Below are 288,358 nucleotides of genomic sequence, written 5' to 3' on the forward strand. Positions count from 1 at the left end.
GCTCTCAGGAGATGGTGCATATACACCTCTTGAAGGGATGCAGATGTAGCATTTTCGGGAACTAAACTGATGCAAATAATATGTAACTACTGAAAGGTTTAAATACTGATGTAATTCAGATGGTGGGTGTAGCCTGAGAAAATGCTGTGTCTAACCCAAACACCTCCAGGTACCTGAATTGAAGTTCAGCTTTAAAACCTGCTACAACTCAACATTTGTGATTTTTTTTTTTTTTTTTTTTTTACTATAGCCAGAAAATAATGCTTTTGTTTATCCTTCTTAATGAGACGAACCATTTTCACTGAAATATAAAGAGGGAAAACTCTAGGGATGATTTTTTTTTCTACATTGGGTGTCTGCCTAATAGAGAAAGCTTAGCAAGATTAAAGACAAGGCTAATAGCGGAAAACTTTAAGCAAACCTTACGACTGAAGTTACCTTAAATACAGAATATCTGACAGAGGTAGCCTTGCTACTGAGGTTCTTCTGTCCCTCATGCGTAACCCCGGAGCTGGGAGAATGAACTTTGCAAAACAAATTAGATTGAGGAAGGTTGTCCTATATACAACTAACATAATTCAGAGCTGATTCACTGTCGATCATAAAGTGTCCTGAGTACAGTGCTTCTCAGTACGTAAACAGACTAACTCCTTTATAATTATTGTCCTCTCTTCCAAGTAACAGAGTGTGGGAGCAAACAGAGCTATGAAAGACCTTTAAAATCTTTGATACTGCAAGTTATGATGCTCTGAAAAAGTGGTAGGTAACAACTGCATGGTCTGCTTGCTTCTTGATTTGGCCAGCTGGTATGTTGTGTTTCCAGACTCTTTTAACTGTCAAAAGCAATTTCTTGTAAAAATGCATAAATATCTGGAGATTTCTTTCCAAGGCAAGTTGTGGTTTCTGCCACTGCTTTGACTAAGCATTATTCTTTCTGGCTCATCTTGTTCCTCTGGTGCAGAGGATGAGACATTTTGCTGCCCAGAGATCTTGGGTATGCCTTGCTCACCAACACTTCTGGGCCTCAGAAAGCAGAAGAGAGTCCAGCTGATGATCCGTGCCCTAAGCAGGTCATTTGCTGTTGCCACTAAGGTGAAGTCCAAGCTTTTGAGCTTATTGTTCATCTCTTTCTCCTTCTACCTGCAGCCTGAAGAGCTGGCTGTGTGAATGTGGGACAGGTGTTTGTGCAGGAGGAGTGTTTTGTTGTGAGCTGTGGTGCCTGCCTTAAGATCTCAACTATCAGTCCACAGGCCATCATACCTACTTGCTCCAGCTCAAGCCTTATTTACTTTTGCTGCTTTTCCTGCAGGTACTTTGCAGGACACCTGTGGGTGCTGCTATGGAGTTTTGCTCCTAAGCGAAGCAGCCTTAACATATAACAACTGACTGTAATGCAAACTCACTTGCACGTGCATCCCCAAACCACTGCTTGATTTTGGTAGAATCAATTCCTTTGCTGGGTTTTCCTGTCGTCACTAGATGCCAACACTTTGCTGTTTGACACAGGAGATGCCATCCTTGCTGTGGGGCTTCACCGCACAGGCTTCTTAAATTATAGAGGTGATAAATTTTCTTGGCAAACTGACATGTCTTGCATTTTAACAGCAGTGCCCAAACAAATGCTTTGTCATTCCTGCAACGCCTTATTTAATCACATTTGGAATAAACTGGATTAACTCTTTCTATTTAGATTAACAGTAAAAATCTGCTGGAAGTTAAAATAATGAGGTTGTTCTTCACAGAACTAGACTATGCAGTAATAATAAAAATGTTTGTCTTGTCCTTTACATAAATAATTTTTTTTTCAACCAACCATTTTGATGATTTTTCACAACAGAACTAGGAAAGCTACAAACATCTCCTTGTTAAACTTAAAAGAGAAAATATATATGATTGCTTACTGACCTGGGGAGAAAACAAACCAAATTAAAAGAACCTCTCAGCGTTTGTGAGGTACCTCAACTATGTGTAGAGCAAATGAACATGGAGAAACAACCCCATTTTTTTTGTGTTTTTTGTTGTTGTTTTGTTTTAAAGGAAGCTAAATTACATCCCAAAGTTGCAAGCAGTTGTACACATTTCTTCAGTGAACTGATCTTAGCTTCCATTACAATGCCTATGGCAGCAGAAGCAGGGGGTGGGACGGGGGGGTAAGGGGCAGTAAACTGATGTTAAAACCAGATGTCTCTATCAGTAACAAGACCAAACTAAACTTTTTGTCAGACTTGGGAAAACCTTCAGAACAAGCGCATTCAGAGCTTACAGATGAAGGTTAAATCAATATGCAATTAATTACATTCATCACTTTTTCTATATTAAGGCAGACACAGTAAGACACAGTTATTGTGTTTTTTTGTTTTTAAACAGCTTTGTTTATTTCCGCCAGTAGCAGGCACAGGCACTCAGGCTCTGGACAGAATTCCACAGGATTTAGCTGTGCTTTTGCAATTGTAAAGGAATTTCCAGTGTGGAAATGTGGATTGCCTTGCACAAGTGACATACTGAAAGCTCATTAGTTAATGACTGTAAATAGTCTACGCTGCCTTGCTTCACATACGCTAAAGTGGGACAGGAGTAACCAAGCAAGTAAACTTCCTACTTACTTTTAAATGACAAAGTAATTTGATTATGGCTGTTATGCAACTAATTCCAAATAAACCTGCACAACCCCCCACCAGATCAAGGTGCAAATTCAGCAGCGTATGATGTGCCCTTCATGGTACGGACTGTAACATTTGTCTTGGTTTAACAGTTTGATATAAAAATTGAATGTCCCAGAAGCTGCATTTCACACTATATCTGCATTCTTCCCCAATCTAAATCACACTGCTCCGTTGATTTTAGTTTACATAGGTTCAATATTCACAAGTGAGATTAAAAATGGACTCCGGTAGCACAGCCATGCTAACATCTTGCATCCTTCAGTTAAAAATAAAATATCATGTGTAACTAGACTAGTCCTTTTTTTTTTTTCATGTCAGTTTAAATAGCGGGATACTGATTTCTGTGTGCTCTCAACGTGTCTGTGCTTTGCACACCTTTCAATTGCTCCTTGCTGTGCTACTACAGGCACTGTTCTACGGCCCGGAATATCATTTGCTTCAACCAGAAGCCATGTTTCGTTGTCAGCTGCTAAAGTTATTGGGCAAATAGCATTCCTTTTGTCCCTGCTTCTTCCAGTGTTGAGGCAGGAAGAGCCTCTAATACAAACAGAGTTTGCTGTAAGCTGGTAACCTAGTTACTGAAACAAGGGATGATTAAAGATCATTTTTTAATATTTTAGAAAAGGAAGCAACACTAAATAAAACTTAGCCAGTTGAACGAAAATTGACTCTGCATCTCAGATTTATGGGTAATAACTTGTTTTCTCTTCTGTAGACTTCTTAGTGTTAAATTTGCCATTATTTAAACAAACAAACCAACCCCAAAAAAACAAAACAAAACCACCTTATAGCAGCCTTTACTGTTTGCAACAGAAAACCACAGTGTCCTCTATTCTGCATGTCCTGGACATCAAGAATCCTGTTGTGACTGGATGTCACAAATGTGCAGGTTTTAGTTAGGTGTCCTTATCCCATAACATCTCTGCAGACAACAAAGAGACAGGAAACACTTCCCTTACACCAGTGGCAACTTTAAGTTCACAGCTCAGTGGGAATAAGCACAGCTTCTCCTTCCCAGGGTGGTTAAGATAACAAGTGCACCAGCACATATAACAGCCCCTAAGCCCACTCTGCAGTGCCTCCTCTTTGAATGCTGTAAAACACAAGAGCTGGCACTGGAAATCAGTCCCAGCAATGCAGACAGCGACACAGGTAACACTGCTGCCTTCTACATCATCTGCTTCCTAGGATATTAGGGTGCCTATCCTTCTATTTCTAAAGGACCCTTACTTTCTTAATTTGAATTCCAGCTAAAGTCTGACTTGGCTTCCCTCCCCCGCTTCCCCAAAACCAACCAGCTAACCAAAATCCTCCCAAACAACCCAATCACTGTTAGTAGCTGGCTAATTCCTGTTACAGTAATAGCTTTAAGTGTCAGTTTAAGAAAGAAATCAGTTTTCCAGACACTGTTAAAATCAGCCTATTTATTTGGAAGTGCATGCCCTTTCTGCTATGTTATGTGCAATGTGCATGGTGACTTCCACTGACATATGCCATCAGTGCATGTGTAATTCGGTCAAAGAAAGTAGTTCTTAAGAATATTTTTTGTATTAGTATTTATTTTTTTGAGACAACAGAATAATCTGTATTAAAAAAAAAAACGTGAACAGGCCAAGAACGAGCTTCAGCAAAAGATCTATATATAATTTTTTGGCTCAGATCTTGTTTTTGGTATTTCCCCAAGAACTTACTTCTGTCACTAGATATGACACTTGGTAGGTTATTTTATAACAGGGCATCTTAGACATATCCTGATGTTGGACCAGAACAGTAGCAGTCCATCTGAAGTGCTAAGGAAAGACAAACAGAACTGTACTGTCACAGGGGCCTTCCAATACCCAATTCTTTTTCATGCTTGGTAGGTGCAATTTTAACTTGCATGTGCTCTAGAAGTATCTTAATCTAAAAAACCCCCCAACGAAACAACAAAATACAACAAACCCACGAACCAACAACACACCAAACCAAGAATACTGTAAGGACTGAAGAGATCTAGAGCTAACTGCTGAACTCGTGGCAGAAATGGCTGAAATCAAACCAGACATAATTAGTACACATTTCTTGTCAGCAGAACTGCTGATCAGAAAGCAAGAAAGTCCAGTGTGAGAAAGGGTCCTCCGTTGTTAGAAGCTCATTGCCATTTCTATATAGCCATTAGATTTCTGAAGAAAAGAGTTAGACTGAGGAATCTTTGTCCAGAAGTATCTTTTCTTGGAGGACCTCCAATTCAGACAAGCAGCTTCCAACACAGGAGAGGCGCAGGACTACCATGGGCTGCAGGGATCTGGGCATTCCCGCAGGTATGTCTCTGTGTGACCATTATCCACCTCCATCAGCGTTGTGCACACAGTCAGCTAACGGGAAGGTGGGAGACAGAAAAAAAAGAGAGCCTCATTACAGCAATTAGTGAAAAACTGTCTCTGATACTAGCTGAAGAATTCAACTAAAATGAGCATTTAGCTTATTTAGTCAACAACATGCAAATATGAGTAGCTTGTGTCTGCAGCCAAGAATGCTGCCTCTGCTCAATACAGTAACTAAATTTTAACATTCAAAACCTCTTCTCACCCCAGTTCAGACTAAAACACCTTCTGTTGCAAGAAGGATGTACCTGTAGCAAGGCTAAACCATGAGGTGTATTAACTTGTTTCATGCTGCTTATAAAGGCATATATCACAAGTTAATTCAGGTTAGAAGTGTCCTTGAGATGTCTGTAGTGTAAATGCTGTCTCAAACCAGAGCCAGCTATGAGGAAAGGGATAAGGCTACTCGAAGTTTTCAAGCTGTAGGGCCTTTGGAAAACAGCTATTGTTTTTGTTGTTATTGCTGGAAAGCAATTACATTTTACTTTTACAAAGTAACATGGTATTTGTTTTGGTTTTACATGCATCTTTACACCTCAAAAACACCCTTGAATGTACCACTGTGACCTCCTCCTTAGTGGTCTGTCCCCACTCTAAACTTTCTGCAGAAACAGAAGCATTACCTTATTGAGGACAGGCTTTGTGGAAAGGACATCATAAATCGCTGGTGAGGAGATGTTCTGAAATAAAATAATACATTGATGTTAATGGACATTAACCTGTTGGTGTAAAGGCTGAGAACTGTAACTTTTTAGCGCTCAGATAATCAGATAAAGCTTTAAGAGTACATGATACCCATACATCTTCAGATGGGAAGAACATGGGTTGCAGAAACTTGAACAGACCAGATCTCAGTACAGCATGGGACACTTGAGTGTCAGAGTTTGCTGCCTGACAGTGTGTGTTTGAATTTCACTGGTGATAAGAACAGCCCAGGAAACACTGAAAATATCTCTCACAGTATCTCCAGGTTTAAGCCCCTGCACATGCAGTCACAGAAAACACCTGCAGGAAACCCACCTAGGTGAAGAGAAAGCCTGAAACTAAAAAACATTTGTGTAAAGAGCCAGCTGGCACTTTACTACCCAGAAGCACAGACAAATGGTCAAAAAAACGTTATAGCCACTTGTGCCATTACAGCTGAGCTTGCAAATTCCCTGAACACTCCTGGCCCTGTCAGGCCCGTGCTGTAACTGTTTCAAAACAGCAAGGTGAGGTATTTGGAGGATGTTTACCTCTTGCATTGTCTGGTTCAGGCATTTCATTGCAGGTGTTCTGCGATTATCCAAGACTAGCGGAGGCTTCCAGCGATCATAATTTGTTTCTATCACGTACCATGTGCCTTTCTTGATATCAAGGCTGGAAAAGAGGCATATGTTTGTGTTTTGCTTCTCTAAGTACATAGTAAGTACATACACAGTATACACAGCAGAATGTTTTTTAGGCTTGCTGTGATACTTTTTAACAAAGCTAAAGAAATGGTGTTCTTGCACAACAGAAGTCAGAAGGAACAGGACACCATTACTGGTGGAACCTGTCCTTGTCTGGAAGGCCAAGCTGGGTGCCAGGTCAAGCATACTCACTCCCAGATGTCCAGAGTAGCTGTCCTGGAACGAGTTATCACACACCCTTCTCCAGAATTTTTTCCACCCAGTATAAAGTAAGCTGGAGCCAGCAGCCTTGTGTTTGCCAGTTTGTCTTTTGCATCCTGGTAACTGCAGATAACAAAGTAGTGTTGGAATATTAAACGCTGTAAAAGGTTCAAGTACTGAAGAATGAGTTTCACAGACCCAGGAAAAGTTTGGGTAGTTACACCTTTCTTCCCTATTCATGCACACGTGAGGACATTGTATCACACTGAAGGAATACATTTAAGCAAAGCTCCTCCACTCACTTTGTACTTGAAGTATGGTTGTTGGGAGGTCCTCTTTGCACTTTTTCTACATTTAAAACAAGAATAACATGCCGTAGTCTTATATTCCACCTAATTAATTTACTGCATGAGAGTTTTGTTTCTGTTTCTTCCTAGAATATACTACTCCCTGTTGGATGTGTTTTGAAGTAAAATGCTTTTACATTCAGATACCAACAAGTTCATTAGGAAAAAAAATGATAAATCAATTTAAGCAGTTTTAAGAAGAGAAGTATTTAATGTTAAGGCTTCTAGGAAGATAACCTGTATCATCAGATACAAAGTGTTCATTACCATTGGAAGCAAAGGAAATTAAAGCAGCAGAGTATTTTGGGGGGCGGGGAATACCTTGTAGCATTTTCTAATACTGTTCTGGTAAGAAAGCCCATCCACATACCATCTCTTCTACCAAGAAACCATTCGAAGATTCCTGCAAAATATCACTGGTTACAATAATTTGTTTTCAGATGGTTCACTCATGCTATGCAAACTTTCACAGCCTTTAAAATGAACTGTGTTTTATCTTACTCATCTGGCATCTTTTTACCATTTGTGTGCCTGTTTATTAAGGTAACTGGTAGGCCCAAGGTCTGGAAGACTTGTACAGAAATAATGGAAGAAATGAGCATTACTCACCAATATAACCACCATCAAGACTGAAACGCTCATTCATTGTCAGAGTGAACAAGTCCTGAAAAGCATTAAACAAGTCAAGCTTCATCCATCGCCAGCCCATTAATACCAGTAATAAACAAGAGGCAGCATTGCAATGCACATGCCAATTGAGCTTCTTGTTCATTAGACTCTTCCTGTTTGTGTAATGGTCTGTAAGATCAAGCCCACACAGAGAAGAAACTAATTTATCAAGGGCTGAGTAAGTAGAAATGATAATTCCTCGTTTTCTGACCAGGCACAGCAATCCAGCAAACCAGGCTTTTATGCTAATGCTAATGGGGCCATTTTTCTCTTGGCCCTTGTTGCATCACTGAATTACCAGTTTTCCTTTCCCCGATGTATGTAAACTTCTGCTCAGACCTTGCAGTACTATTCTAGTTTGAAGGCAGATGTTTAAGTCCCAGTGCTAAGCACACCCCGATGCGTTATTGCCGTTCACGTGGGCATGCAGCTGTACACAGTTCAATGCATGCTGACAAAGTGCAATTCAAATGTAAATCCCAGTCTTCTCCAACTAGTGTTTCTTTCAGAGGAAAGTGGAATTCACCTACTCTGGATCATTTTCAGAATGGACTCTTCCCAATTTATTTGGCCAGAAGTCAAAAATAAACACAGGGATTTATGCCAGAAATGCTCTACTATGAAAAGGGCCACCTATAATAGAGGATAAAGGCAAAGCCTTTAGCAGTTGCGGTAAGCTGGAGACCCGGGCATAGTTCTGTACTGCTGGTTTTTAAGACATAGATAAAACCCAGATTTCAGGTGCCTATTAAAAAAAACAAACCAAGCAAAACAAACAAAAAAAACCCCACAACAATCTTGCAATGTACGACTCCTTTTCCAAAAAGGACTGGAGAAAGAAGTAAAATAACCCAAGTGTACCATTTCACCTCTGGGATGACAGCAGTATCTGTTTGCTGGCAAGAAACTCCAACCACTTGAGTTATTTGTATTCACTCCTGCTCGTATTCAGAATTCAGCATTGTTTTCAAGAATTGTCCAAACATAAATATTTTATTTAAGAAATCTCCTCTAACAAGGAAGAGTGCAGCATTGTCTTCTTTTACCTTTCTTCAAATAGCTATACTGTGCACCACAACAATTAAGAGATCACTTATTAAAAACCATCCCAAGACAGAGGATGAAAGCGGGAAAATCTACATCTTACAAGTAAAGTCTGAAGCATTATTAACAAATTGACAAGCCCCCCCTCCCCATACTTACTGGTTTGACTCCAGACACCATGCCTATGTATCCTGCAAAATTTGTAGACCTGAATACTGTTTTGTTGTTTCTCTGGAAGTCCAGGTTTACCACTATGGGCTTCAGTTCCTGAGTTACAGTCCAGGAATTATTTTTAACATCCCACCTGCAGAAGACAGTACAGCATTTGAAACTTCCCTCCCTCAGCAGCTTCTAAAACTCACAGCACTCAGATTTCCTCTGATCTTACTCATGTCAACCAACACCACTGCTCAGTAGTTACCTGAGCAGCACAAGCGAGGGACAATGAGGAAATCTAAACACAGCCAGTGGAAAGCACCAAGTTTCGTTCAAAGCAAGAGCACAAACACTACTCAATATTAAACAGCACCACCACCGCAGCCGGTTTGTTTCAAACACACATCCTTGTCCTATTGCCGCTGGCAAATGGAGGCTGCTACGGGTACTGCCTGTGACACAAACCCACCCTATCCTGAAAGCATCCCTAGCTTGTAGAGCAGAATGAGCTGGTTCCCTCAAATTCTTTCTTTTCAAAGGGACAAAACACACCACATACTATAGGATTTGCTCCACACAAAGGGTAGTCCCAATTTTAGTTAGGATAAGCCAGAACAGTCTGTAGACAAGAGGGTGCTAGGAACACTTAGCCAATCACTCAATTGTCTGGAAACAATCCAGGTTCTAGGAAGAGCTTTGAAAAGTTGCCTTCATTTTCAGGAAGCATGTTCCCTGTATTTCTGACAAGTGTGAGAAGTTCAACACAAGCCAAAACAAGGGACAGGTGCAAGTCACAGTTGACAGCATTTGAGGTTTTGATAGGAGGTAAGAATTTTAACAAAGGTGAATATTTAAATTCCACCTGGGCACTTACAGTTGTCTGGATGAGTGACATTACAAAACACACTGGGATAATTAAAGGAAGCACTGAACTACCTGATCACGAGGTATGACATGAGAACTAAAAGATAATCCAGTGCTGGGCAACAAACTACAGAGTCTGTATCCAAACAAATGATTATGTTAGATCACTGGAACAGAAATCACTGGCTTCTGAGCAGAAATGGTGAATGATGGGAAGGGGCGGTAGAGGACAGCACAGTAACTAGGGGGTAATATGGGAAAAAAAGCAAACACAAAATCAAGCCCCAAACCAATCCACATTTCACTGCATTCACTAAAACTGATGCTGCTGTCCCACCGTGTAAAGAACAAGATATACCGCACCTCAGAGATAAGGTGAGGTAGACCATTCCTTGGTTCAAAACAGTTTTATCTAGAGCTGAGAAAACACTAAGTAACACTGAACTCAACTGTTTTACGAAGTCATTCCCAACATGCTCGGAGCAGTTTGACCAAGATCAGCGACAATCCTTTTGTTTGTTTTAGCCTCTTTGCACAACATGCAATGCAGAATTACATGTCACAGGCTTACAAACATCCAGCTCTTCATTTAGAATCAAGGAATGCATGTAGAAATTTCAAGCTGAGCTAGGTTTTGATCTGCGTTTAACAAATAAATTAAAAACTAAGAACGCACAAGTTTAAGTATTTACCCGAGAAAGAGTCCAAAATCCAAGTTTCTGGCATGGTACAGCTTCCCTACATGACAATAAGTAAACACATAAATAAATACCATTTTCTAAAGAAAGAGACATAAATTTCAGGGTAGAAAACCAGGAAACGAGTAAGTAGGAAAAATACCTGGGAAAGTAAGCAGGGAAAATACAACTGTCTAGTTGCCCTTTTATAAGCACAGAAAAGTGGTGGGGTGTTTTGGATCAGAGAATTTTTTTGCCATAATTGAAACAAAGTAACCTTGTAAACTACTGTTCATCTCCGCCTCAGATGCTTTCCACATTACTTTATTGCAATGGTAATACCTTGAGTTTCCTCAAAAAGTGAGACATTTGTAACCTCCCTTGAGAATCCCTCAGAAACTTCCTAAGCTGGTGCAGACAAGGGCTGCAGAACCGAGTACGAGAAGGAGAGTCTCTTTTCTTAAAGCAGACTGTCCTCTTTCTCTAGGGCCATACATATGCAATGGCCAGAAACTAGATGCAAAATGGATTGCGCTAGAATCCCCCAGGGCACTGAGAAAGTATCAGGTGTCTGGCTGGTGTTACTTTCCCCTAGAAAAACAAATGCTACCTATTAAAACAACAAACAAAACCAACCCAAGCGACAAAACCCCAAAGGAACCAACCAAAAAAGCCCAAACAACACAACAAACTCCCCTCAACAAAACCTAAACTAAACCGTCTTTCAAAGTATTTTTCTTCCCCCCCCCCCCGCCAAATCTAAGATACCTGTGATCTCTTATTCCCTTCTCAAGGAATATACTTTTATTATCATTGTTTTTAGTCTCTTCTACTAGACATTCTGGCCTGCAGTTGAGAAGGTCTATGTTTGTATAATTGAGGTGGACTTTCCCCTACACGACAGAAAACTGTTAACAGCATTCTGGGTTGTATTACCTGTTTTATCTTCTGCCACTATTGATGTACATACAGTAAAAATTTCATAAAAGATGTTAAAAATAACAATTTCCCCTAGAACAAAAAGAAACAAAGTTCAATAGTTTTAAACTTTTGCCGCAAACTGAAAAAAATCATTAGAAAAAAATCATACTGCAAAGTTCAGCATTCTATAATATTTATTTCAAGAATTTCTGTTTAAATCTCATTTGATCTTTGAAATGATCAGTTCAGCAAAATCAAGAGCTTCCTGAAAGACAAACAGAAGGATAAGAATCCCTTGGCCTTCTGCCAGAAAGCTGACAGTCATTGTTACCTGCTCCTCTGGAAACTTCAAAACAAGCTAGAAAATTCACTTTCAAGAACAAAGCTGCTATAGGTACCACTATCCAGAGCTGCTGACCAGCACCAGTTGTACTGCTCCTGTAGGAGGGAAGCTGTGGGAGCAGGTCTATGGACTTTCTCTGTCTCAATTCTGGAAGAATCCAGTGTCTGCTTCTCACCTGGAAGGGCATTGGCTTGCAGGAGGTGTGGAAGGAAGGCAGGAGGATGTGGCAAGGATCACAAGGGAAAGCAAGCCCAGCATTCAACTGAGCCTTCCCTCTTGGCATGTCAACAGCAGACACAGCTGAGCGGGAAACCAAGGACAATCAAGGATTTCCCCACACTTCGGTGTAGAGGAGCTGAGACTCGCCCCAGCTCCCAGAAGTCCAGAGTGAGAAGCTACAGCTCTACAGAAAGTCCCAGCCTGATGAGAGGCTTGTGTGATTTATTGCCACGCTCCTCTAAATTCTGTTTTCATTCAGTGTGAGGTGCAATTTATTGCTTTATCTACCTAATTATCAATTTATTTGTTAAAGTCACAGATGACTACAGCTATACTGAGGCCTGGCACACATATTAATTTTAAACAAGTCTGGATTCCTAGTTTTCCACTACATTAATAAAGCGTTTGTAACTATTACCCAAAGGAATCCCAGATGAATTTGCAATCCCCTGGAGTTCTTCACTGAAAGGATAAGGAAGTGTGGCGGTCAGATGAGCCTGAAAGGAAAAGTTTTGTATGTTTTCTGTGTAAGTTAACGCTATTTTGTTACTTAAAACAAACCTCTCCCCAATAGGTTCATGCTTCTCACAACTATTAAATTGAGTATTTCATTCCCCTGCAGCCTGTAGAACTTGAGGATGTTTGTAGAGTACTTGGACAACAAGGAAAAGTAAAAACTATTACTTATCAAAATATTGACATGTGAGCAATGGAGATTAGCACAGTATCTTAATTATCGTCAGGAGCGACAGACAGAACAGAGTGAAGTAGGACTCCCTCATGTTAAGAGCTTAACTGGAACTGAGCTTGACGTCAGTGTTTAAGGGAATTCCCACCTTTCACCCATTGGTTTGACTACTTGTCTGTGCCACCTTCACGTCAGCCCCACGCAGGTACACAGGGATATGACTGAAGTGTGGCCAGTGTGATCTACAGCTGCTGAAAATGAAGAAGACGGGCAGATTTGACCTTATGCTGTGTCTAGCACTACACAGTTTTTCCCTGTCCTGATTCTATCCCAAAGCCTAGTTTAGTCAGAAGCTAATCATTTTTTAAGGTAAGGCCTGGTCAAAGTTGCCCCTGTCATAAGACATTTACTACAGTTTTCAAAACCTGATTTTATTCTATTGCTTAAAAGCAGCTGGACATGTTTGCCATTTCAGTGAAGTGTTTTGCTACAGCGACTAAATAGCATAAATATCCAGCATGACTGACCCAAACTTGGAAAGATTTTAGAAAAAAAATAGAGGAGGAAGAGACACACGCATTTTAGGTTTGATGGTTCAGACCAATTCAGAGTATGCAAGAAGGCAAAAGTTCACCAAGTAGGCAAAATTCCAGAATAACTCTTCAAACAGCACTTTTGCTCTGGAAGTGCAGGAATGATCACTCATAAAGTTCTTAATTGCCAAATTTAGTAGCATTCTAATTCCGGTAGTTAGAGCATACAGTAATAAAATAATTAAGCTGAAAATACTTACTATTTTTTTATCCACTATGTCAACAATTTTGCCACTGGGGAAGAAGGTATTTGCTATATCTTTAATATTCTGGACCACAGTCTTCAGCTAAAAAGAACAAGGGATTTCATTGAACAGAATATCTTCAGCATAAGAATTGCTAGAATGCAAACAGAACTCCCTCACATACTTTTCAAAAACACATTTTGCTGAAAACAATACTTATTTAAAGAAAGCGCTAAACATGGTGTTCTTGGTGAGAAAGACACTCCCAACTCCCCATTAAAGAGTCACTCTTCAATCTTTATTCAGATAACTTTCTAGATTAGTTCCAACATGTCCCTCTACCAGAGAAAACCAATTACAGAAAAAAGCCATCCTCACCTTCTGCTCCTTTGATCACATTTTAATAGTCTGTGCTCTTCTGTCTCTAAAAACGTTAATTAAAAGCTCTTTGCTTAAGCACTGATGTCCTTCAAGCCAAAAAGACTCAGTAAATTTTTTATAGAAGTACATGCTTTGCATTTGTGACATGTGAATGGTCACAAACAGGAGTTCCAATCTGTGATCTAACTCTAAAGTACACGAGAGATAAAACCTCTCAGAGTCTCATGTGCAACCTGAAGCTTCCGACACCCACTGGTTTAAAGGAGACTTTTAAAATAAATAGTGTGGTGTAAGTAGAATTCTCCTGGCTTGCAGAGGTGAAAGGTCAAAGTCAAGAGGGATACAGCAAAAATCCCTGGCCTTTTTGAGAAATTAAGCATTACTGAACCGAATTTTCAGCAACCTTCAGAAGAACGGCTATTCCAAGTAGTCTGAAATAGGCTTGAGTATTTTAAAAATTATTTCTGCTGTGTAAACAGCAGTCAGGAAGTTCTTAACTCCCCCCTCACCATTGCATTGTCTCACGCAGTGCTCCAAAAGCAGCAGGGATGTGCAGAGGAGAAGGGACGCTGCCTCAGTTTCACTTTCCTGAGGCTGCCCCCTTGGTGTTCTCCTCCCCTTTCAGTCTGTATTACCTCGTGACTGAAGAGCTTTGAGAAATGAAAGCCCGCTTTATGCTGCACTGTTTTTCATTCCTCTGCACCCCAAATACCAGTGTCCCCACGCTTGATGCTGTCAGCTCAAGTGTTGAACAGAAAAAAGTTTTACTCAAGCAATTACTTCAGTCTAGAATCATATTTAAAAAGTCAACTAGAAATATTGTCCCTTCCAGAGAATTTTAGCACAGGTATTCTGTTCCAAACCATTTTTTCAAAATAAAAGGCCACATCAGTTTTATAGCTGGCAAGCTTCAGCACAAGCTCTGCATTTCATACCTCTGTCTTTTTGTCATGCATCAGGTTATCCCATCTTTTGCTGGGAGGTAAATCAAGATTTATGACATATGTGGGTATATTCCCTTTGAACCTGAAAGAGAAGTACCAGAATTCAAATTTAAAGGCAGCTTTGAAAAAACAGGTGACAAAACAGGTGATTTCCACCTCAAAATAGCATTTTCTAGATCTGCAACAAAAACGTGTTCAGGCTTGACAATCCCTACTTTTCTGTAATTTGTTAAACAAGCTGAATCAGATTACTTACGTTGGTCCTGAAGGAGGGTACATTTTACTCCTGCACTCTTCTCCATACTGTAAAAACAGTGAAACATCACTATTTAGCCTCTTCGTTAAAACACTTCATTATTCTAGCAGACTTAGTTTTGAACTAAACCTTTAGGACTATAGTCAGCTAATTCAACTCATGACGATTTGACAAAGGAAGAGAAAGTCTTGGGACTTTGGAGAAGGTGCAGAGGAGAATACAAGAGGCAGGGGACAAACAGCAGCTTCCCCGTGCTGTCTGACAGACTTCCAGACAACTTGCCTAACGAAGCCCAAGGTGAGCACAAGCTCACGATGGATATGCAAACCCATTTTTGCTCAGTGCGATTCAATGAAGAGCACTTCAAAAGCATGTTCTTTGCACTAGTTCAGAAACCTTACATCTCAGCATGGACTGGTTTGTTCTGTTCATTCATTTCATAACCACATTTTACAGTGTCATTTATAATTACGCTCAGTGTTAAGCTTCATTGTGCAGCTGGGGCAGAGAAAACATGCTGAATTTCAGGCAAATTACTCAGCCGAGAAATGAGCTATACGGCATGACTTTTTACTTCGCGTGGAAAAGCCCTGCTGCACTGGTGTTAAATATTACGAGAAGTGCATTTCAGGAATATACCTAAAAACTAGTTACCTTCACTCCTGCAAGCACAGTTAGTTACAAATGCAACTTTGAGAACTGTATTTAGGTGTAGTCAAAGTGAATGCAAGGGTGGCTTCCCATCAATTACATAAAACACACACATACATACATAAACATACGTATAAACATGCCACAATTATAATTGCATGTTTTACCTAATGAAACACAAGCAAATGCCTACTAGCTGCACTTGTGCTTCAAGCCAGGTGAGAGCAGCCCAGATTTGGTCCCTGAGCTGTCTGAGCAGATCAGTGACTCCTACGAGCACAGTCTGTCCCACCAGGAAAAAGGAGAGGTACACATGCTCTGCCTGGAGTCCATGCAAAGGCTCCCGAATCACAAGTGTTTGGGAGACAGAACAGAAACAAAAATACATAGGGATCTATCCACCAATTCATTCCCCCCCCAACCCCCGCCCTTGACTGGCAATATCTATTTGGCTGTACTAATTACATTACTTTATGAGTGTGTCCTTATAGCACCTTCTGGCTCCGGTAAAAACTGAGACAAGATCTCTAGCAGCTACGTATCTGGGACAACCAAGCTCACTAATGTCTGTTCTCTTTGGGCTAATCACATTATCTGTTTTTAATGCATTAGTTGAGAAAACACAATGTCTTATAGAATGCCATGGACTTTAGAAACTGGAGTAATTTGTTAGAACTGGCAAGAGGAATTTTAAAGTGAGACTGGTTTCTGTGTGTTATCATGTCTTACTTTTGTATTGTTTCCAGTAGCTGCAAGAAAGTATGAGATTAATTTTGGTTTTCCTACATGCAGGACGCAGGTATAGGACCAGCAGCTCTGTGCTTCCTAGACTGCACTGCAGTGCAGTTATAGCCCTTGCAGAGCTGGAACAAAGGTCAAACACAAGACGCCATTTAATTGTCAAAATGAGGAAGTTTGAAAACAAGGAGGGTAGGGAACAATATCAGATGACTGACTAGGCAACGAAAGTCAGAAGCTTCGTGCAAAGCCAAGCAAATGCTTAACAGTATTAACTGTCTTGTGAAATTCTCCATCCTGCAATACTAAAATCAATCACAAAAGTGACATTACATATACATCCTACTGCAATGGATGCACAGATTTGGACCTTTGGGAAATATCTGCTGTCAAAATATGCTTCTTGACAGATAAAGCAAGAAATTATCCAAAATGGATGAAAGTTCAAGTGATCTGTTGGTATGGCCCATGCGTACACAGATGAAAAAGTGGCAACCGTGCAAACTGATTTCAGAGGATTTGAAGTCATGTCTCAGGTGCTAAAGGTTATGTCACTCGTGACACTCTCTCCTGAGATTTTAATCTTGTATTTGAAGCTATTTTTATCTTGTCAGTCCTCTGCCACCTAAGGCACGAAAGAGGTGGGTAAAGCGGCAGTTAAAGGAGGTTAAAGGAGACAGAGAACAATGTTCCCTCCTCACATGTCAGTAATTTTAAGACTTCTTGCCTGTCTTCATATAAAATAAGCTAAAGAAACCAATAATCCCACAAACAACCTGTACAGCTCCCAAAACTGTCAGCACTGATTTGAGATAGCTGAAGAAAGCCAAGATTATGAACAGTTTCTTTAGGTAAACGATCATATGCTGGCATATAAGCAGTAATTTAAAAAAGATGTCAAGACAACCAGAAAACTACAAGTAATTTTGGTTTTATTTTTTTCACACCAAATTCTAACAAGGAACAAAAAAATTATTACCTTTGCAATCAGCTAAAGACTAACAGCAAACTCTTCTGACAAGGTCAAAGAAAAAAGACACCTAAACAATTTTCTTACAGCAAGAGAAAAACCACCAGGCACTTTCTATCACTAGAATGAAATAAGCAGCTATGAAGTTAGTGCTGTGGTCAGTGAGATCCTCCCTTCTGCAGAAGCTTGACACTGGAAGAGGAACAATAAATGCTGTACACAGAGAGTCAGGAGCAGCCTTCCAGCATGAGAGAATCGCCTCGAGTTTCCAATGTGACAAGCTTGTGCTTCATTTTCTCCCAGAAAGCAGAAGCTGGCTCCAAACAGGAGGATGTCATTATAAATTTGCTTTTCAAAGATGCATTGAACACCCTAGGAGGGATACAGCTATCCCTGAATGGTGGTTCAATGGCTCTCTTTTTTTGTTGCTTTAATTGCCTTTTACTAGTAGGTTGCATATTTTGATTAGATAATGTACTGCTGACTTCTGAATTCGCATGTTTGTAATGATACAAAAATGGATTCGTGGCAGCATAACAGAAAAACACTTACAGAGAGAGAACACAATGGGAAAGAAAGGCGCTACGGTATGGGGAAAGCTGGAAATTATAAGAAAAAATTGAAATAGCACAGATTATTTATATTATGACCAAATGTATAAAAAAATAGTAGAGCAGAAAAGGAACCAAATAGCTAACAAACTGCCAAGAGGAACAGCTACCTGGGGGGGTGGAATATGAAGAAATAACAGCCATTATTCACTGCAGTAAAGAAAATTAAACCTTAGTTTAGTAAGTACTGAGCAAGTATTTTAAAACCTAGCCTGACTCCACTACTGTGAAACAGGTTGAAAGTAGCTTCTCCTGTCTAAAGAATGCCAGCACTAACACTTTCTTCACTACTCTCAGACATATACACACCTAAGTGAACCCTCTCTGGCATCCCTCCTTAATATTCAGTGGTTTTCACCTTCATATTTAAAAAAAAAATAAAATGACCTTGTTGATCTCTTAAATATAATTTCGCAGATTAAGGACACGGCACTCAATCCCTTTCAGAAAGAAATATCTGTTCTATTCAGCATCTTTTGGTCTATGAACTCTGGTCTAACATATTTTTCTCTCTGTTCTTCTTCCCTTGCAGGACGATGCCAACGCAGCCCTGTCACACTGCAGCAGTCCCGACGCTGTTCACCCCTCTGAACACAGAAGTTAAGAGTACTCTTGCAGGACTGAAGAAATGGGGAATGAACCAGTTTAAATTACAGTTTGCATAAAAAGCTCATTACGACCAAGGGTGCCTACCCGCAAGCTAAAGGGATGGACAGTCTGCACCACCAAAACATAATTCACGGCATTTAGATTCCATGTTCTTTGTTAACGAAAATAACCCAACCAGCTGTACACAAGAAGACAACAATCGTCGTTCATTCTTCTGCAAATGATGCATCCCAGGATCTCAACCAAAAATAAAATATCCAAGCCCGACATGGCACTGCAGAGCAGCACAACCCACAACCCAGACACCCAGTGGATATTGTGCAAGTGCAAAGATGTACTGAGTGCAATCAAATGCAAAATCAAGCTCTAGTGACAGACTTTGCTGATAGCTGGCATCTTCTCCCCCACCCCCACCCAAGGAAGCTTTTAGCTAAAATTATGAAGGTGTTTTAAGCTGAGACTGGCTTATAGCCGTGGGAAGCTGCTGTTCATGGGGAGGGTGGGATTGGGTGCACAGAAGAGGGCCTAATTCTGTATAGATAAGATGTTAAGGGAACACGGGTCATCTAGATGTCCACAGTCCTCCAAAGCCTTTCCTACAGTCTGCCTCTCCCCAAAGCCATACTTGTTTTCCTGAGAGCAATATAATTTATTAGGAAAAATCTTTGAGCAAACACAAAATAATACAGCAAGTAGTGTGCTCCCAAAATATTTTTAACCAGATAAGAATATTTTGAAATTCAGAGATATTCACAGAGGATGAGGAGATTCAGAAACTGCAGAGATGAAGGAGTGCCTCCCAAATAAAAAGCACATCAGGAGGCAGAACAGCTGTTGCATGCCCAGGAGACGGAAATCAGCCTGTTCCAAGCAACTACCCCTCTCTCTGACTTCACAACGCCCCCACATTTAAATACTTTACCTAGTCATGAAAAAACCAATACAAAACCAACAACAACAACAAAACAACCCCACAAAAAAATCCCCAAACACCACCACCACAGCACCCAAACAAACCCAACACCCCAAGCCCACCTGCTCTACACTTCTCCCCTTGGGTTAAGCTCCAGCAGATTTAAAAGCGTGGGTGCTTTTAGTAAACTCTTATTAATTTCTGCTTTGAAAAAATCATTGTTTCAGTGCAACGTTACACTATCTACGTTACAGATGTATGTGAAACTGAAGGCAGGAGCGAGTAAGGACTCGTCAAACACCCCGATAAACACCAGGACCTGTCCCGGCGGCCAGAGAGGCCATTTAAAAGTTCCGAAGTCCGCGAGGGCAGCGCAACGCCGCCTTCGATTCACACCCGTGGATTTAAAAACACGCGTGGCCTCCTGTCCTCCAGCACACCCGCCCGGCCCGCCGGAGCCCCGCCAGCCCTCGGGCAGGCCCGGCCGCGCCCCCTCTCCGCCTCCCCGGAGAGTACCGGGGGCGACCCCGTCCCTTCCCCCGCGCCACCAGGCTCACCGGGTCCGGCGCCCAGACCAGCTCCGCCACGACGAGCAGCGCAGCGGGCGACAGCAGCGCCCAGCCCCGGCCCCGGCCCGCCATCCTCCTCGCCCGGCTCCGGCCCGGCGCTCCCCGGGGCGGCGGCCACATGACCCGCCCTGGCCCGCCCCGCAGAGGCGGGAGGAGGCGGCAGCAGCGCCGGGGCGGAGGCAGCAGGGCCCGTCCGCCCAGGCCGCTCCACCGCCTACCCGGCCCTCCTTTCGGTTTTTAATAAAGCAGAGGTATTGATTCTCAGCTGTATTTCCAAAAGACAGAAGCTTCGCACAAGGAGATCTGAAGGAAAATCGCCTCTCTGAGGCAATACTGAGAGCAAACCCGTGGCACCAGTTTTCACGTGGTAAATATTGTGATGTTTTAATTACTTTGTGGCCTTGGGAGACTTTTTAGGCAGGTTTTATGGTAATGAAAGGTGCCCTTCTTTAGGAAGGAGTTTCTCCTTGTCTGAAGACCCTAGGAAACGAGCAACTGGAGAGACAGTCTAATATGAGAAAGACAGAGTTTGAGATGCATCTAAGCTTGTTGCTTATTATTTATTCACTACGATACCTAAGTAGTGTATTTGTTGCAATATCAAGTACAAGCCAGCAGCCGAATAAGGTGTGTATTCCAAATAGGTATAATTTTAGTGTGAGCAAATGAATGTATAACGAGTGTATACATTACCAACAATTGTTGGAAGCACCATGAATAAATACTAAAAACCTTCCAGGATGCCTGTATTTTAGTTCATGTCTTGTGCTTCACACACTGCCCAAGATATGTCGTGTTATTAGACACACAGAAAAGCAGCAACAGTCTTTCATGTCGTGACTTAATTCCATGTGCAGTTAACTCTCTTTAAACAAACCAGGGGTGGGAAGAAAACGAAGGGAAGTCTTTGGCAGCTGGCTGACTGGAACATTGCATGGCATTGCAGAAATTAATAGGAAAGGATATGAGAAATGCATTGTGAGGTGGGAAAGCCCTGGGCAAAGGAAGGGTGTGCTGCGGTGTGTAGGAAGGAATCGGCTCAGAACTTAAGATGGGAATTGCAAAGAGCTTTAGAGACCAAGGCAGAAAAGCATTAAGCACTGGTAGAAAAAGATACAGAACCCATCAGGGAATTTAGGAAATGAGAAAAATTGCAGCATTAACAGGAAAAACCTTGATATTTCAATGAGAGTGTCTTTCTGAAATAGAAAATAGAAATCAAGCAGTTTCTATAGGCCCCAGCCTTTTTTTTTAATTGAAAACATACCTGTGAGACAGTAATTTTATATTTACTTGTAGGTACTAGAAGATAGTATTATGGTCTATGGTAAGAAATTGCCAGATAAAGTTGGTCCCGTTACTTGCTAAACATCTTCAGCCTCTTTTGCTCAGATTTATTTTCTGGAGCAGACAGGTTCTTAGATGCTTTACTGTCCTTAGGACATTTTTACCAGCAGGAAATAGAGGACTTTGGAATATTACAAACTCTTGCTGAATGCTCTGAAGGAAAAAAAATTATACCATGGTACACATTCACAGCTTAATTTTTTAAAGCCTCTTCACACTTTCGGTTTAGCTCATTCACCAGTAAAGAAATCCTAAGTTTCTGGAATAGTTAACATCCTCTAGTACCTGTATTTCTCAATACCTGTGTTTCTCTCACTATGGCTATCCTGCTGTGCTCTATCAGAACGCCTCACCTCCAGGCTCCACGTCAGTACTTCAGGCACTCCATTTTATTGCCTAGGTTTCTTCTGTCAGTGAAATCTAGGTTAAGGCAGAAGAAGAAAGCTGCTTAAGATGTGCAGTGTTAACTGCTCGTTAACTGTCCTACCTAACAGCTGGTGTCACTGATACCAGTACTTCAAACGTCCACCCTTCTGCTTTCTCACACATCCATCCAACACTGTATTGATACTACCCAGTTCTGTTGCTTCTTCCAGAAGTCCAGGCTGCACAAATTACTTCCCCTTTTCTCTCCATTTCAGTTAAATTAAAGCTCATTGTGCTAACACTACTGCCAGGTATCACCAAGAAGACTCCATGATTGCTTCCAGTGGGAAAATACCCCAATGGACTCCTTATGGCAACAGTTTAAGACACCTACTGAGCTTCACTGTTTCGTCATACCTTCTATTTCCTTTTTCTGGGACTAAACTTCCCTAGACCCCTGCTTCTGTGTTATTTCAGGACACTGTATTTAGCAAGATTCTAGCGTACCGTGAGTCCCAACACAGAGGGCAATCCCATTGCTACTGTACTGTCTTTAGTCCCCATGGAGCAGCCAGTCCCTTGCTAACTCCAGTACTTCACAGTATCACAGTATGTTTGGGATTGGAAGGGACCTCAAAAGATCATCTAGTCCAATCCCCCTGCTGGAGCAGGAACGCCTAGGTGAGGTCATACAGGAACATGTCCAGGCGGGTTTTGAATGTCTCCAGAGAAGGAGACTCCACAACCCCCCTGGGCAGCCTGTTCCAGTGTTCTGTCACCCTCACTGAGAAGAAGTTTCTTCTCAAATTTAAGCGGAACCTCTTGTGTTCCAGCTTGATCCCATTACCCCTTGTCCTATCATTGTTTGCCACCGAGAAGAGCCTGGCTCCATCCTCATGGCACTCACCCTTTATATATTTATAAACATTAATGAGGTCCCCCCTTAGTCTCCTCTTCTCCAAACTAAAGAGACCCAGCTCCCTCAGCCTTTCTTCATAAGGGAGATGCTCCACTCCCTTAATCATCTTCGTTGCCCTACGCTGGACCCTCTCCAGCAGTTCCCTGTCCTTCTTGAACTGAGGGGCCCAGAACTGGACACAATATTCCAGATGTGGTCTCACCAGGGCAGAGTAGAGGGGAAGGAGGACCTCTCTCGATCTACTAACCACCCCCCTTCTAATACACCCCAGGATGCCATTGGCCTTCCTGGCCACAAGGGCACAGTGCTGACTCATGGTCATCCTGTTGTCCACCAGGACCCCCAGGTCCCTTTCCCCTACACTGCTCTCTAATATGTAATTTCCCAACCTGTACTGGAACCTGGGGTTGTTCCTGCCCAGATGCAGGACTCTACACTTTCCCTTGTTAAATTTCATCAGGTTATTCCCCGCCCAACTCTCCAGCCTGTCCAGGTCCCGCTGGATGTCAGCACAGCCTTCTGGTGTGTCAGCCACTCCTCCCAGCTTAGTGTCATCAGCAAACTTGCTGATAGTACACTCTATTCCCTCGTCTAAATCGTTAATGAATATATTGAATAATATTGGCCCCAGTACTGACCCCTGAGGCACTCCACTAGATACTGGCCTCACTTCCCCTTGTATTGGGGACAGTTTCATTTCATTCGGCCTGGCATCTTTTTGCTTCCCTTCTTCCTAGCTCTGTAACAAACCTGCCTCTCAGTTCCATTTTTCTATCACTTAGAACTGCTTGTAGTGCCTACACCTTGCATTCTCCTATTTACATCGATAAACAAGAAATGGAAAACTCCTTTCTAGGGCTCTTCTTTGGATTCTGAGGACTCATTTCAGCATGCTTTCCACCAGCACAGCAGACTTCTGCTCTGCTTCCAGCTCCGTGTTTGAGTAATCATTTTTATGAGTTCTACCAGACATGATTTTATTTTAAAAATATATTTGTGAAAGGAAAAACAGATGCTGTAACATCAGTCTACTTCAGCCATCATCATTCACTTCAGATGCATTTACGATTCACACTGGATAATGGGCCAATGACACCTGCAACGAACAGCCCAATAAATAATTACGCTGGCCCAGAGCCTGCTCCTTGTGATGCTGCCTCCTTCCCAGTGTTTTTGGAGTGCTGGTAGTAGGACAGTTTCAGGTCTGTAATGTTGCAATGGATGTGCATCAGATCACTTACATTTCTGGGGAGGGACATGCAGCATGGTACCTACCAGAACTACTTAATGAGCCCTAATCCCCAGTCCTACACCAAACTGAGGAGCTCTGAGGAAAAATGAATTACATTTTTTTTTCTGTGATAGCACAATCCAAAGCTATGCTATATTTTCATTCAAGAATTCCTCAGACTCTGGCCAGGAGCATTTGCCAACAAACATCTATTTACTTATAGCTTTTGGCCTTCTCCCTGCAAATTCAGCACTCATACTTCTTCCAGACCTCCTGGGCATGCTCAATGCACCTTTTCCAACAATACAGGAACTCAAAATATGTCCTTTTACTCACTGTGGAAATGGTAGCACAGCCCTCTTTAAAAAAACTGAGTCACAGAGCATATGGACACACACTGCAATTCAAAAGCTTCTAAGCTACATATACAATTGGTATCATCTGCTTGACCATTTCTGCTGTTGCTAAAAAGTCAGCCGCACACTACACCTGCATGGCTCTGACTAATGGGATGTCTGTTTTTATTTGAAAGCAATCAAGTTATACACAGAGTTACCTGGAAAACCTAACTATTCTCTCTAAAGATGACTAAAAGCCAGGACCTCTGGACCACATAATTGTATAACCCTGTTTCCCAGGGCTAAAGCTACATAGCAAATAGCTTACCAGTGGTATTTTATATACCCTTAGTATAAGCCCAATATTCACAAGTGGTACAGTTAATACGATTTTATAACTGGGTTATTGATATACGAGGGAATTTTAATAGAACTCTGGAGATACTTAAACTAGATTCAAAGATCAGTTCTGCTAATTACAGCTTCTGTTTGCAAATGTTTCAATGCAGAGTCTCACTACAAACATTCATACTCTCAGCAATTGATTGCTTTGAAAGAATGTGTAGTTATAGAAACTATTTGGAAAGAAAGATAATTTTCAGTCATTCCTGCTATGTGGTAGGCTTAAAGAGTAAACTCAAAGTTTTGCCCTAGAACTAGAAATAGTCTGTGAAAACTTTAAAATGAAGCCAATGAACTGGTAAAAAGGTCAAGCATTTGATCACTTTCCATAACCATCTGAACCGATCAGATCCTATTATCTTTTTGTTAACAGTATATCCTGAAATACATTATTTAGATAAGTGACAAGATATGGGAAAAAAGACAATTCTCCTTTAAAAAAATAATTTGTTTTTAAAACAAACAAAACAAACAATAAAACTACAACTACAGAGAGGTCCTTTGTACCTCTAAAAATGGAAGGAAAAATTCTCATTTGATAATTTCATTTTAGTAATTTTTTTTCATTCAGCATAGACCTTGCTTTTATTTAACTCCTCCACATTCTGATAGAACTTTTATCAGCATTAAGCAGCAGCTGGAATGACAGGAAACATCTCCACGGATTTGGCCACTATCCCAGTACTGCTGCACAAACCACTCCCCAGAGGGGGCATTTTGATTTCTCATTTAGTATCTCCCTTTGCAGAAAAAGCTAAAATTGGAAGAAAAGAAACTAATTCCAAAACAGCCATTCCTGCAAGAATTAGTGAGTATGCCTATTCTTGTAAAATAGGTCTTAAATGAATAGTAGGTTTAGCATATATAAAAGAGGGAGTGCTGCCGCCTTAGGGAGAAAAGCCCAGTGGCAAAAATCTCTCTACTCAGCTGGATAGAGCTGAGTAAGGAAAAGCTTAAAAATGCCATGAGGGGAAGGTTTGGATTTTTGTTTGCTTTTCTAGAAGCACACATTTCTAAGAATCCCTATGTTACATCATGAATGTGCCCAGCCTGTGGAGTTTTAATTCTTTTGGTTCCATAAAATCTGTATGAAAAATGAAAGCTTTTATTACTAAGCTTAGCTAGCCTTTCCTAACCAGCTGTAATTACTTTTCACACTGAAAAGTCACTACAGGATTTAAACAATTATGATGTACTTAAATTCTTGGTGCTTCCTCCTCAAGACCAACAGCCTATAAAATTAGACTGATTTCAATTGCCATTACTGACTAGACTTTATTGGTCCATTCTTGTGTTCTTTTTATACACACCATTATATTGCAAAAGAATACAGTTTTGAACTATGTGTACAGTTCAAACTGACAGGTAAGAGAAACTCCACAGAGACAATTCAAATGATTGCCATAAAAATACCCAACATTGTTACAAGTAATCTTTGTGACACCTATTAGAGAAGCTGTGAAGAGAGTAAGCAATTGTTCTGAGGTAGTTCCTATGGAGAGGCTGTTACTGAAACGCTTCTTGGTAATCAGAACAGATGGGGTAACTGTATTTTATATGAGATCCTAGGAATGCATATTATACTACGACCTTAAAAAGAGTCCCTGCTGTTTTAATTGAAGTCCATGCCGTAGGAAAACCACCAAGTTTGCAAAGTAAGCAGCCTGCTAACACAGAAGAGCTATTTTATGAAGCACCAGCATTTTCATTTGTAATACGGTTCTTGTGGCTCGTCAACACTTTTTCCAGCACACATATTATGCCATTCACCAACTTGAACAGTGGGGCTGTTCTGAACATAGTTTTACAGACCCTGTACCTTCTGGGCCAGTCCTCACCTGATGGCTCCACAGATGTCCTACTCAGGATGTGGCAGAATGTGTTCTAAGAGATGCATTTTCAGTTACTTCTTCTTGTTCAATACAGTTATGTATTTCTTGATGGTTCAATGGGTTAACGACATTTTACTTTTGAACTTCACAGTCTTTCTCTTCTGCTCTTAATGTCTTCTGCCCTGTCTTTAAGTTCAGATTCCTTTCATCAACCCTGGAACATTCAGGGGGTCAATTTCTTCTCCATTAAATAATAATTTCCCTATTTCAACAGGGTGTAGTTTTAGAGTAAACTTAATAGTATTCATTACTGAAAGACAACATCAGTTTGATGCTTCACTGTAGCTCTCAGGCAATGCTTTAAAAATAAGGTAATAAAAACATCAGCAAAACACCTTCAATGAAAAATAAATTATAAAACATTTTACTCTTGTTTTCAATTTGACCCTGTCAAAGATGCAGAAGAAAATGGACCAGCTGGTTGTCACTTGCAGTATCTATCCGCCTTCACTTTTGCTCTCCTGTATGGAAAGAATAATGAAACAAGATTTAGATTAAGACCAAATATGATTACATCTGTGTGTTCCATCTGCCTCAGAGCATCAAGGAAGCATTGAAAGCAATTTTTCTTAAACTGAACTTCAAAGCACATATAAAAGCCTAACACCAATTTGCACTTGTTTATTAAGAGCTAGAACTGCAAAGTCTAAAGTTAACCTTGTCTTTCCCTTCAAATCATCATGAATTGCATGTTGTCCATCCTGAGGAATGCAGTTCAGACTCAGCATGATTTGAAACTGACACTGATGGCCTAAGAGTGTTATCACATCGCTTGCAATTATAAGATAGTCTTCTGCATTTTCACCCACTGAATTAATGCAAATATTTATACTGTATACTGATACAAAATGTTTTAAAAATTCAAGACAGCTTCTATAGTCTCAGCTCAGGGAAGAAAAACAATATTCTCACTAGATAACATGAAGACTGCTCTTAAGAAATGCTATTTCTCTTTAAAATTCAGCATTCCCATCTCCAGAATACTGTGGTGCCACAAATACTGGAAGTGTTAAAAATTAGCTTAATTTTTGTTATTAAAAAGATTTCTCTCAGCTCTTCCATACTAAACAAATTTAACAACCTAGTTAAGAGATTTTTCGAAAGATTTCTGAGTAAATCCAAACCTGCAAACTTTAGCTAGAGAAGTAGAAAATTTAGAACAACAACAAAAAGCCAACCACAGAACTCAGGCAGAGCACTGGCCAGGGAGGAAATGCTCAACACCCCATAACCCTGAAATCTGGCTTTCTTTTGTACCCCAAGTTTACTGTAATTCCACCTCCCTATACTTTTTCAATCGGTACATTATTTCTTGTATTCCGAAGTACCTGTCAAGCAGCATTTCATGAAAAGTGCCTTCTTTCCTGGCTTTTCTGAGGGCTTTTGTATCTTCTTTGCTTATTTTAAGCTTTTTGTCTTGAAAGCTTTGGAATTTCTTTCTGTAAGGGGGGGGAAAAAATGTAAAGAGTGTAATTTCTTTCAAGTTTTGTGTTTGAATATAACAACAGTTCCAATAAGAATCTTAACTTCTGTTATGCAGGAGGCAACTGGCCTAATAAAATACAGCAAACCAACACAGTATATATATTGTAACTAAGAGTTCTGTAGGTGAAAACTATTTGGGGTTTTTTTTTGGCAGTCTAGGTGAGAATGAGCCCTACATGACTGGCATGACATGTTTACAAGTTCTAAAGAGCCCCTTCTTTAACTGCTAGCATGACAAATCAGGGAGCAAGTGTTTTGGGTGTAGATGGCAAGACTTTTGTCTTTGTTTCTCACTCCCTAAATGTGCTTTAAAGGGTAAGAAATTTAACTGATTTTCCACAAGTTGTCTGTTTTGCCTGTAACAGTAACTGGTACATAATCTCCCTGTCCTTATCCCAACCCATGAGCTTTCTCATCCTGTTTTGTTCCCCTGTCCTGCTGGGAGTTTGGCCCTTCCACCAAAGGCAGCCCCAAAGAGAAATGAAAAGGTACTTGAGCCTGGTAACAGCTCTAAACTACATACACGTAATTGATTTCACACTGTTTAACATTTCCTTTGTCTTCTTGTGGAACATCATCTTTCTCCTTAGCTTCTCTTTCAGCACAAGTACGAATCTAGTAATTGAGAGAAAAACAAAACAAACCAGAAAATGACAACAATACACCCTTCACAACAGAATGAGAGTCACAGTGACTTTAAGTTCATAGCTTTCAAATTGTTTAATTCACAGCTGGAGAAAACTATAATAAAAGCAACAACTGCACGAAGTATGGGAAATACTAAGTGCAATCCTTGATACTACTGTAAAACAATCCTCTTCATCTCAAAGCAGCACCATTACAGTTCTTCACTTTACAAGGGGTAAAATGCCTTTTTCAGAGACTGTCTTAAAAATATTTTTGCTTTGATTAGTAGACAAGTATCTCTATTTGGAAGCACAGATATACTTTCCATATCCAGATAAAGTCAAGATAGTTTTAGATCTCTCACTTAAAAGATCTCTTCTGCATCATTGTGATAAACACTTCTCTGTCCCCGCCGCAGTCGTAATTAATCTCTCTTGTACCAAGTTGTTCAGAACTATCTGGAATATCATAGAGATGGTCCTGCCCCCAACATCTTGCCCTTCCATAGTGGTAGAATAGCTTTGTATTGCTACTGGAAGCATCGCAGTTTAGACAAATGACTTCCAGAGCTGCATTTCTTGTGGCCAAATCATTTGACAGCTTATAGAAAAAAAAATTAACTATATTAACACTAAATTGTAGCACACAGACACCTGTTTTTTTGAATATCCATGCTAACTCTGTATTAATTATAGAAGTCATAGATTACCTTTATCATTTCTTCTTCCCCTGCAGTTTTGCTTTTGGCTTCTATGTCTCCCTCTTCATTACACCTAATAAAGCGGCTATTTGCTGCCAGTAATGCCATTTTCTTCTGCAGAAACAATACCACATAGTGTTAGAATAAAGAGTTTGCATGTAGTCCTTGATTCATAACATTTAGCCTTTACAATACACCACAAAACTCCATAAATGTGTTTTATTCTTTTCTACATGAACACTTCAATAGCTAGCCAGACGACTTGCTGGCTCCTGTATTCTTAAGATGCTTATAGCTGCCAAAATGCAGTAACTTGAGGTATTTTAAGAACTTCTGATTGTAGTAAATGCATTACAGTTGGGAAAACAGAAGACTAAAAGTTACAATATGGAACAGATTGCAAAAGGCTTTTACTACACAGACAAATAATATCAATATAGATGAAATCAAAATACAGTCAAATGTTAGAAACATAAAATGAATTATTCCAAGCAGCTTACATCTTGGAAGACAGGTTCCCATTGCTCTCTTGATCCTATTGCATCTGAACGTCCAATAACAAGTCCATCTGAATTTATACCAAGGTATTTGCCATAACCAGACTTCAGAGCAATCCTCAAAGAGAAAATGCAGGAAAACAATAAAGAATATTTTCAATTCAAGCAACTCACAATATCCAACACATCACAGATACATTCTTAGCAGATAATGTATTTCAAGAGAATATTAAAACGTGTATTCACGCGAGAAACAAGCATAACAAGTATCAAAACTTGTAACATTTTGTTACAGTAATTACCTTGTATCAGACAACTTTACTGCTGTAAACTGTTCAGGGGGACTAGGGCCTTCATCATCTGTGGAATGAATTTTCCATTAGTTAGGTATGAGGTATTAAATATATTTTAACCTGTTAATATTGCAGTTTCAAAAAAACAAAGCCATTGCTAAATACTACAGAAAGCTGCAATACTTACTTTCTATACAAATTCTTTTTTCAACTATTCACTTTTCTAAAAGCAATGTAGGTGCTCATTATTCACATTCATAGATTTAGAGTGCTTTGAACAAGACAGAAAATAAAGACAATCCTTGTGTCAAGAAATTTACAGCCAAGAATATTTTGTAATTCTCCAGGTGGCTTTGAAAACCTCAATCTCCTTGTAATGCTATTTTTTCCATAACAAAATGTTACCATAGCTGAACCGTAATACTAACTCGGTATCCTAAATGCTACTAGCCTCTCCACCCCTCAAAACCAAAGTGAGATAATGCCACTGTTGTTTTGATCTTTCCCTGGAGGTGAAACACACTGTCAGGCTTCTGACATAGTCCTTGTCTGATGGATGGCCCTCAAATTCAAAGTAAGGACAAGCTAATTATCCTGCCACATTAACAGCCCACTTGTGCAGCAACAAAACAAGTATATTAAGATGAGGATGCTGCAATAAGGCTTGAAAATCATATGCCTCGAGTTTCCCTCTTCAACTGACATCATAAAGATTTTATGGTATTTAATAAAAGCTATACTGCTTCTTATCCAGTAAGTGGTATGGCCTTTAACAGGTGATCATCCTCAAAGTAGTTCAATTTATTGTACACATAAAACAGCAAGAAACTAAGTAAGTGAAACTGATTGGTAGTCATTAGGTTTAAATCATCTGCATGGTACAACTAGGATTATTGCATTATTTGTAATAAACTGCTTCTAGCTATAAAACTGCCTGCCTTGAAGTGATGCTACTTTTATTCTTTTATGCCTTTCATTACTAAACCTGCTTCATTCCAAGTTTCCCGAAACAAACCTTTATGTGGTGCTCCAAGTGTAAACAAGCCATTGTCGAGGGCATGGATGTAAGCTCCTTTATCCATTTCTATAGCTATAGTTCCTGTAATTTCACCAAAATTACTGACAGCCCACCAGTTTCCTAAAATACAAAACCATGACAGTTAGAGTAATTACAACTTCTGATTGCAGTGGTCAAGAGATATTTCGGTATCTTCTCTGAGATTTGAAATTCTAAAGATACAATTGCTATTGCCATCTCAAGATCTTTGTACATTATACCACAGAGCAAATTTAATGATGTTGCTGCTGAAATGAAGTCCTGCTGTTGCACCTTCCCTGCCATCCCCAGTCACAGGCTCTTGTGCTTCATCCCTTTATCATGTTAGTCCATAGAGCAAGTTGATCCATTCAGTTGATCGAGCAAAAATGCACCTCACAAGGAAGGTATTTTTTTTTTCCTCTGAACCAGCTCCGTGCAGGTTTGAGGTCACATCAAATTATTACATTTTCCAACACAAAGAGATTAACTAATCTGTGTTTGAATGTTTGAGCTCCACATAATTCTACCCAAGTTAAAGGTAGCCCTACCCAGGTGCACAAATTAGAATTATTACCTTTATATTTTTCTAACAGTAAAATTTTCTTTTGGTGTACCGTCTCAGAGGTATTTTCTACCGATTAAGATAATAACTATTTTTAATTAATTGGAATATGATGTCTTTTTTTGACATGGTAAATTTGGCACAACAATCTGCCTTCAGCAGAAATAATCCTCCCCTATGTTTATACAACATATGGAGCTAATTGTCTTGTCCTATACGGTCAGGGTTTGTAGACTGGTGTATGAATTTTCCAAATTTCTCCCAGCTTTTGAAATCTGGCTAAATAAAGAATGTAGAACATCCATAACATTCTTCTATTGTAAGACACAACAACTGATTTTCTCCTGTATCACAATTTGTTTTAACACAGGACCAAGGATGATTTTCCCTTGCGCTGCTTTAGCTTACACCTATACATACATAATAGAAAAATGACATTTATCCAGTAATGTGTGCTGTACTACAGTATACATCTGCATCTCTCATGACTTTATGGTTAGTTTTTAGCTGGTTTTGTTTGAGAAGTGAGCTGTGATCAATCAAGGACATGACAAAGCCAAAGGGCAATAGTCTGGCAAGTTACCACTCATGAGTACACACACTTTGATCTTTTTATTTTATGAAAAAAGAAACAGTAAAGTTATATTTTGTTACTGGTAATGTCTGTGTCTTCAGCTTCAAATAACAGTAGCACATTTGTAAAATGAACACATAACAGCAGTCAAGCAAGTATGTGAAACTAAAAACAAATAAACAAACTAACCAAAACCCTGTTCCTCTTGAAAGGATCAAAGGTTTGAGTGAACTAAAGAAGGCTGTCAGAAAGTAACTAGTGGCAGAGTAAGCACAGAAAGCATAGGAGATCCAATCACTAATTTTTAAAGTCATAGTAACAGATATAAGTAATGTACATAAAATGCATTCAGCGTTACAGTGCTAGAGAAAGTCTCTCCTCCTGAAGCAAACACCGTGCAGGGCTGGGGGTAGGGGGGGAGAAGAAGAAAAGGAGATCCAAGCTGATAAGTGGCTTGAGATTATATAAGAACATATCTTAAGCTAAAAACATAAGTTGAAAATCCATTCTGTTGGTGTCAGAATTTCCATCTGAGGTCTAGGAGGAACCCAACATACAAATAACATGTTGTGAGGAACAGTTATAAATCTCTACAGGGACTACACTTAGTTTACACAGCACTACACCAATCTCCTCAGCTTTTGCCCTCCCCTACAATTCCCGCACTACCACATAACTCCTGGAGCTCACCAACAATGTCAAGTTGCTCGGCCGCATCCTCTTCCCTTTTCCTTTTCTTCTCCTTGTGCTTTTTCTTGCTGCAAAGGGAGACACAAAGGAAATAAGAAACTGTCTCCGACCCGGCCGTTCCACGGCGAGCTCTCCCGCCCGGTCCCGCTCCCCAGCCCCACAGCAGCGGGTCGGTGACACCAGCCGGGAGCGAGGGGCTGACAACCCGGAACCCCCGGCCGTTCCCGCACCCGGGACGGGACGGGACGGCCCGGCCTCACCCCACTGCAGGCTCCGGCGCGACACCAACGCAGCACAGGGGAGACCGGCCAGGGTCTGTCAGCGCGGCGGCTGCCGCAGTGGCGGGGCAGAAAGGCCGGGGGGCAGTGCCAGGGGGCAGCGCGCTCTACCCCTCACCTCTTCTGTTTCGCCCCTTTGAGGACGAGCTTGGTGGATTTCACGCAGGAGTACTCCGCCATGTCGGGCGACGGCGAGCGCGGGAGGACACGCCCAGCTGCGTACCGCGCACGGACGGAAGCCCCCGAGCGACAACCTTCGTCCGCCCTCGTTCCCTTACTTCCTGAGCGCGCGCCCCCTAGGGGGCAGACGGCAGCGCCGCAGCCTCCGCTCCGTGTTTCCTGCACACAGAATTGTGGGGGAAAAATAAACCAAGAAAAGTTTAAAATTACGTTTCAGAGCGTGTCCCCCAGCACCTTCCCCTTGGCTCGGCTCCACCGGTTGCTGTGGCGCTTTGCAGGACTGCAGGCCCCAAGCGCCTACAGCTTCCCCTCTGGTGTGTGGTAGCAAAACGTGTTCATGTGCAGCTACAGGCACATCGCATGGTCTCACAGCAGAGCCCTCTGCCCTCTGCCAGGGGCGGCAGGCCTTGCTGATGCAGGAACAGGAGCTTCAAGCGAGGACAAGCTGGAGAAATGAAGCTCTCGAGTCACTGAAACGCGCCAAACTGCCGATAAAGTGAGGTTTACGACTTTTTTTTTCCCCATCCTTTTAGCCAGTTGTTATTCCACAGAGTGAAGTCTACCTCAGGCTTTCCCCCGTGGGTATAACCAGCTTTCTCTCACACAGTTAACTTACCACCTTCTCAAGAAGTATCACTACTTCTTCTTAGTTGAATGGCCTTACTGGTATGTGTGATTAGACTCCCAATTTGGGCAGTAGTTTATGTTTACTGTGTTGTTTCTACTTCACACTAATGCAGGAGGCTTTGTGCCCCAAAGCCGGTCTGCTGATTATTTTAGCTGGTCAAATGAGACGGAATTAATCTTAACACATACGCATACAGAGATGCTTGCATTGGTTTGCTTCCTTTTCATTTCTGATTTCATTACCGATCTATTTTTCCAAGTTCCCAGCACCCCAAAGGTATCTTCTCCAAGTAGGAAATTAGAGTGTTGGAGAGACACCTCAAAAGTCAGTTTAGACAGGTGGTAAGCTCCAAATGGACTTTATTCTAAGCAGAATTGTTCAGTGGAAAAACCAACTAGAAACGGGGCTAGTCAAAAAATCATTCAGCTCTGCAACATTATAAAACACAGATTTGGTTACTGGTTAGGAGTTCAGTTACTACACAGCCGATTCAGACTCAAGGGATCCTAAAACTCTACAATGATGATCCAAAATGTGCATCTTCTCACTCATCAAAAGTAAGCACTCTCAAAAGTACCTAGATGATTGCTTTACCAATTAGACAAGGTGACTTACTTCTCAAAAACATTTCCCTAGCTAGTGTCCCACTCTATGGAGGATAAACCACCAGACCCACTGTCCTGAGGAAGACCAACTCAAATAGTGTCTCTGGTGGCCTCAATTTATACCTTTAGTTGAATCAGCTGTGGTCAGTTATGGTAGTGGTCCAGAAACCTCTCTCAACCAAGGTGTTTCATTGGTCAGGGGCCCTGTCTGTCAACCAAGGGGCGTGTGCATATTCACACTGGTCTGTTGCTTTAGGGACAGGAGGTGGGGAGTGCATCTGTTACAACAGCCATATGCATGGTATATGGTTATGTGAAAGCCTTTAAAATGACTGAAATTGTGGCCAGGTAATAAAACTCTGCATGTGTAATGTCCCAGTGGTTGACCCTGGAATTTGTGGATGACTGCAGGTGTCTTCCACAGACACTGTGATTGGATCCAGGTCCTTGGCACTTCTCACCAGAATGCTTTTCTATTTATGTGCCTAATATGACAAACCCCATAATTTTATCTGTGAAAATGGAGAAGTTACAGCTGCCATGTGAAATGAAAGCAACAGTAATGGACTTCCAGGACATTTTGGCAAGTCCTCGATTTTGGAGCTTTAGGGAGAAGGCAGTTGGGAGGAGGCATGGGCTTCTCAGCAAAAGCAATGCTGGAATCGAGCTGTTGGTGTGTTTAAATTCAGAACACTTTTTTTTATGTCTCTGGCATGCTACTTCCATGCTAGTGTCTTCTTCTGTTGTAGTTTTTCAGTGAAAGACAGTTGTGTCCTTGATCAGTGTTTGGGAAGTCGATAACCTGAAACGGTGTGTTGCTGTAGTAGACAGCACGTGACTTTATTGATATATTGACTTACCAGTCCCAGGAACTTGCGTCTTGCAATTATTTCTTCCAGTAAAAGCTGAAAAAATAGGCAGTACAGAAAGTTGCAGGCAGTGACAGCCAGCTTGCTGACCACTTCTGATCTCTGCATGGAGCTGCAATCAGGGAAGTGCTATGTTTGTAAAGCCTTGATCCAGTCAGGTTGCAAGTGTCCCACATATCTTACTGTATGAGAAGGACCAGAGAAGATCCAGATTTCAAAACACAAGATCGAGATACCTAGCCAGACTCCTACCAGTCCCCCAAGTACATTCTGTTTTCTGTTCTCACATTTCTAGAGATTATTGCCTGACTTCTAGAAACCTTTCAATACTGTCTTAGAATTTTACAACCGATAATACAATGGTTGTTCCTTAGTTTGTGTCCTCATTTTTAGTGGTAGATACAATGGCTTGTTCCCTGCTAAAACATTTTGGTCAATTATATTTGTGTTTTGTTCTACATTCTCACATCTCCAACACATCTGAAATTACTTGAAGCTAACCTCAGCATCAAGCAATTTTAGCAAATACAGTTATAATTATATTTGACTCTCATTTTATCACTAAATACTTTTGTTTTTTCCCCCCAGTTCTAAAGATATGCCTACAAGGCAGAAATTTTAGTAAAGGAAACATGAAAAATGAGAGCAATTATATACGAGTTGGAAGAAAATACAGAGAAAATGAGTGAAGCAAAACCCATGCCTGTCAGCAGGCTGATCACTCACCTTCACCCTTGCATGCTAAGTTGTCCTTCCATGTTTTGGTTATTTCGGGGTTTTATTTTGGGTTCTTTTTAGGCTTTGATTCTGTGGAGAGCGAATATGCAGGAATTCTTTATTGTTTTCTTAACTCTAACTTTACAATGTTATTTGTGATTGAGAATTTATTTTTTGATTGCTTAATCATGCAACCTTAGCATTTGTGGGTATTTGTGTACTCTTGACAAAGTGGACCAGTATATATTGATACACCATGGCCAGTACTTCAAAGTACACAGGCACTTGCCTGAGAGGTAAGATGGGAGAAGAAAAGGTGGTGTTTTAGTATGTTACGAAGCAAAGATGCCTTGACCACTTCTGGTTAAGAATATAAAGCGTTTTATAAGGAGTGTAACACATTTAAAGTTATTAAGAATTGCCTAAGTTAAATTGTTGCTTTTACTTGGTAAGTTTAAAAAAACAAAAGCAATCAAATAGTTTGTGTTTTAAAATACATATATTTGTATCACATGATGGAAGCACATAGGGTTTATGTTTTGCTGTTTGTCCACCAGATGTTGCTATAGCCACAAAAATAGATGCAGATTAAGAGATTTGAAAAAAATGAATAGCTCTATTTTCTGTACAGATCACCCTTACATATCCTGATCCTAAAAATAACTGCACACATGCTTGCATTTTTGCATTGGGAATATTCTCAATTAATTCAATTAAGCAACTTGTTCTGTATAAAGTTAAACATGTTTACAAACTTTCTTAGGATGGGGCTATATCAATTATGTTTACTATTTTTGTTATTTGCTGTTCTGTTTTTCCGATCATGAAGAGAAATAGGGAAACACAGAAAGACAGAGACCATACATTTCTAATTTTAAAAGAAATGTGCGTTTATTTCAGGCTCCCAGAATGTAAAATGTATCTTCTTATTAATGAATATAATCTTATTTAAAATTCACATAGTTTAGATTTCTTCTTTGATTAAGTGACTCCAGCAAGAAACAGACATCACTACAGTATATACAAAAGACAGTAAAACCTTTTCCCGCAGGAGAAAGCGATGCCATCAATCAGAAAACTGTATCTAAAATGGTACCACTTTAGAAAAGCTATTTAAACTCTAATTTGCTAGTTAGTATTTTTGAAATTAAAACATTTCCAAAATGTGCTGGCTATGATTGTTTAAAAAAATATAACAGTTCATTTTCTTAATGGCAATGGAAGTAAATGGAGCCTTTGTGTTTGCACATGTAGAAAACAAATCACTTTTTTAATGACTGGATTTTCCTGCCAGCTTGGAATTTGCCGCATGTGCATTTTATTTTGAATGCCTGAAGAGTGAAATCATTTGCTGTCTCTCATGCAGATGGGGCAGATTGGCTGAGGTGTCATTTGCAAAATGTGCACTTTCATCATGCACGTTTGGAGGGGATCATTACAAACAATGTTTGCTATAGACATTCAGCATTGATGAAAGTGGAGGGCTGAGCATCCGTGTGTGTAGCCTGCAGTTGTAAGAGCCTGGGCAAAAACTTGGGTGTGTTGGAGCTTCCTTCTGTCTTGTTTATTTATGTTAGGAGGTATAAAAATACCTCCCCAAACCAGAGAAACTTGAATTAGCTCTCTTGATAGCAGAGGTGACAGATAGTTTATTTGCCTTTTTTTTTTCTTTCATTTACAAGTGTGGGGCCCTTGTGAAATATCTAAGCTGCTGACTGATTTAACAGCCAAAACTGATATAGTTTTGTTTACTCATTTACAGAAGGAGTGAAATCTGATGTGAGTTAGAACCAGAGCAACTACATTTTATTTTTTGTCAAAGAACATACAATGGAATGTTGTGGCTTTTTCTCATAATGTTGAGCAGCAGTTGTGTGAGAGTGTTGGAGCACCCCCAGGACATGATGGTGCATATCACAGTGATGTGACAGATGTAAATAAAAAGCTGATTTGATTCTTGGTGCTTTTAGCACTGCATGCCGAAAATGCTTTTAAAATAACTTCTAAATTGGAAACGTCACCTGAAATTATCTTTTTTAAAACTTGAATTGTTAGTGTTAGATTTTTAGCACAGGTAAGTGGATATTCTCAAAATGGTATTTCTGCTTCTCAGCTTATGGTGTAGTAGTTAAAGCCTGTTTGGAAAACAGGGTTTCTCAGCCTGTCAGGGGCAGGATGGAGGCCCAGCTCCAACCTCCCCAATCTCAGCATCCCTAGTTCAGAGACCCTTTCTTGGTTGTGGCTTCTCAGGTGCTTCTGCCTTGCCTGATCACTCCCTCACTTTCCTGTGCTGTTGCTCTTAAAAGTTACTGTAGCTACGTTTTTGTTGCTGGTCACTTTCTCAGTATCTGCTTCTCCAGACATTGAGACCCTGTCCTACAGTTTGGCAACGGGAGACAGAGCACTCACCAAAATCCCGTTCTGCTGAACACTGAGTATACGTAAGAGAGTAATAAAAAGCCAACCATGAATGTACAGTGGTCTCATGCAGATGCCAACTCTGTGGTGTTTACTTGGGCTCAGGCCTTCTGGTTTCTGCTTATCAGCCCAAATGCATTAGCATGGGTACTTCTTCAAATTCTGTTATGCTTTTCCACTGATAACTCTGATTTTTATCCTGATGTGCTAAGGAAAATTTGTGTGTGTGTATGAGACATTTGTCTCTCTACCTATTAGTCTCTGTTTCTTTACGAATATTCTTTTAAGTGGCCAGTTTTGTTCCAATTTAACAGGTAGGTGCAGGCCACAACAATAATTGAACTCTGTTGAGTTCTGAAACTGTTTTTAGGTAAGTAGGAAAAAGACGTATAACTCCCCCCGATGGAGGAAAGGGTTGCAGTATGAGCTCCCCATCTTACTAGAGATGGGAGGGAACCCTCAAGCAGGAAAGAGTCTGTAAAAAAGCTCCTAGTAAATCATGGGACACTAATGAGTGAAAAATCAAACTGCATTATTTCCAGTGCTTAAGGAGCAACTTATTGCTATATACTGTAATTTCAGATTTTATGGGATGGAAATTTGATTCTGTAAGTTGAGTGTAATTGATGTTTTTTGATGTTTCCTGACAAATAGCTAGCATGTTTGATGCAAATGTAGTTGAAACTCCCTTCCCTTATTCTCTGGTACTGTAGGGCAAATGTGGACTCAACTATAAATTAAACACAACAGGATTTTTGTGGCAAGTGACCTACTTTGTGCTATGTGTTCATATGCAGACTTTTCCTTCTCTGGGACACACTTTTTTCTTGTCTCCAGAGAGCGTCGTTTCCCTTGTTGTATGTGGTTGGGTTTGTTTATCTCATTAGGGAAGCCACAAGATCCGTGGGGAAAGATTTGCTGTTTCATGTATACATAGCACTGTCGTCATTGTACCTTGTTAGCCTCTAATCAGGTTTAATTTAAACACAGCTTCTCACTAGTGCCTTTTTAAAAATGGAGTGTTTAAAAAAATTTCTACCTTTTTTTTTAATTATTCTGTGACTTAATAAGAAATAAACAGGTGGTTTCACATGGTCTAGGAAGGGTGTCCTCACTTTCACAGCATTCTTTCTGAGAGTGGCTTAGTGAGGGTGAGCCCCCTCACCCCCCTGCAAAAGTATGTGACTTCCTCTTGGGCTATATATTTTTCTTACTCCATGTCCTCTGAGACTGCATGGGTGTCCTTTATATTTTCAATGGAGATATGAATTGGCAGAACGTAAAAGGAGAATGAATCCGTGGCAGGGTGTTCTTTTTCAGTGCTGCTGTCCTCCTGGCCATAAAACTGTGCACTTTTTCCTTGTAAATTATATTTCCTCTCCCCCAGGATTGCGATATAATTTCTTGCTGCATTTTTTTTTTTCTAAAAGGGCTGGAGCATTTACCCGCTATGATTGTTTTCATTGCCTGTTTGAATTTGAAGAGCTTTTCTAAGTAATTTTCCCCTCTTATCCTCCATAGCTCCTGATTCTGTGTAATTTGTCCTGAATGCAGATGCTCTTCCACAAAAAGGCAATTTTTACTAATGCACTGGCAGTGAATGTCTTGTAAAAAAATGCTTTTGTATGGGCTTAGCAATTGTGGATGTGAAAGGGGGACCTGTAGACTACTACATAAAGAATAGGTATAATCTAGGCAAAGATAGAAAAAGCCTTATGCTCTGGAGGGAATTCTGAGCTGTTCATTATCCCTGTCCACTCACCTCCTTGTAAATGCATAAAATGTAAATGGACAGTAGTTCCACTTGTGGTTTTTTGTGTGGTCTTTTTTTTGATAAATAAATACACTTAACTGCTGCTCTTTTGTGAGGTCCTGACTCAGATTGTTCTGCTTGTTTTTTCGTCCACAGAACCTTCAAATGATGTAAATATTTATTAGATTTTGAAGCAGTTAAAGAGATGAAAGACAAATGTAGAGCTTCCTGATCTTCCCCTTAATCAGGACTATCTCTGGTATCTCATTGTACTTTTGTTTTTATTTTTTGCCCATCATATATCTGGTAGAGTTGGGTTTGTCCAACTTTTTGTATTGTACTTTCTAAAAGCAGAACAGAACAGATTCTGAGTTTACAATCACCCCCTCCCTCTTGACATTAGGAAACAAAGTTTCTAACCCCTAGCACAGTATATGAAAACTGTTTGGAAATACGGCAGCCAGAGATGGCAGCATTCACCGCCCTAATGCAGCTTGACTTTTTTTTCAAGCTGCAGTAACCTGAACGATTGAATGATGTCAGATTTTTTAACTTCCACTGAAAAAATACAATGCAGTCCAGAATTCCTGTCCCTCACGATTATAAAGGGACATAACACTTGATTGTCAGAGTTTAAAAGATTGAAGGGCAGAACAGAAGAAGACCACATCTATTGTTTTTTTAAATACTGCTTTCACATTGTTGTGAGTTTTTTAGCCCGACTAATGATTGTTGAGTGCTTTGAGTTGACAGCATCTGTTGCTTTGTGTCCTGTCACAGCACGTAAGTAAGTGGGAGTTAAAACTGCTGATCTTCTCGTATTCTGATCCTGAGAGAAAAAGAAAGAGAACATTTCAGTCTGCATCACCTGCTTTCAGGTTGTTTTCCCCACAAATTACCTTCAGTGTACATCAGTGCTTTTCTTACAGTCTAGGTGCAGCACAAAATACTTTTTCCCAATAAAGCTTTATTTTGCTGAAGGGGTCTCTCCTGTTCCTGAAAATCTCAAATCTAATTTGCCAAAGATAAAAATAGCCCTTTTCTTATCACAGCTTCATGAAAACATGGTGTGACAAGGCATGATCTGGTTTAGATCTTAAAAGGTGAAGTCTGTGAGACTGGTTAAGATGTTTGAGTGCATCCCAGAGTACCAGTTGGCTGGAGAGGAGTCCTAGGCAATAATCCAGGCAGAATTTCTGGCATGTGCAGTAAATGGGGTGTAATTCATACAATTATCTTCTTAATGGAGCACTGAGCCGCATCCATACTGTTCTTCAGCCTGTTTGATGGCTGGAGTCCCTAGGGGTCTGTGTGAGGATCTGCTGTAGCCAGAGCACTAGACTCAAAATGCTCCCCAGACCTGCTTCAGGTGTTGAGTCCTTTGGTGGCTAGAGATCAATCTTGGATCTGGTTACTTTGGGCTCCAGGTGAATAATTCAGCATTGGGAAGGTCCATTGTTGCAGTTGACTTTGTTGCAGATGACCAAGATCTGGCTTGGGTTCCATCACTGCCTGAGGTGTGCAGAATTGCCATAACTAGGAGGTACAGAATGTCTAGCTCTACTAGATCCATGAATGGGACGTGCATTTTTCTACAGTATCCAGTGGAAAGCTGCAAGTAGTCGAGCTAAAAGAAATAACATACTGCTGGGTCTTCAGCAGTAGCAATGGGCGGTCTATGGATCTATGATCATTTTCCCCTGGAGACATGGAAATTCCCTCTGCTCTGAGCAAGGCAGTCCATCCCAGCAAGTGCAGAGGACCCCTCACCCAGGGACAGGACATGAGAGGATGACAAGTGCAGCTGGCTGAAGTGAGAGTGAAAAAAGCAAAAGAGCACTGTGGTAGGTTTTGTGTGTTTGTTTGTTTGTTTGTTTGTTTTTCCCTCAAATGGGATTAAATTCAGGGAACAGATTATTTAAGTAGAACAGGCTTTTCAGTGTAAAAATAATTTTGGTGCTCTTGTGGTGAGAGGCAAGAAGTGAGCCCTGCAAGCCAGGCTGCTCTTAATAGTCCTTCAGTGCTCCTTCACTGTTCTGGGTCATTAAAAAGAAAAGAGGATGCTTATGCATAGGTTAGGCTTCTTCTCAGGGACTGATGGAGTGTGTAAAGTCCTGCCCTTCTTGGTAGCAGTGTATAATAGTCAAGGTTCACAACCACATAATATTTTCAAATATTGTTTGAAACACTATTCATGGTAGTTTACTGCAGCAGCCTGGAAAGCTTCAGCGTCAGTTCAGACTTACTGTACTCCCGTGTCATGCTTGGGTTATGGCCTGAGACAGATTATTCACAGGAAGGCAACAAACATAAACACTGACCACACTGTGACCTGATTGCTAAAGGCAATGAGAAAGAAAAGCACCCTGTGGAATCAAGATGAGTCCAAGGCAATATAGTTGTTAAAAAACCAGGGTTTGTAGCAGCATAAGACCCAATTTACCTGTACCCACGCATGCAAATAGAGCATTTGTCCGCTAAATTATAGTGATAACTCTAAAAAGGGAAACGTGGAAAGAGAGCAGTCAGGCTCCTGGATGCTGTATGAAACCCCTTTCCTTGCTTTACCTGGCAACTCTCTCAGCCTTCTGACCTGAAGGTGCCGCGTCTTTTCTCCTTCTGCTTCATGGGGTGTGGGGGCTGATGAGAGATGCTAAGAATATTTGCAGGGGACACCTCTTGTTTCCTGCATATGAAGGCACATGACAGGACTCCCCAGACTTGGTGTCAGTGATGTGTATTTTTGAAAGAACACCTAAAAAGCAGTTATGGCTTCAAATGTGATACTAGATTGAGAAGCAGTCATCCATTTGATCAGTTCTGCTCTCTCCAGCAGGTAGATACATATTAAGACTGGATACCAAATTTACATTGTCCACAGAGGAGCATATCAGCGTGGGAGTGCAATTCAGATGAAAGTCATTGGGACATGGTGTGGTTTTCTAAAGGTCACCTGTGGGTCCCTTGCTAGTGGAAAGAGGCAGAACAGCTGGAGGCAGCTGTTTTTTTCAAATGCCTCCTTTGATACTGGTGACAGAGTCCTCATTTTATCTGTATGCATAGTACTGTCTTATACCTCCATAAAGTGTCTCCCTGCAGAGAGGCCAGGGAATAATCCTGGCTGGATTGGTGACATGTTTTTGGCTACTGCTGGGGTTATGATCCACTCTTGGCAGGAGAAGTGCAATATAGCCATCCTCTTGGGTGATGTCTGAAGGGTCAGATGCTTGAGGTCTCCTGTTTCTTCCTCCTCCTGAAGGGCAGTAAGATTCACTACCCAGACTGCACGATACCTTCATTCGTCCCTGACACATAGTCAACCCACAGAATTTTGCCTTTTATCTCTTCCCATCTCCCATAAAAGACCTATAGACATCTCTCTTTTTTTTTTTTTTTTTACTTTTTAATGTGAATTTGGCATGGCTTTTAAATCTGTTACAATCCTGAGAACTGAATCAGGCAGTTTCCTCAATTGTGTGCCAGGTTTTGGACACTACGATGTGTCCATCTGGCTCAGACACAGGTCCCTAGTGCTGGGATCATGTGATGCCTCAGGCTATTGTCTTGTAACCTTTAAAAGGTATTCTGAGTGTCATTTTGAGGGGTTGTGTGCTTTGTGTGCATCATAGGATGTGATGGACAGGTGGGGGTACAAACAGAGTGTTAAAGTGACTACAAACCCAGCTCCATCTTGGGGGGAAGATATTGTCAGACTTAAATGTTGAAGTCAGTGAGCAGGTGGAGAACTGAGTCATGTGAATACTAATGAAGGTACATTTATGGGACTGTTTACGTTCCACTGAAATACCAGTAATTTAACTACATCATTACATAGAGAAGATTCAGCCCTTTACTCACACCAGTAAAAATGATGTGTATCTTGAGGCAAAATGTTTCAACCTAAAATAGAAACAAGGAAAATGATAGTATGTGATTGGGTTAGTATTGCTCATATTTATGAGTTGCAGCTAGTAGCAGAGAAATCCTCATGTAGATTTGTATTTTCTCTTAAAGGGAAGTTGTAAAGGCAAGTGTTTCCTGAAATATTTTGGAAGTTCGGGTAGAAGACTTGTTCACTGTGTAGGTAACTTTCTAGCTCTATAACTTTATGTATCATATCATGATTAAAGAGGATAATGCAGACCTATGGATCAGCCCTATTTGTCTTTTCATTTATTTCACTGACTGCACAGAGCGGGTGTGTATTCTGGAAAGTTCAGATCGAATAGGTATTCCATAGCCTAGCTGGAACCCAGCCCTCTGGTGAGTCCACAGTACTTTGCCAGTGGTAACACATGCAGCTGGGAGTGGGCTGATCAGTTTGTAGTTCTCTAGCATCTTCCATTACCTCCCTTAGAAGACCAATAATGGCATTATTCTGTTTTTCCCAGTGTTGTGCAAAGCAAAAAAGTGAATGTTGAATCAATAAAATAATCCATGGTTTAAGTGCTCTAAGGCAACCCCTCCCCCCAATTTAAAATGATAAATTATTTATTTTTCTTAAAGCATTTTAGTGGCATCATCTTTTTGTGTTTTTCTTGAAATAACATTTGGATCTGCTTCATGTGAAATTCTTTATTTGAAGCTTTTTTCAGACTGTTAAATTAACAGATTAGTTTTAGTAGTGAGCCAGTTGGAGTTAATCAGTTGAGAACAACTCTACAGAGGTTCTCTAAGCTAGGCTGGATTTGAAGGGTTTAATTTTAATCATAGTCTGAAAGCTACAGCTGCTTCATGTTTGTTTAGTAATAGACTTGATGAGCAGCTAATTTGAAAGGAAAGCTCAGGCACAGGTGTGAAATTCCTCATGAGTATAAGAGAACTGGCCCTAGGTGTAGGAAGATGTTGTTGAACATATTGCTCTACAGTAAGCCAAAGAGTTTTAAAAAAAGTGTTTCTAAACTAGCACTCTTGACATAAATCCCTTGACCTGAACATCCTTCGACATTTTATCATGCTACTTAAGTGATCATCCAGTATGTCAGAGAGCAGGATTTGAGCCCCTGCTCTTTCTATTTTTCAATCTCCTGGTTCTAGGATTTGAGGCCTAGTGACAGTAATGCTCTGAGTAGGGCTTTCATTTTTTCCATTTCATTTTCTATTACAGTTTGCCTAGAAAAACTCATATGATTTGAGGAGTACCAGTTACTACTGTCCATTCTATACACATATAGAGGATGAGGAGGTGTGAATCCTCACCTGGGCTAGTGGCCTCCATGGACCTTGGGTGAGGGAAGATGTAACTTCTGAAGAAAGGCAGAATTGAAAACACTTTCTCTGGCATTTCCTACTCTCTAGGTTGTGACCTCTGTGGGCAGTGTGTTTAGTCCTAGTAAATACTACTCTTAGGTTAGTAAAGGTCCTGATTTGTGCTCCCTCGTACTTGCTGCGATTACCCTCATGCTCCTCTAGCAGTTACTGTGAGTCATAGCTCACAGATGAGAATATTTACTTTAACAACCATCTCCTTAACATTATGTGAGCACACAAGCTACTGAGTAGTGGAAGCTGAGGAGATAACATGTGATTTGTTCTGTTCCCTTTACTACAAGGCTGTTAAGCTCTGTTAAAGGCAGCTGTAGCAGATGAAGGGGCTGCTGCTCACAGATATTGCTGTCAGCGTTGATCATGTCTGCAAGTTGGGTGCTTTCCATGGGGCAGGATTCCCTAGCAAGGCAGGATGCATGTGACAGGTGGTGTAATGCAATTGCTAGTGCAATGGGGGAGTCTTTTTGGGCATCTAGTCCCAATTTATAGCAGGCTAACGTGAGGAAAGAGCTGGATGAGATTCAAGAAAATGTCAGGAGAAGTTTAAAATAGTCCTAGCAGATTTTGACGAGGGTGTATGAATAAAAACCAGAGATGGTTCTCTGGTTTTGAAACCTAGGGACAAATTATATAGGTATTCTCCAAATTCACACAGAAAGTGGGAAAATATCTTAAAACTTTAGTTATTTTAATGACCTGTGCATTTTCTTGATAAAATCATGAGCAGAAGTACTGTGCGTTGCTATTCTAGCAAGAATTTCTGTACACTCCAAAAAGATGGGCCCAGTCTTGGAGGTTCGAAGCAATTGGAAGACTGATTGGATGACAGATCTGTTCTCTGGCTTCTTTGAATTAATTAAAAAATGAAGTTCTTAAAATAGTTGATTATTAATGTGGACTGTTACCAGAATTTCTGTTAGGTAATTAGGTATTAGTATCCATCTTATTACAGATGATAGGCAAGATGAAGTTATGTAGAGATATACAGGTATTTTGAGACTATGCAAGTCAGTGACAAGGTGAGGAAATGATGCAAAAAAAGCTTGATTTTAGTCTTCTGTTGAAATAATCAGATTCAGTGTTATTTCCTAGTGCAAAGTCATGTAAATCCTTTTGGAGTTCACCAGGCATGAACTGCGCTTGAGATGAAGATGAATGAGGAGAGAGACATACTTTTTTAATTATAGGACCCTGAGTTGTTGCTGCTGCTGCTGCTAATTGATTAGGTTAAAAAACGCTTGCCTACTCTGGAAGAGCAGCTTCTGTGATTTGAAATAACATGTTTAGATGCTTTTCTAGCTGGGGGTTAACAAAGCGAATCATGGATTCCATAGTGCCTTCATATTGTCCAACACTGACAGAAGAGGGGAAAAAAAAATTCCAGCTCTCTTGTTAGTTCTGGTTGTTATGGCTATTGTGCCGGCACAGAATTGAATTAATTTCACAGAATTTTCTTCATTTTACAAAAATGAAGAAACTGATTTTGCTGACATTTTGGTTTCACAATGCCTGCCTTTCTTAGAGAAAGCCACTGTGTTGTTAAAGGCGTTGGGCGCAGTAGTAAGAATAACATCCTGTGCCTGGAAGGCATTGCGAGCCACCGGAATCAATCCAAGAACCTTATCAAATACAAGTAAACAATAAAATGAAACCCATTTATCTGAACCAGCAGTACAAATGTATGATATGAGGAAAGCTCACTTAACCGTCTCAAAGCTAGCACAGCAGCAGGAGGAAGTTTTGGGTTTCTTTCCTCGCAGCCTCTCTTGTATTCTGTATGACGCTAGGCTTGCAGGGAGGGAAGGAGTGTGTGCATGTGTGTATCTCTGTGCAGAGACACACACGTAGGTCAACGTACAAAGAATCTTCTGTTTCAAATAGAAAAATCAAAAATTTGTTTTTAATTAAGGTTTAGAGAGCTAATGCACTAACACCGAAAAAAAAAAATATTGTTTTTCATGTGATTTCTGACTACTAGTATAAAAATTAAAAAACAATCTTTGATACTATCTGTATGACTTGCTCTACAATAAGAAAGACTAGATGGAGCCTGTGTATTTTGAAAGAATATCTAAAAAGCAGCTGTGGCTTCAAATGCGATGCTAGATTGAGAAGCAGTCATCCATTTGATCAATTCTGGTCTCTCCAGCAGGCAGATACATATTAAGGCTGGATATCAAATTTACGTTGTCTGTGTTGATCCTGGGTTTGTCTGTATCGGACTTACTGCTGTGATTACAGCTTCTGACAGGTTGACTGCCTGAGTATTTAGCTGCTTTTGCACCTTACTCTGCATTCCTCTCTTAATGAATTTGAGAGTAAATTAAGCTTAAGGTAGTCTGGATATGACTTGCAATGACTGTGCTTTTACAAAGCCCCAAACTCACTGAGAGGTTTTTAGATGCTGCATAGGCGCTTTTCACTATACTGTTGTTGGTAGAGCAGCTATTTGGCCAGTAACTTCAAGGTCTGGATTTTTTTTAGGTACGGCTAATACTAGTAAACAACATTAAAGAAAGTGAGTTTTATAGCATCTTTTATTAGTATTTGCATTCTAGGATGTTTTTGCTCCTCAATGGCACTGAAACAATAAGAAGTGGTGTTAATTTACCTTATTTTCATTGAGTAAGAAGGCATTATGGCCCTGGGCAACCTGCTCTAGCTGGCCCTGCTTGAGCATGGGGGTTGGACTCAATGGGCTGGATCTCAAGAGATCCTTTCTCACCTAAATGATTTTGTGACTATAAAACAGTAAATCAGGGAAAGTAACTATGGATTAAGTGATCATTAGTAAATTTAGCTTAAGTTCAATGGAAGAATAATAGTGGGGTTTTCAATTTCAAACAGAAAATAGATACTACATTCAGCTGTAGAATCATAGAATAATTTAGGTTAGAAAAGACCCTTAAGATCGTTGAGTCCAACCATTAACCTAACCACTGCCAAGTCCACCACTAAACTGTGTCACTAAGCACCTCATCTACACGTCTTCCAAATACCTTCAGGGATGGTGACTCAACCCCTTCCCTGGGCAGCCTGTTCCAATGCCTGACAACCCTCTCTGTGAATAAATGTTTCCTGATATCCAATCTAAACCTCCCCTGGCACAACTTCAAGTGATTTCCTCTTGTCCTGTTGCTTGTTACTTGGGAAAAGAGACTGACACCCACCTTGTTACAACTTCCTTTCACGTAGTTGTAGAGGGTGATAAGGTCTCCTCTCAGCCTTCTTTTCTCCAGGCTGAACAGTCTGGAATATGAGAGAATGCTTGTATATTGATAAATGTATTGGGAAAATTATCTCAACTAAGAGGAAAAAAATTAGACATTTAGCTGGATGAATAAGTACCTTGGAGAGAATTAAGAAATTAAGAGGAAGAAAATGAAGGTGAAGATAAAGGACACTGTAGGTCTAGCACCCCAGAACTGAAACCAAACCGAATGAAAAATACAACTGAAGTATGTAACTGTTCTTTCTAGAGCTCCCCAAGTTTTTTAATACAACCAATGTGAAAACCAAGAATTAAAATAATTAAACTGTTAATATGGTCCTCTGTCTTATTCTTTGCCACCCATTCCTAGTTTCTATACTGACAATGAAGCTATGATATCTATGCTTGGTAATGTTATGGTAGAAAAGAATTTGGCATAAATTGAAACAGTCCTGTTAGCATCAAAGAAAACATGCTGCATTAGAGTACCTCTAGAAAAAGGTGTTAAAAAGGCAATACACTGGGTTACTGAACATTCTTAGAGAAGTAAGAAAATTACGTACTTTCTCTGGTCCATATTTCTACAAACAATTTTTGGCATTAATCAACTTCCATTCTTTCCTGACAAAAATTGTAGGTGATATTTGTTTGTTTATTTGTTTGTGCACAGGAGTAATTGTGATGTAACACTGTCAGAAATTGATTCACAATTTGTAGTCTGTTCAGGTCTGGGCTCTGTCTCTATGCTACTATTAGAATGTGTGGCACTTAGAGCAATAGTAATAAGATGAAGGACTTGAGTTCATTTGACAGCTATTACTTTGCAAATGAAGTTCCATTCCTCTCCTGGTAACTTGTTTTGTAGATGGGGAATGGCTAAGACCACTGCAAGTATGCACACAGGCACAGTATGTAATATGTATTTCCCCAAACACATTGCAGATTGAAAGAAATTTTATTTTCATCCTTTTGGTAATACGTGCTTTGAAGACAGTTGGTATTAGAAGGCACTTAAAACTAATACAGACAAACAGTGGGGATTTGACACTGTCGTGTGGATAAGCTCTGTTTGGTGAGTCAGTTATCATACTTGAGAGTCCTAACAGTTTGAAACATATGGCTTTGGTCTCTTATCTACTTTAAGTAAACTCCAGTTTAAAAATTGCTTTGCATGCAGCAGTACTAAGTATACAAATTCTGAGTTTAAGGGAATAGTTGGTATTCTCAAGAGGACTACCCCCCATGCTCTTCAAGCTCTCTGCTATCTTAAGACACATCTGTTTTTTTCAGTTGTGGGAATAAACTGAAATGTTTGGGCAACAGTTTATTTTTCAGACTGATTTGTGAACCTGAACTATAAAGTATCATTTGTATTTTTTAGGCTTTTCTTGCGCTTACATACCTAACCAGCAAAAATTACTGGTTACTTCTCTCTCTGACCTTCAGGTGAAATAACTGAAGACATACATAGATATATTAAGAGGCTTTTAACAGACGTTTTAAAGCATTATTTTGCAGGTTTTTTTCTCTCTAACAAGTCAGTTTTCCTCAAGTTGAATAGTTGAGACAGAGGTATTTCCTTTGCTCTTTCATCAAGGTAAGTGGAAGTGATTAGAGCAAATTCTGTCATCAGTTCCTAGTATTCTACTTTTATCTTCAGTGCCTAATAGTTTGGTCATGTCAGCACACACTCTAGGTCAGCCCTTGATCTCTTCAGGCAGCTGTAGGCCACCCGTGTGCTCAGAGAGATGAGGTGAGGTAGAAAGGTTTTTTGAGACTGACACAGCATTTCTAAATCTTACCAAGTCTGATATTTTTCCTAGATTTCCAATTTTAGGACTCATTACAATCTGAGGTTTACTTTTAAGTGAAACTTCTAGTTCCAGGAAGGAAAATGAATGTTAGCACCTAAAAAAAAACTATATATATATATATATATATTTAAATGTGTTTTCTGGAAGCTGATACCAGGTTAATTCCATATTGAGACTACTGCTGACCATATCAGAGGACTACAGTCCTCTCTGATAGCTGGGACTCACATTTTCAAAGATAGAGAGTTTGCCATGTCTTCTGTCTAAAACTGTAGCTCTCTAGAGAAGAAAGGGCTTCTGTAGTGTCCCAGAGGATTCCTGGAAAAAAAAATGTACTCAGGTACTCTCTTTTCTTAGAATGTCTTTGTTAGCTTGAAATAATTTATTTACCAGGCTGCTCATTTGGGATAATTTTCTCCTTGTGTTGTATGGGCGACCTAGTAAACAACCAATGAAGAAATTTATTTATGAAACTCTCAGTAAAATCAAGGGAAGACAGACACTCCTTCAGTTCAAATTTCCATGGGTGGGATGTAGTGACAAATGCTGCTGCATGGAAGTTCCTTTCTGATGTCACTCTTTAAGGAAGCCAGTTTAATAGGGCTTTACCATTAGATTGTCATCAACTCAACACATTATTGCTAAATTTTTGTGTTGAAAATGAAGTTCCACATTTTGAGGCTACCCTGAAACACAGACAATTGCTGAAAGTGAAGACTTTGTTAGGAGGGAAAGGCTTTTTTGATGCAATTAAAACATCCAAATGAAATAGCTGCAAAATATAATGAGCATGCAGTGCACAGTGACAGGCATTAGAAAGTGTTTTCAACAGATGATTATAAAAGGTGCATTAAATACTAATTACTGCATACAGTTGTTTCATACTTTTAAAAACATATTCCAAAAATGATTGCAGGGAATTAAAAATATCTGAAGAATACTAGTTTTAGAACTCTGATCCTGTTGCAGCTAAAATGTGCAAGAAGTGGAGTTCACATGTCACCATTTGTGTTAGCAAAGGCAGGGATCTGTGTGAATAAGGAGTTACCAAGGAACCTGTATGTGTTTGCTCCTTCTTTGTGCAAAGTTTGCAGTTTTGCCTAAAAGTTGTGGAAATACTTGAGAGATGTATTATAGAAATAACTTACAATCTGCTAAGAATAAAAAGGAAGTTTCACAGTTTGGAATAGGTCTTTTATCATTTTAGATTCCGGTTATACATAGCCATGTATGCATACACATGTGTGCACGAATTTCTAGGATACCAGGAAAATGGAAATGATACTGATGATGCTAATGCCATCAGACATCATAGGTGCCCTCAGACAGGATAGCTCATGACATACATGCATGTTCCTTTTTGGCAAATATTTTTGGGGTTGTCATTACTGGGCTGATGTACCTTATGACAAGAGGTGAAATACTGTTTACCTTAATCTGTATGTATTTCTAATTTATTCCATATTCCTTTACCTTCTTCAGATTGGTGATCTCCAAATGCAGGTGTGATTGTATTTGCGAAGAGAAATGCATATGAATTACTTAGTGAGCTAACTTTGGAAATATATTTGATGCCTGCATTGGAGATTCACATAGAGAAACAAGTAGACACAAGAAAAGTTAAAGATAGGGATTACTGTTATGAATAGATTGACCAGGACATTAAAGCTGGAAAGAAATGTAGCTAGTTATGGTGGAATTTGGAAAAAGGAAGCTACTGCAGATGAGAAGTATAAAAACAGGGTATGATTGGTGAAGATGTGGTCCTTTGGTTACATGCAAGATGAGCTAGAAATGCAGATGTGCTTTACAGCTATTCATACTGTCACATTAATTCCTGAGCATGAGTCCTGCACTAAAGAAGGTACATTTTTTTTTATTCAGGGGCACTAAACTTGAATATAAATCGAGAAAGAATCATTATGTTGGAATATTGTTGAAAGCAATTAAGGACAAGAAAATGTTAGAAAAGAATGGAAAAGGAGCTTGTGCAAAAGACTCATCTTTGAAATTGCATTCAGAGTAAAAATCCTGCAGCTCAGCATTCTGCAGTTGACTACTCCATCTTTACTGTTCTATTAACCCGCAGGTAACTTCTGGCAGAAAATTAAATGGGGAAGAATGAGCGTTTAGAAATAAATCAGTTTTAAAGATTGAATGTTTGTACTCACCACAAGTTAAGTAAATAGACCATCCATTCCCAAGTCAATCTTTTTGGGTCTTGCATTAGGTAAACATTAGTTACAGGTTATTTTTGTTAATAGTTGAAAGCCAACACTGTACAAAGTGCTTTAGCAAAAAGGACAAAAAAGTTCTTTGAAATGTTCACTTTGTAGTTAGAGAGTACAGAGTGAAAGGATGAATGAGTTACATTGAGAAGCATTGCAAATGAAGTTGAGCAGATATTGCTTTAGAATTTTATGATTTCCTTTAGATTTTTATATATTTTTTAGTTTCTTTTGTCTCCTGGTTCAATTTAATTTTCTTCTGTGCTAGAGCATGTTATGGTGCAGAAAAGAGAGCAGGTGTTTATTTGAGCTTCCAAAAGATAAATACAAAGGAAGAGGTTTTATTTGAGGGGGTTATTGTTCATAACTCTCATCTAGTTGCAGCCCACTCTGTCAAATGTACATAAATTTGCCACCCTTCAGCATTCTTGACCAATTTCAGCAAATCTGTTATAGGCAGCGATTTAAACAAATGGAGACAAGGAAGCCACAGTAAACATGATATAGATGCAGCTTCTCTTCTGAGTTCCTGATTTACAGCCAGTACCAGCAGATATTGAGGTGATAAAGTGAGGACGGTTCAGTCTTTAATAAAAGTGATCTAGGACTCTGGATGGTCGAAATTTCCTTTAAAGACTAAAGGTTTCAGTTCAGAGCTAATTGCAACGAATGTGAGAAATTGTCTCTTGCTGATTTCTATTTGATAAGGATTTCTCTTTTGGCAATGAGTCATCTTCAGAACAACCTTCCCCGAGTGCTGTACCTATCCTTGGGAGTACAGTTAGAGGAAGTTCTAAAACAAACAAATGCGGAAATCTAAATCTTTGGTTACTTAAACACTGGCACTTTATTTTCTGCCAGGGATTTGGACAGTCCCATAGCATATGTAACAGAGCATCCCTGTCAGAGTTAAACATTGCCAACATTTGCTTATGCTGGCAATCCCAGCTGTGTGCTTTCAAAACGAAGCACCCTGTGGGCCAAATCCTGCATGCTTTGTTTGATGATCAGCTCTGGGCCAACAGACAGGAATTGATAAAAGGCTTTTCAGCGTTAAATGCATAAACTGCTGCATCTTGATCAGCAAGCTACAATTCTGCTACTGGGCCCTCTATTAACTTCTCTTTGGATGTGACTGATGTGAATCGGGCACAAAAGGGCCTGGAAAATACACTCTCACCACTCATTCAGTAACAAGTATTCTAAACTGTTTGAATAATACATGGTCCATTGTTTACTTTTTTAGAACAATTTGAGTTAATTGATGTTAAAATCTCCCAGTGGGGTACATAATCAAGCCATTTGACGAGGCCGCATAGGCAATGCGATAGGCCATGGGAGGGCTGTGGTCTCTCTGCTTCTACAGCTGAGTGTCTCTGAAAACAAACAAAAAAGGGGGCAATATTTTGTAAGTGTAGGCACACAAACAAGCTGTTATGATTGTATCGTGAAGCTTGTGCAAGACAACTTTATTTTGTCATTGTTAGACCAGCTGTATGGCATGGATCTTGGGGTATGACTGTGTTAATGAAGAACAGATGCTCTGGAGCTGCTGTTGCCCTCTTTAGTTTGCATATCTATTTATCCTGAGGTAATTATAGAATGAACAGTACCTGTATAAAGGGTGATGGTATGGATCACAGCCAGATAACAGCTAGCTCTGTGAAGGCCTTCTCCCCTTTATCCCAAGTGCTCCACACCTTCTTTTGATACATCGAAGAATTTCAGGTACTTAAGCTTTGTGCAAAATAGACTGAGCTTCATCCCCTGTGATCAGAGAAGGGCTGTTCAGCCTGTCCAAGTCTTTCAAAGATTACTTAAAAAGCAGCACTTGAGAAACTGAGCTAAAGCAGTGATTCCTTCCAATTTATTCATTTTCACAGCAGCCTACTGCTACACCCTGTTATTTCTTTCTTAGGCATAATCTGCTACTTGGGAAGCAAACAAAAGACGAGTTCTTTTAGCTTGTGGCACTGCTTTTAGATGTATAGTTAGGCAATGTGCATGTGTCTGTAAGTGCACGCATGCATCCACATCCTGCAAACCATCCTGGGGATGGTTTGATACAAACTATCTACCAGTTTAAGATTACAGGAGAAACATAGAGAGGGATACAGTTTTATTTATTTATTTAACTGGAGCAAAAGGGTCTTTTTTTTCCTAGTGTAGCTCCAAACTGTGCTTGACTTAGAGAAGAAAAAGCTGCAGAGGGGAAGCTGGAAAGGAGGAAAAAGCAGCATGAGATCTGCTCCTTGAAATATTAATGGAATAGAATAGTTCAGTTGAAAGGGACCTACAGTGATAATCTAGTCCAACTGCCTGACCATTTCATGGCTGACCAAGTTAAAGCATGTTATTGACAGTATTGTCCAAATGCCCATTAAACACTGACAGTCTTGGAGCATTGACCACCTCTCTAGGAAGTCTGATCCAGTGTTTGACCACCAAAGATTGGAAAGTAGGTATATTCTTATAATCTCCAAGTGTCTTTGCTGGAAAGCTTCTGAGAGGAACGTGTATTATTAGTATTGGAATAGAAGAGCATAGATGACTCTAGTGCTCCAATCGTTAAAATGGAGAAAGTTCTGAGTAATAGTGTGTGTGTGTGTATTACACATACGATACATGCACATACAATTACAATTAATAATTACAGAAATATTTTTCTATTGAAATGCTTTGTAAAAAGTGACACAACTGTATGAATATTTGCACTTGTAGCACAGCATGTATCAACATTCTCATGTATAGAAACTAGTTGTATATATATGATTCTTTGTTGAGGTGTGTTTTATGTGTTTGTGAGGCACGGTTGCATTCCCAAGTATGAGTACTCTCTTACAAGGGATAAGAGCTTTCTCAGCCATGCGTGTTCTGTTTTAGCAGGGTGGTGATGTGTGTGAAATAGGCCATGCCATTGCAATGAAGCTTGTTTCCTTAATTTATACAAGTCCTTAAGGGTTCAGCCCTGCTTCTGCTAGCTATATTACGTTATTTTACATTTGCCCTGGATTAGGAGTGTTTTGAAAGTTAATGAATTCTTTCAAATTTTTAGGAATGTTATATACAAAATCCTCAAAAGATTTTGTTCCTGATGGCTTAATGTGTCATATTTTAATATTTCTGCATATTTAGACTTTTTTGGTGTGTATTTAATTCCACATCACCATTGATATTAGATTTTCTGAATCTACATCAATACCTGAAGCTTGAAAACTGAAAGCACTGGGAATGAAGGTAATCTGTTTATGTACAAGTCCAATGTGAGGGAAAGCTGCTAAAATGTCACAGTGGCCTTGTAACTTTGAGCATACCTTCAAGTTTCATCTTTTTTTTTGATGTTGGGAAAGCTGTTTGCTTCCAAAGAGGCCTTCTGTTTAGCTGTGCTGTAGAGAACTGACATGTAATTGTTTTTAGAAAATAGTGGGAATCTACTTGGTGAGCAATGTATAAGTAGAGAAATATGGTGGAAAATGTGCAGTGATGTAGTAGATAAAAATGTAACACAGGATCTTATTTCAATAGAGGGTAGTGGGATATTGCAGAAAAAAATTCACTTGTGAATAATGAGGAAGCTCAGCTTTTTATTATTCACTTCCCTGTTCTGAGTCTCCAGTCCTTCTAAACAGGGACAGAAGCAGCATTTCTGTTACACTCAGCAATCAGTGTTCATCTTTATTTTTGCTTTATAGTCAGTTTTCACATGTGGTGAATATGCCAACAGTCGCACAGCTTCACAGGGCCCTCTGATCTTTAAAAGTGGCAGAGCGATGCCACGAAGAATCAAAGCAATCTGTCTTTAAACTGCAGAGTTTAGTTTTGTATGTCAGGGACACTTAAACACTTTTCTTTACTGCTTTTTCTTCCTCAGAACAATGCAAACATCTAGATTTCTCATCTCTGGAACTTTAAACAAGTCCACAGCTGTTATCTGACAACCCTTGCGGACAAGACCAATTGTTCCCACAGTTATAATTTCTCCTTGTTTTCCTTTGGCATTTTGAAGAGGAAAGGCTTTTACATACTTTTCCATTCTTTTTTCTTTCCTCCTTTCCCCTCCCTTCCATCTCCCCTTCCCCGTCCCTTCCACCTCCCCTTCCCTCCCCTCTCCATCCCTCTTCTCCCTTCCATCTTTCCTCCTGTCCTTTCAACTCCCTTTCATCTTCTCTCCCCCTTTCCCTTTTTCAAGATGTTTCCTTCCTCCCTGCTTTTCCCTTCTGTTTGTCTCACACCACAAGTAGGTCTGGGAGTAGCAGTACAATGGAACGGTTTCGTTTCTGTTGAAGATGAAGGTTTAAAATTGGGTGGGAGCTGATAGCAAACGGGCTCAGTGCAATTGTTGGTAACAAGTTCAGCAGCTGATGCACAGAAGTTATCCTACCCCCTGTGCCTGGACAGACAAGCTATAGCTTTCTGTACAACAATCACAAACAAATGTATTTACAAAATCATCTATTTGGATAAAATACAAATGCCAAAATGGATTGTAAGACTGAAAATAGAGATACAGAAGAAAGTTTCAGATTTAGGTTAAATATTCATTCTGTGTGTCAGTGTGTATGCTTATACATACAAGACCCTTGTCATTGTACTTTGGATAACTATGGTTAACCTTATTTCCCCAGCAGGTATTTTAAGGTAGCAGCTGTAAGTGCCTGCTTGCTCTCTTCTCTGACAAGTATCAGAGCAACATAAACCAGAAAGCAGTAGCTGCTTTTAGTGTTAGATCTGTATTGTAGGCAGCTCATCCAGTAATGCCAGGAAATGATTTAAGAAGGATGTTCAGGAGCTCAGTATCTAATTTCACTCTGAGTGCTCCCATACCAACACTATACCAGTGCAGATCCATCAGCAGGGGCAGGGATAACAAACAGACGTTTGGTGAGGAAAATAACAGCTCAACCAGCGGAAATAAAACCGCGGGATCATAAATAGCACGGTGTCACTGTGAAGCTGCTGTACCATCTTTTTGCCTTTGTGCTGGATCAGTGTGAGTTTGGTGCCAGCTCACATATTGCTCAGCATGGTTGGGTGTTTGGGCTTGGTGTTGGATGGTGAGGCTGTGGAAGTCTGGCTGGCTGCTCCCACTGTGTCTGTAGCATTCTTCTGTAGTTTGCCCAGCATCTGCTGTCTGCACTATACCTGATTGCAAGTGCTCCTACTTCTTCCTCTTCCTTCTCCCATAAATAAATTTTTATGCCTGGTATTGTAACGTGCTCATGGAGACAGAAAAAAGCTTTTCTCATACAGAGCTAACTTGCTTCCCTTAGCATTTCTTTGCTCTCTTGCAGTCTATTTGCAGTAAGAAGTTATATTTCATCTTGGAGCTCAGAATCTCTTTGCCATCAATGCTATCTCCTTCCCATTAACGCAGTCTTTAAGAAACAGTGATTTGAAATGAGAGAATATGTCTGCCTTCTCAATTATGATGCAAATAACTTTGCAATATTTGTTGAACAAGCAAATATTTACATACAAGATGCAGAAACAAATAATGAGATATACACAGAAAGTTACAGGAAAGACATAAGTTTCTCTGGGTTAAGTGCTATGATGTCTGTACTCTAAAATGATCTCTGAGATGGGTTTTGAAATGCTTTGTTCTTTTCTTTAAGGCAGATTACAATGTTCTGTTCCATGGGAGAGACTGATTCATTGTGCTTCTTTTTTCTGATCTGCGGTGGTGGGCACACACAAACCCGTGCTTTTGGCTTTTTGGCCTCTATATAATGAAAGATAGATTATATATATATATATAAACATAATATAACAAATGATAGATTTATTAAGTATCTTTCAACAACAATGTCTTTTAAATTTCCAAACAAAGGAAATGGTACAATGATGTAGAAACACTCAGTTCCCTTCACCTACAACAAGCTTTGTCCTCCACAGGATGCTAGGAGGAGCTTTGAAGTCCTGGGAGAGATTATCATGCCAACAGCACAAAGAGAATGGTATTAACCTCCTGCAGAGATGCAATTCTTTAGGTACTAATGAACTGCTTTCATATTATAATGCAAGTAACATTCAGAAGGTCTGTTCTTTTGTAAGAGCTATTTTAAGGTTTTCAACCATTGCAGTCAGATAAGACCTCTTAAAGACAATCTTATGTATGTAGTGAAAAATAAGCCTTTCTCTACAGAAGCTACTTATTAATAAACACATGCTATGTAGCCCTCTTTCCTGTATTTTGTGAAATTTTGAAGCACTAGAGGCTGTTGGAGTAGAGCAGAGGGTCTAGTGCCCAGAGCGGAAACAACAGATGAAAGAAGAACTTGCTTTTTGAGCAGGAGGCAATTGGAGATTCCATGTACATTCATTTTGGACTTGGCCTGACAAGCCATGCTGTAACTGTAGAGTGATGTCTTAGTGAGACTACTTATTAATTCACTGACCCATATCCTGTTCATCAGACATGATGCTTAAATGATTGTCTAGATGAGGATTGCTAATGAGCTCCTGGGAGCTTGGCATTATTAACAAAAGAAGAGTAAGTACTGCTGATTGTCGACACAGTTGTAGTTGTAATATCTAATTAATCTTTAAAAAATGCTGTGGTCTTAGATTTGCCTCATGCCGAAAACTCGTTAGCCCGGCAAAGTACTGTTTGTGCCTGATATCAAGCACAAAAAAGCAGAAAGGTCAGACTGATGCTGATTCTTCCCATAGTTTAGATGCAGTTTAATAGTTGCAATGTTTCTTCTATAAACAAAAATGCTAAGATAAGTAAAATACAGTAATGTTTAAATACAAGAAGAGCTAAAAATGTGTGGAAATAGATATCAAAAGCCTGTTAATATAGATAATACTCTCCAGCAAAATGCACATGGGGAGTTAGTGATACAGGGACAAGGATGTGATTGAAAGGTCTCAGCAGAAGCTTAGGACAAAGGATTTTCTGAGAATTAATGTGTATTCTGAAATTGAGCCCCTCTGTGTCCTGGAGTGAAAGCAGTGACTTTTTGGTTACAAAGCTATCCAGAATACAGACCTTACTGAACAAATGTGTGGAAGCAAGTTCAGTAGTTTATACAACGTCTTGAAAAGAAGTTTTTATGGGAATCATAAGAATGGATACTTCTTCACTGATCTTTTCACCCCTTCTGCTCTTGTCTTTCTTTCTTTTTCCCCCTTCGCTTCTTTCCTATCTGGGTAACCCCATACCTTCCTTTTTTTCCTTCATTCCTTTTTTGCAATTCCACCATTTTCATCTTGGTTGGCATTTTCCAGGGGAGGGCCTACTTCTGTACATTCCTCTGCCTTTTACTGTTCTTAATAATAATAATGCAGAGGGTTTTAGCAGATACACGTTGAAACTGGTAGCGTAGAAGGGAGCGAGCTCACACCTTGCTCCCTGTAGCACCTTGGGTAGTTGTGCTGAACGTACAATATCTTTGAAATATGTCTAGAGATAACCCAATGGGATGTATCTACTCTATCTACTCAGTCTTTTGCTATGTGTGTGTTTACAAACATCAGGCAGTAGAAACTGAGAGAAATCTTTGCTCCCCTCAATACTGAGAGACAAGGACTAGCAGGGAATTAATTAAACCTGGCTAAGCCTGTGTTAATTACCACTGACTCTTCTAAAAAGAATAAGTAAAATCTTTGTGCTTACATTGCTGTTCCATTCTTATAAATACTATTCTTCTTATGGTCTGTTGTGTTGCTGAGAGTGTTATCTCAAATGCCACCAAGGATGTCCTAAGTAAAGAAATAAACTAATTTAGGAAATATGAATTTGGATACTTTAAGAGAGCGGCTAATGCTTGGTAAAGGTTATAGTAATGCAGTGTATTTGCACAGAATTTTGGAGTACACAAGATTTGGCAGATTTTTTCCTGCTTTTGAGGAACACATTCAGATACCACAGTGGTGATGTACGTTAGTATATAATATAGACAAAATATTCTTTAGTTAAATTTGAAAAGGTGTACCTTTAAAGATAACAAAGATTTGTTGCACTTACTTGCTAGAAATGAATGATCTTCATCACTGATAACGAAAGAATGAAGTGTTTATGGTGACTGTTTCTGTTTCTCCTGTGGTGATTTGCAGGGGGCCTGTAAAAGTGCTTCTTTCTCCAAAAAGAGTGACGAAGGTTATAAACTGACCTGTGAGAGAAGCTGAAAAACATACTTTTTCCCATAATTTCCATGCTGTGAATGCTTCTAACCTCAACTTCCATGGACACTGCTCAGTTTACATCTGGACCTGCACAGCTGTATAAATTAGTATAACTTGTTTTAATTGAGCTATGTATGCTAACAGGGCTTCCCACCAGCATCACATATACCTCTGTACAGTATGTTATTGTCTCAGATGTACTAAAAATGACAGGAACCGAATGAAGTCACATCAATCAAATCTGACATTAATATTCTCTATTTTTAGAAGTACATAAGCATGTGATTTTGCAAACTGGCACGTTCATTCCTGTGTTAACCTAACCAATAATGCCATAGGAATACTGTCATGATTTAATGCCGGTATATGTGACCCTGTGCTAAGCCAGAGGGACATACATACACCCAATGCCCACTGGTAGTTGCTCTGCTCTGTAATTCAACTCTGTAATTCAGTAACGTTTAAAAAACAACTAAATAGTTACCACATGGTGGAAAATTAGCAATAGGGGACTCAAATTTTTGTGCGGTATTAAATCTGCACATGGAAAAAGTTAAATATCATCCTCAATGCTATCCATGTGTTTAGTCACATTGAATGAAATGCTTATAAAGCATGACATTATTTAATTTTTATAAGGTTTCCCACATCCAGTAAAATTTATTGCAGTTGCTTTGAAAGGCTTTGTGCAGGTGCCTTTTGAGCTGAGCTCACTCAAGTCAGAACATCACACACACTATGTGCAGTTAGTCACTGGATACATAGTATGGTATTTAAGTAATCCCATAGTAAATTGATTTTTAGTAATCCAATAGTTTGGTGGGATTGTGTGTATATAATTCACATGCAGAAATATTGAAATATAATCTTCAAAAAAGTGTGACATGAGAATTTGCCATGGTGAAGGGTCTTTTGACATTGTACAAGGGGGTTTGTGGTTCTCTGTAAGAGTGGTCCCATTTCCTTATTTCTTTTCTCATCTCATAGTCCAGGGAAATAACTTTAGGAATACCAACATCTGCACAGGAAGGGTACTAGACATTCGCTGATCTGGGTTCAACCCTGTACTGATAAGTGCTGATACTGATACCTCAGGGATATTCATAGTTGGAGCCAAGAGGGAATCACTTTTTCTCTGTTGGTTTTGAGAATGTAGTTGAACTTTCCTTTTTTTTTTGTCAGTTAAAACTATTTGGTAAATTGAAGTAGCATAGTAAACTGCTGAGTATCCAGGGGTGGGATGACATATTAATCTGAATCTTGAAATCTGCTTATCATTCCTTGCACGTGATTTACATTACTTCCTTGAGTTAGAATTAAAGTAAGATTCCAGATTTTTCCTGTCATTGATGTGATTCGTGATCACATAAAATACAACTATCATCTCTCATGTGACTATTCCTCATACACAGGTCATATTTGCAACCTTCATCCTGATTTTCAGGAATTGAAAGTGGGAATGTATGCCTATGTGAGAGTATATTTTAAGTCATTTTGTTCACAAGCAACTTGGGATTTGTTCCCAAACATTGTCCTTCTGGAGTCTCAAACTCATTTCCACTGGGATTCAGATCTGTGACGCTCTTTATCTCCCTCTGAAGAAAAATAACTAATGATACCTGCTAAAGGAAATTCTGAAGGTTATTTGCCACTTTTCATAGCGGGACAGCATGCAAGTCTGTCCATAAGGCCAACAAAACTTCCCTGGCTGCTAACTAGTTCATACTCAATATTCCAAGCTAGGCTTTCAGAGAAGAAGAAGGAAGAAGACACTTTCAGATATCACTACAAAGGCAAGTGAGAGTCAGAACTGACTATGTAAAAAAATCTTATGCTACTTTCAGTCAATGTGTTTTGCCTCTGACTACTGTAATGACGGTTATTGTGTGAACGTCTAGCCTGGTTACATCGGAAGTCCCATGGCAGCTGTGAACATCTTGTTAGAATTCTCTGCTTTGCTTGTGATAGTGAGGACAAACAATCTGTTGGAAAGGAATGGTATAGCTATTTAAAAAAGTGAATATATGGTTGACTAGGTGTGAGTTTGCAGCATATCTTTTGTATCATGGCAAGTGTCTATATGCCTTTCCTAGATACCTGAAGTGACTGTAATTTGCTCATTATTGGAGCACAGCCAAGTTATTTTACATTTGCTGTAGGAGCAAATACTTGCCACTGAAGCAATTACTGCATTACTATCCGTCCCCTCAACCCCAACCCATCCTCCAGTCTCATCTTTGCCCATGGACATTAGACCTAGATCAATTTTTCTGTTGACAGCAGCATGCTTTGGATCAGGATTTAATCCTTTTATCTGTGTTACTTTGAGCCCTAGTTGCTCTGAAAAATTAAGTCTGATGATCACTTTCCATCAAGTTTACTAGCTCTATATCTTTCCAGCTGCTTGTAGTAACTGGTTTAATTTTTTTTTTTTCTAATGCTTGCTTTAATATTTACTTGTAATTCTTTTTCTTGTACAGCACATCCAAATCTTGGAAATCCCAGCTAAAATAAAATAAAAAAAAAAAAATTGGCTAAAAGTCATTAAAAGCAATGGGAACAGATTTTTATGGTTGTCTGTGTATTGAGGAAGAAAATCTGAAGTCTCAGAGGTACAGTTCAATGTACTGCATTATGATCAATACCCCTTGCTACTCTTGTAGTGATAATATCTTCTTCCCAGGAACTGCTTTTAGCTGGGAATGTTTAACCATATATCACCTTCAGGCAGGTGGCAGGTGATCAAAGCCTTGAAAAGCTGCTAAGTGTAACTACCTAAGTGTCACTGGTTTGGATTTTTTTTTCCTCAGCCACAGCACTTTTTTTATTCTGAGTTTCTTTAATGTAAAAACAGAGCCAGAGCAGGAATTGTCAGAAAGCTGCACAGTGCAGTGACTGCACTTTTGAAGCTGGTTCTAAGATTTTTGTAATACTTCTTGAAAGTCAAGCAACCAGAGATGACTACACAAGGTAGGCCGTGACAGCTGCTCTTCACAAGTAGTGTTTCTGCAGTGCACTGACCTTTTCACTCATGGTAGGCACACCTAAATGAGGAGAGTATTTGCAGGGGAGTCTGAAAAAACAGGTGGAGGTTTAGTGACAATATTTTTTTAGGCACCATAGCACTTCTTCGATACTCATTTTTGCTTATTGTGAAAGACTTACCAGTTTAGGATTTCCCATCTGAAAAAAAAAATGAAGGTTGGCTGTAAAAACTGTATAAGAAAGAACACAGTAGGTTATGCAAACCATCCCACCCCCTTCCCCCCCCCCAATTCGTTACTGAAAATAATAGAAATCATAGCAGAACAGGAAAAGGTGAGCTTAGGAAATTTTTACACACAAAGCAGGTAGAGGGAGAGATGGCGATGTCTGTTAACTACAGTTCCTTGTTGCTACAGCAATGTTTTCTTGTACCGTGTATACTCATTAGAAAGTAACTGAATTCAAATAACTTTTGTAGTCCATCTCTGGGGCCAAGCATTAAAGGAAATTAAGGACTTATAAAGTACACAGTATTTGTTTTACAATTACAAGACAAAGTTTTTGTTTTTTTTTTTAAGAGTAAGGACCTGCATTTGAATTACCCTTAAAAACCTGTGAAGGAGATACAGAGGCAGAGATAATCCAATTTCTGGGTGAGTATTCTGTTGGGACTGTTGCCACCATACTCGCGTTATTCATATTGTTACAGTTTGGATTTAAGCCCTGTGGCATATGAATTCTTTTGAAGAGACAGCCTTGTCATAGTAAATTTTTTGATCAGAGTTCTACTAATGCAGCTTTTGATTGAAACAAATGAAAATGAAAAGGTTTGTGTGACAGACTGAACACTTGCATGCCTGTCTAGGACTTTGTGCCGGCAGGTTTCTTGCGAGAGCCCCAGGACCAGTGTTGTTTTCAGTTGAACGCTCCTTTCCCATGGGAGTACAAGCTTAGAAGAATTCTCCCATTCCCAGCAAATGGAAGGAGTGGCCGTGGTCCACAGAGAGAGCATTGACTGCTGAGGAGGAGGCAGAAACAGCTCTGCTGATCTTTTCCGCACCACTGTGCTTATTAATGTCTCTGAACTGCATATGCTGTGCAGGTTCACTGAATGTCTATTTCCTTTCTTCCTTTGCCCTCACACCCCCATGGCTACTTGCCTGAATAATGATTATAGTCTTGATGCAAGAATTTAGCTGAAAAGTTCCATGGCAAGTGCTATAGAGGAAGGTGGACAGACTGGAGCTTTATAAACTCCATGTAAAACTTCGTTGAAATCCATGGACAAAATGATCCTATAGTGGGATTGGAATCTCAACTTGTACATCTGGGCTCTTTGGATTTCAATTTTCATCCTTTTATATGTGGAAAAAAAATATTCTGTGAACCAGCAGACAGATCTTCCTTTGTGGCTGAGCACATAACAAAAACCTGAACCTGCCACCTCAACAACTTTTTTTTTAATTGGGGGAAAGATATATATATAAAAATATATATATAAAATTTCAAGTGTTTTATGATCATAATGCTCTATTTCTTTAAGCCATATCTGCTAGGGAGTTATGTATTATAACTGTGGCTCTTCACTGACATATAACGTACCCAGATAAATACATAGGGAAAGAGTTAATCCTTAAAGATTTTCTTTTTTCAGGAAGTTGCCAGCGACAATGAAAAAGCAACACAAGCTGTGCCAAAACTGTCTCTATACTGCCTAATGCAATTTTTCTGAAGTGAAGTAGTTGTCTCTATGGTTAATCTTCTCTCAGCACCTGTAGGAATATTTTACAGTGAGACACCTGTTCTGTATAAAAGTAATGCAAAATTGATAACATTTCATTGCACTTGTGCCCACTGAAATCTCCACTGAGGTCCAGAGGGATTCCACTCCTTTTAATGACTACTTAGAGCTTTAAAGCCATGTGTCTTTAGTATTGCATGACTAGCTTCTTTGAACAGAATCTGGTACTATAAAAAATTAAAGCGATCATTTAGACAAGACATAATTAAGTGAACAGAACTAATGAAACACTGCAGGAGTACCATCAAATATGAAATTCCAAATGCCCCCCAAGGGGCACTTGCTCAATGAATGACTACCCAAAAGCACTGGCACCATCTTTTGAGAACACGTATTAATTTATTTTATACTTCTTTGGGTAACAGGACATCCATGATACCTTTTCATATTTCATTTCAAGCTCAGAGTTGTTCACTAAGGAATCAAAAGTGAAGTCATTTTAGTACAGACACGATTTGTTCAGTGACTGAAAATCTGCTCTACTATCATAGGCTGTTGTAAAAGCTTTATTTCTGAGTATGTAGCTGAGCTCCTTTTGTTCATGTCACATTCAGGACAATCTCATTGTCACGCACTGTTAGTAGCCCGCTAATCCTCATCTTCTGGTAAAGGACCACTTGAAAGTACGCAGCTCACCTGTGCTTCTTGTGGAAATTAGTCTTCGTGGGTATGCTATGGCTCGGTTTCTGAGGAGACCTGGGAACAAGTAATGTTTAGATGATTCTGGGCTTTGCTCCACTTACATGAAATGTACCATGTCACAGTCAAGGTCTGCTGAGTTACATTAGAATAGCTATGGTTCAGCACTGGAGTGAAGTTAGGGAATAAATTTTTCAATATTATTGTGATAGCTAACTTATCTAGGGGGTTTTGCTTAAAGATTTTACGCTAATTTACACACAAAATTAAAAAACAAACTCAAAGGGGGAACAAATGCACACCTAAGCAAGTTTCAGCTCATACAAGCCCCTTTATAACACTGCAATTATTTCACTCAACCATTCATCCTTGGTGAAGATACTTCCATCCTTATACTTCATTCATTCTACTAGTTTCATTTCTAAGAGGCAAAGACTTGTTTTAAAAACAAAAACACCCCAAAACTTTTGGGAGCCATCTTGATTGCATACTCCACCTGTCAATAGGAATGTACAAAAGCATGACAAAGAGTAGGACAAGCTGCATTTGCGGACTGACACTTGCCATTTCTACTCATGAAGATAAATGCAAGGGATAAAAATATGAATATACAACAATTTCAAGAGTTGGCAATAGGATACCAAATGACTGGAGGCCTCTTAGGACATTTTGTTTCCTCAGTGATAGATCACAAGAGAAAGTAAAGGTCGTAACAGAAGTCGGTCAACAACTATTCCATGTGTAAGCCTGCTGTATATTTCTAAATGTTCATCTTATAAACACCATGGAGGTCTGTGTGAGGAAATAATGTAGAACAAGACAACAGGTGTTGCATAAATTTTTCAGCATAGAAAATAAGCCTCCTCTCAGTGCTTTGTAGTATAGTAGCATCAAAAGTGGGGAAACAAAGTATGCTTTAGTACATGAAGAACATTCTGTGCAGATGACTTCAGTTTTAAGATGCATCTCTGGAGTGGTTATTGATGGTGATTTTTATACTCTCTTGGTGTGGCTGGAACTACTCTGCATTTCTTATTTGAGCAGATGTTGTTCTGATGTAGAATATTGCTAATCAAAGGGTGTAGAATTTAGAAACATGCCTTTAAAAATCTGATCAATAGGATTTATCTGAGGAGCATCAAAAGCTGTATTTTTTATTTACAACTAGCTTTTTGTTTTTAAGTTCTCTTTCTCAGAATAACGTGCTTGAGAAGATTAATGAGAAATTTGTATTGTGAACTTGGTGCCGGTTGCAAAACAATAGCTAGAAACTGTGACTCTGTGATGCTAAAAGTATGTATAAAGTTTTCAGAAGCAACTACTGATCAGAGGTACCTCTATATCTACATGCTCATGGTTGGTTTTTTGTGTGTGTGGTTTTTTTTTAGAAGTCTTGATTTTAAAGTGTGTTGTTAGATAGTCTGCTTTCTCTGGGAGATTTCAGGATGGTTTTGGAAGCCCAGCATTTTGTGTGTGATGCTTTTCACTACTCAATAACATCATACAAGTAGAGGAACCTCTAATATTAAGTTCTTCTGAAACATTAGGATTTACAAATCCTTTCAAATAGCAGGACTTTTTCTCCTAAATATGAAGTGATGCATGAATTTTAGTTGTTTCACCACCAGCCTGTGTTTACTCTTGAAAATAGAAGGATTAAGTGTAATCAGCAGTAGTTTGGTCTTTGGAAAGGCTGAAGAGTCCTCTTCAACCCTCCTTTGATGGAAGTAGATTGTTAGCAATACAGTTGACTCAGGGTTCTTATTTATCAGCACTTTGACTATGGTGATCGATCTGCTTGTCTTGTCTCACCTCAAATGTCCATTTTAATATTCTCCCTCATATGCTTATGTAAGTGTCATTATATATATCATGAGGGTGCCCATAGTATGTGAGTACAGAGCTATGCACGACTGTGAGTATTCCTATTGGCAAGCTAGGAATCTTTAGAAAAATGTTGCATTTGATTCAAACAGACAACCTTGCTCTTTTTTTTGCTGAGATTAACCCCTCTGTTACATATGACAGAATCATGAATATACCTAAATTTGACCCAGCAGTGAAAGTTTCCTTTTTTTCTTTTTCTTTTTTTTTTTTTTTTAAAGGAAAAAAGGAAGAGTGTAGATGTGCTAAAGATCATTAGATCTTTTTTGCCTTCCTTCCTGCTGGTGTTTTAGGAGGCAGATCCATAGCTTAAAACTACATATGAAATTATTTTTGCAGATACCAATGGAAAGATGCATGTCATGAAGCAGAAGAAAAAAAAAAAGTATTAATTTGAATAAAACCTCCTGTGTGTTTTGGTCACCTCACCTTAGCCTTTAAAAGATGCTTGATATTTCTGTTTGTCTGTGTTTACTTTGGACTTCTTTTGCTATATTGCACATACATACACATTTATTTCAGTGGATTATCTTTTTACTGGGTCTCTAGGCACAAAATGTATATAACTGAGAGCAGTTCTGTCCTCTGCAGAGCAGGAAGCCAATGTACAATGCCGCAAACTCTATTAGTAGTACATCTTCAGGCTAATGAGATGTCAAGAAATAGATAATTTACTTTTATTCTGAATGAAAGGTAATGGAGGAGCTAGATGGTCTATTGTGTGTGAAGAGTGGAAATGATGTCTCTAAAATCATGCAGGATATTGATTTAAAATCAGGCGATACAGTTAGTAGTCCAGGTGCTGGATTTTGCTTGTGCCAAAGGAATGTGGCTCTTTTCCTGCTGAACACAAACCTTCTGGTCGCTTCGTAGAACTAAAAGTAATGTAGTGAGAAACTGAATTGATTGCTCATTTTCTAGTTCATTGTTACTGAAATCCTTTAGGAAAGTCAGAAAAAGATCTCTCTTCCAAAGAGATTAGATAAGACCTGAAGTTGACTTAGATAACACTAATAACCGTTTACCTTTTATTTGAGTCTAGAGATGCCTGAATACCTAAATTTAATGCAGACAATGAGACAAAGATGGACCCCAAGATATGAAAGAGTTTGGAGTCTTGTGTATCTTAACATCTATCCAGACATGCAGGAAACTGAGAGCATGTAAGAGTAAAAATAGAGCCTCAATCATTTTAGCACTCAGGTAGCTGAGGAGGAGATAATTTTTTATAATTTTTTTCTTCCTGTGTTGTCCCCCGAGTGGCAACAGGAAGCACTAGTGTTCTTTGGAGAAAAGGCAGATGGCTTTTGCAAGAGATTAGTCTAGAACAGTGCTTGCCAGAAATGTCACTTACAGCCGCAGAAGGGACCAGCAAAGAGGGATTTGACACCAGCAAAAAACCCAGACATTTTTGTCTTAGTATGTTGGGGAGTTTCAGGATGTCCTGTGCAATGTCGAACAGGCAGGTTGAATGACTGGAATAGCCAGATCAATTAAAATGTGAACAAGTTAGATTGCTTCCTTCCCAATCTTTGCTCTGGGGTCTGAATCCTTTCCTAGGTTGTATGTGCTATATATCTTGCTTTATTTTAGAATATAGGTTTGCATTTTCAAGAGACTCAAAGTATATAAGTAAGAGGTAACAAAAGCAGTGTTATTCTATTTTCTATCCTTCAAAGTGTCACTTGTGTAGACATACACCAATTGAATGTCTCCCTGTGTGGTGACCTGGAAAACCTCTCTGCCAAAAACAGTCTTTGACAAAAAGAGATGCGTTTTCACAGAATCATAGAATCATAGAATGCTAGGGATTGGAAGGGACCTTGAAAGATCATCTAGTCCAATCCCCCTGCCAGAGCAGGAACACCTAGATGAGGCTACACAGGAAGGTGTCCAGGCGGGTTTTGAATGCCTCCAGAGAAGGAGACTCCACAACCCCCCTGGGCAGCCTGTTCCAGTGCTCTGTCACCCTCACTGAGAAGTTTCTTCTCAAGTTTAAGTGGAACCTCTTATGTTCCGGTTTAAACCCATTACCCCTTGTCCTACCATTGTTTGTCACCAAGAAGAGCCTGGCTTCATCCTCGTGACACTCACCCTTTGTATATTTATAAACATTAATAAGGTCACCCCTCACTCTCCTCTTCTCCAAACTAAAGAGACCCAGCTCCCTCAGCCTTTCCTCATAAGGGAGATGTTCCACTCCCTTAATCATCTTGGTTGCCCTGCGCTGGATTCTCTCCAGCAGTTCCCTGTCCTTCTTGAACTGAGGAGCCCAGAACTGGACACAATATTCCAGATGTGGTCTCACCAGGGCAGAGTAGAGAGAAAGGAGAACCTCTCTCGACCTACTAACCACTCACCTTCTAATACACCCCAGGATACCATTGGCCCTCTTGGCCACAAGGGCACAGTGCTGGCTCATGGTCATCCTGCTGTCCACCAGGATCCCCAGGTCCCTCTCCCCTACACTGCTCTCTAATGGATCATTCCCCAACTTATACTGGAACCTGGGGTTGTTCCTGCCCAGATGCAATACTCTACATTTGCCCTTGTTATATTTCATTAAATTTTTCCCCACCCAGCTCTCTAGCCTGTCCAGGTCACGCTGGATGGCAGCGTGGATGCTCTTCTCCAAATGCAAATCATACTGTTGAAAATGTCTGTCTGTCAATGTGCATCTGTATTGGGCTCATTTGTCAGCCAGGAGCTAGCTGGACTTACAGAAAGAGATTTCTGCAAGTCAAATGAAGACACTGGAATGCAGACAGCGTAAGATTCCAGAGATAGCTCTGGGAGGTGCCGTGTGTGAACAGAATAGTTTGTCTTGCTAGTGGGGCCATAAGGAAAAGTTGCAGAAAGAATCAGGTGGTTAGAGTGACCACTTGATCAAAGAAATACAATGGCCCTGAGAAGACAGTCTGTGGAAGGGACGATGACGGATTATTCCAAAGCAGTGGGCAATCAGTCTCATTTGAGCCAGGGACTATTCTTTAAGCCATCAGAAAAAAAGTGCAGTAAGGCATATCTAGTGAGTAGAGGAAGGAGTTCCCACTGACAGTTAGCTTACCTGGAAAAAAACAGCAGTGGAAAGTGAAGAGGTGTGAGGTGTTAAGAGAGATTTGTTAATGTCAGAGTATGGAATATTTTCTTTTTTTTCCTCTCCAAAAGCTGAATTGAAGAAGAAGAGTTGAAAAAGAAGTGTGAAAAAGAAAGGGAGTATGGGAGAGGGACCTCGGAATGTCAGCAGATTAGAGGGGGCGGTAATGTCTTCAATGTGTTTTCCCATCTTAAAAATGAGGTGTCTACAAGTGTCAGGCTTAACCTTTTGCACAAAACAACTGTGACTCATAAAAATGGTAAAGAATACGTGCTACAATGATGATTCCACAGTGGTTTGTGATATTAAGAGAGTGCTGTAGAAATGAAAAGTATAGATATTAGCTGTTTGCGTGCCAAACTCAGTGTTACTTACTTTAAGTGTTCTTCATAAGGCAAAGACAAACACTAATCTCTTTTTCTTTTCAAGGGGCATGACCAATAATGCAATGATTGTAGTTGAAAAGCTCACCAACAATGCCATTGCTACCAGAGTGGGGGAAATCCTTCCTTCATTACATTGAGGACACTGCATTTTATACTTTGAACTGCACATGAAGTCTGAAAAGAATAAACTACATAGCTTAAAGTTGAATAATGGAAAGTTTGTTGGCCCTAAAGGGTAATTTATGCTTGAAAAAAAATCTGTGCATACAACATATGCTTCTGTTGCATTTATGATTTCCGTTGTAAGTATTTTCATCAGGGTAAGGCTAGGTTCCCAGACCTGACAGAGGAGGTGACAAGAGCAAACGAAGATGAAACAACTGCTTGTCCTCAAGATTTAGGATCAGCTAAAGAATTTAGACTTTGAACACTGTCTTGTCAAGTCTGCTAATAAACACACCTGAAGCGAGATCAGGTATCTCTACAAATCACTGTGCAGATGTGGCCCTGGAAACAGGGAAGTCTGAAAATTTAAAGCTTAGAGCTTGTGACACATGTCTGTGTCAACAAGGAGTTAAGGGTCATCATGAAAGTGTGTCTGTCTGCTTCTGAAAACTATTCCTCTTCTTCATTAAATGTGCTGGTACTAGTAATTTAGCGGACCACTAAGGTCAATAACCTTTTTAGAGTTATTAAATATAGATTAATGTCTTTGAATTCTGCATCAGCCAAACAGAATAATAGGACAGCCACATGCACCACTGCTGTTGCAATCTTAAGAACATGACAGACTGTCATGATTTTTTATATGGTGCTCATCAAAATAGTAACTGAATATTTCACACAATTTTGAACTGATACATAGCATTTTTGGGGTCTCTTTTTCTCTGTTACCTGCTTAAAAAGAAACCTAAACATTTCTTTGTATGTCAGAGATTTTCCTGCTTAGGAAGCTTTCCCTTGTGCTGCCTTAGTGTGTTCTATGAAGTGGGATGCCTTCTACTCCTCTCTCAGTGCCAAATTTCCTGGTTGGTAGAGCTCCAAGTGCCAGGAAGAAGAACTTTCTGGGGCCTCCTATGGCTGGACAGGATCTCAAGAGTTGTGTGTCAGTGTAGCTCTACAGTGACCCTTTGGATTCAGTAAAGATGGGGACATTACGGCAAGGTGCTGCCTGGGCACATAGATCATTACAGAGACCCCCACATTCTGGCGATTGTCCTGCAGCCCCGTGACTTGCAGTTATAGTTTGGGGACTGGTCTGAATGGAAATTGTGTTCTCGGGGAACATTTACCTTATCATCTATGTGCCAAGCCTGAAGTTTGATGTAAAGTAAAGGATTTGCCTGTTAGTGTCCTACTTAGACTTTAGATACTAAAGAAATACTTTGTGGCTGATGCACAATTTCTTTACCAGTTCTCCTGGACCCATTCCTCTTAATTTTGGAAAAGTACAGAGTTTTGAAAACGTATTTAGCAAAATGAAATTATATGAATTTCATTGCTTTCAGCCAAAGCTGACAATGACTGTGTAGGCATGTGATGGAAGGGACTTAAAAGTGGATGATTTGTGGTTTAGTGTTTGGTATGAACTTCACTTTGTTTCTTCTTAAACCAAGACCGATTGTATGAAACACCACCAATGATAAATTACACAGTGTTTATTAGAAAGGAGTATAACTTTTCGAATCATTCAGGTCTCATAATCTTGATTATAAAGTCTTTCAATACATGAGGTCTAACGCTATTCTACAATTAAAGTACACTAAAGTCTTAATAATTTTCTGTCTACAACATGTTCACGTTGCAATTAGTAACACTGCAGAAGCATCAAGTACTATGGTGACTGGTGATCCACTGCAGTACTCTGCGCCAAAGATGCTACCGTATTGATTTCTGCATGCTTAAACTATAGAATAAAATGTTCCTTCCTGAGCATGTAGATTCTTAGCTAGACTAAATTACAGCTAAATGCAAAATCCCTCTGTTTGAGTGTCTGCTAAATTAATCACTGGAAAGAAAAAAAACCATGAACAACAAATAAACTTCAAAAACATGGCAACTGTGGGATCTGGTGAAATTAGGAAACTGGGACAGCTCGATAGAAACAAAAGAGATGGAAGCTGCTTTGACACATTTCAGGTCAACTGTTGGAAAACTTTGGAAAGAAATCAAACTCCCCATTTTAGCCTAATCAGATCAAACAAGGTCCTATTTGTATTTGTTTGTCTGGCACATTTTGAAAACGGAATTAAAACAGCAAAAGAGAAATGCAGTGACAATAAAATATGTATAAACACGTGCACATGTGCTAATACACGTTGTGGAAGATAAGCTATCTTCTGTAAGTGGCCACATGATAAGCTAGTAAACATAACAAGGCACTATTATTTTTTCTTTTTTACTGATTCAGCCTCACCTGTTAGTTTTCTTCCTCAGTCACTGTATTTGATGTACCAAAGTGATGACCATACTTAAAGAACAAGTATAAAAAAGTATCTGATTTGAGGAACCTGACTGGCTGTAACTATTTGCACAGTCTGGTTTTGATGGAAATACGAAAGCAATTATATTTTAATCTTTTTTAGTCAGTCAGAGGGTCATAGGGCTTGGTTCAATAAGGAACCAAAGTATGTGCTTAATTTTAAGCATGTGATTAATCCTGCTTATATGCTTAAAGTTAAATGCTTTGCAGGTTAGGGTCTAAAGTAACTGGGCTACACAGACAGAAATAGTGGGAAACACAAACAAAGCAATACCTTTGCTTTCTCTAAATCTCCCCTTTCTATGGCGTCTTAACCCTTTCCTCCTCCAAATAGTGACAGAAAAGTCTCCAAGTTTCATAAGAATGCAGCATAAGAAATACCCCCAAGGTCATGCGTGACAAAGTCAAATCCTTGCCACACTTGTGTTCTCACTACTTATGAGCAAACACACAACTATTCAGAGTGTATGCCAAGAGTGCAATTATATTTATGGCTCTTAGAATAGTGCCTGTATACTATTTCCATATTTTGTACATGATAGAAAACAGTAGGATAATATATGATACTTCACATGTGTGTTTCATACCTAATACTCAAAAAAATCAAGGGAGCAAGGCCATTTTATACCAGCCAATCCTCCCTCAGATTACTGACTTCAGAAGTAACAGGTTCAGACTCTACATGCTAAGAGTAATCAAGGCAACAAGGACAACATTTTTTAAAAGACAAGTAGTGAAAAGGATGATGGCAGATGGACGGGGAAGAATAAGGAAGGTGAAAAAGTTGGAGGAGAGATTTAGAGAAAATAATGCGGAAAGAAAAGTAAATCATAAAAGAAACTAAAGCTGCCAGCCCAAACTACTGGCAAAAAGCTGGAATATATACAGGGTGAATTAAGGAAAGATGAACAGAAAAGATAGGACTTGGTGCCAGAACACTGCAATGACATTTGGAGCGTGAATTAGATCTCAGAAGACATGGATGTGTTAGTAAGAGGCTGGATGTTTAATCCTTCTTTTCTTGAATTCAATGGACAAGTCTCACAGGGTTTTGCTCTAGTTATTATATATAAAATAGAGATGAAGTCTTTATGCACAAGGCATAGTTTGCTGTTACATTTTTATGTGGCTGTTGCTGGGATTTTAAGATCGAACTCTGAAATGCCACAGAAAAATAAAAGTTCTAATGGTTTTTAAGAAGACGAGTAAGAATAATCCTGGCATTCAAAATATAAGCCTTAGAATACCTATTTTTTATGAAATTGGGTGAATTGATGGTTCAGATACTAGTTTCAAGTCGAGGGTATTTTGCTGTCTACATCAACTCACTAGATCAGAGAACAAGCAATACTTTGAGAAATATGAGATGACTCACATTTGGAAAAAGTTATGAATATTAATTTGAACTTAAAACAAAGAAGTAAAGGGACTTAGATGTGAAAAAATAGTATTTGGAAGTTTTTGTTTGGAAAAGGAAATTATGCAACATGGTTAAAATTGATATGAAATGTAAATTTTGTAAGAGGTAAAAACTAATACATTTTCTAAATGTATTGTATTTTCCAGCTTTTTATCCCTTACAAACACTTCTAAATTATGGAACAGCTGTTTGATGTGAATGCTACCCAGTTTCTGCTATTCTGAAAAAGCTTAGGAGCTTGTTTCACTCTGGATCTTTCAATTACTCGCAACTGTGACAGCTTCATATATTGTATTTCCTAAGGAAGGCATGAAAAAGTTGTGTGGTGGTTTTTTTTTTTTTTTTCAAATTTTCATACACCCATAGATTCACACTTCTTTATCAGCCTAAATCAAACTGCTTCTTTCAGGCAAGATGCACAGATTCAACAAAATATTTCAGCACAGCTCTAAAGAACTGCTGCATTGAAGGGTATGTTGTTTAACAAAGGCCAAATTAATACAGCCTGAAGAGGGCAGTAAAGATAAAGCTTTATTTTTCTTACCTTTTCACTGTTTTCCTTGTACATTGTATTCTGAAAATGCGTTACTGGCCAGCACTTATTTACAGGCGTTACACATTTCTGGAGCTATGCTGCATAAAATATACTGTCAGGTCAATGAAATCCTTTGTTGAGATTTATCTGAGGATCTAACTCCTTTACGTGACAGTGTAGAACTGGAAGACATGTCCATCACTCATGCAAGTTGCTTTCAGGTGATGAATTGCATGAGCCAGCCTTGCTTCAGCTGGGACATCCCCTTAGAACAAACTGACGTCGAGTTCTGCAAGTGGGTCAGAAGAATAATTTTGCAGATTGCCAAAAAAATGGGATGTTTTCATATTTTGTCTTAATCATTTCATAGAGGCCAAGCTCTCTTCAGAAATGGACCAGGGGGATTTTGTAAGAGGAAAAAAGTTTTATACTTTTTCCATTCATCTGTCTTGGGAGCTTCCTGCCAGCCAGGCTCGTATTGAAACTAAGGTCATTTTCCCTGTGTCGAGGGGCATTGAATTTTATAATGTAAAGAATTTTACCTGTAGTGGGAGGAAACTGCAATTGCAGAACAGCAGATACCTAAATTGTTTTGAATATTCAGTGTGTTCATTTCTGACTAGGCATTGTTATTCCGCACTGGTCTGGTATTTGCTTTAAGGTCAGGACATAACATACCTTTTTAAAGCTGAAAGAAATGTCTGTGTTTGCATATTTCGTTTGGATGGATACATACATACATATACACATTGACACCTTTATGAAACTTATTTTTAAAGGTATTTTGTACATACAGATGTAGTGGTTGTGTGTGTCTAAGTATGTATTCATACAGAGTATACCACCATACCCATTAGGAAATGTCTTTGGAGAAATTTAGGCAAAGTGAGGGCAAGAGCTTGATTTTTCCCTTTGAAGGAGACAACTGGCAGAAGGTACTGATTTAGTCAATAACTTTTAATCAAGAAAGTGATGTTGAAATGAGTGATATGCTAGTAGTAAAGCAATGTGGATGAGGGATGAGAGTGTAGCATTCTTGGTGCCTGCTGACAGTATCCCAAACAAGTCTTGCCAATACCCCAAAACAGTAACAGCTCAGATTTTCCTTCGATTCCTTCTCTAGACAGGAGTGCAAGGACCTCCAGGTACTCTGCTCAGGACTGAGTGGAGCTGTGTCAGGGGTGCAGAAGTTTTCTAGAGTCATGATAGAGAAATAATAGAGCTGAGAAAGCAATCATCTTCCTGCTTGGCAGGTAATTCTGATTTTTGCCTTTCAAAAGTAGCAAGCTTAAAATTTAACATTGAAATCTTTTAGTATGTGAGAAACAAAATATTTTCGGTTTGTGCCAGTCTCTTAAAACTTATAAACAAGTGAATTATTTTTAGTTAATAACATTCAAACATTAGTTTCTGAAATTACAAGAAAAGAAAAGCATTTGGTTTTGAGGAGAGATAGCATTTACACTAATAATCCCTACCCCATAGGGCATTTCCCTATGACATGTAGCTCAGTTGTGTTCAAAGGTCTTAAGAGATGTTTTTCCTAGACTTTATTGGGTCTTTATCTTCCTAATCAATCAGATGTTGTGTCAGGTACTGAGGTGGTATGAACTGGAGTGACTCAATTGAAATACAAGCACCAGCTGACCGAGGAAAGAGACCAGCACAGTTAAGCACATTTAATTGTTTGGAATGGCTTAATTGTACTTGAGATTTAACATTGGAAAAATCATAAGGCAGAAACTGAAAATAGTCCTTTCTCGGCCACAGTTCAGCGAAACATTTAACCACATGTTTCAGTTCATTCCTGTTTAATAATGTGCTTAAAATATATATATTTAATTGTAGTCATATGCTGACATCCACTGCTTTCCAGGGCTTTTAAACAGAGCTTCCACGGTTACCTATATTAAAATGACAGAGTTGTCCACTTGCCAAGATGTAACTGAGTGATATTTCTATTTTTAAAATGAAGTACAAAGACAGGGGAACTGCTCATCATCTTCTGAGGAAACATAAAACAACACTGGAGTAATTTCTTCACAACCCCAAGTTCCCATTTATGGTATTTATTTGCTATACATTTCAGGTGTCAATAAATAAATAAAAACAAATGCAGACTTGCTTATAGTATTTATAACGTACACATGCACCCTAGTAACAAGATAAACTTGTGTGAAAGAATGGTGTTTCTTCCAATGACAGTGTGTTAAGATGTGTTTTGGCAAAAGGCAAAAGAGAGCCTGGACATGGACTAGCGCCTGTAAATAAGTTGACAGGCATATTTTTTCTCAGTAGTGTAACCTGTGTGTTGCAATTGCCCTTCTTGGGGTTCTTTCCTGTTTTCTGAAATCACAGATACCACTTTGGTATGAAGATGTGCCCAGCAACAGCGATGATGGCAACACAACTCCTGTATAACTGAATGTACTAGCCCTAGGCACATTGCCAAATTAACCAAAATCCTGTTAACCAAGATAACAGCTTTTCATCCTGTGTGATATGAGCTTGTTGACAATTTCTGGCTTTCAGTTGTGCTGTGCATAGCCTGTATCCTTCTGGATGTCATCTGCTGTAACCTGGATTATTGCCAGACTGAAAATAAAAGTGGTTACTTTTCCTTTTAGCTGAAGTAATCTGCTGTTGATTATACTTGACCTCAGCAAACTTTCATTGTAGCACTTTTATACTCACTGTGTGTTTGGTCACAAAACACATCCCAATTCTGTCATCTAGACAGAACATGCACGTATTTGAAGCGTATAAAAAGTATACAGACAGACAGTGATGTACTAGATACACTTACAGGTTGCTCTACGATGTCATGCTTTTTATCATTTTGAGTTGGGGCAATCTCCATTCATTGTTTTCACAGAAAATTATTCTGAAGTGCTGTTAAATATATTTGTGCATTTTTCATCGAGAATCTAGACTTTTGTACACATTTTGTTAGTCATACTAACAATGATAGGTACTGATATTTTATTAAAGATGTTTCTACATCTATACAAGTTTTTTTACAGATATTAGGGCAAAGACATTCTAAAAAGTATCAGAGCCAGTATCTGTTCTTCATTGTACCTTTCAGGAGCTTAGTAACAGTATTTTCTTGCTGCTTAGAAGTATAGCATATGCTACTATAAACCAAACTGGTGTCTTGTGTCCCTTTTTGCATTGTTTCCTGGAGGACTGGTCTTGGATCAGGTTCAGTAGCTAAGTGTATATGATATTAGAAAGTGTGGACATTAGTGTCTTGCTCAGATGTTTTAAAATAAGACATTAGGCATTCCTGTCCTACCAGACTTCAGAGAATCTTAAGATTAAAAAATTATGGTTTTTTTCAAGCTCTCCTGTTAGAAGTGTGATATGTATTTATGGTACCCTCAGGTTCTGCACAATAAAAATGGTTAAACCTTTAGTCCTTTTAGTAGTTCACAGTTTTATTACAGAAGTTATTTTGTAGATTTTATGCTTAGAGCAAGGTCAGTGTATTGCACTGTATAAATTATTCTAAGTAATTGCTCAGTTATTTTATAGCTTAGTCACAGGATTTTTTTATTATTAAACATAGCCTTTTCTTTAAGGCTGGGAAGAGAAGGGCACTATAAATCACATGGCAGCTTGCCATTTGGGGTTTCAGCTTTACCTGTGATAAGGATTTAATAACAATCTGGCCCAGACACCAGTTCCCTCTCAATTACCTTTCCACATGGGCATTAGTTCACACTGTTTATTAAAAACTCCCCTTGTAGTTGTTTTAATGGAGTGTTTCAGATTAATGGCCCCTGTGGAGTTTAACTTCATTGCACTTCATTAAAGCTAGATTGTACAAAAGGTTACTTCAATTAAAACCAGAACTCGACCTTAAATCGGTGTGGATTTTTTTAGAAAATATGGTAAAATTACTATGATGCCAATCCTTTGAAATTAACAGGGCAACATCATTCTTGGTGACTGAAGTTCAAAATATATCTATTCTGAGTTTCCTTGCAGATTAATATTCAGATTTCAGGAGATTAGAAGATGAAAGCAACTGAATGGTGTATGATCTACAAATGAATTGGCTAAGCAGTTTTGTTAGAAATAGGACAGCCTAGGGAAATTCAAGTGCTTTTGCTTGCCTGTAAAAGCATTTGCTGAATGTTTCGCAAAACTTCTCTGAGGAAATAACCATTTATCCACACTGCTGGAGAAAGTGCTTCAATAAACAACCCCCTCGTATTTTCTGAACACAAACCTCTTAAACGACTGCCTAATCCACTACCTCTTGTGCATGGATAAGCCTTTCCATGCAAAAAATCTTTCATGTTTTCAACTGCCCGTTTTCTTGCCAAATGTCTTTGAACCACCAGGTGTTGGGAGATGTGTCCTGTAGTGAGGTGGAAAGACAGGTTGATGCAGAACTTCCCTGGGAGCGGGGTCAATTGTTGTAGCAGGGAGAAAAGGAACAATGGAGCAATGCTGGGCTTTTCCTAAACGAGCAGATAAGCTCGCTAGTCTTCCTAAAAAAGACAATGGTTTTGATGTCCTAGGAAACACAGTAGAGATACTTAATTTTGTTAAGGATTATGCAAATTGTGAAATTATGTGATTGGCTTTACACAGTTTTAAGGCTAGTTGAAGACAGTGTGCAACACATGTAAGTGGCAGGGAAGTTGTGTATGCAATATTTCTAACTAGTACTAGTGGCCTAGCTCTTGTAAACAGTTGGCTGTGTTGGGCAATGGATGTGGCCTCCTGGAAAACTGGGATAGACTTGATCCCAAGATCTACTGGGAGGTAAATTAATTTGTAAACTTTAAGGCAGTCTCTTGGTTAAAGATGCCTGTTAAAGATTTCTTTTCCAAAAAGTCACTTGACTTAACCAGCTAGCTAGTGTATATTAAAGAAAAATTTCTATCCCTATTGATCCAGAAGTCCATAGTATTCTTATTTATCAAATGAGATTTATTCTACATCCTCTGTTTTTTTCAGTATACCCATGATTAATCTGGCTTTTCTTGAGTATTTGGAGGATTCAGTGTTGCTATTATTATCCGTTTTTCCTTGTAAATACTCTGTTCAGTTCTTGTCAATAAGTTGTACAATAAGTCTCTAGTTTAGCGTTATAGATGATTTTTGTACTAATAAAATTTGTAGCAATCTCTTGTTAAAGGAAATAAAAAAGATGTAGGGAAAGTAACTATTAAAACTTCTATCATGATCTAAATGGAAAAATTTAGACTCTTGATATTTGATTCTGTGTATATATATTAACAGGAAGAGAAAGCCAAGGCCTATGGCCTTCCATAGATTCACACATACCTCTTGAAATTCCTGAGATTAAACAAAGATCTGAATATTTAGCATTAGACAGTCTGAATTTATTTTTAGATCTGACTCATCCATAGAAGTTATTAAATGTTATTCTTAATGATATTTCTTCAGGCAAATTTTATACATTTTAAAGCAACATCTCTCACAGTCTTTGAGGACTAGAATAATTTGTTCTTTGGTAAGGAAAAGTGTATTTCAGCTGCAAATGGTTATTAGATGTGGACCTTAAATGTATCATGCTTTCAAGGCAAAATATTGCCCAGCCTGCATCTGAAGTTATGTGCACAAGAGAGCTGGTATAGTCACATACTTCAAGCTTTCTATTTCAAAATCATTAGTATTCAGGATGATCTTTTCAACTAGTTGCATCAAACACGTTTTCTCCTAAAACTTTTGAGAAAATTAATGGATCTAAACAGGAGAGCTTTTGGCATTAAATCCTTCTGAACTAGTGAGAGATCTCTGGGTCAAGTCCCACAGTCTGGCGTAATACCATCCTGGTTTGTCTTGGGAATTTTTCCCTGTAATCTTAGAAGAAGAAAGAAATCTAATAAAAGAACCAACTGTCTTCCTCACCCCTGCCCACCAAGTCCTCTCCAAGCCATCAAACACTGTGTGTCCTAAAAATAGCTGGTTGAATAAACATATACTGTTTTTACTCAGATAATGTAAAGAACTGTTCATAAAACCCCTTGTATTGCCTATATTCTGAAGCTTTCACCTTCTAAATGGGCAAGATGGAATGAAGGGTGAGCTGTGAGGACAATGTGTTAATATAAAATCGTAAATGGTACAGATATAGGAAAGTCAATAAGGGAAAAAATAAATCAGCTTTTTCTCAGTATAGGAAGTAGAGGACATATAGAAGGGCAGACTTGATACAAAAGAAAATAATACTTTTTTCACGTGATCTGCAGTTAGGTTTTGCAGTGCACTAGAAAGGGATATTTTGAAGAATAAATGGATTTAAAAGGAGATTGCACAAGTTCATGGAAGAAATCATTTTGAAACAATAATTGGATGAAATCAACTCAAAATCTTCAAACTGTGATTGGTAGGTAGAATTGCTCAATGAAGGAAGTTTGTTCTGTACTTCCCCCTTTTATGCTCTTCCCCATGGCTTTTACTGCTGGTCTCCACCCAAGAAAAGCTGCTGCACGAGTTACACTTGTGGCTCTCAAGCTCACTTTGGAGTCAGGACTTGGCTGTGGTCACAGAATGTTAAGATAATTTCAAAGATGAATATCTCAGAGTAAAGAGCAGTGGTGGTTTTTTTGCTTGTGTTTTTTTATCCTTGGTATCTCTCTGTACTTGTTACCTTTACTATGGTATTCCTTCTTTCCTTGTGCTTTGTTGTTATTACATAAAATGCTGAGGCTGGAGCTGTCATCATATGTAGGTGGTGAAATGATGGGTGTAGCAGCTGTCTTTTCGGCAGGACTGCAGTTTTACGCTGACTTGCTTCTGCCAACTCTGTGGCTTCCTGCTGATGTCTGTCGCTGCATGGAAGACATCTGCCTTCAGCTGAACGCAAGCGTGTCAAAAAGAGCACTAGTCCTCTGCAAAAGGAATCTGTTTGTTAAATGGCTCTGCAATCTAGGAAATTAATCTTTTAGTCACAAACCACTGCATACAGAGCTCATGACAGAATGAGAAATACATTTCTTTCACCAACAACTGATCAGAAATTGTTCATCAAATAGGAAATCTGTCCTCACTTCAGTCTGCAAAAATGCTGGATACTGCGTCAATCCAGCAAAGCTTTTAAGTGTACGCTTACCTCCAAGCACAATTTAGGCCATTGATGTTAGTAGTACTGTTTATATGTTTACATTAGAAAGTGAGTAAAAGCTTTATGAAAGTCTGAACGGGAACACTTTGTCACTGTGCAAGCTCTTGTCTGTGAGTGTGTTTCTCTGATGAAGACTGAAGCAGTTTTCAAATATTTCAGAATGTAACATCCTGCTTCTTTCAAAGAGCCAGCCCATTAAGGCCCATCATATTGATACTCGCCTCACGATTCTGACTCGTCAAAGGATGCTATGTTAAATTCAAGGTCATGGTGTTAATCTTCAAAGTCCTTCACAAAATTGGTACATGTTACCTCAGAGAATCTCTCTTTGTGACTGCAGCCTCTCCTGACAGCTGTGTTCCACAGAAATTATGAAGCTGTCAACCTCAAGGGTGCAGCCTGAGAGGGCAGAAGACAAGGCCTCCTCAGCAACACAGCCAAAGCTTTGGAAATCATTATCAGAGCAGATAAGAATGACCACAAATCTCTCTGTCCTCTAGGCAAAGTATAAAACTCACTACAACTTAGCTCCCATGGGCACAACTAAAGACAATAAAGATAGAAGGTGAAAAAAGTGAACAGCAGGAAAAGGAAGAGCAAGATGGGAGGAGGGGAAAAACTGCTCTCACGTTGCCATCTCAAAATAAAAGCCTTAGATTTAATTTGGGGACAAATAATGGGAGTATTTCAGATATTACAGGAAAGTGTATTTGTTCATTAGACATTATATTTTACTTTAAATTTTAGTATGTAGTTATCCATTTGTCTGCTCCTAAACTTATGTCAGTTTCCTTTTAATAAGGAATATTAAAACATAGTTAATATACGTCAGTAATGGAGTACATGCCAAAATACCTATATAATGCAAATAAAATTATAGTAGTTGCTTTTAGTTATTAAATATGTTTTTTTTGCAAATCATATGAGAATAGGTCAGATTCCACTAGCTGTCTTTCAGTTCTTAAAGGCTGCAAACTGATTAATCAGAATGTGAATGTTTTATGTACTTGTAGGTAAGAAAAATATGAAAGCCACTAACATCTTGTGATCTGCAGCCATTATGTCAACTAACTGTTCCTTTATCTTTTCTTCATGTTTACCTGGGATTGTTTGCCTTTGACTTTAATCAGTATGCATGGCTCCTGTAAATGTGAGTCCTTTTGTCCCTCATATTGGTGTATTTCTAATTTAAAAACAGGTAGAGATCATGTTTTGTTTTCAAAATTATTAATTACTTAAATACATTCACCAGGATATGTCTTTCCTTCTTGCCATATAGGCACACAGGTTAAATGGAGCTGATTTTTGATTGGGGTGCTCTAACCCTGCTGCTGTTGACAAAGGTATTTATTACTCAGAAAGCTCAGGCTTGTGGTTTTCCCTTCAAAATGGGCTCTTAGGTTGCTAGGGTGAAAACAGGAATTGTAAAATTATATGCTTCTGGTTTAATTATAGTGATGTTAAATACAGAATTTAAGCCTTTTGAATTGCTGCTTGGAGATAAGTTTTATCACATTAGAGAAAGAGAAGGGAAAAGCTGAGTCCCAGAGACATCACTGGCAGGACTTGTGCTTGCTGTCCTGGGGAGGCGACTTTGTGTAAGGGACACCTGCACACTTGCCATTGGTTCAGATGGGCATAATTCATTCTTTGTGCTGTAACTCTCCAAATGTTGGAAGCAAGCAGAGTTCTTCAGCTCAGAGCTATTCTCTTTAAGCTGAAAGGTGTAAATTCTGTTCTTACTGCCCAGCTATGAAGTTCCATGGTATTATGGTGTTCTGCAAAAATGGCAGCCATAATGTTGTAAATGGGCAGACACTTGTTACAATGTTTTATACTGTGCCTTGCTTTTATGTAAAATAATCAAATGAATGTCTATGAATAGTAAGGAAATGGTGCTTGCTATGCTTTTGATTAATATGAAGTGGATCACTTCAAAAGCATTTGCTGATCATGATATAACACTGGTACAGGAATTCTATCACAGAATCATATCCATAAGCCGTATTTTTATGCAAAGGGGATCTAGTGGCACTTATCAGCTCTGTATGGTAAAGTCTTCTGGATATAAATACTTTTTATTTATTTTGTAATCAGACACCTACTGATTAAAATCCACAATCCCTGTCCTCCCCATTGGAAAACTGGTTCTTGATCTTTAGTCATCCCAATGTAAGTACTTCAAAGATATGCTGTTGCTAGGTCTTAGCTTATATCAAACCTGTGTTTCTGGTGACTGTTCCCTGTCCTTAAGCAGTATTTTACTGAGATAAAGATATGTGAATTGTCTCTTGGTGCTCTAGTCCATTTTTTTCCAGACGTCACTGTGGCTTTGGACTGGCAGGTCATGCTTCTGGTTAGCAGCAGTGGGAGTGCTTGCTCTTGTGGTTCAAGGGCATTTGCAGCCAGGTGACATCCCCTCCAAGGCTGCGATGTAGCCTCCTGAGCTGAGTGAGAATGCTGCCTAGGACAGCCTTTGGCTCTTACTTAATGCTGAATTTCATCCAGCTTCTGGAGAAACTGGCTACTATCTTCTTTCATCTGCAGGCAAAACACTTGCTACTTGTAAGCATTTGTTAGTTAAATCACTTAAAAGACTGGCATTTGGTTTAAATGGCAATTAAACTATTACATTAGGTCACATTTGTTTCTACTCTACTAAAAGTTCAATAGGCTCATGTACCTTGATATGTACCACATTTCATAGTTGCAAGCTACAGGTCAAATGTAAAGACACTATAATATCAGGTAATAAAATACAGCAATAGCCTGGCCTGTCAAGGCCTAGACATGCAAAGCGATGCAGGACTGCTGGGCTTGTGACTCTTGTGTTTCTGTCAGCACGTTTCTACCTGTTTGTTACAGGTACTAAAGGCAGAGCTAGCTGAACAGAGAAATCTTTTCTCTGTTTGGCAGATGAAAGAAAAGTTTCTGAGTAGTTAGTATAATGACTGGTTTTGACTGCTTTCAAAGCTGATTAAGAGAAGAAAATGTACTTATGAATAAATAGCTTAGCAAGACACAGAAAAAATAGCAGAACTATTCACAAGTTCAGCCATCTCAAATTCAGATTGCTAAAACCATGTAAGCAGTGCATTCTGGATAAGAAGTGGCCCTTCTTGGGGTCACGGCTCCATATATACCCTCACATTTTCTATACCTTTTAAACACATGTTGTCCTATAAAAATGCAAGAGTGCAGCTTTCCTGGACTATATTGCACATCTCAAAGGCTTGTGGTATGAATTCCGTATATCAAGGATAGTGAGTGGTACAGAAGGAGTTAAGCGTTGAAGAGGAGAATATAGATCACTGTGCTGCAGGCATCTATCACAGCACTCGGTGAAATAAAGAAAGTTCTGGAAACAGATGTTGCTTCCAACAGAAAAACAATCAATTTTGGATCTATATATAACACAGCATATATATTATTGTACTAAAAGGCTTCTGTCAATACTTTCATGAAAAATATACCATAGAAAGGTTTCTATGAGAGGACATAGTTTGTGAATTGCACTGTTGGAACCGGTCAGGAGTCTCAAGTATTTGTAAAATGCAGTTAGTGTTTAAGATGTATTCGTTTTGATCAAAGAGGATTTTGGACTGACTCACCATGCAGACACACATCTGTTAAATGTCAGACATTAGGCAGTGGTACCTAATAACTCCCAAAAGAACCATTTTACATTCCCCACAAGTCACAACTCGCATCATATTCAGCTTTCTGTTGCATAAGGATTTGTTCCTAGCAGGTTGTATATATGTGCATGACAGCAAGGGCAAGAATGATTATGATGAGTGTTGCTGTCAAATCATTATTATGCTTAGCACCATAAACAGAGGTGTACAGCTTTAGCACCTGCCTGCTCCTTTCCTGTAAACAGCTGTGATCAATTGAAATATATTCTGACAACAAGACCCAGATTAATAATTACTCTTGTTATAAATGCAGAGTTGTGGCTTGCTTATCTTTTATGGATGTGGTGCAATAGTGCAAAACTCTGTGTTGGCTAGCAGACTTACTGTAAACAGAGAAAAAAGCCCAGCAGATGAAAATGGTTTTACTTTTTTCTGAGATCGACACGAAATTGAATGAACATTCTAGCAGCTGAGGCTTTCAAGGAGTAGCAAACACCATCAGTTAATTGGCCACTGTTTTTCTGTTGCAAAGATTAAATCAAATAAGACTAATTAGATCTTTCATTCCAAATTACTGACTGTTTGTGAGATGCAGGTTTGGTGGCTTTTTTCATGCGTTTGAAGGTGAAATACTCCAGATTTTGCGTAAATGCTTTTGTTTTCAGACTGCACTGATAAGGAGCATACCAGTGGAAAACGTATATCCTTTCTCATGGTATTGGATCTGTTCAGTTGCAATGAAATGGTGGTGAAAATTCTGTATCCGTGGGTTTTTAAAGTTGCAGTTCTTTACATTTTGTTGTGTGACATCAGAGCAAGGGCTTTTATAAACTTAATTGCAAAAAGGAAAAAGAAAAGAGGGACTGGAGAAAAGGGACAGTGACTGGTTGTAATTGATCTTTTTTCTTCTGCTCAGTTTAACAGAGAGTTGCTTGTCATTGTTGTGTTTACCAGCCTGTGTTTTCCTGCTCTGATCAATCTACTTTCTCTTCTATTTTTCAAAGAGAATTTTGTCTTCATTCAAATACTATGTCCTGTGTTTCTGGTGAGTAGAAAAACTTGGCTGCTGTTGAAATCCAAAGTGATGCCCATGCACTGTAGTCACTAGTAAATATGCAGGCACTGCAGCAGCAAACAGCATGTTCACTATAGGGCAGGCTGTGTACACTGTGGTTAAGTGAAACCTTTGATTTTCATAAGTAATCCTTTAGTGTAACACTTTAAAGCTTTCCTTTAATAGAAATTCTGCTTGTGCTTAGAGACATGCCATTTTCTTTTTGAGATCTGCTCAGTTTATTACATGAAAGACATTTGTGACAGTCTTTTGTGTAGATTTACTTTGATTTTTTTTTTCTCGTTAATAAAATAATTCACCAAAAATCATGTTTACTGTTTTTTTTCCAGAGGAAATCACATGAATGCACTTTGGCAAGCATTTCTGCAGGAAGTAAAGATTTTCTGTTATCCTTTGGGATTAGAACTCTGGATTTGTTCTTCCATGTGGTGAATGTTTTCCACGCCACCTATGATGGTTGATGTCAGACTCTATCAGTGTCACAATTTACTGTTTTTTTGGGGTCCAGGGAACTCGTGGAGTCCATATGTTAGTCCCATCAAGAAGCACAGTGTTTTTAGAGAGTCAGATAATTACCTCCTACAGTTCTGTTTTTACTGGCAGAAAGTAATTGTTAAACAACATTACCTGACTCCCCCAGTTCTGGTAGTTTTTAGGTTTTCCATCAAAACCAGTCTGCTCTCAATCCCGTCTGCATGTGGTTAATTCCTTGTTTCTAATGACCCACATCTGTCATGGTGAATGTGACAGTAATTCTGAAGTGTTATAAGAGGCAGCAGTCACGTTACAACTCACTGAAGATAAAGGATCTGTTTCTAAAATTAGATCAATTACTTTGCAGTTTAACTGTAGGTAGCTTTATGTGGAAAATCTTGCTTTTTAACCCTTTGAAAACTTACTCTCTTAATTTTGCAGGATCGCTTTTGCTACCAAGAGCATAACTGAATATGTAGGGGTTGCATTGCAGAATAAGAAAGAAATCTTACTAAATGGGAAAAGTGCATGAAGTGAAATATGATTAAGGAGAGGTAGTTATATTCCTTCAACTAGAGATTAAAGGGAGACAGAGCAATTTTGTTAACTGGTCTGTACATATATCCTGAGATATAATTTTTTAAACATTAAACATAAGAAAATTTTCCTTTGCAATGAAAGGAACATTTCCTTTGTCAGTAACAAGAAAGTGTTGGTGGTAGAACAAACATGAAAAAGTTTCCCTTGCTCACCAGCCTTTCCCTTTTAAGCTGTATTAAGCTTAGACGGAGAACCTGCTGTCACTTTGTGGAACCTTATAAATTACAGAAGTTAGGAAACCATTAAACTATTGGATGGGAGAAACAGAGGCTTGAGCAACATTGAAAAGATGGATTGAATCTCTGCCTAAAGACCGATTAAGCGTCACAGTCATTAATGAGAGATTTTCAACTGTAGATCCATATTGTTTTGTGTAACAAATACCACTTAGAATACGTGTAAGTCTTCTCATCTCCCAAGACATAGCCTTTGCATATTGCTGTGGATTTTTGGCAGTGTGAGACACCGAACTCTGAAATGTCTAATTCTTCTCTTGCACTGATGCTACTATATTATTCTGGTAGATACAATTTCTGATTCAAATCAGTTTAAGGTATACGTGAGAGGATAATACGGCTTAGTGACTTCAGTAAAAGTTCATGGACAAGAGTACTGTGGCATTCAGTTCAGCTCCAGGACTTCTGCATAGGTCAGTGAATTCTGTCATCACTTATGTCACTTCAAGCAAGGGAAGTTAAAGTGCAAATGTGGTAATGTTAATTATCATTCAGTGGGATCTTATTAGGTTGTACAGACTGTTAACTTTCCTTGCCAGAGAGCACTGCCACTCTTTTCTCTCATTCTAGGAAAAAAGGAAAGCTGTGAGGGCAGAAGCCTAATTTCTTCCCAGCAGGTAAAACATTTATTTGAAACATTTTAACACGAAGTGATTGTCAAGGGCTGAGATGAGGGGGATGGGGAAAAAAATGTAGTATGGAGTGTATTCCTTCTTCATTAAAAAGCTGTAGTCTCAGTGTTCATCTGGGCAAATGGTTTCCCTTCCACAGCAATTTATTTCAGTTCTTCAAACCTTATTTTTGTGTTTGGAATGAAAGAAAAAAAAAAAACAACAAACCACCAACCCCTCACCATTTAGCAGACAATAGGTTTATTGGATACAAGCTTTGTCTTTTCCATGCTATTGTCCTATCTTACCAAACTTGACGTTTATGCTAGAACCTCACCTGCTGTAAGTGGACGATATTAATAGAACTCTGTCAGCATACACAGGATCCAATTTGGCTCTCTCTTCTCCCAAGTACATTGGTAATTTTTATATATACTACTAGTAAATTTGTTCATATATTTGCTGAAGGCTTAAATCTTGTCACTGTTTTATCCATTCTCTCAATGCATGGATGAGGCTATAGAAAACAGGGATGATATATTGTCCTTTTGAAAAACACGGCAGTTTTTCAAACACAGGCTCATAAAGTTGAAGTTCGTTAGACTGTATAAACAACTTGGACTACATGTTTACATAAGATGTCGAGCACCCCAGTCCCACCTGTTTGTGCTTCAGGGGCTAATTCAAAGTTGCATTAAAAACCTTTGCTCATCTTTCCTACGTAACCATGGATAAAAGTGCACTGACTATGGTTTTGTGTTAAAATTTCCCACAAATCTGAATTTTTGCTAATTAGCCTTCCCAGTAACAGCCTGTGCTGCTTTGCTCCCTAGAAGAAGCTTTCCATCTCTATGGTATGTGCTCTACCGATTAGGATCACTAGGACAGGGAAGAAAGTTTGCAATGTCCTCCTTGATATAGTAGCTCAGTGTTTAGAGCTCTCATTGATTAGGTCCTGCCTGACAAGGATCAATTCCTCATTTGCTTTGAAAAGTGTGAAAACAATTCATGTACCTCTCATGTCCCAGAAATATTCCTTAGCATCTGAGCTTAATCTTTTTTCAAGTGGAAATAATACCTTATTCTGTATGAGTGAACATAAAGAACAGTTGACTGCCATTTATTTTACAACAACCTTCTAGGTATTGAAAACTTCTAATTTTACTCCTTCTCTTTCTAGAAGAAACCAAAGAAAGTAAATCTCCTTCAAGTTTTAATCCTAAATGACAGTTTTTCTAAACCTGTTTGTATTTTTGTTGGTCTCTTTTGGACTCTTTCAAATTGCTATATGTCCTTGTTAAAGTCATTATCCAAGGCACGGAATATTCTTTTTATCTGAGGGCTTGAAGCAGTAAGTGGAATATTTACCCCCATATTACAGATAAAATGACAGTTAATGTATTTGAAGCTGAATTTCAGTATTACACAGTGTGCTTTCCATTGTTAACTCCTTAGTCAGTTTATCGTTGATTTGCTACTTCTCCATTGTACCTAACCTAGGCAGATTTTCTCAGTTTCGTATTTTGACATTTGATTTCTTCACCCTAAGTGTTATCCCTGTCCTCATGAATTTCAGATTCTGATTTTGAATAATTTCTGCAAATGTTCAGAATTACGTTGAAAATACAAGTGAATTCGAAGTGCTTGAACACTTCGTTATCTGCAAATTTTTGTTTTCTGTTTTCCCTGTTCTTCACGTTCCACGTTGGCTGTTGTTCAGATCATCAATGAAAATATTGACTGTTTTTTTGGGTGGTTGTTGTCATCTGTTTTAAATGATCTCTCAATTTGACACGGAACTGCTGAAAACTCTACTTGGGAGCTTTTTCAAGGAGTTATTCTCCAGTGTTACAGGGAATTAATCCAGACCAGATTTTCTTAGTGTGCTTATGGGACTGCAATACAGAATATAACAAAAAAAACCCCCAAACAGTAATGTTGATGTTTATCACATCTATTGCTTCCCTGTTATCCATTAGCTTGCAACTCTGTCAAAGAAATAAATTCTGTCAGTTTGATACAACTCTTTTCTTGATAAATCCATGTCATATGTTTTTTATCATCTTATTATTCTTGAGGTGCTTATAAATTGCTCAATAACATGTTCCAGAGTCTTTTCAGGGATCAGTTAGGCTGTCTCCTGTTCCCCAATCCCTTCTTTCACTCCTTCTTAAAGATGGTAGAAAAATTAGGAAATTCTAATTAGAAAATTAGAAAAATTCTTTAAAGTTTGAGAGACTTTTTCAGCTGTTTCACTGAGTCCTCAAGACTGAATTTATTAATAATCAAGCCTTGCAAGCTAGTGTACGTGTAATTTATCAAAATATTCTGTAACCTATTGTTTCCCTAACTTGGCCAACATTCCTGCTCACTTTTAAAATATCTGGCTGCAGTTCACCTTATTTGTAAAGAGCAAAGCTATTTGATATGTCAACCTTTTCCTTATCATCAGCTCACCTGCCTTCCCTGTGGAACACTCAACCAGTGTTTTCCTCTGCTTTTGTCTCTTAGTATATTTATAGGATCTTTTCCTGCTAGTTTGTTAGTTGATTGGTATCTCAGCCTTTTTATTTCAGCACGGTGTACTTGTGCTTTATATTCATAGTACATTTTGCATAGTTCTTTTTGACTTTCAAAGTTCTTAAAGAGTTTTGAAGTAATCATTAAAGTCTTAATATTTTTTCTTCTTATTGAATTATTTGGAAAATGTGATTTTAATGTAGTGGCTTCCATTGCTCTCAATATAGTGATTGCAGTCCTTGTGAAAGACCAAACAGAGCTTTTACTTTAAATTCTCCTGTGGAGAAATGTTTAGTTGCATGCGAAAGCTTAAAGCCATGAGCTCTGTTATGAAGTGATAGATTCAAGCTGTCTTCCACTTTATCCCTTTAAAATCCTCAAATTAAGTTTTGATTAGGTATGGGCCATTTTTTCATTTGCATTCTGTATGCAATTTCTATATAAAAAAATCTTGAGTTGGAATAATGACTTGTGTGGCTCTGTCAGCATTCAGGAACATAAGAACATGTATTTTCCTCAGTCTGTATAAAATCAATCAACTAATTTGATGGGCCTTTACACAGTATCCAGGATTCATCTGAATTCCCAGCTTGTGCTGAATCATCCAGGATTGCTGGTTTGTTTATTTTAGTGGTTTGACTTGTCTGTAATTACTGTAATTACTTTTAGATCTATTGCAGAGCTCTTTCAAGGCTTCTTAACAAGCTAATCATATTGAAATGTGTTGTCTCCAAAGATGAAGGTTTTGGTTGGGGCAATTCCTATTTGGGAAGTGGAGAAAGTGAGAACTGGAGGTAGGATGGAATTCTGTTGGAAAAGCTCTGAAAATTGTGTCCTTGCATTTCCTGCTGCCAGGGATTTCCCTTTTTATAGGGAATACAAAGGATGGAGGGGGTTCCTCATTGGTTACAGACACAAGGAATTCCCTCCAATGCTTTCCTTGTAAATGGCATCCACTACCCTACATCCTGAGGCAGAAGGGGAACCGTAGAAAGGGCTCTAGACAAAATAAGTAGAAGGGTATGATTTTACTTCCTTTTGGCAATTGGTTGGTTTAGGTAGTTTTCTGCTGGGCATATGCCTGGTGTGGGTTTGGCTTAGTCAGGAATACAAAGGTTATTTTCTTGTTACTTTAGATGCGCTGCAATAGATTTCTCTGCAGAAATTACCGTGGACCGGAGTCAGCCAAGCATGTCAGCATGAGCGTGACAGTTGTTTACTATTAGGGCTTTTTTGAAACTGGAGCCTGAATTTGTGCACTTACCTTTTGCAAACTGAGTCCATACCATTGCCCACTCTAAACTGGATGAATCATGAATTTTCTTATATTTATGCTTGCTGCTATTGTCTGAATCAAATAACCAAACACTTTGCTTATTCTCACATTTCATTAATTGGTTGGCGTTGTACACTACAGGTCGTGTTTTGTGTGTGTATGTGTGTCTGTACATTTTATTTAAAAGTGTCCTGAGATTTCTTGCCTTGAAAAAGTGCTATACTTCTTGAACTTGTTGTTGGAAAAACTTTATGCTATAACATTGATGTAGGGGTCTACTGTTTCTAAATAATTGTTAACTGTCTGATGAAGTAATTATCTCACGTGCATTTAAAAAAAAAAAAAAGACATCTGAAATAGCATGAGAGTTGGTGCAGACTAGATCCTTTATTTGATGTAGCATTAGGTGAACCGTTGTATGTAAATGGAGACAGAAGGAAACATCTTTCTGGACAGATGAGCTTCAGGAATTGAGATCTGTAGTTCAGAACTACAGTGACGTGTTTGTCTCGTTGATTCAACTTCACCAAGTCCACAAATATTCTTCACAGATTGATAATCAACAAAACAAGACAATGCCCTTTCCCTATGATTCTCTCATACTTTTACCAGTGGACACTGGATGATAAACCAAACAAATAATCCAGTGTAAAAGTACTGAGAGAATCTTTTCTGATTCTCATCCAAGACTATTTATGCAGTTTTATTTGGGTTGTTACCTAGTAAGGACAAGGATGTCAGAAATAGGAAATGTACTTCAGAAGATATATCCAGCAAGGCAGATGGAGAATGGAGACCATGGTGAGAAGCGGGATCTCCCAGCAGTATCAACAGGTTTTGTATGCGTGTCAGCAATGCTGTGCATGTCCAGATTTGATGGATTTTGTTCTTGCTGTTACTGCTGTCAGTGGAGGTTGTTGTCTGATGGGAGAAAAATAAGTTTCTTTGTACAACTGTCAGCCTAACACTTCTTGACATATCCATGATTTGTTTGTGCTGAAGTATTAGAGGCTTTGCATGTTATATGTTGATATGCACTTTGCCACTGTGCTTAGAAATCTGGCAATTAACTGTCAGGTTGCAGCACCTTCATTTTTGCATTTTAAACTGAAGGGAAGAGCAAAAGGAAAGACATTGTTAATACAGTAAATAGATGAATTAAATACAGGGGAAGTATAGAAGAAAAGGGAGTAAGAGACATAAAATATTTATGAACTCTTGCTTTATATTGCTCATTTTGAGGTCAGTTCTTTATTCTACATGAGTAGGCCACACACCATCCAAAGAACTTCACTTACACTGGTAGGTTTTGATTTTCATTATTTGAAAGGAAATTTTTTCAAGAAAAACTGTGATTTGTAATTTTTATACATCAAGGAAAACATGTAATAGAAATGGTCCTTCTTCTTTTGAAAGAAACTTACAGTAGTGAAAGTAGGTGCCAATGTGGGATGCAGAATATTTAAACCATGCAGCTTATCCTGATTAATGAAAGAGTTCTATTTGTCTGTTTACCAGACTTCAGACTTCAGTGCGGTACATAGCTTTTGAGCTATTTTTCTATTTTGCTTACATGCTGAGCTAAACTTGAACCTTCTTCAATGAGACCTGCAGGATAAGCTTTCAAAGTTAAGTTGTCCTTTTCTTATCCTGGTAAGAGCTTGAGGTCAATTTGTCCAACGCAAATTGTGAAGAGCAGGTAAACAAACAGCTACCTAGGCTGTTATTCCCCACAGCTCATTGTTGTAGGTGCAGTTTTTATCAGGCGAGTATTCTGCTTCATGGTAGCTAATGAAAAGTCTGTATCCCATTTGTAAGATATAATCAGGAGCTCCATCAGCAACTTATAACTACAATAAATCTTTAATATACCAGAGGTAACTTAACACACTTTGGAGGGAAGATTTTTAGAGCAAGAGAAAGATCTATATGCCTCTCATTTAGGATACCACCTAACTTATAATTGGACAGGTGTCTTGTTTTTTAGCTGTTGCATTTTAGCTCAAGCCTTGCAGATTGGATTCAGGATTATTTGAATGCTTAACTGCAGGCACTGTATTATGTGGCTCACTGCCTCGTGTGACTCTATCATGGCTGTGACTGGCGTTCGCTTCATTTTACACCCATGCTTGTAATTTTTCCAGGCCTTACAGCCTTTTAATCACCTCCTCTTTATTTCTACACTTTCCACTATTTCCATTGCATTACACTTAAAAAAAAAAAAGAAAAATGGTAGCCGTAGCATATGTGTAGTGTTGCAGTATGGCAATGAAGCATTAATATTTAGCTACTGCTCCATAGCCACTGCAGGACATGTCTAGAGAAAAGCAGCAGTACTGCCCTGGGAATGCTTAAATGTCTGGGCGCTGTAGGATTCCAGGAAGAAAAGACAGAAGGAAAAGCTTAGCTACCACTCAAATCAAGTAGTTACTAACTTAATCTTCAGACATCACCCTGAGAATCCTTTCCTTACTAGATTTTCATAGCCTCTTTTTAAAGTAAGTGCAACTTGTTTATAGTCAGGCCTAATAGTACAAAAACTTACCTGCACTTTCACCTGAGAGTGGGGGGGAGCAGCTGACCTCACAGGTTCCCATTTAACATGCATTTGGTTAGTACTGGGTTAACACATCCTATTATGGCATTTGTAGCATGGGGCTGAATTAATAATATTAACCCATTGTATCTTTCTAGGCATTGGTTTGCCTTCTGTTGAGAGGAAGATGTTGAATGGCTTCTGAATTCAAAGATAATTGAAATTCCATTTTTAAAGAGAGACAATTCTGCCAATTATTTAATCAAAAGCTACACTGAAGATAAGTAAGTGGATAGATAAGTGTTATCCAGAAATACGCTGGAAAAAATGGTGCACTTTTCTCCATCAAAACAGAAACTATTGCAGTAGAAAAAACTTAGAGTATTTGTCTTCCCTCCTCCTACTTTTTGTATATCAAGAGTACTGTGGCCAGCAGGACAAGGGCAGTGATCGTGCCCCTGTACTCAGCACTGGTGAGGCCCCACCTCGAATCCTGTGTTCGGTTTTGGGCCCCACACTACAGGAAAGACGTAAAGGTGCTGGAGAGAGTGCAGAGGAGGGTGATGAGGCTGGTGAGGGGCCTGGAGCACAAGTCTGATGAGGAGCAGCTGAGGGAACTGGGGCTGTTTAGCCCTGAGAAAAGGAGGCTGAGGGGAGACCTTATTGCTGTCTACAGCTACCTGAAAGGCGATTATAGCATGGAGGGTGTTGGTCTCTTCTCCCAAGTAGTAAGTGATAGGATGAGAAGAAATGACGTCAGGTTGCACCAGGGGAGGGTCAGATTGGATACTAAGAAAAAACTCTTCACAGAAAGGGTTGTGAAGCAATGGAACAGGCTGCCCAGGGAAGTGGTGGAGTCACCACCCCTGGAGGTGTTTAAAAGATGTATAGATGAAGCTTTTAGGGATATGGTTTAGTGCCAGTATTAGGCTAATGGTTCAACTCAATGATCCTGAGGGTCTCTTCCAACCAAAATGATTCCATGATTCTATGGACGGGAAAACAAACAACAACAAAAAAATCATAAAAATATTTTAAATAAAAATACATTCACTTGGAAATGAAGCTCTAGTTTCATGTTTAGAGTTCCCAGTTTCTTCTGCTTAACACTTGCTGTAGCCCCTTTCAGTCCCATGCATCCTTGTGCTTATGTACAATAAAGGTTTCTCTTCCTCAGATGCCTCAATTTTTTGATGTCCCTGGTCTCTTTCAGATAATCACTTGCAAGGCCATAGGTCTTTTAACAATATGCCTTTGCAGCATACATTTACTACATTTCCAGTGGAAGAGGTTGTCGCTAAGCAGGAATATAATGCAGTTTGTCAATTTTCAGTAGGCATCTTGGGAAATCTTTTTCATTTGTTCCGTAGATAACCTGTGTCTGTTTAAGCAGTAGTCTCCACCAGTAATTCCTGTCTTCCACCCGATAATTCATTTCAGTGAGAATTGGATGTTCTGAGTAGAATGCAATAGCACATATCAGGCTTATAAGTCTGCTAGCACAGATGTTACAGCAAGTAATAAAACCAGAAAAATGGAATTAGAGCAGAATAAGTCCTGTAGTTTTCAGAATTTTCAGTATATTTTGGATTGATCTAATGGTGACAAAATTGTTCTAATAAAATGCAATCTGCTGTGAAATTAAAATGCATGATTTTCCTAATGTGACAATGCCTTATGAAAATGAACCCTATGGAATGAAGTCAGTGTGTCAGAAATTAGACATCCTTGCTTTTAATAAAAAGAGAACCTAAACTTGCCTCTTGTTTAAAAAGTGGGATTTTAGATGGCCAAGAGCTGTCGTGTTTTCTAAGGGTTAAAGAAAAATCTTTTGGAAGAGGAAGGAAAAATGCATTTTAAAGACCTCTCTGGGAACAGGATTTAAAAAATCCTCCTTAGAAAAACTAACAGCACCATCTCCTTTTCTTTTTCTTGAAACCCTTTAGAGCTCCCTGCAGGGGATAAAACTGCTGCAGAGGCTCCCGGCATTCCTGGGCTGCGGCAGAGCCGGCCGCCTGGCTGCACGGCAGCGCTAGCTCAGCTGGAAGCATGGATGTTCCTGGCTGCTGGCTGCAGCCTCACCAGAGACAGGAATGGGGCATCAGAAAACCAGATGCACTGAGTTTGAAAGAACTACATGTTCCTCTATAGAAATATTCAACTGGCAAACTTTTTGCTACCTTTACGTATGTGGGAATAGTATTGTCTTGCTACTCCAAAACAGGTGAACCAGATGTTACCAGATGTGTTCAGCTGGCGCAAGTGGCTGTCACTCTGATTTCAGACGTTAAGGAGAAAGACTATATTTCTCACTAATAATATGCCTCTTAATTTTTTTCTAAAAGTTATAGTCCCAGCTTTACCACCTGCTATCCTTACTCAGCTGTAATTACACTATATGCAAAAGAAGACACTGTGTCCTACTGTAATGAACGACAAGATTAAGTTCTAATTTTACATTCAACCCTCTTTTAGGGTCCTAATCCCCCTACTTTTGGATTATGGGTGCCCCCGTTTCATACCTCACTTGCAGTAGTTTTGCACCTGTTTCAACACAGAGCAAGAGTGGGATGAGTTTGAGTGTCCTAGGTTATAATTGATTTATTAATCTGCCAAATGGATATCTTTTTCATACTGGTGGATAGCTTTAGGTCAATACCCTTCATAGTTTAAAGTTTGCTCTGTCTTCTTTGCATTGGAGGTATGTACTGGCAACTGCTCAAGCTCACACAGATGAAGGAAATTTTAATTATCTTGAGGAAGTTAAGAATGCTTTTTCAAACATACTAGAGGATCACTTAAACTGGATTATTAGCCTTTCATTTTATTTTTCAGAAGTTTCAGCTGTAGTTTTTAAAGGATATTCAATTCTGTATTACACCATTATTAACCAGACTTATATTCTGCAGTTTGCATTCTGTCTTTAAATTTTGGTAGCTTTTTTTTAGATTTTAAAAAATAGTATTTTTTTTAATTACTTGATATTGCTGAGCTTGGTATTTTCTAACATTTTTTTTCAAATACAGAAGGGAATGCCTTTCAGCTTTATATTATTAACAGCTTTTCTTCTTTTTTCCCACATCCATATTGTGCAATGTGGTATTTCTTCCAATGTTGGTGTTCAGGCTTACATCAGTGAGAGCATAAACAAACACCAATTTTCTTCTCTCCTTTCCTTCTCCCTCTTTTTTTTTACGGGGGTGTGTGTAGAAGAAGAAGATTTTTCCTGGCAGTGCTATTGTATATGACAGCAGGAAAGACAAAGTAATACACACCAGTTGTTTGAACAATACAAGCAGAGAAACAATAAGTTTCTTTTAGCCACCAGGGAGCAATGAATTTGTGTGATTTGACTGCAGGTAATATTTCTGATGTAGTCTTGGTTTGAAAAAAAATCAAACTTGCTTTATATGCTCAGAGTTTGAGGTTTTGTGTCTTTCCCACTCAAATCAGCATAACCTTTACTTGGATCAAACAGTGCTAACCATAGACAGTTACAAACATGTTTGGAATAAATTAGCTCATAAACATTTTATTCCCATCCCTTAATGGGGAATTCTTCACAATGCACTGTCAAATATGATGAGATTTCTCATTTTATTGCTCACTTTATCTACAGTCTTGTAATTGCACTTTCAATGGCACAGCATTTGTGTGGAGCAATAGTGACATTCAGTGCCCGGTTAGACTACAACATGATTAATCCTCTGCATACATTGCTTAAGGGTCTTATAATTCATATTCTCCTGTTTTACAATGGCAGATATGAATTCAAGAGAGAATCTGAATATGCAATAAGTTCATCTGCATCAAATATCAAGTTGCTTGAAATACTGAATGTATTTTCCAGAGACCTGACCACATAAGAATGATCTGCAAATATTTTTCCACCTAGCAGTGCTGAATACTATGCCTGAGGATATGGGAGTTTATACTTGTTTGGAAGAAATCTGGAAATGAACTGCATTGTGTGATACGCAAACTCTTGTTAAGCTCTTCTTGGTGATGGATTAATTGTAAAAAGCTTTATTGGTGAGGACTTGAGAGCTATCTAGTCGATCAAGAGTCATATGTGATAGTTATTAATGGATTGCATATTAAATACTATTACATAGGGATTTTAAAGAAAGCTACATTTTTAGCTGGGGAACCTAGTTCTGTTTAAGTGAAACAGAAAACAGTTCAACACCTCTTACCTCTTGAATTAGCCTACTTAGTTTCTTCGAATTAGGAAGAACAGATATTTAGGCCCTCTTTGTGGATCTCGTGTGCGGCAGTCTTCTGGTGCTTAAGTCCCTCAATGTTCCAGATAAATCTAACATACTTTTCATAGGCCTGAAAAGACGCAAACCCAATTTTTTACTTACAAATGTAGAATTTTTGTCTCAGACTATATAATGGATGGAGAAGAAAAAACACTTCTTACTATGCCACTGTGCAAAAATTCTACTGGCAGGAAAAGAACCCAAAGAACATTGTTTCAAAACCCAAGTTTAGAGCACCGACCTGTGCTTCAGTTCAGCTTGTGGACAAGCAAGGGCTTTCAGGACTATGCTTACCAATTCACTATCAGAAAATAGAAAGACATTTTGATTTCTAGCTCTGGGGTATCTCTTAAATGGTGTTTTACACCAGGTTTACCCTCCCTTAGTTAAAACATCTTTGCAGCCTTCAGTCTTTGCTTACTGAAACATATCCGAGATTGGTACTCAGGAGGGCAACTGCAAAGCTAGAATAAGTTTAACTCATTAAGACTCTTTTTGCAGGCTTTTCCATGGTACTTTTATCACACTGCTCCTCAGCCCTACAGAGTAGGTTGCTTTGTTTCTGCTTGCTTTGCTAACTGCGGGCTTTGTCTTGAAGTCGTGGTCTGGTCTGGACACCTAGATGCAAACATCAATAGCCTATTAATCCCAGGTGTAAATCAATTGAAATCAGTAGAGGTAGACTGGTTTAAGTTTAGCTCCTAATCCATGTTATTGGACTGAATTATTCTCTCTTTTACAACTGAGCAGCCCTGCTGATTTCTGTTAGGCAAGTGAGAGCAGAACTTATTTCCTGAAGTCTCTTGGAGAGAGATGCAGCTGAGTGAGCCACTGATACCAGGCTACAAGTAGTGGACTGAACTTTCTTGTGTTGTGAAAGCTGTAACAAGGTGGGTCAGCTTCTGTATTGCTGTGCAGCTGGTAGTTTAGTCTGGTCACCAAAGACTCTCTGACTCTTGCTGCTTACTTCAGTTCTTGCAGTTGCAAAAGGTTTGCGACAGTCACAATCACTTTTGACTGACAGTTTGCAGTCACCTGAGCTGCCCATGTCTCACTGTTCAGCTCCATCCCCCTAATTTTCAGTGTAGTCACCGGCTTTGTCTCCCCAGGCAAATGGACTGAGCTCTTACTGCCTTGTCCACAGCCCAGCACCTAAATGTGAGTCCAGCCAGGTACCCTGTTTCTGGGTCCATACACAGCTGCAACATTGGCTTAATGGGCTGAATGTCACACCTGCCACAGGTGGAGAGTCAATGTAGCAGATGCTTTCCTCAGTTGTCTTTGAACTGATGTTTCACTTTGAACATGCAGGTAATATCAGATTAATTTACTTTAATAACATGTGTTAGGATGTGTTACTGGCCTGTGGCTGCTATTCTATTTGCCTTACTCTTTTAAATAAGAAAGTTCAGTTAGTGAACGAAAACTTACTGAAGCCTGTAGGAGCCTATCAACTTTCTTGTGTAATAATTTGTCACATGTCAGTGAGAGAGGTTAATTTTGATGGCAATTAATTTATGGCAAACATAAACAACAGCCAAACAGTATATGTATATTAGTGTTAACTACCATGATTCAAAGGTAGCAATTAGCTTAACTGGCAATTAATAGAAACAAATTGTAACAGTGAATATATGAACAAAAATAATTCAACCTATCCAGTTTATTTAATGTAATAAAAATATACTGACTTAATTGATCTTTAGCTGTTGTAAGTAAAAAGTAATGACATGAAATAGAGTTTAAGTATTGGCTTCAGGGAATTATATTTTCTTGTGCAATAAAATACAGTGATATGTGCATAAGTAAATACTTTGTGTTTACCATTAAAGGAATGATGTACATTTCACTGCGGCAGGATAAATTCTGTAAAAAATATGGAGAAGTCTCTCTGTTTTTAAAAGCATAATTGCTGGCAGCAAATGCAGTGGGACATACATTGCTAAATTAAATGATTATGGAAATAACTTGATAGAGGATATTTTGTATCTTTTCTGTTAACTCGTCCTTCAGGGCACACTCGAAGTTTCTTTGGTATCACCAATTCAAAACTCTAGTATCTCTGTCTAGTCTGGGATTTGTTGATGATCTGTATGCCATTACTGATAACCCGACCTTTAAAGGGTCTTAAGGGACTGCTATTAATGTGATTTTTTTTGAAGTTTTGTATTTCCGTGTAAGAAACACCAGCTGCACCATGAAGACCATTTTAAATAACTGTTGACTATTTTTGGTTTTGTTCTGTTTTCTGTTAATAGATGTATTTTCGATGGAGAAAAAGTTATGATTAGGCAAACATAAGAGATTCAGGCAGTCACAACCAGCCTGAACTGTGTTTCATCACACAACAGGAATCTGAGTACCAAGGGAGATGGTTAATTGCCATTAATTTTATGTGTGTGTGTCATGAGATGTATTGACATTTCCAGGAGTGTAAAGGAAGAACAAATTAATTTATTGAAAATTATGTGGCACCCAGATAAATTCAGTAATTTTATTTATAGTCACCATTTAAACGCAAGTTGCTGTCAGAAAAAAAATGAGGGAAAAAAATCCTCTCCATTCTTTCTGTGGCTTTTAACAAGCAACTTAAAATTAAAACCAAACGTAATTTTAAACTAAAATCCCTTTGTTTTTCATTAAAGTAACAAGAAAGGTAGTATTTTAACTATTAATCAGATTCACAACTGAAATTAAAGAAATGAACCAATGAACCAGCAATGATATTAGATTAAATCATTAGGTGGGCACTTGTACCTGCTCAATATTGTGGCTAACCACACTACATGGTAATGACAAGAAATCCATCTCTAAGCTGAAAATTAACTTGTTTCCCTGTAGTCTAACATACCGGAAGAGTATGGCCATTAATGGCACGCAGGATACTTTCCTTTGGTGAATTTATTTAGTCAGTTTTTGAAACCTTTTGTATTTAATTTTCTCTTTAATACCCTGTGGCCATTAGTTTCATAGTCTATTTATGCTTTTTCTTTTTCTTCTTTTTTTTTTTTTTTTTTTCCCAGAACCAGGTGAGTGCTTAACTGGTGACAAGACTCATAGCTGCTTGAAATCTGGATATTGGCACACCATCATACTTAATGACTAAAGCTTCTGTTTAGTCTTGTAAAGGTAATATGAATTGGTTTTGTTTTAGCTGAGGTTGATATAGCAAAATTGTTATGAGAAAGATTACTCCTCAAGTTTCTCCAGGTCTCATCTCTCCATCATAACAATTGCTTCTTTGGTATTGAAAGTAGTTCCACCTTAGTTGACAGTTAGGCTTCCCACTACACATGTCTGCAAATGCAGCTATTCATCTCTTAGGACTGCAGTCCTGCTCTACCTCCTGCTGTTTTGTTAGGTTAGTTGCCAAAGATTAGTCAAGAATTTTAGGAGTGGAGAGCTCTTCTTTCTGTGGCCAAAATGTCTTCCATGTAATCTGTTTTTCTGACTGGTGTAACTCTCAAGAGGAATCTTCTAGGACAGAAGTGCTTGGAGTAACAGTAGCACAAGGTACTTGCACTTTTTTTTTTTTTTCTTTTTTTCACCCATGGTCTAAAAGAGAATTAAAACCAACCTTGGTTGTTTTTCTTTACTTTGGTTTCCTTTTGTGAATGTATATTTATTTACATACCGTAACTCTCCTGCATAAAATGTATTTGGATGAGAATAACTGCAAAGCTAGGTTCAACTTTTTCTTTAAGCTACTAGTGTGGCATTTAGTCTTGTTAGATGAAGACATAAGTTAACAGGTCATTGTCGTTGTAAACCAAGAAGTGTTGTATGAAGTTAAGGGAAGCCATTACATTTGCCAGTTCCAGCCCTTTCAAAGCTAGAATCTTCAGTTTTTCCAGATGATGGTGATAATTCTGTGTTCTAGTTAGTTTTATTGCTTCATAGCCAGTATCTCTCTTCTGGGATTGGCTTTGATCCTGTTCTCAGAGAGTAAATGTAGGAAAAAGTGTCATCATAACTAGATTAGACTAAAACTGGGGGCTCTGGCATGGGAGCTCTAGGTGCTGGTTCGAAGCTCTTTGGTGTTGCTCAGCCCTTAAAAGTGATTGGAGGGTTTCAGTCCAGATTATTTTCCTTCCTGTTCTTTAGAAAATTATGGATCTACTTTGCTATGGAAAATCTGTAAATGGACATCTGATGGAAGACAAACTTAGCTACTTCTGAGATTTTTTTTTTTTCTTGGCATTTGGTAGTTTCCCTCCAAGTTCAAGAGTAGCCGTGCTATTGTCTGCATTCTTCATCCAACTTGAGCTGAAGATCGTAATTTCCAAATAAATTACCCGTCTCTTCAAGAAATCATTTAAAAAACTTCAGCTAAAACTACTTCAGTGCTTTTGTTACAGTCCCTACATGTTCTTCAAAGAGTTAACATAACTAGAGGATATTTTGCATATAGAGGTAATTTACCTCATCTGCCAGTTCTCCAGAGCATGTCTCCATACATTGCTGAAAAGAAGTGTGTGGATTTATATATTTAAATGGGCTTCCTCCTTAATTTGGGCTCTGCAAAAAAGTTCTCATTCTTAGGTTCTTTTTGAAGAGTAATATGGGTCATATACGTATATTTGATACAGGCTTCAAGGCAAAATATAGATGGTCAGAGGGAGAATTAACAGCTCACCTTAGATTCAATATAACATCAATTTCTGACAACCTAAGTGAATGTCCAATTATCAGCCTCTTAGCTTTTTATTCTAGGTAGATTCTTTTGAACTTTCTAGTTGGAACTGCTCCCCTAAGAATAAATTATATATGTGTTGAAGTTACTGCTTTTGTTTCTTGCATGTCTTTATAATCCTTCATTCTGGTCCAAGGAGCATTGAATTAAATTGTACAAAGGGAAGAGATCCAGTAGGAGATGTGGAGAGCGACTGTAGAGGCTGATGGGGAAACATTCACACAGTTTAGTGACAAAGCAGAGACTTAGCAGAGAGAGCAGGAACAGTGTTTCTGTACAGGATTACTCCTGTAGTAAAGAACAGGCATTAGTCAAGTATCCTTATTTATCCATGCAACACTATAGGAACAGTCAAAATGTCATCACCTAAGTGTGATTAAAACAGGAGCAAAGGATGTGATTTCCAATAATAGCTTAAAAAAATCTGTTTATAGTAATTATTTGATTTTTTTGGAGAATGTCTTCTAGTCATTATTACTGTGACACTGACTCCAACACACTTGGGGGCCAATATTCTGTAAATTGGGAACTGTAGAATATGTTACTATGCAGCAGTTCCCTTTTCAGGTAGTACTAAGCTTTACCCTGGCTGTTGCATGGACACTCGATGGTGAATGCAGGGCATTCCAAGTAAATTAGAAGCAGTACGTTTAGTTTCCTCTGTGCTATCTTGTGATTTCCCTGACAGCACCCTTGCTGATAGTTGCACTGACCTGTGGCTCATGCAGTGATTGCATAAAATTGTATATTAGTTGCCATAGTATGTGTTTCCTTCCCCAGCTGAGATTCTTTCTCCACCTTTTCACTCACAGTGGTGTATAACAGCTGAAATCAGATCACACTGGAAGCCTCAGCTCCTTTTGAGCAAGTCTATTGCTGTATATTGTCATTTTGTAATTGTGTCAGGAATCAATGGAGGCTTTTTTTTTTTTTACAGAACAAGAACAGGCTGAAATCTCAAGTTAGACTCAATTTACTTGAAATAGTTCTTTGTATTTCAGATTAAATCTTGATTGTTGTAGCACTCATGTTACTATTAATAGCTGAAAATAAAGTTTGATTTTTGTCAGTTGTGTTGAAAAGACCTTAAATACTCTCTAGTTTTGGCAAGCTTTGATCAGTGTTTTCCCTACAAATGAGCCAGAGACTCACTCCTGGGCAAACCTCCTTGTTTTCCTTATTTCTGTTTTAGCATAGCTCTTTTGAAAACAAATTTCCATTTGATAAACCAAGCTGCTTAGAGCTTATCCTCTTCTTTCTTAGGAAGTTGCCAATTTGCATCTTATTTGACAGTCCTTCTTTAAAATTGGCTCTGCTTTTCTGGAAGAAGATAGCAGATTTTCCACAGGAGTTTGTTTTTTAATCCCTTCCCTGTTTTTCCAGCAAGCATATTTCAGCAGCTTTAATTTGTCAGTAACCCACTTCTGAGTCAGCTCTGCTTTATGTGCTTAAGTTTTCTTTTCTTTTGCTCTAGCATGAAGATGTAGGCTCTCTCTCCTTTTAATTATAATAAGGTAGATAATTCTCAATCTGCCAAGTCTTTTGCTTTTCACTATCGAAAGAATTTCTGAAAGGGGGTTGATTTAAATATAGCTTTTTGTTGCAATTTAATTGTGACTTTTCATACAATAATTATTAAAAAAGTTCATCATCTTCAATTACATTCTGCCTCCTGCCACATAAGGGCCCTCTTGGAGGCTGTTTTCACCACTGTATCTCCATGGAGGTGGCAGGTGGGAGTGAGTTTATTCCACTTACATGCTGTGAGTCAGCTCCATCTGAGAGCCCAACATTTATTTTAACACACCACTCAGCTAATAGGCCTTGCTGGCTGCAGGATACATTAATTTAGGCCCAACATTTTGCTAACATCACTAAGTAGCTTCTGGACTGTGTCATGTCAGTGCCCAGATGAAGACAACCTCCATGCAGGTGGAGTGAGTGCAACTGCTTGCACCTGTGTTTGGAAACACACACTGATTTTTTCAGCGATAGTGTTGGTAGACCACAAACTTTGCCTTTCCAGCCTTTCCCAGAATGATCTCAGCAATTTCTAGGTTGTTCTGTTAGAGACCAAATCTTTGAAACTGAGCTAATCCTGTCTGGCTTGATAAACAAAGTTTACTCAGACCAGGATAAATTTAAAATCGGAATTTCATCAAACTTTATATCAAAACTCAAACACTAGACTTACTGCTTTGGATTCCCCTTCAGAGTATGAGAAACAATGTGAATGTAGCAGACTGCACCCTCACACCTGTCTCCTTTGAAACTTCTTTTGTCTTTACAGAAGACCAAGCTGCATATGAGCTTGAGTGTTCTGTTTTTTTAAATTCTAGAAGTATTTTTAGCCAGCCCGTAACAGTCTCTTACACTTGATTGGTATTGGTGCAGTTGCCAAGTTTGAATTAAAAGCTATAGTTTCTGGTCTCTTTTCCTCAAGAATCAAAAGAATGTTTTACATTTTAGCAGCATAACCACCATTTTACAACTCATTCAGTGTTTGTTTTTTTTTTCCAGACTTTGGAAATCTGGCCCTTACTGGCTTTAGCTGGACTACTGACTCGGTGGAAATATTCCCATTAATTTTAAATAGAATCAATCCCAATGTATTCTGAATTAACAAGTAGCAAATTGGGAGAATGGGACAAAACCATTTTACCATCTTCTTGTCAGTAAAAACATATTAACACTTGATAAAGTTGGTATAAAGTTTTCAGTTGGTAATAATAGAGTTATTCAGGTAGAGATGGATGAATATCATATCCGAGAAATGAATATGAGATTGCTATTAGGATCAACCTTAAGATTTGCCATTTGTTAAGAACCTTGGGGCAAATGTTTTGAATATGTCAGCTGGGCTGTAAAAACACTACTCCAATCTATTTTCTAAAACACCTGGAAGGAGAGGCAATGAAAATTTCATACTCTCAACATAGCAGGAGTTTAGCTCAAGTTCCTGTCAACCCTGTTCAGTAAGCGTGACTGCAGGTTCATGGTACCAGGCTGGAAGAAATCCACTGGGTGATGTTTACATGCTAAAAAAATCTCAGTTCTGTACACTGATTATGATACTTACAGTTACCAATAAACATGGGATAACGCTACAGCAGGCTTGTGATATATAGCTATATTAAAATATTATTTACCTTTCAAAACCACACGATGAATCCAAAAGTTGAGGCATCAATGTTTTTGTGGCATCCTGAGCTCTAAAATTAGCCCTCCCTGTATACAGAACTTGCAGTGGAGGTTATGCTGTGGTTTGCTCAGCACCCACTGGGCTCCTTGAGAGAGGGTGCAGACTGTCTTGTGGTGAAGGAGAGTATTCCCACAGGTACTAGAAATGTTTTAAGCTATGTATGCTGACTCCACACCTATGCCGCAGATGTTACAGTTTTCTTGCACACCCCTGAACGGTCATGATTTAGCTGCCTGATGGAAGGAAAGGTGGTTTTTCAACTGTGTTAGTGACAGAAGGCTGGAAGGGTGTTAATGCAGAGGTCTTTCATTATACCTTTGTGATCCCTTTCAACCGATTTTTCTTATTGTTCAGTTTTCCTCATGTAAGTCAGAAATATCTTTATAGTTGATTCCAGGCTAAATTAATCCATGTCTATAAATTGCTTTGAGATCTTTTGATAGGAAGCATCCTGGAGCTACAATGCCCTTTTCTTGATAATTTTTTTTTATGGTCAGTTTTCAGGAGCAGGATAAAACATTGCTTTTACAACATTTTTCTCTACAGTGCTAACGAGAGTAGCTAAGGAGAAAGACCTCCATATTTAATCACTGTTTCAGGATTGCTCTGTTTTTAAAAGGAGCTTAACAGCTGAAACTCATGATTCTTTACAAGTGTCTTAGAGCAATTCAGGTTCTGTGAGTGACATTTCTCTAAGGCAGGCTTTTCAGTGGGAGGCTGCAGATTTCACAAAGTCTTTTGTTGTTCCAGTGTCAAGGTCAGGCAGCCTTCGTAGCTGACATGTAAAGAAATTCTAGCATATACAAAATCAACATAATAGTTGTCTTTGATGCCTTCAGGCAGTAGTAGTAGTTGGGTATAATTTTACATAGCTGACAATCATTCCATTGTGAAGTCCAGGAAAAAAGCCTTTCATCAGTGCTGCTTCCTTCTTACAATTATTGTTTTAGTTTAGTGTTATTGTAGATCGACCTTCTATTTTATTCCATATAATTATTCTGTCACCTATTGATATCGGAAAGCAATCTGTATTAGTACTGAATGGTAGCTTCTACTTTGTCGTGTCTGCTCAGGGAGAGCAAATAGTTTTGAACTGTCACTGTATATTCATGATTGCATCTTTTTTTTCTGAACCATAACCAATCAGGGAAAAAAATGCCTTCCTAGTTGCTGCCGGTGTTAATCCATTCATTAGCTGGCAAAGTTGATGAATGAGTAATCTCTCTAGAAGCTGAGCATGCTACCTCTCCAGTGCAGAGAGGGTGACCTGATTATAACCGGTGTGATGTGAGTGACGGTTCAGCTTGCTGCTGTTGTTCTGGAGTTGGATCAATGCTAATAAAGGGTGGAATGAAGAAGGGTTATAGAAGCAATAATGATCTCACCAAGGGCTTTCAGGCAGTGAAGAAGAGCACAGTTTTACTTTCAGCACTTCTCACATATTAAACTATTAGCCAAGTCACTTTTTCTTTAAACTGAGAATAAACAGTCTCTGTAAGTGCACTATGTACCTTGTCAGATTTACAGTCTTAGCCTTAGTCGCCTAAAGACCAACTCTTAAACAACTAATCCAGCAGTAATCCTCTGAAGCGCTAGCTTTGTAATGTCTCAGTGGGACACATCTTAGGTACAATTAATACCCTAAAGTCAAGGCTATGTTTTACAAGATAGGAGCACTTGTGACGAGTACATATGTGACTTGATATCTGGAATCCCTAGGGGATTATATGTTTGTGCCCTGAAATGTGGTTAGGTTTATAATAAATTGTTGTCAGGTTCAGGAAGCCCTATATGTACACTGATTTGAATGCAGTTATTTGCACAACACATTCAGCAGAGAAAAATAAGGGCTGCTGTTACAGATCTGCTCCACGAATAACAGGCTGGATGTAGATAGGTAACATTTGAGGGGTTTTCTGTCCTATTCAAATTTGATAACAGCTCTTTCAAGGCTGTTATTTCTCCTTGTTGTCAAAATATTTTTACTAATGTGGTTACAATGAGCTGCTGAGATAATACTTTTAGTAGAAAGAGTATGGTGTTACCATAGTTGGTCTTAATTGTCTGCATTAGGTAATTTCCAGCATGAAACAAGAAAAACGTCAATTGGGACAGACCCTAGTAAAACCAGATACCTGCAATTTCAGTAATTGCTCCAATTTGTAGAGGTTTATAAGGATGCATTTGTTGTGTGACATTCACATCTATTTCATGTTTGCAGTTAACAAATAAATATAATGCAATATAGTATCCTATTATAAGCAACCTAATGGATTTAAATAAAAAGGCAAAATAGTTTCCAGTGTGATTACATTGAGTGCCATGGTATCATACTGGAAATGCTCTGTAGAATTTGAAGAACACAGAAGGAAATATGCCAAAAGCACAATAGTTATGCAATGAATTCTTTAAAATCATCTACATTGTTGGTACTGAGAAGAAAAAAAATACATATATAATCCCTCTGGCTCTGTGAGACCCAGAAATAACAGTTATTTAAGTTTTCTTTAAAGCCATTTTCACAAAAACTGGGAATTAAGGCACTGGTTTCTTGAACTATCAGTATCACCAATGCTTTTTTCCCCACTTCTTTCTTCATTGGAGATGCGAGAGTAACAACTTTGTGTGAGTGACAATACATAGGGCTCTGTCTGTTCTATATATTCCAGAGAAACATAAAACACATGAGATTGTATTTTCAAAGGTAGGGGGACATGGCATTTCCATATATAAAGGAACGTATTGAAGAAATCCCTAATTGAGACAAAGGTGCAATGAAAAATAGTTTGCGTTCATGTAATTATTGACCATTAATTAATGACCAAGTACTGACACAAGACTGAGTTTAGATTGCCTTGGCAAGCTTTATACTTGTGTCTTAGCTCCTCATAGCTGTGTTTTCTACTTGTCTCTGTGATCAAAATACGAGTTCTGGGAACTCCCTGAAATTCTGATGTGTGGAACCAAATGACACATCAGTGTGATTGAACTGGATCCAGCAGCTTCATGGACTAGCAGTATAAGGGCTCATTTTGAGTCGGGCGCTCTCAAGTATATTAGGCACATGCTTTCCCTGGGATTGCACAAGTATTTACTAAGAATGATGAAAACTTGCTAATTTTCTAATCTTTGTCCAGTTCTTTAAAACTGATCCTGCCTGACTGTGTCCTCTCTGTGCTGTCGGGCAGATTCCCCTTCTGCTTCTTTCCTCTCTACTTCTGTCTGCATTTCTGCCCCCTCTGCTCCCTACAGGTGCTGCCAGCGAGAACACTGACAATACAAATCTCATGCCTAGCAAGTCATTCCTGTGGACAGTAGACCTATGCTTTTCAGGCATACTGAGTACAAAGTCTCATTCAGACTTTCAGGTTCCAGCATGAGCATCTCTGCTAGCATGGGAGATCTTAAAAGAAACCAGAGAGTGTAGATTTCTGACATAATAATTTGAGGGGCATCCAGTTATCAGCAAACTATTTTCCCTGTATTTCTTAACTCCAGCCCCAGTATAACTAAGACTTTCTGCAGTGTACCTTTTCTCTATTTCCTCTGACAAGTAATTTATTACAGGTTTAAAAGGAATGAAAATAACATTAATTAATTAGCATACTAAGCCTTAAACCAAAACTTTAAATCTCTTTTAGTATGTTCAGGTTGTCTCTGTTTTATAGCTCAACAGAATTTGGAAGCATGGGTTAAAATAATACAAAACACATAAAAATTAGTTATAAAAAGAATTAACAGTTTAATTTAATTGGTTTCACATTTGCATTGAGAAAGGCAATAGAGCAAAATTGCCACCTGTAATTACTAAAATGTAATTTTGTTTATTCGTTATTTTCAGCTCATTCTACCTGTCAGAAAGGAGAAAAATGGAAAAAGCTAAGCAGCATTTTAAAAATCAATGTTTATTTAAACAACATTATGAATGCCGAAATGCCTTCAGGATATATGGACTTTATGAGACACTGTAGCATTTAGTATTAGTATTGAATTTATAGGCCATAGAAGAAGGAGAATAGTGATTAATTGTTAAGAATGAAAAATACCTTTGTGTCACATTTCCTGCCTTTTTTGTGTACCCTTTCCTCCACCATCTCCTACCTTAAAAAATTCAGTAACAGGCCTTGTTGGCAAAAATTATGATAAACCAGATGAAAAAGATTCAGCAATTTACTGCAGTCATCTTAAAAGTCAGATATCCTTGATTTATTGAATTTTCAAACCTTCTAATGCAGTGCTATTTGGTCATCATCCAGGCTTCAGCTTTCCATGCTTACAGTCATATGACCTGAAAAGCTTAAATTAGAGTATTCTCTACCAGAAGAAAAAACAAGTAAAATCTTGGGAACCTGAACTTTGCCACCATCTTCTGCTCCAATCTGGATTTAATTGTAATTCAAAGAAGTTTTGATGGCAAATACTAACAGGTGTTTATTACTAAACAACAGGCACTTAAGTGTTGGACATCATCACTTTTTCGTCCCAAAGTAAGAAATAGTTGCCAAGACTGAATTAGTGATGTTATCATGCTTCAGCAGAGCAAGAGGAACTTCTTTTGAATTTCCTTCCTGAAACTGTTTACCTCTCACACAAATAGAGCATTGGGTACGCTTTAACTTTTGTAAGTACTATAATAATTCATTAACCATAATCGAGTCAGTCATCAAGCAATATAACCTAAACACACTTCTCATGAGGCTGCGATATTCTGAAGGAGAAAATATATTGTGCTATTTAGAACATTCTGCCTTCCTGAAACATCAGACATGTTAATTTCAAAACCAGTGAAATGATGTCTCTGCTTTTCTCCCATCTGTTCCACCCAATAGATTTTTGAGTGCTGAATACCGTGAAGCCTGGGTAATTACCTTTTTTCTTCCTGTTTTCTGATGGGTGTAATGCCGTTGTCACTGAGACGTTTGGGGATATACTGATATGTGCTATATATTTAATAATGAATCAATATGATTGTTTCACACACAAGTTTTGCATATATTGCTAGTAAGAGCAGTATTTGATTTGCAGATTTTAATGTTCATTCTGATGCAGATTTTCTGTTTTCATGAATGCTTTTCTGACTTATTGGTGAAAGGGATTGCAAGGAAAAAAAAAATAGTATTAGTAAGAAGACTGGATTTTGTTTTGATTCCAATTTAGAATACAAATTTTACAGACTCAAGAGCCTAAACATTTGTTTGTGCCATGGGACAAGTCTTAAATGAGGCAAAATTATTAACCGCTGTTGAATTTACTGTGTTTTTGTGGTAAACTTCTGAAAAGTGTCTGAGATACAGGTCCTTTTAAATTAGAACACATTGTACTGCTAACCATCTGAAGCTTAGGGAAGATTAAGCAGAGATGGGCTACACTTGTAAGCCCATCCCCTTCCTGTTCTGTACCAAATATGGTCCATGGTTGCACAGTACATAGTCCAAATGTAGTCTTATCCTAGAGATTCACTTCAATGACAGTTTAAATAGCAAAACATTAAAACTCATCCTAAGATCTTCATTATCACCTGGTCTAGCATTTAACAGGTTTTCTCTAACACACCGCATGTTTCTTCTGTCTCAACTGCATCTTTATACTCTAGCTGGTGTTAATAAGCTGTGATGCTGACATGAGGGAAGAATACCTAATGCCAGAGAAGCTGTACTGTTCTTTGTGAAGCCCTATAAATTCAGTGACTCCTGATGTCCAGGTTTTGAAATGCATGTATGCATCTCAAAATTACATGTTATGCTGGAGTTCCTGTAGGCTGACATATTCGGTCCCTGCACTTTTCTTGCTGCTGCACTCTGTCAGTGTGAATCTCTGGTGGCTGTAGCCTGCATTCACTAGATTTCTTGGGGTATCAAGAAGAAGCAAGGTTTAAAGGATTTCGGTGCTTTGTCTTATACATGCTTCTATTTAAATCTTTTGGCCAAAGCTTTTATTTTTCTTTGTTAGTGTTTAAAATAATAAAATAATCTGTTGCTTTCATGGAAATTAATGTTTCATTGTGATATTCACTCAAACTGGAGTCATGCCAACTCTTTACGCCCGAATCCTTGCTTTTGCAATATAAGTATTCTTCCATCTTTCTCACCTCTCCAAATAAATTACACTGGCTATAGTATTTGTTAATCAGATTTATATTGTACTGGCACTGTGTCCTGTGAAACCCTGGCTGCAGATTCTTGCACTGATACACTGGCAACAAGAAAGCTGACAGCTGACCGTTTTTCAGGAAAATATAGTCTTTCTACATGTAAACAAAGGGACAGATTTGAGTCTGAGCTACACCATTGTAAATATGAGAATATCAGTGGGTGTCAAAGGAATTCTTTTGAACTCAGAAGTGTGAATCAGTGCACATTCTGCTTATACAGCTAGTTTTAATATCAGGGCAACAGTTGGAAGAAATGTTTGTTTTGTTTTGTTTTTGTGAAATAATCCTGTGATGGTGTCACAAATGGTTTTATATTATTTCAAACAGAAATGGTTGCTTTATCAGATATATCATGATTGGAACTGGGGTTGAATATGTGATGCAGATTTTAAGATTTAGTGACAATTCCAATATTGATTTAGGGGGAAAAAGGTCTATCAGAAAACTATGTACTCATTTGTACATTCATTCATGCTTTTATCTGTGGACTAACGTCTAGTATCCAGTTGGCTGACATATGATAACATGGTGCAAAATAATTTTTAAAAGTGGCTGTATGATTCTGCAGTATTTTAGTGTTTATTTCATCTCAGTGAAGGGCAGAAATGCAACTTTTAAGGGAAGCTTGGAACAGGCTGAGTTCATTAAATGGAGCACTGACAGTGAGATGAAACCACTCTTTGCTTCATATGGATTTCAGCCTCACTTACAGGAGAGTTATTATTATTTATTTATGCTCCAGAACCCTGCAACAAAGATGTCTGTTGCATATTCTTTAATCATTCTACAGGCAGAATTTGCATATGATATCAAAACCCAGATCATATAATATATGTAATAAATTGCAGTGCAAAGCAGTTATGAGAATGCGACCCCCAGAGCAGGTTTTGGGACACTTAATTTGTTTTAGAGCCCTATCTAAGTGCCTAAATAAATGCTTGAATTTTCAGAGCTTCTGAGCAGACCTAATCTGCTTTGAAGTCATGGGAAACCGCAGAGTGGTCTTGGTGCACAGAAATTGATAAAGATGAGAAAAAAAAATAGCTTCATTTCCTGACTTAATTCAATGCTTCAGCCACAGGATTATCCTTTTGCTTGTACACAATCAGAACCAAATGTATTAGATGGAAGTGGTGTACCTGAATAAATGAAAAATGAAAAGTTTTTCACAATTCTAGAATTTGTGACATGGCCTGCTCTGTGTTTTTATACTTTGCTTTAATTTGCTTGCTTATAAGGCTGTTCCGTGACAGCCTTCTTCATACAAATGTAACTTTTTTCTGTAAGAAGTCCCACTGATTTGTAAAAAAAGGGTGGACAGTGTGTAGGTTTTACTAGTTTACAATAAGCAGTATCATAGAATACAGATGTTAGAGGAGATAGGGGTGACAGATTTACAGCTAATTCGTTGATCTACTAAATGTGGTATAGAATACTTTCAGTACTTTATGGAGAGTATCTGTACATGGCTTTTTAATGAAAATAATTCCATCATTTCTTGTGGAAGGTATCTCACTTATTAGTAATCTTTTAGGCAGAAGTAGATTGCAGTCTGTTGAAATAAGGAAATGAGCAAGGGGCATCAAAGTAATTGTTTAAAACTGAGACTTAGGGGGTGAAAGGGCATTGATGATAATCAAATGCTGTTGCAAAATCTGCCTTCATGAGTGGAATAGTGACCCAGGACTGGCATTAGCAAATGTTACTGTTCAAGAGTGTCTTCATGAATAGAGACAAAAAAGCACTGCCAATTTGATATCCTTGTGGATTCTATCCATGGAACTTACTAATTTAGAGTTAAATGAATTTTGCGCTTTTAATCAGAGATTCAGTCTCAGGCCTACTACAGAGCAGAAATGTACATTGATACGAATAGCAAAGATAAATAAGTTTTTTCTTCATGTTGGTTACAAAACACCTGAATTAAAGGAATTGTATTAAGACTGTGCATTCCACATCTGAATAGTTAGGAAATGCTAGAGTAAAGACTGCAGGTGCACATATGTGCACAATCTTTTCCTTAGATCGTGCTGCCCACCACTAGTCAGAACGCACATTGTGCATAAACATATAATGCTAGATCTGCTCTTCTAAGTTCTCAACCTACAATGAAGTTTAGGCACATGAATACTGCTCAGTCCTACAGAGCACTCAAGCTGTCTCCATGCTAGCACTACTTAATCCAAAGTGTGTCAGGTTTGGCCTGACAAATCTTTGTTGCTTAAGCAGCTAAAATGCTCAGAAGCACCTTATTGGGGTAGAAAAGTGCCTATTCTGTGCAAAAGTTCCATTGCCTTCTAGGTTTATGGGGATTGTTGCCTAAATTCAGGTAGTGAAGAGGCTTTTGAAGATGGACGTTAAGCCTGGAAAAAGGGTTCTGGGTATTTGCAGCTTGAGGAAGTTGGGACCCACATGTGCCACTGAAATGTGATTATTCTAGAAGGTAGCTTTGCAATGAAAAAAAAAAAGCAAAAGAAATTTTGAGGTACAATATGATATAAAAATGCTGGGAAACCATCATTTTTTTGGGATGACCAGGTGGATGATTTACAACTTGGACTACAATTTGATCAGTCCCTCAAAAAACTGTCTATCATGCATATCTATTTTGAAATTGGAGTTTAAAAAACTATGCTGATTCCATACATGTATACATTTCAGGTAAAGTATTTTTTCTGAATTTAAAACTTAAGTAAACCAGCATGAAGCTGTGTGGCAGAAACTAATCATGTATTCACTTATTACACGATTTCAGTAACAGTTCATGTTTAGACTAAAAGAGACTGCAAAATAATATCCAGAGAAGAGTTTTGAGCAGATCTACATTACAAAAAGCAGAAGAATGTTGCAGGCTTGTGGGTCATATGTATCAAAGTATAATTCCCCATGATGTCTCAAACTGGACATCCAGAAGTTTGCGTTTCGTTTACTGAAATACTGAATATTCTTTTTCTTCCCTTTAATTTAATTTTATTAATAATCCTGAAATAAGCATTGCCAAAATGGAAGCTTGGGATTTGTCTCTGGTTGCTTCATATGTGTTTGTTCTTAACAATGAACAATTTTTATTATCCTGCTTGTTGTTTTCATTCTCTTCCAAGTTCATGCCTTGCCGGTATGATTTTATTTTAATTTTCTGCCCTGCTTCTCATATCCCAGAAAAGTGTGTTGCACTACTTTTCCCCTTAGCTAGCCTAACCTTCCATTTCACTTCTCTGATAGATTTTAATTGCTTTTGGTGATATTTGAGTTCATTCTACAAAGCTCCTTACAAGGGATATTAATTGCAATAAAAAAAAAAATCCCAGTGTACCAGTTTGACATAATAATCTATAATGCTTGAATGGGCTTATAAAGAATACTGAAAATATGAATGCCAGCATGACCTACATGTGAGACAAAAGCTATCCCCTTAGGGAATGGAGATAATTTGCTTTAGTCTCATACATTATGCATCTCCTCTTTTACACCCCATTTCCATGAAAAATATTTTTTGTTATGTGTCAAAGAGCTGTTGAAGTTGTGAGTGGAGGATTAGGCTCAGTTTGTTGGCATGTTAACATATTGCTAGGATTTCTGCAGTCTTGGTTCTTTGTTTCGTATTACCTATTCATAATTTCTTTTTTGGTTGATCCTTTTCTCTGCGTATTCTCTTTCCTCCGTTATTCTTTGAAAAGTGAATGCTGCTGATTCCTTTTTATTGGGGAAGACGCGCAGAAATGGGAAACTTCATAAACAAAAAATATACTGTAAATGTTTCATTGGTGCAACCATGCCAGTGATTAATAGTTACCCAAACTATGTTAAAAATTCAAACATCATTTTGTTCTCACTGACCTCTCCAAAACTGATGGATTCCTTGACACACAGAGAGCAGGGCTGGCCTCTCATGAAGTTCTGTGTTGCCTCTTCAGACACCTTGCAGGATTTAATGAGCAGAACTTGTAGTTAAGAGAATAGTTCAAGGTTCAATGGGTATTCAACCTTATAAGCAGGAAATAATCTCTGCCACAACACTTAAGGAAATCATCCCTTTATGACAACTGAGTTGATAGGGATGGATTTTTCAGCTACTTTATACTGAAGATAAAGAGATATAGATTAGCACTGCACTAATTTGTTAGTATCCTCTATAATTTGTTGCATATTGCTTTCCTTTTTCAGGTTGTAAAATAAAAGAAATCAGAACAAGATCTTTGAAGGTCGTAGATCTCTAATTTTGCATTCCCCCGTCTTCTGAATAGATGTGTATTATATGGGTTAAATAGAAGAGAACTAGACAGTTTTCTACAAAGGAACATGCCATTAACCTCTGTAGTGGGAGCATGATATAGCAGGTTTTTTGTTTGTCTTTCTGAAGGTACCTATTTATTTAATTGAGACTTTTGCTGAGGTGCCTCCAAATTAAGTTTTTAATTTACAACCTTAACTATATCTCAACACATAGGATACTGGTATGAAAAATGTTAAATATAAAATATTACTTAAAAATTTAATAAGCTCTGCACACAAATGGTGTTCAGGTGAGCAAACTCCTTGAATGTCTATCTAGTTTACTAATTGTTGTGTTACGTATTTCGTGGACAGTAATATTTTTTTAGGCAATTGTGTTTATGGTGTGTTTCTTCTTAGGTTATTTATCATTCAACATTTTGAAAACACGATACCAGTATAACTGATGTATGTAACTGTGGACTAGAAGACATAGAGGATTTCATTTTTGTTCTAACATTATTCAGCAATACTCATTCGAATCTCTTATTTGCATATTTACATTTTATATTAATAGGCAAGTATTTTTTTGACTGTCAGCAAAAAGAGACATTCATGTCATTTTACCTTGTTCAATAATACTTACAGCATCTAATTTACCATAGAGGTGTTGAATTTGAGCATTATTCAAATCACAGTGTGGCATGTTTTATAGTGAAGGACCTGAATGAGTTGTTATTATGGTGCCATTGGCTAATATGAATGCTTTAAAATATATCACTTGTGTATTAACCAGAACATGAGAGAAAACACTGGATCACTGGCTTGCTATATGAAAATACAGAAGCAGCAGCCTGACAGTGTGAGGAAAGAGCGAAATCATCAGAGAGTGGCCTGTAAGGCTGTCAGACTCTGAATAATGTTTGAACAAGTGTGAATCAGGAATATTGTTAGATGATGCATGTGATGTACGGCAGCCTTATGCCACTTGTGGCATGGAAAAAACACTTTTCTCAGATGAGTTACTGTGTGTGTCTAAACCCTGAATATTATTCATCTGCAGCACACTGTGTTAACCGTGGTGTGCTGTATTTCCTGCCTCAGAAGTGAATATTTTGTAGGTTATTTTGGTAGCTGAAGTTCAGGTAGTTTGTTTTTTTGTATGTGTGTGTGTGTATGTGGTGTGGCTTTTTTGTTTTTTGTTTGGTTTGGTTTGGTTTGGTTGATTAGTTGGGTTTTTTTTGGGCTAACTTTATGATTTGGATTATGTGACAAAAGCTAATGGGGAATAGCAGCCACTTTTGATCTTGTGAGAATAACTGCAGTACTTACAGACTTACAGTGGCTAAACACATTATATTAGAGAAATTATTTTCTTTGAGGGCTAATCCTGATTGGCAGTTGTAGCTTCTAACAAGGTGTTAAATGCTACAGATTCCTGTTAACTTCAGTGGGAATAGTATTTAAGACTTTAAATTGCACTGGAGCACTGGATGCAGAAAATCTATGGTGTTTTTGATCAGGAAGGCATATCACGGCTTTGTCCTTTTTACTGTTGAAGAAATGAAATTCTTATTGAAGGATGTATTCTGTTCCCAAGGGTGTAATTCCAGTGTTGTGGTGTTTTTTTAACTTGTTCAAAATTCTTGTTACTGCATAATCAGTCATTTTCACTATGTGTTTCTGACGTATTTATCTCTTTAGCTGTTGTGTATATCTGCTCCCCTGTGCTTTTTTTGTACTTCTCCATATTCTTGAAACATCCTCTTTCCTTTTATGCCTGGATCACTCTCATTCTCTTTAAAACTTGTTGTCTTTTTCAACATTATTACAAATAATCTATAGTATTCTCTTCCTGCTCCTGGCAATTAAAACACAAAGAAAAAACTGACCCCATTAAAAAAAGGACACAAAAGAAATTATACATGATATACTCACTTGACAAGCCATCACCTCTAAAGAAAAATATTCCTTCTATTGTTATCTCTTGTCCTTTCTTATTCCCCACCACGTCTGTTAAGATTATTTATGGTTGTTATGACTTTCAAATCCTTCAGCTCCTGTTTACATGAAAGTAGGAAGGATTTTCAGAGGCACAAATGGTGGATACACACCCAGTTCTTATAGAAAAGATTGATTTCTGTTCCATATGGGTACACAAACAGCAGGGTATTTGCAGCTCTTTCTCATTGTCAGGAGGGATTTTGCTGGTTTGGACACTAAACTTAAGGAAGATCCCAACAGGAGAGGATGGCCCCCTATGTCTGTGATCAATATCCTTTGTTCACGGCAATTTGTAACTGTACTTTGCCTATAAATATATGCTGTTCTGTTTATGTAGTAGTCCTGGTTTAACCTCAGCCAGCAAATAAACACTATACAGCCACTTGCTCACTACCCCCCAGTGGGATGTGGAAAAGAATCAGGAGGGTAATAGTAAGAAAACTCATGGGTTGAGATAAAAACAGTTTAATAAGTAAAGCAAAAACCACACACAAGCAAAGCAAAACAAGGGATTCATTCGCTGCTTCCCATGGGCAGGCAGGTGTTCAGCCATCTCCAGGACAGCAGGGCTTCTTCACATGTAATGGTGACTTGGGAAGACAAATACCATCACTCTGAGTGTCTACCTCTTCGTTCTTGCTCTAGCTTTTATACTGAGCACGATATCCTATGATCTGGAACAGCCCTTTGGCCAGTTGGGGTCAGCTGTCCCAGCCATGACCTTGTCACGGAGGCACCCTGAGGTTAGTTTAAGGGACAACAGGGTCCAAAACAACTATTATTAAACCGGTGAGAAACAGGGTTTTAGCACTCCAAAAGTGACTTGAATACAGGTATGGATATCAGTTGAGGAAAATTATTAAGGGGCAGAAACTAATACAACAGGCGGTCCACAGTGTGCATGCACATGGCTTCACCCAAAACAATGCCAGAGCCGTCTCTGAGTCCGGGAGGAGTACGCACTTGCCTAAACACGGTGTGGGGTTATTTTAAAGAGATACACGTACTCATAGTGAGTACGGGAAGTGTACACTCGCGATTGTGCGAGGGTAAATTTATAATAAACTCGCAATCCTGCGAGGGTAAATTTACTTACACGTGCAAATGTGCATGGAATATTACACATGCTTATGTGGAAGCACAGGAAGTAAAATACACTCATGATTGTGCGAGGAAATAATTTATACACGTGCTGGTATTGAGCATGGAAAGCTACACGTGCAAATGTGCACGGAAAGCACACGTGCTTGTATTAAACACGAAAAGTACACGTGCAAATGTGCATGGAAAGTTACATGTGCTTATGTGGAAGCACGGGAGGAAAATACATCCATGATTATGTGAGGATTAATTTTACACATGCACATATTGAGCATGGAAAGTTACATGTGCATGTGTGCATGGAAAGTATAAATACACTTGCAATCCTGCGAGAAGTTTTACTCACACCCGTGGCGACAAGGCAAGTGCAGTCTCCATCCCGGGGAGGGGGGCTCTCGGCGGCAGCATCTTGCTCGTGCTCTGAGAGACCCATGACAATGGGCGGAGTCTCAATGAGAATCCTGTTTTTATACTGGCTGATCAGATCTGACTGTAGGCATTCTAGAAGCTTCTCTGCACCCCCACACTGGCTGTGGGTGCCCCTGAAGCCTCCAAACATCCCCCACACTGGCCACAGGTGCCCAGCGGCTCAGTGGCCCCTCGGCACTCCCTTCTCCTAATGGCCCTGGCCAGGGTGCTCTGGGGCCAAACAAAAGAAGCTGTTAGCCTCAAGTAGCAGAGAGAGAGGTAGATGGGCCTACTCCTTCCATACTGAAGGAGGGAGGGGGAGAGAGGGGGGTTTGCATCCTGCCACAGACCTCGTTCAGCTTTTTGTGCACCCCCAGCCTACTCGCTGGTGGAGCGGTGTGAGGAGCAGAAAAGGCCTTGACTCTCTGTAAGCGCTGCTCAGCAGTAGCTGAAACATCCCTGTGTTATCAACACTGTTTTCATCACAAATGCAAAACATAGTAATGTACAAGGTACTGTGAAGAAAATTAACTCTGTCCTAGCTCAAACCAGCAAAGTACCCTCTACTGACAACATTAGTGTGAGGGCAGGAGATGTCTACCCATACAACTTTATATTAGCAGGAAGTAGGAGCAGGGTTGGAGAAGTGGAAAGTGACCTTCAAATTACAATTTTATTGTCTTGACCTTGGGTCAGTTAAGGCTGTTTTGCTCCTGAAATTATCTGAAACAGTTTCCAGTCTACTTATGCTCATCCTGTGGTCACAGGATACCTTATTGGAAAGCCATGAAAATTGCCTCATCAGTACCTTATTTTTTCCAGTCCTATAAAATGCAACTGGAAAGAACTGTTAATTTTCAAACTCAAAACCAGCAGGTTTAATTATATGAGAGAGTGGACAAATGGAAAGTGATGCAGTGGACAGTCACAGAATTGAATGACTGCCAGCACCTTACCTTGAAATATTTAAAGGCATCTATTTCCAGAATGATTGTAGTTGTAAAAGTCATACAACAGTAGGCACTATTAAGTAGGTGAAGTGGAGCTACAACCTCAGAAAACGTTATTCCAAGGAGCAGCATTACATCCCTATGACTAGGTGTTCTCAGAGGTGAGCCACTATGGATATGTGTAAAGAAAAGTCATAGAGGAATAAGCTGTGTAATATCTGAGAGGAAAGGCTAAGAAGAGCTGGAAATGATTTGACGTGTTTGAAACTTTGTCTCAGACTGCATTGACACTAATCAGTAATCATTTATACTCATACCTTTATGCTGATTTCTTAAATATTTTAGTGTGTTACCATCATAGTCAAAGTGGGAAACCTATTTTTAACATGAGGGTGCCTTACAGCTCAGTTATTGGCAGCACTTACCATCTGGTTATGTGGTTAGTCCAAAGGTAGAAATTATTAGTCATTAAATTTTTGATGAAAGCCCTTACCTATACTGAGCACTGTTTTGGATCCTGTTATTGTTGGTGTTACATTGATTGTTATGCGAGTTGCTGTGGTGCTGTAATTTGTATTAGTATAAATCCAGCAATGCAAAGCTGTGTCATTTTTGTGTTTGTTCACAGGTGATCTATTACCTAAAAAGGGAAACATAGTGTTTTTATCTATGATGTCCAATACTTTTTATGAAGCAGAGAGAGTGCAGTTCTAGATTATTGTGAACTTCTATTCCATTCTGACTGAATGAACAATGGAAGAAACCTTTCCTGTGTAAAATACCTTGTAATATCCTAACGTGAGCTGCAAAATAATAGCAAAATAACTGTTCTGGAAAACTTAAAATCTGTTGTGTTTGAACATATAACCCTGAAAACTGGACTGGTTTTACTAATACATTTTAAATGCATTGAAACTTATTTATTTTTCCCCTACACATTTTTGAAGACATCCTTAATGTGCTCTTGAAAAGGTATGGCTTATAGGAGAGAAGAAATAATAAATATACATACTGCAGAATCTGCTTCGATAGGAGTTTTTGGTCCCTGATATGATTATTGCATTTCTAGAGCAGGATGTTGCTGCTCGGTTGCTGTCTTTTGTTTGCTGAGGGGAATTTAGTTCACAGTGGTTGGCAGGAACCCCATGAGTTGTTCCACAGCATCATTGCTGCTAAACTGAGTAAGTGTGGACTGGATGATCAGGTAGTGGGGTGGACAGTGAACTGGCTGAAGGAAAGAAGCCAGAGAGTTGTGGTCAACGGGGTGGAGTCTAGTTGGAGGTCTGTATCTAGTGGAGTGCCTCAGGGGTTAGTACCGGGACCAGTGCTATTCAATATATTCATCAACAACTTGAATGAGGGAATAGAGTGCACTGTCAGCAGCTTTGCTGATGACACCAAGCTGGGAGGAGTGGCTGACACACCAGAAGGCTGTGCTGCCATCCAGCGAGACCTAGACAGGCTGCGGAGTTGGGCAGGGAAAAATTTAATGAAATATAACAAAGGCAAGTGTAGAGTCTTACATCTGGGTAGGAACAATCCCAGGTTCCAGTATAAGTTGAGGAATAACCTGTTAGAGAACAGTGTAGGGGAAAGGGACCTGGGGATCCTGGTGGACAGCAGGATGACCATGAGCCAGCACTGTACCCTTGTGGCCAGGAAGGCCAATGGCATCCTGGGCTGTATTAGAAGGGGGGTGGTTAGTAGGTTGAGAGAGGTTCTCCTTCCTCTCTACTCTGCTCTGGTGAGACCACACCTGGAATATTTTGTCCAGTTCTGGGCCCCTCAGATCAAGAAGGACAGGGAACTGCTGGAGAGAGTCCAGCACAGAGCCATGAAGATGATTAAGGGAGTGGAACATCTCCCTTATGAGGAAAGGCTAGGTGACTCACTGAGCTGGGTCTCTTTAGCTTGGAGAAGAGGAGACTGAGGGGTGACCTCATTAATGTTTGTAAATATGTAAAGGGTGAGTGTCACGAGGATGGAGCCAACGTCTTCTTGGTGACAACCAATGATAGGACAAGGGGCAATGGGTACAAACTGGAACACAGGAAGTTCCCCTTAAATATGAGGAGAAACTCCTTCACGGTGAGGGTCACAGAGCACTGTAACAGGCTGCCCAGGGAGGTTGTGGAGTCTCCTTCTCTGGAGACATTCAAAACCCGCGTGGACGCCTTCCTGTGTAACCTCATGTAGGCATTCCTGCTCTAGCAGATTGGACTATGTGGTCTTTTGAGGTCCCTTCCGATCCCTAACATTCTGTGATTCTGTGATATCAACATTACGCCTTTGAGTAATGGTTCACCAGCAAGGCTAAGACAGTCACAATCTTGTCAAGTTTGAAAATACTTGATCAGGGTGAGAACATGCTCATTATATTATAAAACACTCATTTTAGCTCATACTTGGATCCCTTTATGGAACATTCCTTGCTATGTGTAGACTTCATTTTATCTTCCCAGCTTTAACAACCTTAGGAGTCTGCCTCTTTGGCTGAAATGAGAGTGTTACGACTGTGTGTGGGAAGAACCTGAGGATATTGGAAGAAACCAGCTAATGTTCATTTTAAAGAATCCCCCTTACTGTATTCAATATTAAGAAGTCCTCCCTACTTGATATGTGACATATGCCAGGAGCTGATGATATGCTACTTTCAGACAACTGATTAGGTGTGTTTCCTCCTACTCCTCAAGTAGCCTGAGGTAGCTGTAAACCAGCTCCTAGTAATTGGTGAAGGTGATGCTGACAGCATAAAATATTTAGAAAAAGAGTGATGTTCACACAGGTAGCAAAGCTTAAAAAATTGAGATTTTCTATGGTGTTATATCAATTCAGTTTAGACAGAGGACTCCGCATTCATTCAAAGTACTTCTTCATACTAATTAGATAATCTTCAAAGGCTTAATTACCATTTTTAAATTACTTTTGAATTCTTGATAGATACTGAAATGCTAATATCTTCACAACCATATGCTTTGTAGATGGGGGCTGTGTTTTCTAATATTGCAAATATAAAATATAGGGCAGTACTTCTCACAGACATTAAAGAGTTAGAAGGAAAAACAGTTCAGCGTGATTATGTCTGTGTCCACTCCAGTGTGATAGGATCTTGCTAAACTTTGACAGCATTATTTGGACACACCTTAAGTGTTCAGAGAGAACATAAGAAAGAGGCAAAAATTTTGTTCAGGGTATGTGACTGCTCTTTCACAGTTTCAGTCACTGAAGAATGAACTTAAATCAGGAATAATAATACAAAACTGCTCTCCATATGTGTGTGTTTCTTTTCTGAGAGGAGAAACAGTATCGTAAACTGTTGACTGTGAATCCAAAATGTTTGAGGATCATTTTGCCTGTGTACTGAGCATCTGCAGCAAGGCTTGGCATTCTGCAGTCATTATCAATTTGAAGAGTTAATCCTGTTGGCAATTGCTAACTTAAAAGTATATAAATCCTTTAGGTTTAGGTCAGTCCGCTCCTCTAATAAATGTAAGAGTGACTTGCAAAACACCTAATCAGAAACTACAGAGAATACTGACCTTGCAGCTTCAGACATTTTGAAGCCTGCACAATTAGTTGAGTCTTGTTTTAAGACACATCTCGAGACTGTTGGTTGATTATTTAACCAATATGCAACTGTGTAGCCAATTGGCTCTTTAGGATTGCCCTGAGTAGTGATAAGACTTTGTATACAATGGCTGTTACTTTTATTTTTGGCGTGCTGGCTTTATTCCAACATCCAGACCTGGGGAACTCCGTAATAAGCAATATCTCATCTCTGTGTGCTAAAATTTGGCTTAATTGTGCACTAGGTGACAGAACTCTGGTTTTGGGACAACAATTCCACCCCCTGAGCTGAGAGATTCATTTATCTCAGTCGTGACTGGCAGCTTAGGGCTGGGTGTAGCTGTGGTGTAGCTGGACAAGAGGAAGGTGCAGCTGCAGTTTTGCCCTTAGAGATGCAAGTGGAGGAAGTTATAACCATTTTGGGTCCTCTGTCCTTTCCTGATAAATCTGGCTACAGGCTCATCCACAAGTGATATGCAGTTTTGCATATATCAAGAGGAGACAGCACAACAGTGAATAATTATATGTAGTTTAGATAAAGAATAATATTTGTGCGGGACTTTATGTGCTTCTCTGCTCTTGTATCTTAGCACACAGAGTATGAATGTTTTACTGAGCACTTAATCTGAAATGATCTGTACATGATGGTGACAGTAGCCAGTGAGAAAACTAGTTTACAGATTGCCTGGTGATAGTTTTCATAGAGTACTGTTCTCATCCTTTTAAGATGCCATTAGAATGATTTTGAACCCAAATTTTGGGCTAATATTTGTTATTATTATTATTATTATTATTGTTATTATTATTATTACTTCTACTACTACTACTACTACTATATTTATTATATTTATTTTTATTTTTTAAAATAGTCTGATTGGAACTACACTGTAGTTAGACAGTGATTTTTGAACGCTGCAGCTGTTCATCCATTTTATTGACAGGTTTACAATAAGACTGAATGTGGACTGCATGTGTTTGTAGGAATGACTCTCTAACAGCCACAACAAAATGAGATTTCAAAGCTTTAGCTGGTGCCATCCTCAGAGTTTCTTTCTGGTGACCACAACTCCTTCCTGGTTCATATACAGATATACGCAGTTTTGATGAGACATGCTTGTTGGTGACAATTTCATTTCTAAGGCTTTTTTTTTTTTTTCAAATGGAAGAAGCAGTAGACTTTCTGAAGGAGAAGTCATAATCCAGCAGATCTGACCTATTCCTTTTAGGGCTTTGTCAGAGCCAGTTAGATCTTAATTGCTTTATTTGTACTGCTTAGCAATTTACTTAGCACATAGGTTATCCTGACCTTAATTCAAAGTTCTTAGAAAAATTTCCAAATCAAAGGAAATATGCATGAGAGAAGGGGGCTGAGTGTATAGAACTCCTACACAAACAAAACAGAAAATTTGGTTCTCTAATCTTGCTTTTGGGGTCACAAATGGCCATATTACAGAATCACAGAGTGGTTTGGTTTGGAAGGGACCTCTGGAGATCATCTAGTCCAACCCACCTGTTAAAGAAGGTTCACCCAGAGCAGATTGCATGGGGATGTTCCAGGTGGGTTTTGAATGTTTCCAGAGAAGGCGACTCCACAACCTCTCTGGGCGTCCTGTTTCAGTGCTCTGGCACCCTCAGAGTAAAGATAGAACCTCCTATGGTTGAGTCTGTGCCTGTTGCCCCTCATCCTATTGTTGGGCACCACTCAAAGGAATCTGGTCCCATCCTCTTAACACCCACCCTTAAGATATTTATAAATATTGATGAGATCCCCTGTCAGCCTCTCTTCTCCAGGCTGAACAGACCCAACTGTCTAGTCTCTCCTCATAAGAAAGATGCTTCAGACCCCTAATCATGTTTGTAGCTCTCCACTCAATTCCTTATCCTTTTTAAACAGGGGAGCCCAGAACATAGTTGCAGTACTCCAGACGCAACCTCACCAGGGCAGAGCAGAGCAGAGCAGAGGGGGAGGATAACTTCCCTCGACCTGTTGGTCACACTCTTCTTAATGTACCCCAGGATATCGTTGGCCTTCCTGGCTACAAGGGCACATTGCTGGGTCATGGTCAACCTGTTGTCTGCCAGGACTCCCAGGTCCTTCTTCACAGAGCTGCTTTCCAGCAAGTCCCCCCCTAACCTGTACTGGTGCCTGGGTTTATTCCTGCCCAGGTGAAGGACCTTGCACTTGCCCTTGTTAAACTTCATCAGGTTCTTCTCTGCCCAGTCCTCCAGCCTGTACAGGTCTTGCTGAATGGCAGCACAGCCTTGTAGTGTGTCAGCCCTTCCTCCCAGTTTGGTATCATCAGCAAACTTGCTGAGGAAATGTATATTCCAATAGTTTTATTTCCCAGTGAGTATTACCTTGCTCAGAAATTGTCATTGTTGGAGGTGGAGTAAGCAAACTCTTGAGATTAGTGAACGTGATTAATTCCAGCAGGAAATGTATGCCAGTTCTAGGGAATTCAGCTGTTTCATTATTTTTAGTTACTTCATGACTTATCCTAATTAAAAAATACATATTTATTAAATAAACTTTGCAAACGGAGAGATGTTTATTATTTGGCTGCCTAAAAAATGTGTATCTAGTCCCCTTCAGTGTCAAATAAAAGTTACAGAACAGGAAGACCTGCAGGAATTGGCATTACTACAAACTGTTGAAAAGAATGTCTTCTCCCTGGAAATACCTTCTGCTGAATAAAGTCTTCTTAATGAAATTTCACTTGCTTTAGCAGAGGCTGCGGTGACATATCATGATACCGTGTCTACTGCTTGGTGTACCTGTGTGCAACAGCTGTACCTTGTCTGGTTTGCCTGGGGACCATTCTGTTCAGAGCTGTCAGGTAAGCAGGAGGCTGGGGATAGGACAGGGAATAGTGGCTTGTGCTTCTCGAGTAGGCAGGGGGAATGGGAAGGAGGAGGGCAGCATGCAACATGCTGCAACAGATGTAGCCCGTCACAGGAGATTTTGCTGCAAGGTGGCAGAAGCTTATGCAAATAATGGAAATACTGAGTGGAAAAATAAATGCTCAGGTTGAAGCTCTCAGCAGACTCTTTGCAATACACAGTTTTTCCATAAATTATTGCATACTTCCTAAAAGAGTCTTCCTGAGTACATGAAATGACAGAGGTTTTTTGGCTGTTTTTTTTTTTTTTTTTCTTGTGCTTCCAAAGATTTCCTAGGAGAGTCTATGTAGACTTTTTGCTGAGCTCACATCAGCAGTTTTTGTTAATTGTTCCTGATGCTTCTCCATATTGTGAACTTTTTAATAGAAAAGTAGCAGCAGATTGCCTTCCCTAGAGGAACAAAAAAGTCTGTTGATGTGATCTAAAAGAGAAAGGGGAGAAAATACTGCTTAAAATAAATGTTTCCATTTCAGTGCATACAGAATGAGCAGTTAAATGACATAAAAGAACTCAACAACTGAATGAAAAGCCACATTTCTTTCAGAGTTTCTCCTCTTAACTTGTCTGGATTTTTGCTGAAACTGGATTATTACTATGAAATTACTTACCAGAGAATCTACTTTTGCAGTGATACTGATGAATGAACTCTGTTCTGTATTAGTTAGGGCAGTGACAAGCTAAGACTCTTATAAAACCTAGGTTGGTACCTTCTCTCAGTCTGTGCTCACCTGTTGTATCTGTTACAATGATCTATCATGAGGGTTGTCATTTTTCTTTAGCAGGTTCTCCTCCTTGTCACATCTCTGTTTTCTGTCAAGCATAATTGAATTGCTGGACACGTTTTGTCACGGAGGCATCCCGAGGTTAGTTTAAGGGACAACAGGGTCCAAAACAACTTTTATTAAACCAGTGACAAACAGGGTTTTAGCACTCCAAAAGTGACTTAAATACAGGTTCGGATATCAGTTGAGGAAAATTATTAAGGGGCAGAAACTAATACAACAGGCGGTCCACAGAGTGCATGCACATGGCTTCACCCAAAACAATGCCAGAGCTGTCTCTGAGTCCAGGAGGCGTACACACTTGCCTGAACATGGTGCGGGATTATTTTAAAAGAGATACACGTACTCATAGTGAGTACGGAAAATTAGTACACTCGCGATTGTGCGAGGGTAAATTTATAATACACTCGCAATCCTGCAAGGCTAAATTTACTTACACATGCAAATGTGCACGGAATATTACACGTGCTTATGTGGAAGCACAGGAGGAAAATACACTCATGATTGTGCGAGGAAATAATTTATACACATGCACATGTTGAGCACGGAAAGTTACGCGTGCAAATGTGCACAGAAAGTACACGTGCTTGTATTAAGCACGGAAAGTACATGTGCGAATGTGCATGGAAAGTTACACGTGCTTATGTGGAAGCACGGGAGGAAAATACATCCACGATTATGCGAGGATTAATTTTACACATGCACATATTGAGCACGGAAAGTTACAAGTGCATATGTGCACAGAAAGTATAAATATACTCGCAATCCTGCGAGAAGTTTTACTTACACACATGGCGGCACAGCAAGCGGAGTCTCCATCCCGGGGAGGGGGGCTCTCGGCGGCAGCATCTTGCTCGTGCTCTGAGAGACCCGCAACAATGGGCAGAGTATCGACAAGAATCCCGTTTTTATACTGGCTGATCAGATCTGACTGTAGGCATTCTAGAAGCTTCTCTGCACCCCCACACTGGCTGTGGGTGCCCCTGAAGCCTCCAAACATCCCCCACACTGGCCGCAGGTGCCCAGCGGCTCAGTGGCCCCTCGGCACTCCCTTCTCCTAATGGCCCTGGCCAGGGTGCTCTGGGGCCAAACAAAAGAAGCTGTTAGCCTCAAGTAGCAGAGAGAGAGGTAGATAGGCCTACTCCTTCCATACTGAAGGAGGGAGGGGGAGAGAGGGGGGTTTGCATTCTGCCACATGTTTAAACTACAAAAAGTAATGGTCATATATTTAGAAGGAAAGAGAAAATAGGGCTATAATTGTTCTAAGGCCTAAAGGAGGCTCATAAAATAGTTTCTACAAAACTGCTAAAAGTCTATACCTTCTAACCATTCTGCTATTGATTCATAAAACTGACATTTTGTATATTTGGACCACATCAGGTTATGCACGCTTTAGGAAAACAAGCAAACAATTAGAACTAGGTAGTTGACTGGGTTGCTTCAGCTGAAAGCTGACCATGGTATGGACGTTACCTTTTCACATCTGGGACCAGAAAGAGTAAAACCAAAAGAAAAGCAGCCTCCTTGTGACACTTTTTGATAAAATACATGTAGATATCATGGCCAGAATTCAGGCCTCTGTATGTAAAATTTGTGAATATTGCAAGTTTCAGACGGATGTGGGACTTTGGCCTCCCCTCACCTCTGCCTCCTTTCTTACTGTCATGAGCTGTAGCAAGGTCTGACAACACGAGGTGGAGTTTTTCGGTCCTTTTCCACAGTGGTTATTTATCAAGAGCCTCCTGATCTGGGTTTTTTGGTATCAGTTCTGCGGGCAGCCAAATGCTTTATTGAATCTAATCCTCCAGTACACGCTCCAGCTGTGGCAGGTGCCACAGCTGCAGGGAACAGAAACCGTGTGATGTGGACTACTGTGCAGATAGACCCCACTGCTGGATGCAAAACGAATTGCCTAGACCCAGGGCTGGGGGTGTAGACTGCTATAATGATTTCATTTCACTTATGCTGTGCAGTTAATTTGAAGTGATTTTCCTTCTCTGTCTGCTGGGCAGGACTGCTTGTGCAGCTTTCCTCCTGAACTTATTTTGTGGATAAATTAAGAACTTTCCGCTACAGCCTCGTGAAACCTCTCATGACACTTGTATGTATTTTTCATTTTTCTGAGAATCTCCCTGTGATAGGGTGAGTCGTACTATTTTACTCTGATGTGCCAATTTGCCAATTAATATGCCCCAAGAACAATCTTTCATCATCATGTTGTCAACTTTCATTTTTATGCCAATGGTACAGTTGTGAGTGTCTTTGAAACGTGACATCCCTGGGCCTTTTTTTTGTCTGGCAGGCATTAAATCATTAATGTTTCAAAATCAGATGGCTCTGAATACTGGCAAAATGGAGCTGCTAGTTTCTTAAATTTGCTGAAAAATATCAGTTCTTTTTTGCTAACCTTTGATGACCTCCAATTCTACTTCAAAGAGGTATTTGGTGGTTATGCTTAATTGAGAATTGTTTCTCATGGTTTCGTATGTATTAGGAACAGCCTTTTATCATTGAAATCTTGCTAGATTGTAGGCATTTCTATTTTGAGACAGAGGCACTTTTAGCTCCTGATATGTATTTCAGAATAGATTATTGGAATTCTTTATTTGTAGCTTTTCCAGAACTTTAAATACTCTGGGTGCGAAAGTGTCCCTAATCTTTTTTTTTTTTTTTAGCTGTTTTGCACCTGCAGGGCCTTTTAAAAACTCTTCCAAATATTAACACTTGCTGCTGATAAAAACAGTTTTCTCTTCTTAAAGCTCTAAGTATAAAATTGACTGCCTTATTCCATTATGATAGTCACAAATTTTATTAAAAGTTATCTTTCTCGGTTTACAAACATAGTTTAGTTAAGCTGGTTATTTGCAGAAGACAGACAAGAAGTGGAAGGGTACTCTCTATGCTTGAATAATCAGGAAGCACCTGCTAGGAATAATTATCAGTAGAAATATTACAACAATCAGACATTCATGTCCTATGAGGTCCACAGAGAAGCTCTCAGCTTTTTGATTAAACTGAAATGCAATATTTCTGCCTCTTTCTTATACTAGTTCATCCATTTTTTCCCTTCATCTTCTCCTGAAAACCTCAACTTCCTTGTACCCTAGTAACTATTTAATGCTTATCTTCATTCCTACCAACCAATTTCTTCTCCTCATGTGACTCCTGATGTTTGTTGAGTTATCTTTTTGATTAGACCTTCTTAGTTTCTTTTCAGTCTGCAGGACTTTTTTTTTCTTTTCCTTTGGTTAGTCTTCTTACTCTTGGCATTTGCTCCTCAGGTCATAGTTCTTATCTTTGGGCAAGTATAAAGAGAACCATTTCAACAGAGCTTACTTTGAGACAACTTGCCATCAGCAGTGAGCAATATGGAAGTAAACTGAAAGGCAATGATGCCAAAGTTCAAAGTTTGGTTTTGGCAAATGCTGGAGAATACAAGCTCATGGCTTCAATTAGCGAGAAAACCTCTGTCTGGCCTCCAGCTCGCAAAAGCTTCTCTCTTCCTTCTGTGACACATGTTAGATTGAGTTTTAGATCAGTTTTCAAGTGAGGCCTGACAGTCTGTCATTCTTACAGGACAATGCAATACGGTAGTCTTTAAATTGTAAACATAAAATATGAAATCCTGGCTGTGTTGAAATGAATAACAGGAATTTCCATTGACTTTGCCAGAAGACTGTATAGGGATTATTGTACCTTCTGACTTTAGGGAATGCAAAACTGGATTCTGGAATAAAGAGAAAACACTTGTATACATTGTATGCCTTTCAGACCCTTGAAAAGCTGGAGCTTACTGATGTTCTTTTAATTACTGGATGATGTTGTACAGGAGTGTGAATCTGAGGTACTTGTAGCCCTGCTGGGAAAGATGCTCAGCCAGCTGAAACTGATTTGTATTGCAGTTTGAAAAGGCAGCATCAGAGCCAGCCTGCCTGTTGTTAAATCGCTTTCTAAAGCTCCTATTGTAAGTAGCTGGCTGTTCAGCTACTGAAGAATCAGTCCGTAACCAGGGATTTGCTTTTATTTTCCTGAAACTGGTTCAGACAAAGCTCTGTGATTTCCCTGGAGAAATCCTTTATGTTCATATTGTTCACTCCAGGTGCTTGGCCACAGCAATACACCTTACTTCCTCACAACAATTTACTATACATGTCAGCATTGGCTTCGCGGCTGTGACTGAGATAATTTGTTCTTTCTCATGAAAAGAAACTTGAGAATCAAGGATGGTGGAGAGAATCTCATATTACACTCCAACTAAAATCCATGGGGAGAGGTTAATATTATACAAGACTGTTTAACTCTGATTAAAAAAAAATCTCTATTGATTGTAATTTTCCCTCCACAACAGCATCTGTGAGCTATCTCACAGAAACAGTGTGATTCTCACAGCAAAGAAGAGGAGAAGATGGATTACTTCTCTTTGTTACCAGCTTCTGTGATTCTCACTGTCTCTGGCAATAATAATGATGGTAATGATGGTGACAAACCCCTAACCTTTGAAAATAGGCAGCCATGCTTCTATATACAACATGATGACAGCATCGAAGTAAAACATTTTCCTCATGTTCAGATGGTATGTTATGGACAATCTCTTTTTTGTTACTTTTCCTGTCTGGTCATTAATGGAGTCTTGACACTTGCTTTTTTCATAAGGGAGGAAGTATCTAAATATAACTGAGGATATCTGCTTGAGTGCAGAAACTTGGACACAGGAAGGGGAGTTCTGCCTTTACAGAAGAGAGGTTTTGACTGTTCCCGGCTTGCTCAAATTTATTTTAGCATGATAATAACAATGCTAATAGAGGTTGTTAAGAATCAGTATTTCTGGCTATTTGAGTGGGGGATACACATTTATGCATTTACACACAAGTAAAAATTTTCTCCACATAATGAATAAGGAGAAAACTTGTGTTAGAACCTACAGCTCCCAAGTGGGTTCACTAAGAGCCAAATTACTCCAGCACTTTTCAGTTTTTGTGGCAAGCAGCCTGAAAGCTGGTTCTGGGTAACCATGGACACCAGGATTCCACCTTCCTTGGCCCTGAGGCAGTCCAGCTGAGCTATGCCTGTGGCTTTTGAGGTCCTGAAGTACCCAAATTAGTCCCTCTTGTCACCTCTGATGGTCTGTGGTGACTTCATCATGAGTCCGGTGGAAAATGACACAGAATGATACTTAACCTGAAATATTTTCATTCAGATTTGGGCTCAAAAAAGTAATATTTTCTGATCAGGTTTTAAGCAGATCTGAGTCCTAGCATTTAAGCACTACATTTCCAGAAAACGGAATTTTTGTGAAAATAATGTAACAGTATCTTCAAGAAACCTGCTGCATATTCTTTGAAAGGTTTTGTTCACCGTGTATGTGCAGTGTAAAATTAGAATAAAACTTTAAATAGCTGTAGGCCCTCTAGTGGTGTTCCTGAAGTTACAGGTTTAGAAAATTGCAAGACGAAAATGTACCACCTAGTTTATGTAAATTGCTCGTCATACATGGTAGCATAGAGTTGCTTGGACTTCATTGTGTCCTCTGATTATTCGTATTATGGAAAAAGAACATGATTAGTATCATTTGTGCAGCCCATACATCCTTCTACAAATTTTAGCTTTATTTCTAATTTCTGTTACCAATACTATTAAGTTCATAGCTCATTTATCTGAACCTGGTTGTGCTGATATTCTCTAAGTATAAAATATAAAAACCCCTCTACTTCAAAGATCTTGCATTCTAACTGTAAGACAAATGTTGGTCAGTTGTTTTAGGCCATCAACACTCAGCAGCCATAGTTGAATGATTTTTCACAGCCAGAAATAAACTGTCACCATTGCTGAAAAAAGTGTCTCACATCCCATTATGCATCATCAGTGTTAGTGCTCTGCCATCGTCCCTCTTGTACAGGGACAGTGGACTGGACAAGGAACTGTTGCAGCTTGAAAAAAACAAAACCATAATCTTAGTATAATTTTCTATAGCACACATGTCTGCATAAAGAATGTATATCGACTGATTGACAAATTAACAGTTTAAACACTACTCAAAAATATTGGCGAGTGCTAATTGGACCTGCATCATAGTTAACTTTCGTTTATGGTACTTTGTTATGAGATGTATGCTTGCAAGCATTCTTTTATGCAGAGATATAATAACAGACTGCTTTTCTGGCAAAGAATGATGATGTAATTAACCCTGCAGTAGGACTTTCCAGTGCGATTACCTACATGAAGAATACCTTTCTTCCTCCAATACTTTTTTTTTCTTTTTTCCCTGATTCTGTTTGCTTTGTCTCACCTCAAAAGAGTTGCTGTCAAAGGCGAGTGCAAGAATACTGGCTGTAGAAGAAAATTTCATTATACAAGTGTAGTTCAGAGTTTCTGCATAGTGACAGCAGATTAACAGTGTGTGGTGTGAAAAATGAATGCAGCTTCTTTCTCAGGATGAATAACTGCAAGTTATTGTAGATCTGTGGATGAAACATTCAGATAAAATCAGCAGTTGTACTGTTCTGCCTCTCTCCTTGTAGTTTGTTTGTTTGTTTTTTACTGTATATTTACAAAGCTCCCATTTTCCAATATTCCGGAGAAGATGGTAGAAGTGTATAAAATCATAAGAGGCATAGATATTTGAACAGGGAACAGGGTTCATTGGCTTTTTTATACAGGACGTGGAGAGGATGAAATTGTAACAGCAAGTGACAGGTTTAAGGCAAGCAAAAAGTGATACTTCAGACAATACATTGTAAAGCCGTAAAAGCTTGTTGTCCCAGGATTTTTAGAATATTAAAGGGCTCAAAAATTGATTAGATATGTTTATGAAAATAAAATCTATGATGGCTGTTGCTTGTGGCTCAGAAAGTCTGGAAGCCACAAATCGTACAAATCAGAGAAAAATATTGTAAAGAATGATTTTTGTGTGTTTATTCTGTCCATACATTCCTATGTACATCTGCTACTGCCTGCTGTCAGACACAGGATGCTGGGGTAGATGGACTTGGAATGGTGTTCTTGCATCCTCAGAGAAAATCAGGTTTTGTCTGTTATATTTCAGTTTTTTATTTCTTTTAGATCCCTGCTTCCAGACGAGACTTAAACCACAAGCACTAGGTTATCCACCAAGGATTTCTTAATGTCATTTCCATCATAGCTGAAACCAGAAGGAAGCACACATTTCAAGGGAAAGTCTTGCTGTTTTTTTTCAGACCAAATTAAAACAACCAGCTTCCTCCCCAGCTCCCTGGTCTTCTGCAAACAGCAAACCACTGGACAAAGACAAACACCTTCTCATTGGTCCTTAAAGATTTAAGCTTTTCCCTCAATGAAGATAATGGATCTTCCTTAGACAGGATATCTTTTGGTATTCTGGGGGGCTGCAGGCTTTCTTCAGGTACATGTAGATTGAACTATCGGTGTTCTTGCTTTGAGTAAAAATGTTTTGTGCTAAGCACTGTTCTCCACTTCAGTGTCCTTGTGAAGTATTATCTTTATACTTCTGTAAAGAATCAGTATTGTTTTAGGTGTCACAGCCTGATTATATTGTGCTATTCTTTTTTCTTCAAATCTCATAGGCTTTTATCTTCCCCTTCTCCTTTTAAAAAAAAGACATGCCTTGTTTTTGTTATCAGATTTTATAAGCAAACCAGGAATATTAGGTCCTGTTATGGCAGGCATGCTATTTGTGTGAAAGCTGCTGAATCTTCATAAAACAGGGTTATGGTCCTACGTGATAACACTTTTCTCAGAACCTGTCAAATAGTTGAGTTCTAATAATGACAAATGCATGATTTCCAAGCAGTCTGACTAAACTCCCTTGCTTTGATAGCTGCTGAGGTTTCATTTTTTGGCATTTGAGATGTACGAAGAACAGATAATTTAAAATTACCTTCCCCCCCCCCCATGCTGACCATGTGAACTGTTGAAAGGAACATGTTTTGGTTCCTTGTTCTTCACAGATTTATGGCATAGTCTTGAAGAAATGCTTTAGTCTCTCTGTGCCTCAGTTCCCATCTGGAAAGTAAAGTTTTTTCATGATAAACTCGTTAATGACAGGAGATGCCATGCATGCTGTGCATTCAGGCACAGAAACACAATGTTTGTTTTCACCTCTTGTTTCAGGCTGCAGTTTTTAGTATCTGAAGTCCTCTCTCCATAAGTTCTCTAAATGCATTTTTTCTAGAGGCAGGAGGAGTACTTGATAGCAAAATGAATACTTGATGTCAAATGGCTCTGTTCATAGGGAGTCATTATTCCTGAATGTATTTGTGTTCCTTTTTGAAAATTCCCAGTAGACTAAGTAGTTATTTTTTCTAAAGGATTTCTTAAATGACATTAACTAAAGCAACTCTTCTGTGAGTTTTTCCTCTGTAATAACAAAAATTGCTAGTCCTAGTATGGATCAGGTCCAGTATCTTCTGGATTTATGGGATTTTGTGGCATTTTGATTTAGTTGGGGAGATAAGCATGATGTCCCTCCTCTGGCATACTCTTGAGAAAAAAAAATGGCATGACTTTCTTTATCTTGAAATTCATGTTTTCCTTTGAACTTACGGAGAGAATATGTAGTGTTTCAGGCAGATTTTCAAACATAGATGTATATAAAAGCTGTAGGCATCTACATATCGCCTTACTGTAAATATGGAGACTAGTGCATTCCATATTCAGTGTAGTTAGAGCATATCTGCACATACACTCTAAGTTTGTTCATAAAATTAATAGATCTTCTGCTGCAGTGTTTAGGAATGGGTTACTGCTGGGGTGGCAGCGTCCTGTCTACAGGGATAGGATGTTATTGATTGGTCAGTCAGTAGCTCAGATTCTGTGCAGTGTTCAGCAGAACAGAATCTGATCCACTTGATCCCAGGTAACAAACAGCATTAGTGTGCAGAAGTCATCACAGCACAAACTGGTATGAGGAGGAGTCCCAAAATACCACATTTCTAGGTCTTACTTACATGACTGTTCCTGAAACCATGCAGGCATTTTGCCTCCTAGCTAAACCATGAAAACCATTTCTAACCATTCTTGTTGTTTTTTTTTTTTTCTCTGGGGAGCTTAGGCCATTTCTTTGGTGCTCACAACTCAAAAATAATATGAAAAGAAGAACTGTCATGAGGAAATTCAGTGATGGTTTTGATTTTCAAAATGTTTTAAAAGCACTAATGAAAGTAAAATCTTTATATTAATTTAGCACAGAGAGGAGGGTGAAAAGCCAGCAACATCAAAAGCTAAGAAACAGCTAGCTGAATGAGAATAGAAAACACTTGAAGAACTAAGGATTAGACAACTAGCTTTTTATTGTCTGTGAAAATATTTCATTTGGTATTTATGAGAACAGTTTAAATGGTCCCTCCACCACATGGAGGGTTTATAAGGGCAAAGGAAGAAAAGGAAGGAGCAAGAGTTTTAGAAAAAGTAGTCAGTAAAGTACACTATTATATTCCTCCTGCTGAGATAAGTAGTTGTCAGATTAAGGGGGTGTTAGTGAAATAATAAGAACACCTCCTTTACTATACATGACCATGAACACTACTTTATTGTTACTGTGCTATCCAACAGCTTACACAAACCATTAATTAAGAGTTAAACACTTTAGAGGGCTGTATTTCTACCTCATGACTATCTTGATGATAGAGGGAGCTGTGGTCTGCCTGCCTCAAATAGGAAGAGATCTGATTCTTGCTTTCTTGAACTTAGACCCTTTGCCTCCCATGACAGCCAAACGAGTCACTTATATTAACTCCTCTGAACTCCTAAGTGTCCGCTTCACTGGCGAGTTGGCGCCATGATGAGAACAGGTCTTAGATCTTCTTATGGCGAGGCGTCTAGTCATAGTGAAAAGAATTTCCTGATAATTGCACATTGGGGATCTCAGCTCTCCGTTGTTGAATCTGTGGCAAAATCCATTTCTGCTTTAAGTAGTAATTTTTAAGGATGTTTTGAAAGCTAAACTATTTTGCACTGTAATATGTTTCTTAATGCATACAAAAGTCAGAAAGTGTTGCCTGCTTTCTCCAACTTTTTTTGTATTTTGATTTTAACTATTTAAGCAGTTAAAAATTCAAATACAAAATACTTTGTTTCTCCTTTTGGATTTTAAATGGTGAGAGATTTTACAGGACTACACTGTTGTCAGTAGAATTTTTAAATAATCAGTGAATTAATTGATCAAGGAATCAATGAATTGATGAATTTACATTTCACTATGTGGTTGTAGATTTTGGATTACTGTCTTTTTGGCTTTGTGCTTTGGTTTGAGTATGCCAGAGATATTATGCCATACTACTGGCTCTCCAAAGAGAAGGTTGAAGTTGATATGCCTGAAATCTCAAAAGAAAAACTAAAGGAAAAAAAGGAAAAAAAAAAACAGTTATCACCTTTTTATTTATCTTTTAGGAATAAGCATAACCACATATCTCAAAACCTCCAAATTTATGGGTTAATATATAACCTAAAGATGGAAACCATTCAGTTCCTCTCACTGTAAAATCCCAACATGATTGTGTTATCTCATTAAATGGCATTAACTGACACTGAGAAGTAGAGGCCTAATATAGAAACTACTAACTCACTTCACTGGAGCCACTGAAAGATGAACCTTTTGTTTGACCTTCCCAGTTGAAGTTTTCTTCATAGATGAATATAAAACATCCCAGTCTCCATAAATCTGAACTTGCACTGTAACTAGTGTTGTCTTCTGACTTGTTTGGTAGCAGCTGCAAGACAATTCTTGGCTACTATTTGTCATGAAGACTCTCACAGGAGTGTAGAATTTCACAGGCATTACTTGTTTTGCCAAATTTCACAACAATCTTTTGCTATAAAATATTAAAATGTACCTGAAGACTCTTCATTTACATTATATTCAGACATACAACAACTGAACCGAATCTTTTGGAAACAGTGTCCGGGCCATTTTCTAGCACATATTCCCTAGTTGTTTTGCAGGATAACTCCTGCAAAACAAAACTCGTGCAAACTGTTTAGTCTGTAGGCACTGACATCTTTGTTCTTTAACATATGCTAGCCATAGATTAATGTTGTTCATAGTCTTTTGCAAAGCTTGTTGGAATTCCTTTTTCATAGATTTTTTGTTTGTTTTTGTTATTAATTGCTTCATCCAGTTGAACTCTTAAGTAAAGTCTATCAACATAATTTAGCTTAACAATTACAGTTAGCTAAACTGTGTTTTTAATTAATAGTAGTAATTTTAAATTCAGCCCTGCTTTGTTTGTTAGTGCTGTACTGGCAAAATTCAGTTTACTTCTAATTATATTTGTGTTAACAGCTGTGTGTAAGCTAATGCATATATAATGTGTTCACAAAGTATTGTAGGATGCCAATGCTCTCTATAGTCTTTTTGTTTTGTTTTGTTTTGTTTTTTTTGTACCGTTTGAGTAGATTGCCATCTGAGTAATGTGGAATTGTTTATGAACTGAAGGACCTCAGAGGAAGAAAACTGCCTCTGTCAGTTAATCAAAGGCTAAAATTAATTCATTGATAGCTGAGAGCTGTTTGGCTAATGATAATGATACATAATATAACCCTACAGAAAGCCAGGATAGCGCCTTGCCGATGGGGCAAGACTTGCCTAGTCTGATTGCTTTAGTGCAATCATGACATCCAGCTGCTAGCATTTTGCTAAGGGTTCATGTTAACAAAGTCACATAGGGTGCCCCAGCCTGGACTGTGAGTTCCAGATGCACATATTTCTTAAAACTGATAAAATTTTATAAAATTCCTTGATTAACATTAACCTGAGTTTCAAGTCCTCACTATAGACACCAGATCACAGTTTAAATGTTCATAGTCCACGTGTCATATGATCTATAAAGTATTTGTATGTACTAGAGTTTGTTTTGTTTTGTTTTGTTTTGTTTTGTTTTGTTTTGTTTTGTTTTGTTTTGTTTTTTCTGATATGAGGACCTGTTGTATTCAGAACAAGGTGGAAGGCTGTTCTTCTACCTAGGAGCTTCCATTTTCCTTGCTAATACAGACTGCCCAAAATAATCAACCTATAATTTGTGTTAGAAAAAACCTTTCCATGACATTGTGTTGTTACAGCAAACAGAGTCATAACAGTTCCAGTATGCTGGTTCAAAAAGAGTTAGCAAGTTCTTGTTAACAATGTCTAGAAGCTGGAATAGTAGAATCATTACAATATCGTGGCAGCTTCAAATGGAAATAATTCTTTATAGTGCTAAGATAATGGACATTATTGTATGTCAACATTTTTGGCATTACTTATTGATTATCACCTTGCTGATAGTCACGTTCATTATGGTAAGATTAGTCACTATGGAATGACTTTGCAAATAGTGAATATTTAAGAGATAATACTACCCATTAAAATGCCAGATTAAATGCCAGATCATCCTTGCTAACTCTTCTAAAGAGTTTGCCTGTGGTTATTTGTGGAATCTGTCCTTGAACAGAAAATCTTCAGATGTCAAAAGAGTTGCTTTACTACTTCAGATATAGTAAATGAGACTCTATGATGATCAACTTACATACTATTTTCTTAGCTGTCAGCTCTTGGAAGTTCATAATTACGCTGTTGTGCAACCTAAATCAGGTTTTCCTGTATATCATGTTATTTATCTAACCTCAATAAAACCCAGAGGAGTGAGGAGCTGAGTTGTTGTGAACTGGCATGGCCATTTTGACTTTAGTGAAGGTATGCTCATCTGTTTTGCATGGGGTTTTGGACTTGGGGTTGCTGCTCGGTTCTTTGAAATCTCTTGCACATTTGTTTAGATATGAGATGGTGACCAAATATTATCATTTCATATTTGGATAATTTTATACCTATTTTTCATTCATTGTTTCATCTTCCTTCCCATTAAAAGAGGTCTACCTGTTGAATGGGTTTGCAGTAGTAAAAGTAGAGATTTTTTTTCAGCAAACGTGGTCAAATTTGTATGACTGTATTTGGAGAAGCCTCAGAGTTACAAGCAAAGAACCCAGAATGATTTTGCAAAACAAAACTTTGAAGAAGGTGAAGTGGGATGCCATTTATCTCAGCAAGTTAACCTAGCAACATCATAGACCTGAAGCACGTATTATTCTCCTGCAGCCATTATTTCCCGTTGAAATTACCTATAACATTGAATTCTGAAATGTGGAGTTAGATCCAACCTATTCTAGAATATGGAATAATAGATTTGAGTTCTGCATTAGTGAAAGCCAAAGAAACATAATCAGACCAGAATTCTAAGGTACATTGGATAGTGTTGCAAAATTGCTAAAACAAAGTCACACACTCCAGGTTTTTGCTCACTGCCTTTTGGTGCTAAAACTGTTTGTGGGACACCACAGAAAGTCCTGTAGTGTTGGCCACCATATGTAAAATCAGAGTCAATCTTCACCTGTGCTGCAATACATCAGACTTAGTGCAGTCATGCCAGTCATGTGTGTGGGGTACAGGAAGTCACATCAATATCTTAGACTCACCATGGCTATGCTGATGCAATCAGCACTGTTTCTTTAATGAGGAAAGGAAAAGTTCAGTATTTCCTTGCTATTATCTATACATGGCATTGTCATAATAGTCTTTCATTCAAACAGTCTTAGCAGTACTTAAGCAGTATCTACTTCAGTGATGGATCTAAGTTAAATTCACTCTGCATATATATATATCCCAATGCTACATTGTCTGTGGAAGTTGCCACTTAAAAGAGTTTTCTGATGTCAGTGTATGTTACCAGTTTACTCTCTATCTGGACCTCAATTTTTATCCCATCTCACTAGACTGAATTAAACTAGAGATTTCTAGATAATGCATGACCATGTTATATATAGCATTGAACTGCAGTGTGTAGAAAAACCAAAATACATTGTGAATTGTTTGATTACTTGGATTTTTCTCTTTAGTCTCAGAAATACATTCTGGAAGCAATGTTATTTTAACACAGATTTTGTGGTTTCATAATGCATTGAATTTGAGATATAGCTTTTCATTATCAATTGTGTTTACAAGTTCTGGTCTTAATTTGCTCGTAGCTAACTGTAGATAATGGCATGTAGCTCAGAGAGGGTTCAGTTGAAGTGAAAGTTACTTTAATGTGTTGTGAGTTATTCAAGGAGATAAGCATATCTAAATGTGGCTCTTTCCTTAAGGAAGATACAGTTAAAATGGAAATGAAAACTGGCAAAATGACAGTGAAGATAAAACCTCTGTTAACATTCATATTCTGAAAATGTAGAATGTGAATTTCTGTAGCTGCAAATTTCATGGAGGGGATGACTGTTTAATTACAGGAATAAAGGATAAAAAAATCTGTTGTATTTTAGAGACAATACATGTGTAAAGCTCTTTTGCAGCTAATCTGAAGAGAAATTTATTGACAAATTCTCATATAGAGATCCATTGGATACACAGAACATAGCAAAGTACTATTGTTAAACAAAAAATTATTTTGATTAGCCTACCATATTGGGACTTAGCTTAATTCTTATTTTCACATAAAACACAGGATTAACTTGGTGAATGTCTAACTTCTTTTCAACTGAACCATTCTTCACATTGAATTTGTGATTAGTAACCTTTCTGAAGATATCCTGGTTAGTAATTGGCATCTCATTATATACTTTCGCCAAAGCCTCCATTGCACCCTGTAGTGATTCCTGAAAACTAGGTTAGGTATTTCTGCTGATATAAGATTTTTGACAAACAAGACAGAGACATTTCCCTTGGCTAAGTTGGATGAACTTTCTTCATTGCTACAGTGAGTTTTTTTTGTGATAGTCTCCAAGGATTTGCTTTGCTTGGGGTATTCTATATTTTCTGCCTTGTGCCTAAATGTATCTAAAATCTTAATCTGGTTGTTATGCAATGGTACCTAACGATTCTATACAGGTTTGGAAGTGAAAAATAATACCAGTTGTCAACAGTCCTTATTCACAGTGGGTATAGTTATGAATATTGTTGTATAATTTATGTCTCCAGAAGCTTTGTTTTTCTCTAAGAGTTGTTAGGTTCATTTGAAGAAACTTTTCTTGGCATCTAGATTCTGGTTAATGGTAGAAGCTTACTTCATTAATGAATAGTTAGAAGTAGGGTGAGTTAGCTGAGCATTCGTGAGGTTCCTAGCATCTGAACATTATCTGGATGTGGTGACATGACCTTGACTGGCTCCCAAAAGCCCACTTTGCTGCTCTATACTTCCCCCTCTTCAACAGGACAGGGGAAGCAAATAGGATGAAAAAACTTGTGGGCTGAGATAAAGACAGGGAGATTACTTACCAGTTACCCTCAGACAACACAGTCTTTACTTGTGGAAAGTTGATTTACTTTTTGCCAGGCTTAACTTCACTCCTTCATTACTGGCTCACCTGCCTCCTCCAACCCCTCCCTCAGTGGCAAAGGAGGATGGGAAATGGGGATTGGGCTTAGATTGTAATAGTTTCTCCAGTGCTTCTTACTCCTTATGCTTTTTCCCTTGCTCCAACATGGATCTTCTTCATGGGCTACAGTCCTTCAAGAAAAAACAGCTCCAGTGTGGGCTCTCCACAGGCTGCAGGTTCCTCCAGGGCATATCCACTTGCTCCAGCATGTGGTCTTCCATGGGCTGCAGTGTGGATATCTGCTCCAATGTGGTGGTCTCCACAGGCTTCAGTAACAACCTGCTCCCTCATGGTCTTCTCTACAGGCTGCTGGGGAATCTCTGCTCTGGTGTCTGGACCACCTTCTCCTCTTTCTTCTTCACTCTCCTTGGTGTCTGCAGGCTTATCTCTCTGACCTTTTTTGTCACACCTATCTCTCACAGCTGCTGTCCAGAATTTTTTCACCCTTTCTTAAACATGTTATCACAGAGGCACCACCAGCTTCACGGGTTGACTCAGCTTTGGCCAGCAGTGAGTCCATTTTGGAGCTGTCTGGAACTGTCCATTTCTGACTTGGGGACAATCCATGATCTTTTCTCACAGAGATCACACCTGCAGCAACCCCACTGCCAACACCTTGCAACATAAACCCAACACACTGGAAGAATAAAATTACACTAGCAGTGTACACTAATAAACTCAGTACTCTAGCAAACAAAATTAATCTTAGTGTCTGGTAAAGAGAATAGGTCTAAGATGAAGGAAAAGCTGTTATATCTGATTTGATGAGATGGAATGTGGAGTAGAGCTGGAGTAGCAGTCAGGGAGGTTTAAAAAAGCAGAAAATAAATCACCTGTAGCAACAGCAGGGAAAACAACAGGAAGACTTTGAAGGGAGAGTGAGATCAGGACTAGTCATGGTTGAAGGCAGCTGCAGGGCTCATGATTCACTGGAGAAGTCTGCAACTAGGAAGTCATCTTGAGGGGACACAGTGTTCTGGAAGAAGACTATCTTAAACCCTAAAAAAAAAAAAAAGACAGAAAATAACATAGAAATGGTTTATTGTTTTGTCCATACAGGTATATTGCTTGTGTTTCTTGAAGAATGATAGGCCTGAAACTTTTTGCAGAACAGGTGTACTTCAGGGATGCTTCTTTGTAAAAGTAAAATATGCAGTTTTCTGTCTACTAGCCTAAAACTGGATAAAGCTGTACTTTAGTAACAATACAATGTAAATTTTTATGGATTTCTGAACTTGAACTTGGAAAGACCTATTGAAACCCATTAGAAAGAGTTGTTGACTTTTTGCTAGCTTGTGACCTAATTAAATTTTTAAAATAAATTTTTGTTTTTCCTTCTCTGTCTCACTAGGAATATGAAAAAGGTGCCAAATAGCCCTCTGGCATATGGATTGAGCTGTAGTTTTAAAATCTGACTTGTACTTGCTCTCACTCATGTTTTTGGACCTCAGTCACTCAAATATAACATCTGCCATTTTTGTGGATCAAAAGCTTTCTGTACCCTGAACTTTGTCTCTCTTGATTTTAATTGTTTTATTCTGCATTTTACAGTTCGTGTCTAGAACACAGATGGTAGATATTTACCATATATATAAAATTATTATTATGCTGCTCACATCACATGCCAGGCAGTACTGATGTAGTAAAGAAGGAATGCCTTGATCTGCATAAATTTGTTGCGTGCATTTTTCAGTATCTCTTAATATATTTTTTCTCACCCTCTCTTCTTCTCTAGTTTTGTATCCTATTTTATAATAACTCACCCCGTATTTTCACTTCTTCAGCTGTATATTAGCCCCTGATGAAATATGTGTTGCTTTGACTAGATGCTTCCGTTGCCAAAGCTATCCCATTTCAAGCAAACTGGGGCAGCTCAGTTCTACATTCCAGTATGTTTGGAGCAGACATATCCTGACAGATGTCATCTTGCAAGTACAAGTACTTTCAGAAGTAAAAATTCAGGCTTTATATAGTTTCAGAAAAGAGCTGTTGTTGTGTGTGCACTAACTCAATGGTTCACAGGCCCTATATATACATTTAGAAGTCCTAGTAAGAAAGCTGTGTGTGTTGAAGCCTGTATTCAGTATGTGTCTTATGTTTCCATGTATGTTATATCATATACTGCTGTTGTGTACAGGTGTCTTCCTACCGTTTTATTCTAGGGTGAATTGTATTGCTCCAGGACCTTTGAGCTTTGGTCCATAACACACCTTTTACTTGAGTGCATGTTAACAAACATCCTCTCTCATGTCTTTGAGGATATGCACATCTGTCCAACCAGACATGGAGAGAGACCAAACTACTGTAAATGCAGTTGGCCAAATACCTCATTGTTAGTAGTTTACAGTAACCAATTGTATTAAGATGAGAAAGGAAAACAATAACAAAATTAAGTTCAGCCTGTGGGTTCTTGTTCATGGAGCTCATTTCATCTGGAGATAGTATTTCCAAACAACTCTTGTTATACCTGTCTGCCAATCCTTTTGAATTCCACTTCTCCAAATGTTATTGATGCTGTAACATAATAGTATCACCAGAGTTATTAAAGCTCTGCTCACCACCACACTATAAGCCTTTGAAATGCCACCCAGCACATGAAGTATTCACTTCCACTGTTATTTTATTTGTAGGATTTCTTTTTCAATGTACAGCTTTACAGATATTAAAAAGTATATTTAATCTGTTCAGTTGGTTGCCTCTTGAGCTGATGTTCCTATTTAGTGTTGCTACTTGGTTGAGTTTTAAAGCATGCTTTGTTCATAAAGCAGGACCAAAGCATTATGGAGCTAATATGATGTTATAGGCAACAGAGGCTCTTAATATGTGTTCACATTTTGGAAAGATTGTAACTTGGATAGATTCTCATGGCCTAATTATAAACTGTTACATGCTGTTCCATTGACTTGGTAGAATTCAGTTCACTAAATGCAATTATACATGTGTAACTGAAATAGATTTTTTCCCCTTTTGTCCTGTTTCTGTTCTCAGTTACTTGTGGGTCCTTGTGCAGCCACACAAACTCAGAAGTAGTATTACTATGAATAAGTCTATTATGTTGTAAGGCTGGCTACCAAATTTACAAACACAACTTGGTAGCTACATAAAACACACATATAAATACTTAATGTATAATGTTATATGTTGGTACATTGGTTTCCTGGACATCCCTGGCTCTGTACCAGTTTCCATGATAAACAGAATTTTGTCTGTTGGCTCCACTGCCACGATACTACCTTAGCACTTTTCCACTAAATTGTTTTTTATGCTCTCATGTCAGGTCCTACAATATTATAATGGGGTTTCATGAGTGGGTGGGTGATAGCCAGGGTGACTAACATGTGTCTTTGTGTAAGACCCACATACACACATACCTATATATGCATGCAGTAGTAAACCTTTTTGCTTTAATGAAAACATACTTGCAGCAAGAAAATGACAATTACTTAAAGTTTTTGATTTTGAGAAAAATGGACTGAGAAAAAATGGAGTGTTTCCAGAGTTCAGTGCAATTGTGCTTGATTAAAGTTTTAGCATTCAAATCTGAGAATTTTTAGGAAAAAAACTCTGTTAGGTGAAAATGAGTTTTCAAAAGTGAATTTCTTAGGTTTTGTGGGGTTTTGTCAAAATAATTCAGCAACATATATGGGAAACATCTCAATTACTCCCTTCTCCTCTATTTTCCCTTAACTTACTTTTCAGTACATTCACATGCAGCTGAAACAGCTGATCCAGGAAGGTGACTGTTTTACTGCTAGCAGTTGTCCATAGCAGGCATCCTATTGTTTAGAAAGTGCCTGTACATAAACCTGTCTGGAGCCTACAGCTGTGATGGCTATTCAGATACTGAAGAGTGGGGTGAAAATTTTTACTCCCATCATGTGCTGAGAGCGATTCCTATGTTCTAAGTAATGTGGATGTGTCTACAAGTAATACATTGCTTGAAATCATAAGCAGATCTGAAGTAAATGGATTAGCCTGGATGGTAACTGTTTTAGTGTAGTTATGGCGTCAGCAGAACTTGAAATGTGTAACAAAACCTACCAAGAGAATAGGTATGAATGATCTGGCACCTTGCCATGATTTCTGCTGGGGCTGCTTTGCCGGGACTGCCCGAGCTGCCGTGCTTGGGTCTGTCTGCAGATCTGTGCCACTTTGGATCTGCCTGCATCTGCTGTGGCTGTGTACCTTCAGGGTAGTTAACTGTGTGTGACAATCAGAGTTTATTATGAGTACATAGCTGTCCCTTATGCTTTTCTCATTGTAAAGTCTTCTACTCTGCCCATTTATATAATGAGATAATACACGATACTTACAAAATATTCAGTAAGTTTTTGCTTTTATTTTCACAGAGATACTGTTGATGGGCAGTCCTGTTCTGAAATGGAAACCTGTCTCTTACTTGAGTAAACGTCTATCTTGATGTCCCTTAGATTATCAGAAGAAAACCCTTATACACTATGTGCTGTTCAGGCAACATATAGTCTTATCACCTTATTTCAGTATTTTGGCAGAGCTATTTAGTAACTATTGCATTAGACAGATTTTTGATAATTATGAGCTGTCTCTGATGCCGACAGAAAGTAATAATTTTATCATGTAAGCTGTAGATAGTAAGAAATGGCCAAAAAACCCTGCGGAACAGAAAGTAGTGCTAACAAAAAAATACAAACCCAGTATTCATTATTTAATGTTTCTTCAATGATCACTGTTTTAACAACTCTACAGTGCTGCTACACATTGCAAAAATCAAAGCAGGTACTTCATGAATTGTATTTTTTAAACATCCAATATGTAGCCTATACAGCTTTGGTTGCATGTGTTACATGCACGTGCACATATCCAACAATTGCAGGCTTTAGGTGATTGCCACATTGTATATACTTTATAGGGAAATTTAATTGACTTATGAAAGTGTTTGATTCTTACGGTTACACTTACAGTCTATTTTAATCTAATTCCTAATTGAAAATCCAGTTTCATGCTTATATGTGTAAAGTGACTCTTTTAATAATAATTTATTTTAACATAGCTATTAGGAAATAAATTTTATATCTTAAAATATGTAAGAAAATCTTGGAAAAAAACACAAGTAAAATAGTGTTTCTAGAGAGAAACTCTTCACATATCAGCATGGCAACAGGAGTTTCATTATGTATGATAACGTATGCATGTAATTTCTTTCAAGCCTTTAGAAATTTTCTGTCTCTGATTTATCAAGTATTCATTGTCAGATTCTGCAATTTGCAGCACTGGCTGTGCTAATTGTTGTTTCATTTTCCCAGAGTAGAATCCTTTGTGCAGGTTATTTTAGATTTAAATTGCAATGATTGAGCTCTTAAGCAAATCTTATTTTATTTTATTTATTTTACTTATCTAATTTTTCTCTTTCTTTGTCACCTTGTATTTCTTTTTATCAAAAATTATTATTGTATTTTATTATTGGATTATCAACAGCTTCTATAGGCTGATATTGCTTTTATAAATAAATAATTGTTGTGGTATGGTATTTTTCTGTGAAAAAGATAAAGCAGATTCAGAAGTACTTTTATGTTTTTTCTTACTTAGATATGATTCATCATATAATAATTCAGTGATTGAAATAAATCCAAAGAATAAAATACCTGATTCTGCAGTCATTACTCATAAACTAGTCAATCTATATTATGTATAACTCTGCTAACTTGAATTAATTCATCCCTCAGAGGCTACAGTGACAATTAATAGTTATTTATTTGATCAGTTGCATTACTTTGTTGTATTTTATATAGACTCTTATTTGTCCTCATTCTCCCATTAGTACCTTCCAGTAATTTGTTGAAATGCATATTTGCTTCTTTTGGCATCCTCTTCTCTCTGTCCTGCTAAACATCCTGTTTTGAGAAGGCTTTTCATTTTGGTTATCTATTTATTTTTGTTTACAATGCATGTTGCCATATCAAAGAAATACAACTGGCATTTGTAGCAGAATCTTTGTGGGATGCCTCCACCAGGTGGATAAAATCTGTTGGGTGCAAATAGTCCTGTTTGCAATAACTATGAAAGTTGTGGCAGCTGTGAGCACTTTGCACCCTGAAAAATGAAGCCTCAAAGATATAGCAGGGAGCAGTTAAAAAGGTAGTTGACCAATATCTGCATGAGAGCGTTTGTTTTAGTATCCTGAAAAGAAGTGAGTGAACACATGAACTTCTGCAGCAAATGTGCATGAAATAGACTGGCAGCTTGAAATATTACCTCTAGCTTTTCAGCTGTTGTAGTAAAATGCACATTTTTTTATTATACATTTCACTTAAAGATCCTTTGCAGAAATGCCTGTGTAGGGTGTCTGCAAATGCAAACTCAGAACAAATTATCTGACAAAAAAAAAAGGCATAGCTTCCTCTGTCTTTGGGAAGTCTTTTCTTTCTGGGATTTACATCATGTGATGAAAGAAGCAAGGTACCTCTTCCTACATCCCAAGATCTGTTAGTAGCTGTCTTTCACTTAGCTGTTCAAAAAAAACCCCAACCAAACAAAAACCAAACCACTGTGTACTCTGAAATATCTTTTGTAGTCATGGTGCAATACTTAGTTTAGAACTTTACTTAGGACAAAAGTTTGCCTGAGTCACACTCCAAATAATATAAAAAAATATTACTGGTCAAGCGATCCTGATGTACGCTTTAGATTTGGAATGAATACGTTAAGAGAAGACATTTCTCCTTTAAGAAATAGTTAATCAGGTGTGTCATCCTACTCACCTTTTCATCACAATTGGTTGTTTTGTGTGATGGGACCAGGCATGTTGATCAACACTGGTTTGAATAATAAATGAACTTCGCTATTGGAAAGATTCCAAGATTCCAAGATTTTTTTGGGGACATGCAAATAATTTTGATGTGATTAAAATGGAGAAAGTCAGGGTCAGGTACTGATGAGACCATCCAAATTTTGATTGGAAGAAGCATTTTTATTGTGTGCACTTCATACTGCAGTGGTATAACTGAGACTGAAAATGTATGTATTTTTCCGAGTCACGGGGATCAGAAAAAGGAATGCAGATTTTTAATTGGGAAGGTGAATGAAAAACCATACATGTCATATTTCTTTCCCACTTTGCCCAAAGATATAACAAAAGTAAAGTAGTGTTCTTACAAAATGGTTTAATGAATAAAAGCATCTCAGTTCCTATCTGATAATTATTTACAGATGGATGTACAAAGGCAATACTTCAAAATCTAAAAGATAATCAATGTGAATAAAAATTGGGCTTTGAATACTTTACTGCAATGTTATTACTTCCTCTGTGTGGTGTGTTTCCAATTTGGAAATATAAAAACTGAACTGTGAGCAGGAAAAAAATATATCCTTCAACAGTGACTGCATTTGTTGAGAAGATCTAATGGTTTTATTTTCATGCTTAATGCCTGTGAAGTTCCACAGACCATAATTTCTAAATCCATCAGGAATACCACTGCAGTACTGCTGCCCTCAAAACTATCTGTAACGGATTGCTTGCTTTTGATTTGTAGAGTGACATGGCAACCAGGATTAACTTTCACCCCTCCCCCTTCAAACATGTCTATATTTTAGACCCCATTAAAAAAATTAAAAGGGGAAGTCATAACTGTTAGATTAGGTCATGTTTTTGAATTCTGGACTCTAAGATCGCTGCACCCAGGCTGTTAAAACTAGAAGATTGATACTTAATGATGTTTCTTGCCCTTTGTTCCCCCTGTCTAAGCTATAAAGCAGATTTGACAAGCTCTTTTAAAAAGTGCTTGAAGAAAAGGAGAAGACAAATGAGAGAAGGGAGGGAGAAAATAGGTTCCTGAGAGAGGCTTTGGCATCTGAAGAGCTGGGGAATGACTTCTGAATTTGACAAGGCCACAAATATATCTTACAGTATATATGTTTTACACAAAAAAGGTATTCTTCTTTTGATTAAAAGATCAGATTTAGGTGCAGCCTAGGTTTCATACCTACCTCTATGCACAACTGCTTCTGTCAAAACACATTTTCTTTACATGGAATCTTTGAAATTAGTAAATACAGAATATAAGACATCATTTTAGACATGAGAAATGCTTAATGAAATAAGGAGCTCATCAGAAATAATTGTTTCTAAATTTAGAAACAAAACAGTACTAAATAAGATTTGGAGGATTCTGTGTTTGATGCAACATGTATTAGCATAATGTATTCCATTATGAGGTTTAAACCTTGTTTTAAAAATGGTTGTTGTCCAGAGAAGAGTTAGGAAATGGATTAAGGAACTGTAAACAAATATTTTGTTGTGGGGGATGTAAGGAAATCACATATGCAGCGTCTTCAGTTTCTTGCAAAATACGCGATGTAGTGGAATACTTCCATTTAACAATGGAAGTTATAGTAAATCATATGGCTAGAATTTGAAAGGGGAAAAACTGAGAATAAACTAAATGCAGAGTTGGATCTGAAATGGATATTAATTTAGGGACAGTTGCGATTTGCTTTATGCAGGTTAAAGTTAATGATCGCATCACATTCCTTCTTGCCTTGGAAAGTGTGTTTTGCAGTTGATTCTTCAATCTGCCTCAGGTTTTTATGTTGGCGTATCTTCAGCAAAGGAAGCATTTCCTGGGAAGAAGAAAAATAAAAGGCAAAGAGGAGAGCAGAAAGTGTAGGTGAATGAATTAATCTATTGAAATGACCTTTTCTTCTGAGTGTGGCCAGCTGGAAGAATAGGCTAAATGAAAACTTTTCAAATGGAAAAACTTAGCTATCTGAGCAATCTCTCTACCTGTGCTGAAAAGCCTGCTATCTAAAAATGCTTAAATGCATTAATAAGCTCTTCTTTTTATTTATTTATTTATTTATTTATTTATTTATTTATTTTTAATTTCTGCCTTTCCATGTGTGAGGCAGCAAAACTGAAGCTTACTGGCAGCAGCACTTCATTCAGAGAACTTTGGATTTACTAAATTTTTTTCCAGCACCTTAAATCTAAAAATCCCAGACTTTGTTCATCTTCATCTTGTTTAGTTTCTTCTTTTTATCTTTTCAGGTCAGAAAATAGTTCTAAATTACTCAGATTTTGTGTTAATTCTAGACTCCTTAATCTTTTCACGTGTCCCAAAGCTACTTAATATAGTATTTCTGGGAAATATGCCAAATGTTCGAAATGTCATGAAGATATAATTTTTCTCTGGGTTACCTGTCAGGCATGAAAATATAGTTTGATTGTCATCCAGTATCAAAAGGTAATCCAGTTGAAATAATTGAAGCTATGGACTAACAGTGCAACATAATTGATTTACATATATGCTTTTGTTTAGATCAAACGTGAGTGTGTATTTGGCCTAGAAGAATTTACATCCCATGGACTTGAAAAAAAGGGATAACCTTTTCTATATCATTAACGAATCATTATTACACATCAGAAAATTAAAAGTTGCTTTTGTAGTTTGGAAGGGAATTTAGTAATGATCTTCTAAAAGGAGAAAAATCTCCATCCTTTTTAGAGCTTTTAGTGCGATGTGAAACCTGGGCTACTTGAGTGGTGTTTCAGTTTAGCAAAGAACAGTGAAATTGAAAATAATTTAGGCATGGAAATAAAAAGAATTTTCCATGTTCCTGGCTGCCTGGTCATTGGTTCCACTTCTGGTTCAAGGTTATTTAATATATTAACACAAGAACCAGTAGGATGAATGAGATACCAGTAGTATCCCTACAGAGAGGAACACCACTGTGTGAGCTCCATCCTTATTAGATGACAGAAACTTCACACATGACAGTGACTTCTGAACAGCTCAGCTATTGCAAAAATTACTATGAGAGTTCATCCAAGCTGGCACCAGAAATTCACTTCTTAGTGGAGTGTTCTCCTTATAGTTTTTCTGACATGGAATCAGATGGGAAATTCCCTTGCAGTTATGGAATTCTTAACAGTAAATTTGGTGTAATTTTCTGGTGTTTAGAGGAGGATGAGCTCACTCTGCATACTTAGTATGAATCAACTAAAACATCGTTGAACAATTAAGCGTAAACCTACTGGAGATGTGGCATCACTATTTCTGCAATTTTGTAACAATTATACCTAATTTAGGAACCACAAACAACAGCATTTCTTCAGTACCCAAAATCTGTTACATGAATGCTTGACAACTTCTCTAATGACGCCCAGTCCACCTGGGGCCTCTTTTAATGATGGTACTATAAATTGGCCAGCAGGTGGTTTTTTTGTTTCTTTGTTTGTTCAATTTTTTTTTTGTTCCCCCTCCCGCAGGTTTCTGTGCAAATGATGTACAATTGGACAAGAACAAATTAGACTATGTAGAGAAGGAAGTCTAGGCAGGGGAGACTGGAAGGAAGCTATGCATCCCAAACACTGATTTATTCCTTCTGGAAACATTCTCAGTGAAAGTTTGCAAATAGCTTTTTACTGAAAGGTTTAAAGGGTTAGCCAAAGCTGAAGTTTTAACTCCTATGTGAAGGCATTGCAGAAATACGTTGAGGGTTGAACCCTAGCAAGTGAATCTTACCTTTCAATGCCTTTCATTTAGAGATAAAACAAATGGAAAAAGCTCACAGGGTCTGTTTATTTTATATTTACAAATAGGATCGATCTTCTGTTTTCTCAGAGATGGCCCCAAATTGAGAGGCTCTTTCGATGTATGTTTTAAGAATTCCAGAGCTCATCTCTGCTTGTTTCAAATCTATTTTTCTGCTTCTACCAATCTTTTTGTTGGAAAATAAAATAAATTTTTTCCCCTCTGGTCCTTAGTGCAGACAAAGCCCTTTTAATAAAGTTTTAAAATGTGCACCAGCTGCAGCATTAAGGTTCTAAATGACAACTGTTGCAGCACTGCCTTTATCGTGCAGGTTGTTACAATGTGTTTAAATGGCATTAAGTGTGTTAAGAACCAGCAGAGCAACAATAGCATGCCGGATCACAGAGTACTTCTAACCCCCCAACCAGACCCTGCAAAAACCAAACACCCCTCCCCAGCCCAGACCCCCAAATCCATACAGATTTATGGGACTGTCCCAGAGGTCCTGAATTAATAATACATAGCATGTGCACAGGAATGATATATGGGGCAGGAATGGCTTATGTCTCTGTTAAATACTGCGTTGTAAATGTTGTACCAATATATGTTTGTGAGACAGGTCCTATTTCTCTTGCTTTCCTGAAGGCTGCTAATCTCTAGGGCAGATAAAGACTCTGGTAGCTTCTGAAGTTTTGGATTTAAGAACCCTGCAGTATACTGCATAGTTTGAAAGGAAGCACTAAAGCACCATTAAATTTTAAAATATAGTTCAGAAGCATTATGTTCTCTTATACCCTGCAGTTCTTTGTCCAAATGACTGAATTTCAGATTAAGGAACACAAAAAGATGAAGAACAAAACAAGTGCAAAGAACCCAGGACTGTGAGTGGGAGACAGGGATCATAGTGAGTCACTCTGTAATAGCTGAAAAGTGACAGCTGCCTTATCACAAAGGCTGTCTAGCATTTGAAAGTGAAGATTATACAGACAACACAAGAACAGTCCCCTTTCCACTCCATTTTCAGCTCAGAGAGAGTCCTGTAAATGGGAGGAAACAATTTTGGGAAGGACTTCATTTTTTTCCATTCCTCTTTATTGCAGGTAGGATAAAAAAATGTAACTTTTTGAATGGTGAAATGAGTACAGAACAAATAATTTGAAGTTGACTTAATTTCAGTTTCGTCTCTTCAAAACAGTAATTGTTTATATTCTACAAAGTCACTTCAGAGGGAAAGGCACTATGAAATGGGACAATTGTAATGTTTATTCCTAAAATGTCAAGATGAGATGTTTTAACATTGCAATAACATTTATTTATTATTAAATGCTACTTACACCTCATTCTGCACTAAGGAGAATAAACACAGATCACTTGGGGAACAAGGCAACCTGAAGAGTGTCTTTACCAGGAGAGTATAAAAGACTAAACTGCCTGACTATTCGGTATCTTGAAGGTTATTCCTAAATCAGTCGTCAGTTTCTGACTTGATTTGAATAGGGATTCTCAAGGTGGCATTTCATAAAAACTTTCATGTGTGGCAGAAATGGTTCATCAGGAGGGACTTGTGTTTGAACAGGAGTTGCATTATTAATCAACTACTGAAAACAGGTTTTCGTAGCCTGTTTTGGAGAAGCTGAGAAGATTTGAGAACCTCTTGCTCTCAGTTAAGCTATCGCACATCAGGGAACCTGAAAACACAGGGAGCAGAAGGCTTTTGGTGCTGTGGAATGGGACATGAAGGCATAAAAACCCTCTGCTTGAATAGGCTTGTAGACCCACATTCTAAAAACTGTCCAGAGCATCTGAGTGAGTCTTTCTGGAGCCAGACAGTACAGGGGGCTGAGTCACAGTGGCCATTTGCTGGGTTTCCTTACAGAAAGGTGGTTGAATTGAAATAATAGTTTTATTTCCTGGAGAATGTGAAGGAATGCAGCAAAATGTTGTGTATTTTTAGACAAAAGCAATTTCTTTTCTGTATGTAGAAGTGAAAATTCTGTTTTTCATCTGATATTAGAACCTTTTTTTTTTTCAGTGTCAGAACTTTCTGGTGATGTGGCAGCTTGATCAGTTCTGTCGTTTGGTATCAGTCATCTAATGAATATCTTGATTCTGTGTTTGAGACCAGCCTTCAAGAAAAGATGTTTCTGATGGCATAGGTAACAAGCTGAGATCTACAGAGGCAAGAAATGTAGAACAGAGAGACATCTGTAACAGCAGCTTGTCATTTGTTCATAAGAAATATAGAAAGTGATTGTGTTTTATGCTAGTTCTTCAATGTCCGTACTGAATGATACTTTGTGCTGAGCAAGAGCTGCTGGAAATTGGCTAGTAGACTTTTCTTGCTCAGTATGGCCAAATCTATTTTTGCTGAAGATCAATATGGGAAAGCAATGCCAGCAGGCATTGAAGTGTAATGGATGGCAACAGTGAACCACCTTCAGAATTGCAGTTAATGAAATAATGCATACTGATATAAACCACTTAGCTCTCCTGAGCTCATCTACAAATTGTGACTGTGTAGCTTCTACAACAGGTTGTAAGTGTCTTTCTAATTACATTTTTATATTCTCACACTCTGTATCAGTTTAGCTTCAAATGCAATATTCCCTTTGTTTTCCCTTTTCCACCCTATAAACTGTTCCCCCCCACACTGCTGAAGTACTGGGCTTCCTAGGAGAACTCAATTACCTGCAAAGGCAGATGTGCTAAATGGCAATGTGAGGATGATTTGTCGAAGCAGATGTGAAAGCTGACATCTAATACTACCTGTGGCGCTGTCAAGAGAGAAGCATTGTCAACAAGATGTTAAAAATTACTTCTAATATCTGAAAATAGTAAATGAAACATGAAGAAAATACCAGTGTTCTTACTAAATGCCTAATTTAATTGGCACAGTTTTATTGATTTTTTAATAGAACAAAATGAGATTTTAATATATTCTAATTAGATATATTAATTTATTATGACTTTCTTGGTTAGAAGAACTCAAACAGCTCATTAATTTATTTTGTATGAAGTTATTTTAGACAAAGTCCCAGAACCTTCCAGCTATATGTAAATTCTTGGACATACTGGTGGATACTTAGTTGTGAATCTACAGGAGACTGTGGGAAGACCAAATAATTTATTTCACTCATTCTGATGAAATTCAAATTCTAAAATCAAGTAGAAGTGTTGAAAACTTCTAATATTTTGTAGATATGATTCTGTAAGCTTCTCAGCCAGTGATACATCAGTAGTATCAACCTCTTTGGTTGTTGCAATGAGAGTGGGACAGGGCTAACTAAATTTCTTTGCTTATATAGCTATGTAAAGCCCTAATCAGCTTCTTGCTTCATCTTGATTCTTGGTGACTTAAAAACCCGAATAGGAAGAGAAGATGTTAGTTAAATTTTGTTGGATGAGATGTTGAGGAACTTGCAATATAGTGTATTTTTGCTTTCAACCAAGCTGCTTGAAATATGGTTTTGTACATACACTTTGTTACTACAAGACATTTTGGATCAGGAGTAATCTTGAAGTTCTCTCTTATCTTGTAAATTGGATCATTTTCTTCCAGGGTTTGTGCATTGACCACATAGGCTTTATGGGACCATGAGGGGTGGGGAAGAAAGTTCATACAGATTCAAAGGGTCTGTTCTGTATTGAATCTTGAGAGGACTTTGCTGCCTGGTATTTGGTGTCAATTATGTTATGGTATGTACTGGTGAGGAAATGCAAAGTTCTGGTAACAATGGACATTTTTGGATTCCCAGTTTAAAGTTAGAAATATCGCAGTGTTTTGTTATATATTCATTCACCCTTAAAACTTTATACAGTGGCTAACCATCTCAAATTACAATTGCTAGACAACTCTTTTTTTTTTTTCTTTTTTTTTTCTCTTGAAGAGGCATTGTTATACAATATTGCAAAATACTGCAAATGTCTCCATGACATTTTGTAAGTGAATTTGCTGCTTGTGACAGTGAAATTCCAAAAGTACCTGTTTCGACCAGGAGTCACATTGATACCATGCCATGATACTTGAAAGGCCTAAAAAAGGTTTCCTGACACATTACCTATGAAAATATAGCCATAAACATTAGCTCCTAGGTTTCTTTGGTTGTAGCGTGGTGTGAAGCATCCAAAGTAGACCATCGTGTGGCAACACAGAAGTACTTCAGTCAGCATTTTGAGTCTCAGTTTTCAAAGGTGTTTAATAAAAAGGTCTAAAATACAAATTATTCTATTTTGCAGTCTATCCTCAAACACTCTAAATATAACACCATTGTAATGAAACTGACAATAACCATATTTTTACAACAGCAAACTGCATCTTACCTGGAAAGTATGGGACTCAGATAACTCACGTGATAAAAATTGCTCACATGCCTCTGATAACGAGACAAAGGAATTGTTGAAAGAGAACAGATGAAGAGTAAACTTCTTTCTTGACTACAGTGGATAGAATGACACTGTCTGGATGTCAGTGGTATTATTTTTATTTTTTTAATAGAAAAGTCGAGCTTTCTGTATGTAAGAATTCTGTGGTTTCTACAGCTTTGTTCATTTAGCAACACACATAAAGTGGCATTTTTACTGCCTTTTAGTCTTTTTTGAACAGAGCTAAATGCCTTGAACAGAATTTTGTGTTCAGGTATGTAATTGTTCAGAAACAATGTATTTCTCTTTAAGTTTAATGCAACAGAAGCATAGGCAAGGAGTCAGGTGTCTCTGCTGAAATACCTGCTGTGTAATGCAATTTCTGGAAGAGGGAAGTGGATTGAGAAAGAAGCATTCACCCTCTCTGTGACAGATGATGAACTTAGTGTTAATGATAGTTCTCCATGTTCACCTTTGAAATGGCTGATTCATTAGTGCACTGATAGAGAAATTCCTGTTGAATTTGTTGGAGAGGAGGATGGCAAGCTGGGGAGACCACTACTTTGGAGCAATGTTTTAGACATTTTCATTGCCTGGGATGGAGCTGGTGCACAGACCTCAAGGGGGGGTCAGAATTCCCACTCCCAAGCACTGTGTTAACTCCCCACATCAGTAAGCACTTGGATGTTGAGGTTCAGGCTGCTGTATCAGCCAAAGCAGAGACAGCTGTATGTGCTCTGACATGCAATGCGCAGCTAGGAGAGAAGTTGGCTCCGAGTTTGAGTAATTTTGGTACACCTGCAACTTGTGTTAGGTATTGTGTAACATTGAGGTAGTTACAGGAGGTTGTGTAGATATGGGCCTTAGCTTCTTTTGGATCCATTCCTGAAATGTAAAATGTCAATAATAACAGGAAATAATTCCCAGTTTCATAGAGATGTGATCAGGATAATGTGATTAATAAGTCTGTGGTTATGCTAAACATATCAGTGTCCTAGTAAGATGTCATTAAGACTGCAGCAGTGATCTGTTACATCTTTTTCTTTCTTTGCATCTTAATAGCTTTATTTCTCAGGCTCACATTGATAAAAAAAAAAGCTATGCCCCTTTTTTTCCCCTTGTATTCTACTAGTGCAATGATCCATACAGGAAGATGGCATGAGAAAGAGTTTGATAGGTAGAATTAGCAAACAAAAAATCCTTATGGTTAGCTTGAGCTCTTCTTGCATGACATAGAGACACCTTTCTTCTAAATCAGACTTGACTGAACACTTGCAACAGACTGTGAATGCCCTGATGTTTGACAGCTCCTGTTTCAGGTTTCCTACATGAGAGCATGATTCACTGTCAACTGATCAGCCCCTGAAATTGAATCTTAAAGCTTTCTGCAAGTACTGTGCTACACCCTCGTCATGCGGGAGGGAAATAGTCTGTTGCTCATTCTGACTGTGAAATGAGCCAGTGCTAGATGATTACCCTTCAGTTTGACTCTGGGAAGTAACTTGAACCTCATCAGATTATGAGATGTTTGGTTTCCCTGTGTAGGTGCGCACCCTTTTCACAGGCTTTCTGAAGTGTTGCTGTAATTGCTGATTTGTGTTGATTTCTCTTTTCACATAACACCATATGCTGCAGTTGAGAGACGTGTTCATAACTTGTTTTCACACAGAATAAGTCCTGAATCACACGTACATTGTGTTGCTGCAATTTCCTTTGACAGTCAAGAAAGTCTGTTACGGTTGTGGACTTGTTAAAAGGCAGACTTCTTGTGAAAACCAGTAGACAGAGTCTATGTAGCTTAAAAAAGGTGGAATAATATAACAAATGTGTAAATGAACTTGTGTAGTTTCACATTTGTGTCAGTTCACACAAAGAAATAATAAAGTTTCTCCCAAAAAAAGGAAGGAAAAAATGCTTTAGGTGAAATGTTTCAATTTTCTTGGGGAAAGTAATTGTATAGTAGTGGCAGTGGGAGAACTTTCTTCCATTAAAAAAATGAAAAGAACTCCTAAACCAAAAAAAAAGGTCTCATAAATTTGCTGGAGGATGAGCGTTTATAGATAAGAGTACCCAAAATGATAGCTAAGCCTCAGAAAACCAGTGTTTGGAAGTGATTTCAGTACAAAGTTTTAAGTCAGTTTCAATCAGAAGGGTGAGATTTCTGTGTGTGACAGCTCACCACGTGTCTGTCTCTGGTGGAGCTTTAGAGAAAAATAAAGAACATATCCAAGGCCAGCCACTGTCAGAGATGGGACTTGGGGCTAGAGTTATATCCATTCTGACGATATCTGCATTCCTATAGCTCTGCTGCCTTCTATCATTCCCTCCCTCACTGCATAGACACAAGCTATTTTCTTTAAGTCAAGTCAATACCTTGGCCATTATCAAAACAACTTGATGAGCTGGAAAGTAATTTTACAATGCTTTTTCAAACTTAGAGAAATAAATTCAATAAAGTGCCTCAGATCTTTTGGGAGAAGTGACAGTCTAATCATTTAAGCAACATGTTCATTATGAAACCCCAGAATGTGTCTCACTGGGGGGCAGGAGGAGATCTATTTGGTTATTGAGCTTTCTTTTCTTCACAAATGTAGTCGATACCTATATAGACAGAATGAAAGTGTCCCTTATTGTGAGACTTACTATGTAACCGGGGTGTGCATTATAACGTAAGAGCATACTTACCAGTGGAAGTGATGTTGATATGATTGCCATATATACAGTGATAATTTTATCTATTCGGTGTTTTAGCTTCCTTAAATTCATAGAATTAATTCTTCCTGATGTACAAATAAACAAATAATAGATTGGCTCAGTTCTTTTCAGCTATTTAATGTAATTACCCTGCTTTTTCATTTCGAGTGATATTTTCATTCTGCTATGTAGGTAAAGCTCCAGCTTCTGAAATTCTCTGTGAAGAATGAGGCTGCTGTCTGAGGTTGGAGTAGATCACAAGGCTGCCAGGTATGCAGATGTGGGTCCTGGGGTGTCGGGAAGCAGAGGAGCTGGTTGAGCAATGGAGCAATTGAGCAATGGCCCTGCCATCTGACATGGGGAGGGTGGTGCATTTTTAGCATTTCCCATTACATGCTTAGAGGGATAGTGGGTGCTTGGTGTATGAAGGTTGGAACAAAGGTGACTGAGGACATTCTCTGTTTCCTCCTCCTCCTTTGCCCTGCTCAGTCCCATAGGGAGGGTACCCAGATGTCTCAGCTGAAAAGGAGTTGTGGTTCAAGATTCCCAGTCACAAGGGGAGAGGAGGCCAGAGGCCTGGGTTAGCTACAGTGTGTACAGGCCCCACAGCTTTAAGGTGGCATCAGATTAATAGCGGTTGTCATGCATGCAGGTAGTATGACATGGGTACGTTTTCATTTCTGCAAAGTGAAACTGTTTTCCCAACCCACCATTTCTTCTCATGGTACTTATTATTTATAGAGATAGTAGTTTGTTCTTTATCAATATCTTGTGATACTGTCCTGTGATACTTTAAGGCTGTCTTCCTCCTGACTAAACCAGTTCATTTTTGGCTTCCAAAAGGTGCAGGTAGGGAATGCCTACAGTCTGCCATTGCCTTGTCCTTTTAGGGAATTCAAAATCATATTCAGTCTGAAAGTTTATTCAGGATATTTTTCAGAACTGTTGTCTTACCACAATATTTAAACAACTGGCTTTCACCTTCCAGTGAAGAATGTGGTTATACTTTTAAGAATCTCAGCTAATGAAAACCAGAATTTAATTGTGTACTAATGTCACATTCAGAAATTCTGATTAAAAATCATAGAAGTTTAAGTGTAGACGGAAGTTGAACTTTTTGCTCATATGTCTTATGATTTTAATGCCATTGTACTTCTTATAGCAAATGTATCCTCTGCTAGGTAATATTGCATTCAGGGCTATTCTAGTGCTCAATTTATCAAGGAGACTGGACCTGAATTATTTTGTATTTTTTCCCAAATACCATGAGGGTAAAAGATACAAGGTTTCTGTTCTGGATTGACTATTGCCAAATCATAATTCATAATGCCACTCTTTTTTTTTTTCTTTCTGGATTTTTGGTGTTCTCTCAGCTCAAATATTTTTAACATTTAAGGAGCTTCTTCAAAAGAAAGCTACCATATTTTCTTCCTGGTTTCTGTATGACCTCTGGCAGTCACTTAGCCCTTCTGTTCCTTGGTTTAATTACATGTAGAAAGTGGAAATAATTACCCCCATTGAGAAATATTTTAAGAATTATCCATTTACAAATAAAAAAGTTTCAAGGGGCTAGTGGGGTGAGTCAGAAGGGGGCCAGCCTGCTGATTACTGAAAAAACAAAAAACAACCCTGCCGGATTGCCAGCTGTGTAACTTCACTTGTGGTTTACTGAACTTTCTAGTTTGAACAGAAGGCCATGAACATATGAAACTGTGAATGGATTTTGAATTGTGTCTCAGATATTCCCCTCAGCTTCTGCTGAGACTGAATATGAAGGATCTAGTCGCTAGTTCCATCTATGGTATTTTGTGAGTTTGTAAAGAAAAGAAGACAGTTCCACTTTTTGTTTATTCACTTCACATGAACCAATCAAGAACATAATAAAACAGTCTAAGCTTATCATTTCCCCTTATGCTATGTTTAAGTCAAAGAATTATTCAGCTGGATTAATTTAGCTTACATTTGATTAGAATTTATGACAATATTTGAGGCTTTAAGACAGGCTTGTGTCAACTTTGCCACCAGAGTTACTGGCAGTATAAGTGTAGAAGAGAAATTGAAAGCAACGATGAGTCTTGTAATTTGTTATGCAGTAGCCGTTTGCTGTTTGTGTACCTGGGCAAAAACAAGACACAATTTATGGCTCTAAAGTATCTCTGAGAAAGCAGAGAGCTTTTGACTCTGCATAAATAAGAGGCTTTTTTTTAACATTTAGTTAGTACAGCTGTTAACAGATTGGCAGAATGTAAATGTAAATGTTTTAATCCTTCTAAATATTTTCTTTGGCTGATCTCATGTATTTCATGCTAAAATTGATTTTAAACATTAATACAAGCAGCCAGCTCCTTCAAGATCACTGCAGCCAATACCTTGTCCAGGCAAAGGCATATACAGCATAGGCTAGAAGAAACTTGGCTAGATATTGATTTTTGACTCAGTTTTCTTTCCTAATAATTGATCAAGAAAAAAATGTGTGAAAACATCTACTTCTAAGTTGTTATTATGAAGTATTTCTCAAACCAAAGTTTGCTCAAGAAAGAGTTTATTTATTTCTTTATTGTTACAAATGACATAGAACAGCTACATTCAGATAGCAACCCAACCTCATAGATTCTTCCCAAGAATAACACATGTGGGGTAAGGGGAATATTTTGGGTGACATTTCCAAAATCAGCATCTACCTTTTGAAACCCAAGGTTCAAGGAGCAGCTATAGTGTTCAAACTTTCTGAAAGCCCTATATGACTAGTATGCTTAAGGGGTCCAGACATATGAACTTAAATTGCCTCTCTTGCCTTTGCAAAGCAGATACCAGTGTTTGATTGACTGTTCTTTCACTCTTCTTCCTAGACTTTTCAGTGATGGTATTAATTTAAGCTACTCAATGACTTCCCAAAGCCATGAGAGATGAGATAGCTGTGCTGTGGTTTTAGGACTTTATTTGAGAGGACTTCTGCTGGAGGTCTTAGTGACTATGCTTACTGCTTCACCTGTACCTCTGCAAAAGTGATTTGGAAAGTGGAGACATCTGTGGCTGGTGATCTGAGAGGTGAGGACAGACTCTAAACTCTCTCCATGTTTCCTAATGCATAATGAATCTCATCCAGGAGAAGTCTAGCTTGAACATTTGACAGTCAACTGAATACTCATGATGTGTGGAATCTGGTAATCTTCTGGAATTCCTTGGAAAAATGTGAGTAGTAAGAGGAAGGCCTGCCTACGGTAACAGTTAATGTTCAATGAGGCAAAAGTAATCCAGTGGTGTTTTCTGTTCCACTTTCCAGAAAATTGAGAGTGAGTTGTGGTTTGAAATGTGGCCAGAAATGAACAACTTCTTCCTTGTGCTCCTGAGTGCATCTGTCATTTTTGGGATCTCAAGAATGTGCAGAAAGGTATACGGTGCATCTCAGATATCCAAGGTTGTCTTCCTGGCTATGGAGAGAGCCGGTGAGAATTTCCCCTGTACTATGCTATAGAGGAATGAGGAGGAAGCGTAGCTGGCAGTGAAGGATTGATTTCATTCTAGAGGAGAACATCATGGGCTGCCTGGGCTGAGAGAACAGAGCTGCCTCACAGCATGGCTTGAACCACCACTTGGTGACTAGAAGAGGAAATTACTTGTGTTGTGTGGGCAGGAGAACTGACCTGCTGGCTGATTGTTTTGATGGGTACTATAATGCAGTAGCCCCTTAGTTTTGTCAAGGCTTATCTAGATCAGGCTCTGCATCCTATAGCTGGCCAAGTACCTTTAGAGTTACTTGTATTAAAATAATATAGCTTTTTTTTCAGCTGTTAGTTGTGCTTTTGTAAAAAATCCCTTGTAACCATCTCCCTGTGGTATAAATTAATCCTTTTGAATACTGAGCAGCAGTTATGACACTTTGCCTCTTACTGTGACACAGGTTGCTTTCACACACAAATTAAGCAAGTTACACAGAGCGATGAATGGCATGTTTTAATGTGAGTCTCCTGCTATATTGTCAGCCAACAGTGCAAAATAGTAATTTACCAACTTCAATGAGATTCTCCAAAGCCAAGTAAGGTAATAGCAAGTGTAGCTTTCCCACAAGAGTTTTGGTTGAAACATTGTTGATAATCCACCCACTGCAGGTGGATTTGAATTTGTAATAAGATGTGATAATTCTGTACTGATATAGAAACTATCGCTTCACAGAATAACAAGAAAATATGTGCCACTGTTTTTGTTTATCTAAATAGAAAAATCTGTTTGTATTGTGTTAGGCTATTGATTTGGTATTTAAAGTATTGGGATATTTAAATATCCAACATTCATTCCTTTACACTATTAATTCTATTATGATATATCTACTGAACCGTATTTAGTTTGACTTATTTTTAACCTGCACAAACATTTACAGGACTTTGTTTATGCGTTTTAGCAAAGCAACCTGAACTTCAGCAGTACCTCTGAAACATGTAGTGGGTAATTGGTAAATTTAAATTACCAGTGTGTATTTTATAATGTATCTTCACTGATTGTGTTTAAAGTTAATTCCATGAGGATTTTGACTTATAAGCCTCTGGCAACTGCTGTATTATCATAATTCATTTTTTCTCCTTTATTAGTATAGTTACTATTTTAACATTTTAAGTTCATTAAAATGTGAGTTTAAATTGCCTTTTGGTCTCTGTGGTTGCTATGCAAATAAATAACCAGGTCTTTTCCCCATCCCCTCCCTCCCACTCTGTAAGTCCAGCTATGTGGACTCTGTATCTGTATCATCTGTTGTTTTGTTCTACTTTCCTGCTTAACATGGAGGATATTTTCCACGCCTAAGTTGACTGAAAAGTTTCTGAGTATGACTGGGACACTGGACTGCAGTTCTGTCTGCCTAGTTGAGTTGATTTGGGAAGTCTCTTTTAAGAACTAGAAAGAGAGCTGACAAAAGTTTTTATAAATGTTTTTTTGTTTACTTTGGTTCACACATCAGGTCCCCAAATCTACAACTCTCCTTGTGACTCTTGGATTTTTGGCCTCTAGGATATGTAAGTGCTGATATTTTTAAGGCATTGCAATGGTCACCTTTGTGAGTGGAAGCTTTGCCTTTGCCATAGCCATGCTTGGCTTTTAATGCTCATTTAATGAGCAGTTCAATGCTGACAGAGTCAGATTTGATGTGAGCCATCTGTTTTGCTCTGGTTTAGGGAGTGCATGTGTGCCCTGTCTGCTTTCTTGCTTGGGAAGGGTGACGTGGCCTTGAGAACTGAAGCACGCCAAGAAATCTGCCAGGGAGCAGAGCAGGGCAGACATGCCATTCAGGTGTCCCGCTGGAGACAGCCACACTTGGGCTGTGTTAGAATCATTATGAAGGCTTAGCTGGGAAGTCTGTGGCTTTTAATGCCATTTCATGGTAGTAAAACTTTTGTTGTCCCACCAGCTAAAAGAGTTGGTGTTTTAATAGAATAAGCATTCGATTAATGAAACAACATGTACTGTACAGAAGAAATGATCATAAAAAGCTGCTTTTTAACTGCCTAAAGTACCTTTTGCAGCTTGGAACCTTTTATCACCTTGTAAATCGCCCCTTGAGATGAATAGTTGAAGTTAGACAAGGCACACTTCCATTACCAGCATATCCTCCTTCGGATATTATTATAGAGCTTGGGCTGCAGCTGCTTCAAAGCTGCCCTTCTCACCAACACTTTTTTACATCTTGGTTTCATTATGCCAAGGGCGCATTCTGTGTTATTGGAGTGGTTTTGTTTTTAATAATCTTCTCGATGCGAACATTCAGACCTGAGGGAGGTCCGCTATTTCTCCTTGTGGTCACATTCCTTCTCTTACAAGGTGTTGACCGTTTTTTGCCACTTTTGTTCTATTTTATAGATAATATTCAAAGGTGCTAGTTAACAAATACTTAAACTTAGGAGGAGAGGAAGATGCATAATAAAGCCTACCCTAACCTGAATATAGGAGAAAAAATGAAGTTATGTCATTTTCATTATGGAGGGTTGAAAACTCATTGCTTTCAGTGGGAGTATAAGTAGGAAAATAAAAGACATGACCCTAACAACAAACAGATGGCATTCCCTTTTCTGTGATTTTGTACACTTTTGAAGTTGTAGAAGAACCGCATAAGCAGTCATGCTTTCAATTATTTTCCCCACTAACAGAGGCAGACACAAAATTTATTTGTTCTTTCTGACTGATTACTCTTCCATTCCAGTCAGCGTGTCTGAGCTCTAAATTCTCTTCTGTGCAAGAAAGAGAAATAAACTTTAGAAACTTCTTGGCCTCAAAACCAAAGGAAATATTTGACTAAGTTTAAATTCTCATTATGTTAACCTCTCTCTCTTTTTTTTTTTGTCCTTCTTAATGGAGGCTGCAATGATATGGCTTCAATTTAGTAGAGATGAGCACCCAGAAACTCTGTTTTTCGTAAGAGGCATCTCTCCCCAGAGAGAAAGAAAGAGCCTTGCAATTTTTTTTTTCTTCAGTTTCTTCATCCTTGCCGAGATAGAAAATGAGCAGGCAGATTTAATCCTTTCCCTTCTCCATAATAATTGTAAGAAGTCTGTTATCTCGTGTTGCTACTAACCTCAAAGCATAGGCTTATAAATAGAGAATATGGTAAATCCCATGAAGACTATAAAATGGAAACACAACACCATGTCAAAGCAGTTGAAATTAAAATAATATGTTCCCAGTATGGCTTCAAAATAGCTATTTTGTTTCACAGTAATGATAAGCTTAGAAACAAGAGTATTTTATGTTTCCCTGTACTTTCATGCAAAGGTCTCAAAAGCATGTTACAGTTGTAAATGACGCAGTGTTATAGATGGTGGGGGAAGGAAGTCACCATCTTGCAGACGGAGAAACAAAAATGTGGAGGGGGAAATATGATGTAACCTATAGTTAGAGGCAGAAGGAGGAAGATGCACAATTTTTTGATTCATGTGTCTAGATTCTATGAGTTTGGCAGTCATCTGTCACAACACATTTTCATGTAGTTTCAGAAACTATTGTGCAACTACCTATGCTGTTATAAATCAGTGGTTAGGGGAAAGGAAATGAGATATTTCTCTTGAGCTAGATTTCTGGCTCTGCTATTGATTTGCTAGGTACCTGTGTCTTAACTTGTCTCTATACTTGTCCTTCGCACTGATATCCTTGGAAGAACTTGGTAAATGCAAACAGGTTTCTTTCTCTGCTGAAGATGCTGGCCGATTGCTGACACATCTCTGTGTGCAGGTTCTTCTCCTTCATCGTGCTCCAGAACTGATGATGAAGAGCTGCATCCTGTTATTTCAGAAACCAATGGGAGTTTTCCAGCAACACTTTTTAGCTTTTTTTCAGACCCTCAGGGTACAATGAGATAAGGAACAGCTATGGATATACTGTAGAAGGCTGTTTGTAAAAAATATTACAGGAAGCCTCTTTGCAACATGCAGAGTGATCTGGTGTATTTTTGTGGACACCAGGGACAGCGCTAATCTGTGTATATTGATGAATACTTTTACATTTTAGCTAACTGCTATAGGCCTCAGCATGGCACACATCTCATCCTTGTCCTAGGATGTTTAGGTTAGGTCTGATTAATTGTACCTCTTCATGTCAGAAAAGGAAGACTTGAATGACTGGCTCAGATGTGGTAATTTACACTGTGTGCCTCCAAAGTCAGATTACTCCAGCCAACTCCACTGCTGGATCGCACAGTTTACTTCTGAAAACTGTTTCATCTATAGGTGTTAGCCAGAGGAGTTACAATCCCTTCAATCCCTTTTCTCTCTCTCTCTCTTTTATTTTATTTTTTTAAGTGAATTTACCTTAGCTGAAGTCCTTGAGCAAAACTTTGAATAAAACATATTAATAGTCTATATCAAGCGTTGTTTCCCACAGAATGCAAAGAAAATTAGTTAAATCTGAACTGAATGACTGTGCTTTGTAGCAGGCCTTTTTTTTGGTTTTTTTTTTGTTAGTGTTAGCCTTTTGTGTGAAGAGATGCTGAAACCTCTCCTTTCTTTCCTCTTTTCCTGCTCTATTAGTTTCCAGAGTATGGCATCCTTGATCTTAGAAATATTTCCAAGAAAAGCATAGTAGAAGAATTCCCTGTAGTGAATCTTCAGTGAAACCTTCCTGTTCTAGTCAACCACAGTTCCTAATTAGAATAAAACAATATGTTTCACTTTCATTAATTTTTCAGTGCAATATTCTTGCTTTGCTCTTTATGCATGGTGCACTGTCTGAAGTTTCATGTTTTGCTGATGACAAAAGCTTGTGAAATGCTTGCAAGTTTTTTTGAAATGTAGCCCTGTTCTTCAAGCCTCAAAAATAACTCCCCACATGCTTTTAGACATTCTAATAATCAGTTTGCAGTGTTAATGATGTTGGATTTAAAAATGGTCCAAAGAGATAAATATCACATGTGCATGTAATGAGACTGGAATTTTGAAAGAGAATTTTAATTATCATTTAAGAGAACTGAGAGACAACTTCTGTGTTAAAAAGATTATACTAGAAAAAGCAGAATCAGAGGTAAGGATGACTAATGCAGTTCACAGATTCAGTGTGTTCCATTGTTTGACACGCTGCATGTGTCACAGAGAGTTAAGATCTAAGCGATGGGTTTCCATCATGGTATTGCAAATGATGTCTTAGTCATAATATTTCTTTTCAAAGGAATGAGAATAACTTGGTGTATTGGTTTGCACGGCAAGGTTTTGGTAATGGGCAAACTACAGTGGTGGCTACTGTGAGAAGCTGCAAGAAGCTTCCCCCATGTCTGACAGAGCCAATGCCAGTTGGCTCCAAGACGGACCCGCCGCTGGCCAAGGCTGAGCCCATCAGAGACAGAGGTAGCGCCTCTGGGGTAACATAGTTAAGAAGGCAGAAAAACTGCTGCTCAACAGCAACTGCAACCACAGAAAGGAGTGAGAATACATGAAACAACTCTGCAGCCACCAAGGGCAGTGAAGAAGGAGGGCAGGAGGTGCTCCAGGCATGGGAGCAGAGATTCTCCTGCAGCCTGTGGTTCAGATGATGGTGAAGCAGGCTGTCCTTCTGCAGCCCATGGAGGCCCACAGTGGAGCGGAGATCTGCCTGCAGCCAGTGGAGGACCCCATGCCCCAGCAGATGGATGCCTGATGGAGGCTGTGACCCTGTGGGAAGCCCGCGCTGGAGCAGACACCTGACAGGACCTGTGACTCCATGAAGAGAGGAGCCCACAGTGGAGCAAGTTTGCTGGCAGGACTTGTGACCCTGTGGGGGACCCAGGCTGGAGCAGTCTGTTCCTGAAGAACTGCAGCCCATGGAATGGACCCATGTTGGAGCAGTTTGTGAAGAACTGTGGTGGGAAGGACCCACGTTGGAGAAGTTCACGGAGGACTGTCTCCTGTGGGAGGGACCCCACACTGGAGAAGAGGTAGAGTGGGAGGAGTCCTCCCCCTGAGGAGGAAGGAGCAGGAGAGACGATGTGTGATGAACTGACTGCAGCCCCCATGCTCTGTCCTCCTGCACTGCTGAGGGGGAGGAGGCAGAGGATTCAGGAGTAAAGTCAAGCACGGGAAGAACGGAGGGGCAAAGGGAAGTTGTTGGTTTTATTTTCTCATTACCCTACTCTGATTTGATTGGTAATAAATTCAATTATTTTTTCCCCAAATTGTGTCTGTTTTGCCTGTGACAGTAATTGCTGAGTGATCTCCCTGACCTTATCTCGACCCACAAGCCTTTTGTTATATTTTCTCTCCCCTGTCTGGCTGAGGGGGGAAGTGATAGAGCAGCTTTGGTGGGCACCTGGCATCCAGCCAGGGACAACCCACCACAGTTGGCTATATCAAGAGGTAAGGTACCTCTAATGAACTTTTTTTGTTGTTTTAAAATCCCTTTCATCGAGTGCTGCGTGTGCTAAAGACATTTGGATTTCTGTATTTGAGCAACAGTAAGAACGAAAAGAGGTAAAAAATGGTATGTATCTGTTATGAGACAGTTCAGGTTTTACCTGTTGCAGCTGGTAAGGTTGATATGAAAACACATTATAGTTGTAACATAAAAAGTCGATTATCTGTCTGGACATGACAAAATTCATCTTGTACATCCTAAGTAGTAAGCCACTTTAGACCTCAAATGTAAGTCTTCCTATTGACTTAAGTGGCCAATGGATCAGACATTTTTTACATTTTCCCAAGCTTCTTTAAATACCAGCAGGAAAAAAAAAAAAAAAAAAAAAAAAATTATATATATATATATATAGTTTTTTTTTTTTTTTGTCTCTCCACAGCATGAATAATCTTTGTTGCTTGGAACTGATAAGGAAAATATTGATCTCATAATTTCAGGATTAACAAGAATGGAGAGAAACTCCCATGGTTACAGAGAGATCTATGGCCTAGGCCTCTGCTGGGTTCTGTGCATCCTCTTTGGGGCTAGCTCAGTCTTTTTGAAGCAGGTCCTTCTTTTTGATTATTCTTATGTGGTTCATTCTTTTTCTGTTTCTGTCTTTCTTTTTGGCCCTTGACTTCTCATGTGACTTTCCCCAGCATTGTTAGCTGAGATTTTTAAGGGAGTTGGGTGTCAAACTCAGAGGAGTTTGAATATTAGGCTGCTGTGAACATCTCAATTCATGATGCGTACTATGGTTCCACATTTTTTCACACTTCTCTTAAGTAATTGGAATTATTAGTAGTCTTACCCTTGTATTCAGCAGTCACTTTACATATATCTGTTTTTACTAGTTCAGACAATTGGAATGATGTTTAATATAAATGTTCAGTAGTTGTTGTGTAAAGCAAAAATAATAAGTGCTGTGATTTCTTTGGCTTCTCTGAGAACATGATTTTCTTAGTAGCTGTTGAACATTCATTTCATGCCCTTCTCTAGATTGTATAAATACAAATGGTGGAACCAATTTAGGTTTTTTTCCTTTTCTTTTGTTGTTGTTGTTGTTTTTTGTGTTTTTTTTTTTTTTTTTTTTTTTTTTAGGAAAAATATATATTGCATTGGAATTGACAGCTTATAGAATAAGTTTCAAGCTTGTAGGATTCCAAATACTTGAGTGTTAATGCCTGTAAAATGGGGAATTTGTAGTGGAAGCAACCATGGCACCAGAAATACTGCAGTGATATTGCTGGGTAGCACTCTGTCTAACTGAAAGATGGGAGATAATGCACTTATACATTATCGTAAACGTACTTGTCACTACCTTGTGTTTGATTTTCTCATGTTGAAATCTGACTCTGTATAGGAGAATAATGGAATATATATCAAGAGATCCTTTTTTCTCTTGATCTCCTGTTATTTTGGGTTGTTCTCTTGAGCTAGAAATGATTGCCCTAGCTCCCTAAATGTCTACGGAAAAACAGACAAACGAGTATTCAGCAGTTTTGGACTTGCAGCTTTCTCATAAAAAGTTTTTTCTGATAGATACAGCCCTACCAAGGTTGGCTGCAGCAGATCTAATTTGATCTTTCAAGCATGGATTAAAAATATTGTTCTTGTTCCAGTTAGAACATTACCACTTAAGTTTCAATACAAAAGGGGCTTTTTCATCATCCCAGAGCATGCACTCTCAAACATTTTAACTGACAGCATTTTAGTATTTGCATTATCTTTTCCTGCTTGTGCATTTTTCACCAGTGACAGATGATAAGAGTTTATGTGAGGAAAGATCTGCAGTAACATCAAGAAAAGGCCTCGTATTCCAAACTACCGGGGACTGCAGAAGAAATTGGTAATGGCTAGAAATTGCATTAAAAGTTATTGCATTTTCCATAAGTGAGCTTTTTTGCATATTTGGCTGATGCTGCTGTTTTGGAAGGAGGCATGCAGCATCAATCTTGTTTTAACATTAAAGCCAAAGTTGTAGAGAGTTGTAAAACATTCTCCAAATATTCATGGACCTTAGGGGATGATTTTGCATGGATTAAATGTAGATTTAAAAATTCATTCTGTCTTGTAAGTAGAAGTACACAGATGTAAGATCAATTATTTGAAAGCAAATGAGGTGACTAAGACCAGATGCTAAATTTACTTGCACCTCAGATAACTCCGCTGACATCCACAGAATTCTAGCAGCAGTATCCAAAGAACACCGCAGCGCTCTGCAGTGTGCATGGCTTTGTGCTTGAGGAGCTCACGTAATAATCCTTGCTTTGATAGTAGGTTCCTGCTGTAGTGACTGCCTAAGGGGCCAGTGCATTCTTTTGTCATGTGCCATTTCAGGCAGACTGATCAAACTGGAGAGGGATTCTGAGCATTTGGTAGCATCTTTTAAGGCTCCAAGTGTCTTCAGTTATGTGGGTTGGTCAGCATCCACTCCCAGTTTTGTGTGATCAGTCGAATGGGTGGGAAATGCATGGAAGTGGGCAGTTGGTCTAAATGCATCAGTTACCTAAAGCTTGCATATTGCAGAGCACTGCTACATTTCACAGGATTTATTAGGCATTAAAATTCCGATATCTCATGCCTGTGGAAAAGATTGTACCGAGAGCTAAAACAGCACTGTATGAAGATTGCTTTCAGCAAATGAAATGCTAATAATTTACCCCTGCTTAATTGTAATAGATCCCTTTGTCTGTGGGCTGTAATGTCTAGTCCCACTAATCAAAAATGGTTCATGGTAGAAACATCAATTCTGTCAGAAAAGTCACCAGGGTGATTGTATGGCTAAATTGTCAGGCCTGCAGTGAGCTTTGTATGCACAAGCAGATGCTTTTATGCTTTGAAAACCTTGATCCAAAAATCCATTGTATTCGATGAAAGAGCCCTTGCAGCCTTCTGTGAGTGGCTGAAGAGGACACTCAATGTGTTTCTGATAAAATCTGCTCCTGGCAGAGGTGCCTATGACGATGGATCACTGAAAAGATTTGTTTCCTGCCCAGACTGAAAGTTTTCAATACGCAAATTAAGGTCAACTGTCTGAAGTTGTTTGCCTACAGTTCTGTTCAGAGTATTACTCTATGTAATTGGGAAGGTCTACAGCAACAAGTAGAGCAATGCCATAGGAGCAGGTCTGTAGAGCAGAAGAATTGATCTTGAGGACATGACATTTATGCTATACATGTCAGCAGTCTTAGACTGAACTAACTCAATCCTGTCCCAGGGCCTGGACTCGCATTAGTGGTGAGAGTGCACTAGGTGTGCTCCCAGACTCCCGTCTCCTCATCTAGGTCATCTGGAAAGGATCCAAGTACTCTCTGAGACCACTCTGTTGTACAGACTGAGGTGTGATACATGGGGTAATTAGCAGATACACATTAAAAGCACATTTCTGATACCAAATCATCACAGTGATTTGAATTGTTACTTGACTGAAGAACCCTCAAGATTAAAATATTATAATTTATAAAAAATGGCAGATAAAAAATAGCCATTTGATTTACAGATTATGAAATTTTATTCAGAATTCTCAGAAAATTATTTCTTTAAATGTTTCAGATTATCTCAGCAGAGAGTATTCATCTTAATACAAGTGCTGGCAACAGGGATTGTAGGTGTACGTATTCCCATTTAAATGACAAATCCAAGGATGATGCCAGATGCTAATGCTCTTTTAAGGCATGTGAGCAGTGAAATCTGATAAGAGAGGAACTGAGTTTATCTGGATGTTGAGAAGTACTTAGGAGGAATTGAGTGTGTTTGTAATGTGAACATGTGGGCTAAGAAATGTTCAGTACAGAGGTCTCATATGGAAGTATTGGTCATACTGCTTATTTGTCTTTGTACCTGACCTAAAAATTTTGATTCCATTTCTCAGCTTCCATCTAATCTGACAGTAGTGGGGGTGTTTCAAGGATACTAAGTCCCTGCAAGTTCTGTGACAATGTGATCTTGAGTAGAAGAAGGAGTTGCTGTCTGAGTTAGGGTAAGGCTGCAGCTGGGGCCTCATTAAACAGCAGAGAATCCACACTGGAGGAAAACAGAAGCTGTTTTGACTTAGGACCTTATTAGGCACAGGAAAATCCAACCAAACATAACAAAATGGTCGTCAGCTGTTTTGTTAAATATGAAAGTTTTGTTTACATTAAAGCTTTTGTTTTCATCTTTTACTGTGAAAAACTGAAATTAAGAAGCTGGAATTGAGGCTTTGTGTTACCAACTACCACTGGGCTATCTGTTCTCTTTGATTTAAATGGAAGCAAAATTGTTGCATTTGCTGTTCTATAATTTCTGGCCTATTTGTTTTTGTTGTTCACTGAAGCAAAAACGCAAGAGAAAGACAACTTAAGTTACTGAAGCCATATGTAGAGGACACTACTGGTGACCAGGAGCTGCAGTGATGCTGTAAATTGCTGAGAGATGCTGGCTGATGCTATTGCAGGCTTACTGTTTCCTTTATCTACCCATAGCAGCAATGTTATTTGGAAAAGAAGTGTTTAATGTCATCAGTGGTCACTTGACAGCTCTGCTCTGCATGAATCTCAGAGTCAGTTTTAGGAACAGCAGGTTAAATGTTCACATTTGCACAAGTTATTGCGTAGTGCCAGCTTTCCAGAACTCCTACAGTCTGAAGATGTTTACTTTCTAACTCAACAGGAGGATCTCCAGCCACCAGAATAGTTTCCTTCATTGATTTCACTGGGAAATGTCTCATTCAGGTGTTCTTATTTCATCGCTCTCACAATCATTGTCTGCTTTCCTTTACTAAGGAAAAAAAGTATTTAGCAAAAGAAGTTAGTATGGAAATAGTAATAAGGACGACTTCTGGCTGGAATGACATTGCCTTCACAGCTTGATTTATTAAATGCTCTTGAGGTGTCAGCTTAGAAAGTTGAAAAGAACATCTTCTGTAGTAATGCATGTTCTTACAAGATAGCATTGAAGTGTTTGCCCAGCTGAGAAAAATCATACATTTGGAGCAAGGCAGAGCTGCCTTCCCAAACACCTACCTGTGTGTTTCCTGTCATGGTACAGGGACAGATGAAGGGGATTTACCTCATTTTGCTTTTAGGCACAGACTCATGATCTCAAATTTCACATTAATTTATTGGAAGATGTTACCTTCTGTAAAGGAATTAATTTTTCTTTTAAGTATCGTGATTTATAATTTCTCAACAAGCAGGTGGCTAACACTTTACATTATAGTTTGCTTTATTTGCTTTATTTCCCTGCAATATGTCTCTTTGTTTGGGTGCTCATCTGAAAATTATACCCAGGTCTGAATAGATCTATGAATATGGAGAAGTTATAGCATTGTCCAATACTTAGAATTGGTATTAGCTTAGACTACTTTGTACTGTGTGTCGTAAGACTCTTAATGATGATAAACATCTGGTGGTCTTGATTATGATCTAACTTATTCTGGTTTGCACCAGCTCCCTGTCATGAGTAGAAGAAATTCTGATTTATACCATTATGATATCAGATTTAGGGCTTCTGTGAGTTACCTTAATTTAAAGTAAAATGAAATAGATTAAAACCAGTTCTGGCATGTTTAACCAGAATGCACAGTACTATTCTGTATTATAGAATAAATTTCATACCAAACCGAAAGAATGCATTTTCATTGGTTCTAGCAGAGAAATGTTGTTTAGCCTAGAGTTTAATTTGGTTAACATGGAAGGCAGAATGAAATTCCATATACTCTGTGGACATTAGAAATTCCTCCTGATACAGCATGTATGCCTGCAAGGACATGCAACTGAGCTGACTTAGTCTTATGTAAGTCGTGGCAAACAATATTTATCCTGTTGCTACCAATTTTCAAGGTGTTACGTATTGAAGTAGTTCTACAGAAGGTAGTCATGCCATTTTTATTATGGGCTTCAGAAGTATCCCATTATGCTCTCAGTAGCTCTTTGTGGCAGGCAAGAATCATCATCTTCATTTTACAGGAGAAAACTGAGACAGATATTACAATTTTCTGAAGAGCAGAGAAATCTCTATTAAAAGAGAAGTCACTTCTTGGTTAAGTAAGGACAGATGTTGCTAAACTTTCTCGGTCATAGGCTCAGTATGCTTGAAAAGTTAAATATTCTTTAAGCATTGTTACCTGTTTGTGGACATCAAGCCCATCTGTTTATAGAGAAGAAAATGAAGGGCTTGATTGTACAGTGTGTGTAGCAGATGCATAACCCCCTCTCTCCCCCTCCCCAACTTCATCCTTCCATATGGAAGGTGCAGACACATCCTCACCCTTTCCTACAATGGGGGTAACAGCTTCTTTTGTTTGACCCCAGAACCCAGTTGAATCAGGTCGTTAAGAGAGAGGAGGAGGGGGCGCAGAGACGCCAAGGAGCCGCTGGGCGCCCACAGCCCGAGTGGGGGTCCTTAGAAGCTTCAGGGTGCCCCACAGCCAGAGTGGGGGCGCAGAGAAGCTTCTGGAATGCCCACAGTCAGATCTGCCAAGGCTTTAAAAATGAGACCCCTCCCTCTGAGCTTTTGGCCACCGGTTCTGCAGACCTCTTTGAGCGCGGGCCAAAGGCTGCAGCCAAGAGCCATCCCCCTTAGGATGGCTGCCTAAGGTAATCTCCCGGGACTGGCATTCCCCCACCAAGCCACATGGGTGGGTGATAAAGCTTCTTAATAATTCCTCGCAGGATCACGGGTACTTATTCTGTGCTTAAATATGAGCATGTGTATTTTCTTTAATAATTCCTTGCCAGATTCAGGCAAGTGTGTACTTTTCCCAGAGTCAGGGAAGGCTCTGGCATTGTTTTTGATGAGCCCCGTCTATGCACACTGTGGATCTCCGTTGTCATTGTTTGCTGCACCTCAATAATTAACTTGACTGATACTCGAACCCGTATTTATGCCACTATTGGAGAGCTAAAACCCTGTTTTCCCACCGGTTAATCTGCTGCACCTTCTTTACCGAAGAAAAGTTTATTTTGGACCCTGTTGTCTGCCTTTGTCGTACCTCCGTGACAGGGTATGATAAAGAAGATGACTTTCCTGAATTCTGCCTTGGGTAGTAGGATGATACCTGCACTGGATGTAATTATGCCTCCTGAGCAAACAGCAGAAACATATGGTTTATATATAGGGTATCTCAGCAACAGAAGGATAAACTAGACATAGTGACTCATTTTTGCTCACCGTTGTCAGTCATGGGGTAGAGTGCTAAATGTTATACTCAGGAAAATATGATTGTCTAAAAATCCAAGCGCTACATTCTGTAAAATCTTCACTGAAACAACTGAGTTTTTCTTCAGTTGAAGACGGAGAAAGATAGGAAGAGGTTGGATTTAGAATAGTTAAGACTTGATAGACTTGATAGATTTTTGTTTATTTTTAAACTACGGGGTACTTGTTATCTGAGAAATACTAAGTATTTTCTTCTAGTTTTAAAAATCCTGATAGTATCTATGTAGAGATAATTATGTTCACTTAATGTTTTATTCTAGTTTCGTGGTTTGGAAAATACCGGCAATGGTGGGCCTTTAGTCAGGACATGTCTAAAGGATGGATATTCCCAGATCTGATGGTGATTCAGTGTCTTGTTCACATCTATGATATGGTCACTGATGTTCTCTAGTGAAAGTGCAGATGCTCTGAGCTTCATGCAAAAAGAGAATAGGAACTTCTCTGAGGTCTCAGAAAGCTCCTATAAGGCCTCCAGGCATCCTGACTGTGCAAGGAAGTTTATGGGATGGTGGATACCACCCTAATGAGTGATCAGCCCATGGAACTTGCTCCTTCCCCATCGTTGCTGCAGTTGGTAAAACTCAGAAGTAAAAGGACCAAGACAGCCAGAAAGCCAGTGACACTGGAGAATGTTGACATTCAAAAGGCTGGTGAAATCTTTGCTTCTCTTCTCTCCTCCTTTATTCTAAAGCAGAAAGACAGCAAAACTCCTCTGCATTTGTGAAGGCAGCATGTCCCAGTCATTTATTAATCAACCAGTGGGGACAACTTTCTTGCTCCTTTGTGTTTTCCAAGGTTGAAACATGCCCTGTATATTTATTGGACACTAGAATAGTGGGTTTAAATTAAAGGATTCTGGAATGTTAAAGGTAAAGTTAGACCTATTTCATCACAACCCTGTAATTCAGTTAAAAAAGCTAGGACTGGAAATGATGAGCAAGTAGTAAAAATTTCCACTAACTGCCCAATAAAAAGAAAGTATCATTTTTACATTAGTGAATCTTAGGTTATCATAAAGAAAAAAATAATTGTGTTAAAATCTCAGTTATTACATTTAGAAAATAATCTTGCAAAAGAAAAGGAGGAAACAGTAAAGATTTTGTGAAGCAGGTACAATTTACTGCACAGTTCCTGGAAAATAGATGAGGGTTTTAAAAATATATATGTCAAAGTATTAAAGCTTTTTAAAAATTATTATTTTATTTTCCTTTTTCCAACCCAGAATATAATGTAGCAAGAGCATAATGCTAACTAACATTCTGGGCATTATAAAATTAGAAATCTCCTTGCCACTGCATAATTTCACACAGCAAAGGGAAATCAGGAGGGATTAGTTCAGTCCCTTTAATTTAGATGTGAAACATTGTTATCAAGGTCCCCTGTCAGCCAGCCCCTTCTTATTCTTTACCTATGGGAGAGAACTGCAAGCAAAAACTGCATGGCTACTTTCCTTTCACAAGCCTGTAGACTTTTTGATGTGGCACCAATGTGTTCACATAATGGCATGTGGTAAGCAAACAAAGTCTGAGGTATGAGGAGCTGCTGTTCTTCGTTTTACATTATTCATGAGAAACCAGGGTAAAACAAAAAACCACCACCCCCTCCATTCATTGCAAGTTTGCTGGTAGCAGGGCTTGACTTGTTGGGTTTCTAATTTCACAGTTATAGTTATTTCATTTATCTAATGGCAGTTTTTTTTAAAGGACATTAATCTAAAATTATATACCTGTAAATATTAATAGTATCTGTCATCCTTTAGACTTTCACGTCATTACAGTGATAAGAAATGAGCAATCAAGAACTCCAGGGTGACCTGTAGGTGTAAGGTTTTTTCCTACTTGTATATTGTCAGGTTGTCTGCTTTATTTCATAAGGAGCCAAGTAGGGATGTGAAGAGAATTTCTTCCCTCAGGACAATAGCCCATAGACTAATATCAGCTCCATGTGTAGGTAGAAAAATGCCCAGAGTGGTAGAAACATATTTACTCCCTGGTTAGATTTACTTCTTAGGCAGAATCCTGAGTCACAGAGTAACCTGAAAACACTTTTCACTGAAACAGGATATATTTTGCTAAAAAAAAAAATAAAAGAAGATCTGTAGGCCATGGTAGCATTAGTTTTACAGCTTGTCTGTGAGATCTACAGGAGTACTCTTTAACAATCTGCATTTTTGATTTGCTTTCAGAAATAAGCAATTCTTTTGCTGGTCATCCTATCAAAGAGCCGCTGTGAACCTACAGGAGAGTAGGAAAATGACTTAATTTTATATGCATATAATATTCAGGGGCTCTAGTTTTACCAACCAGCTTTATGTAAAATCTCTTCTTTTCCCAATATCCATGACAATGACAGTAAAATAGTGCAGTCTGTTCTTCATCAAATTTTACAGTATACTCATCACCATACTATTGACTAGGCACTCAGCTAGCTCATCAGTGTATTGGAAAATTAATTCAGGCAGAGAACTGGTTCAATAGTACCTTGCTTCTTACATATGCATTTGGTCTGATTACTGTATTTACAGAAGCAACTGGATTACTTGTCTTCATGTGGACAGCAGGATTTTGTAGAATATGAATATTGCTACATATTTGCAATCTGTGTGGCATTGCAATTCTACTTTAAAAATGATGGCATGGCATCAGACAACTTAAGCTGTTATGCAGAAAATTAAATTAATAAAGGAGGCTGTTCTGCTTTATAGCTGCTCTGTTATTTCAGTTATCCTCTGTGAGAGCCTATTTAATTTTGAACCTTCACACATATTTTGCACTTGATTATTATATTGCTGTAGTGCAAAGAAATTCCAGGCTGAGATCTGGCCTGGCTGCCACCTGCATAGAAAACTTGCTAATAGATTTTTTTTTTTCCTCTACAGAGAACAAAGTGTAGGTGAATATTATCCCTATCTTACTGATGAGGACCTGAGGTACAGGCATATGTTTGATAATTGTTCATGGTTTCATTGGAAATCTGTCACACAACTAGAAGGGGAATCTGTTTTTTTGAGTCATTGTCCTGTTCTGTATTGACAGAGCATGCTTTTCTTGCACATTATTTTGCAGTGATGCTGTTCCAGCATCTGCAGTTTTGCTGTCAGCGTCTCTGGAAATCTCTGGCCTTGTTCTCTCTCTTTCATAGCACTGGACCAGAGTGGCTGTTTAAAGTCTGGGATGGCAGACTGGGAGGCAGGAGGAAGGTGCTCTCTCTGGAGGCAAGATGCACATTTTGGGCCGTGAGGGAACATATGTGATTGAGTCTCAGTTGGCTGTTGGTTCTTGTGAGACTTATGAACAAGATTGAAGCATTTGCCTTCTTTTTTCTGGCTTATTTTTCCACTGAACTTATCAGACTCTGTCTTCTTTGGTCTTCAGCTTTCAAAGAAGGACTTATTCTTAGTGGTGGCAACAAAAAGGCAAAAGATTCTCTAAGAACCCTGAAATGTTACCTATTTTTTTCTGCTGAAAGTAATATTTTGCATTTCACTTCAGACATTTTAGTGCATAATCTGTTGTATGAATACCATATGTTCTCCAGCATTTCTGAACCTGTTCTTGTTTGCCTGCATGGTGGGACCCGAAAAAGTGTCTGTCAGTAACACTTCATCTTTGAGGACAAACTTAGCCAAATAAGTTGATTGCAAGGCTGTATAAAGAACTGTAGCTTGGGGAAAGGATTATTTATTAATAAAATGACCACTGTTAATTTTTCTACAGTTTTCCCTTAACTTGAACTGATACAGAGCTTGACTACATGCAGTACCAAAAGGAGGTCAAAATGCCTCCTCCAGGAAAATAGTTTCTTTGTTTTTACTTACACATACTTTAACTGCTAATAGTGTCGATTCATTTAACATATTTTATGCAGTTGCCAGTTAAAACAACCTTAGAGGCTCCAAGCTTCAATTTGCTGCAGTGGCCTAGAGACCATCTTTAGTGTGATGAAAAATACATTGTAATTCCTAGAGCAGTTGGGTAGAAATAATTGTAAAATAGTAAAGATATTTGCTAGCAGGTGGTAGATACAGGCTTATTGAAAATGTATTTTCTATGGGTAGTGGAGTTGCATTTTCTGTTCATACATTCCCTAGTGTGGACTGCACATAAAAATAGTTCCCTTGCACGATTTCAGAGAAACCATATTCATAGAGTAGTTTTGTTTTGATTGCATTGTGGCAGTTCTTCTACATTGTTTCCTATAACACCCTCAAGCATTGTCACTTGATTCTTATGATGTTAATTACCTCTACAAGATTCCTCTGGCCCATCTTAAGAATGTGAGTAATATTAAATGCATTAAAATGACTTCCATCTTTTGTGCATATATTAAAAATAAATACACTTGACCCAGGAATTAATCAACAAAGAATTGTGAAACAATGAAATTAAGCAACCTTTTTTATTTTCCAAGGCTGCATTGTGTATATTGTGCTCATAGTGAAACATGTTTTGCAGCAAGTTTGTTTTGTTGTTGTTTATTTCTTGTGTGCATGTGAATTTTTTTGTTCCCCCCTCACTCCTCCTTCCCTAAATGTTATGCTTTGCTTCACTCAGGAATTCAGGTTAGCCCTATGACTGTATAACGCAGCAGCTGTCTGACCCCCTAAACTGTATGTCTGTGTAGCTAAGAGATTCTAAGTATAAAGGATGTTACTAGTAACTTATTGAAATCAGTGAGTGAAGTCAGTACTTCTCAGGGGCATGACAAATGCTCCATGGAGATTAGATCCTCTCTCTTGGATATAAACGTTACAAAGACCCTTCAGGCTCTCCTGAACTTCATATGTGATATGAGATCCCCCTCATGGCTGAGCCATCCAATGCTGCTCCTGTGGACTCCTTCGTAAAGATTTTTCTTTGGTGATGTGAGTTACTGAGAAAAACCCCTTGCTCCATTCCTTCGAAGGGTCTCTCTTCTATGGTTCTGCTCACTCGGCTGGTGGCTCGTCTCCGCCCTGACCCTCCTCCCACATCTGCCCTCATGCCTTGGAATCATGTGCCATTTCCTTGCTTTTATCGGGACTTCTCCCAGAGCAGAAATTCATTCCTGCTTAGGACACAATACACTACGTAAAGGATGGACATAGTATCCACAAGTATCAAGTTTGTTTTGCCATGCTTAGTTTCAATATTTGATTAGTGTTTGGCAAAACAAATGGATGTAAATGAAACTCATGACTTTTAATTTAGAAATCATAGTACCCCTAACTGTATAGTTCAATGAAAGCTCCCAGTGGGACTAGAGTAGACCGATACTCCTTGTGTAAAAGCCAAGTCTGCAGAATTGAGCAGTTCTGGCAAAGATTTTAGGGAACCAGGATTTTCCTCCATATATGTAAGGGGACAGAAAGAAAGAAAGTTTCCTTAATTCTGGGAGGAGGGAAAGGGCAAGGGGGAGGAAGCATAGATCTATTCTTCCAGTATTCTTTACTTAGTATTTGTATCATAGAAGTGTTTTTAGGTCCACCAGGCAAAGTTTCTGCTGTGCACAAATCCTTCCTAGTTATTTAGACAAAGAAAGTTGGTACCCAAATACCTACTGTCTGCAGTGCCTTGAAACATTGACTCTGACTCATGGGAATGCATCTGTAGTATCTTTGCATAAAAAAATTTGTCAGGTATTGCTGTTGTATCTTTCTACATGGTGAAGTGAGAAGACTAGTGTGCTCTTCTTCTTGTGTACTGAATTTAGAAGTTGAAATAACACTCCTTTAACTGGTTTACTGGTGAGGTGTACTAGATCCCTGAGAAATGTTCCCGTGTAATATGGCACTCAGAAAGCTGGGAAAAGGATTACACGTCGGTCTTGTTCCCAGCCTCTAATATAAGTGGTGCCTGTTTGAATATGTTACAGCAGGGAAATTTTCTGCTTGATAGGGGATTGCAGGAAACAAAAATTAGATCATTTCTTGAAGCTGCTATAAATTACACTGGAGACACAGGAGATGGTGTGTAGGGAGTCCATAGCTATTTGAAGTTAAATTTCCCTTGCACTGAACCCCATATGCCTCCAATAATCAATTGGAGTGAGAGAGAGGTGCGTAAATTATGGTTTCCAAAAGACATGTGAGATTTGGGCCAACTTTGGGCCAATTTTTGCCCCTTTTAATGTGTCTCATTTTAGGCATTCAAGAACTTAAAACATTCTTGTCATGGAAGATTGCATGCAGAGTAACTGAAAATCATCCCATTTATTTCCATTTTCAGGTCTCAGCAACAACATTTCCCTTGATTCTCTCCTGCCCACGAGATATGGCTTTCTGGAATAATAATTTTGTGGTTTCCACCAGCAGACACATACGCTATTGCTTCCAATCTCTCATCTAAAATCACTGACTGACAGGTCTGACAGAAACAAATAGCAGGTGGGTTGGTAGATATTGTGCTTGGATTTGCTCTAAACTACTTTATCTCCCCTTTTCCTCCTTTTTTTTTTTTTTTTTTTCCATTTTTTTTTTTTTTTTCCGTGGTTCAGCACCTTTTTCCTATAGAACTGTTAGGATCACAACTTCCAGTTTGCTAGGTATGTAGTCATGGATCACTATATTAATATTATCACAGCTGGGGATATAATTTCTAGTTACTTCCTTTGGAATGTCATGTGGTCTGGCTTATTTTTTTTTAAATGCCTCTGTATCGTATTGCTTTCATTCCATCACAAAGGAATGTTTTTCAGTTTTCTTTCCTTTACAGTATTGCAAGATGGATGAGCAGCATGCCAAATGGCTTCTACATCTTTTGCTATTTTAATTCTCTTCTCAATAGGTGCACTTTTATAGATGCCAATAGATCCCATCTGTGCCCTGGTTGAAATATTACAAATTATGCGGATTAAGACTACATCTTAGCAGAAATACCTGGTGAAGCTTGGGCAGATCTGGTTTTATAATCCTCTGGGTTCTCGTTCCACCGTGAGAGAAGGGGCAACTGGGCAGACCACAAAGATCCTTGCCTTCAGAATTTGCCCCTCTGCACACTGGCACAGAGTTCAGATTTGGGAAGTGATTTCACAGTTGTTAATATTTGTCCACTTTTTACAGCTTCTTTGTTTCTGATCATAGGAAAGCTTGCCAGAAACATGATAGCATTATCTCAAACATAAGCATGTTTTCTGTGTATTTGCTAATATCCTTTATTCATGAAGGATGTACAATTGTATCATAAACACTTTACGTTGAAATTAAACCCTAGAGATAGGTGTGAGGCATAAACCAGTTACTCTGAGGCTGAACTAGGTAGAAGGAGGAACTGAGGCAGAGACATTTAACTGGTTTCTTCAAGTTGACAGAACAAATCAATGACAAAGATTGAATGCAGGTGTCATCTGACACAGACATCTGGCTCTATGTTACTGGGATTTCTGACAGTGGAAATCTGCCATAGAATGAAAATGAAATATTGTAATTTTGTGATGCTTGTAAACATGGGCTTAATGCCTCTGTGAGAGAAAGCAGAAAGGAACTGGAATATGACCCCTGAGTCAGTACAGGAAGATTCTTTTTACTTTATGTTTACTATGTATTCATGGAGAAATTGCCATTTTCTGAAAGGAGTGTCCACTTGGGTGTCTGTCAGTTTGTTGTGTCATGTCTTGTTCCTCCTTGTCAATCCTTCAGTAAAAGCCAGGAAATGCATGAGGGTCATGCCTGTGGGTTGTTTCAGTTCAAATTGTGAGCAATGAGGGAGTTGCACTCGTGTACTTTTCATTGCTATTACACTGATGGATTACCTTCTGCTCCAAATGTGTGAAAAGGTTATTTCAGAAAGAGAGCAGATTTTTCTAGATGTTTAACAGTGCCAGGCATACCATATGTAACAAAATAAGTATTAATCATCATCATCATTAGGATGAATCTGTGAATTTTATCTTTGTGAGAGAAATAGGTTTGAATTGTGATGCAAAATAGTGCAGTCCTTTCCGTGTGATGGAGCAGAGGCTGCAGAGGAAACCACTGGGGAGCCTTGACGGTTTGTTTTTTTTTCCTTCCTGCTTTGCCTCTGTTCTGATTGGAAAGTCTGGCATGTCTATGTTTTTTCAATTTTAAAGATCATTTGGTGCTCAAAGTATTAGAAGCTCAGTTCTAAAACCTAGAGGTGAGAGGCTAAGGAGCTGTGGCAGTGAGTTTATACTGTCCTCGCAAAATCAGATGGAGGAAGGATGAAATGGAAGAATAAGCCACCAAACCACTTTCCTTGAGGATGGAAAACCTGCTGAAGTGGGTAAGTCTGGCTGCCCCATGGCAGCTTCCTTGTCAGCCTTCCCCCTTTAAGGTGGAAGGTCCAGAAGGGAGTTAGATAGGTCAGTGTTTAGTAAGGTAGCAGTGAATTATAACTGTGAAGAGGACTGAAAGTTTGTTGATGGGGTAAGAAAGAAGCGCAAATTCTAGGTAAGGATCAAAGTTAATACACTTATCCAAATCTCGGAATCTGCTGAGAGTTCACCTGGACTTCATCTGTCAGCATCTGCCTAAAACCCTTTCTAGGAGCTTTCATTGGTATAGATAGAAGTTATGTTAACAAACATGGCAATGCTTAACCCTATGAGTGTTCATAAGACTGAAAATTCAGTCTAGGAAGAAGCTGTGGGAAACTGTTTGGGGTAATTGGCTCCATTGGAGAGTCAAAGGGAACAGGGTTATTTCACTTCCCTCAGTTGCTTTTACACTCCCAGGAGGAAGTGCTACATTATTAGCAACCCACCCACAAAAATCTGACATTAGAAGTATTTTTTAAAAATAGCTGTGCTATTTAAAAATAGCAAGGGGTGTGTGGAATCAGCAATTTCAGAAAGTTAGACCCCTATTTGATCAAATATTACTGAAGAAATAATGGGCATTTGTTGCTTCATTCTTTACAATGACATCTTACTTTATGACATTTAGAAAACTATTATAAACTAACTATATATGGTTTTGTGAATGAAGCTGGCATAGTTTGAATACAGCTATTATTGCAAAATCATTTGTTTTAGTTAACTCATATATAGTGGTGGACTCAACAGAAAAGTGGCATAAGATGTTCATAATGAGGGAGACCTACTAAATATTCTGACTCTTGTAACCAAGTCCGACAACCTGCTTTAAAAAGCATGTTGGATGCTCCCTCTGCCATGCTAAGACAACAGGGTCAAACAGCAACCATTTATGTCTCAGTCAAGCAAAACACTTAAGCTCAATGTTTAATGCCATGGAAAGGGCACTACCGAACTGGCTGGTTTCACACCAGGATGCACGGTACCTTGCTGGCCAGAGGGCTTCTGTTGTCTGTATGGAATTCTAGACTTTGCCATGGTGAGTCACGTTAAAACAACACTGTAGAAAAAACTTTTGAGTATTCTATTTGTTTATACACACACACATACACACATATATAAATTCTTAGGCTACAGAGAGATTCTGGGAATCTTGTTTGAATGATTGTTTCTGTGATCATTAATCTCAGGATCTGAGGGAGATTGATAATAATGAAAAAATATATTAAATGTGCTGTATTGTCAGTAGGTTCTGGTTGTATATGTATATATATGTACATACATGTTTGTGAGTTTAGCTGAAGAAGTCCTCGGCTAACAATTACTAGACCTTTAAAAAATATGAGTGATCAGAGTCTCCCATTTTAGTGTTCTGTTTTGTCACAGAAAATAAAAGCTGGTGGTGACAGGTTCAGGGGATAACAAGGGCTCTAGATCATAAACCATCAGATTCAAAGCTGAAATAAAACTTCAAACCAGAAACTGCAGCATAAAATAGTTAATTATTTTTGAAGTACTTTAGACTCCCATAAAACAGTATAGAAGTTCTCTGGAACAATATAGAAGTTTTTCTTCCTTTGCTAACAAAGATTAACTTTTATATTTAGTTGCTTTGGCATTTTTGCAGGGCAGTTTGGGGCCATCTTATTAACTAAGATTGCAGTCAATTATCTGCTTTATTGAGTATTTGTTTTCATTGGAGTGATCTTTGTACTGCTTGCTGCATAATTTTTGTGTGGTAAACTCATTACAGCTCTTACTATACCTGCTTGCTACAGTCTCACTTGTCTGAAACTGAAAAATGCAACTAACGTGATCTGAATTTGACTGGAGCTATAAACCAGTGCAGGTACCTTTGCTTCATCAAAATGTAAAAAACCATGTGCTTCTTTTCATTATAATTTATAATTACTTCCCGCGCCCTCCCCCCCCCTGCATGATGCAAATTAATACTGGCCTTTATTCTAACATAGAAGATACAGCATCAAATCAACAACTTTATTTTATCACATGAAACAGATGGTGAAGTTCACAGAGATTTCCAGGAAAAGACAATGTAATTTCAGTGCTAAATTACCCTTGCTGAAGGGCCTTACCTCCAGCATTTGATAGGGAATATAACTTTATAGTGTATTTCTTGTTCATGTCTAGGCTTAGCTCACCAGAAGCTAGGAAAGATTGAATCTTTGCTTCATATTGTTGTTTAAAGTGTCGAGATCAGGCCATGAAGTAATCATTGCCAGTTTCACAGCTGATTTTAGTGGGCTTTCATTCAGCGGTTTGTGCGATTTATTACCATGTATAAAGTAAGTGAAGAAAAAAAGTGATTGGATGGAAAATTCCGAAGATGTTGATGAAGTTTTCCTTGACAAAGCTTTCCCTCAGATGTGAGGATGATTCAGGCCTCTTCTGTGCTGTAGTGGGACAATCCTTCTGGAACTTCAAAGATATTTCTCATTGTAAAAGATAAACAATAGTTGCTTTTTCTTGGGGACAAACAGGAAAGCAGAATGTGGACACCCAAGCTTTAATGACAACAGATTTTAAGTCTGTTGTGCTGTGAAGGGCCTAGAATCTCAATCTCAGAATAAATGGAGTTTGTACTTAAGCATGTATTTTTTTTTTAACTGCTAGGAAGGACACACTCTAGTGCAATCTGGGTGTATGTAGGTTCCTTTGGTTTTTTGTTCCCCAAGTGACCTGAAAAAATTTAAAAAATGATAAGTGTTCAGACATAAATATCCTGGGAAAGTGAGAATTGCAAACTGTACAGTGATTGGTAGCAGAAGTGTATTCTAGAGTCTCACAGAAAAACAATCTGGTCCTGAGAAAAAAAGTAGAGTTGCTTTTTAAGGAGAGGACCTAAATATTGTAAGACCTCAACTGCTGCAGAGGACACACAGGCAAAACCCATAAACTAAACATACACTTTGTTAGATTTGTGGTCAGACAAGGGAGCACTGTGTGCTACAGATGAATCTGTTCAAAGTCAGGTGGGCACCTGGTGCTGAGTTATCTTCTCTTAGATGCCCACCAGTCAGGTGTGTTTGTCAGTAACTGGTAAGAAAGCTGTCATAAAACTTGGAGATACCACTGCATCCAGTGGTGTCAGCCTGTATGCACCCAGCTAGAATACTGTTTGCAGCTGAGTGTGTCTGCAAATAATTATCCTGAGGAGAGGCCAGGTTGATTTAAAAACTCCTCTGATGGATTATTACTTGTGGTTTATGATGCATCCTGTCTAATTGAAGTAGCATGCCATTTTCAGTAAGTCAGAAGCAATGTTGGGTCATGTAAATATAAAAATAAGAACACACCAAAGAACTTCCCAGCAGTCGTTTGTGTGTTGGTGGCTCAGTATTGGATCCTGTTCCAGCTGAACTTATTAATCAGAAACCTGCTGGGGCTGCTGCCAGCTCTCCTGCCCGACCTCCTCAGCAGGCTGCCTGTCACCACTTTGGAGCAGAGGATTCCAGGTTTCCAGGTCATTGGTTCTCAGTGGTTTATCCATCACTTTTATATCGAGAGGTTGTAATAAATTGCCACAAATTCATAGACTGACTAAATCAGGATTTTCTGCTTTATACAAATTTTTTGAAACAGAGTGAGCATTACATTTTTTTTTGTTGCATCTAATTATAATTAAGATTGGCTTTTAGAAGTCTGCTGGGCACCTTTCTGCATTTTGTGTAAGTGCAACACCTTTAAGTGAATTTATTTTTCTAGTTCAGAGAGTGTGTCTAAGACTTTCCAAACTTAGTTTGAATTCATCCAGCTCAACTTTAGGCAGTTAACTGAGACATCTGAATTAGGAATGTCTACTTGTCTCATTAAGTTCTCTTTCTGGTTAGTATAAACACAATCCAAATAACATATGAATTGCCTTCTATATCTGAATCCCTTATAACAGAGAAGAAGCAGGGAAAGAGATTAAGTAGCAGAAGTTAGGAGGCATGGGTCTGTGTCTGTGTGCCTAAAATCAAATTCTTTTGTGAACATTTAGATACCTGATTTATTAGTTTGATCTTCCACTCTGCTGCACACTCAGTGTTTTGTAGAGGTCTTGTTTGTCTGATTTAGTCAGAACAGAAAAATATTTTCATCTAGTTGCTTGGACATTTCTACAGCAAAGCCATGAAGCATGGATGGCAGAATCACCACTTGAAAATCATACCACTGACCACTTCTTAAATGTTAGTCCTGTAGCCTGGAAAATCTCTGATAAAGTTGCAGTTACTGTGTGTAAAGAGGATCAAATTACATACAGGTGTGTCTACGGTCACATCGAGTTGAGCAATAGTTTCTTTAACCATTTCTTTCAGTGGTATGATTTTGGTAAATGAAGTGTGAAGTTGTTCTTAAAAATTAGTTCCACCTTTTGCTTGACTTTACGTGATGGAAATAAAATGATGGCTTGTAGACATTTCTCAACAAGTGTTTTCTCTAGTCTTTGTTCCCCTGCAGAGGTGACAGGGTTGCCAGTTACCTTACAAGTACCTGGTCCAGTTTGTCTGTCAATTTGGAAATGGACCAAAGTCAGCAACAGAGCTGCTGTTGAGACTGCAGGCAAAGATACTATTTAATGCTGTATATGCTTCTGCAATGCCCTTAAAGAATATGTAAAGTTTGAGGGAATAAAGGATTGATTTGAAACTCCTAAAGTGGACGGGAGTTTTTCTATTGACTTAACTGTACACAATTTCAGTGACTGAATGATAGGAAGTATAGTGTAATGGAAGTATGAAAGAGTTTGTCAGAAGACCAGTCTGAAGTACACATGCAGTCAGTATTCCACTCCCATTTGTCATGGGCAATTTGCAGTAATTTTTTTCATTTCAGTGGGACTTCTTGTGGAATGGGATGTTTAAATTGTAGAAGGATGTCAGCAGTTCTGTGCAAGTTGCTACCAGATAACATGGTTGCGTATCTTCAAGGCTGCTATTTGAAGGACATTGAAGCTTTGCAGAAACTAAAGGGAAGTTTAGTGTTAACGTCAGTGGGGTCAGTTGTTTTTACTCCATTCTTTAACTTCTATAACAGCTGCTCAGTTTATCAGTGATTTTGATGAAACTAATGACAGATCAGAACACTAAGAAATGTGTAAACACTTTACATTATTATTGCTCTTTTTTTTTCCATCTTATGAGGGAAAATTAGTAAGTCAATAATTTTTAAATTACTGCAGTTATGGAGTCACCACAGTTAACTCCAAGGTTGCATGATATAGGCTTAAAATGGCTTGTTGGAAAAAAAAAAAAACCAACCACACCAATCTCTTAAAAGAGTCTAATGCATTACACTGTAACCAAGTCCAAATACATGTACTTTTATGGGATAATTTCAACAATAGGTACCATCTGCTTAATGTGTTCATAAAACCAAATATTAATTTCCTGGTAAATCAGTTGTAAACCAGAAAGTATTATTATTATTGCAGTAATTTTTGTATAAGATAAATGTCTCAGTGGCTTAGAAGGTTAAAGTTTAAAATAAGAGCTGGTGTTTACTTTTCTTTGCAATTTGTCTAAAATTAAATTGCCCGATCCTGAATCGGAGTCATATTTTATCTTTCATTAAAATAGAAAAGACCTGGAAACAATCTGTAGACCACCAGGATGTCTGAAAGTTATTTTCCAGTTATAAAAATAAACTAGCCTTGAATTTATTCACCATCTGTCAGTCTTCTTTTTCTACCAAGGAGCTGAATTTTCAGACAGGTTACTTGCAGTGGTACGGAACAGCTGTAGGAAGCCAGGATCCCAAAATTGCTCTAATTACTTTAAGCCACAGAGCAGCTTTTGGAAATTTGCAAGAGCTCAGTTACAGTGTCTGGGGAGGGATTTAGTGTTTTCAGGATTCTCAAGAATGCACACTTTTCTTACTGCGTTTAAACCTCATTCAAAGGGGATGGAAATTAGCAGAGTGACCTTCCCTTGCTTAATAGTCCACAGCATCAGAATCTGTGTACAGGGCTGGGACCAGTACAGGTGAAGCAAGATACAGTGTTAATCTTACTAAGGTAACACTTGGTGGCAGGATGAATGTTACTTTGCCTTCATAGCCTTTGGGGACCCAGTGATTGTTATTAGTGCTATTTTACTCTGTTTGAGGATGAGAAGGTGGTTGTTTGCAGGCAGGTGTGCTGTGTCACACATGTATGTGAAGAGGCTCAGATTTACCAGCAAGTTTTCTCTCACCCCCTTCAGGATACATCCATAACAATATTAAGGTCACCTCTACTGCAGAGAGGGATGTAATCAACCTGTTTGTATTCTAACGTTCTTTTTCTCTTATAATTACTGTAAAGATATCTCAATGGTAATGCACTCAATAAACATAGGGGTAACTGCATTTGAAAAAGCCCAAATCTTGTTTGACTGACTGGGATTCTTATTGACACAAAGAATTGGTTCAAAGGGGACTTCTCAAGACCCAAACAAGCAAAGAGAAAGCTGAAAGGCACAACAGAAGCAGCATATCCACCTGCATCCCGTAATGGATTTGACTTCAACATAATAACGAATTAACAAGCAAAAGGGCTTTGAGACCAAAACTATCTGACCTTGAGCTGTAAGAATGGTGGGTCAGATCTCCTTGGAAGCCATTAGAAGAGTAAATGGAAAGCCTATTCCTGTATTGCACACTTATGTAACAAACTGAAGAAAATTGCTTTCCAGAATGAATAAAGTGCAAGAATAGTTAAGGAACTATTTGAACAGTATTTTCAGCTTGAAGATAAATTATTTTTATATATGCCTTTGATCTTAGTTCTTTTGCTTGAACAAAAACAGCTTAAAATTACCATGACATATGCAGGAAACTCCTGACAGACCTCAGGGCTCGCCACACTGGAATATGCAAGGAAAAAAGGACACATGAAGTATGAAGCCATGATGTCTGTCAGAAAGACTGAACCATGCACCAGTTTTATGAAACAATACAAATAAGTTCCTTAAAACAAAATTGGAAGGATATGTCAGAGTTTTCCTAGGCTTTGCAAGCATGCTTTTTCTCCATAGACTTGCAGCACAATGCTGTCAATTCCACAGCTTGAGGTACTGTGCAGGTGAATGTATGTGTGAGGAAAGGCTAGATGACTGGCTAAGGGTATATTCTCATAGACTTCATTTGTGCTACTGTTACTTATGGTTCTGCTATACAAGTTGTCCTGCTCACAGCAGAGGACTCCTGTGAGTATGTGAGCACAAAGGCTGAAGAACTGGATGCCTGACATTTTATAAAAATCTAAGGAGACAAGTCATTATTTGTACATTAGAACTACATCTCTGTTCTTCAGTCCCTTTGGTATCACTACTTGGCATGGAAATTCTGACCCTATTAATGCTGGCTGAGTCTGAGGTTTATTTTTGGTAGCTTTTAAGAAACAGCTGGAGAACACTGGGGAGTATCTTTCACTTTTAGTCATATACTCTGGCTTTCTTTTTCAGGTCTTAAAAAGAATCCTGGGGCTCTCCTTGGCCTTATGTGACTTCCGTATTAGAACATCTGTGTTCCTAATCTTATCTACTTCTCATGGGAGATAAAAATGGCCAAGTGGTACCCCTACCTGATAAATTGTGAAAAGCTTGGTTCCCATCCCAATTCCTCTTAAACCTATCTTTTTCAATTTGCAGTTTTGCAGTCTTGTCTGGAAAACAAAAAACGTATCCTCATACTGTGTGCATTATTTCATCACAAATGTGATGCAATGTCTAGCTTATTGCTGAGTCTTCAGGTGTTTTTATTGTGTAAGGCTTTGGGGCAAGGCTATCTGAATTTCTGAGTATTGTACTACAGATGTCCACATTAAAATGCAGATATTCTGGGCTAATCCAACAGATCTTTGCTGCTTCCCATTTGAATGTCTTTCAGGAAATACATCACTATGTTACATGTCACAACAGGACCTTTCTTCTTGGAATATCATACTGACAATACAGGTTCATCCTTTCAGCTGCTCTCAAACCTCATCCATACATATGTCTCCTATATATATATATATATATATATATTTTTTTTTTTTTTTTCACATTTACAGAAAACCAAATTAGTTTAGTTCACCTCTCGTGGTACACATGGCTATCAGGTTTCTTTATCTTCTCAGTTACCATTCTTGTTCCCTACTTTCTGGAGTGCTGCTTCTAAACTGTTATACATGGCCAGACTACTGTACATACAAGTCTTAAAAAAATATTTTTTTATCTTTTTAATAAAAGTGCAAAAATTTTACTATAGTAAGACTAGTCTCCAAGTATTATCAGCTGGCTTGTGTGAATCCTAGCAGCCTGAATAATGCTTAAATTTATCATCTGATTGTATGAAGCTTACATATTAATAATTCATAATTTTTCTTGGATACACATGGAGCAACACCACTAAATGAGAATTTTTCTTGCTGAAAAGAAATAAGTAGAACACCACGATCTCAAAGGAGCAAAGAGTTCCTGGAGCCAGCTTGTTGGGAAGCAGCTGAGCAGTAGCCAAAATTAATTTGGTTTGTAGATCTTACTACTCTGAAATTCCTTACTACTCAAGATTGCATTGGTGTTATTGTTATCTTTTAACACACCCGTGACAACTGCAGATGACATTTTCAGAGATGATAAAAGAAAAACAATGCTCAAACCCCACTAATTTGGAATAAGAGTTAGGGGACTCCAGGTGAATTTTTTTCAGGAAACAAGCTTTTCTTTATGGAAACTGCATGAATTTACTGAAGCCTCTTGAATTATTCATTTTCTAGCCAATAAAAAATAGGGAAACCCTATATATTACAGTATAACTTTGTCAAAACAAGACATATCGACTTTGGTTTCAGAATTCAGCTTCCCTTGAAATAATCTAAACTTAAGTTTTAAAGCAGAACAGAAACCTATAGTATAATCCAGTATCTCCTTTTTAATTTTAAGAAATGTTTTGAAGTGTTTTATTTTATTTTATGGGATCAGCCAGAAACCTCCACAAAATAGTTATTCACACAGCTGAAGAAATGTGTCATATAGACTCACTGTAAATGCTCCTGGCCAACAGTAGCTGCTTTTATTGGAAACAAAGCTACTGTGTAAGGAATATTGTTAATTTACTTTAATTTTATATATATATACATATATATATATATATATATATTTTTTTTTTTTGGCCTGACTTTGCAGAAGGAAGTGAAGAGGAAAGAGTCTGTGAATGTACAGCAATCTCTATTACGTGGCTGTCAAGATTGGATTGATGCAGAGATTGGAAGCCTTTCCTTAGATAATGAACACATGGATGACAGCGAAAAACAGTATAATAATGTTATCTGCATTACAATGTGTAATACAACTTTTGGCAAAGAAGTAGTAGAATTTATGGGTCTGAAAGTACGTGAATCAGGATCAGGCAATGATTTAGATTTGGAACAGCAGCTTAAGTCTTGATTGTCTATTTAAGTTCAGATTTTGGGTTCTGATCGCTCTCAAACATGCAACTTGATTTTCTGGAGTGCAGAAGACTTGTAGCTGTAATTTAAACCATGCTTTATAAGCTCAGGTTGATACTATAGTTGCTATAGCTAATAATTTACTTTGATACATCACTAGTATATGCTCCCTATGCTCGTGTTTGAGAAGAACTTTAGAGAGTGAGGGAGAAGAATTTCTGTAGAACTACTAAGAGACTAACCATCTTAATAGATACCAGTAGCAGGATATCTGTCAGGAGAAAACAGAGAGAATGAATTTTCAGTTGGAAACATCCCGACTGAAATGGTAAACCTGTGATCTATCAATCTAGAAATTATAAAAATGAGTAAGACTGTCAAGAAGAAAAAAACTAGAGAAGAAGGACGGCATAATGAACAGAGTTTTAAAAAATTGACTTGAATGTAATTTTTTCTTCTTTGCATGATTTTAACCTGATTAAAGCAGCTCAAATAATTACTAGTAAGATTTAATAACCATACAGTTAAATAAGACAATAAATCACATATAAACATAGATTTGGAAAAAGTTGACATCTCAAATTTCAAGGACACAAGTCTGTAACATTCTATTGTTTGCATTTGGTATTTGCACATTTCATAATTTTTATCTTGCAAAGATTTTTGTGAAACAGATCTCTGTAACCGTTACCCAAACATTTTTAAAACTTGGATTAGTTTTCAACTCATATGGTTTATTAATTATTATGCCATTGTCTAACTTAGTGCTCGAATAATGACTAGGAGCAGTAGATCTAGAAGTGACCATTTCCAACTTCCTCTTCTACTTTGTTCCTCTGAATTGGAATTATTCTAGAGGAATCATTTTTACCTGTCCTCTGGGAGACATATTTCCCCGGGAGTCTAGAGGAGTTTGAGGCTGTGGCTACCTCTTGATCAGTTGTAAATACCAACAAGTGAAATAGTGAATTGACTGTTCTTGAACTATTATTCATATTCTCTCTTCTGTGGTAAAAGACTTAGGTTTTCAGAATCTTTCAGAATAAAACCTGACTGCCAGGAAACAGGAAGAAATAAAAGCAAAGAATGTTTTGAGAATTTTAATCCTTGCATTAAATCCATAGAATGAGGATAATATTCCCAAATCCAAGCCACAGAGAGGCTTGAATTCTTCCAAAGGGCCAATCCCATGGACAACTGACACACACATGGTATAAATTCCAGAGTACTCCTCCTGTTTTCCAGTTCGCATACCAATCTCCTAGCCAACTGGCAATGGAGAATAACTGTCAGATAATGCTTGTCTAAAAATTCGGTGCTCCGTCAGATGAAAGCAAGGCAGATTTCCTTAGTGTTGTGAATGGATATCTTGTTAGATCATGTTGGCCAGCCCTAATTTATTGCAACTCTTGATCTGGCAAAGTTAATTGCAGACTCCTTTCTTTACCAGCTCCCTCAACAAAAATGACTCGACTGACTGCACCTTTCTTCCACTTGGGTTACACAGGTCTCCAACCACCCTCCAGGTGAAGTACAGTTGGATGATGTTATAATTTAAAGTTGGATTTGACCCCAGCAGCCTTTATGATTTGACACTGATAGTCCTAAATCTCACAACTAGTCATTTTGGTGGAAAATACCATAAAGTGGAAGATGGGGAAAAAAAAAAAAAATAAAAGAAGGTTAGAGCTTGATCCACAGTCCCAGATTTATTCTGGGCTGAGTCAGATAGGCTACTATGACTAGTTCGTGCCAAGAATAGTTTTATATACATTGTCATAAAGTGCTTCCATCAGAAAATGGTGTAGTAAACTCCATATAACCAGGTATTTCAGAAGATTCAGCTTTGTGGCAAATCTATAATAATATTAATTTATTTTCTGGAGAATTCTGATTTCACAGTTCACACTGAACTGTGGGTAAAATTCTTTCTGTAAAGTACATTATTACTCACTCAAAACTGAGGTCTTTGATGACTGTGTTGAGAAGCCATGTCAGAATGGGAAGATGTGCAAAAGAGTGTCCTACTGCTGCAGAAGACAAAGTTGTTCAGACAGAAAAGACTGGCTAACTAAGCCATTAAAATCATTGCACTCCCGTAACTGCCTGGGAAAGGTTTGCTGTTGCTTCATGGCTTTACGTGTTGTAGGACAGTGGTCTAAACCAAGGGCATCATAAAGTTTTTACTAAGTGCCTTTTAATGAGACATTGTTAAAACTGAAGCACTTGTTTTGTTGCTCTATTTGTACTTTATTGGATCCTATACTATTAAAAGTAACAAACTGACAGTTGCTTGTTCAGAGGAAGAAACAGTTAATTTTCTTGACTGTTTCTTTTCACCATTGTTTTTTCTTTGGCTTCTCTGTTCAGTCATTTGGCCTAAGATCAAGAAATGTTATGTGGAAGATATTGTTCAAACTGGGCCTTTCAGAAGAATGGCTTAAGGAGGAAATACAGTCTTGAGTTATGACTTACACACTGAACACCATCTTTACAAACCAAAGGAGAGATTCACTGTTGCCACTAGTTGATTGCAATCTCCATTTACTTTCTTTCTTCTCTGAGACACTTTCAAATTAGTCAAACTCGGTATCCCTTGTTTGTCTTTCTCTTTACACTGTACTTCTCCATGTTAAACTTCCATGAGGAGCTGATATTTGCTTCCAGAGATGTTACTTTTCCTGCCCTTTTTTTTTTTTCCTTTTAAGTATTGCTAAGGTGGGGCAGAGACACTTCCATCCTTTTGGAAGTTGTGATTCAGTTGTGCAATTTGAAAAAAGAAATTGACCAACTGATTTGGACAGGAAAACAATGAGAAATTATTGAGACACTGCAGGTAGTTTAATTAAAAATAGGATTTTTATGAGCAGCGTTAATGTGTGCTACCTCAGCTAACCTGACAATAAAGGTTTTGCAAGCTACAATGACATCTGGCACAGAATCACATGTAGGAATTATGCAGACGCAATAAAAAGCACTTAATCAGCATTGCAAATAGTATTCCAACATTTATGAGATGTCTGCAAATTTGCATACAGATACGTAATTACATAATTTGCAGCTGTTGTGTTTGTTCCATAAGACCTTGCCACTTTATTAGTAGAATATGTAAATTAAGCATTAACCCCTTTTATCATCTGCTTTCTTAGCAGCCCATAAATATGTGGCAATTCATGGGAACTTGCTACAGCTCTTTCATGTGGACTTTGTCATCTTGCCTCAAAATGGTGTGGAAACAAAGCTGTATCCCCCGGCTTACTTAGTTTTGATGGTCTTTGAAGAGGTTTGTAAGGGCATCTCATTTATTATCATTTATTTTATCCCCCATTAATCTCTTAAACAGTTTGCAGGGTCATTCTGCAAATCTCTTTTGATTTATTCTCAACTGGTTTTAAAGATATTTAGGTTAATATTTGTTCTTATTATTACCTTTCTGATAAGAGTAGTTATTTTGTATAACAAGTAAACAGAGAAGGCTGGGAGGGAAGGATATCTGACAAAACAAGAGTGCTATATCGGTAGCCTATTACATTCAAGGTGAAGCTGGGCAACTCAGATGCCTAAAAAGCAAAACTGGACCAAATGATTAACTAGAAAAAATATTGCTCAATATAACTTATAAATCCCCAGTGTATAAGATTTCTTTGCCAGGATAAGCTTGGACAATTTTCACTAATGTACCAACAGACAAAAACATGAAAAATGTTTATCCAAACCAGCTTGCTCAAAATATATTTGAATGTTGACTTTTATTGTATTGGCTATCTTAATACCTTTGTAGCACTTTTATTGTATTTGGCTCAGAGGAGGTTTGCAGCAATATAGTCAGTAAACAAAAGATAGTTCTGGCTACAAATTTTGAACATACTGTTAAGCCAGCTGAAGTAAGGAATAAGGAATAGCAATGAAGTTTTTGTGTGTTTTGTTGTTGTTGTTGTTGGTTTTGTTTTTAAGAAAAAAACAGGTTTTTCCTTGGGTGTTTTGAAAGGGCTTTCACTATAATAATGTCATTGTCCCTTCCACTTAATGGAAAGTTCCCTTTATGCTTGAGTCCTTTAAAGAAAATGCTTCAAACAACAAGGGAGTTCAGATCAGAAGGGAAGAAAAGCATCTTAGAAATGGAAGTTGACTGGATTGTGGACGGCCAGTTCCTTTAATGCTTTTGCAGTAGATGAAAATGGTTTATAGTAATGTAGCCTAAAATATATTTTTGTTTATTGACTATGTAGTGCTTTCTCACTATTTTTTCTTGTAATCTAAATGATGTGCTAAGTGATGATCTGTTTATAGAATAAGTATAATTAATATTGAATATCTTTAAGAGTTTTGTTGTTCTTTTTTCTGAGTATGATAATGGGAATTACAAATGAAATTTTTCTGCCTGGAATGACTGATCTGCCTTAAAGGCATTGCCAGCAATAGTTTTTTTGGAGGGAAGGAAGTTGTAGTAACTGAAAGAATAAAATAATAAATGCACAAGGCAAAGAAAGGAGCAACAGACATTTCCTTTAAACTGAGTGGGTGAGCACAAGGCTCAATGTTGTTCTCTCTCCTGACTGCTCCAGCAGAATGTTGCTGCTGGTAGTAGCTCTATTGAAAACAGAAAAAATGAAAACAAGATCTTGCTTCATATTGCTGTAGCTAGATCTGGTTTCCTACAGCTGATCTTTACTTTTTAGCGGGGAGTTCATTAAACAGAGAATGAGCTGGCGTCGGCACTGCAGATGGTTCTCTGCTTTCTCTGCACCTCTCCTTGCAGAATGGAAAGTTGTGGGGGACTCAGATTCAGAGACAAAAGTCCCCATGACTCAAGCCTAATGCAGCCTAAATAGTATAGGACAGCTACTGGCTGGGTGTAGATGGAGAAGGTGTCTTCGCTCTGTGCCTATTTTGCTTTGAACACAAGCTGCTAACGCTGTGTGGGTGTCCCACTGGGCCCCAGAGTTACCTGTTACATCTTCAGTAACTTATGCATCTCCAGATGAAGCTGAAAATTTGTTGCTGTCACTTCTGTTCTGCTCCATCTGCTGCCCCTCCTCACCTGGGCAGAGTTCTGTTTGTGAATTCTATGTGCTGGGTCTTGAATAATCTGTGAAACATTTTTTGCCAGAAGGAATGTGGGGAACAGTGCTCTGTCACAGAGAGACTTGTTGTACAGAAGTGATGGAGTTTGGTAATGCTGCAGGCTCCCCAGGTGGGGGCTGCCTTCTTGTTTGCCTGCTGTGCAAGGCTGAGGACACAGGCCTCAGTCATGGACCAGGGCTCCAACCTGCTGCCTTGGCACAAAAAAAAGGCCAGAAACATTCTTCATGGATTTGTGTGGCTGTGAGTCTTTCCAGTTTTGCATGTGAGGTACGAATCTTCCAGCACAGGATGGATGACAATTAAGGTTATTTTTTCCATCTTCTAATGGTGCTTCTGCTTTTGTTTTCTAGTTCTTGTAGCTGCAGCTACTAACAGGTACACTGACAGAGAACATTCCCTTGAACTAAAGGTCCATAGCATTTTTTCTCCTAATTAAGCTGTGGATTTCTGAAACACACAGCAGAGCTCGTTCTTTTAGAAAGGTAGAGGAGTTCCTTATGGTTTGATTTGGTCTCTGAACTTTTTTTACAGCTTGAAAAGGATTCTTCTGAAGATGATAACCGATTTTTGTCAGTGCCATGCCACGTCCCAAATCTAGGACAACCAATTAGAAACACATGTCTTTTGTCAGCTGAATAAATCTGGCCCAACAGAGTGGAAGCCTGGAAACTCAGACTTTTGCAGTCAGCAGGCTGCCTGGAGGAATCGACAGTATGACGTCTTCTGCAGTGCTGAGGCCAGGCAGGAGTTGGCTCACAACCTGTGACCATATGCCTACATTTTCTAGGGCTTATTTAGAAATTTCAGCTTGACAGAGGCCTATCCTGTTCTAGCCATGGCTTTTTTTTTTCCCCGTGGACATTAGTTTGCTATTAATAGTAATGGAAATACTATCTACAAAGTCACTTTTTATTGAGTTGTTGAAAAGAAACTGTAGTTACATATGTTTCTGCAGCAGCTGGCACAGTTCTGGTCTTGTCTGTCATCTCTAGATATTCTTGTTATATGAAACATTGAACTCACTTTATGCAAGCCAAAGAAATAATTTCCTTCCTTTCAGTCAGGAATAGATGGTAGAGAAACTCCACTATCAATTTAATTCATCAGCTTCTCCGGCTGTATTTCAGATTTAATAGTTTTCAAATATATTTCTAATTTGCTGCTAAGAAAATTAAAATAAAATCCACAAACGCCTTGCCAAAGGTAGCATTCAATACAAACTAATCTGCACCTCAGGAAGGGAATCAATTTTTTCTTGTCCATAACTGCAAATAATTAGTGTGTCTGCAACAAGCATGTAATTTTTATTATCTGTGAAGAGTTTGGCAGGGGGAATACATCATTACCTGCACCTCTAATAATGTGCAGTGCTACAATTCATTTTCTGAGATGCCATGTGTACTGAAGAAAAACATTGACTTTATCTCTCCCTTTTTTTTTTTTTTTTTAATAGGCATAGCAGAAGCCTATCAGTCTGAAGCAGATAAAAAATAAGGATAGACAATATGTTGGAAAGACATTTATATAAACAGTGAACAGTAGAGAAAAACAAAATCCAGTCCCAAGCTCCAATGAATAGCTACCTGTTTCAAAGACTCTGGTAATGTTGGGCAACAAAACAATTACGTTCTGGTCATCATCCAGCAACCTTTACAATGAATCTGTAATGCTTTTACGTGCATGCTTTTTAAATAGCATAAAAAATGGCAGAAGACAGGGACATGAGTAAACATACCATCGCTCTTCACTGTTGGCCATTGGTCCAACATCATACAATCTTTTAAATGTGCAACTTTACTATGAAATGGGCTTAGTTATCTTTCTAAATTATGGGACATAATTGTGAATAGAATCATTTAGAAGAAGTATCAACAGACATTGACCAGCATGGAGAACTGCTCAGATTAATGTAAACTTGAAAAAAGGAGCTTTTGAGAAGGAGGAAGATATCAGGTTTAACAGTATGCTGGAAATGGGTGTGTGAAGATGACGAAAATGAAGAGGATGAAAACTCCTTGAGGAGATGTGTTCTGAGAGTAACTAGGAGAAGAACTAGCCTTGTCATTAGAGAGGCCCTCTCTCTGTTGGCCACGATTCTTCAAAACACTTTGCTTTGAAGGACCAGCAAGCAAGATCTACCTGGCCTTTCAGATGCACTTTTTGGGACCAGATTTGTTTTTCTTGCACAGTGAAGCCTCAGATCTGTTCCCAAAAGCCCACCCAGGTCATAAGGAACCCGTACATGTAAACTGTTTCTCAGTTGCGAAAAAGCATCTGTATAAGCTGGATGGTGAGTGTGCCAGGAAGCACACCGTGAATACGACTTGAATGTAGCAGAGATCCACACTGTGAATTGGAGATATATATGTAATTTAAGCAGGAAAATGCAATTCAGATTGTTACATTCCTTCTATCTGAAGGGAACACAGGCATTGCCGGTACTGCTGTTAGTTGATTTTAAGTGTTTCTTCTTCACAATTGCTCTGAATATGAAAAAGAAGAGAGCAAAGAAAATGTTGCAAAATAAAACTTGTCAATGGGACATTCCATGAAAAGGCAGTTCTGTAAATAAATACTGGAGATGAAAAGCTAAAAACTCTCAGCTGTTAAATATCCTTTATTAAACTTCAGTGTTAAAAGCCCGTTCTTCATGTGAGAAAGTTTAGTGGGTCCAACTGCAGCTTCATGAGACCAGCGGTGGAAGCAGATCTTCCTTGCTGAGGGAAATGTGAATTTCTCCTGTATAACATGACTGTTCTGCAGAATCTAAGGTAATGTTTTTTGGAGGAACATATGTGGAACATATATTTTATTCCTTTGGGTTGCTAAGACTGTTTTTAGAATATAACCCAAATTTTGCAGTTAGCTTACAATGAATGCAACAAAAAAGTGGGACTGAATGGATGCTTTTGCATTGTTTATGGGAATCCCAGAAAAAAACAATCAATAAGTTCATCTGGGCTGGTTAGGTGAATTGGTTACTTCCTCTCATGATCTACAATGGGAATAGCTTGTGACTTTCCAGATGTGTACGTGGTCCCATATTCTCTTTGCACTTCAGACAGAGAATGTTGCTATTCCTCTGGATATGATATATATGATAGTGACTGTTAATGTATATTGGATGTGTAGAGTGTAACCTTTTTTTATTTCGGGTAGTTTTTGTAAAATCTGATCATGTAGCAAAAAAGAGCATATACAATGATACTGTAAGATAAATATCCCCTTCAGCAACTTACACTGAAAGCATTATGCAAAATTTGAGATAGATGAACCATTTCTTCAAGAAAATACCTTTTATGCTCGTAAGAAAATATTACCTGGTTGTCCAAAATCCTCTATTGATTTCTGCTGCACGTGTACATTTTTCTTCCCCTGTTAGAGCTTTCATTCTTTCTTTATATTCATTTTTTTTTATTATGGGTATCACTTGGGACTAATAATACAAAGTAATTTTTTTTTTCTGGAGTTTTTGAGAATATCAGTTCCGATGCCTAAGCAACCTGATTTTTAGAGACCGAATATTTTATATTACGAATTAAAAAAATACAGCACTCAAAAAAATTAGTTACTATGTAAAATTATTGCCTTAACTCCTATTTCTCTTTGCTTTTTCAGATGCTGCTTTTCCTTTTAATTGACTACGAATATTTCCCAAGTTTTCTCAGGAACTGAAATCATGCTTAGGAAGTAAAGGGATAAAGAATATGTATGTATGTATGTATGTATGTATCTATCTATCTATCTATCTATCTATCTATCTGTATTTAATTTGCTCAGCTAGTGTAGTAACCCATGAAGATTTGAAAATTTAACATCTCTAACTGAAGATAACCACTGAATATTGAAGCTTTACCAAGGGAAGTTCTGTAACATTGCGAATGCTAAAAGCTTATCTATAACTGTTTCTCGTTAATGGTCATTTATGTGTAAATAGATACTAGATACATTTTGATGGCTCCAGAAGATACATTTCAATATGAACGCTCAGTTTCATTGCCTGAAAGGGGAGCAGTTATTTTGAGGGTTTGGAGCGCACACAGTGCTTGAAATGAACTGTGTTATTGTAGAAACAATAACTACTGATAAAACTTCTCAGTCAAAACTGAGATTCAGGGAACTATTTAGTCAGATAAATACCAATAAACTCTGAAATTACAGCCCATTCCTCTGAGATTCTGTGCACCAACAGTTAGCCTTAAGCGATTCAATCATGACTAATTACATATTACCGCTCCTGATCTTTAACATTTCAATCAACCTTTAGTTATGCTGTTTATACATAATTTGTCTCTGTTTATGGTTTTATGTGATAATTGTGCCAATCTTCATTTTGTTAAAATTGACAGGGAGATGGTGGAGACTTTGCTGCATCATTGTTATTTTTTAAATAAATTGATACAGAAATTAACTGCAAACTTGAATGCTGGGAATTGCTGAGAGCTTGACCTCAAGGCTGTTCAGGCACAGTCTGTTTGTAAGTCCTCTGCCAATGCAAAGGCTTGCATTGATCTTATGATGTCATTAAATGGCCTATTTGCTTTAATGATAAGGCCTGTTTAAAAATCTCCTCTCTATTTCTTTGCTGCACCTCCTTGTTTATGCTCTCCAGCCTCTATTTTCAGCTGCCTTTGAGTAATTAACTGTATTTTGTTGAGCTGCTGCTGTGAAGAAAGGGGAAACTGAACATCTTTGCATTCCAAACACGAGCAGTTGTGTTGGACAACTTGGAGCATTGTGAAATGCTGATGTGTATGACATAGCTGTGACCAGCAGTAGGGCAATGGGACATTGTTCAGCTGTATCAGCCTCATACTGCATTTGAGCTCATGATACATGCCAAGGGGCACCGTTTGTTAGTGTGGATTGTATTAACTCAGTTCTATTGTGACTGCTCTTTCTGGGACCTGGGAAAAGATTGCAGTGTGCTTCCCTGCCCTCTGAGACATGCCAGTCTCTTTGAAGCCAGCTCTGGGATCAATGGATCACCTTCACTGTGTGGAGCAGGTATGCCCTAAAGCCACCAAATCCGTGGAGTCCTCATACAGTACACAGGAAGAACTGGATACCACAGAGTGACACCAATAAGAGCCACTAACAGAGGGGGCTTTTTCCAAAAACTTCTAACTCAAGGTGTGTTATTAATCTGATTCTCTGACTAATGAATCAGAGCTGGACACCTTCTTGCATGTGGGAACCCTCAGACAGGGTTGTCCCTCTTGGAGTTAACCTTCTAAAGCATGTCTGCTTTTTTCAGTAGTCCATGGTGCAGAGACCCAAGCTTTCTCGTTCTTCCTAGTGAGCAGTTCTTTTAGTTCATCATTCATTTCTCTAGCTTCTGGCTGTGCTTTGTGCAGGTGGTATTCTTTGCTTCCTAAACAGTGTCACAATTCCACACATCTTTTGGTGAGGCTGATAGGTATCAAGTCCTAAATGTGTTTGGAACATGCTGACAAGGTCAGACTTTTTGATGAAATATCTGTTCCCAGCCTGGTTAAACATCGTAGAGGGGCTTTTAGACTGTTGGCTTGTGCTATGTCTCTGCATAGCCTTTTAGGGGTGGAAGGGATGCTTTAAAAACACCAGACAGTAAAAATAGAGTGTTTTAAAAATCTGGGGATGTAACGCTGGCAGGAGACACCTGAACTGCAATTTTCTGTTTGACTTCAAGTGCATTTACATTTATGAGTGCAAAATTGGCTCTTACTAATTCTGGATGGAAAAGTGCTGAATTGCCTGGTGTGTCGGCTCAACTCCTGGCAGCACGCAAAGCTCGTAACGCAGGTAACTGCTGCTTGAGCTACTTCTGTGCTGTGCTCTCCCCTTCTTCATGAACTTGTGTCTTGGATCTCTGCTAGGTTAGGGCTCGCAGTGCTGCACTCCATTTCGTGATGTAGATGTGCTGCCAGGATTGCCTGTCTGCCTAAATCCAGTCCAGGGTGTCTCTTTGAAACATTGAGTCCACATCTAGAGCCAAAGTCTTTTTACTGCTCCTAAAATAGACCCCTTTTAGCATTAACTGAATGTTAACTATAGTCTGGATGAATGGCTCCCAGCTGTGAATGTATCGAATGCAAGATGAACCCTGAAGTAGTTTGCTGCAAGTTTCAGGCAGAACCTAAGTTTAGTTGAAGGGAAAAAAAAACAAAAAAAGGAACAAATAAAAAATGTTTTAGTTTTCTGACTGCAATGATAACCTCCCACTAGGGGCCAAAGCCATGCTTCTTAACCTGTGTTTATGTACTTGAGTCAGTTGCCCTGATTTTCAAATATCTTCTAAAAACATCAGCTGTAGTAGGAATGGCTGGCTACTGAGCATTTCCAGATACACTCTGCAATATAGATTTCTGATGATAGGTCAGATATTTCTTAAGAAAAAATGGTCTCTATTTTTGCCACTTTTTGGCTACAAAATTACAAAGGACTTATACTATTTGAACAACAGCTGATTATTTGGGGCAGGAACACAAAATGCTTTCTACTTGGGAGTACCTCAACCTTCTGAGGTTGTTCTGAAAACAATTTGTTTTGACTCCATGAGCTGTTTAAGCCCAGTGGCTCTCAGTTTTGAGTTAGCAATAGATAGGAAATTATTTCATTCTGCAAAAAAGACACGGGATCCTGCAAGAGATGTATTTTGAGGGGTTAAAATAACTTCTGAAAAGAAGTAGTTTGTGCTTGTGCAGCTCTTTCAGCAACTACTTTTGTGTGAAGGGAGCGTAGGCCAGGTTTGTTTTCCTTTCAGCATGCTTGGCAAAGCCCTTTGTGCTGAAGAAATGCAGGAAGCAAACTGTGGTTCTCAGTTTCACAAGAAACTTCTGGAGCTTTGTGTTGGCCTTTCAAATAATTGCAAAACTGCAGCAGGGTGGCCAAAATTTATTCTTCAGCATTTTACAGTTATTAATGTTAGATTATACATACATATTTGGGGAAATAATATGCACTTGGCTGCTGAAGTATTCTGTTTGTTTTTAGAAATACCAGAGATAAGTACTAAAAGCCACATTATGCTCGTTCTTGGATTTTTTTTCTTGTGCATGCCTTATTGAGAAAAGAAATAGTTTATAAAATTTAGACCTCAAACTACGTTTTTTCCTTAAAAAAAGAGAAATGGATGCATTATACATAAATGTGAAAAGATGTTCAACACATTGTAAACAGTTTGCATTAAACTTCATCACAGTTAGTCTGTATCAGTTTGCTGGGGTGTAAAGTGATGGAAAAATTAATTTTGTTTGAACTGAATTTAGTTCACTTATGAAATTCCTCCTGGGGTAAGCAAGTGAGAGCCTAGAAACTTATGTTTGCAGAGGAAGTGGGAATCTGTTAGAAATTACCTCTAGACAAGGTGTATGAGCTGTGTAATGAAATGCTTTCAATACCACAGAACATTTGTTTTTAATATAAAAGTCGTTGGACACGGGGATTGTCTCCCTAAAGTAGTTCCTGGACAGGTGATTTCCTGCCAGTAAAACTGTTTTCTAAATTGTTATTGAATTGGTTTCCAATTTCTGAAAACTAATTATTTGGAGGTACAAAAATAAAATCTGACATTTCCATTTTTAACATTTACCTTAAAGTCTATTTTGTAAAAAGTAATTAGTAACTTGTGTATGGACATCTATAAAAAGTCTAGAATCCCAGTATTGTGTCCCTGGAAGTGGTGAGTTGTGGATGCTTAGGGGAAAAAGATGAGGAGGAAGACAAGTATGGCTTGGCTCTTCCTCTGGCCCAACAATTTCTGGCAAGCAGAGAGAGATGACAGCCACACTATTCTTTTAAATAGCCACTAGTAGACATAATATTCATGAAGTTGTCCTACTTTTTTAAAAATGTATGTCAATATTTGTCTGGCACAAACTTCTGTGGCAGCGAGGTTCACTATGAAGTGTGGGTGTTGGGTGATAAAAACATATTTTCATTTATTTTTTTTGTTCTTGAGTGCTCTGTAGTTTATGCTGAAGATGAACAAGTTGTTCCCTGTTCACTTTCCCTGTGTTATTCATGGACTTGTAGACTTCATTCATATCAACTCTTCATTCATTTCCTGCCTAACAGATATAAGAGCATTAATCAGAATGGGAAAAGAAAATTTGAAGACTCAGAGCATTCACTTTAATGTTGTGTATTGGGAAAAAAACCCACAACTGTAGAATTTTGTGGCCAGTAGTATTATGAAAAAAACGACAATTGACACTAAAATCTATCCATGTTGTGTCTAGTGAAGAAAATGTCTCTTCCAACATAATTTTCATACATTATGTTTCTTCCAACATAATGCCATAATTTTCTTAATAATTTTAACAACATAGAAATGGTTTGAGACACTAGTAAATACAAAACTGAAAAATTGTCTTCCTTAATGTGAGGTGGATTTTGTCAGTGTTGAGGCTGCCTGTTTAGAGTGAAGAGACTTAAAATCTCCAGTACTTAGGCAGCCTACTAGATTTCGTTAGAGAAAATTCCTAGTATTTACTAGATCTGGACTAATAAATCTTTCTGCTACCACTTCTCTGAGACTAATTAGTGTTTTGATTGTGGACGGTAGAGTGTCGATCATCCTGCCACAGTAATACTACTCTTAATTATTTTTCCCTGTTTTCTTTTGGAAATGCCTCTCTTACACATTCCACATTTGTCTGTTGTCATATCCAAATAGCGCTGCTGTCTCATAGTCCTCCAGTGATCACATAATACACTCAGGTCTTTTTCCTTCTTACATGGTATCAAATATAAGGTGTACTAGTTTCTAATGAATAATAGTTCTTATTAGCCCTGACCTGTATAACCTGGTGTGTTTTTCTGTTACACTTAATCCCATATTTACAACTCCAATGCTCAGTATACTTCAGTTCTTCCTTTATGCCATTCCAATATCTTTTTGCATTGACAAAGTTTTCCTAACATCTTGTCATTGAATTTAGTTGGCACATTTCTCTCTTATCCCTTTTTGTACCGAGTTCATGAGTAGAAAAATGAAAACAGGAGCAATACTCTGATAATTCTGTTGGCAATCTTCTAGCCCTGTATATGTTTTTCACCATTATTTCTTCCCTCAATTTTATTAATTTCTGTTACCCTGTCTTCCTTAGTTATTGCATTAATCACTCTGTTTTCCTGCTAAATTAATAATTATCTAATCTAATTAATAATATCATCTCTCTGGACTTGGCAGGCATTTTATTTCCTGCTTAATTATGAATTAATTGACCTACACAGTCTCTGATGGGATATGAGTTAGCTTATCATGGGAAGTCAACTTATCAAACTAAGCTTTCAGATGAGGATAGTGTGATCCAATTTCAATAGATACTTGCTACCTTCTGTTCATCTAGCATAATTGAAGGCATCTCCTTCAGATAACTTCAATACTCTGTTTCCAGGTTATGGACAAGCAAGGGTCAATGGAGAGGTGAAAAGACTCATCAAAACTGAAGAGACATAAAAGTGAATTCCCTTATTTTGTGTATTATTTAGGAACTGCAAACATGACTTTTCACTCATGGACATTTATAGACCTATTTTTTTGGTCTTACAGAATGGAGTGCATTCAAATAGAAACCTCCATATATTTTGCTCAGCAAGGTGATACAGCCAGCATGTTTTTCTCCACTATAATTTCTTTGATTTTAAGGCATATCTGCCCAAGTAGCTATGAAGTGTGCAAGTCTTGAAAGCATCAAAGGTATAGGACATTTTCCCACTAACCTTTTAATAAGGATGGTGTTCCTTCCATCTGGCCTCCTTTGGCTTCTGTACTGTCATTATCCTCACATAAAATAATTGATTTGAGCTATACTGATCCCTCCTCATACACGAAAAAACTTCCTGGCTACTGTAAATCTTCGTCACCAAGGCTAATTCCCTTTTGAGTATGGAGCTTGTTTAGATTAAAGCACTGAGCAATTAAACCCACTTACAATTATTCATTCTTTTGGCTTCTATATTCCAATCTAGGAGGCAGCTTTGGAAGGCTGTGACTGTTTTGATAGCCTGTCATTATATTGTTTTGATCCCTCATATACTTCAATGCTTAACCTGATTATTATTTATGTCAAAACCATTAAATGAACAGCTTTGCATTCATGCTTTCAGGACAGCTTTTGCAGTCTGACAGATCAGTCAGTATTCATGACTTCCCTCTCCAGAACATGTACTCATGTGCTTATTGAAGGGAAATTCTTAGTAAGTTAGCCAAGAAACTAAATGTAATGATAATGGCATAATTTCTTCTGAGGTAAGATTTCTGAATACGTAGGTTTAATACTTTAAGGTGTTGGACCCCTTGACTCCATAACTTAAGAGAGATTTAAGACTCAGCTCTCCAAAGAAGAGTCCAGCACCTTGCAGAACTGGAACATCAGCGAGCATTGTTTGTTTTGCTGCCTTGGACAATTTATTCCTTAACTTTTGTTTTCTTTATTGTCTTCTTGTCTGGATTACCCATGTTGCACTCTCACTTTCCTTTTTATTCTAGGTACAAGTTTGTGTATCTCAGAATACATCTCCAGTAAACACATCTACTGACATAGCCATGTAAACTAAGAGTTAAATTGCATAATCTCTGAGGCCTACTAGAACTGCAAGTGCAAACGTTGTTATAACAGAAGTGAGCTAGTTTCACAGATATGTGGGGCTTGTGTTGTGATACAAACATAGCTTTCTTGTCACAGCTATACTCATGCTATGTGTGCTCTCCTGGTATATAGTATTGTTATAACTCCTCACCTATAAAATATAGTGCAGTGATTGCTCTGATGGTTCTGCCCAAATCACATAGGCAGTCTCCACAGTCTGTCAGTAAGTACTCCTTCAGTTAAAACAAAAGGACCAGAGAGTTGTACAAACCTGGTCCTGTGAAAAACACCATTCTTTTGGAGTGTTGGAGACTCAGCAAAATTTTTCTTAATTTCCTAGCAGGAATGCTAAGTGGAAACTATAAAATTGTTGATACTGGAGTAAGAGACTAACCATGGTATTACTTGTTCTCCCATCAAGGCTAAAGGAGATGCTTAGGCCTCATGTTCCTGTGTTGGAGGATGGAATGTACCAAAATGATTAACCACCAGGGGCTGTGTCCAGCACGTTATTTAGTATCAAAATACATAGATAGGCATGTAAGAATCTAGAAACACGATGTGGTTGTGGTTTTGCAAAGGTCCCTGGTCAGTTCTAAGCTTCACCACACCTTGATGATGAGCATCTATTAAATAGAAATCTCTGGTAAATAAATAATAATGTGAATTAAAATCTTTTTGCAAAGTGAGGGTATATAGCTCAGCTACTGAGGAACTTAGACCTTTCTGAGTCTTCAGGCAGTTCTCTTTGCCAGTGCAGTTGTGGGCTGGGCAAGCTCTTTTCTTATCTCAGTTTATTTTCCCTTAATGCTCGCTGGAGAGCCAAGTTCCTCTAAGCACGAGACACTGTCTTGAAATGCATGGTAGGGGTTTTTAGCAGATGATCCTGTTACATGTAATGAATGGTGATCCCCTACCAACAAGGTGTCTCACTCTTCTTAGCCACCTGAGCACCTGCTGTGTGGCTGTTTCACAACCAAACCCTTCCTGAGTAATTCAGTATCCAGTGCATTTTGTTATTTTCCTTGTGCTTATTTAGATTCTGTGCATAACATTAGGCAATAATATTTAGTTGTTCCTTCTTCTGTCTCCGTTTCTAGTGCATTCCATTCTGACCTCTCAGAATGAGCAGTGTAATGTCATGCATTCCCTAACAACATCGCACCATCCCTGTTTCTGCTACCAGCACACCCAGTTTGCCTGAAAATCACCTGCCATGTGGAGCTTGAAACATTAGTGGCTGAGGCTGAATTATTTGTTAAGGATTATACTGTTGAAAGTTGCTGCCAAACACATTATTTGATTTCAGTTGCATACTGTGTTTTCATTGACACCTCATTAAGGTAATATGAAGAGACATAGTTGATACTTTTGCACATTTGGTGTTAAAGGCTCTGTAAAACTAGCTGACTGCTGCAAGGGTATGTTGACTTGTATAAAGGAAAACTCAGATAATGCAGGAGATACAGTAAATGGGATTACTGGTCTAGTTGCAGCCGATGGACATGTGATGGAAAAATTTCTGAGATTATTTCACTGGGTGTGATGGAGGCTGTAACAGGGGAGAGGAATAGACCATGGCAGTATTGAAAGTTTAAGATGAAACCTATATGTCATAGTAGTGAATTGAACTGAATGAAGTGAACCATTCTTTAAAAGTAATGCTTCCCTTAGTGTTATGAAACTGTTCAAAGCTGGCAGTGATGACAGTGTGATGCTGCCATGATCAAGCTTTAAGACAGTATTTATCACTTGTCTCTTTCTTTTTTTGTTTTGTTTTGTTTCGTTTTGAACTTGGGCTTCACTTGTCCTTCATTGCTGAAGCCATTGTAATCCATGTGGATAAAGATGTGAATGATGCCATTGAAGAGGTATGTATGAGTAATGAGAATGGGGCCATGGTGCCAGGTTAAGCACTGGCCTACTTGGTTGTTTACACAATTCCTGGCATGGTTTTTGGCCATGCCAGTTAGCATTTTTCTAGCTAATGCATTAATATAGTGTGGACCGGTAGAGTTTTTTCAGTAGACAGTTTGAATACAGTCACTATGTCTTGGAAGAGAAGAGAAGCGTGTGCATGTGAGCCAGACAATGTTCAGTGGCAGACAATGTTCTTTAGCTGTTTTCATTTATTTGTAAATATGTAGCCCTTAGTTCCAAGTCAAAATCAGCAAGAGATCTGGGTATTTTTGCATAGCTTCTTCTCTTCTTAATTGTTCTAATCTGTAGATTGGGATCTTGTCTTTTAAACTTAGTGGTATGAGAAGAGAGATAGGCCAGGTTTGAAGAGGAAAAAGTGAGTTATGTACATCCCTCCTTTCATCTATCATGGGCTCATGTTAAACTCACTGTGTTCCAGGACCCCCAGGGCCTGCTCTGCAGCCAGAAACCTTGAAGAGGGTTGTGTCTTTCCAGATGGAGGTTTTTGCATCTGTCCTTGTTGAAGAGGCCTTGAGGTCCATTCCTTCAGTCTGTGTGGGTCTCACTGAATGGCAGTATATTGACAGCCTCCCATTTCAGTGTCACCTGTAAAACTGATGAGAGCATACTCCATCATCTCTTTCAGATTATTGATAAAGACACTAAACACAACATGAACCAGAATAGATCCCTGTCATCCTCTACTTGTCACTGTCCTCCAGTTGGAGTGTGACCTGTGAGTCCCTGCCTTATGAGTCTTATCATGCTAAAATTTCTGTGCAAAAGGAACTATCTTTTTTTTTTTTTTTTTTTTTTTTTTTGTGAAATTGCAGTGTTTCTGGGAGACCATTTCCAGTTTATTTCCAAAGACTTAGGTGAATAGCTAAATGGTAACCATCGTGCCCTCCCCATGGCAGAGAGAAGTGATGAGAATTACACAACTATATACACCTATCATGAACCTTGAATTCTGCTTGAATAGGACTTGATTCTGAATCATCACTGGTCACGTTAAGTAATCTCTAGTGAAAGTCACTGCCCTCTAAAGTCTTTAATTTTTCTGCTTATCTTAAGGTAGAGTGTAGAAAACCAGATTTCATCCTGCTTTGGAAATAGTGTGTGTTTGTAGTTGAAAGATATTTCAGAAACATAGTTGCATTGTTTAGTCATTGGCATACATTATGCTGTTCAATTTTTGCTTGCCTTTAGGACTTCTGTTTTAGAATTCATATACTTCAGAAATCTTAATTCCAAACTTTCTTACAAAACCTTCTGTGAAAAAAGGAGAGTACTTTTTATTTCAGCATGCATGTTATTTTTCACTTACTGCAGAAATGGCTCTGTTCTCCCTTTTAATGATTATCGGAGAGCCTGCTAACAAATAGATCCATCTGCTCCTTCTTGATATGAATGGCTTGATAACAGCAATTTGATTTGAAACCAGGGCTTGTTTACCTTTTCAATGTTTAGTCCCACTTCTTGATTTAAATAAGTTATGTAACTAAGAGGCAGGCAATCAAGTGTTCTTTGCAGTCTTTCATAAGCACATTATGATGTTCATCACATATTGTGTGAACAAAGCAAGAATTGTAATTAAACTGTAGTAATTTGAGACCTGATTCTCAACTGACTCGCATTTTGCAGGTATCCATTATAACAAAACCAGACAAGTATTTTTGAAAATACATACACTGACTGCTGCTTTCTCCCTTTCTAAAATTTAATGCGAGTTTTTAATTTCCATTTGTGATTAATAACTTATTTTGCTTCTTTTTGGGGGTTGAAGGAAGCTCATAAACTGTTCAGAAAGCAGTGCTTAGTATTGTAGGGGATAACAATATGGTACTGGTATGACTTTCTAATCCTTTAGCTATCTCTTGGCTATCTCTTTGTATGTACATAAATACTACATTCAGGAAGAAGAATAAGAGGAACATATTTGTGTTAAAGAAAGATGGAGTAAGACTGGGACAGATGAGAAAAAGACCACTAGGCCAAAGTGGAGAGCACACCATAAGAAAGAAGGCTGAGGAGCTGCATTAACCTAAAATGAAGAGAGGAGATTAGAAATTATTTGTCCATCCTCACACACACATATAATATACAGGCTTTGAACAACAGAAAAGCTGAAGGAAAAACTTAAGATAAATGACAGTGTCGGCACTTGAACAATGACATTATTCCCAGATATTAATACACATTATTTCTGGAAGTGTGAGGTGTCCCGAACAAAGTGTTAGATCAAACTCACATTTGATAAGACAGAACTTCAAAACAGAGCCTACTATATTAATGTGACATGGTTGTATGTGAAGTTGAGGGGCTGGACTATATGCTCTTTTGCATCCTTATGCTCGGTAGTTAAAAAATCAAGAACGTGAAGGGTAGAAAAGGAACACTTGTGTTCCCAGGGAAAGCACAATTCAGCTCCCTTGTGTGTCCTGAGCATACACAGAAAGCCTGAGAAAAAAAGAAGGCGAAAAGGCAATAGATTATTTTATTTTCAAAGATAGCTTCATTGTATATACAGATGAGATGGCCAGGTTAAGGTTGCTCAAGCAACCATGAATCATCTGGCAGATAACATTTTGCAGACTAGCCCCCCTCATTTTTAATGCAAAGTTGTTATGCAGTTTTACACTGTTATTTTAAAACAACAACAACAAACTTCTTTTACAGAACAATAGCTACTTGTCCCATGTGGTTTAGCTTCATCCCCCACCTGTGAGATAATGGAAGACAATCAGCATGTGAAGAGAAGAGATGGGGACCAGCATCTCAGGCTGAGAGTTGCTTGGGGAGCTTGGCATAGCTCAGATTTCCTTACTTCCCCCTGTGTCCTGCCTTCAGAAGACGTAGATCCAGGTGGCAAAACTGGGGAAGTAGTGAGGGCACCAAGCACCTCTTTAAAACGGATGTGTTGTAGACTCTCAAGATTTTTTCTGGTCTTGTAAGCAAGGGAAGCAGAAATGATCACAGACATACTTACCAGGAATATCACTGGAGAAAAGAAAAGGTATTTTTTAAAACTTAGGAGGTTTCTTGCTCCCAAACAATGAATGCAGATGGACTTTGAAAACAGAAGAATAGCAGGCGATGTGTATTTTGGAAACTTGATAACAGTCTCATTTTTAACCACAAAAAAATTTAAGGAAATAAACTATGTACCACTGAATGACAATTTTTAGATCAGTCTGTATGTAAGAATGATAATGGAATATGCCTTATAATGGATGACAAAGTTTTTCCAAACTGTAAAAGGAAGCTACACCATTTCCATTTCCTGAAAAGAGAATGGAGTGTTGAGTATTCAAATCCCCTAGAGAGAGTGAAAACTTCAGTCTGTTTTGATCTGACCTGAATTGTTACTTTTTTGACATTTTGCAAATTGTTTAATTTTATGCTTTAAAATTGGCCCTTTATTGTTGTCCTATTGTCTTCCTCCTTTCCTGACTCTTTCTCCCAGTTTGATTGCAGACCTTATACTACTCTGGGCAAGATACTGTTCTGGACAGTATTTACTGGGGGATGCTATCCACTGCGGACCTTTTTTAATATGCATTACATTCTTGGTGACATGTCAGCTGATAGGTATTGCTGGGGATCAAAGGTGTCTGATTCAAAAAAAAGTCTAGTAAGTGAGACAGTGCCCTTGACTGGAGGTTAATGGTGCTATCTAATCCTTGTCAGTGAAGGCAGTCATAAGGATTTGTAAGAGATGCAGTGGCTGGCCAAGAATGAAAGCCACAACAAAAATGGATGTGGAAATGCCCGAAAGAGAAATTGTGTTTCTGTCAAGGGAAAAGAAACAAGCTTTTTAGGGGCAAATTGAATAAATCTTCTTTAGAGTCCTGAGAGAGCTTCTAAGATGTTTTATTTACAAAAGTACAACAGGTCTGCTCTTTTTGGTTTCCAAGTGTAAAGAAAATCAATAATAGGAAGGACATTCTAATATCTGTAGGAATCTTGATGGGTATATGATCTATAATAATGGTGATGTATTTAGACGTTTTATTCCTTTAATCGTTGGAAAATATAAAGGGTTCAGCTTGGACCATGTGAATCCTGAGGCATAATATATCTCTTTGTTCTCCACGCGGAGTAATTGTACATGTCAGCCATTGCTGCAAACTAAGGCTGTGAGTCACCTAACAACATGGGCCAACTCCATCCCTGTAGTAATTCTACTGAAACTAATACAATTAACTGTTGAGTGAGCTCTTCTATTGTGTCGTAGCCCATACAATTACTTCACTAGATGATAAGGACTTAATTACCCAACTTTGAATTTTCAGCATAGTTTCTCTTTCACTTCAAATAGCTTTTCTGCTGTTCGGTAACATATGTGAAGACTGTCCATATATTACTAAACTCTGTCTTTCTCCTTTTCTCTTTCTTGAATGGCATCCCTTTAAATAGCTAAAACAGAAAAGAAATTTCACTGTGTCTAATGTGACCTCTTTGTCCTTTTGTTCCCTTCCTTGCACAATCATTTTGGTACATTCCATCCTCCAACACAGGAACGTGAGGCATAAGCGTCTCCTTTAGCCTTGATGGGAGAACAAGTAATACCCATTAACATTAAAGGGATTTCAACATATGGCTTGAAGTTTCCCCTCTGATACTACAGAAATTTAATTGAGGTCATCATTAGTTTCGAACCTTTTTTTCAGCTGAAACCTTGAGCTAAAACAACAGCCCTCTTTTGAAACTCTGCAATGAGTTTCTGCAATGTTCTATTTCATCTGTCTTTTAATCAATTAATTTTCTCCCAGATGAAAAAGTATGAATTGGAGGAAATGGAACCATTTAATCAGTGGAAATAAATATGTAGCATATTGTGGAGCTCGTGTGAGGACTGTCTGGTACCCTGAGTAGTCAGCAGGTAGAGTGATGTATTTAGCTGCAGTGATTTGAAACTTTACTGTTACCACTTGTCTGCTCTGCCCTTCTGCCAGACATCGCTGCCTTCTTGGCAGCAGTGGGAGTGTGGGACATTTGCCTGCGCTTCAACCAGGCTACAGCTCAGCACTTCACCTTGCTGATGGTAGGTTTGCACTGTTGGACTGGCATGTGCCCTGGGGATGCTAAGGTGCAGTCGCATCTTCTGCAGCTGCTGTCAGTTCAGAGTAGTGTAGTTGGAAGTGAGAACAGCTAAGGACTCTGCCAGAGTCCTCCAATACACAGTTGCAATAGCAAAGAAAAAAGAGTGTTCTTAATTTGAGTTGGCATATCTGAGTTAGCTAAATCAAGTAAGAAGAACAGAGTAGATAATAAAGTTAAAATTTTAACCTGGGCAGTAGAATGACCAAAATTTACAGGGGTGTTTGGGAAAAAAAGTTGAAATGAAAGCCAAGCTGACCTAGTCTTCATTGTTCTTTCAACAATTTCTAGTTTACTTGGATTAACCAAACTAAGACTGAGAATGTTTTGGTTTGGTTTAGTGTACACACACATTTAAAAATTGAATTTTCTTGGTTTATGAGAAAGAAGATTTAAATCTGACTTTTTGTATTAAAAAAATCTGACTAATATTGTATAAGTATGTCTTGGGGTAAAAAACGTATAATAGAAAAAAGATCGTGGTATAAAACTGAAGAAAAACAATTCAAATTAGGGGTATGATTTTAAAGGAAGAGTGTAACTAACTACTGGAACAAAAGGCTGTGAGAACGGATAGATTTTCAGTGTACATGTCTTCAGCTCCAAACTGGATGTTTTCCTGGGAGGTATGTTTTAGCCCAACAGAAGCTATGTTTTAGTCAAGCATGAGTTACAGACAAGCTTTTTCAGTAAAAATAAGCTAATAGGGTAAAATTTAAAGGCCTGTTACACAGACAAAGTCACAGCAGATGAACTAATGGGTTGTTCTGACATCAGCATCTATATATGTGTGAAACTACTTAGAAAATGGGACAAAGCAATGAGAAATTATAGCATTTACACTTTTATGAATAAACACCTGTGTTTATGTTATCATAAGCCTTTCTGAAGCATGTGCAGCTGTCTACTTCTAATCTCATTCTCACCCATTAAATAAACCTGATTTACCCTCTGGTGAAACCAGAAGAAACCTTGTTATTGCCTGCTGATTTTAATAAGCTTCTCCGATCCAATTGATGTTGATGATGTAATATTGCATATCAGATAGGCAGGGGGCATTTGGTGTTAGTAATTTTCAAGTAACACTTCCAGGAAGGTAATTTCAGTGAAAAATTGAGAGTTTGCATGCCATGAAATAGGCAGAGCAATCAATACTTACACATGCTGACTGGAGCTGTTTTTTGGTTTTCGGGCCCTTTCCTCTCCCTATTCAATATTGCTGAATTTTCATAAGTCTTGGGCTCATGCAGGATTACACTTATCAGTGATACCACCACCCCAGGCAGTGTTTCATTTTCAGCATCCCAGGATTGTTGGAGTTGAGGTTTTCCATTTGATTTTCACAAAAGGAATATTTCATCTGATTTCACGCACTGTACAGCACGGAGTGCTGCTGCTGCCTAGCAAGGCACTCAGTTTGCTCCTAGACATCCTTTCTCATCTCCTACAGTGACATTATTGTCATGACAAAAACATCCTTGAGTGGGCAGATCCTTCTAGTTTGAGTTCCATACTGCCACTGGTTGATACATGTCAGCTATATTAGCTCTGCCTTGGATCCCAGCTTGTGACAACACAGGGCATTGATGCCTTTGCTTGTGAATTGTGACTGTGACCCTTACAGTGTACTGTTACAGGCTCAAACATGTAATGTTATTTTTTGTTTACGAATAGTAACCACACTTGGACATTCAGTATTTCTAATGGAATAACTTGCTTCTTTCTCCTTGCTTCATTCTTAATTGGGTTAAGTGTGGTAATAAATCTGACGCTTGTAATGATTTCTAACCTGTTTGTATCACATTTTCTTGGCTGGAGTACATGTAAGGTTTAACCATTTAAGAAACACATCTATCCTGATATTACAAAAAATTCTCCTAATGAATCTTTCATTCTCTTAGATTCCCTCTTGAAAATTCAGTATTCTAGTTTTTATAGACTGTTGCTTTGTCAGTTTATTCTAAAGTTGATGAATTAAACACATGAAAGACCACAATTACATCTTATTTATCATATGGATATATCAAGACAAGCACAAGTAATGGATTTACAAAAATACCTATGAGCTCACAAAAGCCTGGGCTGTGCATCAGGCTGAGATAGGGTAGGGTTGTAGATAAACCTTGATGTGATCACAGACTTTGGGAAACACTTGCAGATGAGCTCTGGTCAGTGCAAGCTGCAGAACTTGGCATGTGGGTTTGTGCCTGTGTCTGTTCAAGCTATGAATAGCATCTTGTCCAGATGCAGCCTGCCTTTCTAACTTGGTCAAAAACTTGTTTTGGATTACTTAGCTTTGTGCTAGTAAGAAAGAAGTTAAAAAAAGATGGTGCATTTTTAAAACAAGTGAATTAGATAAGGAAGGAGTTGTAGTTGTATTGAACAAAGACATTCTATTTCTGAATCCATAACTAAGTGGAGAGACATCAGGTAAATATTTCAGCCTTCTTTGCCTCAGTTTAACTATGATGTAAAGTATCATAATTCTTTAGAACCATGGCTAGTCTTAAGGACATTTTTGAAAGCAATTTTATATGATAAGGTGAGTTCTTGTTCAGAATGGATATGTTGCAGACAGAAATAAAATACTAAGAGGGAGTTACCTAATCTAAAAGAGACTGGTCTAACTGGGGCCAACTGATGATGGCAACTTTCAGGCTTTGTCATTAGTGAACCTTCCAAAAGCTTATACAGTCAATGAAAATTGTGATTTTGCTGCTAGTTGCCAAATAGGAAGCATATGAAAAATCTGCATCATTTTGTATGACCACAAAACAAACTTCAAGAGTGATGCATTCTTTTTCCTCCTCAGATACTGTCAAGCAGCAACTGGGCTGTGTTCTCACATGTTCATATTACCATATATCACGGTCCACATCACCATATAACTTAGTAATGAGCTTCTTTTTTAGACAAAAACAGGGATATGTTTCTTGACTGAAGCTGTTTCTTTGGAACTGCTTCAGCGTCAGGCTTGTATTGGTTGAGCAGGTTTTCCCCTAGATCTATTCTATGAAAGCTAATTAAGGCTTTTCACAAATGCCAGTAGTCCCCAACTCAGAGGAAATCAACCCTTTAAAAGAAAAAAATTGCATTTTTAAAAAGAAGCAAATGCCAGATGTTATTTCATTTCAGTGACTGCTTTCTGATATCTTGCTGTTTCTGCACCAAGTTTTAAAACTACAGATTTTGGAGTGACTGCTTTTATAGCAGAATGATAGAAAACATCTTTTATATCTTGCTAATTTTTCTTTCTGGGATTGTTCAGACCTGATGAAATGCTAATAATCAGTTAACTGACTCAACTGCTTTGTCAGCTGATGTGCTCAGGCTTCACCAATGAGCTTTACGCAAGATGAGAACTCTAATACTGGAAAAAAAGATTTTCAGGTTATTTCAACAATTGGCTACAGTGAGTAAAAGGGTTTAAAATGTCTATTCTTGCTTCCCCATGCACTGCAATCACACAGCAGGACTTAATGAATAGATGTGAAAACACACTGTACTTGTTGTATGAGTGAGTCTGGACAGGCTGCCAAAAGATTTTGGCAGAAGAAGTCTTAGTCTTTCGTATAGGTCAGAAGTCAGTTCTATTGAACATTGTAACACATTGCTAAAAGCTGCTGTCCTTTAAAATTTCTCTTGAATGCTTCTGTTGCCTTAGACATTTTAATGGTCTGAATAAGTGAGTAATGGCATAATAATTAATTACCTCTTGTGTAAGGTATTTCAACCAGAGATTTCAAAGTCATGGTTATGTCAGAACCCAAGTACATTAAGCCCTGGTGTGGATTCTTTCTTTGAGAAGTAAAGTAGCCTGAAATTTCCAAGGCTTAAACTAAGAAGGATTGAACTGTAGAGAATCAAGGCCACTTTATTGCTCTACGAGAGCACTGAGATAAGCACGCTTTAGCTTGTGCTCCTTAACTGCACACCTACAGCATACATATTCTAACACTCCTGAATGCTTGTGGGACAAAGAAGCAGAATAGTATCTCAGAGTAAGGAGCCTGCTTCTTTTTTATCTGTGAACAATTCTGTAACTATTTGTTGAACGTAAGCAATTTGTATTCACTTTCGGTAGATTTTTTTTTTTTGTTCACACTCTAATAGGGAGGTTCTATGAATTAAGAACCATTGATTTCAGTGCTCTAACAGCAGTAGGCTCACAGAGCTTGCACACAGTAGATTAACTTAGGCAGTTATTAATGCTTTTGTAGAATCAGAAGCATTGTGATATTAATACGATAATGTTGAAACATCACTGAGTGAGAGAAACAGAATGGGATGTGCAGTATATGAAATGAAAAATTTCTGAGAAAGTCAACAGGTGTTTTCTTGTTCACTTCAGTGCTGTTTGCTTTTGTTCAACTTAGTAAGTTAGACAGAGCTAAGATTTTTATGCAATTCCTGTAAAATATCCTAGTTAAAATAAATAACTAAAATATTAGGGAGACACCTTCTAACCTTTAATGACAAGTGCCAGCATCAAAGCAACACTTTAAACACTATAATGAGAGTATACATAATCCATCAAAAATAGGTGAGAATACATATGTCTTCTCCATATCTTATTTCTACTCCTGTTTTTCCATCTGAGACCCAAAATGAATCAAGTACAGTAAACTAAACAGTGCCACATCCTTCACTCTTCTCAGAAGATTGAGCTTACAACCAAAGCTTGCTATTGCCATAGAAAAAGTTTATTCTCTCCACAACACAAAGATCTCTGAATGCCGAAGATGCTTTGCGTAAGGGAAGTGTATTTCTGAAGAAAAAACATATTGTTTCTGTGGATACAGGTTATCCAAGCTTCCCCCAGATACTCCTACAAGACACAGCTTATCTCAGCTTTGTCCATGGAAATTTTCTCTAGCTACTGCCAGCCATCTCTTGGCAGGATTTATGATAACTGTGATCACTTTAAAAGGCTAGCATTGTATGTAGTGCTATGTTTCTCTCTGTTCTACTGACACAGTTTTCAGATTTGCAGGGAGGCTTTTAAAGTTATAAACGGAATGGCTGACTTCCTAAAACAGATTAATTATTTGATTTCTGACTGAAACAGCAGAATAACATGAAATCCTTTGTTTTTGGGAAAGCAAAGCTAAGTACACATTGAGCACACTTAAGTGGGCAGAGATGACTAAAACATGATAGTCCCATTTAAGGTTGCTGGTCTATACCTTATTTTCAAGAATAAGAAGTCCATCTCTTCTATTTTTTTTTTCCACTCTAAAATGACTTAGTTTGAGATGCTAAACTTCTATAGATCCCATTAGCCTCAGTTATGGATGTTCTATTTTGATCACCATTTTCCTCAACCTTGAAGGTGTCCTCTAGAAATGGAAGCCCTACATTTGTAGACAGTTACGGCATGCTTTTTCCCAGCTGGCAATTTATTAAAAAAGCAGTCTCCAATACATATATAGTGCAGAGCTATGAGAATTTATGGCAAGTGGATTTGGAAGTGCTTGTAAAAGAAGTGCCGTAAGGGGTTTCAGATAGGATAGAGTGTTAAGCCTTTCATTGCCTTGTGCATAGTCTGCAGTACAGAGAAGAGGATGAAGGGATGGAAAACATTCATTTGTGTAGTCCTGAATGAAGAAATTTCACCTCAAGACTTTGTAGGCAACAGTATGAACAATGTAAAACTACTTAAAATAATTTTACAAAGTTTGCATTACTGAATATCTGTTTTTTAAGCACAGAAATCAGTATTCTTTGTGAGATGTGTTCACATTTCCTCTATTTTGCTAGTTAAGAAAACACAAATATATGTGTGTAGTTGTCTTACACCAGCAAACTCCTGTAAATCCTGTATGTGTATTTTGCCTACTTGATTCTATCTCTCTGTTTCCTCTAAGTGCTGTAAGGACTCATCTTTCCTGACATATACACCAATAGATAGAGTGTATAGAGTAGATAGGGAGACATTTGTGGTAACATCCTTTTTTACCATAAGTACATCCAGAATTATGCTATAAAACTTACTGCAAGCACGAACTTTATACTGATGTAGCTCTTCATTTGTAGTTGCTTCTAATTTATACTTGTGTGAAGCAGAGCAGAAAGCAAAGCCAATGGTTTAGCTAAAGGACATTCAATTAAGCATGAATGTTATTTGGCCTCTGTCAGTCTCTGAATCATGAACAAAGCTATTTCACCACACAATACAGAGATGTTTTCAGACTTCTTGAGAAAACCAGGACTGGTGGTGTTTTTTCTGTCTTAGAAGCTGAAAACACAGGAGTAGATTATTTTTTAGATTACCAATGAGAAAAAAGACACGAAGTGATGTTAGGTTTAGGTTTGTTTCTGCTTTAATTCTTCCTTTTAAAAATGTGATTCTGCAACTACGTAACAAGCTTCTTGGTTGGGAAATTCTGATCAGTTACTGAAAAAGTACAGCAGAGACAGCAGCAGTGTTTTTTCTATAATATTCTTATAATCTCAGCAAGGCTTTGGAAAATAATCTTTGATATATTACATTGAGTAAAAATGTTGGTGTTTACAAAATAATGAGATATCTAAGTACTCTGCTATGGCAGGTGCTGAGTGCTAGTGCCATATTCTGGAAGAGCATCAAAGTCCTTTTGATCCTTATGCTCCAAGTTCTCTCAGTTTTATCTTTATGCTCCAAGTTCTCTACATCTGAAGTCCACATGCAACAGGTAGCATTATCAAGGAATAAAATAAAGCCTAAAATCATATAAGTAAAGTCAGGACAGAGGGCATCCTTGAAAGTTGTTTCTTGTTTAGTCTACTGCTAGTGAGGTCAGTGAGTACAAATCTCATTGCCTCTACAGTGAAAAATCCAACCTTTTTCTTCACATTGGCTTTCCCAAAGCAGCATTGTCAAAATGGAGTAAGGAAAAGTAAATAAAAGGCTGTTAGGGAATGATGTGAGAAATGTACAGGCTTCTTTTTGTCTTCATTTTAGTCAAAGTGTGGTGGAACCTTGAATGCCACAGTGCCACAGTGATGAACATGTTATGAAACACACATTTTAGGGGGTTATGGGTTTCCAGTAAATCCAAAAATTCTATTCATTGAATTTGTAGCCTTCCTTCTGGGCTGGGTAACAAAAGTATCTGTTAGTGTTATCAATAATCGTTTTTGTTTTACCAAGACCGAAAACAGAGGCCTGGTTAGACTGAATCGTGAACTGAACCAAGTTTTTTTCTGACATGACCTGCACTTAATTTTCTTTTGCTTTGACTTAACCTGTCCATCTCTGACAAAGCACTCTACCCATTTGACATATCCTTACGTCTGATATATTGGAGGAGTAGGCAATGCTACAGAAAATGAGAGTTTCAGCATATTCCTTTAGTGCATATCACGTTAAAACTTGGGGAACTCTTGGGAAACTGCTGAAACTACATGCTTGTGCATGCTGGATCATTCAAAAGAGCAGCATCAATTTCCACAGACAAGAAACAAGGTACCTTTTGCTACTTTATTATTATTAGTTTATTTATATGAATCAAATGCTTGAGAGTGAATTAGTGGCTACTATTTTGTAAAAAATTTGGAGCATGTTATGTAATAGTAGGAAGACAAATAAAGCAAAACGGTAGTGATTTGTGTGAATGTATTTGGACAAAAGAAGTAATAACATGAACTATTATATATTTTATAAAGTATTTGAAAAGCTTAGACTATTTCCCCCTTCATCATGTCCCATTATTTTTCAGTTTTATGGAGTTCGTATTCTATCAGGACAATGTTCATAGATGTTGAAAAATGCTGAGGGCACTTTTATTTCAGATCAAATAGGAGGAAGAATATGAAATAATTCACAAAAAGCTTGTGAAATTTCCAGCTCAATTTTGTAACCTCACTGTTTTAATATGTTTGCATGAATAGTTGGAATTTTGGGTGCCTGGATGGACTGAAATAGAGTTCTGAAAGTTTTTGAAGTTCATTTACACAGAACCAGTATTTGCCCCATATTCTAAATAATGTTTCAGTCTTACAAAAATGTGGAAAACCATTGCTTTTCTTTCTAGCCTTAAACAGATAGGTGCAACTCCAGAAAACTATTATGAGATTGGGAAAATATAATGTTTCAGGTGGGAGTTATATGTGGAAGGAGAAGTGGTTTGCAGAGATGCACTGCATAAAGAATAAATACATGCTTAAGCAAACAAATTAAGCTAATGTTAATGTTTATGTAGACCATCCACATAATAATGGAAACAACGTGGTATTTTTAGTTATGAAAGTCTGCCATTTTATTAATGCAACATAACACTTCCATATCATCAGTTCTTCATATTTGTGAATAAGTCACTTTATAGATAGAACACTTATGTGCCATTCACTGGGTAATCAGTCCTTATTTACAAAAAAGCTTTTTAAAAAGCTAAAAAAATGTTGCTTAACACTTCTTTACTGTCCAGTCTGATTTCACTAAGGTCTGTTGCTGATTCCTGGCACTTCAATCATGTCAGAGTTCCTTGAGGAACCCTCATCTCATTTTTGTCAGTGGCAAATGTTGCCCATGACTAGAAGAACAACATTGTTGATCTGGCACTGTCTATTATAGTACCCTAATTTTTGAAATTTTCTGCCAGACACATATTTCTCATTTAAGCAGAGATGGTGGAAAAATCATATTCTGTCAATATTTCTTTCATCCCCTCCAAAGCTTTCCTACCTTCCGGTTTTGTTGTCTTAACCCATGCAGTATTTTTTGCCTATCTCTGATTCCCTTCAAGGTGCGCTACATGTTGTCTCAAAATGTTTTGGATATCAGGACCCTGTTGCCTTCCTGTTAGAACTAGCAGTTTTGACAGAGGTGTTGTGCAGCTTTAGAGAAGATGACTCCAGTGAATGGAAGCAGGTCCTTGTATCACTGAAGTACACATAATAATCATAGCTCAAAAAATGAAATTAGAAGCTGTCTGAGACTGAAACTGCAGTTGTGCCTCACTCTTATTTACAAGCAATACTTCTATTTCTTGTACTTTATGAAATAAGGTTTTAGTAATCCTCATGTTCTATATGGAACATTACTATATAATCTAAAGTTTTAACTTGCCCTATATTTTGTATGTCATAAGCAGCTCTACTGCTTTCCTATAAATCAGTGAAACTGCAAATAGGATGGGAGAAAAATGGCTGGCTTGGCTAATTACAGAACACTGGAAGACTAGAATAAAGCAGTTTTTTAAATGGAAGGACATAACATTTAAACTCTCATTGTAACAAGGTAGCATGGCACACATTTACCCTTTCCTCATGACAACCATTGTAAAAGGGATGAGAAATTACAGAAGCGTTATCCATTCTCATTAAAATGTGCAAAATTCTAGATACTTTCTGTGAGTGCAGTATACATGTATACTTACAAATCATTACATCAGCCATTTTACAACATTTGAATGCCAAGTTTAGCAAAGAAGTAACTTATTTTAACATGACAAAATGAACATTAAAGAACAACTTTAAGGACAAATGTTTCTTTATTTCACCCATTTAAAGATCTCTTTTCCCCAAGAGCAATGTAAGAATGATCTGTAGTATTATAGGAGATTTGCTGTTGCAGAACTGTATGGGGAGCTGTAATTCTGAACTATATAGTGCTCAGATTGTGATAAAACAAAAAAAAAGCAGCTTGCAATTGAACTGTTACTCTGGATCACATTATCCCATGCTCAGGAGTTTCTTGTGGACAGAAGTGGAAATCTGAAAATGTGACACTGTCCTCGGCAAAACCTCCAGGGTAATTCCCAGGATAGAGCTTATGCTTCCTGGCATGGTTCCTTCTGGTACAGGAGAGGTTTTGTTTTTTCAGTTTTTTGTTTTACCATGGCCTCATAAACATTCCCTTTCTTTTGTAGCCTTGGGATAGGACTGGCTCAGAGTGATTTTCTTCCAACCATAAGCATCTGACTGCTCTGTATTTGTAAAAACAGAGAGGTTTGGCTGCTGCATCTGGCTGGCTGCCCCTTCTGTGCATGCAGCTGCCTAAGAGCAAGGGCTCAGGTGTGAATGGAGGTGTTTAAGTTGGGGGGTGCTTAAGAGGGCCTACAATGTGCATATTAAAAAAATATTCCTGGAGGCCTACAGTCTAAACACATGCCACGGATGACTAAAAGTGGGAGAAATAAACAGTGGGAACACATAGGATGAATCTGTAGTGCCTTTTTCCAATTTGATAGGTTATTGGTAATCTGAGGATCTTATTTCTGATAAATGTCTAGTCTATTAGCTCATAACTGCAACAGAGCAAACAGCTTAGACTCTCTCCCTTTGTGGTTAAATTTCTTCTTCCCATCTGTTCAATCGGCTATTGCTTTTTCTATAATGGATCCTCTACAGTATTATAGTTCATAGTTATATGAAGCAAATGAAAGACATTATGAAAATGGCAAAGCAATGAACATCTCTCTTGGCTAAAAGAGTTTTAGCATTTCCTCCATGACATGAATAAAACTTGCTATATTTTCATCTTCTTTGATGCACTGAAGTCATGGTAGAAAATAAAGCATAGAAAGGTTTTTGAATCAATGTAATATGTGCTACACCCTGAGTTATGAATGATTTAAATATGGCAATAACTTTTACAATTTACAAAATGTTCTTATGACATTATTTAGATATTTATTTCTGACAGTATTGTACTACCCGCAAAGTATTCCCTTCATATTGTCAGATAATGTTAAAGTATTTGGAGCTTATAAGTAGTGCCACAAGAAATAATGTTTTTTTTGTGTGAAAAAAAGTTTCACTGTGGTACTTCTATCAGTTTGTAATTGTGTAAATCATGTGTCTCATTAAGGAACATTTTATTGAAGACTAGAATGTAGAGAATTGTGTTGCTGTGTGATTTTTTTATTATGGCAAACTTAGCTTATGGTTGTGACACTGTGTGTGGAATCGTGGACACAGCAAATACTGGGTATTTGATCTGTGCTACATAACCAGAGTTAAACTGTTAAACAAAGTTAACAAAGTTAAACTATTAAACAAAGTTGAATTATTTCATATTTGCCATAGGCTAGAATGAGGCAGCTGACTTGTGAGAGCTTTTTAAGCTTGTTAGGTTGAGTGAGACTTTGGGAGATACTAATGTGGTCATCCAAGATGTATGGTGGTGATTTGCTATGTCAACGATGCTAGACCTTGTGTGAGTTCCAAGGCCTCCAAGGCAAAAAGATGTAGAAGAAAAAGTAGAAAGTGGTACAAAGAAACTTGCTGTGCAATAAGGAGACAGCGTAATAAATCTTAAGATTTATAGCTGGAGCAATGATACTTGCACAGGAACACTTGACCTTCCCATAGTCCTCCCTTCTTCTTCCTCTTCTAGATAAGTGTGTTAGGGGATTCACCAAGTTCATGGTCATGCAAACTCCCTCCTGTGAGGTGGATTACGCAGCAGTCTACACAAATGCACCTGTTTGCATTTTATGCCTTGCGATTTCCCAGCACAAATATTGAGCAGTAGTTGTGATGTGTTATAACTACTTAGCAGTTTTTCACCATATGCTATAACTAGCTGTCCAGGCAAAGGTGAAAAAAAAATTATACAAATATATTTTAATATTATATGATGACATATCCATTCTTTTGATTATGTGGCAAAACAAATACATGTACCTACCACTGTACACAGTGAAGGAGAATGTGTATCAAGTTGTAATCCACTAGTATATTGAAAATATGAACTGAAATGGCAGAACATCAGCAGTCTGTTGAGACACAGCAGTATACTCCAGCTAATGAGTTACACACTTTAGTTTGCTGCATGGTAATATATTATTAATTAGTAATTTATAATAACTGCATACTGTCAAATTTATATCAGCTAGTCACATAAATGTAATTATGTTTTCAAAGTATGCATTGTTACGAGTTTAAGTTTTGTGGTTGTCTCAGTGTACTTGTTTGTATTGGTTAAAGCTCTTTGATGTACATACAGTACCTGATTTGAGCTGAACTCCCCTGATGGCAAATTACCTCTTATTTTCTTATGGTTTAATCATTAAGCTTAGAGAATGTGCAGTAGGTAAAAGTCTTCATACTGATTCACTTAATAATCTATACAGTTCATTCCCAGAAATGATGTTAAATGAGAAAACTTTTCCTTTTGCTTCCAGTCCTATTGTAATGATTAAGGGTTTTCTTGAGAGCATTGAAATAATGTCTTAAAAGAAGAGCTGAATGTGGAAAGGGCTGAAGGACTGACCTACTGGGTCTTGCTCAACCACTTAGGTACTCCATGTTCAGCAGGCAAGGTGGGAAAAAATAAAAAAAAAGAAAAAAGATTTGGAGAGATGAAAGCTCTGCAGATTTTCTTGAGCATGATGGCAAAGCTAAGAAATTTAAATTTAACTTTTAAAGTTTAAATTTCACATGGCAGAAAACAAAACGAATTAAAGAACAAAGTGATATGGTCTGATTATAAAGAAAGATAATGTTAGTAAGTTAGTTTTCAATTAATTGCAACAAAGCAACCTTGCTAAGCCTGTAAATTCAAATACATAAGGCTTCTCTCCAGGTGCCCGCTGCAAGTTGTATATTGAAAATAATATCAGGTTTCAGAGATTTATCAGTTTCCTTCTGATATTTGGGCAACCAGATTTCAAGCTTTCAAACACATTTTCTTTATTGGAAATACTTTCCGTACTTTTTACTGGTAAAGCCTCAAGTCTCTTTAAGCTTCTGGGTGCTGGTGTTGCTCGGCACACTCTTTACTTTAAACAGTAGTTCCTCAATGACCTGGAATGCTTAGAGAAGCAGAAGGTTTACTATGAACTTTATTTTCATAGTGGCTCGTAAAGAAAACTTAAAACAAAGGCACAAGATATAAGGAAGCACATTCAACTAACATCTTTCAGTAAGTCTGGACTAATGGAAAAGTACTGAAGAATATTCACTTTTAGCTTTGCAGATGGAATTGGGAAAGACAATAGCATCAGGATTTTCTTAAAAAAAAAAAGTTCTGTCTTTGCTAGAAACTTCATTCACATCTTTGTGCGTGCGTGTGTGCGTGCGTGTGTGCGTGCATTCACACAGGCACTCTTAATCACATTACGTTTACTGTGGATTATGCTTTAATCAGGCCTATAATCATGTGTTTGAAATAACTGTGTCTCGATTTGATATCACCATCTTTAAGTTTTGTCTGTATTCTCTTAATTTAAAGAAAATGTACACAACTGTTGTCTTAATTTAATACTCTCTCCCCTTTATTTTCCCAAACATAAAAAAGAAACGAGAACTGCAAAACTATTCCTGCAAATTCCAAATTTAGTGCACGTAGTGAAGGAGTGTCACAAATAAAGAATATGTCTTAACTTCTAAAATTAAACATTAAAAGTGTTGCTGCTTCTACTTAGGTTTACAGTTTTGAACATGCTGGTATGCCCTTGGCAATGCTGAGATCTATCTGACCTTTAAATTTTCCATGGAAAAATTAAATCAGATTTTGGAAAATGGTTCCCAGTTGTGTCCTTTTTACCATTTTCTTGCCAGTTTTCTTGAACTTATCAGCTATGCTTTGAACATATCTTTAAAGAATCATGGCAACCAAGACAAGAGGAAGGAGGATGGGCTTTAGGATGCTGTAGACAGCAGACAGATGGAGGGGAGGGGGTGGTGGGGTGGTGGTGGCGTTTTGCCTTTGTATGGAAAATATATCATAAAACCACAAAAAGATTTAGAGAAATTGCTTACTGTTTATATACAGACACAGAATTTGCAAGAAAGCACACAGGATCAAATGTTTTTTTAAGAAGCTCTATGCTGATTGACATGAGCATGTAAGAGGAGTATCATCGTGCTGCGTGTACTCTGTACTCCTCCCCTGCCTGTGTACTGTTGACCACTGACAGAGAGAGAAGACTGGGTTGGATGAATCTTTCATCTAAGAGAGTGTGGCTCTTCTTATGTTATTGAGCAATATATTCCCTACTTTTTCACAAAACCTGGCATTGTTCCCAAATCATAAGCTGTGAGCTTTAAAGACTGTGAAGGATCTTTTGTGAAAGGAGTAGTATAAAAATACAAAGATACTATCTGAAATTATATGATCCTTATTCAAGTGTAGATTGTGTCCTTTTGGTCTATATAGAGGAGAATAACTCTACTGTGGTGGACCCATTGGTGGTAAAGAAAAAAAATATTTGAGAGAGATTTCACATGCCATAGTGGCAATACGTCTTCTTTGATGATTTTGTTGGGATCCACTGATGTCCTGACAGGAAAAACAAAATGGCACAGCTCTGTCTGCAAACCATGGAACACACTTCCATGAACTATGGCAAAAAGCTGCATGTTTTCCACAGGTTCCATGTTTGATGAATATTTCTTTAAAGGATGTTTTTAAAACTGAATGATCAGGGCTTCATTAGGCCTGGTATACAAAGTTCAAGACCAAAAATACTGCAAAACCACACAGCTGCTGTACAGGCTCAAGTCCTTAAAGATATCAAGTTCTATTTCTTGTAGTCTTGTGTCCATTGCAGAAGTGAGAGGCCAAACCTTTGATATGAAGCGGAAAACTTCTTCCTGCATTCTGTGTGTCAAAGGTCACATGAAATACTGTGACTCTGAGCTTCTCATCTGCCTTTGGTCTAGCAAAATCCCACTGAATCAGTTTTGCCTGGTTAAAGAAAAGACAGTGGGCCGTGACCTCTTTGGTTATCATATAGCCTCATTCTCTCATTTAAAAACATGCAACTTTGAACTTGAAATGAGCATATAGAATAAAGGACTCAGAAAAACAGAATAAATTACAGGAGCAAAGGATTGTGACTGGTAAAAAACTGAGTTTTTCCCACTAAAAGGAAAGGCATGCTATCAGCATGCTCTTTATTAAGACTCATGAGTTTTCTGCTGAAGGAAGATAAGATGTGTGGGAAGAGAGAGTAGAAGTTTAAATTAGAATTGATATCAGATGCAACGATTAAGTATTGACAATTTTTCAGGCTTTGGAATGGTTCCCATTTGCAGCTGCAAGGCACTACAGCAGCTTTAGTATTTACGAGCACTTAGTGAGTACTCTGACAGGTTTATTATTTGTTGGCTTTCTCCAGCATTGCACAGTAAAAATTGTTTTCAAAGAGTATTCAAAAGTGTAGCTGGCTGCCACTGTATCAAACCCAATCAATCCACCAATGTATTTCACATTCTTGATTGATAACTGGCTCAGCAGTTTGGCGTTTCAGGGAAGGAGTGGAAGGGGAGCAGGTCTCAATGGTCATTAATCCTTTTTCCCTGAACCTCCCTCGGGCAACTGCTTGTGCCATTACCCACATTTCTTACTGCTGATTTCCACAATCCCATGGCTGCTCAAACGACCACAAATACACCACTGTCCATTTCACTTACTACAGATCCTTTATCACACTGGTCTCAGCAGCCCTCCTGGGCTGATAGCAGTTGGGGGAATATCTTTCTCTCTCTTATTTTTTTTTTCCTTGAAAAAATTCGGGCCGTTAATTTTGTGCCCTACCTGCCCTACCTCAGCCTCCTTTCCTCCCTCTAAATTTATATTGTTGTTTACTGAACAGGAACATGAGGGTATGAATGTACTTCCTTTAAAATCTGTTTGTGTGGGTTGAGGTGAGAGATGCCTTATGGTAAATAAAGATTCTGTCTGCCTGCTCTTCCACTGCTGTTTGAAGTGGTTATTTGTGATGTTTTGCCCATTGTAGTCTGTGTTACTCTGAAGCCAAGTAAACTATGTTAGCTGCTGGGGAGAAAGACTATTTATTTATTTATTTGATTGTTAATTTATTTATTTAAATGCTGCAAAAGTGTGAGCAAGCTCACAGTGTGCTGACTGAAATGTCAGAAGTAATTAAGACAAACTGTTTCTAATGGGAAAAAAAAAAGTCATCTGTCATTATGAGAAACAGATATCTATAATTAATTGGGAGTTGGAGCTTTCAGGGAGGAAGGAAAGAGAGAGAGGGAAAAAACCCCCCACATTTTTCACATTTTTCCTGTGTTGGTTTCATTGCACCAAGGATACTGAATACTCCAGATGGGTTTAGAAATACAGATTTGAGCTTCCCACTGAGGGTTCAGGATAAAGTCTATCTGCCATTTGCCAGCAATCTGGTGTTACATGTGGCTGTGCTGCCGGGAGCACTGCCTTGTGTGTATTTACTATTATATTAAAGCACAAATGTCTCCTCCACCTGTCCCCTAAAGGGTAACATATCCTGGACAAATCTGTTCCATATAATCTTTATTTAGCTACCCATAGCTTTGGATGCAGAATTCAGGTTAGGAAGGACTGAAATATCCAAACGAAGGGAATTAATTGTGTGGGGAAAGGGAATTCAAGCGATGAAGGCAGCGTAAAGAATTTAAAGGAAAGGAAACAGAGACAAAGAACCTCACTGGGAAGTTATGAAAGAGAGTCAAATATTATTAAACAGTTGAACACACATAGGAATCCTCTGGTGTTTTTATAAATTGCAAATCAAAACCTGCCCCTGAAAAGCTGTCCCCTGAAAGCCTTTACCCATGTCAAAGGCTCCACTGAGCCCACTAGAATGACCATGCCTTAATCAAATCTGTGTTAACAGTTTACAGGTCTGGGGCCAAGTACCTCAGAAGATCATTATTTCAGCTGACAAAAATAGTATGTTTTATGAGGAGAAGTTAATAAAGAGGAAATAGATGAACAGTTAATGCATATGGACAAGAAAAGTTTTCAGATGGAGGCTGAATGCTACATCAGCTTGGGCAAGAAATTGTAAAAAGAGGATCAGTCATATATAGAAGTATTGCTCTCAGTGAAATAACCTCAATTCTGTGGTAAGAGAGCTTGATTCCCCATGTTAGCAGAACACCAGCCTAGCTTGGGAAATGGGCAGGATGTAAGTGAACTTACTCTGGAACCGGAATCCTGTCCCAAAAATAGGTTTGTGTTGAGACAGGGCTGGTGTGAGAAGGGCCTGTGCTTTCCCGAGCAGTCTCTGCAAGCAGTATCTCTGCAGAAATTTAAGACAACTTGAAAGAAGCACGATCAGTTTATCAATTTTCAGAAAAACCCAATTGCTTTGTAAAAAGTGAAGAGTCTGAAGCTCAGCTTCCTGTGTGTTTATATCCCAAGACAGGATCTGTTGTGTGTATCCTTTTGTATCTGAAAGGGATGAACTGATTTTGTAGGCTGTCTGCCAGTAGAGGAGCTTCAGAATTTCTTTCTCTCTTCTGTGCTACTGCACTTTATCAAATTTCCAGGTGTTTGGATGTAATTGAGAACCTTGTCTCAATTTGAATTGGCAAAAGGGTACTGAAATTCTTGGGGAACAAAGGATGAGGAAGATTACAAAACTGGATAAAATTAATGTTTAAATAATAATATGCAAACAGGATCTTCTGGGGGAGATTTCTGTCCTATTGACTGATTTCCCTCAGGCCTTTATCTGGTATCTGCCTCATGCAGCAGGGCAGAATCAGACCTTATTTCTTTTTTCCCCTTACTAAAAAAGCAGCACAAAAAAGGAACTTCATTTTTGGTATCACCCTCCTGAACAGCCTTTCAGAATTCTGGCCAAGCTGCTCAAATCCTGACGTTCCCTTGCTAAAGATCCCTCATCCTCCAGAATATCCCTCCTGTCTGAATTCTGGCTTGCTGTTAAATAGGCCATGGGGGGATGACATTGATGCCCTTGGCTGTCACCTGGACTGCTGAAAAAAAAACAACGGTTCACCATAACACTTTGAACACATTGCAGTATTCTAAATATACTGGATTTAAATTAATCTCTGCCCTGCAATAATGAGTTATATGAAAATACAGTCTTCTCAGCATATGCATGCATTATTTCCCAAACCTCATAGTTTAAGAATCAGACTATTGCCTGGTCTGTGGAGTAACAAAGATAAAGAGAGAACAAGACATTTGCCTTGTCTGGGAGAACTCAGTGCAAGGTAAAGCTTGAGCCTTTAGCGGCATGTTCTGAATATTGGGATGTGTCAGAATATTCACAGCTTATAAGTACTGGTAATACTGACATGTTCATCAAACTCATCTTGTTATGGCTAGGACAATTTATTACATCTTTTTAACCCAGAGGCGTTTATATAATTGATGGATTTGGGTTACATTACAGATACAAAATAACCTTAAGAGAACTGGTGTTCTCTGCTGGAGTTGAATTTGATAGAGCTGAAGTGCCATTCACCCGGGGCTTCAACAAAACTGATAGCTCTGTGTTCTATATGACCAATTTAAATTGTTTGACTAAAATTACATTTTGCGTCTTAAACGTAAGACATGCTGATTATGTTTGAGGGTGAAAGGGAGGAGAATGCATAACTTAAATAAAACGTCCTAAATCAGCAGAGATTCTTCCCTTAGGGCTTTTTTCATTTTTTCTTTCAAATGTTAAGTGGTGGTGTTTCTAACATGCAAGTAGGATGATTAGAAACTCAACATTTCCACAGTAAAGAGTTTTTATTCTCTATGATGACTGGAGTCCATACTGTCATGCATTTCTTTGAGCTTTTAAGAGGGCTATGTGTTAAAATAATGCATGTAAATTGTCACGCATGTGCAGTAGTTTTTATTTTAGGGTTAAATAATGCTTTTCAAAGGACAGCCAGGAAACTGAGAGATTGAGGGACTTGATTAAGCTCACACAGTAAATCAGTAGCAAAGCTGTGGCCAGGCTGTAGCCTGCTGGGTCTCTGACATATGGAGTTGGTGCTGTTTACTAAAACCATTTCCTTCTTTGCATGTCTGAGCGGTTCTTCAGTCCTGAGTAGACCTTATTACACTTGGGTATGTGGTAGAAATGAAATACAGGGAGAAAATAAAGAAGAAAAATTGAAATTTGAAAGTGAAGTGTAAAATCATGGACAGATGAAGTCATACATTCTGTTTTACTGTTTAAGTGGAGTAAATAAATTATGGGTATATTCCTGGCATAAAAAGCAGGTTTCAAAACAATGTAAGAGTGGTCTTGTTGTTATTTTTTTTTTAATTTATATTTTTTTAGATTTAAAATAAACACATCATTTTAAGTTGAATAAGGGAACGGAGGTGGAGAGTGGGATGAGAGTCAGATTCAGGAGCTAACGAGGAGATGGGAAGGTGATTTTGAGTGTCCTCTGGTTCTGATGGAAAGTTTAAGCAGTCAAAGGATTCCAACAGAAAAGGCATTGCAATGTCAATGAAAATTGAGGCAGGCATAGTCCTGTATGGAAGAGAGTTCCCTGCTTAGTGATGTTGAAGACCGGCAGGAGAAAGATGCTGTAAAATGACACTTTGTTTCACTAAGTCATCCTCAAGCAAACATTTCCACATCTACTTGTTGCAAATCTCCACCCAGAAAAACAAAACAAACAAACAAAAACCAGAAAAAACAACATGGCCCTCCCCTTGCCCCCCTCAATAGGACTTCTAGATGATGCTACAGAAGCTGTCCACACTGAGTAGTATTTTTCTTAGCTGGGAACTCAGGTTCTAGATGTCTAAGAGCCTTTTCTTGAAGCATTTTATCCTTTCCCCCATTCTAACATACTTTGAAGACATTCTGGAAATGGCCTGGAAAATGGGTGATGAACTGAGTGTTCTGAGTTCCTCTAGCTATTCCATGAAATACAGATACAATTTTGAGAAGCAGAGCCTTTCATAACACTGTAAAAGAGGACCAGATAGCCAGTGCAGCACTCTGAAAAAGTGTCTCTTGCTCCATTGTAGGGAATGTCTGAAGAATTCTCAGCCGCTCTCATTTTCTTTTTTGGATGTTATTTCCCAAGCAGTTTTGTAGGTGACTTCATTACGTTGAGAATTTTAAAATACTAATGATAATAAGGATATGCTTTCCACTGTGACATTAACTCAAACTTATCTACACAAACATTGGCAAATGTTATGGAAAAAATCTCAACATTACCTTTGAAATGGACTCGAGTGTGTTTTTTGGTGATAGCATTAACATTTATTGACATAATAATTAGAGTAGCTAAAGAACAGCTAGCAGCAGAGCAACTAATATAAATCATAAAGGCCTTCTTAAATGTCTCATAAGACTAAAGTGAAGTTTCCCTTCTTAGGAAGCTGCATACACAATGGCAAGAGATTGTCTGAATTAAGAAGTTTCTGTTCTTTTCATATGCACTGCAACCTTTATTTCAAAATGAGGAAACGTATTTGAAGGTTAGTAAAATTGAAAGGTACAACTGTTCTTTGTGTATGCTCTCCACTTTAAAGAAAACTTAAGGAGACAGTAGTGTTGAAATCTTCACTTTTTCAGGACTTTCTGAATATAAACTAAAAAGACAGTTTGGGGAGTTCATCAGGAAAGGGAATTCACTGGGAAATGTTGTCTCGGATTCAGTTATTTCTAAAACTCTTAGATGAGGAGGGGAAGGAGGATTCAAGGGACCAGAGCATACAGAATTTGATCATGCTTTAAGTGCCTTAGCCCTCATCCCAGTTGGGTGGCAGAACGGGCTCCTCCTCTGAAACATAACCAGTGTGAATAAGAGACTGAAGGTGAGAGAGTTGGTCAGTTCTGTTGAGTGATCTTACACTACTGGGATATACTCTGTGTGTGTCTGAAATGGAGAGGTAACAAGTGTAATATATCAACTATTTGTTTTATCAGTTCCATATTTATGTCTTCCTCTTGGTATGTGAATATGCAATCTTTTTTTATTTTGGAATGTATACAGTTTATTGTTCTGTTCTATATAATTTTGCCTAGAATAATTGCTAGCTGAAAGCCTTGAATTCAAATAAATCATGTGTCTTCTTGCTCTGATCCTTGTTAATGTTATTGTAGCTTTTTCCCAAGACTGGAAACACTTATATACCTATGTTAATATTCTAAGTATAGTTATATTAAACGTGAGGCATGTTATCGTAAAGCTATTTTTTATGATGGAGCATAGCACTCACCTACATGAATGTAGCTGTATTTCTATTTATTTGTATATTTTTATATATAGGTATCTTAATATTCAAGTTAAATGATAATTTGTTTTCAAAACTCCCTGATCTACTGCAATTGTTTTATTATTCTCTCTTTGAGGATTGCATGGCTAGTATCTATAGTCATTCACACTCCTCATGTCTGTCACATTTCTTCTCTCTTATGCATAAAGTATTAATAAATCTTTCACATCTCAGGCAGTTGTGACTCTTATGGGCAGTGTGCTGCACTGGGTGGCCAGAAACAACAGAGGAGGGTGCTCTTCTAGCTTTTCCTCTTCCAGCTAGAAGCAGGCCATAAGGTGCTTTGCATGCTGTGTTGCTACCCTGGAACAGTCACTTGCACTGCTGCTCCTGCAACTGCTTGCTGCTCTCAGTGAACATTTGTGTAGCTAACCAGGCAGGGAACTGCTGTTTACACATCCTTGCTTTGATATAATTACAAAGCATTTTCCTTCTTTGATGTTCTTTACTCCTCAGGAGGCAATCTGGTCTACTGTGTGACTTTCCTTCCAAAAATCACACAGGTAATGTAAAGAGAAGCATTTTTCATTCATAACAATTTAGTGAAACTGTGATTCAGCCCAGATTGTGTGAAATGGAGCGTGTCTGATTGATATACAAATTGGAAAAGTGGTGGATTTTGTTTCTGTTTTTATCACCTTTTTCTCACTGTTAACTTTCACAGCTGTGATAGGTTTATACTAATTTTCTTAGGATTTTTAAATATGTGCTGATTAGTTCATGGGAAATCGCTTTCAGATTTTTATGAATAAACCTAAGTTTGAATTTTAGCTAATTGAAATTGCAATAGTTTCTTGTGTTTTGTTACCATTATCTTCCTTTGTTTAGAAAAAATCTGGGAATTCTCAGAAGTGAAAGGACACAGATTCTGCACATTGTACATTTCTGGTGAGGCTGTAACTCCCATACAAGTAAACAACCGAGTGCAGCATTCTTTTAGCTGTTTTCAGGTAAAACTGTGCCACACCAGTTTTTTAAGTGATAGAACTATAGTCGTGATGTCCTGGCCAAATCAGGTCTGAGAGCACTAAGTTTTGCCTGTCAGTGCTCTTCTGTGGCTTCAATTCAATATGCTGCTTTCTGACACTTCAGAGTAAGACCAATGACTTTTGACCTTTTCATGTCAATTGAATTTTTTTGTATTGACTTATATGGTTTCTGAATCATGCTGCTTTTAAGAGTATTGTTGCCCAATATTCTTAAGTGATACTGCTGTGAAGTAGTGATTATTTCTTGTTTAGCTCCCTCTCATTTCTGTATGTAGGTGTACAAATATACAGAGAAGGACAGTATGATTTCAGTCTACTTTATGACAAGGTAATATATTTACTAAAGAGAAAGTGTTCCATACAGATGAGCTGAACCACAACATACATTGGCAGATTTTATTTGCATTTGTTGACAGTACCTGATATATAAAGACCCTGTGCTGCTTCATGGCTTGCAGGGTAGGGAAAATAGCACCTCGTCTTGTATGACACAAATAAACACACTTTCACACTCTCTGCACAGTAATAAGTCTTTATCATGCCTTGCTGTTGTAGATGGCATTTAGCTATCCAGAAAATATCTTCCTTAACCCAGGGCAACATCTCTAGAGTACTATAACTGAAGAAAAAAATCTTGTTGACTTAAGTGAGCCTTGAATCGAGCCTATAAATGCAAATCTTAAGTGTACTCCTAAATATAACACTAGGAATATACTACAAATGGATGCTGTATCCAGAGCTACGGAAAAAGCACAGAAGTTTTCTTTCATGCATTTTGAAGGTTGTTTTTATTGATATTTCTTTGTCTTCTGCTGTTTGCATTTGTAGATTAACTTTGAGAACAATGTAAATTATTTCTTTATCATCTTGTGACTTGACATCCATTTTGTGGGTAGCATTTTTATTTCCTGGCCTCAAAATGCAATTATTTCTGGTTCCATCCATTACAACTATAGACATGTGATTCTAGGAGAGGTCAAACCCACATTTCAGCATTTTTCCTCCTTCAGCTCTTTTATTCAAGTTTCTGGTACTGATAAGTTCATTGTTTTCAGATAATGTACAGTCCTCTCGACAGAACAATGCACAGTGAATATGTTGTCTAATGTACCATTGAACTTTTAGTTCTCTGGCTACATAATTAAATGCTAGGCTTTTAAAAAGTAACCTATATTCCAAAGCCAGTATTTTAGTGAAATCTTTAGGTGGTTACTAGTGCTCTGAAACACTGAGTGTTACACTACAGAGCAATTTTGTTTAGTCATTAGGAAGATAACAATAGTACCCTGACAACTTGTGGAATAACACTGCCTGCTAGCAAGCCCATAGCACTGAGTGCAGAATTTGACAAAATATGTTGATTTTTCTGGTTATGTACTTATGTGACTTTTATAAGAATTTTGGCAAGGAAAGGACAAAAACAACATTTGCATGATTTATGCATATAAGGTTCAAATTGCTATTGTGGCGTGCTGTATGTGATGTTGCAGGTACTGTGAAAGTTATGATGTGACCATATAAGCAAAGTGAAGAAGGTAGGATCTAAGCTACTGAAGTATTAATGTTTAGACATATGTAATATAGCCATTGCTGGATCCTGGTCTGCTTAGTGAAAAAGTCTGTAGGTCCAAGTTGCCAGTTGCTGTTTGCATTGCAGCTGTAATTGGTGCAGACCAGTTTGAGTTGGAACTGGACTATCAATTTCTTCCTGCCTTTTCTGAATCCTTCTCTGTTTCCTGATAAATGGAGCATAATGAATGAATTTCTGTTCATTCTGCAGATTTTAAAGGTCAAAATATTCTTAAGTGTGGCAAAACAAAGAAACAGTTTTTGCCAGTGTTAAAAAGTTATTTCTAGTCTCTTTGGAGAAACTAGAATCTTTATTTGTAAATCACAAATACATGTCTATATTGAAAAGCTGCACTGTGGTCTAGGATAAGACCTTTATTTTTATATACACATGGTGTTTTTATGCTAGCTGTATATTTGTCTCATAGTTCCCTCTCCTTCACAAACAATGTAAGAAATCTGAATCAGAAGATACCAGAATGTAGAGAAAAGGAGGACGTAAAACACGTGGGTCATGTTGCACTTAAATGGCTGTCTTTCCTACATGGTCTGCAGTTCTTCCAGTTTATCTATAGCGTACCTTTTGAAGAACACCTTAAATAATTTGTGCTGGCATCTAATTTGAGAAAGCCATTGGCTGAATGGAGTTGGAAAGGGACAAAAGCAGCTCAAGTAACAATAATCTGTGCAAAAGCTTTTCAGCATGTTTTAAGCCTTGAAGAAGCAGTAGTCTAAACAACAAAGCTCCATCGTGAATCTTGAAATGTCTGCTAAACTGTCTGGAGAAAACAGACTGAGCAAAGAATATGCTGTTAAGTGCTGGATGATGATGTATGTATGCAGAAGAGATAAAGCCAGTATAACAATGATCTCCCTAAACAACTGGTTTACAGTAGGACCTATCTTTCCCGTAGTTCCTGGAAGACACCATTGCTGAGCAGTGTGCTTCAGCTGATGTGCTTTAAGTCTAATAAACCCTTCCCTTACAACCTTTTGAGAGAGAATTTGAGTAATGAGTAGTAAATGAGAGATGACCTCTGGTGACTTAATGCAGAGAGAGATGAAAAAGATAACCTATACCAACTCTGCAGAACAAAGAGGAACATTCAGCAGCTGCAAAGTCAGGAGTGCAGGCAGCCTTGGTGTTCTTATAGAGAAGCTTGTCGCTGTTCTCCCTGCTAATGAACTTGGTAGTCTGCCTCTGGGGTAATATTGGACAGTTCAGCCTGACAGCTAGAGAAGTGTGGTAGAACATAATACATGAGCTTGAGTCACATAAAAAAAAATGCAAGATATTTAAGGCATTGATCTCCAATTATTGCAGTCTATAAGCAATGAATCTCTTCAACTAACGTATTTCAGACTTTGCTCTTCCTGTCAGCCCAAGTTTTTACATTTAAATTCACACTGCAATATTAGTTAGATGTCTTGCAGACTATGTGTTATTGCTGAACTATGAAATGCAGATCACTGGATTAGGACAATTGAACGGGAAGACAGAAGAGGTACACGTAGACTCCAGGTAGCAGTTTTAGCAGAGCAGAGGTAGTAGGACAGCCAAGAAATATGGGATGGAGCTTGAACAGTCCTTGAAAATATAGTAATGGTCACAATGTTAATGTGTGAAGCTTGGCATTAATATGGAAATATTTTAGATACTATTTTCTAGTCTTATTAACTGAATTACAGATTCTTGTTTGGCAGCAGAGGTAACTGACCTGAATATGAATAAGTCCTCATGTGAGGACGTGAATACCTCCTCCCATGATCTGATTACAAGTGGCCAAACTGCTGAACAAAAATAAATGAGCCTGTAATGACAAAGAGCTTTAGGCTATTCCACGTTTGTTTCTAGTGCAGTAACAAGTGTATGAACTACAGCTTTTAGTTAAGGATGAACAAAGGTGAAGGCCCAGTAAAAAGCTGAAAGAAAGGAAATTCTGAGTATATATGAGAAGCTGTCCAAGGGACCAGTTTTCTGATTTGTTGAAAGAGAAGAGAACCGATCATTTGCAGTGTGTGGATTCTAATAGTTTTCCCAGAATTATATTCCTAAAACAATACTGTAATAGACATAAGAGATGCAGGTGTCTGCTTTTGGATGCATTTCAGGTTCCTGGCTAGTGTTGACCTAAAGGCAAAACTATCACTTGCATAATCTTTTATGAATATTTATAAAACCTTGGTCTTGCCAACACTACTTCCCCCTCTGGGTTAACACAAGCCAGTCATTCAGAAGTGTGGCAGGATGGGACTGAGCATAACTTGGCATGACTCCCATATGTGGACTTTCAGAAAGCGTCTTTAGTTAATTCTGTGGTGGATTCATTGGCAGTGTCTTGTTTACAGAAAAGAAAGGAGTTGCAAAAGGAAAAAACGCTATGCATTAAGATGCATTTATATTCATACTGTAAGCATATGCAGAAACTTTCAATAGCACAATGTGCTTTATGAGTGGTGTCTAAGTGTCTGAAGGAGTAATGAAATGATCTGTTATTCTAGTTTTGAAAAGACTAAAGTTCTGTTCGTGCGCCTGACATAGTGTAGGCGTAAATAAAGTAGGTTTTCAGCATTGTTCTCTCAAATTAAGGAGGTGGCATAGATAAATTCATCTCTGTGCTCTGTCAGGAAGCTCATGCTTACTCTTTCATGCATGCTGTGTTTGAGGTATGTGACACAGGCTGACAAAGGCCTAAGTCTTTGAAACTATGAAAATGGTATCGTTTGACTCTTTTCTATGAGAAAGTAGATAAAATACTTTCAGAATTAAGCAGTCAGACTAATAAATTTTAAAGTGCACGTACTTCAAGTTTTGGGTCTCATGTATGCTGGTCATTTTACTGAGAGTCTGGTGGGACTTCTACTGGCTGGCTCCAGTTCTACACCAACACTAATCAGATGGAAAGCCAAGCCATGATGTCCGAACATACAGCTAACAACAAATTGTACCAGTTTCAGGCCAGCATTGTAGATGAAACTATTCTGGCTCATGATGTACATGTGCTCCCCTGAACACCTGCTGCTCATTTGTCTGGACTAAGACATTTACAGGCAAGAACGGGACCTCTTCTGCTTGGGGAGCATGACTGCGGTCACTCTCTCAGGGAGCAATTACAGGTGCCTGATTGGTGCAGTAGGTGGAGCTTGGGGATTGCAACACAGTGAAGAAAAAAGCCTTATTTTATATGGTGGACCAGTGCTGTCTGTTGAATGGGCTGTCCCAATAGACACCTTTCAGAGCTGTGGCAAAAGTAAACCTTGATGGCTTTGACATCTCTATGGAAACTGTGAGATCACTAAACAGAACGTTCTAAATGTAGGATGCTGTGGGCCACCTTGCATAGCCAAAAAAGACAGGTCTTAGCAGAACAGAGAATAAGAAAGAAACAAAGTTAGTAGAGCAAAATAGTGTTCATGCAATATCTTTAATTTGGAAGGGTAGTATTCCAGGAGTGAATCGAATATGTGTCAATAGTTCAGAAAGTCTTGTTAGAGAACTGGAATTATGAGATATGAACAAGACTCTCTGTGCTGCCAAGGCCAATAACAACCTAGTCAACAAATGGGAAATTATTTAGGTTATTGAGATGAACTGATGCAAACATTTGGCTTATAAAATGGTGGATGAATTATTCATCATTAGTTGGAAAAGCATTAGAGGGAAAATTCACAGCACTGACTGTATCTTCTTAAATTTTCTTTCACTACACAGTGCAATGACGCTCAAGTCTTGTCAGATGATACCTAACAAATTATAACTCTAACTGATAAATGAGGTTTCCAAATACTAATGCAGAAATATACTTAGCTTCTGTATGGAAATACTCTGTAGCAAACAAAGTGAAAGAAATATTTTGTCCTGGTAACAAAGACTGAATTTTAAGTAGTTTATCAAGGATGTGTGGAACAAGCTTAGCTGCCTTTTTCCCTTTAAGGCAGTTTCTATTTTAGATGAAAGAATTCTGTCCTCTTAGATGTGATATTCTTTGTTAACTGTCCTGGAATACTAGTCAATAATTATATTTATGTTAGCTTTCTATTTTCTCTACGTTTAATGGTAATTGTTACGATTATACTTCTGTATGGAAATAATTCAGAGGTATTTTCCAGCAGCTCATGAGTCAGAATATAGTTTTAGTTAGCTTTGGGGTCTTCCTGGTCGAATTTTGTATGCACATTAAATAGGTACTAAAACCAATTAACAAGTTACCTCTTAACATAAAGCTGCTCATACTACTGATATACATCTCTGTATGTATGGTGTATTTATGTATGTATGTATGTATCAGGAGCTTTGAAGCCTTACAAGTTATCTTTGGAAACATAGTTGCCCTGGTGGAGAATGGAAGTTTGAGATATCTAGAACACAACTTCTGTAAGATACTGTATCACTCCAGGTTAAGACAGTGCGAGTGATTTTATAGAGCAAAAGAAAAATTTTAATGAATTCCTCTTATGAGGAACAAACAAATATTGGGTTTGGGTTTGCTTAATAATTTATGTGAAAGATGAAAAATAGGAACATAGATTTCTAACTCACAAGGGAAACCTTCAAGGAGCTGTGTGTTATTAAAAATGAGCTTCTTTGTGAAGCTACAGAGACTTATAGTGCTATTTAGTTAAAAACATCAAGAGAAGAATCTCTTCTGATTTTTAGGTAACTGATTTCAGCAGCATGAAAAAAGAAAATTAATTACAACAAACAATGTTAATAGTATTTAATTAAAACATCAGGTCAATTTGATTAATATACAGTTTTTAATGACAAAGATTATGAGAGTGCCATATACAAACCAACTTGTTCTCTTTGCATTATTGGAAGACTGCTTGTCAATGATGCTGCATGTTGTTAATAATTACATAATGGATACACTGCAAAAGAGTAAATTAATACATAATGAAGTTCTCACAGTTAAAATGATTACGCCAGGCACTTCTTTCTGTTCAAGATTCTGAGGTGAGATTGTCACAGGTGTTACACAAATATTAGATAACTGTAAATCTTTAATAATATTTTGCTTTTAATGTCTAAAACATTTTCAGATTTTCCAGTGTAACAGTTACCAATTTCACAGCAAATCAGTCTTTTTCAGTGCACTGGATCGAAATGCCTGTCCGGAGCCTGAATTCCTGTTATGCATCCCTTAACCTTTTCGATCTGTATTTTTCTACTAATCTCCATTGCTGACTTTATGCTATCCCTCGTCCTCAAAAGAATTTCTCATTTACATTTTTTTCCAGTTCTTTTATTCCTTTATTTAAAAACCTGCTTGTCCATAATCTGTCATTTATATGAGATCAGTCACAACAGCACCGCAGCAAAGTTTGGCACAGAGAGAGATTTTTAAGCTAGCATCATGCCTCTCAGCTGTAATGCTGTTTAAAATAAATTTGGTAACAGACAGCAGAAGGGTTTGTTGTCAGGGAGCTAGATCTAGTTGATAGGTTTTGAGGTATTTTGTAGAGCAAGTTCATTGGAGGACATAATTGTTTTCTAAAGCATGCTTGGAACTTGTGGAGCGACAGGGGTAATTATGCATTAGGTTTGATGGTGTACTGAGGAGGGGTAACAGAAAGTGACAGCATTTGAAAACCAGGGGAAGTTGCAGTTGGCACCAGTCAGTTTTAGTTCTTTATTTCCAGGATGTGTCATGGACTTCAGCATTTGAGACACAGGAAAAACAGTGCCATCGCTATCCCACTGCTGTACTGAAGAGGAATTTTTAAGCATTTGTATGCGCTTTTGGGACAGTTTTCTGAGATGTTTGCATGAGGCCAATGTTCTTCATAGCTTGCAGGCTCAGGGCTAACAAAACAGAATAGTAGGTGCCCTTCAACTCTGTGCTTGGACAAGCCGATAGCGTTACCAGTCTTGCCAGCTCCTTATGGAAGTGAACACTGTTGCAGGATCATGTACTTGACTGGATCCAGGACAAACAAGGCTTCTAACAAAGAACTGGTCCAGATCAAATTTAGATGCGTATACAACAGATGCTAACATTTGTTTTAAGAAAACCACCTAGGGAACTTGGCTCCAAACTGGTTTGACAATTCGTTGGTCCCAGGATGCATCCTAGGAACAATTCTGAGGCTCTTCTGGGTACATAACATTTGAGCTTTTCCTAAATTCATTAAGCAATGATGCTTCCCTGTATTATTGCTGTAAGTCAGCCTTCATAAGAATGTAGAATAAAAAGCTTCTGACAATGTTTCCTGCCATCTAATTTTCACTGTTAACATCTTCCCACTTTTTGTGTTATGAGACAGATCCTGTTCTTGTCATAAGGTTGTTAGTGGTATCACCAGAATGCTGCAAGTACTGCTGGCTCCCTGGGGGCCCATCCCCTCACCCCCAGCACAGAAGCAGGGCAGCTGGGGGGCAGAGGGGAGCATCCAGGGCAGCCTCAGCCACCGTATCAAGACAAGGCCATGGTGAAGAGTCCAGACCCAGTCTGGGCACAGGGCTGGCTGTGACACAGCAGGGACTTGAAGTGAAAAAAATCCGTCCCTTGATTTGTATATACAGCTTCAGAAGTATATTTTGCACTTCCTGATTTGCATATAGCATAATCCTGAGTTTGCAATCATATGACACAAATGTTTTGTGTAGGGGATTATTATTTACATGCTGTATAGTTATTATTTAAATGTATTTTCATATTGGTTGTCATGTCAATTATAAGCTGTTTTATTTATTTATTATTCCTGTATGTATTTCCACTTTTTTTTTTTTTTTTTTTAGGGCAATTAATATTTTCACAAGTATTGAGTAAGAAGACAAAAGTTTTAATACTAAAAAAAGTAGAACTTGCTGTTTGGGCATCTTTACTTGGCATAATGCATAGCTGCAGTGCACAACTACTATGTCTTTTAGGAGGTACTCAGTTCACCCCCTGCAGCAGATCCATGGCAGCACCTCACAGGAGCTGTAGCTGTTGGGCCTGATTTTATTTGTTTCATCATTTAGAGATACCAGGGTGTTGTGCAGCCGCAGAAAGGTCTTTGTGCCATGGGAAAGTTAACTGAAGAGCTAATTCCAGGTGAGAGCTGGGAAAGAATCACAGGGATACACTGTTTCCTTAGGAGAGCATGAGGTATATTCTTAAGTGAAACATTTAAATCTAAGATAGGTTGATATTTCTGACTGATATTACATATTTTCAAGTTTTTGACTGATATTGCAAATTTTCAGTTTTCAATTTTCTTAATTTTATTTTTCTCATTTATAATATTGATGCTACCCTAGTTTTTATGGAAAAGTGTTTGATGTTTTTAACTAGTCCTAGCAAGATTAATGCTTTCTTTTAAACAGCTGATTTTCCCACGTACTAAAATGACTATAAGGAATTATAATTTCAGAAAAAAATACTAAATATTGTGAATAAAATATTGCAAAAGAGCAGAAATACTACAGAAAGACTAACCATGATATAAGGGCCATTTCCAGTGCTATTTTAACAAAAACCCCTAAGCGTGAAAGCCTCTGCACTTATCTGGAGAGCAACAGTGCATATCAGTCAGGATTCACAGTTACAGGCGTTTCTGAAGAAAGAGATCCAGTGTAGGTGACAGCAAATAACCTTCCCTCTCTAGAAGTGTGACGGGGTAGCCTGCAGGAGTTGCTTAGTTTAACATTTAACTGAAATACCACTGCAGCAGAATGATACCGTGTATGGGAAGATCAAAATGAAACCATTCTCTAGTTCCAGTAGCTATATGGAGGCATAGGTTAGATGAAGCTCTTTATCTCATCATCTTCTGAAAAAGAAGTATTTTCTGCATTATATACTAGAAAAATCCTGTAGAAAAATATTAATTCTGTCCTTTAATATTGTCAAGGCTTACGGTTTTTAACTCTGATTTGTTTATTTGCTATTTCCCTTTAAGAACAACATCACCCTTCAGAGTGGGCTGACATACATCACAACAACTCCTGTTGTCAATGTCATACCAGTTATAATTTCAAATGGCTGAAATCCTGGATCCCTAATAGAATAGTTATCACATGAATGAGCAGATGCTGACATGGAGAGCATCTGACACTTTAGAAATGAATGCCATTCAAGCAAAACATCAGCAGGACTGGATGTGTTTAGGTAGGCAAACATCTGCAGAGGTGACTTGTTTGCCGGTTGTTCAGAAAAAAAGCTTGTTAGTTGTCAGAGATCCTTGGCATATGCACGATGAGACTGAGTCTAGGCCTACTAGGAGTTGTACGTTAACATCAGGGATGTGCTCCCAAACACTTTTGGAAAGGCAAACTCCTAGAAGTGTACTGTAACACAAGAAATCTAGGCACAACTCCAGCATCAAAACACATACTGTGGAAATCTCAGCTTAGACACACCTCTAAGTTCGAGTCTCCATGTTTATTCCATGTTTATTCCATTGTGTTATTTTTAAAATAGAGAGAAAGTGGAAGTACCCTCTCTATGCAGGACACCACAATAAGCCTTCGTGACAAGTAGAATTATTTGTTATGAAGCAAACATTATGTTATGGAAATAAACATTTGGAAAGTTTGTATATATGTTATGTTTCCTAATTAAATTATTCTGTCTCTCTCCTCAGACCAACATAATTATTTCTGAGCTGTTATAGATATCTGGAGACCCTGCACACCTCTTCCTGAGTGAGCTGCAACAGACCCCACATCATATATTCTTGTTCAGGGTAGGGAAAATAATGGCTACAGACAGAAAGCAGAACTAAGGCTTTCAGATCAGTGCTCTGGCTCTGAGGTAAATTAGAAGGCATTGGAGATTTCTGTTTCTAATAACTACTGAGTAAAAGTTGAAGACAAACCAAACTTGAACTGGAATAATTAACCTGGGAAATTCTCAGTGGGAAGATGGTACACTGACTAATCTGTGAGCAAGCTTCATAAATGAAAGGCTTAAAAATTGCCTGAGGTTGACTATAAAGAGTGAGGCATTGCTTTTTTTTCAAGGAAACCAATTTAGTGAGGGCTGCTTCGTGGGTTGAGGGGGTGCTTCTTTCAGGTTGCACATCACAAATTAGAGTTGCTGTTCGAGAAATAGGTGTATTGATAGTGAACAGGTGGCCCCTGTTCCAAGGAGATTTGTTTGGTACCATTTTATGATTGAGCTGATGCTGTGACACATTAAGTGGAGCTTGTCACTCTCCCATCTGGTATACACAACTGCTGGAGGCGGAACCCATTTAGGAAGTTACACATTTCTTGCAGCTGTTCGTGAATGTTTCATAAAAAAAATAACAGAAACTACTGATTGATTTGGCTTTATTAAACCTTTCTTAGGGCAATCATGTCATTGTTCATGGAGAAAACTGTACACATTGCATGGCATTTAAGGAACTTGTTATCAAATTACAGCACTTTAAAGCCTTACTGCTAATGGGAAAATTGTGAAGTACAGATCAGGACTTCTTTCAGCCTGATTATAATTTATCTAAATGACTGCACTAGATAAAGAGTCCTTCATGCTAAGTAAAATGCTTTTTGCCTGTGGAAGCCAATGGTGTCTTGTTTTCATCCCCCGTGGATGCAGTTTATCCTTGGGTCTTATCTGGAAGAAGCAGTTGTTGCAGGATGCTGTGTTCAGTTCATACATCATTTAAACTGGTTTTGTTATTGATGAATTGCTTTTGTAATTCACAGATGAAAGTGAACATTATAAACAAGGCATTCCCATATTAGCTTTTCAGTGCTTTGCCCAATGGGCAATTTAATGCGACATCAAATACAATATTAGCTGAATGACAAAAAGAACGTTTCCCATGCTTGTTGGCTTCTAATAGCTTGATTTCATTTTTAATAGCCTGTTAATCTTCAGTTAGTGTTTTGCTCTGTATCAAACGTTTCACTGCAGTAAGCAGGGTTGTTTGTCTACTTTAGGTTTGTGTTCTGTTCAGTTAACAGTCCCTTTGGAAGGCATTTGGTGCACGTAAGATGCCTGAGATTGACTTTGAGGTAGAAAATTTTGACTCCCCTTGACAAAATTTTTCTATCTGTCATGATGTGACAGGCTAATAAAACTATTCATGTGCTACGTTATAATGATATCTAATATGTAGACAATAAAAGACTACCAGCGATTGAATTCAAAGCAAGCGGCATGCTGCATAGAAAAAGAGAGACACTGTTTAGTGTAAAGGAGCTCTTAAAATGTACTGCTCTCTAGCCTAGTGAAAAAATTAAATAAAGTGACATGTCTGACCTGAAGGAGACACACTTATTTCAGGTACAGTTTCTGTCCAGGAAGCCTGTTATGGCCAGAGTTTTTAAAGAAATGCTCTACGAACTGTTGAGAGCTTTGTGAAATTTATGCAGATTTTATTTTTTTTTCCCTAGGTGAGATAGTTTTGAGGGTTTAGATTGCAGGGTGACAATAAAACCCTGGCAGATGTATTGTTAACCTCCTCTCCTCCACCCACTTCCCCCTTCTGCCGCTCCCTCTCCCCTCTTCCCACTGAGGACAGGTGATCAGGAGGAAAAGAAGGACAGAGAGAAGAGCTGGAAAAATTAACAATGTTTTACTAATGCTACTAATAAGAATAGAGAAAATAATACAAAATATACAAAACCAATCTTGAAAAGTCTCAGCAACTGCAGAGCCAGCACCCAAAGTCCTGGATTGGACTCTGCAGCCAACCGGAGCTGGATTCAGTCTCTCACTAGGCCTCAGTTTGCAGGGACGACTAGCAAGGTCCTCTCCTAATGTCGGCCATAAGCAGAAGGGAAAAAGGATGAGATCCTCGTGATCTCCCACTTTTATATGAAGTATTCACGTGAATGGAATGTTATACACAGTTGGTCAGTTTCTTGGTCACCGGTTTCTCATTGCCCCCCTCGCGAGATGTCCATCCATGCTTATCAATAACTTTGCATTCCATTGCTATGTTTACCAAAACATGTATCTGGTTCTCCAGGAAAATGCAGCTAGTATCAAGGCTTTAGCTAACAGGCAAAATTCACTAAAAGAGAAACTTGTTTTTTAACAAAACCAGGACAGATAGGGAACAATGTCACTGAGAGGCTTGTATTATTTAAAAGACAGCAAAAGTAGTTTTTTTTACTGATCTGGATTTTGATTTATTTTGGATATTCACTTGATATCTTTAGGTACTAAATTTAGTCTCCTGTGAGGACTGTTACTAGCCAGAGATATCTAAGAGTTTGAACAAGCTTCCATTCTGTAATGTTTCAGTATTTTCTTGGTGCAGAATCAACTATCAAACCACATAAGGAAGAGGAAAGTTCTCCAGAACCTCCCACGCTGCTCAGTGAGAGTCATCAGAGTATCTGGGAATCTTGTCTGGTGAAAACTGGCTGGGTGCAAGTGGATAACTTTCCGTTACTTCTTGATCAGGTGCTGCTCTTCTTGTTATACTTCCAAGTATTATTTCAAGATTTAGGAAGGTTCTTACAGAGAGAGACCTTCTGACTTACTGGGTTTAGTCCCATGTCACTGCATAATGACAATCATAAACTGGTCAGTTTCCTCTTGAAAAGTATGCAGTTGGGGGAAAAAAAACAACCGACCAACCAGCCAACCAACCAGCCAGCCAACCAGCCAACCAACCAGCCAACCAACCAGCCAACCAACCAGCCAACAGCTACTGTCAGAAAACTACTCTAGAACCTTTTCTGTCCATGCCCTCTCTGATGGCTATTTCTAGACCACAGTTATTAAATAATAGCTTACACCTGTTTGGGTCCTCAGGTGAAATAGTTTTTCCTTCTGCCTGATGCTTACCCAGTTAGAGGAGACAATTCATGTGCCTGCTCAGGCTTTCATTGTAGAGAGTGTGAAGAGGTCCTCAGCCTGGTGGTCAGCTGAGCTGGGAAGATCACAGGGGCTCAGATTTGTTTTACAGTTCAGATCTGGGATCATTGTCATGTGAATTCATTATACTGTGTTGGACCGAAGTTGAAAGCACGAACTAAGGATATAGGTGTTTCTCCAGTATATATCTGTATGGCTAATATCGTCTGTGACAAGACAGTCCCAAGCAATATACTGATACTGTTAGAACAATGTCTGATGCTGGATGACTGTAGGAGACTTCTAGCTCTGCTGGGATTGACTCTCTTACTATTCTTCTTAAAGTTATTTCAACCCAAATAAATTCCGCTTGATACATGCTAACCCTATTTCTTTTCAGAGGAAACACTCCATTCATTGTTTCCTGTATGACTTTTCCCTCCTAAACAATATACCTCCATCCCAGCCCCATTCTGATTTTCTTGCCCCTAGGTAGCTTTCTGTTGTGCATCAGTAACATTTCCATTTTGTTATTCTTGCATAATATAGAAAAACTTAATTTTTCTTTCAAAACTATGACTTCTTTCTGAGCCAGATTAGTACAATACTTGTTTCAGCCCTCTTACCTAGTGTTAACGTATTTTTTATCCCTTGTTGTTTACCTCTAATATGTCTTTATTCAGTGCTGAATCTCTGTTTATCCCTGTTTCTTCTTCCACTGCATTTAAAACAGGACTTGAGAAAAAACTTCTTCTCAGTAAGGGTGACAGAGCACTGGAACAGGCTGCCCAGGGAGGTTGTGGAGTCTCCTTCTCTGGAGACATTCAAAACCCGCCTGGACATGTTCCTGTGCGACCTCACTTAGGCGTTCCTGCTCCAGCAGAGGGATTGGACTAGATGATCTTTTGAGGTCCCTTCCAATCCCAAACATACTGTGATACTGTGATTATCTGAGTCACTTCCACCTTTTCTTAATACAAGAAACTCTTATCTCATTATTTTCCTATCTTTCAGCATGTCTCAACAGGAAATAATTTTAAAACATTTCTTCCTTTCGGTCTTATTAACCAGTGTTCTGTTCTAAAAGTATCCTGTACAGAAGATGAGATTTCCTTGTCTTTCTGTTGTGTGGTGGGACTACTGATAAGAGAAACCTGCTTTGCTGGACATGAAGATTATTTTTACACATTCACTTTGCAAAGAGTCTACATAAAAGTAGCTATTAATTTTCCTGATGAAGTCTTAAGGGAACTTAGAACCTTGTCTTCTTACACAGTTAGTCTAATGAAAATAATAAAGCTTAAAGAAAAAATGGAGCACATCATATGCCTCAATTTCTGTACAAGCAATCAGTTTGAGCAGGCTATCATCAGTGTTAGAATAGCAGTTATTTTTTCTTTCTTCTTAGTTCACAAACTGGTATAATTTTATAGGTCTGAAAGTTTTTTGATGAATGGACAATGTGAAATGATAAAAATGTAGGTATTTAGTCTTTGGTTGGCATTGATTTAATTCCAGAAGCCACATGTCAAACTTCAAGATTGGACTTCACTTCAGGCCATTTTACACTTCACTTTAAATCATGCATGGCATTTCAGTGGGTCATAAAGAGTAATAGTTTTTTTTTGTCAAAGCATCTTTCAAACAAATCTGAAAAAGATAGCAGGCTTTGAAATGGAAAAATTCAGAGCTGATTTACAGATGCTTGAAAAAACACTTATCATAGGCAAAATGAAATCTGCAGTACAAAGAAGTAGATATTCTCCAGAATATATTAATCGTTGATAATTCCTGCTTTATAATTTCAGGAAATCTCTTCACAAAATACAAATCAGGGCTTAATAAATAATTAGTTTCTGTTTCAGGGCTTGGCTAAGTATGATTCTTATGTGTACTTTGATCAAATGTGTCATGAATGATTATGATCAGTCTGTGCAAGGGACCAGAGTTGAGCAAAGAGGTTTCCATAATGTCTTCTAAAAAAGGAATTGAATCCAAGCATATTCACTTGCAATCCTTCTCTCATTAGATAGTTTGTGGATAATTTACAAAATTATTGTCTTCTTTAGTAGCATTTCACATGTGGTTGTCTGTTTTGATTTCTTTGGATTCTAGTAAATTTGGTCTTCATTCTGCTGTTTAATTATTGTCCTAATGAATATTCTCTTTCTCTTTTCTCACTCATTTATTGTTTGTTGGTTTTTGTTTTTGTTTTTTGTTTTTTGTTTTTTTTCCCCTCATTATTTTAATAGGCAACAAATGACAACTTGGATTTTCATTCAATTACTGACATTTTATGCAAAATAAATAGATAAACAATCCCATCACATCTAAAAATACAGATTGATTTTGATTCCTATTTGATTGATCTGCAATTCTGTTTCACTTATGGTTTGCTTAACTCATTTTGGTTTTGTCCCTATTTTCACTATTTTACAATATGTCAGCATGCACAGTATGCTGAAACATTTCATATGTGCAAACAAATTGTAAAAAAGAAACATTTCTTTTCCTATTCTTTTGAATAAAAAACGCTTTACCTAAATATTGTCTGAAATGCTATGTAGAAAGCTTATTTTTTCAATGGAAAACAATGCCAAAATGTAACATACAAAAGCATTTCTTTTGTGTTGAGGTAAGCAACCTGTCTTTGCAATGCCAGCCTTACAGCTGCAGCTTTTCTTGTGAAGGTAAAAGACTTCCAGAGGAATGATTTAAAATATTTTTTCTACAGAAATAGTGAATAGGAACTTTTAATTAATAAAGAGAATTATTACATTATCACTTTAACCTGTATAGTGAACCTCCAGAAACAATTCCTCAAGACTGGATCCTTAAAAAAACCCAAATTAATTTCCGTTTTGAAAGGGTATATACTTTTCAAAGTTTTTCACTATAATACATGTTCACTAAGTATGTAGATATGGGGTAAAACAAACGGGGCAACAAGAACTAGGACAATCCTTTTCATGAGCCAGGTGGCAGTTCATTTTGTGTCAGAAAGATGGCCTTTCCCAGGAAGCTGATAAAATGTGTTTTGTGTTCAACAAACCTTACCTGTGCAAATTTGATCTAATTTTGGTGTGGAAAATTACAAGTAGTAAAAAAAATTTAAAAAGCAGACTAATTACCTCTGTTATAACATGGAATATGTACAGCCAAGGTTTCATTTGGATACATATTTTTCTTGATTATTCAGTTTCATTCTTCATTATATCTCTGATAGATGGAAGTGTTGCTAAAGTGATCTTGAAAACAATGCAGTGCTCCAAAAGAAAATAATTCAGATGAGGAAATTAAACTGATTCATTGTTTCGTTTGCTCCCATATTTTGTTTGCTGCCTTGGACTATTCCCATCTTTGTCTATACCTAGCCAGGGCTGTTGCGTGTCTAATTTCACAGTACCACTTGCTAGGCAAATGTGACTGACAATAAAATTATAATTGTCTAATGTTTGATTCCAGCTAGATAAATGGCCTAAAGATCAAAACTGGTACATTTTCAGCAGAATAGTCCTGCCTCACTCTGCTGAGGCTCATGCCCAAGGTGCAAATACCACTGGGTTTAAACGCCCAGGATCACCTGAGCTTCCAAGCGCTGTGCAGAAGGAAAGGCATTCTGTGTGCCCGAGGGAGGGGCTGCTCTCACAGATCAGTACATCCAAAACCTGCTGAACTGTTGTAAATTTGTCACTGAAAACGACATATCTAGTACTTTAGCGTTGCTGAAAGCCTTGCTCAGGCTATGTAGATACAAGGCATGTGTACCTTCGACTGAGACAAGTGGACTGTAACACACTGGCTGTATGTTTGTGTCAGACTGCAAATGCTGTGCCGTTGATTGAGCCCATCCTGAGTTAGGGATCTACCTCACAATATACCCTTTGTTTCAGACTGTAGCCACTGCTGTTTTGCTGACTTGTTTGAGAGGAAAGACACTGAGACTATATTTATATCTCATTTATAGGAACCTGGGATTTGTTCAGATAGCCAGGCAGTTAATGTGAATTAGGATTTTCAATGTCTTTGTACCTCTGCTGATTTCAGTAGAATTGTTTCTGGTTTACACAGATGAGAGTGCCATCAGCACCAGGTTTTAGATCCTTATGAATCTACTGTCCTAAAGGTAATTTTTCCCTTCCTAAGTGTGGTCAGGCTTTCTTAAATACAGTGTATTATCCAGGAAAAAAAAAAAAAAAGTCTTAAAAACTCTATTATTTAAAAATTCTGTGTTTACTTAACATTTTTACTTGACTAACAATTACATCAAATCCAAAGTTAGCTATCCAGATTGCTAGTTCTTTCATTCTTAATAATACTAGAAGGAAATATTTTGTGTTCAAGAGTTCAGAAAAGATATGTAGATAGTTTCAGATCAGCTTTCTCCTAGCCCTGGTGCCTGGCTCTCACTGCAGGCTTAAGTGTCAAGGTAGAAAGCACAATTTCGTTTTGTGATTAAGCCTGTAATATCAGAAAAAAAAATCAAATCAGGTTGCTTGCTGTGTAATCCTAAAGGAAAAGCTCTCTTAAGTTATAAGACAGTTTCAGTTAAAGCAGAGTTTCTTATCAGTGGCTCAGCTATGGGCAAAATGCCCAATCTTGCATTAAAGACATTTCAGAAACAGAATCAAAGTAGTTCAGCTGTTTCCCTCAAGCTATGTGGATGAATACTGTGAGCTGTATGCTGATCTCTGTTGCACCAGCATAGCACTCAGGAGAGCTGTCTTGACTTGACTGCAGTCAGATCTTGGTGTCCTGGGATAAATCCCTGGCTGCTCTATTTCAGGAGATCCTTTGTTCAAATGGGCTGCCCCGCTGTACTCTGATGACTTTCTCTTGGTCCTAATTTCATTCCTAGATGCCTTTTCTGAAAATCTTATATCCTATCTGATCACACTTCTTTCTGTATGAAACCACCTGTTTGTTGAATATGCTTCAGGCTAACAGCACTAGATTTTACTTACTAATCAGCATGGTCTGTATCTCATAAGAGCCTTGCACCTGCCCAAGGGTTGAGTAGCTGTTGTTGTGCGATGATGCTTTTAGTGGAGGAAGAAATATTTTCTACTATTCTACGGTTTACCATTACTTCTTTCAAGATGTGGTTGTACATCTGCATATGGAATTTACACAGCCTTTTTGGCTCTTGAATCCAAGAAATAGGAACATTAGGGTATTCACCCAATATCCTGTATTTTCATGTGAAGAGTTGTTTTGGAGGTATGATCTTTGGTTCCTAAATCTTGGCATGTTTCATTTTTGTGATAGATGTATAGCTGTAGAGGTGGTGATGTTATGACCTGCAAGTGGCTGTTAAAATGAAATCTTGCCTTTTTTTTCCAGTCTCCATTAAACCATTAGATCATTAAACCCTGAGGTTTTCAATCTGCAAGCCAAATGTGAAGGCTCCTAGATTACAGTCTGAAACAAACTCTTGTCATTGTGCTTGCATATATCACTAGAATACTAATAGTCATTGAAATCATTTGAGCAATTAAAGTTCATAGAGGGCATTGTCAGTCATTATGGATTAGTGAAGGAACCATGTGGGGCATAGATCATTGGCCTGTGGCTTCTGCTAATGTCTTTTTTAGAGACTTTTATAGCTGTCATATTTCAAAGAATGGTTTATGGCAGTTTTTTTTTTTTGTGAGATCTCATATGTATCATTCAAGCAGCGCTTACTGTGATGTTCTGGGTTTCCTTTCAGTCACAACCAAGACTCAGCACCTTAATGTCTTCTGCCATGTTCTCCAAATGTAATTAATCACATCAAGCAATAAGATTGCATTCATGCTAATGAATTAATTTCTAATAACCTGCAGTCTGGCTACAGATGATTCAAACTATGAAGTTTTTATGGTTCTGACTATTGGCTGTTCCTTCTGGCACCTGTCTCTTGCTTGAGCTACTGTGTTAGCCACCATCTGGGGAATACTGGCTTGTTTGACACTTTAACCTGTGTTTGGCACTGACATACAGCTACTCACTCTTCGTAGCAGACTGCATGAACATCTGTTCTGAATCTCACCTCTTGCAGGGACCAGACTTGCTCAGCCTTTTCGCAAAGCTTGACCTGAAGCTATATTTGTCAGACATATTTAAGTACAGAAAGTAGCAAACCCGATGCTTCATGTTCATGACCTGGCAACACTTGGTGGAGTCCAATAGTTCAATTATCAGTGTCCAAAGCTATTAGTCTGCAATATACTTTGGATTTCATCTTCTAATTGATTATCCCGTGTCTATCATTCATTTTAAGTTAATTACCTTATTCATATGTTAAGCATGTTCTCAAATTCTTGTCATTAGCAGCACCATGTGTTCACTTCCTGCTGTTCAACTTTAGGTTGTGTTTGGACATTTCTGGGTCTACGTATCTTCATTGTACAATACCAAAGCTGTCATCCATAGACGTTTCTTAGTCCTTTTCTGGACTACAGTCACTCATTAGTCTTGTACCTAGCTGTTGACGGGTCACACTAGCAAGTTATACATCACTTCAGCTGTACAGCTACAGACATTAAATATTTTTTTTTAACTTTTCAGTCTTTTTTTTTTTTTTTTAATTTATTTTTTAAAGGTTTGGATAGCCTTAAACCACCACAGTAAATGATTTCTTTGTTCTAGTTCTATCCAGATGCAGTTATAATTTAGCAATTGGCTTACTTGTGCCTATAGATAGCCATGGTGGTGTCCCCTTCCAGTTTAATAAGTCAAAAAAACCAAAAGTGCCGTGATATAACAAAAGAATATCATAAGACGGAAAGAAACATAATGCTCATAAAATCAAACAGAAATTCCCAAGATGGAAAGAGATTCTCCAGATCTTCCCAGAAGTGCTTTAGGAATACATTTTTCAATGATTAAAGGTTTCAAATTAATAACAGAATGCAGCGCGTGTATCACTTCATGAATGCAAATAGCTTTCCATTCTATGATGTCTCAAACTGCAGCTACTCCTTCATGCATCTGGCTCAGCTTTGTGATTTTCTGTTTATTTTATAGTGCTTGACGAGCTGTCCCTTAGGCCAATGGCCTAAGGTGAGTATTTGCTTGAACACAGTTTAGGATCATTAATCACCATGCAGCAGATGGAGAAGGCACTAAACATTTCCACCCATCTTTGGTAACGTTAGATAAATACTCATTTTATGCACTTCAGAGGTTGCTGAAATGCATGCACTGGACTACGGTGCAGTGGGAAGAGAGATGCAAGAGTGACTGTGTATGAGAAGACTCCAATGTACTGAAGAAGTATGTTCAGTGTTCACTGCAGAGCCCTTAATTCAGAACCTTAACTCAGAATGAGAAGGGTCACCAGGTGACATTCTGTCATAAGTGTGTGACAGTTCTACTGCAGCTTTGAGCTGCCCGTAAGTTGTAAAAGTGAATTCTGACATAATTATCTCATTTATTTCTCCTATAAAGTCTCATTAGATTAGAACTTTGAAGAATAAATTTCATCCTTAGGAATTTGTTGTGGAAAAATGTCTCATTATATTTTTATTTGAAGGTCCTGTGTAATAATGAGGCAATAGTTATACCTCATCAGCAGCTTTAACTATACTGTGTTTCATGCTACAAATTCCTAGAAGAGCAGAAATGACACTGGAGTTTTAGGACTTTAGAACATTCTCTTTTGATGTGCAGGGAATTGTGAAACATTTTCAGGTTATTTTCATGGGACATGAGATTGGCTGATATGAGTTGGACACCATGAAAACTTCATCTATATGAAGATTTCATAAACACTGAGTAAAAACTTGCTGATGTGGGCCATTTTATTTACTGAATAGGGAGTTTTGATGTATAAACACTAAAATACTCATCTGAAAGTATTTCCTGATCTGCTCCTAAGAAATATTAAAAAGAAGAAAAAAAAAAAAAACATGCAAAGAGCATTCTGCTTTGTTTTGAGTATTCTTTTCTAATTCTGGAACCTAATCAGTCAGTGCAATGACTGTCTCAACCTAAACAGAGTTATTGAATCCCCATGTATGGTTTATGCAAATATGGTGTTTCTTAAAATATGCTAACAGTATATTAATTTGAAGAACATCAGTTTTATGCCAGGAACTAAACAGAAGGAGATTTCACGATAAAATATCTGACAGAAGGCTTTTTGCAGCTGAATTTGACATTATTATGTGGTTCTGTGGTTGCATAATCATGTTTCTAGTATATGAGAAACTTATATATTTCCCATATATATAGAAGTCTTAACTGGGGAATTGATTGCAGCTTAAATTACATTTCCCACTGCATTTCAGAAGGCCACAGGTTTAAGTACATTATTCTGCCATGGGCTTGATTTAAGCTAGAGCAATACCCTTTTCAATTTTCATTATGCTCTTTGCCAGGAAAAAAATATTCATCAAGAGAAAAGATTCATGTCGTGTCAGTTTGTGCCCCTATTACAAATTGTGAAAGGAATGAATGACCAGATCTAACAACCCAATATGTTATGTACAGTGTGCCAACTTGGTATGTCATTTTAGCTTCTATCATGGCTTTTTTTGGATAGAAATTTTACTGTCACCTACCTATTAATTACAGCTTGAATGAGGATTAATGGAGTGGTTATCAAATCAGAAGGAAGCACATTTAAAAGGTTGTGCCATAGAACACAAAATTTTAATTCAGGGAAAATGGATGTATTATCTTTTAACAAAAGGAGTGTGAACAGGAAATGCCATGTTCAATCCATTTCTCATAATTAAGCTTGTTTAAAAATGATGCTGAATGACAATTCGTAGAAGGGACGAGTGGATGATGAGAGACTACCCCCAAAACTCTTAGGTACTCCTATCTAATTACCTGTGAATGACTGGGATGACCAAATTGCTATGCTGTTAATATTCAGAATTAACATTGTATGATCAGGGGGGTAGCCAGAATGAGAAAGAGTCAAAATGCAGAGGTGTATAGTAAGATGAGATAAACACTAGAGTGGCCAAATGTATAAGCAAAGGTGGATGTTAGACTGGAGCAGAAGGAGGGTGACTCTGGTCCACCCACTGGCAGGGGACAAAAGATGGGGTTAGATCTGTTATTCTGCAATATATGTGCATTTTGTGTTAGTATTTCATCTCTGCCCCGATAAGCACATAACCCTAGGCTGAATCCTTCTGTCCATTTAACAAATGCCCAAAATGTTAACGGTTGCAAAATGCTCAGTTTTAAGTGAAACAGTGAAACACATTGTCCTTCAGGTTGTTTCATGATGTATTAGTTATGATACTCTTCTGGTTTATGCATGGTGTAGCTTCATGAGTCTCGATATGAAGAGACCCTTCAATGGAAGAGTCCTATCATGTTGTATAGAAGATTTAGACTTAAACTCATATGGACTGATTGCTCTAATTTACATTCAAATGCTTAAGGGACCTTAAACTCTGATGAGGATATTGATTTTGAAAGCAGCAATCTAATAGTTTGGGCAATCAGAGAAGATGCTGTTTCAGGCCTCCATGGTGGCTTTAAAGTTTTAGAAAAGTAAAAAAGGGAGGAACAAGCCAGCTGCTGGTGAGGAGTTGAACTAGGTGTTCTCAGTCTTACTGACTCATTTTGGTCACTTGCCTTCACCTCAAGAATTGTTTTTTGTATAACTATACCATTGAGCTAAATAACTTTAGAGAAGGCTGAAGAAGCAAATTATTGTGGCAAAATAATTCTTATTCTAACATAGCATAAATCAAATTAAGTAGTAGTATACATCTATTTGAAGGTCTTTACTGACATAAATACATAGTTAAGTGTGGTGGTTTTGTTTGTTTGTTTGTTTGCTTGTTTTTTGCATTCCCAATAGTTATGCTGGCAAAACCTTTACACATAGAACAAGTCCAAATTAGCAAAGATCTAATCCTCATGGAGTTCGTGGTTTGTTGTTGTTTGTTTTTGTGGGTTTTTTTGTTTGTTTTTTTCCCTGAAGTTCTACTTATCCTCCTTTTTCGCTTCATGGCATGTAAATGTAGGGAAAAATGAGTGAACAGTGTGTTGCTGTCAATGGGACTGTTGCATGGAATTTTTCAGGGGTCCACTTGCAGAACTGAAGCAGGAATGAACAGCTTGTTGGAGTTTCAGCGGACTGGTTATTTGAAAGATGTATATATATATAAACATTTGTCTAAGCTGCTGCTTCTGCCTACTTACTATTCTCCAAAGGATTAGACTCCTGCAAAGTTTTTTCTGCCTCTTTCCAGTCATAGTTGAAAATGACAGAATGTGCTGCCAACCTCCCTGATTCTGTATTACCTGAGATCTTTAGACAGGGTTTTGGCAACCGAGGTTTGACAGAAGAGCTCTTCAGTCTTGTACAGAATCACAGATCATGCTACAGGATATAATTTCTGCCACCTTACACATTGCTCCTGAAACTGATCCTTCCTGTTTGGCACAGTTCTTGCTCCCAAAGACTCACCCAAAAAACCATCTGTGATAAGGTACAAGTAAATGGATAACTAGGAGCTTACTTGTGGCTCTAACCACAAAACCATCTGCTTCTCAGGAAGCAGTCAACATATTTTAGGATTTTTTAGATGTGTATGTCCAACTACTGCCAAGTGAGATAGAGGAAGTTAGTGAAGCAGAGTTGTGATAATTTTTTGTTTCTTAGACTTTTTGTGAAAGCCTGATGTTTGGGTTCAAATGAAGGGAAATGGCCACATTAATACCTAATGAGTAGTAATTACAGGAGTTAGCGTAATTATTAAAATCCAAATGGAAATATTGCATATGGCCATTAGTAATTAACACACATGAAGCAAAACAAAAGATGTGCAATTATTTGACCTGCAAATGTATTTTTGGATTATCCTTATTATCCAATATTTTTGAGACCTTATGAAACCATGTAAGTAAGCCAGAGAATCTTGATATGCTAAACACGGGCAGATATGTCACTGAAAATGAGTTGTGGAATAACTCTCTGAAAAATGTAAATGTAGCTAATTAGAAAATTATATTGCTTCCACCATTTTTAAGCTGTACTGCAGATGTAATGCTAAATATTGTTGCAAAAATGCATATGGAGTATTTGATAATTACATAAAGTATAAAATACAGGAGTCTACTAAATTTACACTCCATTGTTTCAGTCAGTGAATAAACTCAGTGCCAGACTACTGAAGATATACACAACTTGTTACATGCTTTGCCAAGCTATGACAATCTTTAAAAAGAAACAGCTTCTGTGTAGATTTTATGGGCTGACATGTAATATTTGAAGTTAGTGAGTTGCCTTAACCTGTAAGAAATCACAAAAATGTGATAACACCTAAGCTGGATTTCTCCCTTCAGAGACCTGGAATAATCACTTCCCTGATTGCTTGGACAGAGGAAAAATCTCACAGTACTGTGGGTAATCATAGAATCGCAGAATGTTTGGGGCTGGAAGGAACCTGAAGGATCATCTAGTTCCAACCATTGGCAGAGACACATTCCACTAGACCCAGTTGCTCAAAGCCCCATCCAGCCTGGCCTTGAACACTTCCAGGGATGGGGCATCCACAGCTTCTCTGGGAAGCCTGTTCCAGTGCCTCACCACCCTTACAATAAAGGATTTCTTTCTTATGTCTAATCTAAATCTACCATCTTTCAGTTTAAAGCCATTACCCCTTGTCCTATCACTGCATGCCCTTGTAGAAAGTACCTCTCCAGCTCTCTTTAGGTCCCCTTTAGGTACTGGAAGGCTGCTATAAAGTAGGACAAAAGGAACAATTAAAGGAATGTCTCAGTCCATCACATTTCCCATTAGCAATCAAGTCCAGAGTGTTCAAACAAAAGGTCTGATATACCTTTACAGTAAAGCTGAATAGTGGGAATTTTTTTACAGTTGACAAAAGAGAAAGTATCATGACTGTTTCAAAATTAAAGAGAAAATCTCTCTAAAGATGTACTCAATTTGGAGAAAATGACTCTGACTCATAGCGATACTCTGAAAGAGTAATGACCATATAATGTGATTTTCAGTGTGCAAAGTTCAAAAAAGATGAAGCTGAAGCAGCCTAAAGAATTTGCTAGAAATAGAATAGAAACCTTTTTTACTTTTGAAACAATTCTTGCTGGTAGAAGCTCTTTTGTTAGTCATAATAAGTTTTGATTAAATATTTGTCCTCTGTCTACAAAATTTGTAGGCATTTTGTACAGATTTTACACAAAGATTGTGCAAATCATATTGCACAAAGCATGCACACAGATGTGTCTGAGAATTTTGCTTTCTGTATGTCCTTGAGGAGGGACGACTGTATCTGGATCCAGCAGGAAGGCAGAGTATGGCTTTCTGACTTTGTTGCCTGATCCATAAAGTCCTTTTGCAAGTGAGAATATTCTGAAATGCTTAAGGAACTGATGCTACAACGTATCATACTTTTTCCCCTAGTCTTGACGAGTTATTATTTCCACCAACTCATTCTTCTGTGGAAAGAGAGAGACTTTTGAAATAGGAACTGGGCAGGAAATTTTGCTGAGAGCTCTGTCCTGCTACACGTGGAGGGAGAAGGAGTTGATTAAGGAAAAGAAAGTAATGTCGTATCATGCACCATATTTATACGGTATGACTTTTTAAAGGTTGACAAATACTAACAAATTACAGCTGTTCTAAAAACCTTTCACTTTTCAAAAATATGGGAGTATTCTTCATAATTTTCTAATCATGGTGATTTTAAAACATTGATATGTAATTATATCTATGTTTGGTCTCTGAAAACATAGCACCTAACTGCTCATTATTCCAGTAAATTGCCAGAAGATGCCAATTCCCTGTGCTAACTCTGGGCACTATTCCCTCTTGAAACAAGTTTGCACGTACTGCATTGTGCATAAAATATATTATGAAACAAAACTAAGCCTGGGTTAAGCTGTTGGCTCAAAATAGCATAAATAAATAAAAATGTCAAAGCCATGGAAAATTTGATTTATGTTTTACACCTCAGGCAAATAGCACCTAGACATATAGTTCGCAAATTTTTGTCTTTCTCTGCAAGGAATATTATTTTAGTTGCTAAGGAACTACTAACTGAGAATACACGGTACTGAAGAAGATTTAGCTATTTCTTATTAGCTCATAAAAGCAATTATGATATTTTGATCATTGTGCTGCAATGGGATGCTTGAAAAGTAGTTTAATTTTATTTAAAAGAATTAGTTAATTTTATTTAAGCAATTACATTTCTAGTTCCATTAAATCTGTATGTATTTCTGCAAGCGGAAGGTAGAAATCAGAAATAAGGATCACAACTTTTTATATTTACAGAAGGCTTGAAACTGCTGGAGATTTACATTTACAGAAAATTATAATGATACTGTAAAAAAAAAGGGTTTTTTTAGTGCTTTACTCAGTAAAATCTTTACTCCAATAAAGAGGCCAAATGCATTTGCTATGTTTCTCTGTGAAAGCAGCTATGTCTGGAGGCAGAGCTGTGAGAGACCTCACTGGGGTCTCCCCTCACCCAGGAGGATCCGCCAGCGGCCCCACTCTGCTCACCCCAGCTTGGGGGGCACAGTCCCAAGCCCCCGCTCACCTGCCACTCCTGTGCTTCAGGGGGAGAAACTGGGAGATGAATGTGGGGTGATTGGCAGAAGTAGATGAACCTATGAATTATAGAATCTTAGAACAGTTTGAGTTGGAAGGGGCCTTTAAAGGTCATCTAGTCCAACCCCCCTACGATGTGCAGGGACATCTTCAACCGTACTAGGCAAATCAATATAAAATGACTTTTTCTATAATATGCAAACTGGGGCATGGATAAGATTAGATGGAAAAGAAATAGTTTTCTTGAACTGGATATATAAATCCTGGGACTCATCCTAGGATCATGGCTTGAAATGTAATCCAGAAAATGTCATTAAACAAAAAAGGTGGGGATATAGTTTTTGACTCTTCATGTCTACTCTCTGAGTAGTTTTCTGGAGGAAGGGGGAGCAACATTAAGAGATGTGTGATTTCTTCTTGCTTGATATTTTTTCCTCAGCAGCTGCTGTTGGCCACTTGCTGTCACATCACTCCTATGGTCTGCTCAGTATGCGTTTCCTTATGTCCTTACTGTGAGATGAGGCTGAAAAGCTAAAGGTTAAAATAACCTTCCATAGTTATATAACAAAAAGATCAACTATAGTTAAATGTCTTGTGACATTAGTAAAAAGTGAAGACAGGGAAAATGTCATGCCCTTGAATGCAGAAGGGAAGAAGTACTTATCTAATTTATGTAACAAGTCTGTTCAGACAAACCCCAAGTGACAAACAAATAAATAAACTGACAGTTAAATAGAAAATAATTGGTTTGAATTTCAGTGAGGAGGATTCAGATTAGATATTGGAGTAAAACTCTCAACATTTAGAAGAGTAAACCAATAGATTAAAGTTTCTGGTGACTGTAAAGGATCTCCATGCCTGGAGGAATTTTAGAAAAGGTTAGATAAACCACTATCAGCACTGACATGGGTACAGTTGTTTGTGTATTAGGGCAAGGAGCTGTGCTGATCAATTAGCCTGTAGTCTGCAAAATATGAAAAGCTGATAAGTGAAATGTTTGTAACATAAAAGCAAAAAAATCAATATATGACAAGCAGTCAAAAATTTTACTTAAATTTTATGTAAATTAAAATATACAGTATGCATGACGATCCATAGATTTTCTATTTCTCAAAAATTTTTCAGCTCAAAGCATAATTAGGTGAGATAAATAATCTCTTAAGTCCTTTGCAAGCATAGGGTTGTGTAACCTATGCCCCTGGTGTCTATATAGTTAGTGAAGACATATGGTCAAACTCAGCAGGGCATGCAGCCTATCCCTCACCCTTCTGTAAGTGGCTGTCATTCTCTTTTGACTATAAAAGGAAACAGAAGTAATGATATTCTGAGCTTTGACACCCAAATTCATCTAAGGTTTGCACACAGATGACCTGCGAGGAATGGTATGGGTTGGTCTGTGGCTTTTTTGGTGAATAACTGGAGGGGTCTGTGATTTGGCTACACTAGATAGCTTGAACAGCAGAGAGAATAAAATCTATGGACATTACTATTTATGTAGTATTATAAGCATTTTATTATTAATTTAAAGCACATATAAATTGTGCAGACATTTGATGAAATGGAAGGAATCACTTCGTATGGGTAATTGAGTAAGTACACCCACTGAAAAGCTATATTCCCAATAGAACAGTAATGTGCAGAGAGCTTGCCTGCCAAGTAAAAAGAAAAAGCTAACTAGCAAAATTGAGAACACACAGGTAGAACTTGCTGCAGAAAATTAAAAATGTGAATTTTCAATAAAATATTAATAGGAAAAGAGTTTCTTTTACCAACCAATTCCAGACTTGTGTACGTGAGAGACAAAACAAATATTCCTGTAGGGAATGTAAAATAAGGCTCCTAGGAAATGTTAATCTTTTCCTTTTTCTTGAAGCTATACTTTAACTTTATCTCAAGCAATCTATATGTGGTGTTACCAGGTTCAATTCATAAATCGGTAGTGATTACAGACATGGCCTTTATAAAGGGCAGTTGTGAGTACGTGATTTTGCTAACTGAAAGTTTATACCCCTTTTTAGCTCAGAGCTGGACTTATTAATATGCTGTTCCCAACATAGTTTAATTCACTGTCCCCTGTAAAGAAGAAAAAATCCCCAGGTTTTGTGGAGATACAGATAGAATGATATGTAAAATTTCTAGGAGAGTTTTGCAGTCACTTTCAGAAAGTTTTGCAATTTGGCAGTGTGGCCCCTCAAAACTCCTGTCGCACCTTTCCTCTGAAGAACTCAAAAACTGTACCCAAGCTCCACGCTTTTCTGCGCTCATCTGGTCACCCTCTGCCCAGCGAGGCAGCGCAGAGGCATATAGCACAGGCTGTACTAATCAATTACATTCCTTTGCTTGGAAAATGTTCCTGTAAGCCAGATCCAGCTTTTTTTTTTTTTCTTTTTTTTTTTTTTTTTTTTTTTTTTTTTCCCCACTAGGTTACTCAAAAAAGCAGATTAGGGGAAAACTGACAGTTTGCCAGTTATTTTTTTTTATTATGGATTCAGATAGTTTAAGCTACATTTGGGACTATTGAGTTAAATTTTCTTTTTCAGCTCAAAGTCTAAATCAGCAGGCATTCTGGAATATGAAGTAATATACTCAATACCAAAAATAAGTGCTTTCACAATGATTTACATGTTTACAGCAATAACAATGGCTAATGTGCAGTAAAGTCAAATTTCAATAAAAATGAGTTAATTAAGTCCTATTTGAATGCTAAGAAAAAGAAATAAGCATCATGCATGGTTGATATAAATATTAATTGCCTACAAGATGACACATAAAAGCATAATACTCTGTTATGATAATGAAGCAAGCCCTAAAATAACAGACTACTGTTCACTACTGCATATGGCATTGCCTATACAGTGTCAGCGTGTGGGAGAAAGCTGAAGATCTTGTAAATAAGGTCTTCTTATAAACTGGGAAAAATACCCTCTTTTCTACTTCAGAATGCCAAAACGCCTCACAGCACTGAAAATGTCTTTGTAATCTACCCTGTGTGTGTGTGTGCGTGTGTGGAGTGAAAGAAAACAGTTTCTCAGCAGCTGTATTGAACCATGAACTTCTGGTCGGGGTGTTGTTGTTTTTTAAATAATGAGATTAAATGGACCTCAAGTAAAAAAGACACACACTTCTAAAGAAAACATAAATATTAAATAATTCTTTGTTCCTTTCTATCAGACAAATCTTTCTATGACACAGCCTCCTGTGAGAGACACAGTGTGCATTTGTCCTCTTCTTGCAATTTCATTAATCTTTTATTCTGAATGTGAAAATCAATATTTTTTGGATGCTTTTGACAGCACTGTGCTACTGGAAGACAAGAACATTACAAAGTCAGCTTTAGAGTTTCACTGCTTATCTTTATCTGACAGAAGTTGATGTTGGTCATTGGAAAATCATAACATTTCTTTGGACTTGGACTGGTGCAGTGATCTGCTTGCATGCCTAATAGCATGGGAGAATGGGCTAAATGTAAACCACATTCTGACTCTCTCTGTAAGCCTTTTTCTTATAATGCTCTACGTACTTAGGTAAATACTCTTGATCTGCTTCTCGGTTGATTGAAATAGTTCAGATAGTTCTGTTGAAGGCAACTGAATCAGTGCTGCTCTGCCAGCTCATACCTGCATGGGATTATGTTCCTGAAATATTTACCAAATGCCATACATCAAATGTAGGAGAGCAAATAACTTTCAGAGCAGTTCTACTGGCTTCAGGGGCTCTACTTGAAGAGGGAAGTATTACTATGCATGAATGAGATAGTGAGCTCTTAAACCACTAGGATAAAACCAAAAAGGCATGACTGCATAGAAAATATCATATAAATTCTTAGCAATTGGGATCCCTTGACTGATTGACTCATGCTGAATACCACTGGTGGATTCCCGTGTGCAAATGAAAATATCAAATAGGTGATTAAACTGATTTTGTGATGCTGTAACTGCACAAAACAAACCATGCTCCCACTGCTGTCCTTAGAGGGTGACTCTGATCCTATTGAAAGTATTAGCTGTGCCTTTTATGTACTCATTTCTTCTGCAAACATGTCCAAATGGTTGTTGTGAAATGGATCCCCTCTATAGCATGATTTTAAGTACCTCTCTGCCCAGTGAATACAAATTATACAATGTTAAACTGATCATAAAAGCAGACCTGTTGCTATGGTTTATTTATATATTTATAGATAAAAATGTATTTCTCCTTGCCAATTAATCTTATAAAACAATCACACTATTTATAAAATCTGATAGAAGGAAAAAATCTATTAGAGTATTTTAAAATAGAAATTTGATTCTAGTAATCAGCTCCTTTCAGATAGATCTTTCTTAGTGAGGCAATCTAATACATACACATTTTCAGCCTTACTTTTTTTAAAATACTCTCCAGAATCTTGTTTTGAATATCATTCTACTTATGAGTTTTGTTGCTGGTCTTGGAGTCCAGAAGGAAGTTGCTTGGGCGTTTTGATATCCTAGGGATGCACGAAATATAGCTTTGCTGATTTTGAGATCTCTGCCAGAAACCACTTTTTTTTTCAGATGTGTCATTAAACTGCAGCTTTCGCAGATTTACAAAGGTGTATGTGTGACTTTCAACAGCAGAGCACACACACACATCAAAGAGACTGGAGTGATTAAATATATTGACTAAGTACAGGGTAAGAGAAGTACATCTGGATGGCTCCCACATTAGACATCTGAATGACAAATACATGGTGACAGCAGTAGGAATAGAAAGTGGAATGTGGGTGAGAAAAATCTGGATGTAAAGAACTAAGTTTAAGTTTCCAGTCTGTCAGAGCATGTGTTGTCTGCAATTTTTGTTTTCTTCTCTTCTAAAATTCTAAATACAGACAGCCATGTGACAAAGAAACAGAAAGTCACGTTCATCTAATACTGAAATTTGTTAAGATAAGGAAAGAAGTATTTTCTCTAAAGTCCCCCCATTTCAACCCTTGGTTTGTTGTGTAGCTTTTATTTAGCACCTTTTCCAACCAACCCTGTTTTTTGGTGGCAGATGGAAAGCAGCAGCACACACAAGCTTGCAAATTTAGTAGGTTTGCCAAAAAATTTGTTAAAAATAACTAAACTTTGAAGTTGAAGGCATTAGTGCTGGTGCAATTTTGCAGCTCAGGCTCACAGCTAGCCTTCACTCTTTGTACATTTGAAGGATACTAATGAGACAGAGAAGGTTGCTGTGAAAGGTAAATAGCAGCACAGATACACTGTCTACTTGACCTATGGTCAAAGAGTTTTCTGAAAATCAATGTGTGGTTTTCTTTCTTCTTTTCAATTTCTTTCTTCTCTGATAGCAGCAGTTTCAGATGTGCAAATGTTTTAGTTTTGTGTATTCTTAAATTAATCAAAAAGGCCTTCTCTGATACCAACCAAAGATGCTTAAAAGTGAAATAATAATAACAATAATAAAAGCATTTATTCTATGGTCTGTTTCAAATCTTAAATGAGAATATACTGCTCTGACTAAATGATCAGCAAGGGATTATTTTGGAGTTCTAGGGCCTGAGGAATCCTGGAAAAATGACAACCTCAGTTACTTCAGTTACAGCATATTAAAAATTCAACAGGAAGTACAGGAGCAAGTTAAATGGGAATCGCTGTGCAAGTGATGGGTTGCAGTCTGTTGTACTTCCAGAAATCACTTTTTGTATGCTGATAAGCTGCAGTGTGTTGCTATTGCTCATTGCATTGACAGAGTTACGCATCAATTATCTGTCAAAAGTATTTTCAGAGCAAGAGTGCAGCTTCTTGAATTTTGGCTTTGCTACTCTGACAAGCCAGATAAAGGGGAGTAAATACGAGGGGAGATGGCTGACCCAAATTGCATGTTTTTTCTTTTAATGACAAAAAAAAGATTTTTCAAAATGAAATAAATTTTAGCTTTCCTTGCCCAAAGCATTTAATCTCCAGCATTTGTACAGAAAACCAAATGGTTAGAGCATTGTTTGAGCATCCCCTGACCCTCAGAGGAGACACAGAATGTGTGTTGTGTACTCTGGCATGGTGCCCCCACCCCTGCAGCTGGGGTGACAGCAGAATCCTGCCTCCCCTTCTCTCCACTTGTTTGGGAATCTGACCACAGAGAAAAAATCTGAGCCAAAACATCCAATGCTGTTAACAGAAAAAAATTATTTTGAGTACTTAAGTCAGCGGAAGTCACATTTTTGGGTACGTTGGCATTCACCAAAATTATTGTGTCTGGCTGTAACTGCAGTGCAGCTGTCACAACCATCAGAACTAGTTCCCTGTAGAGGAAATAGTGCTGGGGAGTGGGCAGAGGCCTGGGTTTATTCCAGCTTCTGGACTGGTGACCGCTTTATCATTAGAGGGGAAAGAAACTCATCTGCTCAGCCTCTATCTAGGCTGGTCAAATAGGGGTGGAGCACTCTTGATTCTCTCCTTCCCTCCAATGCTGCACCTGCAAAAGGGCTAATCATGATCTTAAGGCATGTTACCGGGCCAGGAGAAAAACAAAGTAGAATATTGACTTCAGGATCCTGAAGTTGATTTTTGTGTAGTATTTTCCTGTGTATGAAATTAATATGCCTCCCGGGGAACTGCAGCTGGTAATTTCTCCATAGAAAACTCTTTAAGACATATAGAGTTGAGATATGCTAATCTAATTCAGAATTTGAGACTGAAATAGAGATAGGTTGATAATTATAGCTGTATAAATAACACAGCTCTAATTGGGTGTGAATATCCTAACTGGCATGTGACATGAAGAGCGTTGCCAATTTTTAATTTCCAATAGAATCAGCTACAGCTATGATTCCTACTGTGAAAATTTGTGTTACTAAATATTTATTTTTAATGAACCCAGTGGTAATCCAATCAACATAAATTCATAAACTTAGTCTTGTTCATTGGGGTTTGTGAAGATCGAAGTTTCTCATCCTGCTATATTAAAGGAAACAATGGAAAGTTTGGAAACATTTGTTTGTTTACCATATCACAGTTAGTCTGGCGGCTTCTGCCTTTTTAGACAGATGATGTGGCAAAAGCCCGAATTCTGCTACTAGACCAATCTGGCTGATTGTGCTTGGTCAAACAGCCTTGGGGATGCTCAGTACCTCTAACTGACCTACTCAGCACAGCATAAAGTTACTGATAAATGGTAGCTCTTTAATGGTAGAGACTTGTTTTCAGACTTCTGGCAATACGTTTTGATAAGAGGCAGTTTTTAAAAGGTCTTTAATCAAAATTGTGGGTAAACAGTACCACATGCAAATTAGGTGAGTCTTTTTGCATATATAGGAGTGCCAAGTTTTGGAAATCCTAATAACTGTTTGTATCTTTAGTTGTGTATCTGATTTTGCCCAAAAAATTGAGAAAAAAAGCATCAAACATGAACACTGGGGAAAAAAATTCTATCGAAAGTCCCCTAAAATAAGTTCTGTTCTTAGCAGACTGTGTGGATTTGCATCACATTTCCCTCTTAGGAGAGTCTGTTGTGTAAATTGGCTGTGGCCTGACTCAGAAATGACCAACAATCCTGATCCTCTGAGGCACACAGAAAACCAAAATGTTGTTGAGACTGGGCAGCCCAAGGCATGTACAACATTTTCTGATGAGTTGGGGGGAAAGGAGTTCTGGGAATGGTGCACAGGCAGGGAATAACAATGTCACCTCAGGGACATCATCTCCATTTGGGGATGGTGGTGGCCTCTGTAGTCAGAACTGTCTTGCTTCTTGCCATGTGTAAGAGCCTTGGACAGTTACACCTGGACCATTACATCTCCCTTGCTGATTGCATGATGTACTTTTCTCCTGGGAGCTGCATCTGAGCTGCCTTGTTCTAGCTCTGTTTCCCCTTGGACTACATTATACGTTCCAGGAACCCAAAGAACTTGTTGTACCTTCCATTCCTCCTTGCTCTGTTGCTTTACCAGGCCTTTTCACTCATATTAGCATTATTTTCCCTTCTAACTGGAAAGGGAATTTTTAGATAGTTTTCTGCCTTTTTTTTTGAGGTTAATCACATTTACAAGGCTCAGCCTAAATAAAATGAGGGCTCAAATTTAATTACTACTATTCATTTATGTTGGTAGAGAAATGTTATGATGAGAACATTTGTTATTTAGCTAGCTAGTAATGAGGTTTCTTTGCTGAGTTAGTTACAGAATTTTGTAGAAATACTATAAACTGATACATTACAACAGAGAAAAGCAGGATGGTTAAGAGTAATGAACAATTTTCTTCCTGATTTGAGGCAGAAATCCTTTCTTCCTTAAAAGACCAAAGAATCTGTAGCTGTCTGAAGGCAGTGGAGGAAATAGAAGACTGTCCTATTTCCCTAAAATACCAGTTAGGTGGCAATGGAATTTAACTGTTCCCTCTGTGATGGAGTTTAAAGCCAGTATGCAGTTGCAAATTATACTAACTCTCAGCTTGCTCTAAAACTTTGAATTTTTCATCTTGTTCCGAAACTTTTGCAGCAGATTTTCAAATTAATGTAGAACTATGGCATATGAGACTGACTGTATTATTTCCCAGACCCATTCTGTGCTCCTTGTAGCACAAATAATGGGTGTTGAGATAAACCTTGAGTGTCTCTCCTTCTTTCTATCCTCTACTGATTTTCATACTTCATAAATGTATCCAAATTCCTGAGTTTGGAAGTCACTACACATTGTCCCGTTAGAACCAAATCAGGCAGGAAAGGAAGCACAAAAGGAGAGTGTAAAGTGTGAAGACTCTGAAGAAAATAAAAGTGAAAATACATTAAGGGAAGTAAATTGGATATATATATATATATACATATACACATATTATCTATAGGTCTGTATTAGAAAACAAGAGTCCAGACCACAGCAGGAGAATGGAACAGCAACACAAGTGACACAAACATAAGAAAAAAGTGTCAGTGCCTCATAAAAAAGAAATACCTACTGGAAACTAGAAGGGAAATCACGAAGGTTCAGAGGAAAGGAAATTGCACCAGATTTCCTGAAACATGGTATTTTGCCTGTTCTGCAGGAAGACAAGGAGTACTTTTTGACCTTGAAGTCTGCTTCTGAAGTGACTATATAACAATGCCATCGTAAAGGGCCCTCTTAATGACTTCCTTATCAAATTTGTGTAGTTTACAAGCTAGAGGATGATTTTTTTGTAGCTGCTTGTGCTCACAATTGCTCTTGGGATCAGGGAATCAAGCTGCTTTTTGTGCCTTTTACATTACCACCAGTAATAAAGAATGTGCAATTCGACACAGCAGAATTCATTCCACTCTGGGAACTCTTTGCACTGCTGAGGCAAAAATCTTGGTTTTATCAGTAAGTTGATAGGACTCTGAGGCTTGGAGGGTAGTGATATGCAAGAAGGTGATACTTAGAAACTTGCTTGTTTTACAATATTTACCTTATCTTTATTTTCCTTATGTTTATAATTTCCTGTTGGCTTATTGAAGATGATTACCTTCCTTGGAAAGGAAAAATTGATGTAATCCTAGCTGGTAGTCCTGCAGCCTCTGCATGCAGAAGATTTTATAATAAAAGTCTTTACTGTGTGCTGGTGATTCTGCACCAGCAGTTTCCTTACTACTTAAAATCTATTGCATTTTCATGCATGAACCTGTGTCCTGGATTCAGGACTTGTACTTGTGTTTCAATTTCTGAAGTGGAACTTGAGAGACAGATTCTGTAAATACACACACAAATGGATTTATTCAAATTTATGTGTATAGGTTGGCTTTGGGAGTAAAGTTACTTAGTTGTGTATGGAAACTGCTTCTGACATAAGACCACTGATGTTTCCTTGTCTGAGTATATGTTGTTTGCTAAGGAATTTAAAGCTATAGAGGAGACATATGATTGGAAATGAACATCACATTATGGCTCCAGGCAGTAAGGAGAGACCCACCCAAGAGAGATCTCTCATAGATCTCAGTATCCACCTATATTTTAAAAGATCTTCAGGGAGACTGAACCTCTCTGTCTTCTGACAGAATGGAAGGGCAAACCATTTCACTGCAAGAACATTGCAGAATTACCACAAAAAATTTTGTGACCGCAACATTGCTGGACAATATTACTATGTAAGATAATGCTTTTTCTTTAGGGATCTTCACAGGATTTAGATGAGATCTCATATGAAATAGCTCACCAAAACCAGCAGCCCATAATTCCATGCATGATCTTTATGACTCACATGCTCCAGCCATGTGCCCAGCTCCTGGAGCCACTGCAGTCTTTCAGCGCTGGTAAGCTTTGCTCTCTCCTTGCATCCCCAATATGCGATGCCTGAAATAAAATGCCATCAGAATGTCTGCAGAGAGACCTGCCTTAAAAACTGATAAACATTTTGCAAAACAGGCTAATGACTTCAGCAATTGAGAATGAAATTGTTCATAGCTTTCCTGTAAGTTGTCTGATAAACAGAAGTAGGTAAAATGCTTTTCAAATTACCCAGGGCATCCAAATGAATACATTAACTAGTAACATCCTCATACGCCACATGCACTTATTGGAAGAACTGTATCTGATTGTCTTGATAATATTTTCAGTTCCTGATATAGAAATTGATATTAAGAAGTAAATATTTGTGTTGTTTGTATAGTTATTTCCTTCCCTATAAATTTCAGCTAGATAGAAATTCTTGCATGTTATTTCTGAACTTAATTATCTTTTGCATATTGTGAACTTTTTGTGAAGTCTTAATGTAATGGAAGAAGCTACTGTACTTGTTGTTTTTGTCCACTGTCCTTACTCACAATGTGTTTTTGCTTTGCAATACACCAGAAAGGTAAAGGCAATGCTTTTTTGCACTGTTTTATATGTATATGTAGTCATTGTGAAATGTGTCCAGTAGTAATTTGTAAAATTTACTATCTACTGCTCAATACCTACTCTGAATGTCAAAATAACCAGTAAATGCTTTATTTTCTTATCTGAGTGAAGCTAACATTTAGTGAGTATACACCAAAAAAGAATTTGGAACTACAGATAAAATTTCTATTCTGTCTTCCAGTATTAGAGCTTTTCTCTGCCACTGAAGGAAACATCACTTGTTTGGAAAAAAAAAATGAACTAAACTGTGAAAGAGACCATTATTTCTATTTAAAGTGACTAACTCAGAAATGTCATTTGGTTTTTAAAGGCATAGTAGGAATTTTTTTTAAAGTCTCTTCTTCTCGTATAATTGTGATACTGAGGGGATTTCTTAATTTAATTTCCATCATGTTTTCTGCCAAAAATTGCTTCTCCTGTAATACATTTGTATTAACTATTCTGCTGGCTGGTAAAGTTTGTGTTTGCTTTTACATATTGAGAGGTGATTGCCTAAAATTATGCCTTTGTGTAATGGGTTCCCTACATTAGAGTCAAACACCAGTTTGACAGTTGGCAGGTTTTGTGTTTGAACCATAAATACTTTATTTTTCTGAATACTTGAGGAGCAGAGTTGGAAAAGATAATATGATGCATACATAAAACCTGTCATTTTGAGGGGGTGTAAGAGTGATTTATAAATTGTGGTACAGGTTCAGAGTTTGCTCTACTCAATGTGGTTTTCTCAGAGAAAGGATGGGGAGGGAGAAAATAAATGTTTAACAATGCACAGCCTTGGTAGACAATGTTTTAGGAATTAATTAAGGTCTCCCCCAGTGCACACAATAAGGTGCTGTGATGGCTCAAATAAATTTCAATAAGACCATCTTTCAGCCAGCTTTTTTTCTGGCTGCTTGTGCCTTTTACCATTCCATTTTGATTTCACAAATGCCTCAACAGAACTGAGGATTAAGAAAATAATGCTAATTTCTGAAATAAAATATAAAAGACCTGCTCAATATTTGGGCCTGTCTAAGCACTGTAAAGCTTTGGAATATCCTGAGGCTTATTTTCACAGTCGCAGGGTTCTCAGGAAGGCTGAAGGAAGGTGGCTGCAAAACATCCCCTGTGCTCTGCACAGGTGCACTTGGATGATGCTGTAGAGGCTTCAGCCTGCACATCCCCACTGCACATCCCCCTGCCACTCATACACAAAAGCCTACATGCTTTTCTGCCACGGGTTCTTATATGTCTGTTGGAGCTGAGCTAAGCCATTTGCCCAAACTGTGACCTTGAGTATACAAGGCTTTGCAACTCCTCTTAGACACTGCTGTTTACTTGTTCTGTTTATGATAACCGTGTAGAAAATTGCTCCATTGTACTGCTGAAGAGCGGATCGGTTTCAAATTACCCTGAAAGGCAGCCAACAGAACAGCTAACACCACAGGGCCACATTTTTAAATAGCCTTCAGTCTGGCTTTCAAGTTTGTGTTCCCAGGTTTGCACTCTCAATCAATTGTAGGAAAAAATAATTTCAAGCCCAGTTAGATGTGATCCTCTATCTACCAGGTTTAGAGAAAACTGAATACATTTATGATTGAAAGTACAGTGGGAAAATGAGACAGCACTTGAAGTTCCCCTAGTGCAATCAGGTTGACTGTTCTTTTGTTTTACTCAGATCCTATGGTCATTTCTTTTTAAGTTGCAATAATGTTGCATGGTGCCAGTGGCAGCACTCATTGCTGCCTCATTAAGGATGGGAAACATCAATATAGTGTGTAGTAATGGAGCCAAATCTGTCAGAAGTTGAACATATTTCTCTGTTTATCTGAGTCCATGGTAAAATCTGGGATTGAAAACCAGGTGTCAGTGTCTGTAAGTAAACTGACATTTACTTGGGTCAAGATTTCAACTCCAAGACAGTGTAGGTGGGGGATATATGGGGTGTGACACACAAAATTTAGTATCAATTATCATGACAACTGTTAGAATCTTGCTTTGTTCTCCAGGATGCTCCAGGAGTAGGACCAGAGAACAAAAATGTGCCAATGAGAGAGATGATTTGGTCCAGAGTGAGACAAGCGTATTTTCTGTGCAAAGATTCCAGGATCTTGTGATGGTCTGAGAACAGCAAGATTAATTTTCTTTCCCTTTTCTGTGTATTTCAAGATCCTGCAACTTTTTCCTCTTGAAGAAGAGGAAAAGATTGAGCACATAAGAAATTGAGACCAGCATGAGTTTCAATACTGTCTGTCACCTAAAATAATTTCTTCTTCAGGGATCAATACAATCCTAATTAAGGTCACCCTAGAACTGATGCTTTTGGCAAATTTCCTTTCACAGAGACAGCTTTCTTCATGAAGTTTTTCATAGTTTTTTTTTTTTTCATAGGTTTGTTTTGTCATGATTACTGGTACTGAGTTTCTCACTTTCAACTATGAAAACGGCTATGAAAACTCATGCTTTCTCGTAGAATCAGTTTACTGTTAAAACTAGTATGGTATAGGGGGTTTCAAAAAGATGGACCCTATTTGAAATCACTATATCTCTGCAACCACAAACCATCTGTGAATGAAACTCTTAGAATCCATACAGCAAATGGAGGGAACATAGAGCATCTATACAACGTTACTAAGACTTGAAAACTCATTAAACCATTTTTAAATTTTTGTGTAGTTGTAACATGTTGTGTCCATCTTTATGAAACACCCTCTATACAAATGATCAAGCTGAACATCTCATACAGCAAAAAGTCTGTGCTGTATGTACCTTTTCCTTACATTGACAGACCTTTCCTGATAGTAAGTAAATATCTAATGTGAGGAAGTAGCACTTGCTTAACATCAGCAAGAGAAGTTGAAGTCTGAAATTCTGCTGCTCCCCAGAAAATCATGTGAAAGTCATCCAGAAAAGCTTTCACTGCACTGTACAAGAGCTGTTAAATTCTCTTTGGAACAGTTTAGATTCACGTCATGTTGTCTTGATGATTACTGTGAGAAGGACATGTCTCTAAAGTCTGGAAGGTAGAAGTCACGTGCTTAACATTGTATTTCTCTCCCTCTTCAGGGAATGGTGGAAATGTACTTTGCATAGAACAGGTATCTGGACTCAGGAAGGATGTCTGGCTTTTTAAATTGCAACATTTCAAGATGACTTGACTGTAGCAGAGGATGCTGCTGTACCCTATTCTTCTCATGAAAATGAAGCCAGAGGCTGCCAGCTGCCCTTAGGGAACCTAACTGCTATTTTCTTAAAATACACCTGAATCTTTAATCATGTGTGACATCAGACCTGGTAATTTGTGAGAAATCTTCTTTGGTTTGTTTTTTGTCTTCTTCTGTAACTGACAGTTTGCTAGGATTTATAACAAACCAGCAAGCAAACAAAAGCATCTGCTTTGTTAGAAAAGGTATTTCTTTTTTTTTAATCGCAGGAAATGTATCACCAACTTACTTTAAAACAAGGAAAATGACATAAAGAGAGAAGTTCACCATGGATGACTGAGTCTTTATGCCGTTGGTCCATTTAATGCATCCTTAAAGTACACAATGAGACATGTTTCTGTCCCTTGGTATTCTATGAGGAAGGTCTTTCAGACTCTCGCAATCATGATCTTCAAACACAAATCAAATAATCTTCTTCCTTCATGAAGGTGTGATGTTTTTTGCACAACACAATGATTTTCGTCATATTCCCAGTGCAAAGTCTTAATTACAGCCTCAGGGAACACTAGCAAATAGCCCATAAACACATGGCAAGGGTCTGCATCTTGAGTTTGGCAGGAGCATTTTTGGCAGAGACTGACAGTGGCCTTACACTGGTCACTTCAGTCTCCAGCTGCTGCCTGACAGATGTGCTGGAGGGAACAGCATCAGGCTGTTAGTGCTATTGAATCTCCTGGGCTCCATGGCAGGCTTTCAGCCACCAGATGTGTGATGGAACTCACAATCTCTTTAAATCAGAAGAGCCTAATAAATAAGGATGAAGTTCCTCCAGTCTCTGATTAGTTTACTATATAGGGGGAAGTAGAAAGCAAGCCATTTTTGTAGTGACATTTAAGGTATGAATGAGCAGTTCAAAGCAGGCTAATGTAAACACTAAGTACATAAAAAGTTTGAGCTTCTTGGAACTCTCATGGGAAGAAAAAGAAATACCCTTCCCTTTGAATACAGCTATTTTAGGTTGATTTCGGTCAGCCCTTCACTGTAACTGTAAAGGATTCCAGGTTCCCAGGTCCAAGATGCAGTTACAGCACAGCTTAAGAGCCACACAGCATGCAGGACTGAGCCATGTCCCCACATCCGGGACACATTATGCGAGTACAGTTAACCTTTGTTCCCTAGACAAGTTTGAAACAATCCTGTAATTACATCTGGAGACAGGCAGGTTGGACTGGAGTTCCCTGACCCAATTATAGTTGTAACTCTGATGAAGCTTAGCTCTCAAAGAAGGTTAAAAAGCTAAAGGGACAGATTCGTGTTACGTGCTGAGCATGAAAGTTATTTTTAAACAGATCCACAATGCTCTAACCCAAAGTTCAATAGGCACTGCGCCAGTCCCTCTGCTCTATCCCATGTGAACTTTGCATTGCCTTGCTTATTAGTGGTATTCAGAATGTTTGATGTATTTTTCATCAGTCAGTCTTGTGGTATGATGTAAATTGTACAGTCCCTTTCCTTAGTGGAGGGGCTGCTTGTTCCAACTTTGAGAACACCGGTTACAAAATACTTTACTTTTACCTGTGGAGGCTGAACTTGCTTTTTGTAATAAGTAAGTTCTGTTTTTCCTGTTTACTTATGTATCTATTACTCCTTGCATTTAAATGAGGAATTAGCTTGCTTGACTCAAAACCAAATCTTTTTAAGCTATGCCTTGTTGAAGGAGAGTATCTAAGACTAAAAGGTGGAATTGATCTGTCAGTTACCCCTATCATAAGAAAACAGGTGGCATCTGCTTCGGGGACATTTCTGTAAGTAGGCACATGAACGCTTAATATTTTGCAGTTGAGGGAACCAAGTGTTGAATTTTCAACTTACTGGGCTCTAATGCTTAGATGCCTTTTGTTTCCTTTTGTCTTCATCAGATGTGAAGTGTGACTAGCCCTAGAATGGCACCTCAGGTTTCCTTAGGTAGGATTTAGGCTCCACTGGCGCTAATCACAGTTTTGCCATTGTCTTCAGTGTAACAATTATACATCTGCTGCTGAATAGCCTGAATTTAATGCCCCATATTTTCATGCAAAGCTTCTTGGAGATTTTAAACACACTAGAGTGAAAAGCTTTTGGTTGTAAAGACCATCCTGTCAATTCATTAAAAATGCTAAGTTTTTTTAATAATAGCTACTCATATAATGGTTTCATATGGTTGAAAGAAACAAAGAGTGGGAAGACTGGAGACCACAAGGACAGGTACTGGCAAGGTAATCCTCAATGAAAAAGCTATTACTGTCACTAATGGTCTCATAGGAAAATGCTTAATTCCAGATACCTGCTTTGATCCTACACATTGCTGGTGAAAAATGAGCCTAAAAGGGACAGAGGAAAATGTGGTAAGAGCACATTGAGGCATGTTTGGAATGAAAACTTGTGATACTGCAGTAATTAATATGCCTGTAGCTGATCTAACTTATGGATTGTATTCAAATTGATGCAGCTAGCTCATTTATCAGTTACGATGAAAAGATGGGCTTTAGGGGCCTGCCAAAAACTCTTGATACACGGCCACTCATCAGTTGTTTGGGCCAAGGCACTGTAATTGATACCTGGGCTAAGCAGGTTAAACACAGATGGCAGCTATATAACAGATTGCACTGTTTTGTAGAGACAGCTAAACCATCTTAAAATAAGTTAGCATGGGTACTGGCAACAGCCCTGGAATTATACACGGAGCTCAGGGTGGGCTACCTTAAAGGACTAGGAAAAAAATTACATGTCAGTTGAGAAAATAGAAAGCAGTGGGAAAAAAAATATATTAGCACATGACTGAAATCTTACAGAAGCAGTCAAAAGCGAAGAAAAAAAGGAAAAAACAAACAAATAAAACATTGGAAGGAAGAATTGTGTACACAAGAAACAAAACCTGGAAACTAAAGAGCCCTGAAGCTTTCAGAAAGGAGCTATAGGACTATTATTAAAATGGAGGAATGGGAATAGATAGCATAAAGTGAGAAATATGGGAAGTCCACCTAGCATAAAGGTAACAAGGAGAATTCCAGAACCTTGTGAAAAGCATTTTCTTGTGAATGTGCTTTGCTGTAGGACCTCAGTTTTGTAACTTATATTCAGTGGCTGTTGCTGGAGGAGCCAAAGCTTAAGAGCAGGAAAACAGGAAAACATTCCATTGAAATCAAATCTAAATCCAGACATGAGCCTGGTTTTCAACTTAAAGCCTAACTCTAAATCCCTTTAAAGTTTTTTTGTCACTTAATTGCACTACAAAATCTTGGCAGTCTCCTCACATCACAATTCTAAGCTGTCAAAGTAAGTAAAAGTAGATATAAAACCCTTCTAACGTCTGTCGACTTTTAGAAAACATTTTCTAGCTGCAATTATGTACCACGGAATAAGTTCATTGTGTTAAGTCATAAGGCCCAACCTAGCAAATTAAGGTCCATCAAATTTATTTAGGCCTTGCTTTATTAGGTGGCCTTTCTGGGACAATAAAACCCACATTTATTCATCATATCCGCAACTAGAGTCTTTGATCTTGAGTTTCACATAATGCAAGTTTGTTTGAACTGACATACAAAGAAAAAGATTATTAAAACAGCTAAAAATGCTCCCAGTTCAGTCTTAAATGTTGGAAAAGCTCTGAATTACATGCATAGGCAGTGGCAAATTCTTCAAATGATGTATTTCCTGTGAATGTCTAGGGTATATATAGCAATATGTAGCACTACAGTAGTCTCTTATCTTCCTGACAAGCTGCTGTAACCAATGGCCTCATGAAGAAATAATAAAGTCCCAGATATCTGCTATGACAGCACATGGAATACTGTGGCCTGTGTTACCTTGTGGATATGGTGCATCCATCTGTAACAATTACACAATAACTCAGAAGTTATTTTACCATTGCACTGAAACTTTGTAACATAGACAATGCCTAGATACTTTACCATTGACTAAAATGAGGCAGAGAGTGTGGGATCAGGGAATTAAATAAGGGGAAGTTTGCTACAGTTCTAATAAAAGTGGCATTGACATTCAGGCTGGTGATGATTATGCTATATATAAATAAAAATGTGTTTTCCAACCAAAATATTTCATCAGTCATCACTGTAATTAGTGAACAACGGAGTGGGCTGATTCAGGTTTCACAAACATGCACTGTACCAACTGAACTCTGCTGATTTTACTGACATTGCCTATGCTTTGTAGGGCTGCTTATGGGACTTGCATTATGCCATTTACAAATACTTGACATTATTGAAGACACTTGTGACACAAAACATTCAGTAATCTCAAAATCATCTATTAGTTTTATTGTGAATGGAGTTGCTGAGCAGAGGCATAGGCCTAATTTTTATAGTAAAAGGAGACATCACTTCAGCTGGATTTTATTTTTCAGGCTGAGTTATTTTTAAAGGTTAGTTGTTCAAACCTGGAGAGATTCAGTGTTGGGAATAAGAATATATATATGTATATATATATAAATAAAATAAATCTAAATCTTAATATTTTCATAGAAATAGTGGTTTTCTTCCTCATGTGCTTTTTGAAAGAAGTAGTTACAGGTACTTATATGGGTTGTGTGTTGCTATGGAAATATTAGGAAGGCGTAAGCAAAGAAGTACAATTCTGTTTATAAAGAAAACAGAAAATAGGTGAAAGGAAGAAAATATAATTATCTCCATGTTACAGCTGAGAAATTTCAGCACAACAAAGATAAAGAGCCCAACTGTTGTGGAAATCTATCAATCCTTTTAGGTTCACCTGTCATTTAGGCATTGTTC

At 38.2% G+C, this 288,358-nt stretch overlaps 2 protein-coding genes and 1 long non-coding RNA gene across 4 annotated transcripts; 1 reads left to right on the forward strand and 2 right to left on the reverse strand.

The window, feature by feature from the left end:
• Positions 1–4,202: 4,202 nt before the first annotated feature.
• ASAH1 (N-acylsphingosine amidohydrolase 1) lies at positions 4,203–20,151 on the reverse strand. The gene is made up of 14 exons (XM_065061100.1): positions 19,955–20,151; positions 14,906–14,952; positions 14,641–14,731; positions 13,340–13,426; positions 12,277–12,355; positions 11,312–11,386; positions 10,391–10,436; positions 8,838–8,982; positions 7,575–7,629; positions 7,287–7,368; positions 6,610–6,741; positions 6,262–6,385; positions 5,650–5,706; positions 4,203–5,017 (listed from the first exon to the last, which is right to left on the reverse strand). The coding sequence occupies exons 1-14, from the start codon at positions 20,084–20,086 to the stop codon at positions 4,928–4,930; spliced, it is 1,242 nt and encodes a 413-aa protein (XP_064917172.1). The 5' UTR covers positions 20,087–20,151; the 3' UTR covers positions 4,203–4,927.
• Positions 20,152–25,824: 5,673 nt separating this feature from the next.
• FRG1 (FSHD region gene 1) lies at positions 25,825–33,540 on the reverse strand. Its single transcript, XM_005501176.3, has 9 exons — positions 33,325–33,540; positions 32,929–32,996; positions 31,079–31,201; positions 30,073–30,130; positions 29,774–29,888; positions 29,283–29,387; positions 28,470–28,561; positions 27,790–27,900; positions 25,825–26,922 (listed from the first exon to the last, which is right to left on the reverse strand). The coding sequence occupies exons 1-9, from the start codon at positions 33,384–33,386 to the stop codon at positions 26,886–26,888; spliced, it is 771 nt and encodes a 256-aa protein (XP_005501233.1). The 5' UTR covers positions 33,387–33,540; the 3' UTR covers positions 25,825–26,885.
• On the forward strand, positions 33,534–169,675 carry LOC110357842 (uncharacterized). 2 transcript variants are annotated; one of them, XR_002411756.2, is made up of 4 exons: positions 33,534–33,882; positions 163,656–163,733; positions 166,313–166,655; positions 166,747–169,675. It is a non-coding gene; the product is annotated as an uncharacterized LOC110357842 (long non-coding RNA). The 2 variants fall into 2 exon arrangements; XR_010472230.1 differs by lacking the exon at positions 33,534–33,882 and adding an exon at positions 105,332–113,350.
• Positions 169,676–288,358: the final 118,683 nt, after the last annotated feature.

Source organism: Columba livia, chromosome 4 (assembly GCF_036013475.1).
Source record: "Columba livia isolate bColLiv1 breed racing homer chromosome 4, bColLiv1.pat.W.v2, whole genome shotgun sequence".
Classification (NCBI taxonomy): domain Eukaryota; kingdom Metazoa; phylum Chordata; class Aves; order Columbiformes; family Columbidae; genus Columba; species Columba livia.

What these genes read in the sequence shown, in the direction of transcription:
- ASAH1 (XM_065061100.1), bottom strand. Translation starts at nt 20,086, where the DNA reads ATGTGGCCGCCGCCCCGGGGAGCGCCGGGCCGGAGCCGGGCGAGGAGG. An exon ending in TGCATGACAAAAAGACAGAG is followed by an intron (nt 13,427 to 14,640) that starts GTATGAAATGCA and finishes TGTTCTTTTTAG; the next exon opens with CTGAAGACTGTGGTCCAGAA. An exon ending in GTATTAGAAAATGCTACAAG is followed by an intron (nt 6,742 to 7,286) that starts GTATTCCCCGCC and finishes TGTTATCTGCAG; the next exon opens with TTACCAGGATGCAAAAGACA.
- FRG1 (XM_005501176.3), bottom strand. Translation starts at nt 33,386, where the DNA reads ATGGCGGAGTACTCCTGCGTGAAATCCACCAAGCTCGTCCTCAAAGGG. An exon ending in AAAGGGGCGAAACAGAAGAG is followed by an intron (nt 32,997 to 33,324) that starts GTGAGGGGTAGA and finishes CTCCCTTTGCAG; the next exon opens with CAAGAAAAAGCACAAGGAGA. An exon ending in CATGAAATGCTGCTTGACAG is followed by an intron (nt 26,923 to 27,789) that starts GTACTTCGGAAT and finishes CTTTCCATACAG; the next exon opens with GAGAGCAAAAGTGAAGGCGG.